The sequence below is a fragment of the Hemitrygon akajei genome, chromosome 2 (assembly GCF_048418815.1).
Source record: "Hemitrygon akajei chromosome 2, sHemAka1.3, whole genome shotgun sequence".
In the NCBI taxonomy this organism is placed as follows: domain Eukaryota; kingdom Metazoa; phylum Chordata; class Chondrichthyes; order Myliobatiformes; family Dasyatidae; genus Hemitrygon; species Hemitrygon akajei.
In genome coordinates this window covers 9,072,325-9,293,603 of record NC_133125.1, presented here as the reverse complement: position 1 = coordinate 9,293,603, position 221,279 = coordinate 9,072,325, and the positions used below count along the sequence as shown (strand labels likewise).

The 221,279-nt window shown below is 41.7% G+C and overlaps 1 protein-coding gene and 1 long non-coding RNA gene across 6 annotated transcripts; one reads left to right on the top strand and one right to left on the bottom strand.

Annotated features, from left to right (window-relative positions):
* Positions 1-254: 254 nt before the first annotated feature.
* On the bottom strand, positions 255-29,148 carry ccnh (cyclin H). Of its 5 annotated transcripts, none has more exons than XM_073066990.1 (10): positions 29,044-29,148; positions 25,277-25,419; positions 23,014-23,139; positions 21,266-21,339; positions 16,266-16,476; positions 9,365-9,528; positions 7,653-7,723; positions 4,669-4,780; positions 2,801-2,861; positions 255-666 (listed from the first exon to the last, which is right to left on the bottom strand). In XM_073066990.1, exons 2-10 carry the CDS (start codon positions 25,391-25,393, stop codon positions 628-630), a joined length of 975 nt encoding a protein of 324 aa, XP_072923091.1. In that variant the 5' UTR covers positions 25,394-25,419; positions 29,044-29,148; the 3' UTR covers positions 255-627. The 5 variants fall into 5 exon arrangements, 4 of the variants coding, with proteins under 4 accessions (XP_072923091.1, XP_072923094.1, XP_072923097.1 ...); XM_073066993.1 differs by lacking the exon at positions 29,044-29,148 and adding an exon at positions 28,839-29,037; XM_073066996.1 differs by lacking the exon at positions 25,277-25,419 and having other exon boundaries at positions 29,044-29,064.
* A 49-nt stretch (positions 29,149-29,197) lies between these two features.
* LOC140737227 (uncharacterized) lies at positions 29,198-142,225 on the top strand. Its single transcript, XR_012101081.1, has 3 exons — positions 29,198-29,299; positions 33,815-33,885; positions 142,062-142,225. It is a non-coding gene; the product is annotated as an uncharacterized lncRNA (long non-coding RNA).
* The last annotated feature ends 79,054 nt before the right edge of the window (positions 142,226-221,279 follow it).

The following is a 221,279-nucleotide window of genomic DNA, read 5'->3' as shown; positions in this document are numbered from 1 at the left end:
GGCATCAGAAGCATAGCAGTAATTTTGGGCTGCACACAGCACATTTTTGACACATTTCACTGGATTATTAAAAGGGGAATAACAGCCAAATTTCTAGAAAATTTACCAGTTCAGTACAAGTCCTATGTATGCTATAATATTAGGTTATGGTGATAATTGGATGGTTTAGTTTCCTATTATTAGCCTTTTACTAAATTACTTTCTGCAGCACTATTTTAATTTCCAATTTCATTTACAGAACAATTTCCAAAATCAACTGTTATAAAGCTTTTATTTTCAATTCTTTCTCTTGGAAATATAAATGACAAAGATGTAAATTCATTATTTAGATACAAATTTGATTTTAAATACCAGGAATGAAAACAACAAACAAGCAGCTTCAGCATTGTAGAGACTTCCTTTCGATTTCAGATTTTCCAAATAGTTTGTATTTATAAAAATAGACCTGAAAATCGTTGTGATATGCAGCCTTGAGTTAGTCTTTCAAATCATTGAGTTTAAGGTTCTTCCATCCAAAGATGCATCTCCAATCATCTTTGTGCTTATTTTGAAAGTTGATTGTACAAGTTAGAGAATCACTGTATCTGCTCCTCCATGTGTAATTTCAAAATGCATGCCAGGGGGTGTTTATAGTGCATCAATGAGATCATCATCACTCCATTCCTCCTTTAAAAAAAATAAAAAGAATACCAGACAATAAAAAACCAATGCAAAAGATATTGAAAGTTTTTAGTCAGAATTAATGGAATAGAAAAGGAGTGCAAGGTTCAGAATAGCAAATACAGAAAACAGAAGTGAAAATGCAGAGTCCAGATTTATAAAACTGAAAAGCCTGGAAATGCTGAGGTCAGACAGCAAGTGTGGAGTTATCATCTCAGGAGAATCACCTGTCATCAGAATTCAAAAGTCCCAATTATCATCAAGTATCAGAAATCTGAAATACTAATTTATTTCCTTTCCACAAATGATGCTTTAGTCTTTGAGAAATTCCAACAATTAAATTTTATTCCATATGCACTCAGTAGCCCTTTATCAGGTACTTCTCTTGTTTTTATATATGATCTGGATGATGGGGTGGTAAATTGGATTAGTAAGTATGCAGATGATACTAAGGTGGCGTTGTTGATAATGAAGCAGGTTTTCAAAGCTTGCAGAGAGATTTAGGCCAGTTAGAAGAGTGGGCTGAACGATGGCAGATGGAGTTTAATGCTGATAAGTGTGAGGTGCTACATTTTGGTAGGAATAATCCAAATAGGACATACATGGTAAATGGTAGGGCATTGAAGAATGCAGTAGAACAGAGTGATCTAGGAATAATGGTGCATAGTTCCCTGAAGATGGAATCTCATGTGGATAGGGTGGTGAAGAAAGCTTTTGGTATGCTGACCTGTATAAATCAGAGCATTGAGTATAGGAGTTGGGATGTAATGTTAAAATTGTACAAGGCACTGGTAAGGCCGAATTTGGAGTATTGTGTACAGTGCTGGTTACCGAATTATAGGAAAGATGTCAACAAAATAGAGAGTACAGAGATTTACTAGAATGTTACCTGGGTTTCAGCACCCAAGTTACAGGGAAAGGTTGAACAAGTTAGGTCTTTATTCTTTGGAGCATAGAAGGTTAAGGGGGGACTTGATAGAGGTATTTAAAATTATGAGGGGGCTAGAGTTGACGTGGATAGGCTTTTTCCATTGAGCGTAGGGGAGATTCAAACAAGACATGAGTTGAGAGTTAGGGGGCAAAAGTTTAAGGGTCACACGAGGGGGAATTTCTTTACTCAGAGTGGTAGCTGTGTAGAACGAACTTCCAGCAGAAGTGGTAGAGGCAGGTTTGGTATTGTCATTTAAAGTAAAATTGGATAGGTATATGGACAGGAAAGGAATGGAGGGTTATGGGCTGAGTGCGTGTCAGTGGGACTAGGTGAGAATAAGCGTTCGGCACGGACTAGAAGGGCCAAGATGCCCTGTTTCTGTGCTGTAATTGTTATATGGTTAATGCAAATATCTAACCAGCCAATGATGTGACAACTCAATGTATAAAAGCATGCAGACATGGTAAAGAGGTTCAGGTGTTGCTCAGACCAAAAATCAGAATGGGGAAGAATTTGATGAAAGGCCTTGAAAAAGTGGATGTGGAGAGGATGCTTCCGATACTGGGAGAATCCAAAACTGGACAGCCTCAGAATAGAGCGGTGTCCTTTTAGAACAGAGTTGAGGAGGAATTTCTTTAGCAAGAGAGCAGTGAGTCTGGAATTCTTTGCCACAGGCAGCTGCGGATGCAATGTCTTTATGTATATTTAAGGCAGAGGTTGATAGGTTCTTGACTGGTCAGGACATGAAGGGATTCAGGGAGAAAGCAAGAGACTGGAGCTGAGAGGAAAATCAGATTAGCCGTAATTAAACGGTGGAACAGAAGTGACTTTGGCCGTGGAATGATTGTTGGTGCCAGACACAGTGGATTCAGTGTCTCAGAAAGTGCTGATCTTCTAGGATTTTCAGGCACAACAATCCCTAGAGTTTAGAAAAAATGGTGCAAAAAACAAAAATAAAAACGGCCCATGAGCAGTGGTTCAAATGAGCAAAAATGCGTTGTTATTGAGAGGGTGTGGAGAATGGCCAGACTGGTTCAAGTTGACAAAAAGGCAACTATAATTCAAATAACCACACAGTGTGGAAGAGAACCTCAGAATGCACATAACATCAAACCTCGAAGTGGATGGGCTGCAGTGAATGGGTTCCACTCCTGTTCCTAATAAAGTGTCACAGGGTATAAAAACCAATTATGAAAAACTAATACTCACTTCTTCCATTTTTGCTTTTTTGGAAATAGTTCCATCTTCCTCATATCCTTTCCTCTTCTTTCTGTTTTCAACAAAGGCACACAGTTGGATTGATATTTATTGGTGCAGAATACATAAAGAATAAGAAACTCTCCGCCACCACCCATAAGGAGTTTATATGCACTCCCATGACCAGGTGGGTTTCTTCCCACTGTCCAAAGACGTACTGGTTGGTTGGTCATTGTAATTGTCCCATGATTAGGCTAGGTTTGAAACTGGGAGGTGCTGCGCTGCACAGCTTGAAGGGCCAGTATCGCCCACTCCACACTGCATTCCAATAAATAAATAAACTAACAACATAGAAAGGAGACTAACTCTGTGTTAAAAACATCTGTAAGATGGTTTGTTAATCCCAATGCCCAGTTTTTGGCCCACTGTCTATAGTTCTTCAAATGTTTGATTAGGTATTTTAAAAACATACTGAAGTTTCTAGCTCTGCCACACTAAGGAAGCAGATCCACAGCCCAGCATACATATGGCGAAATAATGAGTCTAATTCACCTCCATCCTCTTACAAAGTAAAGGCTAATAACTAAGAGCCATTTTAAGCAAAACAGTCCCTTTTATATATCTGGCCAGTTACAACACTATTTTTTTTCCTTATTCAGTATCTTCAGCTGCCTAGGTGAAGGTTTTTCAGTAAGGGTTTCAGGAGTAGATCATTCTAGTTTAATAGGTCAGTAAGAATTAGAGGGAGGACATGAAATCAAAAAAAGAACAGATACTGAATGTGAAATGGTACTTATTATATCGCAGAGAAATAAGACTGGAAGATGGTTCCTGAAAACAGGGGTTTTTTTTTCTTGTATCCTATCAATCCAATTAGGGGACACAGTAGTGTTCTAATAGATTATTTAGCAGGGAACACCAACTTCAAATCTGCCAGGACTTCAGAATGCAAACTGAGTTTATTCTCTGGTGTGGATGCTAATCCACTTTCATTGTATTATGTGCCACCTTATTTATGAAGCTGAGTGCAGTGATAGTAACAGTATGAAAGGAGCTGCCCGTGGAAGTGAGGGATACGGGTTTGATTTCAGCACTTAAGAGAAGTTAGGATAAGTATATGGATGGGAGGGGTGTGGAGAGTAATGGCCCAGGTGCAGGTCAATGGGACTAGGCAGAATAATAGTTCACTACAGACGATATGGGCCAGAGGGACTGTTTCTGTGCTTTAGCATGACCAGAATCCTAGAAGTATTGTTTTATTTAAACATAATAATGCAGATTTCCCATTGAGTAGTAGCAAAGAACCGGAATGGCTAAATTCCTCACCTTCAGTAGTTTAGCAGTCAGTGCATTACAACTCTTATTCAGTACTTAGGTCCAGATTTCACCTTCTTAGTTTTGTGTTTTTTTTAATACAGCCCTGTTTTTAATATTACAATTGCGAGAAAACAAGGTAATAATGCTTTGTCCTGTCACTATCTGAATTAACCGTTGAATTTCAGTTGACAGGTCAAAGTACCATACAGAGATCTGTGACACAAGTGTAACATGCTGGGAAAGGTTTCACTGCTAACATAATAGTCTTTCTGTAGAAGCCGTGTTTGGGTTGTGGTTAGAGATATTAGGTGCTTTGGAATGTGAGCTGGATCCTGTGTTCGGCAGGAGATGAAAAGAGAAGACACTGAAGAGAACCGGCAGGGTAGGAGGGCTATCTCAATCTCACAGGTTGGCGGGACCGGAGTGCGTCTTTCCTAGATTTATGCAGCCAAGGAAACCAGTGGGGTTTCATAAGTAACACACAAAATTTCAATTGACCTGAAATGATTAAAAGCACAATTAAATGATAAACTTTTTTTCATCAATAGTAAAATAATACTTACGAATTTGTGCTGACACCAAGGTCCAAACTGTGAAAATGCTCGAGTTTCTGTTTCAGAAGATTAACGTCTTCCAGTTTTGGAGGATCACACTTCTTCACCAAGGTCTTTATACCTAATTAGCATTTATTTATCATGTACTAAGGTTAATACCTCAAGCTTTAGAGTCAAAATCTACATGGCAAATTAAATCTACAGGTATTAAGATTAAGATATAAAGCATCGTAACTTAAGGCAAAATGCAGCAGGTAAGATCTATCAAAATATTTCCTTAGTACCAAAGATCTGTACCATAACACACAAAACTGAAGGGAATGTGGCCATATTATTGTGCAGTAAGGAAACTACAGTACTAATATTAAACAAAAACTTCAAGGATTATTTCCAGCAAGAGCTGTATTGTGGTCACTGTTCCATCTAAGCTGTGTGGGTGCATGGTCACGCAGTAACCGAAATGTTCCCTTTGTTGCCACGATGCTGGAATTTTCTTTTATATGCTAATTTAATTTTGAAATTATGCTAACAATTTTGAAATCTATGCTAAAATATCCTGTAATTATCAGTTAATGAATATAATCTATAAATTTTCTATATAATGAACATAACACAACCTTTACTTTGAAACATTTTAGAGCTTCAACGTTGTCAGTGTTTCAACTTACAATCTTGTTACAAGTTCTAACAATAAATACAGAATGGAAGTCGGGAGCTCATTGTTAATAAACCACCGGCCAGCTAAATGCCAAAACTGTCTAAATATTCAGAGCACACAAAAAAATAATTTAAAGAACTGCAGAGTTTTCAGGCTGTGTAAAAATTTCTTGTTCAGAGCAATGGTTGGTCTGCGCATCTATAAAAAAAAGATCAGAGGAAACGTTGATTGTGGTTGCTTATATTTAACAATTACACTAATGGCAGGAAAGAACCAATTTGGATTCTGGAAACAAATTATGGTTACAAGGAATGGGGAAAATTGCAGGTTGTAGAAAAACCAACATGACAGCTGGATGCAATTCAATGCAAAAACATACGAGGTAAAATACTCTGCAAAGAATAGGGAAACTACAGAAAGGAAACTGGTGTGAGGGTATTTCACGCAACACTTAAAAAGGGAGTCAGTTAGTCAAACAGAATACAAAAGCATGTATAAAATCTTGAACTGTATCCAACTCAGGTTACAGTTGTGATCTGGAGACAATGCTGAAAGATTCCTACCATGAGTCTGTTGCCATGCTTCACTGCAGTGGAGCACAAACTGGTGGAAATCTGTTGCAAGATTCCTTTAGCCCATTTATTTCACTGAAGTTCTTAAAACTGTGATGTGGATGATGGCAAGTGTTTTCTTTTAAATAGGCTAGAATGCTTTTTAATAATTTAAAATTATTTATAGGAGACAGATGATTTTTGTTTCACTTCCAATTCATTTTTTTTTAATTATTTTATTTTTGTAGGAAGGACTTTTCCTTTGCAGTGTAATTATCTATACACAGCCACTCCCATCAGTGCTGCTCTCTGGTGTTCACTCAGTGGAAGAGAAGCTGGATTGCATTTGCTGCTGTACTCGTTCATGATGATCGGACTGCTGCAAGCTTCCTTTTGCCAACAACACCCAATGCACCATCAATCTATAGAAGATGGCACTCGGGGACTTGGGCTATATTATTATTCTATTTTGTGACTGTTACGTTTACTACTATTGTAATCATTCGTGTTACGTGTGCCTTGTGCTATGTGTGACTGTTAGTACTGTTTTTGCACCTTGGTCATAAGGCTATTCATGGGTATTCATTTATGGTTGAATGACAATTAAGCCTGAACAGGACCCAGGTGGACACTTAAGTCAACAAGTTCCTTCAACTTAAGGGAAACACAAGGCAACTTGGTCTTCAAGAAGTCAGTACAGACTTCGAGTCCCACTCAAAACTGGCCTCAGGCTTGAGAAATTGGAATAACTCCATCACAATTAAGAAAGTTAGGAAATAGGAGTTGGAAAACTATGAAGTTACTGTGAGGTAAACAGTAATGGCACAGTAGCATAGCGGTTAGCGTATTGCTTTACAGCACCAGCAGTAAGATCAGAGTTCAATTCCTGCTGTTGTCTATAAAGAGTTTCTCCCCATGACTGTGTTTATTTCCTCCGGGTGCTTCGGTTTCCACCCACAGTTCAAACTCATAAGGGTTAGGGTTAGTAAGTTGTGAGCATGCTATGTTGGCACCAGAAGAATCGGAGACACTTTCGGGCTGCCCCGAGCACACCTTGGACTGTGTTGATCGCTGACACAAAAAGGCACATTTCCCTGTATGTTTTGATATACACGTGACAAATAAAGCTAATCTTTAAAGATATAGTTTATGACAATAAAAGATTATTAGAAATTACAAGTTCAAACTAATGATGGCTAAAACATGGAATTCTCTACCATAAACTATTGCTGAACCGTTGCCCACAAGTTCATTATAATACAGAATTAAACATTTGCCAGGAAAAGAGGAATAAGGGGAGTAATATGATACTTATTTGACTAGTTAGAGTTGAGAATTAATGGGCTGAAATTTCCAGCATTATACAATTTTTAAAAATATTTATTTAGAGTTACAACACAGAACAGGTCCTTCTAGCCCATGAGCCCCACCACCCAGTAGCCCACCTATTTAACCCGAGACTAACTACAGGACAGTTCACAATGACGAATTAACCTACTAACCAGTACGTCTTTGGACTGTGGGAGGAAACTGGTACACCCGGACAAAACCCCAGCGCACATGGAAAGGAACGCATAAACTTGCTTACAAAGGACACTAGAATTGAACTCAGAACTCAGCTGTCGTAGCTTCACACTACACTACTGTGATGCCCAAACTCTTGTTGTAATTTATCTGAACTTAAGAGAAAGCCATCACAAGACACAATTTATATACATTTGATCAGAATCATTACAGGAAAAAAGAACCATTTCAATAGATCATAATATTACAAGATTACTTACACCGGATTGCTTCAACCAGTTTTGACAGGCATTCTTTTTTATCCTTTAACATTAGGCATTCCATCAAGTAACTGAAGCACCAAAAACAAAATCACAACAAGCAGCAGTTAAATTATCTTGAACGCATTAAAGACAGATAACTTCTCAACTCCAACAGAATAGCAACTGCAATAATATTACTGACTTAAAAATGTAACCTAAAATAATTTTTAAGGTTACTCACGCAAAAAATATAACATTAACCATATACCTCAATCTTCCATACTTACTAAAATTATAATTCCTTAAAAAAAATTCACCTGAACTATTTCAACTTGAGCATCGTAAACTCTGTTCATATTGTAACTGCTCTATCCTAGAGCATATCACAATCACATGGTACAAAGTAGTCTCCTATATTAATTCAGAAAAGTGCTACTCAAAAACCAACTACATTATAATGGAGGAACCCCAACTCTTAAATTTATATGCTCCACACACAGCTCTTAGCTTTCCTATCTCCAGGCTTATACATTGCCAAAGTCATCTGTTGAAACTTGGGTACCACAGTAGTGTAGTTGTTAGCGCGACAATATTACAGCTTGGGGTATTGGAATTTGGAGTTCAATCCTGCTGTCATCTTTAAGGAGTTTGTATGTCCTCCCCATGGAATGTATGAATATTTGCCAGGTGCTCCAGTTTCGTCCCACAGTCCAAAGGTGGTTAATTGGTCATTGTAAATTGTCCCGTGATTAGGCTAGGGTTAAATCTGGGGTTTCTGGGCGGTCGGCTTGAAGAACTGGAAGGGCCTGTTCTGCACTGTATCTCAAAAGAAAATAAACAACCTAGGTTTGTCATTCTCAATTATTAAGCACCAATGGAACAGGAGTTTTATAACTATATAATTCTGCATGATATCTCCAACTTATTATTAACTTAAACATCTTCCAGGTTTTAAAAACACACACCAACTCCATCCAAGGATGAATTTGCTTTTGAATTTTGAGTGGCACTGATAATTAACTTTCTGTTTTCCGTACAACTTAATCTCATTTTAAAGATATTCTTAACCACTTATTGTCTGGCTTGCAGTTCTCATTGGATTATAGTCCATTGTTAATATTTTTCCTGTCCAATTATCTCATATTTACTTTCCAAAAAAAAAAGCACAACCTTAGATTTTTGGTTAGTCACGACTACAGAGAGAAGGCTGGAGAATAGGGTTGAGAGTGACAATAAATCAGCCAAGATCGAATGGCAGACCATGACTTGATGGGCTCCTACTGTACATCTTATGGTCTTTAAGATCTTATCTTTTAATTTTATTTTAGCAATACAGCATGGAATAGGACCTTCAAGCCATGCCGCCCCAGCAATCCCCAACAAACCCAATTGACCCTAATCTAATCAACAAGACAACTTACAATGACCAATTAACCTACCCAGTACACCTTTGGACTGGGAGGAAACTGGAGCACCCAGGTAAAACACTTGCATTCTACAAGGAGAACGTACAAAGACTCCTTACAGAACAGCACCGGAATTGAACTCCGAACTCTGAGCTGTAAATGTGTTGTGCTACCGTTGTGCCCAATGTCCACATGTCACATAGTACAGAAACATAGTTCCCCTTTGCCATCATAAGCTCTATGTTAGTCTATAACCATTTAATAAATTGCACAAAACTAGCTTTTAAAGTAGCAGGACACTTGAAAATTAAAGGTGACAAGTACCTATCTATATTAATACCAACTCTGGAGGCGCTGAAATGGATGGCTGCTAATGCTATCTGTGATGGTGGAAACAGAAGTCCAGCGTCAGTTATCATTTCTCTGCTGAGAAATTCATCTGCTGTTTTTCGCAAAACTTCTGGATTCTCAAGTCCTGAGTCCCGGGCCTAGAAGAAAAAAAGTGTAAGAAAGTAATTGTCTCAAGAAATGCACATCCACAACTTCCTTTTTCATTAGTGCAATTCTGATTAAGAAAATTAATATTCTGAGCTGAAAACTAATCAAATTTTTTTTTGCAAACGTATACAGGCATCTCCCATCAGGGTATTTCACAAAAATTCACTCTCACATTGATGTGGGAAAACAAAAGTAATAAACACTTCTTCCCACCCCCCCCCCCCCCCATTATGTGCTCCTTGACACAGAGATAACAGCTTCTCACTACAGGGGAAAAAAACATAACACACTGTTTGAGGAATGTATTATAACCCTCTTCCTCCTCCCCCCCCCCCCCCACCCATGTAACTTGAAGTTACCCCAAGTTCCTCCATCCATTTCAATTTTTCCAATATACACACTGGGAACTATATAAATCCAGTTAAGGCTGATTTATACTTGTGCATTGCATCTACGTCATAGGTATCACATACCCTACGCCGTACCTATGCTATACCCTACACCGTAGGGTGACGCGCACCTCTCCAGAAAAGTTACTCACGCGTCGCAGCAACGCAGACCGCAACAACTGTGATTGGTCCACTTGGTAGCATCACACTTCCTCCTACGCATTTCCGGTTGCTTCTTCTCTGCCATCTTTGTAGGCTATACGAAATAGATGAACCAAATTGTCAAATCTACCTGCCAACATGCAAAAGCGTTTAAAATGCATTTCCTCGTCCATGTCTCTCACGAAGAAACTCAACACAGTGGCATAGAAACCCCACCGCCAACAAGCGTTTTGGTGCACACCAACGCATGCTTGCTATGGCGTAGAGCGATGCAGAAGTGAAAATCAGGGCTACGGCATAGCCCGTACACACAAGTACAAATCAGCCTTTAGTCTAAATCTATGAATTGGTTAACACTTCACATTTCCAGATGCTGTGTAAGTAATTATGTTCAAAATGTAAGAATTTAAAATTAATAAATAGCATTTGAGAATGGAACTGACCACAGTACTCCAAGTTGGGTCTGACCAGGGTCCTATATAGCTCTAACATTAACTCTCGGCTGTTAAACTCAATCCCACAGTTGATGAAGACCAATGAACTGTTTGCCTTCTTAACCAGAGTCAACCTGCGCAGCAGCTTTGAGAGTCCTATGGATTCCGACCTCAAGATCCCTCTGATCCTCCACACTGCCAAGAGTCTTACCATTAATACTATATTCTGCTATCATATCTGACCTACCAAAATGAACCACCTTACACTTATCTGGGTTAAACTCCATCTGCCGCTTCTCAGTCCAGTTTTGCATCCTATCAATGTCCCACTGTAACCTCTGACTGCCCTCCACACTATCCACAACACCCCCAACCTTTGTGTCATCAGCAAATTTACTAATCCATCCCTCCACTTCCTCATCCAGGTCATTTATAAAAATCATGAAGAGTAGGGGTCCCAGAACAGATCTCTGAGGCACTCCACTGGTCACAGACCTCCATGCAGAATATGATCCGTCTACAACCACTCTTTGCCTTCTGTAGGCAAGCCAATTCTGGATCCACAAAGCAAGGTCCCCTTGGATCCCATGCCTCCTTATTTTCTCAATAAACCTTGCATGGGGTACCTTATCAAATGCTTTGCTGAAATTCATACACACTACATCTACCTTCATCAATGTGTTTAGTCACATCCTCAAAAAAGTTCAATTAGGCTCGTAAGGCATGATCTGCCTTTGACAAAGCCATGCTGACTATTCTTAATCATATTACGTTCTCCATAAATCCTGCCTCTCAGGATATTTTCCATCAACTTACTAACCACTGAAGTAAGACTCATTGGTCTATAATTTCCTGGGCCATCTCTACTCCCTTTTTTGAATAAGGGAACAACATCTGCAACCCTCCAATCCTCTAGAACCTCTCCCAGCCCCATTGATGATGCAAAGACCATTGCCAATGATTCAGCAATCTCCTCCCTTGCCTCCCACAGTACATCCTGTCTAGTCCCGGAGACCTATCCAACTTGATGCTTTCCAAAAGCTCCAGCACATCCTCTTTCCTAATGTCTATAAGCTCAAGCTTTTCAAACCACTGTAAATCATTCCTACAATCGCCAAGATCCTTTTCCGTAGTGAATACTGAAGCAAAGTATTCATTAAGTACCTCTGCTATCTCCTCCGGTTCCATACACACTTTTCCACCGTCACACTTGATTAGTCCTATTCTCTCACATCTTATCCTCTTGCTCTTCACATACTTGTAGAATGCCTTGGTGTTTTCTTTAATCCTGCTTGCCAAGGCCTTCTCATGGCCCCTTCTGGCTCTCCTAATTTCATTCTTAAGCTCCTTATAATCTTTTAGATCTCTATCAGTACCTAGTTTTTTTGAATCTTTTGTATTCTTTTCTTCTTGACTAGATTTTCAACAGCCTTTTTACACCATAGTTCTTGTACTCTACCACCCTTCCCCTCTCATTGGAACGTACATATGTAGAACGCCACGCAAATATCCCCTGATCATCTGCCACATTTCAGCTGTATGTTTCCCTGAGAACATCTGTTCGTAAACTATGCTTCCAAGATCCTGCCTGATTGCTTCATATTTCCCCTTACTCCAATTAAACGCTTTCCTATCTTGTCTGTTCCTATCCCACTCCAATGCTATGTAGAACCTTTTTTAAAACCTTTATCCTATTTATGCAATTGTATACTAGCAACAAAACTGTTCAAATTAGGAATTTATTTCTGTGAAATCTGATGATAATGAAATGATCTATGGGATTTTCTGTAGTATATTAACCTCATGGGGGTGGATTGAAGAGCATTATTCTGTCACACAACTACAATCCAAAACACCACTTGTGAAAATATGAGTTTCTTCATGATTTGAAATCAATAGCACCTTAGCAACTTTATATATTGTATGTCATTTAGAGGTAACAATTGAGAACACAAAATGGACCAAGAACCCAGGTGAAATATTATTCCAGAATAGTAAAGGCATTAAAACTAAGGTATGCAAACTTTGGGAAAACAATCCAGGTGTTTATTGTGCCAGGAAACAGGCTTCATATCAATTATGTTTCTGGCAAAACTATAGCATGAAATACTTGTGCAGTAACAACAGTGCCCATCAGGTGGAGACACTGCAGCTAATCACAAAAGGATTCAAGATGCAAAGATTCAAAGTACCGGTACATTTATTATCAAAGAATGTATAAATTATACAACCTTGTTTGCTTACAGGTAGCCACAAAGCAAGAAACCCAAAAGAACCCAATTTAAAAAAGAAAAATAAAAGACCAACACCTGGTACACGAGAGGAAAAAAAACACAAGTCGTGCAAGCAACTGAAGTGAGCAACAACATTCTGAACCAAACTGGGTCCTCAGATTCAAACCCAGGAGCAGCCCAAGTAGGCCCAAACCCTCACTTATCAGTTCATCATATTGGTAGGCATGAAGCACAACAGCCAGGGCAATCTTCATAGCCTCAGCGCCGTGGAGAGGTGGAATGACCATTGCGGAGAGCAAGCAAAATCGACTTTTGCGTCCAATCTATGCCGGCACTTAAATTGTCTAAATAGTGAATCATGCCTCACACAAGGACCCAGCTTTTGCAATAGGCTCAAAGGCTAGACCACACCGCGACTCGCTCCGTACTCAGATTTCATTGCCCAGCCCAAAGCCACTCTCAACCTCTTTAAATCAGCTCCTTGACCCAAGCAATCCAACCTTGCACCCAGACCAATTGTACAGGCATCAGAACTCCAATTTCCCAACTTCTTGCCACTCCATCTTCATGGATTCTGCAACACACCAGCCCAGCTCATCCCCTGAACTCGCCTTGGCATCATTCGCCCCGCACTGCTTGCAGCAAAAATTTAACACAATTTACTCAGAAATGTTTTTTTTAAGTGATGTTTTCAGTCAAATTTCTTGCCCTTTGTACTACCAGTGAGCTGATGCACGTGCTCCATAGTGCCATCTTAACCAGGATTAGAGTTAGCTGAAAGCAGCTACCTTTGGGCACACTATATTTGTCTCTTCAGCTGAACAAACTGCCAGCAAGCATTAAACGTGCAGCTCTATAAAAGATAATTATTTAGAGGCAAATCTAAAACAATATGTCAGAGCCTGATGGTGTATCTGGTAGGGCACAGAAAACATGTTCCAACTAAAGGCTGATTGATACTTGTGCGTACGGGCTACACCGCAGCCTACGCCGGAGCCCTGATTTTCACTTCTGCATCACTCTACACCGTAGCAAGCATGTGTTGGTGTGCACCAAAACGCTAACCGGCGGTGGGGTTTCAATGCCACTTTGTTGAGTTTCTTTGTAAGAGACATGGACGAGGAAATGCACTTCAAACATTTTCGCATGCTGGCAGGTAGATTTGACGATTTGGTTCATTTATTTCACATCGGTGTACAGACATGGCGGAGAAGAAGCAACCGGAAATGTGTAGGAAGAAATGCGATGCTACCAAGCGGATCAATCACAGTTGTTGCAGTCTGTGTCGCCGCAACGCGCAAGTTAATTTTTTGGCGAGGTGCATGTCACCCTACGGCATAGGGTACGCGGTACCTACGGCATAGATGCAACACACCAGTATAAATCAGCCTTAACTGGTTGTACTGTTCAAGGACATCTTCAATCACTCACTACTCCAGGAGGGTGTTCCACCTGCTTCAAAAGGGTAACAATCATACCAGTGCCAAGAAGAGTAGGCTGAGCTGTTTCAATGACTATCGCCCAGTTGCACTCACATCTACTATAATGAAGTGCTTTAGTCGGTCATGGCCAGAATCAACTCCTGACTAAACAAGGAACTGGACTTTCTGCAATTTGCCTATCCCCACAATAGATCTACTGAGGATGCATTCTCCCTTGTTCTCCACTTGGCCTTGGACCACCTGGACAATAGTAATAGTTACAGTACCTCAGACTACTGTTTACTGACTACAGCTCAGCGTTCAACATAATCCTACCATCAGTCCTAATCAACAAGCTCCAAAACCTGGTACTCTGCAACTTCCTCTGCAAAAGGATCCTGGACTTCCTTTCCTGGAGACCAGTCTGTACGAATCAAAACAACTTCTCCCCCTTGCTGACAATTATCACTTGGGCACCACAGTGTCGAGTGTTTAGCCTACCTCTTTACACCCATGACTGTGTGGCTAGGCACAGCTCAAACGCCCTCTATAAATTTGCTATTGTTGGGAGAATTTCAGGTGGTGATATGGAGGAATTCAGGAGTGAGATAGATCAACTGGTTGAGTAGTGTCACAACCTTGCACTCAACTTCAGAATCAGAATCAGGTTTAGTATCACTAGCATGTCATGAAATTTGTTAACTTAGTGGAGGCAATACAATGCAATACAAGATAATATAGAAAAATAAATGAATTACAGTAAATATGTATATTAGTTAAATTTAAAAATATTAGTAGAAAAACAACAAAAAAAATTTAAAAAGTGAGGTTATGTTCATGGGATCAATGCCCGTTTAGGAATTGGATGGCAGAGGGGAAGAAGCTGTTCCTGAATCGCTGAGTGTGTGCCTTCAGGCTTCTGTACCTCCTCCTTTATGATAACAATGAAAAGACAGCATGCCCTGGGTGATGTGGACCAAGGAATTAATTGCAGACTTCAGGAAGAAGTTGAGAGAACACACATACTGTAAGTCCTCATCAGGGGATCAGCAGTGGAAAAGGTGAGCAGTTTCAAGTTCCTGGGTTTCAATATCTTTAAAAATCGATCATGGGCCCAAAATACTGATGCAATTACAAAGAAGGCATGACAGTGGCTATATTTCATTAGGAACTTAAGGAGACTTGGTATGACACTAAAGACTCTCACAAATTCCTACAGATGTACCGTGAAGAGCATTCTAACTCACTGCATCACAGACTGATATGGAAGGGTGAATGCACAGGATCAGAAAAAGCTGCAGAAGGTGTCAAATACAGACAGCGCCAACATGGGCAATAGCACCCCCCCCCCCCACCATCCAGGACATCTTCAAAAGGCAATGCTGCAAAATATCAGTATCCATCATTAAGGACCCCCAATCACACAGGACACGCCCTCTTTTCACTGCTACCATCAAGGAGGAGGTACAAGAGCCTGAAGACACACACTCAACATTTCAGGAACAGCTCCTTCCCCTCTGCCATCAGATTTCTGAATGGACAATGAACCCATGTGCACTACCTCCCTATTTGTTTCTCCTTTTTGAACTACTTATTTAATATATGATGGAAGGATAAAGAAAAATGATTCATTTCTCAAATATAGGAAATTAATCTTGTAATCTCATGATACTTTGTTTAATTTATAATGACAGGGCACTGAAGTTGGATCTTTTGTGTGACTAAATGCATAAATTGATAATAAAACGGCAAGCTAAACTTCCATTAACAATTAAGCATTCCTTGTAACTTCACCTAGATTGCTTTGGCCTCCATCATTTCACTTTTTTTGGTCATTACAGAACCTTTTCAACCATGACTGTAGTTGGAAATCTGATGAAACCAGAATGCAGCTAAATCTTGCATGCAACAATAACCTGGAGTATTAGAATGCAGATTTTCTCACAGCTGTGCCAAACCCAACTCATCACTCCACATAAGGTAATAGATTGTTTTAGATGTACAATGATAAAGAGATTGTTTCAAACTTCCAGCTGGGTGAAAATCAATCCGAATTACCAAAATTCCAGTCAGAGATGTTATGGTACCTTTAGATCTATAAGAAATCCCTCAAAAGGTCGAAATGGGTTGTGGATAATAAGATGAAAGTTCAGCTGCTGAATTAGCAGCAGTTCATATTCAAGGATTTGTTCCAGAGCCTTCTCTTGGGCAGCAGGACTTTCCCACAGATTAGCAACAAACTGTGAACTGGAGACATTAAATTCATCCACTTTACAAGCTAAATATACACTTGTTAACCTGCATCAAAATGAGAGAGAAAAAAGAGGCTTTAGTAAAGGAGATTTCAAATTAACAATTTTCCAAATAACAACATTTCAAAGATTCCAACACAACAGATATACACTTGACCCATCAGTTCCTGATTTTTGGGTTTGTTTTTAAACTACAGAAATACAGCATGGAACAGCTAGCTGTATTGTGCCATGCTGCCCAGCAAACCCATGGATTTAACCCCACCCTAATCATGGGATAATTTACAATGACCAATTAACCTACTAACAGGTAGGTCTTGTGGACTGCGGAAGGAAACCAGAGCACCCAGAGGAAACACGTGCTCAGGAGAAGGAATGTACAAACTTGTCAGAGAATGCTGGAACTTTGAACTCTGAGCTGCAACAGCATCGCACTAACCGCTACGCTACCGTGGTAGCCCTTTCTCTGAACCTGAGCCCTTCATCCAATCACGTTTCTTGCTTACTCCCTATGCACATGGGCATTCATCTTTTTTTAAAATCAAATATGTAATTATCTAATTTTCTACTTCTAACATATTTTTATGGGATTGAAAGTCTTTCTGATCATCAAGTCCATGCTAGTCCCTTGCAGAGAAACACATTCAATCCCATTTCCCCGGTCTTTCCCAGAGCCCTGCAAACTCCCTTTCCTCATAATTTCAGAACACCTGACCACTCATCACATTACTCAAAAGCAAGACAAGAAATGTTTTCTTTCAAAATTCAAAGTAAATTTATTATCAAAGTACACGTCATATACTATCCAGAGATTAATTTTCTTGTAGACATTCATAATAAATAGAAAGAAACACAATAGAATCAATGAAAAACCACACACGACAATATGAAAAAGAGAGAAAGGCAGAGTCCATGGGTTGTGGAAACAGTCCAGTGTTGTGGTGCGTGAAGTTATCCTCTCTGGTTCAAGAGTCTGATGACTGAGGGGTTATAACTGTTCCTGAACTTGGTGGTGTAGGGCTTGGAGCTCCTGTAAATGCACTTATAATCACAGTTTAAATTGTTACCTAGCTATGTCCTGATGTTGGCTGCTGGGACCTCCTATCCAGAACAACACATAAAATGCTGCAGGAACTCTACCGTAGCCGGGGCAGCACAGAAGCATAATGAATAGCACACTATTACCAGTATCCCGGGTTTATTTCCCACCACTTTCTACAAGGAATATGTACTTTACCCCAGTGACCACGTGGGCTTACTCCGGGTGTACTGATTTCCTCCCACATTCCAAAGACATACAGAGTGGTTAGCAGTGAACTGGTCACCATGGGTGTAATTGGGCAACACAGCACATTTGGTCAGAAGAGCCTGTTACCATTGGGATTCTCTTTAAAAACTCAGCAGGTTATACAGCATCTGTGGAGAGGAATAAGTAGTTGACTAAGCTGAGACCCTTCATCAGGACCCCTACCCAGAGTTTGCATATTGTCCCAGGATTTCAATTGCTGCCTCTCATACTACTAACTAAGGTTTGTACATTTCTGCCCTGGTTGGGCTTGTTTTTGTGCTTTTAATATTCAGTTTAACTCAATCCTTAATTTACCATAAATCAAAACTTTCAAACTTTCCTTTTGCAAAGCTGCTGAATTTACTTTTCACAAAATCCATGAAACTCATGCTTTAATTTGAAGGAATAAACCTACTCCTGGCATCAAATCAATATTACCAACAGATCACTTCTCAACTGAGTTGCCATTGTTTTCTCCTTATTATTTCCCTTACTACAAGTTATAAGATTCAGCAACCTACAATTATCATGTATAGTTGATTCCAGTTAATTGGGACACATCAGGACCAGTATATTTCAGGGGCCCAGTTAAGCTGCTTCCCCAATTAACCAATGTTAAAAAGGTTTAAAAAAAGGTTTTTTTTTAAAAAAAAGACTAACTACAATTTAACTGAGTAACAATTTATGTATTGTTATGAATGATGAATAGACCTGATGGACAATGGGGTACAGAGTTAACCATTCCCCTCCTGAGAAACACGAACTATTACTGTTGCTATACTGACCATGAGAAAGAGAGACGGAAAAACAAGCAAGAACATCAGCGACAGATAAGAGAGAGGAGGAAATTGCTGATTAACCGTATTGTGACTCCTTTTTGAATTATTTACTGTTTCGCTGCAAGGACAATAGTTTGCTCATAAACATTCCTCAGTGGACTGAAGGAGTGGCCTTATTTGATGGACACAGTCATTCAGGAGTGATGGATAGCTGAGTCCCCGTGAGTAGGGATAAAAGACAGGTCTGGAGAGACACCCTCCAGACACACCAGTGGACACTGATTGAGTGTTGGAACCCACAAGAAAGGTGGGGGCTTCGAAGACCGAATCAGGAGGTTGGTCATAAAGGTTATCAGTGTTAAAGCTGGGCCGGTGGGGACTTGTGTGTGTGTCCACTCATGCTAGAGTGAAGAGTCCACCACAGAAGAACGGTCTAGCAGAAGGACGGAGAGGTCATAACTGAATGACCACACCGATACAACAGATTAAGAAAGCAAAGGAAGGTTTTCCTGACTGTAGCTGTTACATCTCGCATGTTCTCTCTCTCCAACGATTACAATACAACAGCTATATCTACATCAGCACTCATGAACTGAGCTGAACTTTATATTTTTCTATGACAATTTATTTACCCCTAGACATCGATAGAGCTTGTTTATTATTGATTATTATTATTCCTACACTTTTAGGTTTATTACTGCTAACTTGTTTTATATGTATATTTGCATTATTGATATGGTTTTGCTTATTTTTATTAATAAACACCTTTAGTTTGGTACCACCAGACTCCAACGAATTCTTCTTTCTCTGCTGGTTAGACACCCAGTTACAGGGTACGTAACAGTATTTAAATGAAATACAAAACAGATTAGATCACTATCAATTCTATTATTATACTATAAAACTGTATTAGTTCCTGCTAGTTATTGACAGGGGAATTCACCTGCCATGTTCTTTTGATTGACTGTAAATGAACAAAATCAGCACAAATATCTAGTGTGGATAACGGACTGCCTTCATACAATGGTGTTGGTGTTGCATCCTCCAAAAATTCATTTTCATTGTAACATTCTAGGTGATTGTTGATTACCTTCAGATTCTTCATAGTTCCTAACTTACTGAAGTAGTGAAATTGTTTCATTTTAACTAATGGCCGCTTCTCTCATGTCAAGGCTGAATGCTTGAAACTGCAGTGAGCAAAACAGTTCTGCACTGTCTTACTGCTCATTTCTTGTGATCTATCATTGACAAAAATCTCTGCTTTTTGAACACAAACGCTTGCAATTGATGCCATTTAAAAACCATTCACTCTAAGCATGGTGTAGTGTCCGATGGCGAGTCAAGTGCACAATACCGACACTAATTAGAAACTGCTTGGCCATAGTCTCCTGTCCTAATTAAGTGGCATAGTGTCACAAATAAACTAAGTGAATGCCAACTATTTCCTCAAATTAGTTTTTGCTCGTTAAGAGCTGTCCCAACTAAGTAGCTGTCCTAATTAACTGATGGCCAAATTAAGCAAGATCTACTGTATTTGTTTCCATTGTTGATACAGGACCTCTTCTTCTACCCTCAACCTGACCATTATCCCTTCTTCTTCTGTATTGTTTCTCTGGTTTCAAAGGTGACCACTCTCTCCAGTTCTTGCTCCAGGAGCAACTATTCCTCCTGCAAAATGTGAGCATTTCTGATCCATTTCTAGTATCTGTAACGTGCAGCTTTAGCAAATCCACCTGGAAACACTACTGTGCACATTGTTTATTCACCTATCACCTATGCTTGATATTCAGGTCCCAGATATTGTTTCACACAAGATTAAGATGGTCAATTCTGAGCCAACAATATTGTTACAAAACAAGAACCAGTATGACTTTATAAGAGTCACAGAACACTTCAGCCCATCTAGTCCATTTATCTGCCAAACCCCATTAGCCTGCACCCGAACAATATCCCTCCCACCCATGTACCAATCCAAATTCCTCCTTTTAAGTTAAGCCCGCATCCACCACTTCCACTGGCAGCTCATTCCGCACTGAGTAAAGTCATTCCCCCTCCAGTTCCCCTCAAACAGTTAACCCTTCACCCTTAACCCATGATCTCTAGTTGTAGTCTCACTCAACCTCAGTAAAAAAAAGCTGCTTGCATTTAACTCTATTAAATCTTCCTCAAACTTCTATGTTCTAGGGAATAAAGTCAAATTTAAGTCCCGGCGACATTCTTGTAAATTTTCTCTGCACTCTTTCAATCTTATTTATATCTTTCCTGTACACAGGTGACCAAAATTGCACAGATTAGGCCTCACCAGTATCAACACATAACATCACAACTCCTGTGCTCACAACTTTGATTTATGAAGGCCAAAGTGCCAAAAGCTTTCTTTATGACCCTATCTACCTGTGATGCCACTTTCAAGGCATTATGGATCTGTTTTCCCAGATCCCTCTGATGCACCGCACAACTCAGTGCCACACCCTGGTTGGTCCTCCCTAAGTGCAAACAGTCACAATTGTCTCACACTTCAAAGTAGTCATTTAAATTTAGTTTCATTAAAAGACACATTTATACCGTTGACAAGACTGTGACTAATAATCCTGTAAGCTCAGCAATTTATTAATGTTACATTTTTATAACATTAGAACATCTTTCCTAAAGATAAAATGTGTAAAGTAAACAGGACTGCAATAATAGCATAAAACATTAAGCAAACACATTTTTTACATTTGGCAACAAAGCAATCTAATCAACCAAGAGGTAAAAAGAAAACTCACATAATTGTCCTGGGATGATATTCCATTAAGGAATTACTTAAATAAAATCTCTTGAAATACATACTTGCTGTACCCTAGACAAAAGAAACACAGTGTTCTCAATATACCTTCCTCTGAACAATTTTCTACAGGTCACAAATCCAAAATCCAGCACCCTTTGGGGATGACTATGCCAGAATTTGTATTTTGATCACCTGTATTCAAAGTTTTGGAAACATTAACTTTTTATGTACTTAGTAAACAGACCAATTTTGTGTTTTTTTTAAAGCAGAAAAATGGGCTTTGGAATTCTAAAATATAAATTAAAAACAGAACTAAGAATGTTTAAAAAGTCAGCAGATCAAGGAGCAGTTATGGAAAGAAAACCAGAATTAATGTGTCAGTTTAATGGCTCCCCACAGTCATCGAACTGAATTGTTAATTCTGTTTATGTCTCAACAAGTGCTGCTCGACCTGTTGAGCATCTTCAGCATTGTCATGAAATATGCTTCATTCTCCCACTCCTATTCATGGGGGCAGAGTGGCGGAGTGGAGATATGTCTTGCTAAAGGAGCTCCTTCCCTCCACTAGCCTGCGGGTCACTCTTGGCCAAGGTGTAGCACCTGCTTAGCCCCCCCCCCCCCCAAATCAGGGTCACTTGAAGCCATGGGAGCAGATAGTGGATAGTCGTATGAGCAGTTGGTGCATATCACAAGTCCAGGGTTTATGCAACCACTGACGCCAGGCAAACAATCTCTGAAGAGTATTGATAACGACCGGGGTCACCTGTCTTGTAAAGACGTTGCCCAGAAGAAAGCAATGGCAAGCAACTTATGTAGAAAAATTTGCCAAGAACAATCATGGTCATGGATAAGACCACGATCACAAATGTCATTCAACACGGCACATAACAAATGAATGACTCATGGGGGTATAAAACAGCATTTTTAATAGTATTGTATAAAGAAAAGGAATTATTAAAGCAGAGATTGGGCGATCAGGCAGGTTATGATTGGTTTGAGCGTCAATTTGTTTTAGGATAACAGACTTGCCTACCACCGTGAATCTGATAACTAGCCTAGGTCGTCAACAAAAACTAAATGAATATCAAATGGAATATTTCCAAAAATGTCTAGTGTTTGGACAACTGAACGTTGAACATTCACACAATTGATGGAACAACTTTCAACACATTAAAATATAATTAAACGTTTTTTAAATCGATTCTGAAGTATCATACCAAATCTGCAAAATATGGCTGTGAATGAAAAAAAGGATACGACTAAGGCCTGCTCCTTTATACTGAATATACAGCCCCAAAGATAAATATACCCTAGAGTATTTGAAAAGTATAAATATGCATTAATAACCCAATTAACATACTTAAAACACCAAAATTGAAAAATATCAACCAATAAATTATTTCCATTGAGTGATCAGTTTTGAAATCACAAGGTAGTTGTGCAAACAAAGATCACTCTGCATTCTAACAGTGCACAGCAGGGAGCCACATGACAAGAGAGGTCCGAAAGTGCTCACTGTGTTTATAGGTAACTATTGAATCCTCATTTATTTACATGTAGAAGATGGGGCCTGGGTCAACCTTGCGAGTCTATATAAAGTCTTCACCGTCCCTTGATTTGCAAAGTGTTTATTATTTTGTAAGGTAAATATATAACTGAAAATGCAGCGGAGTTAATAATTTATGGCTAGTTACCAGTTCATAAAATTGTTCTCAATTCTTATATAAATTTAATGTATATTCTTACCACCACAGATTTGGGCATGGCAGGTTTAAATGCAGAGCAGAAATCCAATAGTCGTTTTTCATAGTATTTACGTAGCACTTTTTCTTCGTGAGGTTCCAAGAAAGGCAGAGAATCGTTCGGAGCAATCTGTTCATTCATCAAGAAAAAAAGTCAGATCGTACAACCATATCCAATACAGTGAGATACCCGGGTTCTCAACCTTTTTTATGCCATGGAGCCTTACCATTAACCGAAGGATCCATTAATACCAGATTAGAAACACCTGCTAGACCAATAGGTATTGGCAATTCACTAAACTTCCAAGTTTATTAAGAAATGCAACATCACCACACTAACTTATTTCTACAGCACAGAATGTTTTATCTGTTAATATTATTTTGTGATGTACGTGACATATGTACTGTGCTTTGCACCTTGGTCCCGTTGTTTTGTTTAGTTTAGTTAGTATACCGTTGAATTACAATAAACTTGAATAAACATCCCAAGATGCCTCTTAGAAGTCTAGTTCAGGATCAAAAATAAGGCAGAGTCAAAAGGAAAGTGAGAGAGAAAACATGGCAAAAGAAGTAGGTTCTAAAAATAGAAAATATTTTAAGGAACAAATTCCAACCACATTTATCCCTTAAAAAAATCTATGAAGTAAATTTAGGAATAATTACCAAGGTTGAACGAAAAGAATGCATGTATTTTGCAAGGTTATGGGATTGAAAGAGATCACAGAGTTAATGGGAGGAAGGATACACAGCCAGCTTAAGCAGAGAGAATTTAAGAGAAATGTTGGTTATTTGACAGGGAATGTACACTCAGTGGCTACTTTATTAGGCACCTCTATGTAATAAAGTTGCCACTGTTTATGTTCATGGTTTTCTGCTGCTGCAGCCCATCCTCTTCAAGGTTCAATGTGCAGTGCAGTCAGAGATGCTCTCCTGCACATATTTTACATTCTGAAAATAAGCAACATCTTGTCTCACTTTAATCTACATTTGGATATTTATTTTAATTCATTCAGAGATACGGGCATTTTTCATAATGCAATCATTTTATTATCCATCCTGAATTGTCACTAAACAAAGAAGGCGTCAACAGCCAACCATATTAATGAATCCTCATGTTTTATTTTATTTATTTAGAGCTGCACTGTGACTCCTTGTATAGGCAGGCTGGTTAAGGATGGGCATTGGTGTCACAACAACTCATTTGTTAAATCCTGTTGCTTCCATTTCTGTGACTAGCTTTAATTTCAAATTTGTAACGTGAATTAAAACATGGTAACCTAGCCGTTAGCGCATCACTTTATGCGTTAGAGATCGCTGACTGGGGTTCAATTCCCACCACTGTTTGTACTGGGTTTGCATGTTCTTCCCATGACTGTGTGGATTTTTTTTCCGGGTGCCCGGTTCCCTCCCACATTCCAAAGACATATGGTAAGGGTTAGTATATTGTGGGCATGCTATGTTGGCACCAGAAGCATGGCAACACTTGCGTGCTGCCCAGCAGAATCCACGCTGATTTGATCTGCTGCAAAATGAATGTCTTTATTTAAAGTCTTTATTTTTACAATTAGTGCCTCTCAATCCAAAACCATACATCTGACTGCCAGTCTAGTAATTTAACTGCAATCCTTTAATTCCAAGCACAGATCCCAATCAGAATCAGGTTTAATATCACTGGCATATGTCGTGAAATTTGTTGTTTTGTGGCAGTACATAATACAAATCTATAAATTACAATAAGAATACAGTTCTTAAAAATAAATTAACTAAGAGGTGCAAAAAAAGAGGGAAAATTACTGTGGTAGTGTTCAAGGAAATCAAATGGTGAAAGGAAAGAAACTGTTTCTGAAATGTTGAATGTGTACCTTTAGGTCGCTGTACCTCCTCCTCGATGGCAGAAATGAGAAAGGGACATGATGGGGGTCCTTAGTGACAACTGTCATCTTTTTCAGGCATTGTCTTTTGAAGTTGTCCTGGATCCTGGGGAAGCTAGTGCCCATGATGGAACTGACTGGGTTTACAACTTTCTGCAGCTTTGTCCAACCCTTTGCAGTGCCCCCCCCATTCCTGACGGTGATGCAACCAGTTAGAATGCTCTCCACAGTACATCTGTATTGATAAAATACTGCATATACTCAATCTAAAGTCAGCCAAAACTTTTTAAATGTGTCTAACTTCCAAAGGGAAACCCAGGGCTCACTAAATTGGAAAAAGTGTTATGGTATCTTAAAAATATCTGATTACTTCAGAGAACAGATTGCGTGTTTTACCTTTCCACTTGCCAGAATTTTGGACTGAAATTTCTGATTGGCTGCATTTCTCATATTTTCTAATATTTCTTCACTGTGAAAAATCCAGCATTTTTTCTGAGTACTGTTGTTAAACATTTTCGAACATCATCCAATATTTACTCCTGTAACCAAAATGAACAACGTTTTCGTAAGAAGTTTCCCAGTGTAAAATGCATCATATACATCTTAAAAATAAGTTACAATAAGTGAAAGGTTACGAGGGAAGGCAGGAGAATGGGGTTGAGACAAATGAATCAGCCATGATCAAATGATGGAGCAGACTAAATGGGCTGAATGGTTTATTTCTGCTCTATTGTGGGAGACAATCTGTACATCATCTCCGACACTCACTGCAATAAATCTTGAAAGGAGTAGCAAGTATTCATTTTTATCAATCTAGTACTGGTACTTCAGTTTCCATACTATTCCCCAATTTCTAGCATTAAAACTTTTCAGCCTTACACAGAACACTGAATAATCCACCACTGTACAGACCCTTTGGCTTATGACATTGTGCTAACCCCTATAAACCTACTCCACCCTTCTCTCCTACAATCCATAACCCTCTATTATTCTTACATCCACATGCCCAAGTCTCTTAAATGTCCCTCTTGCATCTGTCTGTGTCACCACTCCCAGTACGATAGATAGCAATAGGAAGGTAGCACTTGACTTAGAAACACAGATGTAAGGATATTTAACATGGCCTAACTTGCATTCAACCAAATGACCACTCACTTGTTCTTAGAAAAAGTACCAATAAAAAACAAAACTACATAGCCAATGAGCTACCATAATGAGGCCACCCGGCAATCCACTCAGTGGTCTCAATTAAGAGAAGCCCCAAGTACTTTTGTCATTCTGGTATTTCTGACTCTATGATGGAAGTTTAGAAACAATAGGAACTTTTTTTTGTTCGTCAACTCTATACCATCTTTACTTTCTGCAACCTGCTCTGTTCTCAGGAACACAACCCAGCCATTCAACAAAACTAAAGTCCATGATAAATGGCATCATTTTGGTAAATCACTTCTCCATCTACCACAAGATCTTTATTCTTATCTGAAATCACACAGCCAGAATTGGAAAGCCAACATTTTCACCATGATTTGCTTTCTCCATTTCCAATGCCCAGGATCCCTCATGCTTCGATTAAACAAATTTCTCACCCTATTCAGCTACTTTCACTATGTGCATTTATCCACACTCCTCTGGACTTGTAACCCATTACATCGCCCTCTAGTTTTATATTGCCTCTTCTCATTCTTCTGAAGAAAATATAGTACCTTCTACTCCTCAGGAAGAAATTTCACCTGCCACACATCCACCGCTTCATATGGCCTTATCACATCCTCTTAAAGTATATCAACATCTTCACAGCTCATTGCATTTCTAAGCTTGTGTCAAATGAAGATTTGGTAATCATGCACTGTGCACACAAGTCCAAGCCAATAACGTTCAGATTAAGAAAAGTAGTGATCCTAGTAGCAATCAACCAAAATCCACATGGTACACCACTCCTGATTTATTAAGAAAATTTTCTATCTATGGCACTATGCTGCTGTTTGTTCCATGGCGGGTAATTTCCATGACAAACCTGTTAGATTGGAGCTTATAAAATGCAATAGGCAAATCTATTTATACAACATAATTTATATTTCCCTCATCTATCTTGTCAGTAACTTCATCAAACATGATTAGAAATTATTATATCCATATAGGCTCCTTCTAATCAATCCATGTTTGTCTGAGTGACTTGTAATTATTACAAGCACATAAAATGCTGGAGGAGCTCAACAGGTCAGGCAGCATCTACAGAAAGGAATAAACAGTCGACGTTTCGGGTTGAGACTATTCTTCAGGACTGGAATGAAAGGGGCAAGATGCCAGAACAAGAAAAGTGACAGGAGGGGAAGGAGGCTAGGTGGCCAGAGAAGGAATGTGATAGGAGAGAAGAGTGGACACATGGGAGAAAGGAGAGGAGGAGGGGCACCAGGGGGAGGTGATAGGCAGTTGAGTAGTAGTAGGGGGCCAGAGTGGGAATAGAAGAGGGAAGGGAGAGGAAAAAATTATCATAGGAGAAATTGGGATGTCTATGCCTTCATGTTGGAGGCACTGTAGAGAGAACATGGGGTGCTGCTCCTGCATCCTGAGAGTGACTATTATTTTAGAACACTTACCAAATTTGAACTGACTGGGCTAGAAGTTACAGGGGTTACCCACCCATATTAATATTGTTAAGTTGTTTTCTCCTCCAGGAGCTGAATTTAACTGGCAAGGCCATACCATAACCTCTTTCCATGAACTATTCAAAGTTAATTCAGTCAACGGTATTTGTGATTATGTTTTATCAGACGGACCACATAAGGTTATACCCAACTAAACAATCAAATGTGTATTTAGCTTTTGTCAGTTCTCATTACTAAGGCATTTTAAAAAGTATCAAGACTATTAAATTTATTACCTGCCTTGAAGGATATTTTAGAGAATCAGCACGGAATAGGCCCTTCCAGTACAGCAACCCACCGATTTAATCCTAGCCTAATCATGAAATTTCACAATGACCAATTAACCTACTAACCGGTGCGTACATCTTTGGAAACTGAAGCACCCAGAGGAAACAAACACACACGGGAAGAACATATAAACTTTCTTACAGAGGATGCCTTAACTGAACTCTGATGCCCCAAGTTGTAATAGCCTCATGCTAACTGCTACACAATTCAGGCTTTGGAGTTGCTAATCCAAGCTACTGCACACTATAATACAACCACCAATTTTTGAACAAGGGTATAACATCTGCATTTTCCAGTCCCCAGACACCATCCTTAAATCTATAAATGCTTGAACAATCACACCAATGTCTCTGCAATTTTCTCCCTTTACATTTCACCTGCTGACACTCCAATGAGCGGAGCACAAGATGCTGCAGAGAGCTGGTTCATCCAGTTCCAATACAGGTACAAGTCTCCATCAAGGACAACTTCCAAAGGCACTGTCTCAAGACTGTGACATTCATCACCAAAGCCTTACCATCACGAAGGAGGTACAGGAGGGTGAAGACCCACAACCAACTTTTTAGGAATTCCTCCTTCCCCTCCACCATCAGATTGTTGAACAGTTCATGTACTCAACCTAACTATTCCTGTCTTGCACTATTTTTGTGACTAAAAGTAATTTGTCTTACACTATACTGCTACCAGGAAACAACAAACTTCACGACATATATCAGTGATAATAAACCTGATCCTGATCCCCAGCAAATCCAGTTCCTCCCATATGAACCAGAGCAACACACAAAAAAAAATGCTGGAGCGCAGAAGCATCTTGGATGTGAATACAGTGGATGTTTCGGGGCCCTCCAGAGTGCTACTTTTAAGAGATATTTGGAAGCTATATAAATGCGAGAAATTTAGAGAGATACGATCCAGTGCTTATGAAAGGTCTCGGCCCGAAACTACGACATCGATGGTGTCTGAACCACTGAGTTACTTCAGCATTTTGCGTGTTAGATATTCTGGATTCACAGTATCTGCAGTACTTCCTGAGTTCCCGTTTGATTTATCCACATTTAAATGCAAGCTTTAGCCCCGACTCTTCTATTCCAATTGCGCCTCCCTCCGAGACTGGGCAGTGTTTCCCTCCTTGGACGAGCTGCGAAAACTCCCGCTCGCCTCGGAGAGGCCTGGGCACCAGCCGGCTCACACAGCGTGCCAGAACGCAAGTCCATCGCCAACACTACCAACCCTCAGCCTCCGGCCGACCGACCCGCCGCCGCCACCGTCCCGCTGCTCGTGGTGACGTCAGACCAGGCGCCCGTCCCATTGGATTCCGCTCACGGCGACTGGCCGTCCAATCCGAAGCAGTCTTCTGGTGCGCAGGGGCAGTTTGAAGGAGATATCGCGAGAGCTTCTAACGGGGGAATAACTTCGCTCGCTTCAACTCTGAGTGCATGCTGTAAAACTTCTTCTGTGCTAATGGTGGCTCGTATCCATCGGGAAGGTGCGTTACCCCGCCACCTAATCTAATGATGGGGATCAGATCCTGCCTCCCAAACCTATTTTAATTATAAAATCTCACCAGGACCCTATGCCACTTAACCGTCCCTGACTCAGGTGCCAGAATATCCCGCAACCTGGGCATTCCAGATCTGCCCAAAGAGCTTCCTACGTTCGAATTAATATCTGTGGCACCCCATGATCACACGTTCCACTGTCTCTGGTACCTTATAAAAATCACACCACCCATTCCCATGTTTATCAACAAGTGCCAAAGTGTTCCTTCTCGCAATTCCTCCGTCTCCGCCGCATCTGCTCTCAGGATGAGGCTTTTCATTCCAGGACGAAGGGGATGTCTTTTTTAAAGAAAGGGGCTTCGCTTCCTCCACCATCAACTTTGCTCTCAAATGTACCTCTCCCATTTCACGCACATCTGCCCTCACCCCATCCTCCCGCCACCTCACTAGGGATAGGGTTCCCCTTGTCCTCTCCTATCACCCCACCAGCCTCCGCGTCCAACATATAATTTTCCGTAACTTCCGCCACCTCCTACGGGATCCCACCATCAAGCAGATCTCCCCCCCCCCCCCCCTTTCTGCTTTCCGCAGGGATCGCTTCCTACGCGACTCCCTTGTCCATTCGTCCCGGACCCCCATCCCTTCCAACCGATCTCCCTCCCGGCATTTATCCTTGTAAGCAGAACAAGTGCTACACCTGCCCTTACACTTCCTCCCTCACCACCATTCAGGGCCCCAGGCAGTCTTTCCAGGTGAGGCGACACTTCACCTGTGAGTCGGCTGGTGTGGTATACTGCGTCCGGTGCTCCCGGTGTGGTCTTTTATATATTGGTGAGACCCAACGCAGACTGGGAGACCGTTTCGCTGAACACCTACGCTCGGTCCGCCAGAGAAAGCAGGATCTCCACATGACCACACATTTTAATTCCACCTCCCATCCCCATTCTGATATGTCTATCGTGTTCTAATATGCCTCCTCTACTGTCAAGATGAAGCCACACTCAGGTTGGAGGAACAACACCTTATATTCCGTCTGGGTAGCCTTCAACCTGATGGCATGAACATTGATTTCTCTAACTTCCATTAATGCCCCTCCTCCCTTTCTTACCCCATCCCTTATTTATTTATTTATTTATTTATTATTTTTTTCCCTTTTTTTCTTCTTCTCTCTCTTATTTCTCTCTCTGTCCCTCTCACAATCACTCCTTGCCTGCTCTCCATATCCCTCTGGTGTTTCCCTCCCCCTTTCTTTCTCTCTAGGCCTTCCGTCCCATGATCCTTTCCCTTCTTTAGCTCTGTATCCCTTTTGCCAATCAACTTTCCAGCTCTTAGCTTCATCCCTCCCTCTCCTGTCTTCTCCTATCATTTCAGATCTCCCCTCCCCCTCTCAAATCTCATACTATCTCTTCTTTCAGTTAGTCCTGACGAAGGGTCACAGCCCGAAACGTCGACTGTGCGTATTCCTATAGATGCTGCCTGGCCTGCTGCGTTCCACCAGCATTTTGTGCGTGTTCCTTGTCCTACCTCAATCTTGCCAACCACAAACCTTCCCTCCTTTCCCAAAAGGTACCTCCACGACTCATGTTCTCGGTATTATTTATGTGCTCCATATTTTTAATTTGCACAAATTGTCCTTTCTGCACATTGGTTGTTTATCAATCTTTGTTTATGTAGATCTTTTCATAAAGTCTACTTATTTCTTTATTTTCCTGTATATACCTGCAAGAAAATAGACCTCGTGGTAGTATATATGATAACCTATACGTACTAAGATAAATTTACTTTGAGTTTGACCATGTACACAAAGTGCTGGAGTTGAAGTGGTTGACATCTCGGATCAAGCCCCAACATGTGGTCCTGTTGTTTCCCTGTACAAATACCGAGTTCCTCAGGCATCCATCACTACATACACATAACCTGGTGTCACTTATGTACATACAATCAGTCTATGATTGTATGGAGTGGTGTGCCTTATGTATAAGAAATAATACTAAATCATTAGAAAAGGATGACATAGGATTGAAAGCTGTAGGGTCTCTCTGGGTTGAGTTAAGAAATGACAAGGGTAAAAGGATCCTAATCGCTCTTGAACCAGAATCAGATTTATTAACACCGGCGTGTATCATGAAATTTGTTAACTTAGCAGCAGCAATTCAATGCAATAGATAATATAGAAGAAAAAAAACTAAAATAATAATAATAAATCAATTACAGTCTACGTATATTGAATGGATTAAAATTGTGCAAACAACAGAAATAACATATATTAAAAAAGTGAGGTAGTGTCCAAGGGTTCAAGGGATAATTTCTCTCAACTTCACTCGCCCCATCACTGAACTGTTCCCACAACCTATTGACTCACATTCAAGGACTCTTCATCTCATGTTCTCAGTATTTATTGCTTATTTATTTATTTTTTTAACTTTCTTTTTGTATTTGCACAGTTTGCTTTCCTTTGCACAATGTTTGTATAATGGCCAGGTTAAGATTTCTACTGCTATTCTGTAAGGTATTTGATTTTAGCAGTTTTCTGTAAGAACAGTGTGTCCTATTGGTAGGAGTGTTTTGGCTTCGGCTAAAGATCAGGAGCCATGTTGTCCAACTTGGGAGCGTTGTGTCAGACAATCGTGAGTGGGATGGCATGGGACATCCTCCAGAGCTGGATGGGGACAGATTTCAAAAGGACAGTGGTCTGTCTTTTAGCAGGAGCTGCTGAGTGGGGCACAAGGGAAGATGCCATAGAATCCTGTTCAAAGGAGAGCCCCATTGTAAGAAGTGCTTTGTGCAGATAAACGGCTCCAAGGAGGAAATGCCAAAACTCCTAAGAGAACCAGTTAATTCAAGATGGTCTTTGAGGGAAATGCACACAGAATGTGGGTTCAACACGAGTAAAACAATATACCCAGCTACTATAGAATTGAGTTCCAATGTTTATGTGCACATCAGATTTGGGTTTTTTTTGCCCCTTTTATTTTTGTTTTCTTTTTCTGTAACTGTTTGTTAAAGTTGAAAATTTGGTAAATACATTTCCTTTGTAATTTTATGTTGGTGTACAATCAGTTAATTTTCTGGTGAACAAAAACTGTGTAGTACTTACACAGCATTCACTACGATCACTGTTCCTTAATCAGAACATCCTAACTTTCCTGTTTGGTTGCACCCCAAATCATACTGACCCTAAGCGTATGTTGTTTATGAAAGGTGTCTTTTCACTGCTGAGTCATGTGGCTGTTGGCAGAGTTAGCGAACAAGCCAAGTTTGCATATGAGCCCTATGAGAGGGTTACAGATGTTTGTATATCCTCTAGGGGATGGTCTTTCATTGATTCTATTGTGTTTACTGTGAATGCCCACAAAAAATGAATCTCAGAGTTGTATATGATGACATATTTGTTCTTTGATAATAAATTTACTTCAAACTTTGATGTACAGTCAGCCTTTTAATCAGTGCATCCTTGATTCATATTTGCTGTATGTACCATATAGCTTATAATAAGGGACTACTTTACATTTTAATAACACATCGTTGCATGCACTATTAGGCACATATTAATCTGTATGTGTGTGTCAAGTTCAGACTCTACCAGTAAAGAACCATAAAACTTAGTTCCCATCTCCAGCGTTTTTATTAATAACATAGTTGTGTAAACAGGTCACATACACAACACTGTAGATTCCTTGAATTCCCACAGCAAGCAGGTTAAGAAAGGGTATTTAAAAATACAGAAAATGATAAGCAATGCTATTGCAAAAACAACCCAAGGGAACATACAGCTCTTACCAATAAATGTGATCATTATCCATAGTAAATTCCAGTTGAATTTCAGCATCAACTGCCTCTCCTGTACCCTGTGCTGGTGAATATTAGTGACAAAAGGCTGGAATAACTTGGGTTTTATAATACAACAGTGGTGAGGATGAAATAGGAGCTGGATTAAACCATTTGGCCCTTTGAGCCTGCTCCAACAATCAGTACAATCATGGCTCATCATCCAAATTCAGAATACTCTTCCAGCCTTCTTCCCATATCCCATAATGGGACTACTTACTTAGTCCCATTTACTATGTTTAGATACTTTGAGTTGCAAGAACAACTCCTTAAATATATGTAATGATTTGTCTTGTAGCAGGTCCAGATGAAGAGTCTGATGCTGACTGTCCACTTTTCTTCATAGATGCTGCCTGATGCACTGAATTTCTTTAGCATTTTGTATGTGGTCTCTGGGAGAAGTCATTTCACTTCCTCACAATCTTAAATGGCTTACCTCATATCGTTAGGCTGTGACCGCTAGGCTCACTGCTATTGGGAACATTCTTTCTGCATCTGTCCAGTCTTGGCAATGTGTTTTAGCAACACTCTACACCAATGTCAGTCTTAATTGCTACATAACTGACAAATTAAATTATCTAAATTCTCCTAATGAGAGATATTCCCTTTATTATACTCATCCATCCCTCAACTTCTCCATCGTCTCAAACTAATTTATTTTCCTGTTTTCTCAGTTCAGATAAAGGATTCTGGACATGAAACATCAAGTACAGTGTTTCTCTTTCCAGAGATGCTGCCTGACTTGGTGAGTGTTTACAGAGGTTTCTACATTTTTTTTTGTTAAATTTTTGTAGGTTTTTATGAAATCCCCTTCTTTCTTCTGAACTCTAATGAATATGCCTAACTGACACAAACACTCTCTCTCTATCTCTCTTATCTATCACTATCTCTCTCTCTCTCTCTCTCCCTCTCAATCACTACCTGTATCTCTCTGTCAGTCCTACAACTATAGGAATCATATGGGGCCCCTGCCCCCTCATTCTTCAGTCCTGACGAAGGGTCTCGGCCCGAAACGTTGACTGCTCATTTTAACAGATGCTGCCTGACCTGCTGAGTTCATCCAGGCCACGCCAACACATCCGACACTACGCTTCAGAAGGGGAAACTGAGATTTGTGACAGGAAGAAATTATCAGTTAAAAAGAGAGAAAAGAAAATTAAACTTTACAAATGTTAGTAGAGCTTTTGTGAAGAACTGCAACATTCCTGGGAGTCTTTGACCCATGACAGCTCAAATTAACAGGAATATAATGCTGAGGCTTTATAAGGCATTGGTCAGACTGCACTTGGAGTATTGCCAGCAGTTTTGGGACTCTTATCTAAAAGATGTGGTGGCATTAGAGACAGTCCAGACGAGCTTCACAAGAATGATTCCAAGAATGAAAGGGTTAATGTATAAAGAGCATTTGATGGGTCTGGGCCTGTACTCATTGGAGTTTAGAAGAATGAGTGGAATTCTCATTGAAACATATCAAATATTGAAAGGCCTAGATTGAGTGGAATTGGAGAGGATGTTTTTACTAGTGGGAAAGTCTAGGACCAGAATGTCAGGGCGCTGGAGCAGGGACCTAATTGCAGATCAAATACTGTGCACACTGTAGTATTTATTGAGTAACAAATCCAGAGGGGCAACAAAGTCAGTGTCAAAGTTCAGGTGGAGGTCAAAAAATCCAGAGAAATCCAAAAATCAAAATCAGGAAATAGTCTGAGTCAAAAACCAGAACAATCAAGATAAACAGGCAAAACCAGGGTCGATCAAACAGGCAGGATTGATACTCAGAAGGACAGAGTTTAGATACGAATACTGGAAAGTTCAGGAAAACTCACAGGCACAATCTGACAAAACCAGGTGAAAATATACTGAGCAATAAACAGAGAGGCAGATGATAGGTGGAGCACAATGAGACACAGGTGGCAGCAATACAGGTACTAATGGGAAACAGGTGAGGGGCAAAGTAATCAGTGACACAAGGGCCGGAGTAGAGCAGAGGCGGAGACAGGATGCATAGGGCATGAAAACAAACAAGAGCACATGGCAATACAAAAACAGAATGACGGCTACAGGGGAAACACACAAAAAGACAGAGTTCAGCTGGAGATACTGACACAGAGGGCATGACCTTAGCAGAGAGGAATTTCCCATTAGAGCAGAGATAAGGAGGAATTTCTTCAGCTAGAGGGTGGTGAATTGTGGAATTCATTGCCACAGACCATTGTGAGGCCAGGTCATTGGGTATGTTTAAAGCAGAGGTTGATAGGTACTTAATTAGTAAGAGTGTCAAAGGTTACAGAGTGAAGGCAGGAAAATGGGTTTGAGAAGGAAAAAAAATCAGCCATGATGGAACGGCAGAGCAGACTCAATGGAATGAATGTCCTAACTCTGCTTCTGGTCTTCATGGACAATTAAGGATAACAGTAAAAGCTTCAAATCTGTATGCCTTGAGCACACAGATGTCCAGCAGAAATGACAGGGTTTATCCATCACAAACAAATTATCCACCAGTCAGACACATCCTGCCCCAACTGTGGCAGAGTCTATGTGTCCCAGGCAGTACCTTGAAACCAAAAATTTCTTTTGAACTTCCATTCTGCTACTCTTGTGTGCCTAATCAGGATTTCTTCAAACTTCTCCAGAGCTAGGTTAGAGGAAATTAGTGAGAATTTATTCCTAAGCATTCAGTTATGAAAAAGATATTTTGCACTGCTCTATTTCACTAATACAAGCTCTGCTTGTTTCTTTGGCAAACTGATATATACAAACAATTCCAGACAAATAGATAAAAGAATCAATTAGACTGTAGTAAGAAAGAAACCTCTGCAGCTGAGACGTGTCATGGACTTCTGACATGTACCAGTGTAGGGTGATGATATCTTTACAAAGACAGTAACAGCATACAGGGTAAAGAACAATGGAATACTGTTAGATGTTCCTTCATCAGATTTGTATTATTTATTCATGCTTCCTTGAAGCCAAAACACACTTCATACATTGTGCAATGTTTATACATACCCAACAAACTTTAAAAGCTTTTGTTCCATAGATATTGAATGTTTGTGATTCTTTGGGTAATTAGTGCTTGCCCGGTAATAATTATTATGTTTTGTAACTCCAAAATGAATTGAGAGAAAACCACAGGAGCCCGGGAATAACTCATATTTACCATTTGCATATTTCTTACATATAACCCATAATAAATTATGTAAACAAAGAATGCGCAATCAAGCATTATACTTACAATCTACTCAAATATTTCTAAAATATTAAGTACATCACACTTCCTCCTGCTTAGCTATAAGCTTTAACTCAATATAGAATATATCTCAACTTGAATATGCAATGTATTGCTCTTTAGTAATATATATATACAAATATAAATTATATATAAAATGCAATTATTATATAAACATACACAGTGCAATAGATTTTAAAATTGTCCCATTCACACCTAAAGATTTCTTACTCTCATGGGATAATGTCTTTCCTGACAAGTGGCGAGGCCATTCTGCTTGGTAGGTGAGACTTGTGGCTGTGAAACAATGTTCATGGTGGCTGCAAGGGTTGATTCTGGGACTGTAGAAAGTGGTTCTGACAGCTCTGAACACCTATCTTCAGGATGCTTTGACACCCTGAACAATGAATGGTAAGCTGCTCGATCTGTCGATCTGTCCCCAGGTCACTAGACAAATTTTTAGCTAACACTTTCATTTTGACCCGCATAGGTTGCCAGCATGTAACTGCGCCATCACTTTAGCTCTCAGCTTGGATGGTACAACAACTCTCAATCCCCAGATAAGGCAACCCTCATCAAGGGAAAGTTCATCCCTGCATGGGTAAAAATGGGGGAACTGGAATTTCTGCTGCACAATCCTGCCATGTAGACCTGAGACACTGCGGGCTCTTTTCAGGTTTCCCTTTGGATCATCTCTGCTGTTATAGGGAGAGTTTCAATTTCCATGAGGAGTGTCCTCTTCCATAAATTTTTCAGAAATTTCCTTTTCCCAGGGTAAACAGGACATTCTATCAGCATTTCCATGATTAGCTGTCCTCTTGAACTTGATCTTATAATTGTGTCCCCCGAGAAACAGCCCATCTCTGCATTTGTGCTGCTGCTCTTAGTGGAACACCTTTGTGTGTCTGATGATCAGTAATGAGAGTAAACACTCTCCTATACTGGTACTAGTTGAAGAGTTTTACACTCCAAGCCAGACTCAAGGCCTCTCTGTCATACTATGCATAATTTTTCTCAACGGTGATAGGGAAATGTGATGCAAAAGCTATGGAGTGTTCACTTCCATCACTCATAGCATGTGACTGCACCCATACCATAAGTCAGGGCATCACAGGCAAGCTTCAGTGAACGATGTGAATCATAGTGTGTGAGTACAGTGCCTGATATCACGATTTACTTTGCCTTGTTGAAAGCCATCCTACACAGCTTTGTCCATTCCCAATCTGCAGCATTGAGTTCAGGGAGTGGAGCGCAGTAGCCAGCTTTGACAGGAGCCTGCTATAGTAACTGACAAATCCTAAAAAGCACCACAACTCTGTCACATCCTTCGGCCTTGGGGCATCCACCACTCCATCATTCCCGACTGCAGCTCAATTGTACCTCTGTCTGCTGTTTTCATTGATACAACAATTTCAACTGCTCTTTTAAATGTGAGTTGTACTTTAATTTGGACCGATTTTTGAATGCTTTCTTGTAAGGTTCCACAAACTAAACAGTCTCTCTGTGCATCATTAAGCCCAGCACTGAACTAGCAATGCTCAGACAATTTCTTCAATTCAGCCATGTAAGCTGAATGGACTCCCCTTCCTTTTGAGTCAACTTATAAAATCTAAAGCATTCTGTAATCAACATTAGTTTTGTTTCTAAATATTCCTGCAATATTTTCATTATAGCTGGTTTAGGTGGAGCAGTCAAACTTTTAAGCATTCTGTGCTTAAAAGCATTTTACGCTTTCCCACCCATTAAACTCAGCAAAACCGGCAATTGGTTTTCATTGGCTATTTCATTTCAAAACACTGCTCAATTCATTTAGAATATGTTCCCAGTTATCTGTTATGCAATTGAGCATGTCTATCTTTCTGATGTAGCCAGCCATTTCTGCATATATATGTATTTACTATCCCCCGGTACTCACTGTTTATGAACCTGTGAATTTTGTCTGTTTGTTACCTTATTTTAACTCGATTGTCTCTGTGAGCTTCTGAAGAAACATGTGCTGTGCATTTTTTCTTTACTCGAACATCTTTCTTCCCTGTTGAAGAAAACACATGCTGTGCTTCAACAGGTAGGCAGTTGTCTTGGGTTTGTTTTAAAAGTTACTTGTCAGTACTTTTATGTTTTGTAACTCCAAAATTAACTGAAAGAAAAACACAAGAGCTAGAGATAACTAGTGTATGTTTAGTTTTACTTAAATGAGGAGTGTATATATATGTGTGTGTGTGTGTGTGTGTGAGATGTGGTGGTGTAATGACATACTCTTACATACAACCTGTATTAAATTATGTAAACAAACCAAAGAACTCTTAAACAATATATTTACAGTACAGTATTATTCAAATATTAAAATGGATCCTATAAATTATATTTAATATAAAACCAATATCGAAGTGATTATTTAATGTTACATTTTTGAAGGGAATGTTTACTTTTAAAACCCAATAAATGACAAACTGGCCAATGTCTTAATACTTTAGAAAAAAGTACTTAGAATAACAATATTATTTATAGCATTGAATGAAGCAGGAAATCCAAAAAGAACAAATAAACTTTGAATCACATGCTGGATATTCAGAGCGATTACCAAAAACTTGGTCAAAGACCAATATTTTTAAAAAGAAATCTTGAAGGAAAAAGATATGTGTTGAGTATTTATCAAATATTGGCCCTATCCCCCACAAATTTCCATTATTAACTCAGTTCAACAAACCAAACGTGGTCTTACTGTAAACACTTTGAAACTCCTTTTCCTTCTCTTGAATACACTCAGTGGCCACTTTATTAAGTACACCAGTACACCTGCTCATTAATGCAAATATCTAATCAGCTAATGATGTGGCAGCACCTCAATGCAGAAAAGCAGTAGACATGGTCAAGAGGTCCAGATGTTGTTCAGAGCAAACATAAGAATGGGGAAGAAATGTGATCTAAGTGACTTTGAATGATTGTTAAATGACTTTGACTGTGGAATGATTGTTCGTGTTTGAATATCTCAGAAACTGCTGATCTCCTGGGATTTTCATGCATAATAGTCTCAGTAATTTACAGAGAATGATGCAAGAAACAAAAAAGCATGCAGTGAGCAGCTGTTCTGTGGGTGAAAACCCCTTAAGAGAGGACATAGAGAATGGCCAGACTTGTTCAAGCTGACAGGAAGGTGACAGTAACTCAGATAACTGCGTTACAACAGTGATGTGCAGAAGAGCAGCTCTGAACACACAAAATGTCAAACCTTGAAGTGGATGGACTCCAGCAGCAGAAGACCACGGCCATATACTCAGAGGTCAATTTATTAAGTACTGAAGGTGTGTAGTAAAGTAGCTAATGACTGTACATTTGTATGATGAGTGTGGTAGGGAACTAAACAGCAAGTGGGAACAGAGTCCTTCAAGAACATCCCCATCCTTGAATTGAATGTTCTGATAACATCCTGAATCTGATTTTAATATGGAAGGATGGACACTGGTGAAGTAGATGAATGCAGATGGTTGGAAGTCACTGTCCTAATGAGGTGGGTGTCCATGCATTGGCCTCCCCATGTTAGATAAAGTCACTCACAGGCGTTCTCCATTAAGGGAATCCACCATAACATCCCAGATTAACCACTTGGAACAGGAGTTCCAGCCTGGGGACCGCAGACCTATCAGTTAATGGTAGGGGTCCATGGCATAAAAAATGGTTGGGAACCCCTGCCTTAGAACATCATGCTCAACTCGAGCAATGGCACTACTAAGTACGAGCAGTATGTGTGTGTGTGTCGAAAACAAGGCTGAAACACTTGCAATCACGTTCACCCAGAAATGACGAATAGTAGATCTATCTCAGCATCCAACTGATATCCATAAGATCACAGAGGCCAGTCTATACTCATTTCAAGTTGTTCCATCAAAATTCCAGAAATGGTTGAGAAAATATTGGAATGCTACAACATGTCCTGATGGAGAATAATCTGTTGTTCTTGAAGCTTACATTGGACTTTGCTATAGTAGTGCATAAGGCCACAGATCACAATGGGAATGGAATGGAGAATTTAAGTGCCCCTGCAGACTGAGCAGGGATATCACACAATGTGGGCACCAGTGTACATTGTGAGCACTGAATGTAGTGGACTCAATTGGAAGAAGTGCTTCACCTGGAAAGACTTCAGTGGAACAGGGAAAAGGGATCTATCTTAAGATCAAGAGGCTTTGTGTTGCCTTTAACGCATTTGTTTAGTTTATTATATTTTCGCTTTAGTAATTCATTTGTAATCGTTTTCTAGTTAAAGTTAAGGTTGTTTAAAGTAAATTCGTTGTCTGTGATATATCGCAACATGCAATGTCGTCACACCCGGTTACGCCACGTCTTGTGGGAAAATACCGGTTTGGAGAAACGGGAAGGAGGGGGCTTAAGTGTGTGCAGGATCAGCGCGAGAAAAGTTTTCTTTCTATGCACTAGAAACATCAGAGAAGCAACGCCGTAAGTTCATAAGATAATCGATATGTTGAATTAAAGATGTTAACGCTGATTCTGTTAAAAGTAATGACGGTTGATAAGTTTATGTTTTTTGTTATTTAAAGAGTTGCGGATAGTTTGTGTTGATGTATTTAAAGCCAGTCGATGGCGTGGGTAGATTCTGACTGTATGTTGCACTTTAATGTAATATAGTTGTTGTAGTTTTACTTTTGCAAGTATTTATGATGTAAATGTGATGAAAAGAAGGAAACAAATGCAGTATATATTTTGTATTGTTTTATCAACAGTTTTCACCATACGTTAATGTGGAAGAGTGAACTGTAAACAGTTAATCTTACTGGGACTGCCTCATTGACTGGTTTATGCTTGGTGTTTAGTTCAGAGTTCTTTTACACCTGTGCGAGAACACTACAGGCTTAAAATGGGAAATAGTTTTTGGAGCTGGAAAGGAGTCACAAAGGGTATGGTTCCTTTGCAATGCTGAAGGGAGAGAGGAAGAGACGATGTGTCCGGTGGTGGAATCTCATTGAAGACAGCAGAAATTGCGAAGAACGAGTTATTGAATACAGAGAAAAGTGGGGTGGAATATGAAGAGTCAGGGAACTTTGTTCTCTTTGGGAGGAAAGCAAGTAAGAGCAGAAGTACAGGTAATAAACAAGAAGCAGTCAAGGGCTCGGTGAACTATGGCATGGTTCATATGAAGAGGAAGAGTTATCTGAATCACCAAATGGAAAACATCATCAATAAGTGAGAGTAAGCGTTCGGTACAGACTAGAAGGGCCGAGATGGCCTGTTTCCATGCTGTAATTGTTATGTGGTTATATGGTTATAATAGGGAAGGTGGAATCCTTCTTCTTCCTAAGCCCACTGCCCTTACTGGGGCATACCCCATCTATCGCAGCTCACCAGAGTCTTCTGTCCTGGGCTATTCTTTCAAGTATTCCCAGGTGCAACCTATCTTCTTGGTGTATCCTTCCTCTCACAGGCATAAGGTCTTTGGAGTTTCTCTAGCTCTGGGTTTTTATGGAATGGGATTGCTAGCTTCATACCCAACCCTCCTCCTGTAGCAGCCAGGCTTGGAACTGTCTAGAGCGGAGCTGATGGTGGAATTGAAAGAATAGGATTATGCTACTGCTGCAAGAGAGGAGAAGAGGCTGATAGCTGAGGGAGTTTGTTGCCTTGTAATGGATGTTTGTCACTTAGTTATCTCCTGAGATGGAGATAGATCAAGGAATGGAAGGGAAGAATTAGAAAGGGTCCATATCAATAAGAACAGGATAGGAATTGGCAGCAGCGTTAAATCATGACCTGATAAGTGACAAAAAATACCATATCAAGGAAGAGCCTGTCAAAACACATGGATGCCTTCATGTTCAATGGTGTTACCTGTCACTGTATGTGTCGACAGATGACTGAAACCAGGTGCTGAGGAATGACAGACTCCCATGCAGAAACAGAAATAAGAATTTATTCATAAGAATTCCAAGAGAACATCAATGACTCAACCAAGTGACACTGCGGCACTGTGGAAAGCGGCCAGTGAAGGAGTGGAGATTTGAGGCTTTGACTCGAGAGGCTTCGACAAGAAGAGGCAGAGGACGAGCTTGTTCCCAGTTAGTCTTTACAATGCCTCCTGAGACTGTGATGTGCCTTTCCTGTGACATGTGGCAGTCTTGGGGGAGCTCCCCTCTCCCGCAGAGTCACATCTGGCAGAAGTGCTTGCGGCTGGGCGATCTGGAAGACCGTGTGAGGAATCTGGAGCAGCAGCTGGATGACCTTCGACTTATAAGGGAGAATGAGACAGTCATAGATAAGAGCTACAGGGAGGTAGTCACACCTAGGCTGCCAGAAGCAGGTCGTTGGGTGACAGTCTGAGGGGGGAAAGCGAAGGAGAGTAGACAGGTAGTGCAGCGCACTCCTGTAGCCATTCCCCTGAATAGTAAGTTTACCATCCTGGATGCTGTTGGTGAGGATGACCGACCAGGTGTGAGCCACGGTGACAGGGCCTCTGGCACTGATTCTGATCCTGTGGTGCAAAAGGATGGGACAGAGAAGAGGAGAGCTGTCGTCATTGGAGATTCTACAGTCAGGGGAGCAGACAGGAGATTTTGTGGATGTGAGAAGGACACCCGCATGGTTTGTTGCCTCCCGGGTGCCAGGGTCCGGGATGTCTCTGACCGGGTGCATAACATCCTGGTACGAGAGGGAAAGCAACCAGAAGTCGTGATACATGTTGGTACCAATGACATAGGCAGGAAGAGGGATGAGGTCCTGAAGTGTGAGTTTCAGGAACTAGGCAGAAGGCTGAAGAACAGGACCTCAAGGGTGGCGTTCTCAGGATTGCTGCCAGTACTACGTGATAGTGATGATAAGAATTGGAGGAGGTGGCAGTTGAATGCGTGGCTGAGGAGTTGGTGCAGGGGGCAGGGTTTTAGATTTTTGGATCATTGGGATCTCTTCTGGGGAAGGTGGGACCTGTACAGATTGGATGGGTTGCACCTGAACTCGAGGGGGAGCAACATCCTTGCTGGTAGATTTGCTAGCTTGGCTCGGGAGGGTTTAAACTAATTTCCAAGGGGGATGGGACCTGGAGCGATAGAGCAGTGAAAGAAGTGCATGGAGTAAAGCCAGATCTAACATATAAAGAGGCTTTGAGGAAAGAGAAGCAGAATAAAGGGTATAAAGGTAGTAAGGTAGAAGGGCTAAAGTGTGTGTACTTCAATGCAAGAAGCATCAGGAACAAAGGTGATGAACTGAGAGCTTGGATACATACATGGAATTATGATGTAGTGGCCATTATGGAGACTTGGCTGGCACCAGGGCAGGAATGGATTCTCAATATTCCTGGATTTCAGTGCTTTAAAAGGGATAGAGAGGGGGGAAAAGGGGAGGAGGGGTGGCATTACTGGTCAGGGATACTATTACAGCTGCAGAAAGGGTGGGTAATGTAGCAGGATCCTCTTTTGAGTCAGTATGGGTGGAAGTCAGGAACAGGAAGGGAGCAGTTACTCTACTGGTGGTATTCTATAGGCCCCCTAGTAGCAGCAGAGATACCAAGGAGCAGATTGGGAGGCAGATTTTGGAAAGGTGCAAAAATAACAGGGTTGTTATCATGGATGACTTTAACTTCCCTAATATTCATTGGCACTTGATTAGTTCCAAGGGTTTAGATGGGGCAAAGTTTGTTAAGTGTGTCCAGGATGGATTCGTGTCACAGTACGTTGACAGGCCAACTAGGGGGAATGCCATATTAGATCTAGTATTAGGTAACAAGCCGGGTCAGGTCACAGATCTGTCAGTGGGTGAGCATCTGGGGGACAGTGATCACCACTCCCTGACCTTTAGCATTATCATGGAAAAGGATAGAATCAGAGAGGACAGGAAAATTTTTAATTGGGGAAGGGCAAATTATGAGGCTATAAGGCTAGAACTTGCGGGTGTGAGTTGGGATGATGTTTTTGCAGGGAAATGTACTATGGACATGTGGTCGATGTTTAAGAATCTCTTGCAAGATGTTAGGGATAAATTTGTCCCGGTGAGGAAGATAAAGAATGGTAGGGTGAAGGAACCATGGGCGACAAGTGAAGTGGAAAATCTAGTCAGATGGAAGAAGGCAGCATACATGAGGTTTAGAAAGCAAGGATCGGATGGGTCTATTGAGGAATATAGGGTAGCAAGAAAGGAACTTAAGAAGGGGCTGAGAAGAGCAAGAAGGGGGCATGAAAAGGCCTTGGCGAGTAGGGTAAAGGAAAACCCCAAGGCATTCTTCAATTATGTGAAGAACAAAAGGATGACAGGAGTGAAAGTAGGATCATTAGAGATAAAAATGGGAAGATGTGCCTGGAGGCTGTGGAAGTGAGCTAGGTCCTCAATGAATACTTCTCTTTGGTATTCACCACTGAGAGGGAACTTGATGACTGTGAGGACAATATGAGTGAGGTTGATGTTCTAGAGCATGTTGATATTAAGGGAGAGGAGGTGTTGGAGTTGTTAAAATACATTAGGACGGATAAGTCCCTGGGATCTGATAGAATATTCCCCAGGCTGCTCCACGAGGTGAGGGAACAGATTGCTGAACCTCTGGCTAGGATCTTTATGTCCTCATTGTCTACGGGAATGGTACTGGAGGATTGGAGGGAGGCAAATGTTGTCCCCTTGTTCAAAAAAGGTAGTAGGGATAGTCCAGGTAATTATAGACCAGTGAGCCCTTACGTCTGTGGTGGGAAAGCTGTTGGAAAAGATTCTTAGAGATAGGATCTATGGGCATTTAGAGAATCATGGTCTGATCAGGGACAGTCAGCATGGCTTTGTGAAGGGCAGATCGTGCCTAATGAGCCTGATAGAGTTCTTTGAGGAGATGACCAGGCATATAGATGAGGATAGTGCAGGGGATGTGATCTACATGGATTTTAGTAAGGCATTTGACAAGGTTCCACACGGTAGGCTTATTCAGAAAGTCAGAAGGCATGGGTTCCAGGGAAGTTTGGCCAAGTGGATTCAGAATTGGCTTGCCTGCAGAAGGCAGAGAGTCATGGTGGAGGGAGTACATTCAGATTGGAGGGTTGTGACTTGTGGTGTCCCACAAGGATCTGTTCTGGGTCCTCTACTTTTCGTGATTTTTATTAACGACCTGGATGTGTGGGTAGAATGGTGGGTTGGCAAGTTTGCAGACGACACAAAGGTTGGTGGTGTTGTAGATAGTGCAGAGGATTGTCGAAGATTGCAGAGAGACATTGATAGGATGCAGAAGTGGGCTGAGAAGTGGCAGATGGAGTTCAACTCGGAGAAGTGTGAGGTGGTACACTTTGGAAGGACAAACTCCAAGGCAGAGTACAAAGTAAATGGCAGGATACTTGGTAGTGTGGAGGAGCAGAGGGATCTGGGGGTACATGTCCACAGATCCCTGAAAGTTGCCTCACAGGTAGATAGGGTAGTTAAGAAAGCTTATGGGGTTAGCTTTCATAAGTTGAGGGATAGAGTTTAAGAGACGCGATGTAATGATGCAGCTCTATAAAACTCTGGTTAGGCCACACTTGGAGTACTGTGTCCAGTTCTGGTCGCCTCACTATAGGAAGGACATGGAAGCATCGGAAAGGATACAGAGGAGATTTACAAGGATGCTGCCTGGTTTAGAGAATATAGATTATGATCAGAGATTAAGGGAGCTAGGGCTTTACTCTTTGGAGAGAAGGAGGATGTGAGGATACATGATAGAGGTGTACAAGATTTTAAGAGGAATAAACAGAGTGGACAGCCGGTGCCTCTTCCCCAGGGCACCACTGCTCAGTACAAGAGGACATTGCTTTAAAATAAGGGGAGGGAAGTTCAAGGGGAATATTAGAGGAAGGTTTTTTATTCAGAGAGTGGTTGGTGCGTGGAATGCACTGCCTGAGTCAGTGGTGGAGGCAGATACACTAGTGAAATTTAAGAGACTACTAGACAGGTATATGGAGGAATTTAAGGTGGGGGGTTATATGGGAGGCAGGGTTTGAGGGTCAGCACAACATTGTGGGCCAAAGGGCCTGTAATGTGCTGTACTATTCTATGTTCTATGAAACATTTTCAAAACACAAGGACCCCATAATAAGCACTAATCGAGAGTCCACTTTAAATAATCACGGTATGCAGAAAACCCATGTCAGTCAAAACAAACGATAAGGTTAACCAGAAAGCACAAGGGCTTAATGACTCTAGATAAAAGAACAGATAGCAAATATAGGTGCATGACAGGGCTCATGACAGTTACCATTACCAAGTCCTCCACATTCATCTAGGACCAAAGAGCAAAACCTCAGAATACAAGGACATCCCTTCAGAACAGAGATGAGGAGGAATTGCTTTAGCCAGATGGTGGTGAATCAGAAGTCACTGAATATATTTAAAGTAGGGTTTATAGGTTCTTAATTAGTAAGGGCATCAAGGGTTATGGGGAGGAGGCTGAAGTATGGGGTTGAGAGGGATAATAAATTAATTATGGTGGAGCATACTTGATAGGCCAAATGGCCTAATTCTACTCCTATGTTTTATAGTCTTATGGAAACTCAACAGCATTGGGTATATAAATGGCCTGACTGATGAGATCAAGTGAGAAGGTCAATATCATTCAGACACCCCAAAGTCTTTTATCTACTTACACACTTTACAACTGTGATGGAATACTTTGCATGTCGATGGATGAAACTTGAGTCTATCCATAACAAAACAGTTAATGTGTTTGACTCGCCATCTACCTGAACATTCATTCACTTCACATCGGCATCAACATGGCTGCAAGTTCTGTCATCCACACAATGCTCTAAGTAACATAACTAGGTGCCTCCAAATACATCTGTAATGAAGAATAATGGCAGAAGATTCAAGGGAACATCACTGGGGGCTGATCCCTTTCAAGCCAGAAGATTTTGATGACATAAAAATATATCCTCATTCCTTCTATGTTATTGGCTTTAAGTCATAGAACAATCTATCCAATAGCATTGTGGGAAAGCCCACACACCCAGGAAGGATAGTAATGGATACAGAAGGCTGCTCACCATCACCTCCTCAAGGGTAATTAGCAATGAACAATAAATGCAGGCCTTTCCTGTGATGCTACATCTGGAAATCAAGGAATAACAATGCAATAGAATGGTTTGTTTACGCTGGAGCTTAGGAGAATGAGGGGAGAATTGTTAGAGGTATACAAAATTATGACAAGGTATAGACAGTGTAAATGCAAGCAGAATTTTGCCACTGAGGTTTGGTGAGATTACAACATTTAAGAAAAATTTGCTTAGGCACATGGATGGGAGAGTCTTGGAGAGCTGTGCAAGTTGATGGGACCAGGGAGAGTAAGAGCTTGGTGGGTGGTGTGGTGGAGATACATCTCTACATCAAGCAGGTGTAAGGCATCCTTCCCTCCATTACTGCAGGTCACCTTTGGGCAAGGTGAAGCTCCTGCTTAGACCCCAATCAGGGTCATATGAAGCCATGGGAGCCAGCAATGTATGGTTGTGGTGAACTACATTTTCCTGTCTGGACACGCCCCCTGCTGACTGCTCCTGTGGCTCCTCCCACAGACCCTGGTATAAAGGTGATGGAGGTCTGAGCCCGGCCTCTCTGTCTCCAGGATGTAGTATGGTGGTCAACCACTGCTTGTTCCTTCTTCCAGTCAATAAAAGCCGATATCTCACCTTTACGTCTCAGAGAGAGTTATTGATGGTGCATCAATTTTATTGTCTGGAAGTTTTAAAACATGGAAAGCGTTTTATGTCCGGAAAGATTGGATTTGGACCCCCAAGACCCTGAAGCAGCTCTTGCCTTTGAACTCTAGCTTGCATGCTTCCGATCATACTTGGAGGAGGTTAGTGCAACTGAACCCGCTGTTATGCACCGAATTCTCCTCTTGAGGGTCACCCCGAAAGTTTACTCACTTATCAGAGGCCTGCCGACCTACGAAGGGGCACTGGACGCCCTCAAAAGACAGTACCTGCGGCCGGTGAACACCGTCTATGCAAGACATCGCTTAGCTACGCGACGACAGTGGCCTGGAGAATCGAGCGCCCAGTTTCTCTGAGCTCTGCAGACACTCGTCAGGACTTGTGACTGCAAAACTCTCACAGCGGAACAGCATGCGGAGCTCCTCGTACGAGACGCCTTTGTTACAGGAATCAGGTCAGTGTATGTGCGCCAACGGCTGCTGGAAAATGCCGATCTTACCTTACGCTCGGCGATCAAGACGGCCGACATGCTGGAGGATGCGCTGCACAACGCTGACGCTGTCCAGCCGCACGATCCCCCGCCGGTCCCGCGGACGCCTCAGACCCCGCCGCCGCCGGTTCTCACGAGCGAATTTGCCAACGCTGCTGCCAGTCGCGATTCCACGAACTCCCTGAACCCGACCACAGCTGCGGCCAGTCGAAAGCCCGCACAGTGTTACTTCTGCGGACTCGAAAAGCACCCCCGGAAACGCTGCCCGGACCGAGAAGTGACCTGCTCCAGCTGTGGGAAGAAGGGCCATTTCGCCAAGGTCTGTAAGTCTAAACAACGAGCGGGGTCAGGCAGTGCTGCGTGTGATGCATGGGGGCCGCCATCTTGCATGCCCGGATGTGGGCGGCCATCTTTGTCGGCGTCAACATGCCCCGCCCCCTACCCACCAGTGCTTACCGGGCACCAAGACGGCAGTTCAACTCTGGCCACCATAACCCTCGACCAAAGCGCCCCACACCAGCTTGCAAGGTCAATGATGGACATCCTGGTGGAGGGGCACAGGACTAGCTGCCTGTTTGACACAGGCAGCACTGAGAGTTTTATTGACCTGGACACAGTGCAACGCTGCGGACTCGTGACACGGCCGGTAAGCCAGAGGGTCACCTTGGCTTCTGGGTCGTATTCCACAGACATCCGAGTGGGTTGTGTAGCGACATTGGTGGTGCAGGGCACAGAATATTGGAACTTTGTGCTACTGGTCATGCCTCAACTGTGCACACCTGTGCTATCAAGGCTGGACTTCCAGAGCCACCTCGAAAGTGTGACTATGGCATATGATGGGCACCTCCCACCACTCACTGTCAGGAATCCTCAGTTTGGTGGGACTTCGCCATATACCCCGCTACTGACCACACACACACACCGAACCACACGTCCCGCCCAGCACCATGCCGACAGCTGCGCTACCGACACCACTTGCAGCCTCTCCACCCTCAAGATCCCTCCCCCACCACTGTTCGCCAACCTGACTCCCGACTATAAACCTGTGGTAACTAAAAGCAGGAGGTACAGCGTGGGGGACAGGGCCTTCATTCAGTCAGAGGTGCAGCAGCTGCTCGGGGAGGGGATCATTGAGCCAAGCACAAGTCCTTGGAGGTCCCAGGTGGTTGTTGTTCGGACCGGGAGAAAAATAGGATGGTCGTGGACTATAGTCAAACCATCAATAGGTTCACGCAGCTTGATGCATACCCCCTACCCCGCATCGCAGATATGGTCAACCAGATAGCTCAGTACAAGGTGTACTCGACAATAGACCTGAAATCCGCTTATCACCAGCTCCCCATCCGCCCAGAGGACCGCCCCTACACCGCCTTCGAGGCGGGCGGCAGGCTCTGTCACTTCCTGCGCGTCCCATTTGGTGTCACAAATGGTGTCTCAGTCTTCCAGAGGGAAATGGACCAGATGGTGGACCAGTGCCAACTGAAGGCCACATTTCCCTATCTGGATAACATCACCATCTGTGGTCACGACTGGCCGGATCACAACGCCAACCTCCAATGATTTTTCCAAGTGGCCAAAGCCCTGAACCTTACTTATAATAGGGACAAGTGTGTGTTCGGAACCACCCGACTCGCTATCCTTGGGTATGTCGTGGAAAACGGGGTCTTTGGCCCTGATCCCGACCGTATGCGCCCCCTGTTAGAACTCCCTCTTCCCACCACTCTCAAAGCCCTCAGACGGTGCCTGGGCTTCTTTTCCTATTACGCCCAATGGATCCCTCATTACGCAGACAAGGCCCGCCCCCTGGTCAAGTCTACCACTTTTCCCCTCTCTGCTGAGGCCTGCACGGCCTTCAGCTGCATTAAAGGGGACATTGCCAAAGCAACGATGCATGCGGTGGACGAGACCATTCCCTTCCAAGTAGAGAGTGACGCCTCCGATTTCGCGCTTGCTGCTACCCTCAATCAGGCAGGCAGGCCAGTAGCATTCTTTTCTCGTACCCTTCAAGGCTCTGAAATTCGGCACTCCGCGGTGGAGAAAGAAGCCCAGGCCATAGTGGAAGCTATTAGGCACTGGAGGCACTATCTCGCCGGCAAAAGGTTCACCTTGCTGACCGACCAGCGCTCGGTTGCGTTCATGTTCAGCAACCAACAGCGGGGCAAAATCAAAACTGATAAAATTTTGCGGTGGAGAATAGAACTCTCCACCTACAACTATGATATCCTGTACAGGCCTGGAAGGCTCAATGAGCCCCCTGATACCAGCTCGACCAGCTATACGCCCTCCATGCACATCTTTGCCATCCGGGGGTCACCCGATTTTACCATTTCGTGAAAGCCCGGAACCTGCCGTACTCCCTGGAGGACATCAGGACGATGACCAGGGACTGCCAAGTCTGCGCTGAGTGCAAACCGCACTTCTACCGTCCTGAAATGGTGCAACTTATCAAGGCCACCCGCCCCTTTGAGCGACTGAGTGTTGACTTTAAGGGCCCCCTTCCCTCCACTGACCGCAATGTCTACTTTCTCAACATTATCGACGAGTACTCATGGTTCCCCTTTGCCATCCCCTGCCCCGACACCAGTACCACGTCCGTCATAAAAGCCCTGCGCCAGCTCTTCACTCTGTTCGGATATCCCTGCTATATCCACAGTGATAGAGGGTCTTCCTTTATGAGTGATGAGCTGCGCCAGTACCTGCTGGCTAGGGGCATTGCTACTAGTCGGACCACAAGTTATAATCCCCGGGGAAATGGACAGGTGGAGAGGGAGAATGCCACAGTGTGGAAGGCCACACTTTTAGCCCTTAAGTCAAAAGGGTTGCCGGTCTCTCAATGGCAGGAGGTCCTCCCTGAGGCACTCCACTCTATCCGCTCCCTGTTATGTATGTCCACCAATGCCACCCCTCACGAGCGCCTATTCTCTTTTCCCAGGAAGTCTGCCACTGGGACCACCCTACCAGCTTGGCTGACGTCCCCAGGGCCAGTGCTGCTCCGGAAACATGTGAGGAGTAATAAATACTCCCCGCTGGTTGAGAGGGTTCACCTTCTACATGCGAACCCCCAGTATGCCTACGTGGTCTTACCTGATGGGTGGGAGGACACGGTCTCCGTCCGCGACCTGGCGCTCGCAGGAGCAGCAGACCACTACCCTGAACACTCCATGGTAACTATGAACCCTGTACCCGAGGTGACACCGCGCACACCGAGCCCTACACAGACTCCTCACGACACTCCTATACCAGGTGTCTCGTACGCGTATATACCAGGCGCCTCACACACGCGTGAGGGATCACTGACGCCTAGTGAGCTGACACCTCCAGTTAGGCTGGAACCAGCACAACCTCCGTCTCCGGTGCAATCACCACCACCACCTGTGCAATCACAGCCGGTGCTACGTAGATCGCAGCGACTGATTCGACCACCTGATAGACTTAACCTGTAAATATACTTGTAAGAAACTTCGCCACATGGGGACTCTCTTTAAAAAAAAAAGGGGGGTGAATGTGGTGAACTACATATACCTGTCTGGACACGCCCCCTGCTGACTGCTCCTGTGGCTCCTCCCACAGACCCCGATATAAAGGCGATTGAGGTCTGAGCCCGGCCTCTCTGTCTCCAGGATGTAGTATGGTGGTCAACCACTGCTTGTTCCTTCTTCCAGTCAATAAAAGCCGATATCTCGCCTTTACGTCTCAGAGAGAGTTATTGATGGTGTATCAATGGTCGTATGAGCAGTCGGTGCATATCACAAGTCCTGGTTATGTGACCACTGACACCTAGCAGACAATCTCTGAAGAGTATTGATGATAGCTGGGGTCACTTGTCTTGCAAAGACACTGCCGCAGAAGAAGGCAATGGCAAACTACTTCTGTTGAAAAATTTGCCAAGACCAATCGTGATTGTGGATAGACCATGATCACCTACGTCATATGACATGACACATAATGATGATGATGATGGACTAGATGGGACGGGTGACCTGCTTCTGTTGCTGTAGTTCTCTATGACCCTTACATTCTGACATTTCTTCAATAAAAAGTATTTAGTGAATCAATTACATTTGATGACAATCTGATGGGTGTATCATATTGTTTCATAGACTCTTTCGAATTCTCTAACTGACTTAATTTAATTGGAACTCACTGTTACCACAGTATTATGATTAGTCCTCAACATAAATATAATACTGCCATATTAATGTTAAAATTATATTTTTTCCTGACTGAAAGAAACAACTGCCTTGTTTCTTCTTCGTGCTGGAGCCTATCTTTTCTTCGTGAGTAACACTTGATGCTCAAATGCTTTTGATCAGTTTGCCTTGCATTTCTGTGCTTGTCAAGAAATGTGCACAATTTTTAAAAATCCTTGTTTTTCTATCTCATTATCACTACTTCCCCTGTATATTTCACAGGCAGAAAGAAAGAACCAAGTTAGAATTCAAGATCATACAAACACATTAAGTAAATGAGAAAGAGACAGCTGAACCTTATCCATTATCCAGATTGCAAAATTATCTTTTTTTTTTAACTTCTATCTCTTCTTGTTGTCCATTCTATAACTGTTTCTTCGATTCCCCTACTCACATAAACAGTGATATCATTCACATTCACGTGATACAGAATTATGTAAATTAGTTTATTTTGTTGTAGTGTTTACACTTCCCAAAATAAAACCTCACTTAGTAGAGCATCATATTAATCACAATATTTTTAAACAGTCTCCCTAAGTAGGCTATAGGTAGGAAAAGAATATTTTTAGCATATATGTGGCTATTTGATATTTATAATGTATTAAATTTCAGAAGCCTGTCCTAATCAGTTTATATGGATATATTGATTTAATTTTCTTTATATTTATTCTTTTTAATTTATTGGGATGCAGCACGGAATAGGACCTTCTGGTCCCTTGAACAAAGCCTTCCCAGCGATGCCCCGATTTAATCCTAGTCTAATCACGGGACAGTTTACAATGACAGTTTACAGTGGGGAAGATCGGGAGTCTCGGATGGTATGTTGCCTCCCTGGTGCCGGGGTCTGGGACATCTCAGATCGGGTGCAGGTTATTCTCGACAGGGAGGGCAAGAACCCAGATGTTGTGGTCCATGTAGGGACCAACGTAGTGGGTAGGATGAGTGAGGGGGTCCTGCGTAGTGAGTTCAGGGAGTTAGGTGCGAAGCTGAAGGGCAGGACCTCCAGGGTAACAATCTCAGGATTGCTACCTGTGCCACGTGCGAGTGAGGCAAGGAACAGAAGGATTATACAGATTAATACGTGGCTGAGGGGATGGTGCAGGAGGGAGGGCTTCAGGTTTTTAGATAATTGGGCTTTGTTCCAGGGAAGGTGGGATCTGTTCTGACAGGACGGTTTACACCTGAACTGGAGCGGTACTAACAATTCTTGCAGGAAAGTTTGCTAGTGCTGCTCGGGAGGGTTTAAACTAAATTTGCAGAGGGCAGGGATCCAGAATGTGAGAGAGGATAGTGAGTTGAAGAATAAAGGACAGGTGGGGACTACACGGTTCCGGAATATTAAGTGTGTAGTAGAGAAAGGTGAGGCGGAACAAGTGATAAGGAGGACACATGTACAGAGGGATGGTCTGACGGAACATGGAATTAAATGTGCAGAAAGAATAAGTAAATTTAGGAAGGACAACAAAATTCAAGGGGCGTATAGCCCGATGGGAGTTCAGGGAGCTGGGTTAAGCACAATAGGCAGCGATTTAAACAGAGAGAGGAGAAATGGGCTGAAAATTCTATATCTGGATGCACAAAGTGTCAGAAATAAGGCGGATGAGCTTGAAGCTCAGGTGCGAATGGGTAACTATGATGTTGTTGAGATAACGGAGACATGGCTGCAGGGAGATCAGACCTGGGAAATGAATGTACAAGGGTATACGTGCTATCGTAGGGACAGAAATGTGGGCAGAGGGGGTGGGGTGGCCCTGTTGGTGAGGAATGAGATTCAGTCCTTTGCAAGGGGGGACATACGATCAGGAGAAGTAGAGTCTGTGTGGATAGAACTGAGGAACAGTAAGGGAAAAATGACCCTAATGGGTGTTGTCTACAGGCCACCAAACAGTAGCATGGATATTGGGTTCAAGTTGAATAGGGAGTTAACATTGGCATGTGGCAAAGGTAATGTCTCAGTAGTTATGGGGGATTTCAACATGCAGGTGAACTGGGAGAATCAGGTTGGTGCTGGACCCCAGGATAGGGAGTTTGTAGAGTGCCTACAGCATGCATTCTTGGAACAGCTTGTATGAGAGCCGACCAGGGACAAGGCTATTCTGGATTTAGTGTTGTGTAATGAACAGGATTTGATAAGTGATCTTGAAGTAAAGGAGCCATTAGGAGGTAGTGACCATAATATGATAAGTTTTTATCTGCAATTTGGGAAGGATAAGGGAAGATCAGAGGTGTCAGTGTTGCAGTTGAACAAAGGAGACTATGGAGCCATTAGGGAGGAGCTGGCCAAAGTTAAATGGACAGATATCCTAGCAGAAAAGACAGTGGAACAGCAATGGCAGGTATTCTTGGGAATAATGCACAAGGTGCAAAATCAGTTCATCCCCCAGAGAAGGAAGGATTCAAAGGGGGGTAAGGGGCCACAGTGGTTGACAAAGGAAGTCAGAGATTGCATAACATTTAAAAAAAAGAAGTATGACAGAGCTAAGGTGAGTGGGAAAACAGATGATTGGGAAATTTTTAAGGAACAACAGAACTTAACTAAAAAAGGCAATACAGGGAGAAAAAATGAGGTACGAATGCAAGCTAGCCAGGAATATAAAGGAGGATAGCAAAAGCTTTTTTTAGGCATGTGAAGAGAAAGAAGATAGTTAAGAACAATGTTGGGCCCTTGAAGAATGAATTGGGTGAAATTGTTATGGGAAACAGAGAAATGGCAGAAGAATTTAATAAGTACTTTAGATCTGTCTTCACTAGGGAAGACACAAGCAATCTCCCAGATGTATGGATGGGCCAAGGACATAGGGTAACAGAGGAAATGAAACAGATTGACATTAGGAAGGAAACGGTGATGAGTAGACTGATGGGACTGAAGGCTGACAAATCCCCAGGTCCAGATGGTCTGCACCCTAGGGTACTAAAGGAGGTGGCCCCAGAAATTGCGGATGCATTGGTAATCATTTTCCAATGTTCCTTAGATTCAGGATCAGTTCCTGAAGATTGGAGAATGGCTAATGTTATCCCACTTTTTAAGAAAGGAGGGAGGGAGAAAACAGAGAACTATCATCCTGTCAGCCTAACATCAGTAGTGGGGAAGATGCTAGAGTCCATTATTAAAGATGAAATAGTGGCATATCTAGATAGCAGTGATAGGATTGGGCCAAGCCAGCATGGATTTACCAAGGGCAAATCATGCTTGACTAATCTATTGGAGTTTTTCGAGGATGTAACCAGGAAGTTAGACAAGAGAGATCCAGTGGATGTAGTGTACCTCGATTTTCAGAAGGCATTTGATAAGGTCCCACATAGGAGATTGGTGGGTAAAATCAGAGCTCATGGCATTGGGGGGAAGATATTGACATGGATAGAAAACTGGTTGACAGATAGAAAGCAAAGGGTAGCGGTGAATGGGTGTTTCTCGGAATGGCAGGTGGTGACTAATGGGGTGCCACAGGGCTCGGTATTGGGACCACAGCTGTTTAAGATTTACATCAACGATTTAGATGAAGGCATTGAGAATAACATCAGCAAGTTTGCTGATGATACTAAGCTGGGTGGCAGTGTGACATGTGATGAGGATGTTAGGAGAATTCAGGGAGACTTGGATAGGCTGGGTGAGTGGGCAGATACCTGGCAGATGATGTTTAATGTGAATAAGTGTGAGGTTATCCACTTTGGGAGCAAGAACAGGAAGGCAGAGTATTATCTGAACGGTGTAGAGTTAGGTAAGGGAGAAATACAAAGAGACCTAGGAGTCCTTGTTCATCAGTCACTGAAGGTGAATGAGCAAGTGCAGCAGGCAGTGAAGAAGGCTAATGGAATGTTGGCCTTTAAAGTCATGCCAGCCAACAATCTCCAGATTTAACCCTAGCCTAATCATGGGTCAGTTTACAGTGACCATTTAATCTACTAACCTGTGCATCTTTGGACAGTGGGAGGAAACTGGAACACCTGAAGGAAACCTATGCAGTCACAGGGAGAATTTCTAATGATATTGAAAATTATAGCATTTTGAGGTTAAGTTACCAAGTTGTGAAGTTGCGATAATTTCTCGATTCCTTCCTGATAGTGAGAATAATATGACTGACATGCTGATTCATTACTCATGTCATTATACTGTACATTCAAATATTAATCACAGTATGCATGCTGAGACAGGAAGCAACACAACATTAAAAATATCTGCAGTGTTCCACACAGTAGCATATTATTTATTCAGTCACTTGCCTCAAGTTCCTGAATTGTGGTATCATTATAGGGCAAAATATCTGAATTAACTGAAAGGAGATTTTCTATCTCTCTTTGAGTTAGAAAGATGTATATAAAGGTAGACAGTACAGATTTTCATTATGATTGAAGCTTTTTTTAACATATCTGATTCTAAATTATTTTTGTGTAATATCCATGAATGAATAAAAATACCAAAGTGCAATTTGGAATCATTTTTTACAAGAGCCCATTTTATTTATATTTTCTATAACTGTGCATAAATTTCCAAACATGCAAATTGACTAAAGGTTCCATCTATTACTTTTATGTTTACAGTATTTTACTGCAAGTCACTCACTGATTGAAGATCTTACCTTGGTAATATAGCACATACAACTTAACACACATGAAATGCCGAGGAAGTCAACGGGTCAGGCAGCATCAATGGAAAAAAAATGAAAATTATTTAAAAATTCGTTATATGCCCTTTCCTTATTCCTTATGTGTTCTTTCATATTCATCCACAAACAAAGGAGACACTTCACAAGAAATCACTTAATTAAAACCAGCACAAATGCAATACAGAAAGATAATAAAATGCCTACAGTAGTAGCAGTACAGAAATCAAAATAATACTCAGCATTCTCTAAGCAAGTCAATCTTTGCAATGTTGGACGGGGGCACAGATCCAACAATCTCTCACTTAGGCTGTTTTCTCTCTCTCTCTCTCTTTCTTTACTCTGACTTTCTCGATGTACTATTCCTATCTCAGCACCAGCTGTGATCCACCCTTAGACAAAACTGTTCTCACCTCTACAAAAAGAAGGTGTCTCTATACCATTCAAAACCTCTTACACTGGTACTTTTCTTCCTTTCATGGTAGCAGCTGCACCCGCAGCCCCCACCTTATCTCTTTCGACCTTCAGCCCAAACAAACAAGTTTTTCACCACTTTCCTCTATTATGGCTACAGACTTGTACTTCTTTGACTTTCTCAAACTATTGCTATGGACAAGTTCTCTTGTATTTTCCAAAACAATCCCTCTCCAAATTAAAAGCACGTTATTTTACAGACATACAATTTATTTTAGCATACACCAAGGAGGAATCACATTTAATTTTTTAGTTACAATCTTTAGAAAGGTATAAATTGTTTATTCCCTTCCATGCAGTAGATGCTGCCTGACCTGCTGAATTCTTCCGGCATTGTATGTGTGTTACTCTTGCAATGCCTTGGTTAAAACTTTTACTGCTAATGTTGTAAGGTATTTTATTTAGTAGCTTTCTGTAAAAACAGTGTGTCCTGCTGGTAGAATGTTTTGGTTTCAAAAAAAGATGTTCAACTTAGGAGTATTGTGTCAGCCAGACAGGATGGTGAAATTGAGGGAAGTTCCTGGAGAATTCTGGGTGGAGAGAGATTTATGATGGACACTGGTGGGGTTTGTGGTCTTTTTGGTGGGAACTGTGGAGTGGACAGGATGGAAGTTGGCTGGGAATCCATGGGAAGGAGGGTTACCATTGCACAAAGTGCTTTGTGCAGACAAATTGCTCCAAGGGGAAGGGCCAATACCCCAACAGAGAGCTAATTTGCTTGAGATGAATTTCAAGTGAGGTTTGGAATGTGTGTGTTTTCCCGCAGACCATGGGTTCTGTGTGTGAGTAAAAAGGACAACTTCAAGATGAGCTCCAAATTTATGTGCATATTTGGACTGCGTTTATGAAATGGGCTGTTTATTTTTATTTTCTTTTTCCTACTAATTGTTCGATAAAGCTGAAATTTGTAAATATGCTTCCTTTACAATTCTATGCGGTGCACGGTCTGTTATTTTGTGCTGCCCGACAATTGTGCATGGGCAGTATTTACACAGCATTCGCTCAAAATGAGGTTTCTTTAATCAGAACATCTTGATGTGCCTGTTTCATTGAACCCCAAATCATACCGACCCTAGATGTATGTATTTTGTATAGGAAAGGAGGCCTTCTCACCTCTGAGTCCTGTGACTGTCAGCAGAGCGGCTAACAAGCCCGGTGAGGGGTTTGTACTCTAAATTTCCAGCACCAGTAGAATCTCTCATACGTAGCATGTACAGCAGCTTATTTGCTTTGATAAAATTAAACTCTATTGCATAAAGTGTATGTAACTGTTATAGATTAATTATCACAATGCTTCGACACAATTGGATAATGAATTTGAGTCTTTATGTTCAATTTAACTCTCACTAGGAATGCAAATCTTCACTTTGGTTTGCTTTACTTGACTTCTAACAATTTAATATAATGAAGACAGAGATATTCCCAAGATAATCGATCACAACAATATTTAATTATTATTTTTCATTCAGCGATAGAGCATGAACCAGGCTCTTCTTTGAGCCGTGATGCCAGCAAACCCCTCTCACCCCCCCCCACCCCCTGATTAAACCCTAGCCTAATCACGGGACAATTTACAATTACTAATTAATCTCCTAGCCCGTACACCTTTGGACTGTGGGAGGGAACCAAAGCACCCAGAGAAAAACCACGCGTTCACAGCAAGAACATACAAACTCCATACAGACGGTGCTGAAACTGGTCTCTGAACTCCGATGCCCTGAGCTGTAATAGCGGTTTGCTAACCGTGGCGCTACCATAGCAGAGTGTTTATGCTTCCCATAGAAAAACAAGTTGTTACATTATCCAGCAGGCAGATAAAAGCCATATTAAAGTTAATTTTTAGAGAAGCTTTCCTTTAGACTGTACTCATGATTTATTTGAAATGATGTGTTGTACCAAGGGGGCAATTAAAATAAATTTGTTGCAGAGTGTCGAAGTAAGTTAAGGACAGCTTATTGTAAGGACATTTTATCTGAAAACATTCATGGATAGAAATGATTGCATCGTCAAATTATGCATTAATGAAAGGTATTTTAGCATGCAGGATGTAGAATATTTGAGAGGTAAAATCTGGGAGAATTTCACTCTGCTAGTTAAAATGATCCACACTGTTGCCATGGATATGTTCTCCCTATTGGCAGCCTTGTATATTGATGTCTGGAACTCTGTTCAGCTATTTCTACAAGATAATTGCAATTTAATTGACCTTTATTTTTATATAATTCATTTTTTAAAAAAGGTACAGTTTGTCATGTAGAAAAGATTCCATTGTTTTCTTTCAGTGTACTCTGAAAATGATGAGGTAATTCAGTGATTAACAAAAGAATCATGAAAAGAATGGAATCACTGAACAATTTATAAATTGTGTGCAGTTTTTTAGATTACAATTATTACGTTTGCTAATACCTCAGTAATTCAAAAAGCTAAACCATGACAGAGGTAGAATGACCATTATAATAACAAAGTGTTAAAATCCAGGACCGTGCAACTACGTCTCCACGTTTACTCACTTATTACATTACAGTGCTATTCCCAAATTGTTGAGTTCCTAATTCCTGATGTTTATTAAGCAAGGCAGCAATATTAGACACGACACTTTATCACAGAGAGAGGTGGAAGATAATAATGGAAAATCAATCTCAGTTAAAGAAAGAATGAAAGAGCTCACATTTATATTGTGCCTCAGGGCTTCCGAAAGCACTTATGCAGCCAATAAAATATTTCCTGAAATCTAGTCGCCTTGGTAATATAGCATATGCGACAGCTAATTTACATATAGGTCCCACCAAACAGCAAATAATAATAAACACGAGAGACTCTGCGGATGCTGGAATTCCAGAGTTACACACACAAAATGCTGGAGGAACTCAGCGGGTCAGGCAGCATCTATGGAAATGAATAAACAGTCAACATTTTAGGCTGAGACCCTTCTTCAAGATTGAAAAGGAAGGGGGAAGATGCCACAAGTTAGATCGTCTGACCTACATGCATGCAGTTATTGCTTTGAATGCAACTAGACCATAAAACATAGCAGCAGAATTAGGCCATTGAGTCCATTGAATCTCCTCTGCATGCATCATGGCCGATTTATTATCCATCTCAACCCCATTCTCCTGCCTTCTCCCCGTAACTTTTGATGTCCTTACTAATCAAGAACCTATCAACCTCTGCTTTAAGTATACCCAATGACTTGGCCTCCACATCTGCCTGTAGCAATAATTTCCACAGATTCACCACTCCATGTCTAAAGAAATTCCTTTGTTCTAAAGGAACATCCTTATACTCTGAGGCTGTGTCCTCTGGTCCTGGACTTCCCCATTTATGGAAACATCCTCTCCTGATCCATTCTATCAAGCCTTTCAATATTCAAGTGAGGTCCACCCTGTACATCAGATGTACTTACTGTTTTTTCAGGACGGAAACAATTCAAAGTTCATAGTAAATTTGTTATCAAAGTACACATATGCCACCATATACATAGAAACATAGAAAATCTACAGCACCTTACAGGCCCTTCAGCCCACAATGTTGTGTTAACCATGTAATCTACTCTAGAGACTGCCTAGAATTTCCCTAGCATATAGCCCTCTATTTTTCTAAGCTCCATGTACCTATCTAAGAGTCTCTTAAAGGACCCTATTGTACCTGCCTCTACCACCTTCGCTGCAGTGCATTCCATGCACCCAACTCTCTCTTTGTGAAAAACTTACCCCTGACATCCCCCTTGTACCTACTTCCAAGCACCTTAATACTATGCTCCCTCATGTGAGCTGTTTCAGCCCTGGGAAAAAACCTCTGGCTATCATCATCCTATACACCTCTATCAGGTCACCACTCATCCTCTGTCACTCCAAGGAGAAAAGGCCGAGTTCACTCAACCTATGCAACCTTTAGAGTCATTTTCTTGCAGGAATATTCAATAAATCCAATAATCATAATATCAATGAAAGACTGCACCAACAGGGTGGACAACCAGAGTGCAAAAGACAATAAACTGTGCAACTAGAAAACAAAAGAAATAATAATAATAACAGCAACACATAAATAAACAATAAATATCGAGAACATGAGATGAAGAGTCCTTGAAAGTGAGTCCTGTTGGTTATGGGCTTTCATTAATTCTATTGTGTTTCTTGTATTTACTGTGAATGCCCAAAAGAAAATGACTCTGAAGGCAGTATATGGTGGCATATATGTACTTTGATAACAAATTTACTGTGAACTTCCAACTGTTTCTGTCCTGAAAAAAAAACAGTGCAGGGAGACCTCATTGAAACCTATCAAGTATTGAAGAAGTTGTGGAAACAGTGATGTTGGAGCAAGGACCCCCATGATTCAGGCCATCTTTTCAGTCTGGTCAGATCATCAAGACTTTGCCACAATTGTGAAACTGCTAACTTTCTGATGGCACACTTGCTGCCAATTGCAATCATTGACTGCTTGGCTGAGAGCTAATTCTCTGAGCTCCAAATGATGGGCAGTCGTCTATAGTGATTCTAAAGTAAAGTGGGCATGCCCTCTTCTCATTAATACCACTGAGGAGGAGGTACAGGACCCTGAAAGCACACACTCAGTATCTTATGAATAGCTTCTTCCCTTCTGCCAGCAATTCTGATTCTGAGGCTTGCTGGTGCAGCTGTACCACTGGAAGGGGAAAGGCCTCAGAATGATGGAGAGCTTAGGAAGAACAAGTTCTCTGGCCCAATCTTTGACATGGGAAAACAAAAAGCATGTGAGAGAATAAAGAAAACATCAACAAGAGATGGAGCAATGGAGGACAAAGCACAGGAAGCGAGGGATTTGAGATAGTACTTGAGAAATACTTTCATCCAGAAGCAACAACCTAAAGTAAATTAAGATAGATTACAAACCCAGAAATAATAAAGGGTACTTAAGTCCATCTGTCCTAAAAAAAATCTATTTCTGTTATTATTAAATAAATGTATAAATTATATGCAATGGCAATCATAATGTAGTCACTATGCACTCCTACATTTCAGCCAAGTGAACAGCCCAATAAAAAAAATCAGGACAATTATTTCTCATTTATACTTTTTAATTTAAAAAAAAGTTTTAGGTGATTTTTAATGGAAACATTCTTGGCTGACATTTTAGGCATGATTGACACCACAATGTGTATTGATACAGCAGTTCGAAGATTGCAATCTTTCTTAATGGAACGCGCTGAGGGAAATAAAATCTGACATAGCCAGGGAGTATTTGATTCCCGTTTAGTAAAATTAAGGGTGTTACCTTGATATTTTAGCTGCTCTGGATGGAAATAAAATTGCTAGGCATCTAATATTTAGAAGTAAAATTCTGGTTAATTTTTTCATGGAAAATATATCATAAATTTTCAGAATTTTGTGGATGTAATGTGTTGTGTTTAATTACATTCAAACACATGACAAGTGTGGTACCTATATCCAAAAAAATGGGACATATATTAATCACCCCTCTCCCTGAAAATGTAGGAGATATAATCTCTTCATCATATAATCAACCACTGTCGATGTATTGAGCATACCTACAGGGAGCACTGCCACAAGAAAGCAACATCCATGAACCAGGACCTCCATCACTCAGCCCATGGTCTCTCCTCACTGCCACAATTGGGCAGAAGTACAGGAGCCTTGGGTCACACACCACCAGGTTCTACCAGGTTACTACCCTTCAACCAACAGTCTCCTGAACTGGCATGGATACTTTCACTCACATCAACACTGAATGGATTCCACAACCTACAGACTCACTTTCAAAGACTCTGCAACTCATGGTCTCAGCATTATTTATTTACTTTTTTTATTATTTGCACAATCTATCTTCTTTTTCATGTTAGTTAGTTGTCAGCCTTTGACTGTTGTGTCTTGATGTCTGCGAGGATCGCGATGTTTTGCTCCATTGTGGGATTAACTGAGGGGGAGGCTGTGGGACTCCAGCTGCTCTGGGCTTCATGTCTGAATGCTGTTTGCTTGCTTTTATCGTTTTCACGATTAGTGTTTTTCTCTCTCTGCGCATTGAGTGTTTGTTGGGTTCTTTCAGGTTTCTTGTTTTGTGGCTGCCTGTAAGGAGACAAATCTCAAGGTTGTGTAATTTATACATACTTCCATAATAAAGGTAATTTGAACTTTGATCTTTGATAATTAATTTTCATAAATTCTATTAAATTTCTTTACTTCTCTGTAAATGCCTATAAGAAAATGATTCTCAGTGGATTACAGGTAATTGGTCCATTGGTTAATCAGGCAGTTCTTATTTGGGACAACTCTTAAAGAGCAAAAGCTATTTGACAAAATCATTGGGATTCCCTTAGTTTATTTGGAACTCTATGCCACATAATTGGGACAGAAGACTATTGTCAAACAGTTTCTAGCTAGTGTCATACTTGTGTGGTTCTTAGAACTTACAGTGAACATTTTAAAATAACTTCTGTTACATGTTTTTGTGTTCAAAAAGCAGTGATTTTTGTCACTGATAGTTGGCGAGAAATAAGCAGTAAGATAATTCTGAGCTGTTTTGCTCACCAGAGTTTCAAGCATTGAGACCTGGAAATGCCAGAAATGGCCAGGCATGGAAATGATTATACTACTTCAACAACTTATGACCCAGGAAGAATTGGAAGTTATCGACAATCAACACCCCACTGGACAACCAGCTCTCTCCTGTGGCTCCAAGTAGCTGTTTACATGTGACAGAGGCCACACCCTGGTACACCACTTCGACGGGTGAGGGCAGCCAACGGTTCTCGTACCCCGGTGAGATAGGGACATGCCTTTCCTAGCAGGTGCAGTCAGCTCCAGCGGCCTGGGCAGTTGAGATCTACAGTGAGATTCAGAGGTCAGGAAGGTAGTTCTGCAACTGCATGGAAAGTGAAGGGTATGATGGGAAGTCATGGTCATCCACTGAAACAAGGGAAGACTCCACTAGTGATGTCTGAGGTTGAGAGAGTGGAACTGCTCAGGTACACTTTTCCAATTTAGAAACTCTCACTCATGGGTTTCCTGTCATCATCAGATGTGACAGAAAACCAGTACAAAGTGCAAAAAAGTGTAAATTTATTACCAAAGTATGAATACTATTTATACCCTTGAGATTTGTCTTCTTACAGGCAACCACAAAATGAAGACACTCTATTGAGTCTATTAAAAGAAAGAAGACTGTCAAACGCCCAATGTGCAGAAAAAAAGAAATCATGCAAATAATAAAACTAAGCAAAGAGCATTCAAAACTGAAGATCACAAAAGTGAGTCCTCAGACATGAAGCCAGTCATCAGTGCAGCTGGTTTAGGAACCCATTAGTTGCAGGCCACAGCCTCAGTTCAGCACAGAGGCGAGTCAACTTTGTATAGCGCTGAGAGACTGACCTTTTCAATCTGGTCCGGTGTTAAATTGACCCAACATTGGGTTGTTTCTCATTCTCGAACCCGGGCTTTGGTGCCTCAATTTGAAGTATTGTTGTTTCGGTATTTCATTTAAATACAGAATTTGTTACCCATTTTGTCTTTTTTATACCTTTTAATTATTTCCATGAAACTTCAGTTGATTGGAGAAGCTACATAATATATAATATATATATAGTTAGGGTGCCTAAGACTTTTGCACAGTACTGTATTTGTCAATATGGAGCAGAGAGCAAGTTTGTAAACCTGGCAGGAGCAAAGGATGTTGGGAATGGTGAGGGTGGAGAATTGTGGGAGGGATGTAGGGTGTAGGCAGATGGCAGAGAAGGAGTGCCGGGGCGGGAGGGTGGTGAGGGTGCAGACACACTGAGATACCAGGCAAGGTCATTTGATTCCAATCAATTGGTTTATTGATCATTACAGAATGTCTCTCTGGGGCTTCCCACTCCCTCCCCTCTCCCTTCCCCTTTTCCCAATCATGATTCCTCTCTCCCTGCCCCTTCCCACTCTCTGTCCACGATAGAGACTCCTATCAGAATCAGGCTTATCATCACTCATATACATCATGATTTTTTTTTGTGTGGCAGCAGTACATTGCAACACATAAAATTACTGAAGTACTGTAGTAAGCAGGAGAGGAGAAGAGGTGAGAGACCAGAGTGGGGAAATGAAGAAGAGGGCAGGGGGAAGGGAGAAAAATACTGTAAGTTGGAAAAATTGTTGTTCACGCCATCAGATTGGAGGCTACCTAGATAGAATTTGAGGTGTTTCTCCTCCAACCTGAGAGTGGCCTCATCGTGGCAGAAGAGGAGGCCATGTACTGCCATGTCATAACAAGAATTGGGAGAGGAATTAAAATGTTTGGTCACTGGGAAATTCTGCTTTTTGCAGATGGAGCTGAGGTGCTTGACAAAGCAGTTCCCCAATCTATGTTGAACCCTCATTAAATGTAAAGGAGGCTACATCAGGAGTGCTGGTACAGATTTGAAGGTGAAGTGTTGCCTCACCTGGAAGGACTGTCTGGGACCCTGAATGGAGGTGAGGGAGGAAGTGAATGGGCAGATGTAGCACTTCTGCTAATTGTAGGGTAAGTGCCAGAAAGGAGATGAGTGGGGAGGGATGAATGGATGAGGGAATCACTGAGGGAATGATTCCTGCATAAAGTGGAGTGTGAGTTTGAGGTAATGGTGTATTTGGTCCCATTGAAGATGGCAGAAATTGGATGTGAGGTTGACGGGTTGGTAGATGAGAACTAAAGGAAATCTATTGCTGTTAAGGCAGCAGGAAGATGGGCTGAGGGCAGATATCTGGGAAATGGAGGAGATATGGGTGAAGGCAGCGTCAATAGTGGTGGAAGAAAACCCCGTTCTTAGAAGAAGGAGGACATCTTTGATGTCCTGCAAAGGAAAGCCTCATCTGAGAACAGATGTGGCAGAGACAAAGGAACTGAGAAAAGGCAATTGCAGTTGTACAGGAAACAGGGTGGGAAGAAGTATCATCAAGATAGACATGGGAATCGGTGAGTTTATAAAAGATATCGGTAGGTAGCTTGTCTTCGGAGATGGAGACAGAGTGATCGAGAAAGGGGAGAGAGGTGTCAGAAATAAACCATGAATTTAAGGCAGGATGGAAGTTAGAGGCAAAGTTGATGAGATTGATGATCTCAGAATTAGTGTGTGAAGCAGCAGCCAATAGAGTGAAGAAAGAATTGAGGAGCTTTACCAGGAAAAGCTTGGAAAATGGATTGTTCCACCAAGCCAACGAAAACCGTGCCTAATAAGAATGTGGTCCCTAAGACTTTTGCCTCAATGACCTACATGCACTGTGATGAAGTGCTTTGAGAACTTGGTGGTGAAACAGATCAACTCCTGCCCGAGAAGTGATGTTAATTTGCTCCAGGTTGCCTACCATCACAACAGGTCACCAGCAGATGTCATTTCATGGGCTCTTCACTCAGGAGGAGGAAACCTGAGGTCCAGGAACTAGTCTTCATTGGGGGGGATCAATTTTATAGTAGAGAGGGTCAGCAATTTTATCATTTCAGAGGATCTGTCCTGGGTCCAGCACATAAGTGTCATTACAAAGAGAACATGGCAGCACCTCTACTTCCTTAGAAGTTTGCATAGATTTGGCATGACATCTATAACTTCAACAAACTTATCAGGAAGAAGGTGGAGGAGGTTCATCTATCGTCATCAATGAAGACCTCGACACCATTAGTACTTTTTATGAGGTCGAGTTGCTAGCTCGACGCGCAACCCAGCATGGATGGAGAGGGTGCAAGGGAGCCGGCTGGATTCAAACTCGGGACCTCTCACCCCGAAGTCCAGCGCTGATGCCACTACGCCACCAGCTGGCTGTGATGGTGTCGAGACTAGCGCTTGATTTGGATTTAAGTGAGGGAGAGTTGTGCAGCGTCAGCCTCACTCTGTCTTCCCAATTCCCATCTGGATCTGGTGGCAAGACAAGAGTCAAGATGGCTGGAGATAGGACCAGGCGCAGTGGATTACCAGGATGTCTTCTGTGTCTTGTCGTGCTTTACATGTTCCACGGTTGCAGAGACCACCTTCTTGACCGTTGGACCTTCCGTTGATCTCGCCTGCTCAGTCTGCCAGAGTCTGTCTTCACATGCTGGGATAGACATCTCCCTATCTCACTGAGGGTATGAGACCCGTTGGCTACCCTCACCTGGTTTAGCCGGCTTGTCGAAGCCGTTGCCCGGGGTGTGGCCGCTGTCACATGCAAGCAGCTACGGGGAGTCACAGGTGAGAGCTGAGTGCTAGGTGGGGACCGAAGGTGGACACACCGCCTGAAAAGGGCATGACATGTTCCCCCACCAGAGGTGCTACCCCTCCCTGACACCCCATACACCCCAGGAAGAAGGTACAGGGACCACATTACCAGGTTCAGGAACAGTTATCACCCCTCAACTATCCGGCTGTTGAAAAAGAGGGAATAACTTTACTCACCCCATCAGTGAACTGTTCTCACAACCTATAGGTTCACTTTCAAAAACTATTTATTTATATTTGAGCTACAGTATGAAACAGACCCCTCCAGCCCCACAAGCTGTACCACCCCACCCCCCAGCAACCCACCTATTTACATAATCTAATCACAGGACAATTTACAACGATCAGTTAACCTACCAACTGGTACATCTTTGGACTGTGGGAGGAAACCACAGCACCCAGAGTAAACCCACACAGTAATGGGGAGAATATACAATATACTTACAAAGGCAGGAATTGAACCAAGCACACTGGTACTGTAAAGCATTACATTAACCACTATGCTAACTTGTCTTTTTTGAAGTAAGCATGAAGTTAAACTCAAATGTCAGACTCCTGTGTCTTCCTTTGAACTAGTTTAACGTTTTGAAGTTACAAAACTTAACAGTGCTGATGAGTTATTTTAAAAAGAACCCAAGGCAGCTGCCTACCTGATGAAGTGCAGCAAGATGTTCGAACTAAAAAAGAGCAGCGAGGAACAGCAAGTAAAAAAGAACAGCATAACACGTGTTCTTCAGAAGTGAAGACACGATTGAGTCAGAAAACGGAAGAATTTATGGGTTCGTGAAGAATGAGTACCAAGTGATAATAATCATTAAAAAGAGCAGAAATAGCTGGCTCCATTGGAAAGATTGGTGAGTTTGATTGCAGAATAGATAACTGGATTTTATATACTGAACAGAATGAACAGCATTCTGATGCAAATGAAAAGCCAATGACAAACAAGTACCAGTTTTGCTGAGTGCATTGGGTTTAAAGGCGTACTGTTAGCTTCGAAGTTTGATTGCTCCAACCAAACCAGCAAAAATGAGTTTGACAAAGTAATGCGGGAACACGTAAAACTGAAGCCATTGTTGATTGCAGAAAGGTTCTAAGTGGAAACAAAAAGAAGGGGAGTACACTTCAGCATATGAGGCCGAATTGAAGAGATTGAGGATGGTCAGTTCAGTAATGGGCTTAGTGCAAAGGGTCCATGCTACCCAGAGCACATGAAAGTGACGCAATCAGTGGTCTGATTACAACCATTTTTGTAGGCAACATATCTGAGAAAGCTTATGATATGTAAATCAGGCAGTTACTTATGAAATCTGGTTTGGTTTTAAACTGGAAGAGAGATCAAGGAGCTTCAGGAAAGTTGCAAGCATTTGGCTTTTGTGAGTATAAAGAACCCGAATCTACTCTGCATGCATTAAGGTTATTGCATGAACTTCAGGTGGGAGACAAAAAACTGCCTGTAAAAGTAGATGCAAAGACCAAAGCCCAGTTGGAGGAATGGAGGGTCAAAAGGGAAGGAGTCAATGGAGATATGAAAACAGAGGATTTGTCAGATAATGTTGTGGACAAGGAAACCAAGAGAAAGATCAGATCGTAAAGGGAGCAATACAAGAATTATTAAGAGAATACTCCAATGAACTAAATGCAGCTTTACAAGATCAAAATGCACAAACTAGGTGAATAAAGGTAGCTAGCTACCACTGTTAGAGCCACATCTTGCATTCCCAGTGTCAACTCCTACACCCAGCACAGAGGAGACCCCAGAATCTGAGATTGTTTTCACAGCCTCCTGTCAAGCAGTGTGATCCCCCTTGTCAGACCATAAGACCATGAGATAGAGGAGCAAAATTAGACCACTCGGCCTATCGAGTCTGCTCTCTCATTTCATCATGGCTGATCCAATATTCCTTTAAACCCCAACCTTCTGCCTTCTCCTTATATCCCTTCATGCCCTGACATACAAAGAATCTATCAACCTTTGCCTTAAATATACATAAATATCTGGCTGACTTTGGCCTATTTTATCATGTGTTTCCAAGTACCCTGAGACTGAATCCTTAATAATGGACTCTGACATCTTTCCAAACACTGAGGTCAGACTAACTGGCCTATAGTATCCTTTCTTCTGCCTCCCTCCCTCCCTTCAGAGAGGAGTGAAATTTGCAATTTTCCATTCCTCCTGAACCAGAATCAAGCGACTTGTGAGAGATCATTACTAATGCCTCCACAATCTCTTCAGCCACCTCTTTCACAATCTTGTGGTGTACACCATCTGATCCAGGTGATTTATCTACCTTCAGAGCTTTCAGTTTCCCAAGAACCTTTTCTCTAGTTATGGTAACTTCACACACTTCATGACCCCTGACACCTGGAACTTCCCACCATACTGCTAATGTCATCAGTGAAGACTGATGCAAAATACTTATTCAGTTTATCCACTACTTCCTTGTCCCCCATTACTACCCCTCCAGCATTGTTTTCCAATATCCACTCTCACCTCTCTTTTACTCTTTATGTATCTGAAGAAACTTCTGGTATCTATTTTAATATTATAGGCAAACTAACTTTTGTATTCCAACATTTCCTTCTTAATTTTTTTAGTTGTCTTCTGTTTCCTATTAAAATCTTCCCAATCTCTAATATCCCACTAACTTTTGCACTTTCTTTGGTTTTAATGTTGGCTTTGATTTCTCCTGTTAGCTTCAGTTGTGTCAACTTGCCTTTAGAATACTTCTTCCTCTTTGGGATGTATATATCCTGTACCTTCTGAATTGACTTCTATTCCAGTCTTTGCTGCTCTGCCGTCATCTCTGCCAGGGTTTTTTTCCAATCAATTCTGGCCAGCTCTTCTCTCATGCCTTTCTAATTCCCTTTACTCCACTGTAATACTGATACATCTGACTTTAGCTTCTCAGATTTCAGGGTGAATTTGATCACATTATGATGCTTTCCCCTGAGGATTCTTTTACCTTAAACTCTCTAATCAATTCCAGTTCATTGCACAACACCCAATCCAGAATAGTTGATCCCCTAGTGGGCTCAACCACAAGCTGGTTTAAAAAGCCATCTTGTAGGTGCCCTAGAAACTCCCCCTCTTGGAATACAGCATCAGTCTAATTTTCCCCATCTACCTGCATATTAACATCCACTATGACTATTGTAACATTCCCCTTTTGGCATGCATTTTCTATCTCCCATTGGAATTTGTAGACAACTTCCTTACTACTGTTTGTGAGTCTGTATGCAACTCTCATCAGGGTCTTTTTACCCTTGCAGTTTCTTAGCTCTATCCACAATGATTCAACACTTGGAATTACAGCTATTTAAGACCCTGGTCAGACCCTATTTGAAATACTGTGTTCAGTTCTGGTCACCTCACTACAGGAAGGATGTGGATACTATAGAGAGAGTGAAGAGGAGATTTACAAGGATGTTGCCTGGATTGGAGGGTGTGCCTTATGGGAATAGGTTGAGTGAACTTGGCCTTTTCTCCTTGGAGCAATAGAGGATGAGATGTGACCTGACAGAGGCATATAAGATGATGGGGAACATTGATCGTGTGGATAGCCAGAAGCTTTTTCCCAGGGCTGAAATGGCTAACACGAGGGTGCATGGTTTTAAGGTGCTTGGAAATAGGTACCGAGGGGATGTCAGGGGTAAGTTTTTCACACAGAGAGTGGTAGGTACGTGGAATGCACTGCTGGCGGCAGTGGTGCAAGCAGATACAATAGGGTCTTTTAAGAGACTCTTATATAAGTACATGGAGCTCAGAAAAATAGAGGGCTATGTGCTAGTAGGGAAATTCTAGACAGAGTGGGTTACATGGTCGGCACAACATTGTGGGCCGAAGAGCCTGTAATATGCTGTAAATTTCTAACACCTTCTGACCCTATGTCACCTCTTTCTAATGATTTGATTTCATTTTTACCAACAGAACAACACTGCCCCCTCCATCTTTCTGCTGGTCCTTTCAATACAATCTGTATCCTTGGACATTAAACTCCCAGCTATAATCTTCTTTCATCCATGATTCAGTGATGCCAACAACATCATACCTGCCAATCTGCAACTGTGCTACACGTTCATCTACCTCGTACCGTATACTGTGCACATGCAAATATGACACCTTCAGTCCTGTATCCACCCTGTTTGATTTTATCCACCTTTTACGTTGCAGCAATCCTGTTGACTGCTATTTTGTCCTATCAACAGCCTCTCCTCCCTACACATTGCCTCTGTTTGTAAACCAGCTGCCTCAGCTTCAGCACTATTATCTGCCCTTCCTACGATACTTCTCACAGCGAGATACGCACAGCTCAGGACGCTAGTCACAGCATGCTCAACCTTTTGATTCCTAACTTTGTCCAAAGTCTTACTGACATCTGTCTCCACAGCCTCTCCACTAACTTTTCTGGCACTCTGGTTCCCATCCCCCTCCAGCTCTAGTTTAATTCTCACTGTGCAGCTTAACAAACCTTCCCGCTAGGTTCCCTCCAGTTCAAATGCAAACCATCCCTTCTGTACTTGTCCCACCTTCCCTGGAAGTAAGCCCAATGATCCAAAAATCTTATGCCTTCCCTCCTACACCAACTCTTAACCACACATTAAACTGTATAATAATAATAATAATAATAATAATAATAGTAAGTATTTTATGGATCCTAAGTGAGAAAATATTTTGTTACAGCTACAACATTTAAAAACACACTTGGTAATGTTGATAAATAATAATAAATATAATAATAAAGCACAGAATGATAATATGCACAAAAATAATTTACCAACATGCAATAATGTGCGATACTGTGCAATAGTAATGTATGAAATAATAAAAGAGAGACTATTGTACTCTGATGTGTGTTCTCCTGTTGCACAGAGATGAAATGTTGTTTACGCTTATTGCATTTGGTAGGAAAGATTTTCTGTAATGATTCTTGTGACAGCGGAGCTGAATGAGTCTGTTCGAAAGGGTGCTCCACTGCTTATTCACAGGTCATGGAGAGGAAGTGCCTGATTGTCCATAATGGATAACAGTTTGTTTAGTGATCTCCTCCCCACCACTAACTCACAGGAGTCTGGGTTGTAGCCAAGGACGGGTCCAGCCTTTTTGGTGAGTTTACTCAGTCTTTTTGCATCACCAGCACCGATGCTGCTCCCCCAACATAAAGCCACAAAGAAAACTGCACTCACTACAACCGACTGGCAAAAGATCTCCAACATCTTGTTGCACACATTGAAGGATCTCAGCTTCCTTAAAACATAAAGTGGGTTCACCCCTTCTTGTAAACAGCCTTGGTGTTAGTTTTCCAGTCAAGTCTATTGTCAAAGTGAACATCAAAGTATTTCTACTCCTCCACAACCACAACTTCTTCTCCCTGAATGTACACAGAACCCATAGCAGTCCTCTTCCGGCTAAAATCAGTCACCATTCCCTGGTTTTGGCCACACTAGCGCGTGGCATGGGTAGCAACCCTGGAGGCCCTGTCCTTTATCTTAGCACTTAACTAGCTGGACTCCTTATGCAGAGCCTCATCACTTGTCCTACCCACGTCATTGGTACCCATACGGACCACAACCTCCGGTTGTTCACCCTCTCACTTAAGAATGCTGAGGACTCGATCTGAGATTTCCGGGCCCTGGCACCTGGGAGGCAACATACCATCCAGGAATCTTGATTTCGCTCATGCAACCCCCATCCATTCCTCTAACTAATGCATTCCCTATCACCGCAACATGCCTTTCCTTCCCCCATTCCCTTCTGAGTCACAGAGCCAAGCTCAGTGCCAGGGACCCCACCACTGTGACTTTCCTCTGTTAGGTCATCCCCACAAAAGTACCCAATGTGATACAACTGTTGTTGAGGGGGATGGCCATAGGGGTACTCTGCACTGGCTCCTTAACCCCTTTCCCCTTCCTGACTGTCACCCAGTTTCCTGTGTCCTGCATCTTGAGTATAACTACCTCTCTTTTATCACCCCTTTGGCCTCCTGAATGATCCAGAGTTCACTTAGTTCCAGCTCCAACTCCTTAACATGGATTGCTAGAAGCTGCAGCTGGATGCACTTCTCGCAGTTGTAGTCATCAGGGACACTGGAAATCTTTCTGTCTTCCCATATCCTGCAAGAGGAGCATTTCACTATCCTGACTGGCATCTCCACTGTCCTAGCTGAGCAGATGTAAAGAAGGGAAGGAGAAAAAAAACTTAATCTTGAGCTTTTCTTCGCTTCCTCTGACTGAAGCCTCTCTTTGCTCAAGCCTCAAAGAGCTAAAGCCTTAAGATCACCACTCTGACTCTGCTCACTCGAATGATGTGCTTGTTTCTGCCTTCCTTTAATTTGCTTTTGCTAATAATCTCAAATTCTATTGGTCACTGGTCAAGGCTCTAATGTGTTGTACTGCCTTTTCTACTCGGGCAGTGGACGAGTGAAATCTCGTCCTCTCAAAACTCCCGATGTCCAGATTGGTCGCTGGTCAAAGTCAGGAAAGATGTTGTCCCACAGGACAATGTAATCCTCCACACCGATTAAATCTTTAAGCCTGAATGAGACAATTTAATATTTACTATGCTGTGGATGTCTGCATATGGTAGCTATATTACATAATATATTGTGCATATAGTTGAGATGAAATCTTATTCAGTTGGAGTTATAGCTAAGCAAGGAGGAGCGCTATGTATTTGGTATTTCAGTAACATTTGAGTAATTTTGTATATACAGTATACGTATTGGTTAAGCGTTATTGATCATTTAATGATTCATTACAGGTTATTTGTATAAGTGCGTGAACTGCATATGTCATCTCAGTACCACGTGACAAGTGTGTGCCTCATGAAGTTAGTCCCACATTCCCTGACTCTTGTGTCTTCATTTGGATTAGTTTAATGTTTTGAATTCACAAAACATAACACACTTCATCCCCTCATTCACTGTCACTTTACACTGACACACCACACCTCATACCTACACTGACACACTCCTCTCCACAGTCTCTCACCATCCACTTCATCCCCCCATTCACTGTCACTTCACACTTACACACTTCACCTGATCCCTGCACTGACACAGTCTCTATCCCACGGTGCTACCATGTGTCTGGCTGCTTCCTAGAGGAACTCCACTTGCCAACAGTCACTTTGTCACTTTTTCACTTCCTGTCAGAGTCACCTTATATTCAGATAATCCTCTGCTGTCATATTATGTACTTCCAATCAGTCTTACGTACAAAAAACTAATCTTATGTATTTAAGGGCACGTGTTTGTTTGTATTTTGTATTTGCACTGTTTGTTTTCTTTTGTGCATTGGTGTTTGACAGTCTGGTGTGTAGATTTTCAATTATTCTATTGTGCTTCTTTGTATCTACTGTCAATGCCTGCAAGAAAATTTATCTCAGGGTAGCTTATGGTGACATAGACATACTTTGATAACAAATTTTCTTTGATCTTTGAACTTTTTACTCCTATTTTGTGATTTATAGGATTGCTTTTATATGTACATTTATTGTGTTTTATGCTTATTGTGTTTTTTTATGTTAAAAAATATTTATTGTGTTATTTTTCCAGCTGCATCGGATCCAGAGTGGCAATTACTTTGTTCTCCTTTATTCAGGCTTAGTGCGGAATGACAATAAGCAACGTTGGATCTTGGGGATTGATTGATTGATTGATTGATTGATTTATTTATCTATCTATTTATCTATTTATTTATTTATTTATTTACTTACTTACTTACTTACTTACTTGTTTGTTTGTTTGTTTATTTATTTATTTATTTGTAGATAGAGCACAGAATATGCCCTTCTGTCTAATCCAACCACAGCACCCAGCACTCAGAATCAGAATCAGGTTTATTATCACCGCCATGTGACGTGAAATTTGTTAACTTAGCAGCAGCAGTTCAATGCAATACATAATCTAGCAGAGTCAGAAAAAAAAGTAAAACATAATAATAAATGAACAAGTAAATCAATTACATATATTGAATAGATTTTAAAAATATGCAAAAACAGAAATACTATATGTTAAAAAAGTGAGGTGGTGTCCAAAGCTTCAATATCCATTTAGGAATCGGATGGCAGAGGGGAAGAAGCTGTTCCTGAATCACTGAGTGTGTGCCTTCAGGCTTCTGTATCTCCTACCTGATGGTAACAGTCAGGAAACGGCATGTCCTGGGTGCTGGAGATCCTTAATAATGGATGCCGTCTTTCTGAGACACCACTTCCTGAAGATGTCCTGGGAACTTTGCAGGCTAGTACCCAAGATGGAGCTGACTAGATTTACAACCCTCTGCAGCTTCTTTCAGTCCTGTGCAGTAGCCCCTCCCCCCCAAACCAGACAGTGATGCAGCCTGTCAGAATGCTCTCCACGGTACAGCTATAGAAGTTTTTGAGTGTATTTGTTGACATGCCAAATCTCTTCAAACTCCTAATAAAGTACAGCCGTTGTCTTGTTTTCTTTATGGCTACATCAATATGTTGAGACCAGGTTAGATCCGCAGAGATCTTAACACCCAGGAACTTGAAGCTGCTCACTCGCTCCACTTCTGATCCCTCTATGAGGATTGGTATGTGTTCCTTCGTCTTACCCTTCCTGAAGTCCACAATCAGCTCTTTCGTCTTACTGATATTGAGTGCCAGGTTGTTGCTGCAGCATCATTCCACTAGTTGGCATATCTCACTCCTGTACACCCTCTCATCACCACCTGAGATTCTACCAACAATGGTTGCATCATCAGCAAATTTGTGGATGGTATTTGAGCTATGCCTAGCCACAAAGTCATGGGTATAGAGAGAGTACAGCAGTGGGCTAAGCACATACCCGTGAGATGCACCAGTGTTGATCGTCAGCGAGGAGGATGTGTTATCACCAATCTGCACAGATTGTGGTCTTCTGGTTAGGAAGTCGAGGATCCAATTGCAGAGGGAGGTACAGAGGCCCAGGTTCTGCAACTTCTCAATGAGGATTGTGGGGATGATGGCATTAAATGCTGAGCTATAGTTGATGAACAGCATCCTGACATAGGTGTTTGTGTTGTCTATGTGGTCTAAAGCTGTGTGGAGAGCCATTGAGATTACATCTGCCATTGACATATTGTAGCGATAAGCAAATTGCAATGGGTCCAGGTCCTTGCTGAGGCAGGAGTTCAGTCTAGTCATGACCAACCTCTCAAAGCATTTCATCACTGTAGATGTGACTGCTACCAGGTGATAGTCGTTAAGGTAGCCCACATTATTCTTCTTTGGCACTGGTATAATTGCTGCCTTTTTGAAGCAAGTGGGAACTTCTGCCCGTAGCAGTGAGAGGTTGAAAATGTCCTTGAATACTCCCGCTAGTTGGTTGGCACAGGTTTTCAGAGCCTTACCAGGTACTCCACCAGGACCTTCCACCTTGCAAGGGTTCACTCTCTTTAATGGCAGCCTAACATTGACCTCCGAACACAGATCACAGGGTCAACAGGTGCAGCAGGGATCTTCACAGCTGTAGTTGTGTTCTCCCTTTCAAAGCAGGTATGGAAGGCGTTGAGTTCATCTGGTAGTGAAGCATTGCTGCCATTCATGCTATTGGGTTTCGCTTTGTAGGAAGTAATGTCTTGCAGTCCCTGCCACAGTTGCTGTGCATCTGATAACACCTCCAACCTCATTCCAAATTGGATTTTTGCCCTTGAAATAGCCCTCCGCAAATCATGCCTGGTTTTCTGGTACAGGCCTGGGTCGCCAGACCTGAATCCCACAGATTTAGTCCTTCAGCAGTTGATGTTCCTCCTGGTTCATCCACAGCTTTTGGTTTGGGATTGTACAGCAAGTCTTTGTAGGCACACACTCATCCACACAGGTTTTAGTGAAGTTGGTAACAACTGCGGCATACTCATCTAGGTTCAAAGACGAATCCCTGAATACTGTCCAGTCCATTGATTCAAAGCATTCCTGTTGGCGCTCCTGTGTTTCTCTTGTCCAAACCTTCTAGGTCCTCACTGCTGGTGCTGCAGTCTTCAGTCTCTGCCTATACTCAGGGAGTAGAAGTACAGCCAGGTGATCAGACTTCCCGGAGTGAGGGTGTGGAATAGCACGGTAGACATTCTTGATGCTGGTGTAGCAATGATCCAGTGTGTTGTTTCCTCTGGTATTGCAAGTGATCTGTTGATGGTAATTGTTTAGTGATTTTTTCAGACTGGCCTTGTTAAAATCTCCCAAAATGATGGTGAAGGTGTTAGGATGCGCTGTTTCGTGCATGTTGATCCCATTGCTCAGATCATCTAAAGCCTGCTTGACATTGGCCTGAGTGGAGTGTAAACTGCTGCCAAAATGATCCCAGAGAACTCCCATGCTATGTAAAAAAGACGACGCTTAACTGTTAGATATTCCAGGTCTGGTGAGCAGACTTGGGACAGCACTGATATATTTGTGCACCAAGAAAAATTGATCATGAAGAATACTCGAGGAAATCTGCAGATGCTGGAAATTCAAACAACACACACAAAATGCTGGTGGAACACAGCAGGCCAGGCAGCATCTATAGGGAGAAGCACTGTCGACATTTCAGGCCGAGACCCTTTGTCAGGACATATACTCGTCCACTTATGCTTTTGAGAGACTCTCTCGATCTATCCTGACGGTGTATGGTAAACCCATTTATCTGGATTGCTGCATCCGGTACGGAAAGTGTTAACCGGGACTCGCTCAGCAACTCCAATTTAACCCTAAACTAATCACAAGACAATTTAAAATGATGAATTAACCTACTTGTGGAAGGAAACCTGTGCATCTAGAGAAAAGCTACACAGCCATGGTGAAATGGTGGAACAGACTCGATGGGCCAAATGGCCTAATTCTGCTCATATATCTTACGGCTTTATGGAATGCAGAGACTCGTTAAAGAGGATGCCGGGATTGAACTCTGAATTCCAGTGTTCTGAGCTGTAATAGCATTGCACTAGCTGCTACACTACAGTGGCACCAATTTAAAATTATATTGTGAGTAAGGATTCGTTTTTTAAACCAGAGTGCCTATGATTATAAATTTAACATCCTGTAGAAGGCCAGCTGTCTGATATTGACTGTATGGTCTATCACTAATAGCTGAATAAATTGTGGCTTGCACAAGAGCTGTTTGTCATGAGATTTCGAATCCTATCGTTGTCAGACATATTTTACCCATATGCTGACTCGTGTCCAAAAACAATTTAATGCCCAAATCCACAAGGTTACTTAAAACAGGATGTAGGTGTATGAGTAACTGTTATCATTGACTGCTGTTTATTCATTAGCGTGTCCTCCTGCTTAAAATAAGAAGACACTTTCTAGTGTCTTATTCATCTTCATTTTTACAGGAGATAAACAATTGCATTCTGCTGATGAAGATCAGATATCGAGGAAAAGAAATCGTAGAGAACAGAGAAAGCCTCAAAGGGGAGTATATGAATTATGGAATATCTTAGGAGATAACATTTCACATTCAATTGGTTGTAAGTCACCGAACAAAAGTAGTTTTTAATTTATTCCTTCGAGTCCACATAATGTTCACATGGAATAATGCTATCCATTTAAGGGTTTCTTCCCCAATATTAATCAATTAAAGAATACTTCTGATAATTAACTATATTTGATCCATATTGTAGGAGGCAATTTGTTTGTATTGCATGTTGTGGTGCATTTATTATGGTAGTCTGTCACGTGGGTTGGGGCGTGGGAGAAACAAATTAGGTATTCATGCTTTGTTTTAGTTAGTTGTTTAGTTTATTCGGATGGAGCAGGGTGAGCCACAGGGAATGATTTTTTTGTTCACCACTAATTGCATTTGGTTTTGCTAATTAGTACACTTAAATAGCTAGTTACATTTTATTACACCAACCTTGCTTAGCCACTCTAATTATTTAGACCGCTCTCATTTTTTCGTTAATTGGAACATTATTAGGCTGTTTGGTTATGTGTATTGGAAAACTAACTAGACTGCTAACTGGAACATTAACTAGATCGCCAATTAGGTGCTTAGTTACCTTAATTTGAATGCTAAGATTGCTATATCGCTAATTTAGTTTTATTACTTTTTAACGCTATAATATCATTTGTCTTTGCTGGTTTCGTAATAAAGGATTGAGAATCTTGGCTTAATCTCTCAGTGGATTTGGTTTGTTTTCAAGTAACAATCTTTAGTTAAGGAACATCTGCTATTTAATTTCATAATTTTAGAAAAACTAGTATTCAGCCAAAGGAACATTGAAGGACTGAGATACTGTTCTATATTATTAAAGAATGTATACTCTTACATGAAGCAGTAATTCTTCCGTAATGTAGACTACTAACAGATTTGTAGATAATGTACAAAATCAATATATTGTAATGAAGAGACTTTAGTAACTTGGAATGTCTCATTATCAATGTTTAAAAAGATATCTAATGGAGATATTTAAAATTAATTGAGTTATTTTCCAAACCAAATAGGCAAAAAAGTTTTCTTTTGAAAAGAAAATTGAAAATGAGGAGGCATTTGGTGACTCTCGGCCTGTACTCGTCAGAGTTTAGAAGAATGAGGGGGCGATTTTATTGAAACCTATTGAATATCGAAGGTGGACATGGAGACGATGTTTCCTACAGTGGGAGAGTCTAGGACCAGAAGGCACAACCTCAAAATAGAAGCACACCCCTTTATAACAGAGATGAAGAGGAATTTTTCAGCAAGAGAGTCATGAGTCCATGGAATTCACTGCCACAGACAGCTGTGAAGGCCAATTCATTGAGTATGTTTAAAGCAGAGGTTCTTAATTAATAAAGATGTCAAAGGTTACAGGGAGAAGGCAGGAGATTGGGGTTAAGGAGGATGATAAATCAGTTTTGGGGTGGCATGTTAATGTTGTGGTTAGCACGCTAACAGGTGACTTGGGTTTGATTCCCACCGTTGCCTGTAAGGAGTTTGTACATTCTCCCCGTGACCACATGGGTTTCCTTGCACAGTCCAAAGATGTACTGGTTGTTAGGTTAATTGGTGATTTTAAATTGTCCTGTGATTAAGCTATAATTAAATCAAGGGTTACTGGGCAGTGTGGCTCGAAGGACCAGAGGGGTCTATTCTGAACTGAATCTCAGTAAATAAATAAGTCAGCCACTATGGAATGGCAGAGAAGGCTCGATGGGCCGAATGGTCTGATTAGAACCATAAAACCATAGAACATTACAGCACAGTACAGGCCCTTCAGCCCTCCATGTTGTGCTGACCCATATAATCCTTAAAAAAAAGTACTAAACCCACACTACCCCATAACCCTCTATTTTTCTTTCATCCATGTGCCTGTCCAAGAGGCTCTTAAATACCCCTAATGTTTTAGCATCTACCACCATCCCTGGCAAGTCATTCCAGGCAACCACAACCCTCTGTGTAAAAAACTTACCCCTGATGTCTCCCCTAAACTTCCCTCAACTTTGTACATGGGCCCTCTGGCGTTTGCTATTGGTGCCCTGGGAAACACGTACTGACTATCCACCCTATCTATGCCTCTCATAATCTTGTAGACCTCTATCAAGTCCCCTCTCATTCTTCTACGCTCCAAAGAGAAAAGTCCCAGCTCTGCTAACCTTGCTTCATATGACCTGTTCTCCAAACCAGGCAACATCCTGGTAAACCTCCTCTGCACCCTCTCCATAGCTTCCACATCCTTCCTATAATGAGGTGACCAGAATTGAACACAATACTCTTAAGTTCTCTTCCCATGTCTTATGGTTTTATAGTCTTATGGTCCAAAATTTTAACAGCATTAGAAGAATGATCAGTGAGTATAAGGAAAAATTTTCAACTTGACTACAATTTGATAGACATGGAATTTAAAAGTAGTGGTGAGATATAACCCATTAATATATAGCTAATATTTTTAGCTAGTTTTATTAATGAAATACTAATGTTTCCTTTCGATGGTATTTACACTAACGTTGGTTGCTGATACTGGATAGTTTTCTGTGGGATGTTTTTCTTTACAAGTCAAAATTGTGCTGGTCTATATTTTGGCAGATCCAAACAATCCATTTAGGTTTTGGTTGCCCGAGTTGGTAACATATTCTATTACACAGAAGTGGCCCAGTCTATCATGGACAAAGCTCTCCACATCAGTCAGCAGCATCCATCATCAAGGACCCCTCCATCCAGGCCATTCCCTCTTCTCGCTACTACCATCAGAAAGGAGGTACAGGAGACTCAGGTCCCAAACGGCAGGTTTAGCAACAATTATTACCCCTTAGCTATCAGATTACTGAACCAGTGTGGATAACTTCACTCACCTCAACCCTTAACTGATTCCACAATCTATAGACTCACTTTCAAGGGCTCCACAACTCATGTTTTCAACATTATTTATTTACTTATTTACTATTTACTTATATAGTGATGTATTATTTATTAATATATATTATTAATTATGTGTACATTATTTATTTGTCCATTGAGAACTCATGTTCTCAATATTATTTATTTGGTATTTATTTATTATTACAATTATTAGCTTTTTTAAAATTGTATTTGCCCAGTTTGTCTACTTTTTGCACATTGGTCGTTAGACCGTGTTTGCATGTAGTTTTTCATTGATTCTATTGTATTTATTCATTATACTGTAAATACCTGCAAGAAAATGAATCTCAGGGTAGTATATGGTGATATATGCATCGTTAATTTATTATGTGCCATGTGGTATGACATGGGCAATCGTGGTCTTTCCATGACCATGATTGTTCTTCATAAATTTTTCTATAGGAGTGGATTGTCATTGCCTTCTTCTGGGCAGTGTCTTTACGAGATGTGTGACCCCAGCCATTATCAATACTCTTCAGAGATTGTCCACCATGTTGAGGTGAGTGAAGTTACCGATGCTGGTTCAGGAGCCTGATGGTTGAAGGGTAATTACTGTTCCTGAACCTGGTGGTGTGGGACCTGAGGCTCCTGTACCTTCTTCCTGATGGCAGCAGTGAGAAGAGAGCGTTGTCTAGAACCTGCTTTCTTGTGGCAATTCTCCTTGTAGATGTGTTCGGTTGTTGGGGAGGGATTTTACACTGATGTGCTGGACTATATCCACGACATGAGTTGAGAATTGTGTTTTTAGGAATAATAATTCAGGGTAGAGTTATTTTCTTTTTTTCCATTTCAAAAAGATTGACAATTTTGAGGAAGTTACACCGATGTGTGATTTTTAAAAAATGAGCACCATGCCACATTTCGCTGCTTCTTATGCCAAGATGAGTCTGAAGCACGGTCTAACAGTAAATACGCTCCTGATCAGCAAAGTAAGCAGCTGCCATTTCTCTGTGGCTTTGAAAAGTAAATTCAGTAGACAGAAAGATGTGAAAGCGCAAGCATTCAACTGAAAATTCAATCCTTCACAGTACACAGCGTCTCTGAAGTCTTTTAAACGACCCTTTCATCATGGTGCCATCTGCAAGTTTATGAATTGTGAGACATGTTACAGAAAATAGATGCAAATATACAACAGGCTGAGAGATATATTACCTGAGATGGCTCTGTTCTTGTTGTTAAAATGTCCTTATCACAGGCAAGTAAAAACACAATACAGCATGGCTAAGTCTTTAAACAAAGCTGAGAGGAACATCTTCTCTACCCATCCGAGATACGTACCAGGGGTACAGCGTATGCAGGGCCCTTAGTGCTTCCTCACATCCATCCAACTATCTCTTTGATCCCCCTACAACCAGGCAGCAGGAACTGTAGCATTAGGACAAGAACTGTTAGGTTGGGATCAGCTTCTTCCCCCCAGGTCACAAGGCTGCTGAACTCATGTTAGACATTACTAATATATTATGCATCACTACTGAACTCCCTGCTACCACCCAAGTCTCACCACGTATGACACTCCAGTAGTGTTATACTGTTCGTTTTTTCAGTTGTGTCATAAATGCACACTGTTGTTAGTTTATTTGTGGTGATATTATTTTGTGTGAGTTACTTGTGTGTGGAGCATCTTGGTCTGGATTCACAGTATATACACATATATATTGCTCATTGTAACATAGTAGATTTTATGTATTGCACTGTACTGCTGCCACAAAACTACAAATTTTACAACATACATGAGCAATGATGAACTTGATTCTGATACGGGTCTCTGTTGCGGGCTGAGAGTGGAAAAGGGGCAGGGAGAGGGGGCATCATGGTTGGGAAAAGGGGAAGGGTAGGTGAGAGAGCAGAAAGAACCAGAGAGACATTATGTAATGATCAGTAAACCAATTGTTTGGAATCAAATGACCTTGCCTGCTGTCTTAGGGCTGGGTATGTCTGCATCTGCACCACTCCCTGCCCCTGGCACTCATTCTCTGCCACCTGTCCCTCAAACACCCCCCCCCCCCCCCACCCCGGTACTCCACCCTCACCATTCCCAACATCCTTTGCTCTCACCAGATTTACAAATTCACTCTCCGCTCCATGTTGACAATTAAGCAGCTGTCCCAATTAGCCAAAGTTTCATTGAAATAGTTACAAAGGTATAAAAGAGACAGAGTAACAAATTAAGTATTTAAATAAAATACAGAACAAATTAGCACACTATCAATACTACTATACCACTATAAAATTGTGTATTAGTTCCTAATATTTATTAACAGTGTATTCATTCCAGTGTACACTGCTATATTCTTCTGACTGGCAATGCAAACATCTAGTGTAGATAATGGACTGCCTCATACAATGCTTTTGATGATTGCATCCTCCAAATCTTCATTTTCATTGTAACACTCAAGATAATTGCCAGTACCATCAAATTTTGTATAGTTCTTAGCTTGTTGAAGTAGTGAAGATTTTAAATGTGTCAGTTATGTGTGCTTGTGTCAAAAAGCAGTGACTTTTGTGACTGATAGTTGGCAAGAAATCAGCAGTAAGACAATTCAGAATTGTTTCGCTTACCACGTTTTCAAGAATTCGGGCTTGCAGAAGCCAGAAACGGCCAGGAGTGTAAGTGCAAAGTCAAGTAAATTTATTTATTATCAAAGTACGTAAATGTCACTATAAACAACTCTGTGATTCATTTCCTAGTGGGCATTTGCAATGAATCTATAGAATGATAACCAGAACAGAATCAATGAATGACCACACAAAGTTGGGCATTCAACCAGTATGCAAAATATGACAAACTGTGCAAATATAAAAGGAAGAAATAAGAATAAATAAGCAATAAATATCAAGAACATCAGATGAAGAGGCTGGGGGAATATTTAAATGATGGGGAAAGTGAAGTTGGTTCAAGAGCCTTATCGTTGAGGTGTAGTAACTGTTCTTGAACCTTGTGGTATGAGTCCTGAGGCTCCTGTACGTTCTTCCTGATGGTATCAGTGAAAAGAGAGCATTGCCTGAGTGGTGGGGGTCTCTGAAGATGGACGCTGATGTTCTGCGACAGTGTTTCATGTAGATGTGCTCAATGGTGGGAAGGGTTTTACCTGTGATAGTCTAGGTCATATCCAATACCTTTTGTAGGATTTTCCATTCAAGCTCATTTGTGTTTCCATACCGGATGCAATCAGTCAATATACTCTCCACCACACAACTATAAAAGTTTCTCAAAGTATTAAATGTCATGCCAGATCTTCAGAGACTCTTAAGGAAGTTGAAGTGCTGCTGTTATTTCTTTGTATTTGCCCAGGCCAGGTCCTTCAAAATAATAACATTGAGGAATTGAATGTTGCTGACCCTCTCCACCTCTGATCCACTGATGAGGACTGGCTCATGGATCTCTTGTTTCTTTCTTCTGAAATCAATAATCAGCTCCTTGGTCTTGTTGACATTGAGTAAGAGGCTGTTGTTATAGTTCCGCTCAGCCGGATTTTCAATCTCCCCCCTTTATGCTGATTCATCACCATCTTTGATTCAGCCAACAACAGCAGCAGACCTGAATATGGCATTGGAGCTGTGCTTAGCCACACCATCATAAGTGTAAAGCGAGTAGAGCAGGGGGCCTAAGCACACGGCCTTGTGGTGCACCTATGCTGATGGAGATCGTGGAGGAGATGTTTTCCCAATCCAAAATGACTGGGGTCTGCAAGTGAGGAAATCGAGGATCCAATTGCACAAGGAAGTGTTGAGGCCAAGGTTCAAGAGCTTATTGATTAGTTTTGATGGGATGACTGGATTGAATGCTGAGCTGTAGTCAATAAAGAGCATCCTGGTGTGTGCATCTTTGCTGTCCAGATGTTCCAGCATTGAGTGAAGAGCCAATGAGATGGCATCTACTGTGGACCTGTTGCACTGGTAGACAAACTGGAGCAGATCTAAGTCACTTCTCAGGCAGAAGTTGATATGCTTCATCACCAACCTCTCAAAACACTTCATTACTGTGGATGTAAGCGCTACTGGATGATAATCATTGAAGCAGGTCACCATGTTCTACGTGGGCACCAGTATAATTGAAGCCTGCTTGAAGCAGGTGGGTACACAAGATTACTGAAGTGAGAGGTTTAAGATCTTAGTGAACACTCCAGCCTGGTGATCAGCATAGGCCTTTAATAGTTGTCCAGGTACCCATCAGGACTGGATGCTTTTTGTGGGTTTATGCTCCTGCAGGCTATGCACACGTCAGTCTCAGAGACTGAATCATGGGATCATCGGGGTTTTGGAAGTTTGTGATGGTTCCTCCACCTTTTGGGTTGAAGTAAGCATAGAGGGCATCTGGAAGTGAAGCCGTTGTTGCCTGTGTCACTCGATTTAACTTTGTCTGCGGTGGTGGTATTCAAACCCTGCCACAACTGTCGAGCATACTTCCTTGATTCAGATTTAGTCTGGAATTGACACTTCGGCCATGAGATGACTTTCCGGAGATTGTTCCTAGACTTCTTGTAACTTGCTTGGTCAGCAGACTTGAATGCCTCTGACCTGGCTCTCAGCTCCTAATGAAGCATAGCTGCTGGCATGCCTTCTCCGTAATTGCATCCACTGGCATGGCCTGAATTCTGGGCATTTCTGTTTATCCTACTCCACTGGCATAGCCTGAATTCTGGGCATTTCTGTTTATCCTACTCCACTGGCATGGCCTGAATTCTGGGCATTTCTGTTTATCCTACTCCACTGGCATGGCCTGAATTCTGGGCATTTCTGTTTATCCTACTCCACTGGCATAGCCTGAATTCTGGGCCCTTTCTGTTTCTCTCCCTCTGCTAGCATTGTCTGAATTCTGGTAATTTTCTACAACTTTTCATTTTGCAGATTTTGCATTCCTTTGTTTGTGATCCCTGTCTCTAATTGCCATCATTTTGCAGCTTTTAAGGTAATTTATACATGCTGGCTTTTTCTCTGCAACCAGATAACTTTCTCAACAGCTTTTCACCAAGGCAGCTCTGCTCTGCACCATCTGATTATCCATCCTTCTCACTCACTAGACAGCAAAAACTAATTGAAAGCAGAATCAGATGTATTATCACTGATACATGTTGTGATATCCGTTGTTTTGCCGCAGCAGTACATTGCAATGCATAAAAACTTACTATAAGTCCATAAGACAATGAAGCAGAATTAGGCCATTCAGCCCATCTTACCTGCTCTGTCATTCAACTACAGTTGATATATTATCCATCTGAACCCCATTCTCTTTCCTTCTCCCCATAACCTTTGACGCCCTTACTAATCTAGCTATTAACACTAATATACAGTGTAATTAATAAATAAATAAATAATGCCGAGAGAGAGAGAGAGAGAGAGATAGATCAAAATACTGAGGAAATGTTCATGGGTTCATGGACCATTCAGAAATCTGATGGTGGGGATGAGAAAAGGGCATATATCCCAGTTGGGGAGAGTCCTTAATGCTGGATGCCAGCTTTCTGAGGCATAGCCATTTGAAGATGTTCTCAATGGTGGGAAGGCTAGTGCCCATGGTGGAACTGACTGAGTTTTAGACTGCTTATCAAACATACATTGGTTGATGGGGTGGGGATACGTTTCAATCAAAGGAGGTGTAAGGCACTCCCTCCCTCCGATAGCCTCCATTTGCCCTTGGGCAAGGTGTAGCACCTGTTTAGCATCTCTGATCAAGGTCACATGAAACCATGGGAGCAGGTGGCAGATGGTTGTATGAGCAGCTGGTGCTTATCACAAGCCCTGGTTATGCGACCACTGATGCCAGGCGGACAATCTCTGAAGAGTATTGATAATAGCTGGTGTCACCTGTCTTGTAAAGAAACTGCCCAAGAGAAGGCAATGGCAAACCACTTCTTTAGAAAAATTTGCCATGAGCAACCATGGTCATAGGACCATGATGGCCTACGTCATACAACACGGCACTTAATGATGATGATGATATATATGTCACCATACACAGCTCTGAGATTCATTTTCTTTGTAGAAAAATTTCCCAAGGACAGTCATGGTCATGGAAAGACCATGATTGGCCATGTCACGGTGCATAATGGTAATGATCAGACCTCAGTGATAAGTAAGTAGGAACCTTTCCAGTCTAAATACTTGAAGATCTGAGCCATTGCCTTGGCTTCTGATCACATTTTCCTTTCCCAAGCTACTAATTCCATCCCTCTCCATGGCAACTTTCTGGAAGAGATAAAAAGTCACTTTGTGAGCCTGGGCTACGATTCTGTGCCAATGCAATCACTGCCAATTTGTACTTCTGTACTGTTGCCCACCTCTGCCCTGAGTCAGCACATCTGCAAGCTGCCTTTCGAAAAGCTCCTTTCTAAAAACTACTATGAAGTTATTAAAACAGAAAACTTCATGCCATCTTAAAAGTTTCTTCCCTCAGGGCAGTTAATCTGATCAACCATTGCAGTTAGCACCGCCCCCCCCCCCCCATTCCGACTATCTATTATCTCAGCCACTGCACTGAATTATAAACACTTTAAAGCACATTTTATAATGCTTTTCACATTGTAAATACATGCTGGTATTTATGCACATTTATCCCATTGCTGTAGTTTTAACTTTATTTGTATATAAGCTTTATTCTGTATAATTGTTGAATGCTGTTTGTTTTTGTTGCATGCTGCGTCAACACGTCACAGCAAACTTCTGATACTTGTAACTGTGGTGAATAAAGCTGATCCTTGGTCAGTGAACATTGATTTGCTGCTCAAGCCTTCACCTTTCCTTTGTAACCTGTTAATTAAACTAAATCATTTCTGAGCAGCTTCCCTTGTTCTACAAATGAATGCACAGGACGCATTTAGGTTTGCCCTAATCCTACATGCCAAGACCTTCTCATGTCCCCTTCTAGCTCTTCTAAGTCCATTCTTCATCTCTTTCCTGGTGATCTTGTAACTCTCGAGAGCCCTGTCTGATTGTTTCTTCCTAAACCTTACGTCATCTTCTTTGGGGATATGGATAAGCTGAATGTTGGCAGTCTTCTCTACAGGGTGGAGGAGCTTAAAACTGGGGGGAGGGGCAGAGATTTAATAGAAACATACCCCTGGAGTAAAAAACTTACCCCTGACATCTCCGCTGTACCTACTTCCAAGCACCTTAAAACTATGCCCTGTCATGCTGGCCATTTCAGCCCTGGGAAAAATGCCTCTCATCATCTTGTACACCTCTATCAGGTCACCTCTCATCCTCTGTTACTCCAAGGAGAAAAGGCTGAGCTATTCTCATAAGGCATGCTCCCCAATCCAGGCAACGTCCTTGTAAATCTCCTCTGCACCCTTTCTATGGCTTCCACATCCTTCCTGTAGTGAGGCAACCAGAACTGAGCCCAGTACTCCAAGTGGGGTCTGACCAGGGTCCTATATAGCTGCGACATTACCTATTATAATGTTAGGCTTCTGTTCAAAGATAGAGTTAACAATACTGTTCCCCCTAAGCAGTGCTGGTGCATGGCCATGCAATGACTGAAATGCTTCTGTGCACATTGCCTTTGGTGCTACACAGCTGGAATTTTCTCTTATATAGTATTTTGTTAACATGCCGTGCAATTTTCAGGCTGAGTAAACATTTCCTGCTCTGAGTAATAGTTGGTCCACACAGCTGTAAAAAAAACAGATGAACGTTAGTTAACAATCACTGGCTAAAATAGATACCCATGGTCCTGGAAGCAGGCAGTGGAGAGTTCCATCTGTGCTGACTGCCTGGCAATGTCAGGGAGTATGTCCAAGCCCGGGGTACCTGTGGAAAAAAAATACGCAGCACCCACAAGTAACATAACGGGATGCTATTACATCTTGGGGTGTTGGAATTGGGAGTTAAATTCCAGCGCCATCTATACGTTTATACATTTTCCCGTGAGCCGTGTGGGTTTCCTCTGGGTGCTCCGGTTTCCTCCCACACTCCAAGGACATACCGGTTAGTATGTTAATTGCTCATCGTAAATTGCACTGTGATTAGGCTCAGGTTAAATCGGTGGGCGGCTGGCGGTGTGACTCATTGGGCCAGAAGGGCCTATTCTGCCCTGTATCTCCAAATAAATAAATATTTCGAGACTTGGGCACTGCAAGGAGATAAATGACACCTTGATGAGGATGGGAATGTGTTCTTTTTTTTGTTAGTAATGTAATTATATAATAGCCTGTCATGGTTTGAGTTTATAAAACATGTATTTTAAAAAAAAGCAATGACTCAAGGGATGCTGAGGTGTATGGGTCTTTCCTATGGCTTTCACCACTAGATGGCAGTGCAGCACTGTACAGAAAAGCCTCTCTCACATCTCCTTGCCGTTTTTGTGTGTTTGAGCTTAAATACAGAACCCTGGCATCTTATTATGAATAGAACCGAACAGAATTGTGACAGCACAGAAGAGGCCATGTGGCCTATCAAATCCACGTCAGTTCTATTTCAAGCATTCTTTCCTGTACAGTTTCCCCAACTTTTTCCCTGTATTTCTGTGATTTCGCGATTTGATGTTTAACGCTCAGTGTGCTATTTGTTTGCACACTGAGCACTAAAAATGAATTCCACAGATCCACCACTCTCTGACTAAAGAAATTCCTCCTCGTCTCTGTTCTAAATGGATGTCCCTCTATTCTGAGGCTGCACCCTCTGGTCCGAGACTCCCCCATGGTAAGAAACATCCTCTCCTTATCCACATTATCTATCCATGGAAGCACCTAACCTATTAACCCACATCTTTGGAATATGGAAGGAAACTGAAGCACACGTAGGAAATCCACATACAAGCTCCCTACAGACAATAATGGGAATTGAACCCAGGCTGCTGGTGCAATAATAGTGTTATGCTGTCCACCATGCTACAGTCACACCAAAATAATTTTTTAAAAATTGATTTATTATATGGCCCTGTTGAAGGATCTCAGTTTATATTCCTCTCCATAGATGCTGTCTGACCTGCTGAGTTCCTCCAGCATTTTGTGTGTTGCTTTGGATTTCCAGCATTGACAGAATCTCTTGTGTTCGATCCAATTCCAATCCCAATACTTCGTTATTTTCCTTCCTGACTCTCTGGTCCTTTAGCGTCAGTTTGTATCCCCCTTGTTGTGAACAAGAATACATTCTCTACTTACCCATCTAAATCCCACATGATCTTGTATTGTTTAATTCAAGACTTAAGATTGCTTTAAATCTTTTCCAGTACACAAGTGTAAAGGAAAACAAAATAATTCTTACTTTGGATCTCATGCAGCACAAGAAATAGAATAAGATAAAGAGCACAATAATAAAAAAAACACAATAAATATAAATATACAAGATTGTTTATACGTATACCTGTAGATCAGAGGTTCTCAACCTGGGACCCTTCAATTAACGGTAGGAGTCCATGGCATTAAAAAAAGGAGGGGAAACCCTGATGGAGATTGATTGTGTGTCCATAAAGTGACGCTTAGCACAGGTGTGTGTGTACAGAAGGTAACTGACAGGAAATGATAAAGTAGTGGCCGGGGGGGGGGGGGGGGGTGGAGGGCTGGGTTAGTGGGTGCAAATGTTGATCAGCCTTCCTACTTGTGGAAAGTTTTTAAATCTGGTGGTCCTGGTGTGGATGCTACATAGCCTCCTCCCTGATGGGAGTGGGACAAACAGTCTATAAGCAGGGTGGGTGGGATCCTTGATGATATTGCTGGTGTTTTCCCGGCATCTTTCTGAATATACATGTTTTTGATGGTGGTTAGACTGTCGTTTCAATGGGTAAATAAATGGCAGGTGGAATAGAGTATCAGAAGGGTTTGGTCATGCACTTTGGCAGAAGAAATGAAATGGTTGACTATTTTCTAAAGAGAGAGAAAATAAAAGAAATGAGGTGCAAAGGGACTTGGAAATCCTTGTGCAGGATTCCTTAAATGTTAATTTGCAAGTTGAGTCTGTGGTGAGGAAAGCAAATGCAATGTTAGCATTCATTTCAAGAGGTCTAGAGTATAAAAGCAAGGATGTGACGTTGAGACTTTATAAAGCACTGGTGAGGCCTCACTTGGGTATTGTGAGCAGTTTGGGGCCCTTATCTTAGAAAGGATGTGCTGAAACTGGAGAGGGTTCAAAGGAGGTTCACAAATATGATCACAAATAAGAGAAAATCTGCAGATACTGGAAATCCAAGCAATACATACAAAATGCTGGAATATCTCAACAGTCCAGGCAAAATCTATGGAGAAGAGTGAGCAGTCGATGCTTTGGGGCAAGACCCCTTCATCAGGACAGATAAGGTTCTTAGCTCGAAGCGTCAACAGCTTACTCTTTTCCATAGATGCTGCCTGGCCTGTTGAGTTCCTCTAGCATTTTGTGCGTGTTTGTTGAATATAATTCCAGGATTGAATGGTTTGTCATATGCAGAGCGTCTGATGGCTCTGGGCCTGTATTTACTAGAATTCAAAGCAATGAGTGGTGACCTCATTGAATCCTATCGAATGGTGAAAGGTCTTGATAGGGTGAATATGAAGAGGATATTTCTTATGGTGGGAGAGTCTAAGACCAGAGGACGCAGCCTCAGAATAGAGGGGTGTCCTTTTAGAACAGAGATGAGGAGGAATTTCTTCAGTCAGAGACTGGTGAATCTGTGGAATTTGTTGCCACAAGCAGCTGTGGAGGCCAAGTCTTTATGTACTTTTAAGGCAGATTTGATAGATTCTTGATTGGTCATGGCATGAAGAGATATGGGGAGAAGGCAGGAGATTGGGGCTGAGAGGAAAATTGGATCAGCCATGTTGAAATGGTGAAGCGGACTCAATGGGCCAAATGGCCTAATGCAGTTCCTATATTTTATGGTCTTATGATCTTATATTCAATCTTATATATTCTGTGGAAAATTCCTCATATTTAAGAACTGACATCCCTCACTTCTAGAACTTTCCCTTAATATCTCAACTACGCCCATTTCTATGAAGAGAGAGAAAAAAAAATATAACATCCTGAATGATAAATTTTATTTTTCATACCTTTAGAAGATTCATATTCTATGTTTGTGAGGGATACAGTTCTAAATCCGCGCTGTTCTTAAATATTAATCAGGATAGCATTAGAGAGAGATAGGAATGGACAGGTTAGAAAAGTGTTTAATTGAAGTAAGGGGAATTATGAGGCTATCAGGCAGGAACTTGGAAGCTTAAATTGGGAACAGATGTTCTCAGGGAAAGGTATGGAAGAAACGTGGCAAATTTTCAGGGGATATTTGTGTGGAGTTCTGCATAGGTATGTTCCAATGAGACAAGGAAGTTATGTTAGGGTACAGGAACCATGGTGTACAAAGACTGTAATAAATCTAGTCAAGAAGAAAAGAAAAGCTTACAAAAGGTTCAGAGAGCTAGGTAATGTTAGAGATCGAGAAGATTATAAGGCTAACAGGAAGGAGATTAAGAAGGAAATTAGGAGAGCCAGAAGGGGTCACAAGAAGGCCTTGGCAGACAGGATTAAGGAAAACCCCAAGGCATTCTACAAATATGTGAAGAGCAAGAGGATAAGACGTGAAAGAATAGGAGCTATCAAGTGTGTATGGAACCGGAGAAAATAACAGAGGTACTTAATGAATACTTTACTTCAGTATTCACTATGGAAAAGGATTGTGGTGATTGTAGTGATGACTTTCAGTGGACTGAAAAGCTTGTGCATGTAGATATTAAGAAAGAGGATGTGCTGGAACTTTTGGAAACCATCAAGTTGGATAAGTTACCGGGACCGGATGAGATGTATCCCAGGCTACTGTGGGAGGTGAAGAAGGAAATTGCTGAGCCTCTGGCGATGATCTTTGCATCATCAATGGGGACAGGAGAGGTTTTGGAGAATTGGAGGGTTGCGGATGTTGTTCCTTTATTCAAGAAAGGGAATAGAGATAGCCCAGGAACTTATAGACCAGTGAGTCTTACTTAAGTGGTTGGTAAGTTGATGGAGAAGATCCTGAGATGCAGGAATTATGAACATTTGGAGAGGTATAATATGATTAGGAATAGTCAGCATGGCTTTGTCAAGGGCAGGTCATGCATTGTGAGCCTGATTGGATGTCTTGAGGATGTGACTAAACACATTGATGAAGGAAGAGCAGTAGATGCAGTGTATATGGATTTCAGCAAGGCATTTGATAAGGTACCCCATGCAAGGCTTACTGAGAAAATAAGGAGGCATGGGATCCAAGGGGACATTGCTTTGTGGATCCAGAACTGGCTTGCCCGCAGAAGGCAAAGAGTGGTTGTAGATGGATCATTTTCTGCATGGAGGTTGGTCACCAGTGGGGTGCCTCAGGGATCTGTTCTGGGACCCTTAATCTTAGTGATTTTTATAAATGACCTTGATGAGGAAATGGAGGGATGGGTTGGTAAATTTGCTGATGACACAAAGGATGGAGGTGTTGTGGATAGTGTAGAGGGCTGTCAGATGCTGCAGAGGGACATTGATAGGATGCAAAACTGGGCTGAGAAGTGGCAGATGGAGTTCAACCCAGATAAGTGTGAAGTGGCACACACAAAATGCTGGTGGAATACAGCAGGCCAGGCAGCATTTATAGGAAGAAGCACAGTCGACGTTTCAGGCCGAGACCCTTCATCAGGGCTAACTGAAAGAAAAGATAGTAAGACATTTGAAAGTGGGTGGTGGAGATCCGAAATGATAGGAAATGACAGGAGGGGGAAGGATGAATCTAAGAGCTTGAAAGTTGATTGGCAAAAGGGATACAGAGCTGGAGAAGGGAAATAATCATGGGATGAGAGGCCTAGGGAGAAAGGAATGGGGAGGGGACCACCAGAGGGAGATGGAGAACAGGCAAGGAGTGATTGTGAGAGAGGCAGAGAGAAAAGAAAAAAGAGGGGGAGGAGGATAATTAAATAAATAGATAGATAGATAAGTAAATAAATAAATAGATAAGGGATGGGGTAAGAAGGGGAGGAGGGGAATTAATGGAAGTTAGAGAAATCAATGTTCATGCCATCAGGTTGGAGGCTACCCAGACGGAATATAAGGTGTTGTTCCTCCAACCTGAGTGTGGCTTCATCTTGACAGTAGAGGAGGCCATGGATAGACATATCAGAATGGGAATGGGATGTGGAATTAAAATGTGTGGCCACTGGGAGATCCTGCTTTCTCTGGCAGACAGAGCGTAGGTGTTCAGCGAAATGGTCTCCCAATCTGTGTCGGGTCTCACCAATATATAAAAGGCCACACCGGGAGCACCGGACGCAGTATACCACACCAGCCGACTCACAGGTGAAGTGTTGCCTCACCTGGAAGGACTGTCTGGGACCCTGAATGGTGGTGAGGGAGGAAGTGTAAGGTGAACTGGTTCATTTTGGTAGGTCAAATATGATGGCAGAATATAGTATTAATGGTAAGATTCCTGGCAGTGTGGAGGATCAGAGGGATCTTGGGGTCCAAGTCCATAGGACACTCAAAGAAGCTGCACAGTTTGATTCTGTGGTTAAGAAGGTATATGGTATATTGGCCTTCATTAATCGTGGAATTGAATTTAGGAGCCGAGAGGTAATGTTGCAGCTATATAGGACCCTGGTCAGACCCTACTTGGAGTACTGTGCTCAGTTCTGGTCACCTCACTTCAGGAAGGATGTGGAAGCCATAGAAAGGGTGCAGAGGAGATTTACAAGGATGTTGCCTGGATTGGGGAGCATGCATTTCGAAAACAGGTTGAGTGAACTTGGCCTTTTCTCCTTGGAGCAATGGAGGATGAGAAGTGACCTGATCGAGGTGATTAAGATGATGAGAGGCGTTGATCGTGTGAATAGTCAGGGGCTTTTTCCCAGGGCTGAAATCATTGCCACAAGAGGACAAAGGTTTAAGGTGCTTGGGAGTAGGTACAGAGGAGATGTCAGGGGTAAGTTTTTTACGCAGAGATGGTGAGTGCATGGAATGGGCTGCCGGCAACGGTGGTGGAGGCGGATACGATAGGGTCTTTTAAGAGACTCCTGGACAGGTCCATGGAGCTCAGAAAAATAGAGGGCTGTGGGTAACCCTAGTAATTTCTAAGGTAGGGACATGCTTGGCTCAACTTTGTGGGCCAAAGGGCCTGTATTGTGCTGTAGGTTTTCTATGTTTCTATGATATCAGAGATTTTTCTTTCCTTATGATCTTACCCAGGCTAATTCAATTCAGACTAACCAGGTACAGTTGTCAAGTTCAGTGAGTTTGGCAGTTTATTGTAATGGACAATATTGGGTGATATAGTTCACAATTTAAAAGCCAACAGGAATTTAATTAATTTAAACAGCTTTAAATATACAGGTAGCCCATATAAATATTTCCTATTCATAATTAATGCTTTTTAAATACATTCATATTTAAACCTCTATGAACATTATTGCCTTTTCAAATACTTCATGAAATTGATATTGTCACCAATAGAATGAAATAAATTTATTCTCTAGTTGAAATAATTTTGCTGCTATCAGCATTATTTTTAGCATGTGAAACATTCTGTGTTAGTTCACACAAAGTTCAAAATTTCGAAGTAAATTTCTTATCAAAGTACAGACATATGTCACCATATACAAACCTCAGTTTCTTGAGGGCATTCGCAGTTAATAGAAAGGAATGCAGTAGAATCAATGAAAGATTGCACACAATAAGACAGACAAAAACCAGTGTGCAAAAGACAACGAACTGGGTAAATATAAAAAGAAAGAAAGCAAATAAATAAGCAATAAATATCGAGAACACACACATAAAATACCAGTCAGTATGCGATTTTTATTGAAAGCATTTATTTCAATGTTCAATCACAAAACACACAGCCACAGATGAAGAGATCCAACTACATTGGCATTAGGTTTGAGCACATATACACCGAGCCTTGTCAGGAAAGCAGCATCCATCATCAGGGACACTCACTACACAGGTCACACACTCTTCTCACTGCTGCCATCAAGAAGAAGGTACAGGAGCCTCAGGACTCACACCACCAGGTTTCGAAACAGTTACTGCCAATCAATCATTAGGCTCTTGAACCAAAGGGGTAACTTCACTCACCCCAACACTGACTGTTCCCACAACCTATGGACTCACTTTCAAGGACTCTTCATCTCATCTATGTATTAATCAATTTATTTATTTATTTATTTATTTTGTATTTGCACAGTTTGTTGCTTTTTGAACACTTTCACTGTTTTTCAGTCTTTCACTGATTCGATTATGGTTATTGCATTATTGAGTATGCCTGCAAAAACTGAAGAATCTCAGGGTTTTATAGGGTGACGCATTTTTACTTTGATAAGAAATTTACTTTGAACTTATGTCAAGCATCATCACATGTGTGTCGAAGCATACGGAGAAATGTGTCTTTAGTGTTAACGAACGGCGCAGCCTGAGGATGTGCTGGGGACAGCCCACAGGTGTTGCCACACATTCCAGCACCAGCACTGCACATCCACAACGTTCAGCGAATCACAAGCAGCAACAACAACAATTAGTGCCCTAAAATATTCTCAAATATTTTCACTCCATTAAAAAAATCCAGGTTTTGAAGATCAAAGATGAGCTTTATTTGCCATTAATCATTTGTTTATTTCATAAACCTGATTGTGATGAGACATAGGTCAACAATTTTTAACGGCTTTAAAATCTTCTACATGCCAAAGTTCAATGATAATTAATTCCAAATTAGGACAAGAGCTGTTAGGATGGGAAACAGCTTCTTCCCCCAGGCCATGAGACGGCTGAACTCCCTGTCACCACCCATGTCTCATCACTTACATATCAGCCCCAGTAACGTTGTGCAGCTTACTTTTTGATTTGTCACACAAATGTACCTTATGCTAAATGTCAAACTTCTGGAATATATTTTATTATTTGTTAATTTATTTGTGGTGATATTACGTTACATGTTACTTTGAACTGTGTGAGTTATATGTACTGTGCACCTTGGTCCAGAGGAACATTGTTACACTGATGTGCAGTTGAATAAACTTGAAATTGATATTGTAGAGTCTGTAAGCAAAAGGCCTTTTCTATGGAAGTACAGTTACTAAGTGTAAATTACAAAGTTGATAGATTTCTGATTGGCCAGGGCATCAAGGGATATGATAAGAGGGCAGGTGTATGGGGTCGAATGGGATCCAGGATCAGCCATGATGGAATGGTGGAGTGGACTTGATGGGCTGAATGGCCTAATTCTGCTCCTATGTCTTATGGCCTTATGGTCTAAGAACAACTGGAAACGTTTTTAGAAAAGAGCATATTTCATCATAATTAAACAATCCATAGAATTAAATAGAAGAATTGAAAATTGTTCCCTGTGAGCACAGTTTCTGTTTTGCGTTTAAAATGATTCACCAGTAAAAGGTTGCAAGGAATGAAACAACAGGGGATTTATTTTTTGCTGTTACACATGTTTAGAGGCTTTCAGAAATGTTCACCATTTTATAAAGCTTTTGAAATGACTCATGTATGCAGTATTTTCTAAGACATTTATAATTCTTTTAATTAGTCGGTTCAGTTTTATGTAAGAACCTCTTTATAGATCTAAAATAAAATCTGATTTTCTTCCACCCTCTACACTACAAACCCAGCAGAATCTGCTGTGTCTATGAATGCTTCTACCTGCTTTGCTTGCTGGCCTAAGCCATTGGCGTGCCCCAAGGTGAACACGTGGGAATGGTTTGATCTGTGCTGAGGCCTCTCACCAGGAAGCCTGGCAACAGGCCGCAGGACTTTCTGGTTCCCCTTGTCCTCCTCCGAAGCCCTTTGTGGATGATCCAATCTGACAAGTAACTATATGTCAGAATCTCCAATGCTAGCACTTTTGAGGAGATACTGTCTTGTTACCTTATAAATAGATAACAGCGAAATCCAGACCTGAGATGTGCTTGTGAGCTTATGCCTTAAATTAAACTACCAAAATAATGTTTACGCTGATTCATTTGGAGACCCTGCTGTATTTCTATGGGAACAAATTATGTTTAAAATTTAGAGATAATTCATGTAAGGCCAAGGTAGAGTGGACGAAGAGAGGATGTTTCCTATAATGGGGGAGTCTAGTATCAGAGGGCACAGCCTTGGAATACAAGGATATCCATTTAGAACAGAGATGAGGAGGAATTTCTTCAGCCAGAAGAGAGTGAATTGTGGAATTCATGGCCACAGGCATCTGTGGAGGCCAAGTCATTGGGTATATTCAAAATGGAGGTTGATAGATTCTTGATTAGTAAGAGCTAAACGTTATGGGGAGAAAGCAGAAGAATGGAGTTGAGAGGGATAACAGATCAGCCGTGGTGGAATGGCTGAGCAGGCCTGATGAGCAGAAAGGCCCAATTTTGCTCCTCTGACTTATGGTCTTATGGAAACTGCCGCAATCAGGCAACTAATAAAGCAATGCTGGTGGAGTTATAAGAGCAGAATTATTTGTTCCTGGTTTATACTGAAAATATTGATAGTGGCAACATTTTTAATATCACAAAGGCATATTTAATATTTCATATTTACGCTGGAGCTGTGCTTAAGCTCTGAACTGAACCAGAGTAGTCCCAGCATTGAAACAGTTGTAGTACTCAAATAGCAGTGAGGATCTCGCTCTCCCCAATCCCCAACCCAGAGATGAGAGCTATTCTGTAATGAAAGCAAGAATCTTTCTGAAATCTTATTAAACTCCCTCAAATCTGTGGAGAATATTGTCCTGCCCAGCCTGCTTGGAACATCTATCAGTCAAGTGTTGTCCATTTTTTCTGCTGAGTGAGTTTTCAGCCATTATCCTAATAGTGGTGAACATTCCACCCCTGGCCAACATCAACCTCATCTCATTGCTGTCTTCAGGGAGGAGGCACACAGGAAAAGCTCCTTCCCCTCTGCCATCCGATTTCTGAATGGACATTCAACCCATGAACACTACCTCACTACACCTTACTGTAACTTATGTATTGCACTGCACTGTGGTTGCAAAACAACAAATTTTATGACATAGGTCAAAGATATTAAAACCAAGCCAACACACACAAAGTGCTGGAGAAACTCAGCAGGTCAGGCAGCATCTATGGAAAAGAGTAAACAGTCGATGTTTCGGGCCAAGACCCTTCATCAGAACTCAATTAAAACTAATTGTGATTCTGATTCTATTGGCTGAAAGAAATGTTGGCATCTATGAAATGTTGACCTTTATCTTTTTTTAGCTTTTTTTTGTCTTATTTTAGTAATAATTTGTCAGTCTTTTTCCTTTAATATTATTGGAGCTGTACCTTTAATAAAAATCTGATGCATCGAAAGATTTTCCTTTACTTTAGTCCCAAGGCTCTCACTGCCCTATTTAGTAAACATACTTTGGTGTTTCTTGACTATTTTACTGCGTAGGCTCTACACATTAAAATCTATTTCGCCATTTATCAACTGTTTACATAATCGGGCCAATAACACTCCACAGTATACATGATGCATTCCAATTGTTATCATGATTTGCTTTGTGCGTCCAAATTTTGATAAATAAAAATGAGTTTATACAAAAAGTGTTACCTGATTTACTTGATAGGGATCTGTTATAGATTAATCTTCATTAACACTTTCAAACAACGTTGATCTTTTTAAACCTTCTTAAACATGGGCACAGTAGTGTAGCGGTTGGTGGAACATTATTACACCGGTAGGGACCTGGGTTCAATTCCACTGCTGTCTGTACGGAGTTTGTACGTTCTTCCCGTGACTGTGTGGGTTTCCTCTGGGTGCTCCGGTTTCCTCCCACATCCGAAGACGTACAGGTTTGTAGGTTAATTGGTCACATTTGTGTAATTGGGTGGTGAGGGCTCACTGGGCTGGAATGGCCCTGTAACCGTGCTGTATCTCTAAATAAAAAGAAAAAACAAATCTCAGCTTCACACAAAGCTCCAGGTTTGTGGAAGAGTTGAAGCAGAAGCAGTATTTTTCCCTCAAGTCTGCTTTGGCAAGCAAGAAGCATGTTCAATGGTTTACTTTTTACCTCACCTGCACTTCGTTGTCTCTACTCCGTTTACCGTGTATAAGCAAACCAAAAAGCCAGACGGATTGGCATTCGAGATAATGAGTGATTTATTTTAAAAAACTGGTGTGCACCAGGAGGCTGGTCGAAGCTGAGCGTGAGGTTCAGATTCAGATGCTGATTTATGTACATTGAAACATACAGTGAATGAATCATTTGCGTTAGCAACCAACACAACCTAATGAGGGCAGCCCGCAAGAGTCACCACACATCCTGGCACCAAATTCAGCACTGCTTTCACATTCTCAGTTGACGAGGCTCCATAGAGACAGCAAAACTAGGTTTAGACACCAAAATGGTGGTTACAGAAAGACTCCTCGCAAACAGCGGCTGGAATTGGACCTGTACTGCTGGCATTCTAAATCCCTACTTTGCCCCTGCACTACCAGGCTCATCAGAGCTCTCTGTAATCTAGTCAGTAATCAAGAGTAGATGTTGTTTACATGTTATGTACTGCAAACATTCTCTAATATTAAATTGAACCACAGAACCAGTCCTGATGAAGGGTCTCGGCCCGAAACGTCGATTGTTTACTCTTTTCCATTGATGCTCCCTGACTTGCTGTGTTCCTTCAGCATTTTGTGTGTGTTGCTTGGATTTCCAGCATCTGCAGAATATCCTGTGTTTATGATCTTCAAGTCTAACTTAGTTCCATTTCTCTCTTACAACGGTGGCTGCGCGCAGTGACCTCATTAATGAATTCATTATGCTTCAAGACGGCGCCAATAAGTGGCGACACTTTGCATGAAGTTCCTGAAACTTGGTCATCATCACTCATTCCACATCTCATTCTAGGCTTTGCCTGTGGTTCCCTGTTACCACATTAGCTCAAACTACATCCTTATATACTCCTTACTAGCCCTCACTGTTCTTTCTCTTACAACATTTAAAAGCCTATTGATCTCTACAGAAGCAAAATGTCCACATAATTTACCTTATACACTCAGTGGCCACTTAATTAGGTACCCTGGTACACCTGCGCGTTGACCATGGGTATTGTGTCCTAGCTATCTAGATACGTAAGCCTAGGCAGTACGATATGGGGAGCAAGTTGTTGCCCATATAGCAAGCTCCCCCTCTCCATGCATCTGGTGAACCCAAAGGAATGGCAAAGACGGATATAGTTTGGCACCGGCAGCATTGCAGGAGCTGCCAGTCAGCATTGAACTCAATGTAGGACTGCCTTGGCTCTGGACCTTTCCATGGGGTTTATTCCTGAAACCTTCCTCATGAGTGGGTATAGCTTCAGGGCAGCACAGGTTTGAAATCAAAGTTTTCCTTCCCCTAGAGGAGCTGCCAACTACAGCTGATGAGCCCCATCTGCCTGAAGCAACTGGTTTTAAGGCGCCAGTAACTCACCTTTGCCCCATCTCCTGTCAGTAAAAATGACTCTGCTGAGTTTAGTAGCTAAGCTACACGTGAAGGCCAGGAGCTGGACTTGGTTGTCAGAGGCTATTTGAGGCACACGCCATTGAGAGCATTTAATAGTTAGTGGGAGCTTATCCCCAGTACTACCCCTGGCTATGACATGCTATGACATGCTTGTTAATGCAAATATCAAATCAGCCAATCATGTTCAATAGTTCGATTTAGTATCAGAGGATATTATACAATATACAACCTGCAACCTGAAATTCTTGCTCCTTGCAGACATCCACAAAAACAGAACTGTACCCCAACATATGAATGACAGTCACGTGGCAGCAACTGAATGCATAAAAGCACGCAGACGGGGTCAAGAGGTTCAGTTGTTGTTCAGACGAAACTGCGGAAGAAATGGGATCTACCTGACTTTGACCGTGCAATGATTGTTGGTGCCAGATGGGGTGGTTTGAGTATCCCAGTAACTGCTGATCTCCTGGGATTTTCACAATGTTCTGTAGAATTTACAGAGAATAGTTTTGAAATAAAAACATCCAGTGAGCAGCTGTTCTGTGGGTGAAAATGCCTTGTTCATGATATAGGTCAGAGGAGAAGATCCAGACTGATTCAAACAGACAGGAAGACGACAGTAACTCAGATGAACACATGTTACAGCAGTGGCGTGCAGAAGAGCCTCTCTGAAAACACAACACGTCAAACGTCGAAGTGGATGGGCCACAGCACCACAAGCATACACTTAGTGGCCACTTTATTAGGTACAGGGAGACACCGAATAAAGCAGCCGCTGAGTATTTGCATTTTCACACTCTTAGACACTGGAGTCTATTATACTGGCTTCTTTATGTATTGGGCCATGTTAGTCATATATAAAGTGCAGGCAGTGAGGAGCACGTTAGTCATACCAATTGTTTTATTGGGCACAGGGGAGCTTTTAACTTGAAGACAGTATTTTCCTTGAGGTGGTCAATTGTATTTATGAAGGAGTCTCATAGCTCTCCATTCTGAGGTAAGTTTTCAGTAAAAATAAGACAGAATGGAGTGATTTTACAAATAATATTTCCCCCCCAAAATATAATAATTAAGACATTAGATACAACAAGCAGATCAAAGCAACCAACTACAACTTAATAATAAAAAACATCAAAACAGAAACCTATACCGAAAGAAAATAAAAGTGTTGGCAGAGCCCAGGGTCCCAGGAGAGACAGCTTAGGTACTAAATTATTTTCTTCTATTGACACCTCAGTCACAGATCCTGAAAAGCACTTAGCTTTAACAGTTTTAGATGAAATCTATGTTATCTTTTATTAGGCAAAAGACCTGTTGAGGTTCTTAAATGTCTTCTTTCAACGAACACAAAATAATAATATAAACTGATGAATGCGATCACTGTTGATTTCAGTCAGTGTTTACTGTAAGGTTCACTGCATTGCCATAAGAAGTTGATTTTCAATGGCTATCATTTTATGTTTTAAATAGAAATTGACTAATGCTTAATATGCTTAAGTACATGCTGGTATTTATGTACTTAAGCACATTTTATTCCATATACATACTTCTAATTTTATTTTTGTACAGTTCTTTATTCTTGATAAATTTTCAAAATTGTTTTCTTTTATGTGACACCAAGAGACCACAATGCATGTAAATGCATATGACAAATAAAATAATGTCTTAATGTTAATTTTAATTTTTTAAAAATCTATTGCAATGCTGCGTGGGACAGACCCTTTTGGCCCTTTGAATTGCCCCACCCAGCAACCCCCAATTTAACCTGAGCCTAATCACGAGACAATTTACAATGACCAGTCAATCTACCAACTGGTACATCTTTGGAATGTTGCAGGAAACCAGAGCACCCGGTGGAAACCCTCACAGTCACGGTGAGATCGTGCAAATGTGGCGACCCACTTTCTACGCAGGTGAACCGGCTCACAAATAGCCAGCGCACGGGGAGAGACTTTGGTAATGCACCTCTGACGTCATTTCCGCCCGGAGAGGGCGGGTGCTAGGGATTAAATGCCAGTGCCGCGAAGTTTGAATAAACTAGTCTCGAAACGACTTGCCAACTGCGTGTCGTCTCTAGCTCTGTATGTAGTACATTGCTACATTGGTGACCCTGACGGTCCAAACGGGATTTGGACCAAAGGTGACCGACTCTTCATCTGTTCACGCAGTTTCGCTAAAACTGCCGACTTTCTGGACGCTGTGACCACGCGTGTGGTTTAGCCAAGCAGAAGCTCAGTTCCAGATTCGGCAGATATCCTCTGATTCCACATGTTACTATCATGTGGTGAGCGCCCTTGACCAGGAGACGGCCGCCCAGGTTGCGGATTTCATACAGTCGCCCCCGGAAAAAGGCAAATATGAAGCATTCAAAGCGCTGCTCATTGGGACCTTTGGCCTCTCACGGCATGAGTGAGGTGCCCGCCTGCTTCACCTGGACGGTTTGGGAGACAGACTGCTGTCAGCATTGATGAACGAGATGCTGGCCCTGGCTGACGGACACAAGCACTGCCTCATGTTCGAGCAAGCGTTCCTAGAGCAACTGCCCGAGGACATACATCTGCTGCTGGCCGACGCAGATTTCAGCGACCCCCCGGAAGGTGGCGGCCCGGGCAGACGTGCTGTGGAAAGCCAAGAGGGAAAGCGTGGCGTCCGTCGGTCAGATTACCAGGCCACGCACCCAACAGCAGACCAGACCAGGCCTGGCAGGGGGGCACAAACAACACAGAGGTAGGAGTGAGGAGGACAGTGAACAGTGGTGTTTCTACCACCAGCAGTGGGGCACAGAAACCCGCCGTTGTTGCTCGCCCTGCAAGGGCCAGGGCCAGGGCCAGCTGCCGCTAATGACTATGGCGGCTGGCCACCAGGACAGCCTCTTGTACGTCTGGGACAAACAGTTGGGGCACCGCTTCTTGGTCGACACCGGAGCGGAAATCAGCGTCTTGCCCCTGATGGGGTACGGCACCCACAACAGGAAGCCAGGACCCACCCTGAGGGCCGCAAACGGCAGCACGATACGGACCTACGGCACCCACACAGTGCAGCTGCAGTTCAGCGCCAGCCGGTTCACGTGGGACTTCACACTGGCCGCGGTGGCCCAACCACTCCTGGGGGTGGACTTCTTGCAAGCTCACAGCCTGCTGGTCGACTTGCAAGGGAAAAGACAGGTACATGCCGAGACTTTCCAGATGTTCTCCCTGGGTGAAGCCAAGTTGCCGGCCCCACACCTGGACTCCATCACGCTGTCGGACAACAAATTCACCAGAATCCTGGTGGACTTTCCATCGTTTCTGGCACCGCAGTTCACGGCAGCCATGCCCAGACACGGGGTTCAGCACCACATCCCGACCAAGGGACCACCCCTCCACGCCCGCGCACAAAGGCTCCCCCCGGAAAAGCTCCGCCTGGTGAAGGAGGAGTTCAAGAGGATGGAGGAATTGGGGATAGTACGAAGGTCCGACAGCCCATGGGCCTCCCCACTGCACATGGTGCCCAAAGCAGCTGGGGGTTGGAGACCATGCGGCGACTACCGTAGACTGAAGGAGGCTACAACTCCAGACCGCTACCCCATGCCACACATACAGGACTTTGCAGCAAACCTGCACTGGGCAAGAATATTTTCCAAAGTAGACCTCGTCCGGGGATACCATCAAATCCCAGTGCACCCTGAAGACATCCCCAAAATGGCACTTATCACCCCATTCGGCCTGTTCGAGTTCCTCCGAATGCCATTCGGCCTGAAGAATGCCGCACAGATGTTCCAGCGGCTAATGGACGTGGTGGGACGCGACCTGGACTTTGCGTTCATCTATTTGGACGACATCCTTATAGCCAGCAGTAGTCGTCAGGAGCATCTGTCCCACCTCCGCCAGCTCTACTCCCGCCTGAGTGATTTTGGCCTCATGATCAACCCGACCAAATGCCAGTTCAGTCTCGATACCATCGACTTCCTGGGCCACAGGATTACCAAAGACAGGGCAACACCTCTGCCCGCCAAGGTAGACGCGATCCGCCACTTTGCCCGGCCCAACACGGTCAAAGGCCTGCAGGAGTTCGTTGGTATGGTGAACCTCTACCACCGTTTCCTCCCCTCAGCAGCCCGTATCATGCGCCCTTTGTACACCCTGATGTCGGGTAAAGGCAAGGACATTACTTGGGACGAGGAGGCCGCGGCCGCTTTCGTTAAAGCCAAGGAAGCCTTGGCAGATGCCGCGATGCTGGTGCACCCCAGAACGGACGTTCCGACTGCCCTCACGGTGGACGCATCCGACACAGCAGTCGGTGGGGTGCTGGAGCAGCTCATCGAGGGGCGTTAGCAACCCTTGGCATTCTTCAGCAAGTACCTACGACCACCCAAACTCAAGTACAGTGCTTTCGACCGGGAGCTGTTGGCACTGTATCTGGCAATCCGGCATTTCAGGTGCTTCTTAGAAGGCAGGCTGTTCACCGCGTTCACGGACCACAAACTGTTGACCTTCGCGTTCACGAAGGTGTCCGATCCCTGGTCGGCTCGCCAGTAGCGACATCTGTCCTACATCTCCGAGTACACGACGGACATCCAGCATGTCTCGGGAAAGGACAATGTCGTGGCGGATGCACTCTCCAGACTAGCTGTCCAGGCCCTGTCCCTGGGGGTGGACTATGCAGCACTGGCGAAGGTGCAGCAGGCAGACGACGAGATGCCCAGCTACAGGACCGCAATCTCGGGTTTGCAGCTGCAGGACTTTCTTGTAGGGCCAAGTGATAGGACCCTCCTGTGCGACGTGGCTACCGGCCAACCTCATCCCATCGTCCCGGTAGCCTGGAGGTGGCGAGTTTTCGACTCCATACACGGTTTGGTGCACCCATCTATCAGGACAACCATCCGGCTGGTCTCCAGCAAGTTCGCGTGGCACGGACTTCACAAGCAGGCCAGTGAATGGGCCAGAACGTGCGCGCAGTGCCAAACAGCCAAGGTGCAGCGGCACACTAAAGCCCCGCCACAGCAGTTCGAACCCACCCACCGGAGGTTCGACCACATTCATGTGGATATCGTGGACCCCCTACCAGTGTCCCGAGGAGCGCGGTACCTCCTAACTATGGTAGACCAGTTCACGAGGTGGCCAGAGGCGGTCCCGCTCACTGACACATCTGCCAATTCCTGCGCCCGAGCACTGATTGCAACCTGGGTAGCACGCTTCGAGGTACCGGCCCACATTACCTCCGACAGAGGCGCCCAGTTCACCTCCAGCCTGTGGTCGGCTGTGGCCAGCCTGTTGGGAACGCAGCTACACCACACAACTGCCTACCACCCACAGTCAAATGGACTAGTGGAACGCTTCCACCGTCACTTGAAGTCGGCTCTCATGGCCCGCCTGAGAGGACCTAACTGGGTGAACGAGCTTCCCTGGGTCCTGCTTGGAATTCGCACGGCGCCCAAAGAGGATCTGCACACCTTGTCGGCCGAGTTGGTGTACGGCGCACCCCTGGCCGTCCCAGGAAAGTTCATACCAGCCCCAAGGGGGCAAGAGGAAGAACCAGCAGCAGTCCTGGACAGACTACGCGAGAGACTCGGCAACCTGGCCCCCATACCGACTTCACAGCACGGACCGACCCCGACCCATGTACCCAAAGACCTGCAGAACTGTAAGTTTGTGTTTGTACGAAGGGGCGGACACCGGGCACCGCTACAGCGGCCATACGAGGGGCTGTTCAAGGTGATCAACAACAACGGGTCCACGTACGTTCTGGACATTGGGGGAAAGAGGAGGTTTTCACGGTGGACCGACTCAAACCAGCTCATGTGGACTTGGCGCAGCCGGTTGAGGTTCAGGCACCGCGGCGCAGAGGCAGACCTCCCAAACAGAGGCTGATCCAAACTGTGGACATGGGGGGGGGGGGGTTATGTGGCGACCCACTTTCTGCACAGGCGAATCGGCTCACAAATAGCCAGCGCGTGGGGAGAGACTTTGGTAATGCACCTCTGACATCATTTCCGCCCGGAGAGGGCGGGCGCTAGGGATTAAATGCCAGCGCCGCGAAGTTTGAATAAACTACTCTTGAAATGACTTACTGACTGTGTGTCGTTATTTCAGTGCTGTGTGTAGCACACCGCTACACAAACTCCTTTCAGGCAGCGGTGGGAATTAAGCCCGGGTTGCCTGTACTGTAAAGTGTTGTGCTAACCACTACTCTGTCATGACGCCCCCTTTTTTAAATACAACACTTTTCTCCTGCAGGCTTATATATTTAGAGAAAGCTAGCTTTTTAAATTTTAGAAAGCTGTATTTATTTATTGTAATACAGTGAAGTGTAGGCTCTTCCTACCCTTCGAGTGGTGCCACCCAGCAATCCCCGGATTTAACCCTGTGATTCCCAATGGGGGTAGTACTGCCCCCCCCCCCCCCAGGTGGCAGTTATGTGTCCTGGGAGGGCATTAGGGGAAATAGAAGTCATCGGGGGTGGATGTTCAAGATTCCTGGGGGAGGGGAAGCAGCACCCTAACTTGAGGTACAAGACCTGAGTGACCGTTAGTAGAGCAGGCGCTTCCAAAAAAATAGGATGAAGAACTGGAATACTGGAAGGACCACGGCTCTACACGCGGTGAGCAATCATCGTCACAACGGGTCTGAAACTCAGCAATTTCATCTGGCCTTACCAACCAAACAGACATTATTGATGATGCATAAATTAGTAGCCAGGGTGCCCAACAGTTCCCCTTGACTGGCAACACGGAATGAGTTCATACAATCTAACAGTTAGTAAGTCAAGTACACCATCTCAACTTTCTCTACAGATCTATGGAAAACAGGTCACGCAATGAATCAGCCCCGGCCGGAACCAAGTGGTGAAATAGAGCCAATCAGTGAGCCTGCCAACCCCCAGGATTCCTCTTGAGGTGTTCAAAACAACCTTGGCCTCATATGCTTGGTCAAGAATCATTTTGGGGGGATTGTGACACCTTGCCTGATTGAGCAATTGTGCTAACTGGAGTAGCGTAATGGTAGCTTGCCGAACACCAGCTCCGTCCCAACTAACATTGAATCCTTGCCAATGTAATTTTCACCGTTGTGATCGTCTTCATCTTCGCCTTGCTGTTCCTTTGCTCCCATCATTCCATCCATGTCAACTCACTGCTGTCGTCAACATCCAATAGGCAATCTCAGTTTGTGCTAATTTTTTATTTAATTGAGCCTCATTAACGATGGATAAATGCGGACGGCACGAACTCTACGAGTGTGAAGGTGGTGAAGCCTCGAATTCTAATCCTGCTAAGAAACAGAAACTACCAAAAGTGTGTCAATACAGACCTGGAGTACAGTTTTATTCCATTCCTATCAGATCAGCAAACCCCGCAGCATCATATATGCAATTCTGTGCTGCCTAATAAAGCCCTGAAACCATCAAGATTGGAGGAACACTTCCATAAAGATGCCCTAAAAAGGCTACTTATGGTATTACTCAGTTCTAGAAGATGAAAGAAGCATTTGAAAAGCATTGCACACTTGAATCTTTTGCCACGAAAGCTAAAAATGACCTTGATAGTAGTCTCATTGCTTCTTATAACACTTTCAAAATGACACCAAAGTGTGGAAAATCTCATACAATTGGTGAAAGATTAGTAATGCCCGCTGTGTCAGAAGTGTTCACCACTGTTCTCAAAATGGATAGCAGTATATTAAAATCAATTCCTCAGAGTAATAACTCTGTAGTTCGTCGTATCGATGAAATGTAGTGAAGACACTGAGTATCAACTATGCACAGAGCTACAAAAAACAGAATTTGGGATACAACTGGATGAGTCAACTGTGTGAGCCAACAAGGCATTGTGAATGGCATATATACAGTTTATCAAAAATGGAAAAGTTTATGAAGAGATTCTCTTTTGTAAAAAGTTAAAAACAAATCAATTTACAATGAGCTAAAATGTATATTGAGGATAAAGTATTCCAATTAGGAACATGATTTCTTGTGCAACAAATGGAGCACCATATATGACAGGTTGTCATGATGGTTTAACGGCATTTTCTGTCTGCAATCCATGGTCTAATTCATCAACAACATCTCACAGCCAAAAACCTCAGCTAGCGACTTTTATCAAGGAGGACTCCTGTAATATCTGCTATCTACAAAATTAAATCACATCTATTAAATAGCAGAATATTTTGCCAGTTATACCAAGATAATGATGAAGAGTTTGAATGCTTGCTTCTTGATACTTAAGAGCCTTGGCTGTCACAAGGCTGTTGTTTAAAGTGTTTCTTTGACCTTTTTGACACTGAGGTTGAATTTTTGCTCTAAGTCAACAAGGGCTCAGGAAACAAGATTGCACTTCCACATGGAGATGTGGCACATCTAACTGATCTGTATGAGAAAACAAACATCCTAAATATGAAAATGCAGGGTGAGAATTTCAATTTAATCCAGGCAAAAAGTGCAGTGCACACCTTTATCAGAAAATGGGAAATATATAAGCAAAACATTGGGAAAAGAATGTTGTCACAGTTCTGGTGCTCTCTTTCACAGATGGTGATTTGCAAGAGTACTACTTACATCTGCAGGCATTAAAAAAGGAGTTTCAGGATCGATTTAGGGATTCGATCTGGAAATGCCAGACTGGATAACTAACCCATTTTTTTGCAAGGTGGAAGATTAGGAAGAGAACTTGCATGAAGAAATTATCGAAATTCAGAATGTTGAAGTAGCAAAAATGTTTTTCAAAAATCTCGTATTTTGTGCTATATAGCTACACAGTCATTCGAAGTGTCCTGGTCTTCGGAGGGGAGCCAAAGTGCTCTTCATTGCATTTTTATCCTCCTCCCTTGTTGAAAGGGGCTTCAGTGCTGTGAACAACGTACTCACAAAAACAGAAACCGCTTGGACGTTGTTACGCATGTGGTCTTAAGGCTTTTGCTGTCATAACTTGAACCAGATATTTCAATTCTTACTAAAAGCTATCAAGCTCAAGCAACACATTGATATTGAAGCTGCTGTACAGTGCACAGGTACTGTGTAAGTTAGGTTTAAAGGCAAATAAAAATTTAAAGCAGAATTATTTTTTCCCTGTAGCATATGCTAGACATGTTTTTACACTATGGGGTACCAGAACGTATATTGTGCCCAAGAGTTGGCAAGTATGAACGTGCTTTAAAATGCTGGGAAACACTGCCCTAGCCTAATCACGCGACAAGTTACAATGACCTATTAACCTTCCATCTTTGGAATGTGGGAGGAAGCCAGAGCGCCCGGAGGAAACCCATGCGGTCACGGGGAGAACGTACAAACTCCTTATAGGCAGCAGAGGGAATTGAACCTGGGTGTCTTGTACTGTAAAGCATTGTGCTAACCCCTACACTACCACGCTGCCCTTTAAAATACACCACCCTCCTTCTGTAAGCTTATATATTTAGGGAAAGCTAGCTTTCTAAATTTTAGACAGCTATTTATAAATTAAAAATATTTTATAAATATTATCTTAGAATTCTATCAGGAAAAAGAATGTGATTATATAAAATATTAATGCAAATTGCTTCTAAAATAGTTGTCACATTTTCCTTCAATTTTAGGATTGTCTCAGATTGTATGTGAAATAACACCTGGTGCTGTAGACACAAAATAATATCACAGTACTGTGTAAAAGTCTCAGGCACGAATATGCTGTTAGAGTGACTAAGACTTTTGCACAGTACTGCATGGGAGCAAAGGATGTTGGGAATGGCGAGGACGGAGCGTTGCGGGAGGGGTGTGGGACAGGTGGCAATGAACGGGTGCCAGAGGCAGAGGGTGGTAGGGGTGCAGACGCACCCAGCCCTGAGACACCAGGCAAGATTACCAGGAAACAGCATTATGAAGGACCCCATGCACCCCTCATACAGTCTCTTCTCCCTCCTGCCGTCTGGGAAAAGGCTCCGAAGCATTCGGGCTCTCATGGCCAGACTATGTAACAGTTTCTTCCCCCAAGCTATCAGACTCCTCAATTCCCGAAGCCTGGACTGACACCTTGCCCTATTGTCCTGTTTATTATTTATTGTAATGCCTGCACTGTTCTGGTGCACTTTATGTAGTCCTGCGTAGGTCTGTAGTCTAGTGTAGCTTTCTCTGGGTTGTCTTTTTTTACATAGTTCAGTCTAGTTTTTGTACTGTGTCATGTATCACCATGGTCCTGAAAAACGTTGTCTCATTTTTGCTATGTGCTGTACCAGCAGTTATGGTCAAAATGACAATAAAAGTGACTTGACTTGACTTGACTTGAAGATCATTTGATTCCAAACAATTGGTTTATTGATCATTACAGAATGTGTCTCTGGTGTGTCCCTCTCCCTCCTGTCTCCTCTCCCCTTTTCCCAACCTTAGTTCCCTTCTCCCTACCCCCTTCCCATCCTCAGTCCACAACAGAGACGCGTATCAGAATCAGGTTTATCATCACTCATATGTGTCATGAAATTTGTTTGGTGGCAGCAGTACAGTGCAATACATAAAATTACCACAGTACTGTGCAAACGTCTTAGGCAACCTAGCTATGTAAAGGTGGACTTTAGGAGATCTAGGCCTCATATGGAGCCAGTGATCATTAATGGAGAATGTGTGGAGCAGGTTAAGACCTACAAGTATCTGGGAGTACAGTTAGACGAGAAGCTAGACTGGACTGCCAACACAGATGCCTTGTGCAGGAAGGCACAGAGTCGACTGTACTTCCTTAGAAGGTTGGCGTCATTCAATGTCTGTAGTGAGATGCTGAAGATGTTCTATAGGTCAGTTGTGGAGAGCGCCCTCTTCTTTGTGGTGGCGTGTTGGGGAGGAAGCATTAAGAAGAGGGACGCCTCACGTCTTAATAAGCTGGTAAGGAAGGCGGGCTCTGTCGTCGGCAAAGTACTGGAGAGTTTAACATCGGTAGCTGAGCGAAGGGCGCTGAGTAGGCTACGGTCAATTATGGATAACTCTGAACATCCTCTACATAGCACCATCCAGAGACAGAGAAGCAGTTTCAGCGACAGGTTACTATCGATGCAATGCTCCTCATACAGGATGAAGAGGTCAATACTCCCCAATGCCATTAGGCTTTACAATTCTACCACCAGGACTTAAGAACTTTTTAAAAGCTATTATTAATGCTTTTTGAGATAGTGATTTAGATGCATATCATATTTTTTACTGAGTTAAGTATTGTATGTAATTAGTTTTGCTACAACAAGTGTATGGGACATTGGAAAAAAGTTGTATTTCCCCATGGGGATGAATAAAGTATCTATCTATCTATCTATATGTCTGAGACTTTTGCAGAATACTGTATACATTGGTAATTATGATCCATTATTTCAATAATTATGTTTGCTTTAAAGAAGTAAGATTCACCGCATTCTTATTTGAAGTTGTACTGTAATTTTTAATATATAGTGGCTTATGCTCAATATTCTTAAGTATATGCTTTGTCTTGATGTATTTTTTGCACAATTTATTCCAGACCCACACTTCCAATGTTATTTTTATATAATTCCTTTATTCTTTATAATTGTTGGATGTTGTTGTTTTTTGTTGCATGTCACATCAACAAACCACAGCAAGTTCCTAATATATACAATTGCACATAATAGACATGTATATTTTGAATAAAATAATGTCTTAACGTCTTAAATCCAGCACTCTCTATATGCTGGCATATACTATACATTTAGATAAAGCTAACAGCTATCGTTTTAAGTTTATAAATATTATCTTACAAGTCTAACAGGATCAAGAATGTGATTATATGGTGATACACACTTAGTAGCTACTTTATTAGGTACGTCCTGGCATTGAGTGTATGTCCGTGGTCTTCTGCTTCTGTAGCCCATCCACTTCAAGGTTTGATGTATTGTGCTTTCAGACATGCTCTTCTGCACACCAGTGTTGTAACACATGCTTATCTGACTTACTGTCACTTTCTTGTTGGTTTGAACCAGTCTGGCCATTCTCCTCTGACTTCTCTCATAACAAGGCATTTCTGCCCACAGAACTGCTGCTAACTGGATGTTTTTTTTTTATTTCTTGCACAGTTCTCTGTAAACTTTAGATTATTATGCATGAAAATTACAGGAGACCAGTAGTTTCTGAGATCCTCTAACCACCCCGTCTGGCACCAACAAGCATTCCACAGTCAAAGTCACTTAGATCACATTTCTTCCCAATTTTGATGTTTGGCCTGAACAACAACTGAACCTCTTGACCATAACTGCATGCTTTTATGCATTGAGATGCTGCCAAATGATTGGCTGATTAGATACTTGCTTTAACGAGCAGGTATATCGGTGCACCTAATAAAGTGGCCATAGAGTGCATGGGATATAAGTGATAATATCACATTATATGATCAGCCTCTAAAATAATTGCAGAATATTTTTTGTTGAACGTTAGGATTGTGCCACACTATGTGAAATAGGTTACAATATGCAAAGGAAGTTGACAAATGCAATTCTGGATGCACTATGTGTTGGTTCGAAAACCCTAAGCTTTAAATAAATCTCTTTTATTTATTTTCAAATATAGTTAATGTTGAGATTAGTTTTTGCAAAGGGTCGAGTCTCTAGCAAACTTCCCTCCATTATATGGGGATGATAGGCTGGATTCTAGTGCACAAGTCTGGCGAGAGTCTGTCAATCATTCTCGTGGCTGGAAACCAAACTCTGCAAATGCTGGGATCTTTTAATCCGCCAGCTAATCAGTTCATAGCAGCAGCATATGGTGCTGGCCGGTTCCACACAACGGTGAATAAAACTCAGTGTGTAGTGGCATGCCATTTTCTCAGGTACTTCCCCACCAGCCGAGCCTTTTGTTAAAAAAAAAGATCAAGCTACTCCACGCTATGCTTTGGATGAATTGATTATCTCACAGCATATAAATGTCGGCTAATCATTTTTAATCATTTCCACCCATTTGGGAACGACAATAGCCATGGCCAGTGGGTGGTTCATCCCTGAGGCTCTCTTCCCTGGATAATATGGATATTGGTTGAAAGCTGTCGGTAGGTGGGGCTGTAATATAGAACATAGGATATAGAATATTTCAGCACAATACCGACCATTCAGCCTACGATGTTGTACTGACATTTCAGCCTACTCTAAGATCAATCTAACACTTCCTCTCACATAGCTCTCCATATTTCTCTTATCCATGTGCAGATCTAGAAGTCACTTAAATGTCCAAAGTTTGAAGTTCATTGTTCAAATTTATTACCAAAGCATGTATGTATATGCAGCCTTGAGATTCATCTTCTTGCAGGAGCTCACAAAACAAAGAAACACAACAGAATTCACTAAAAATACGCTCATAACAAAACTGTCACATATCAAATTTGCAAAAGAGGACAAGTCATGCAAATATTTATTTTTTTTATTTTCTTGTTTAATTGTTCGTTTGTTTTTATTGAGATACAACACAGCAAGAAGATATCTGCCTCCGTTATCTCCCTCAGCAATGTGTTCAATGCGCCCAGCCCTCTCTGTGTAAAGACCCTATCACTGGTATCACTCAAATCAAATCAAATTGAATCAAATCATGTTTAATTGTCATTCAGCCATACATTGATACAGCTGAATGAAACAGCATTCCTCTGTGGCCAAGGTTCAAAACATACACAGCACATTCAAAAATAGTGAGCAAAAAACTGCATACATAGTCCTATGACCCTGAGCAACATGACCCACATATTAATGTCACAGTCCAGACTTTCATTCCACTGATCAAACACAGGAGGGCAGCACTGATGAGAGTCCAACCCCAACTGAGCGCAGATGCCAGGCCACACCGCCTCCAGCATCTCCTCAGCTGGCAAGTCCGCAGCTCGAGGCCTAATTCTCACTACAACCAAGGTTACATAGCTTCCACCTTGCCTATCTCCCCACCAGGCAAATTTTTCTACACAGATGGTTGGCCACTGCCTTCTTCTGGATAGTGTCTTTACAAGATGGGTGACCCCATCCCATTACCAATACTCTTCAGAGATTGTCTGCTGCACTAGCTGCTCACACGACCACCCACCAGCTGCTCCCATGGGTTCATGTGACCTTGATCGGGGGCTAAGGAGGCGCTAAACCTCGCCCAAGGGTGACCTGCAGGCTAGCAGAGGGAAGGAACACCTTACACCTCCTTTGGTAGAGATGCATCTCCATCCCGCCACCCTTGTGGCTTTATAGAGGTTCATAAGATCATTGAACCATCAGGCAGGAGGTACAGGAGCTTTAGGGCTCTCAATTCAGGAACAGTTATCACCCAGGTACCATCAGGCTCCTGAACCAGCATGGATAACTTCACTCACCTCAACACTGAACTGATTCCACAACCTACAGACTCACTTTCAAGGGCTCTACAATTCATCTTCTTAATATTATATATTTTATTTCAAAGTTTAAAGTTCAAAGTAAAATTTATTATCAGAGTACATACATGTCACCACATACAACTCTGAGATTCTTTTTCTATGGGCATACTGAGGAACTGTAAACTGTAAACAAACTGTTCAAATGTAGATAATAAATAAATAGTAATAAATATTGAGCACGAAATAACAAGATAAAAGAGTCCTTAAATAAGTGTCGTTATCTCCTTTTGTTCAAAAGCCTGATGATTGAGGGTTAGTAACTGTTCTTGAACCTAGTGGTATGAGTCCTGAGGCTTTGGCGTTCCCATACCAGGCTGTAATGCAGCCAGTCAGCGCACTTTCCACCACACATCTATAGAAGTTTGCCAAGGTTTTCGATGACATGCCAAATTGCCACAGATTCCAGAGGAAGTCGAGGCGCTGTCGTGTTTTCTTTGCAATTATTTTTATATGATGGGTCCGGGACAAGACCCCTGAGATAGTGACACCCAGGAATTTAAAGTTACTGATCCTCTCCACCTTTCGTGCTCTGATGAGTACTGGCTCTTGAATCTCTCCTGATGTCTACTATCAGTTCCTTGGTCATATTAAAATTCAGTGAGAAGTTGTTGTTTTACACCACTCAGCAAAATTTTCAATTTCTGTCCTGTATGCTGATTCATCACCATCTTTGATACAGCCCACAACAGCGGTGTCATCAGCAAACATGTAGATGGTGTTGGGGCTGTATTTAGCCACACAGTCATAGGTGTAAGGCGAGTAGGGCAGTGGGGCTAAGTACACATCCCTGTGGTGCTCCTGTGCAGACGCAGGTTGTGGAGGAGATGTTTTTGTCAATCCAAACTGACTGGTGGCTACAAGTGAGGAAATCCAGGATCTGTTTGCAGAAGGGGGAATAGGGGCCCAGACCTTGGAGGTTAGGGGATTAGTTCTGCAGGATGATGGTGTTAAATGCCAAGCTGTAATCAATAAAGAGCACCCTGATGTATGCATCTTTGCTGTCCAGATGTTCTAGGGTTGTGTGAAGAGCCAATGAGAAAGCATCTGCTGTAGACGTGTTGCTTCAGTTGGCAAATTGGAGCAGATCCAAGTTGCCATTCAGACAGGAGCTGATGTGCTTCAACACCAGCCTCTCAAAACACTTCATCACAGTGGATGTAAGTGCCGCTGGGCAATAGTCATTTAGCCAGGTCACCATGCTCCTCTTGGGAATGATGCTCACTTGAAGCAGGTGGGTACCTCACACTGCCCGAATGAAAGGTTGAAGGTACGGGTGAATACACCAGCCAGTAGGTCAGCACAGGTTTTCAGTATTCAGCCAGGTACTCCATCCGGACCGGATGTTTTCCTTGGATTCACTCTCTCTTACATGTCATCTTCAGATTCGGAGATCAAAGGATCATTGGGAGACATGGGGGTCCTTCCCTGTTCTTGTGGTCAAAGCAAGCTCAGGAGGCATTGACCTCATCTGGAAGCAAAGCTCTGCTGTCTCCTGTGTCGATAGATTTAGCTTTCTGCAAGGTTATGGCATTCAAACCCTGCCACAACTGTCAAGCATCCCTCGTTGATTCTAATCTAGTCTGGAATCTCTACTTCACCTGAGAGATGGCTTTCCGGCGATCATACCTGTACCTCTGGTAGCATTCTTGATCTCCAGACTTGAATGCTCTGATAGGCATTGCTTATTGTAGTGTAGCAGTGGTCTGGAGTGTTGGGACTGTAGTTGCAACAGGTACCTGCTGGTGATATTTGGGAAGGGTTAACACTGATGACACTTTTCACTGTATGCTTTGATGTGCAAGTGATAAATAAATGTGTCTGAATCTAAATCCGAACTTGAATCCAAATCTGGATAATGCTCTGTTAGTATGACAATCCAGTAGTAACTAGTGCTCAGAAGAGAGTAAAAATTTGTGAATATTATGACAATTATGAGCCTTGCAGCATTTTAAGCAAAGGAGAAAAGCACAGACCATTGACCTTTTAAGTCTGAAAGTATTTCACATAATACTTTTACACTCCAAACTCCTCAAAATAAAATTGTGTGCCAGAGTAGGATAGCAGTTAGCACAATGCTATTACATCTTGGGGTGTCAGAGTTCGGCGTTCAATCCCAGCATCTTCCTTAAGGAGTCTTCGAACATTTTCCTTGTGAATGTGTGAGTTTCCTTCTTGGTGCTCCCACAATCCAAAGGCATTCTGTGAATTGGTCATTGTAATTTGTCCTGTGATTTGGATAGGATTAGGTCAGGGTTGTTGAGGGTTGCTAGGCAGTGCGACATGAAAGACTGCAAGAGCCCATTCTGCACTGTATCTCTAAATAAAATTAATTATCACTTTTTCTGTTATCAAAATTCATATGCTAACAGATTAAAAAGTCTCTTTATTAATTAAATATAATCTGCACTAACCCTACAGAACTAGAAATCCCTTTTCTCGTGAAACCATAATTGCATTTAGCAAACAGCAAAGATGGCTTCACTAATGTATTTCTTATTGAAGTGATTAATGATCTTAATTCCAAGTCACAAATACAGACCGGTGGTAAATCCAGTCATAGGTGAGTGTGAAACCCTGCATCGGAAGAAATAATGAACCTCTCTTTCAAGTTGACAAGCGCTTTCATTCACTTTTTTTCAATTGTTGTTCCAAAACACTGACATTAGGCCTTTAACCTTTGACCTTGTGTTTATAAGTCTCCAGAGGGTTTTGTTGACAGGGATTATGATAAACTGCCAGTAACCTGATTTAAGATCAAACCTCTGCAGAAGCATTTATTAGGAGTGGGTGTGACATGTATTAAAATATTCATAAAATATTTTAATGTCATATGTTCTATTACAATGTTATTCTGCTTAATTTACACTCAGTGGCCACTTTATTAGGTACCCAATAAAGTAGCCACTGAGGGTACGTTAGCAATCTTCTTCTGCTGAAGCCCATCCACTTCCACGTTCGACGTGTTGTGCGTTCAGAGTTGCTCTTCGGCACAGCACTGTTGTAACGCATGGTTATCTGAGTTACTGTTATCCTCCCATCAACTTGAACTGGTCTGGCCATTCTTCTCTGACTTCTCTCATTAAGATGGTGTTTTCACCAACAGACCTGCTGGTGTTTTGTTTTTGTTTTTCACACCACTTTCTGTAAACTCTAGAGGTTGTTGCGTGTGTAAATCCCAGGAAGATCAGTAGCTGCAGAGATACTCCGCAGCCTGGCATCAACAATCATTCCATGGTCAAGGTCACCTAAAAGACATTTCTTTCTCATTCTGCTGTTTGGTCTGAACAACAACTGAACTTCTGGACCATGTCTGCCTGCTTTTACACATTGAGTTGCTGCCGTATGATTGGCTGATTAGATATTTGTATTAATAAGCAGGTGTACAGGTGTACCTAATAAGGTGGCCAGTGAGTGTATTTTAAGCTTCATTTATTTTAACTGAACTGAAGAGGCCAATGAGTGTATATATGATGTGATAGATTCTGAATGAATTACAGTGAGCTTTAATGAACAATTGTAGATTTGCTCATTTTTGCTACCCTGATGACATATCTCATACAATTCTAATCATCCGTTTCATAGTTTTCACCTCCAGAAGTTTAATATAACAATTATTTGCAAATAGAATTAAATTACATCCCAGTGATCGATTAAAAAATTCACCTTAGGGGTTGTGCCAAAAAGGCAGAAGATAATATCAAAGTCAAGTTAATTGCCAGCTGCACAAGTCCATGTCTGCACAGGTGCATTGAAAAATTTCAGCAGCATCACAGACACGTAGCAACAGATAAGAACATAAGAAATAGGAGCAGGAGTAGGCCACCCGGCCCATCGAACCTGCCCCACCATTCAATAAGATCGTGGCTGATCTGTCCATAAACTCAGCTCCATCTACCTGCCTTTTCCCCCATAACCCTTAATTCCCTTACTATGTAAAAATCTATCTAAATGTTTCTTAAATATATTTAGTGAAGAAGCCTCAACTGCTTGCCTGGGCAGAGAATTCCGCAGATTCACCACTCTCTGTGAAAAACAGTTTCTCCTCATCTCCGTCCTAAATCTTCTTCCCTGAATCTTGAAGCAACGTGCTCTAGTTCTAGTCTCACCTACCAGTGGAAACAACTTTCCTCCTGTCTTATCTATCCCTTTCAAAATTTTGTATGTAAGCAGCATTCACACAAAGAACATACATTAAGTATATTTTTTTACCAGAAAGGACACAAGATTACAGGGAGAATGCAGGAGAATGAGGCTGAGAAGGAAAACATATCAGCCACAATCAACTGGCAGGCTGATTCAATGGGCTGAATGGCCTAATTCTGTTCTGATGTCTTGTGGTCATTTAGATTGGCATTCACCGTTCAATGCTATTGACTTGCTGGAGTGCAATCAAATGTATAGAGGTCCATCAATCCATTCTAGAAGTATATTATAGGACATATGTGACGACCTATGCTGTCACTCCCAGATGGTCACTTTGACTGTCAAAATATGGAGGCACCTTCTCTGTAATGGCAGTTCCATGCTGGACATAGGTAAGCCCTCCCCAGCACTGAGCATATTTATGTAGCCTCCGTGTCCCCAGTTGACCCCCCGTTCGCCTAGGGTGAACTGTTGTTGCCCCGCCGGTAGTGCAATACTTCGGGGTAAATACTGTGTGATGCCCCCCCCCCCCAGTACATGGTCGCAATACAAATACTAGACAATACCCAAAAGCGAGTAAATAATTGCAACTTTATAGTTATCTCGTAGTGATGGGTTAGTAGAAACAGATAACCTAAAGGCGCCAAAGCAATAATAAGTTTGTCAGTTTGTGCACATATTTTAATGCGTTGGAGCTCACGCCTCCAGTTCCATCCACAATGACCTTCCGAGCCTTCGGCCACCGTCTGAACCACCGACGTCCAGTATCCATCGCTCTGGAACCATTGCCCGCTCCACACACGTCCGTCCTCCTCACTCTCCTCCCGAAAAAAACTGCAAACTCCCGCTCAACTTACACATACAAGGTAGCATAACAATTCTCCATTGGTTATTTTACCCCTTATCAGTAGCCATAACCCAAACATACCAGGCACAGAATCCCATTACAGCATTACAGAGAATTTCATTATAAAATACAGAGAATCCATTTTGTTAGCCTGAACAGTTAACACCACTGTTGCCGGTACTGAGAACCTTACATTTACAAAGAGCATTGTTGCAGAAAAGCAACATCCATTATCAAAGACCACAATCTCTCTGCTGCCATCAGGTAGAAGGTACAGGAGCCTCAAGTCCCACACCACTAGGTTCAGGAAGAGTTATTACCCCTCAATCATCAGGCTCTTGAACCAAAGGGGTTAACTTCCTCAACTTCACTCACCCCACCAATGAACTTATTCCACAACCTACAAACTCACTTCTAAGGACTCTAAGACTTGTGCTCTCGATATGTATGGCTTGCTTGCTTGTTTTTCGTTTGGTTATTTATTATATTTTTCTTTTTAACATATTTCAACAGTTTGTGGTCTTTTGCAGGCTGGTCATTTGTCCTTCTCTGTTGTGTATGGTTCTCATTGCTTCTGTTGTGTTTCTTTCTACTTATTGGGTTTTTTCATTTCTATTTATTCTATTTGTTATGAATGCCTGCAAGAAAATGATTCTTGTTGCAGAATATGGTGATATATATGTACTTCGAGATTAAGTTTACTTTGAACTTTGAGAATCAAGGTTCACAAAGTGATCCTAGTTCAACAAGTGTAGATAATGATGGCATTCAGTTTGAAAGATTGCTTTGAATAATACCGTTTATCTTCATTGGAACTGAGGTTCATCCCCGAGGTATTAAGAACTGCTTAGAGAAGTAACAGAAAATTTCAACAGCGCTTAAGTTAACAGAATAGCCAAATATTTCTCCTAATTTTCCAGTATTCCATGTAATAAAATTATTATAACATTAATAACAATATTAGGTTCCTTAAGGTTGTCATAGACCATAAGACCATAAGACTTAGGAGCAGAATTAGGCCATCTGGCCCATTGAGTCTGCTCCACCATTCAGTCATGGCCGATCCCATTTTTTTTCTATCTCCTCAACCCCAGTTCCTGGCCTCCCCCGTAACCTTTGATGCCATGTCCAATCAAGAACCTATCAATCTCTGCCTTAAATACACCCAACAACCTGGCCTCCACCGCTGCATGTGGCAACAAATTCCACAAATTCACCACGCTTTGACTAAAGAAATTTCTCCGCATCTCTGTTTTGAAAGAGCACCTCTCTATCCTGAGGCTGTGCCCTCTTGTCCTAGACTCCCCCACCATGGGAAACATCTTTACCACATCTACTCTGTCTAGGCCTTTCAACATTCGAAAGGTTTCAATGAGATCCCCCCTCAACCTTCTGAATTCCAGTGAGTACAGACCCAGAGCCATCAAACGTCATAGCCAGGGATGGTAGTGAAAAGCTCCCACTCCCTATTAAGTGCTCCCAATGGTGTGTGTCTCAAATAGCATCTGATAACCAAGTCCAGCTCCTGGCCTTCATGTGTGGCTTAGCTACTAAGCCCGGTGGAACCATTTCTATCAACAGGAGAAGGGGGCAAAAGCACGTTATTGGCACCTTAAAACCAGTTGCTCTGTGCAAGTGCAAGTCACTGGGTGCACTTACGGTGGAGATTGATAGATTCTTGATTAAGCAGGGCAACAAAGGTTATGAGAGAAGGCTGGGAAATGGTGTTGAGAAAGACAATAAATCAGCCATGATGGAATGGCAGAACAGACCGGCCTAATTCTGCTCTTATGTCGTATGGTCTTGGCTTAGCTACTAAGACCGGTGGAACCATTTCTACTGACAGGAAAAGGGGCAAAACGGGTTACTGGTGCCTTAAAACCAGTCACTTCAGGCGGATGGGGCTCGTCAGCTGTGGTTGGCAGCTCATCTAAGAGAGGGAAAACTCTGATCTAAACTTCCTCTGACTTGTGGCCATAACCACTCACGGGGAAGGCTTTGGGAGTAAATGCTGAGGGAAGAATCTGGAGCTGGAGTCCCTAAGGCAGTCCTTTATTGAGTTCAAAGCTAACTGGCAACCCCTGTGACGCCGCTGGTGCCAAACTGTACTGGTCTCTGCCGTTCCTTTGGATTCATCAGCTGCATGGAGAGAGGGAGTCTGCTGCGTGGGCAACGCCTTGCTCCCAGATCGTACTGCCCTGGCTTGCGTATCACATGGACAGCTGGGATGAAACACCCATACATGACCCCGACCAATCAGTGGGTCTCAACATTAATAACATTAATACTTGAACTACATCTGGAGCAACATTAAATAACACTGAGTAACAGTAATAATTGTTAGCAATAATGTGTCCATTTCATATTCTATTCAGCTATTCTAATGGAGGGATGGCCAGTTAAAATAAAACTTAGATGAACTAGATTTTGATAAAATATAGTTTATTCTATCAAACATTCATAATGAATTAAACACTAATAGTAATTCAATATATTTTCATTTTAGCCAAAATTACAGTTGTATGCAAAAGTCTTTGGCACATATATTGTATCTAGCTAGGGTGCCCAAGACTTTTGCACAGTACTGTATTTGTCAACGTGAAGCAGAGAGTGAGTTTGTAAATCTGGTGAGAACAAAGGACATTGGGAATGGTGAGGGTGGAGCTCTGCAGGGGGAATGTGGGACAGGTGGCAGAGAAGGCTTGCCGGGGCACGGGGGGCGGTGCAGGTTCAGACACACCCAGCCCTGAGACACCAGGCAAGGTCATTTAATTCCAAACAATTGGTTCATTGATCATTACAGAATGTCCCTCTGGTACTTCCCACTCCCTCCCCTCTCCCTTCCCCTTTTCCCAACCATGATTCCCCTCTCCCTGCCCCCGTAACACTCTCAGTCCACAATGGAGACCCATATCAGAATCAGGTTTATCAGCACTCACAAAGGTCATGAGATTTGCTTTTTTTGTGGCAGCAACACAGTGCAATACATAAAATTACCGCAGTACTGTGCAAAAGTTATTTCTGAACACAAGAGATTCTGTAGATGCAGGAAATCTTGAGCAACACTCAAATGCTGAAGGAGCTCAGGCAGCAACTATGCAGGGGAATAAACAGTCAACTTTTATTTAGGATGAGTCTCAGCATGAAACATTTACTATTTATTCCCTACTATCGACGCTGGCTGACTTGCTGAATTCCTCCAGGATTTAATGTGTGCTGCTATCATTTCTGATCTCGGCTCTAACTCTACTTATCCACCTTTGATTTACATCCCTTGTTTCCTAAATAATCTATTGGTTATATATTGTAAATTTTCAGTGATCAATATCCACAGCCTTTAGGAAATTGGGATGCTGATTGTGGCATGAAACATTGCTTCCTGATTTCCTTCTCATGTGGTAACAAATCTAATTTTAAGATTCTACACACTACCTGAACTCCCAACACCCATTGATCAAAGTTCAAAGTAAATTTATTATCAAAGTATGTATACATTACCATATACTACCTTGACATTAATTTTCTTGCAGGCATTTACAGGAAAAATAAAGAATAAATATCCAAAAAATGATGCATAAATAAATACTCACATGAACAACCAATATTCAAAAGAAGACAAACCTCAAAATAAAAAAGAATACTACTGAGAATATGAATTGTAGATGAGTTCTTATCTAAGAAAGGACTTGCTGGCATTGATGGATGAGAGGAGGTTCATGAGAGTGATCCCAGGAATGAAAGGGTTAACGTATGAGGCATGTTTCATGGCTCCTGGCCTGTACTTGTGAGAGTTTAGAATAGTGGTCACCAACCTTCTTAAGCCCAAGATCCCCTACCTCGACCTTAGTGAAAGGCAAGATCGACCCCAAATCAATTAGTTACATGCATGCGCAGAAAGATCGGAAGTAAAACCCCAGAAATAGAAACAATTCATGAACACCAGGGGTCACCACCCTTTTTTGCACTGCGGACTGGCCGACCTGGGGGGGAGGGGGAGAGGTGCTGTTAAACACGACCGGAATACAACGATACTCGAAGCAGGTTCCTTATGTCCAGTCTATTCCACAATTTAGTTTTTGCAGCTCTCAGCACTTAGCTTCTGTCCCGCTTGTTCACGTTTTTTCCGCTGGAAAAAATCTCAACGGGTTTGTCTTTAAGTGCTGGGTGCTTGGACTCAAGGTACCGAAGCAGTTTTGAGGGCTTCGTTGCCTCATTAGACGACCTCCGCCCGCCGGACGCCTTGGCCAGGTGTGGCTGTTCCCGTGCCGGGGCCGCGGAGGTCACAGTCCGGAGAGAGCGACTGACCGAGCGAGGAAAGGTGCGACAGGGCGCACGCCCGTCACCCCCCTCTTTTAGGATCTATCAGCCGACGAACGTTTGGCACGAGGGATGATTTTCAGTAGATCGCAGCGAGGTAGCTGCTCTGCTACTTACGAAACCCTGAGTCCGAATTAGGTTGTCTGTGAATATTTTAGCATCGGCTTCCCCACAAACATTCGGCAGAAAGAACGGAACTAAAATCCCACAACCCAGAAACAATCTCTCAACAGTATTTGTGTATTCATTTTTCATTTTTTTCGGGATCTACTAGGAAAGTCTCAAAGATCGACCAGTCGATCGCGATGGATGGGTTGGCGACCACTAGTTTAGAAGAATGATGGGGGATCTCATTGAAGCCTATCAAATACTGAAAGGGCTGGAGATGTGAAAAGGGTGTTTCCTATAGTGTGGAGTCTAGGACAGAGGGTACAACCTCAGAATAGAAAGACATCCCTTCAGAATAGAGATAGCCAGCGGGCGGTGAATTTGTGGAGGACAAGTCATTGAGTATATTTAAAGCGGAGGTTGATAGGTTCTTGATTAGTTAGGATGCCAAAGGTTAAGGGGAGAATGCATGAGAATGGAGTTGAGAGTGGTAATAAATCAGCTCTGATGGAACTGCAGAGCAGACGCGATGGGCTGAAAGGCCTAATTCTGCTCCTATGTCTTATGGTCTTCATACACAAACTTCTCTCAATTAATGCCATATCAAAGGTAAGTAAAACACCTAAGATTCTACTCAGAATGATGCTCTGGCCCAGTTAGACCTCTTCTGTATATTTGATATTTATTTAATATTTAATATAGCACATTAACTTTCCAGCACAGAACAGGCTCTTCGGCCCACAATGTGCCAATATTTTAGTCTACTCTAATACCAACCTAAACCTTCCCTCCTACATAGCCCTCCATTTTTCTTTCAATTCACGTGCCCATCGAAGACTATCTTAAATGTCCCTATTGAATCTGCCTCTACCAGCACTGCTGGCAGGGTGTTCCCCCTGCCCACCACTCATAAAGAACTGAACTCCGACATCCCCACTATACTCTCCTCCAATCACCTGAAAATTATCCCTTCTTGTACCAGTTATTTGCACCTTGGGTAAAGGTCTGTGGCTGTCCACCCGATGTACAACACTTGCACACCCTTATCAAGTCACCTCTCATCCACCTTTGCTCTAAATGCCTGAGCTCACAACAACCTATCCTCAAAATATAGACTGTACTCTCTGATCCAGGCAGATTTTAAAGTAAGTTGTCAGTTTGTGTGATATTCTTGACAAACTCTCGCTTACCAAGACAAGTGCTGGACAACTACATCGCTAATGAAGCAGGGAGGACAAAAGAAATGCTTTAAAAATGACCTCAAGAGCAACTTCAGCAGATAAGGCGTAAGTGCCTCATGCAGGGCGCCAACAACCCAGAGCAAGTCCCCATCACGAAATCCAGTCAGGTTCCTCAGACTGGAACTTCCCTTAACAAATTCATCACAAGAAAAAGTGAGATGTCCCGGTGGCCACCCATTTCAATTCTACTTCCCACTCCTATTATGGCATATCACTTCATGGCATTCTCTACTGCCATGATGAGGCCACACTCAGGTTGGAGGAGCTGCACCTTATATTCTGTCTGGGTAGCCTCCAACTTGATGGCATGAATATTGATTTCTTGAACTTCTGATAATTGCCCCCTCCACCTCTTCACCGTTCCCCATTTCCCTCTCTCCTTATCTCCTTACCTGGCCACCATCTCCTTCTGGTGCTCCTCCCCCTTTTCTTTCTTCCATGGCCTCGGTTCTCTCCTATCAGATTCCCCTTCTCCATCCCTTTATCTCTTTCAACAATTGACTTCCCAGCTCTTTACTTCACCCCTTCCACCCTCCCTGCTTCACCTATCACCTACTACCTGTACTCCTTCCTCTCATCCACCCCCCCCCCCCCCCCACCTTCTTACTCTCATGTCATCCGTTTTTTTCCAGGCCTGATGAAGACCTGGAAGAGGCTTCAGGAGAAAACTCCAAGGGAAAAATCTAGAGCTACAGTACATTGAGTTCAATACTGACAGGCAACTCCTGCACTGCTTCTGGTTACAAACTGTATTGGTCTTTGCTGTTCCTTTGGTTCATCAGATGTGTGGAGGGGAGAGTTTGCTAGGACGCATTATCCACAATCAACTCTGACTGACAGAGGCCTTCCCCTCACTTAACCATGCTGACTTTGTTGAATTAATCTATGTCTTCTTAAATCAAGGTTTAATATGTCATTTACAATGGATTCCAATAATTTATCCCTCACTTATGTTAAATTAACTAGTCCATAGTTAATTGGTAATTTTGTTGTCACTTTTTGAAAAATGGTGTAACATTAATTGATGGCCCGGCAGAGATAGTTCTCTACCGAAGAAGTTGCAAGGTACTCCTTCCTTCCTCTAGCCTGAAGGTCACCATTGGGCAAGGTGTAGCAACTGCTTCGACCCCCTGAACCTCCCCAATCTGGATTACGTGAAGACATGGGAGCAGGTGGTGATGGTAGTATGAGCAGATCGTGCATATCACAAGTCCTGGTTCTGCGACCACTGACGCCAGGTAGACAATCTCCGATGAGCATTGATAATGGATGGGGTCACCTATCTTGTAAAGACACTGTACAGAAGAAGACAATGGCAAGCCACTGTTGTAAATTTTGCAAAGACCAATCATGGTCACTATAATCACCCACATCATACAACATGGCATATAATGATGATGATGATATAACATTACATGATAGTCAGTTGCACAAATCCAACACTCATTTAGACAAATGTGTTCTGTAGTGCTACTGGGGACTGTATTGCCTGGAGATCAGGGATACCAGAATAGCAGCAATCAAAGGGATTGGATCAATAGTAGTGTGATGATTCAAGTTGAGTATGATGTTCTCCTATGGGTTATTCCCTTGATGGAGAAGACCTATTTGTGACTTTGTTTAATGTGAGGAGGAGGATGCATTACCAGTCACCATGTGAATTGAATTGAATTTATTCCTTACATCCTCCACATACACGAGGAGTAAAAATCATGTTATGCCTCCATCTAAATGTGCCATGCGCAATCATAGTAATTTATCATAATTCATAATAAATAGAACAGTCTATGTAGCAGTCTATGAGTACACTCAAATCAGTGTGATTTCATCAGTATGATGGCATGGCGGAAGAAGCTGTCCTGTTAGTCCTGGCTTTTATGCTATGGTACCATTTCCTGGATGGTAGCAGCTGGAATAGATTGTAGTTGAGGTGATCTGGGTCCCCAAAGACACAATGGGCCCTTTTTACATACCTGTCCTTGTAAATGTCCTGAATCATGGGATGTTCACAACTACAGATGCTCTGAGCTGTCCGCACCACTCTCTGCAGAGTCCTGTGATTAAGGGAGGTACAGTTCCTATGCCAGGCAGTGATGCAGCCAGTCAGGATGCTCTCAGTTGTGACCCTGTAGAAAGTCCTTAGGATTTGGTGGCCCATTCCAAACTTCCTCAACTGTCTGAGATGAAAGACCTTGGCAGATCAGGATCAGGATCCAGTGGCCAGGAATGCCAGATGACCGGGGATCTTTCACTGCTGCAGCCTTCTTCCACCTTCACAGCCATTGTGATATTGGTTTTGAAGACTTTGGTGAGGATGCAGAAAATGTTTAGCAGGATGCTGCCTGCATTAGTAGGTGCTGTGACTGTGTAACTACAAATCAATTAGATAAAATCATGCTCCAACATCCATTGTGTACATCAGTGGTCCAGTTCTTGTAGATATCCTAATGAGTGTCCACTTGTTTTCCCGATAATCACGTGCTCTGGCTTTCTGTCCCATCTTGAAATTCCTTGCTGCTTCACTTGGCAACTGGTTAAGCTGTTTATTCTTCACTTCCATCTGTAGATCAGGTCTCTGGAGATCTATGTGGGCTTTCACATTCCTGTTCATGACCAGCATTGCAGGTGTTTGATTTCTTGTCACATGAACAGAGTTCCGATACATAAAAAGGAAGTTGCTACCTTCTGCTGTAGAGAAATGCCCTCCTTGCCCATTGATTTAATAGACTTCTTGAATGTTTGGATAAACAGACAGACAGACAGACAGACAGACATACTTTATTGATCCCGAGGGAAATTGGGTTTCGTTACAGTCGCACCAACCAAGAATAGTGTAGAAATATTAAAAAAACATAAATAATTAAATAATAATAAGTAAATTATGCCAAGTGGAAATAAGTCCGGGACCAGCCTATTGGCTCAGGGTGTCTGACACTCTGAGGGAGGAGTTGTAAAGTTTGATGGCCACAGGCAGAAATGACTTCCTATGATGCTCAGTGTTGCATCTCGGTGGAATGAGCCTCTGGCTAAATGTACTCCTGTGCCAAACCAGTACATTATGGAGTGGATGGGAGTCATTGTCCAAGATGGCATGCAACTTGGACAGCATCCTCTTTTCAGACACCACCGTCAGAGAGTCCAGTTCCACCCCCACAACATCACTGGCCTTACGAATGAGCTTGTTGATTCTGTTGGTGTCTGCTACCCTCAGCCTGCTGCCCCAGCATGCAACAGCAAACATGATAGCACTGGCCACCACAGCCTCGTAGAACATCCTCAGCATCGTCCTCAACCTTTCAGCTCACCCACTCGTTGCTGAGTGGTGAGGAGCTGACTTGAAATGTTTGATGCCATTTTTCTTCATGAACAGTTGAAGTTCTTTTGACGTGTATTGTGGTCCGTTGTCACTCACAATTTGTTCTGCGAAACCATTTTTGGTGAAGATCGTCCTCAGGGTGGAGGCAGTCTTTGCTGAGGTGGTTGACTTCATTGGTATGACCTCCAGCCACTTTGAATGAGCACCCACAGCAATCAGAAACATGGAGTCCATGAATGGCCCAGCAAAGTCAATATGTATTCTTTGCCATGGTGATGACGGCCACTCCCACGGTTGTATCAGTGCCTCGGGGGTTGGATTTTGAACTTTTTGGCATCCAAACAGCTTTTGGCCAAATCTTCAGTCTGCTTATTCCCAGTCTTTGGTTAGTGCTACCTTTTGAGCTGCCATTGCCTGTTGATGTCACAATGAGAGATTTGACTGAGTGCCAGTCTAGTTGGATCTTTCTCAACCATTCACGTCCAAAAAGTGCTGGCCTTCCACTTTTCAATACATAAAGCTCTAACTGCTTTGTTTGACCTCCAAACATCACCTTCGCTTTCAGTTTGCCTGTGGGGGACTTGTTTTCACCTGTGTAGGTCTTTAGCATCAGTGAGATTTTCTCTAATGGTAGCTTAGAAAACAGTCTGTTGTAGTCAGCCTCTGGAATCATGGACAAAGCTGACCCTGTATCCAGCTCCATATTCAGTTTTACACCAGTCACATCTATTGTGATACATATGATTTTGTGATCTGCTTCAGTAATGCTACGGAGTTCTAGGCATGACAGCTCACCTTTGTCTGACACTTTGTTGCCTGATTCTGTTTCACATTTGGTCACTTTATGGATTTGCTTCGCTTTGTGTTTGAAACTTTTCACTCAGTTGTGTTTTTTGTCCGCTCTGCACATTTTGTCTATGTGACCTTGGCTGTGACACTTACTGCAAATTTTTTCTTTGAATCAAGTCATTTGCACAATAGTATTTTTGGCTTTTTGCACCATCCAGGGACATATTATGCATTTCACATTCTAACCTTCTTTTCTGTGGTTCTGCTGCATCCTTTGCTGCAGTCTCTTACGATACTTCAATGGTCAATGCCCATTCTAAGGTTGGGTCTTTTTCTCAGAGTGGCCTCTTTGAGTGCTTTTATTATGCATGTCACATTCAAGGCTATCCCTTAATGCTTCAGAAAGTCCATCTCTAAAGTCACAGTACTGGGAAAGTTTGTGTAGTTCTTTCAGAAATGCTTTCATCCTTTGAATAGTTCCTTTTGTAAAACCTAAATTCTCAGCTATTATCAGCAGTTTGGGGCTCAAGTGTTTTTGGAAAATTGTAGCAATTTTGTCGAACATCTTGCTTGCTGGCTTTTCAGCTTAAGAGACTGTACGTCCTAGAACGCATTAAGCTAAGAAGCATGGGTGTTTTCTTTTGCTCCTCTATGTTGTTTGCTTTACAATACAGTTCCACCTTCTCAATATATGACTCCCAACCTTCATTAGCGCTATCAAATTAATCATCTTTCCTGACTGAAGCTATCACCATGTTATTTTCACTTTAACTCTGCAATTCACATTTTCACCGTGTACTCTGCTGTAGTCACTTGCCCCTTTGTTAGCGTCTTTGATGGCCTTCTCCATATTGTTTAACTATTTCCTCCCACCGTCTTATCCCATAACTGTCGGTGTAGTTCGTGATATTCTCTGACATTCAGGTTTGTACTCATCTCCAATTTGTGTCTGTGCAACTACATGTCAATTAATTAAAAGCATGCATGCAAGCGATGGCTTTAACTGGTGTGTTCACATTGGAGCAAGAGAGAGAGAGAACAAGAGCAATATGCATGTGTACAATATGCACACATAGACACCAGACCTTACATGGTGTGAAAGGGGGATCATTACTCTAAGAGAAATACATCCACGCATCACAGTAGGTGTGTGCTGTAAGGAAAGATTGCATAAGCTTGGATTGCTTTCTATGAAGAGTGGGGGCTTGAGAGGAGACCTGGTATCAGATGAACTTAATGGGTACTTTGCATCTCTCTTCACTGTGGAAGGCACTAACAATGTGCCAGTGGTCCGTGAGTGCCAGGGAACAGGAATGAATGCCATTGCTATTACAAAGGAAAAAGTGCAAGGCACTCTCAAAGGTCTTAAGGTGGATAGGTCACCTGGACCAGATGGACTACATCCCAGAGTCCTGAGAGAGTTTGCTGAAAAGGTAATGGATTCATCGGTCATGCTCTTTCAAGAATCACTTGATTCTGGCATGGTCCTGTGGACTGGAAGATTGCAAATGTCACTCCACTCTTTAAGAAGGGAGGAAAGCAAAAGAAAGGAAATTATAGGCCAGTTCTCCTGACCTCAGTGGTTGGGAAAGTGTTGGAGTCTATTATTAAGGATGAGGCTTCAGGGTACTTGGAGACTAATGATAAAATAAGTCAAAGTCAGCATGGTTTCTGTGTAAGGAACTCTTGTCTGATAAATCTGTTAGAGTTCTTTGAGGAAGTAATAAGCAGGGTGGACAGAGGAGAGGCAGTGGATTTCATTTACTTGGATTTTCAGAAGATATTTGACAAGGTGCCACACATGAAACTGCTGAACAAGATCAAATCCTAAGGTGTTACAGGAAAGATACTGGCATGGATAGAGGAATGGCTGACAGGCAGGAGGCAGTGAGTGTAAATAACGGGGGCCTTTTCTGGTTGGCTGCTGGTGACTAGTGGTGTTCCTCCGGGATCAGTATTAGGACCGCTGCTTTTCACGTTGTTTGAAATGAGGATAGGTGGAGGGGTAGGAGGTGCTGAAGCAGCAATGTGATTGTAGCAGGACTGAGACAGATTGGAAGAATGGGCAAAAGTAGCAGATGGAATGCAGGGTTAGGAAATGTACAATAATGCATTTTGGCAAAAGGAACAATGTGCGGACTGTTATCAAAATGGGGAGAAAATTCAAACATCAGAGGTGCAGAGAGACTTAGGAATCCTTGTGCAAGACTCCCAGAAGGTTAGTTTACAGGCTGAGTCTGTGGTAAAGAAAGTAAATGCAATGTTGGCATTTATTTCAAGGGGAATAGAATATAAAATGCAAGGAGATAATACTGAGTCTTTGCAAGACACTAGTCAGGCTGCATTTGGAGTATTGTCAACAGTTTTAGGCCCCATACCTCAGAAAGGATGTGCTGTCATTGGAGAGGGTCCAGAGGAGATTCATGAGGGTGATTCCAGGAATGACAGGGTTAACATATGAGGAGCGTTTTGTAGCTTGGGGCCTGTACTCACTGGAATTTAGAAGAATGCATGGGGATCTCACTGAAACCTACCGAATGCTGTAAGGTCTAGATAAGGTGGATGTGGAGAGGATGTTTCCTATGGTGGGGGTATCCAGAACCAGAGGGCACAGCCTCAAAATTGAAGGGCGACTTTTTAGAACAGAGGTAAGGAGGAATTTTTTTAGCCAGAGAGTAGTGAATCTGTGGAATGCTCGGCCACAGTCCTGGCAGAGGAGGCCAAGTTAGTGGATATATTTAAGGTGGAAATTGTTTGTTTCCTGATCGGTCAGGGCATCAAAGGATATGACGAGATGACAGGTGTATGGAGTTGAGTGGGATCTGGGATCAGCCATGATGGAATGGTGGAGCAGATTTAATGGGCTGAATGGCCTAATTCTGCACTTATGCCTTCTGGTCTTATAAAAATTCATAAAATGCAGAAAGGCATACAATAGATGGGGTAGTTGATCTGGCTCTTTTTCCCAGAGGGAGAAATGTCAAATCCTAGAACACATAGCTTTAGGGTAAGAGGGGTAAAGTTTTCTTTACACAGAGGTGTAAATGCTTGGAATGACCTGGCATGGGGTTTCTGAACACAGACTTGTTAGTGGTATTTAAGTGGCATTTAAAACAGGTGGATGAACTTGCACGGAATGAAGGGATGTGGATCACGTGCAGGCAGATAGATTTAGCTTAATTTGGCATCATGATCAGCATGGAGATTATGGGCCGAAGGGTCTATTCCTGTGATTTACTCTTCTCTGTTTTACTATGTTCAATGCTTGCTAAAAATGATACAGAAAAGCATGATGCTCGATTTGAGCTAACTTCAAATATTCTAACAATTTTCCAAAAGAATTTGATTACCAAAATTAATTCCAATAAATTTATTTCCTTGACATTTTTAAGTTCCCTCCTATTATTGGTACTGACTTCAACTACAAAGGACACAAAATATTAATTTAACATATCTACTGGCTTGAGTTTCTATTTTTAATGGGCTCACACCCCCACATATTATTTTTTTCTTTTACCTTATATAGCTTTTGCAAGGTTTTGCTCCATATTTGTTGTTTGTAACCTTTATTACATTTTCAATATCACTATTTAATTTCTATAGGTCTCCTAGCCCAATGAATTTGCACATTTCTTGCACTTGCAAGAATCCTTTCTTTTGTGGCATCTCAATTATTGACCATAGATGCTTAACTGCACATGTGGGAGTTTTGCATGGTAAGCACTTGCTTTATCTTACACCAAATAGTTTCTGAATATTTATTATCAATGGATTTATCTCATAACATTTATGCCAACTGTTGCCTGGGTTGTACTTTGTTAGCAATCCCAAGTTTGAAGGCTGATTTGAAAATTTGCAACTTTAATTTCAAGGTGATATTACCATTTTCAGCAATTTCCAGATATCAGATTTGATTTATATCAAAGGTCCAAATGTTCAAAGATTCATTTTACTACCAAAGCATGTATCCCATATACAACTCTGAGATTTATCTTCTTCCGATAGCCATGAAACAAAGAAACACCATGGACGTGATTTAAAGAGAGACATCAATTACCCCCCCCCCATACAAAAAAGAAACAAAAGCTCGCAAACCTTAACCCCCACCCCCTCCCTCACAAAAAATACTAATATGTCACCTGCACAGTAAAAATAGAAAACCCCAAACTACACCCCACTCCCTCACAAAAAATGACTAACAGATCACCCTCACCCACATGGTTAAAAGACATAAAGGACATCAACCCCAAAACCCAACATGCCAGTCAGCAACCAGACAGAAAACACTGAAAACTGAAGGAGATTAATATGAGCTACAGCTAGTTTGATTTACAGTCCACACGAATAATCACATAAATCTTAGAATTTCAATAACACTCACCAACAGCATTGAGGAGAGCTTCCTAGAAAAGTGACATCTTGGGTACAATTTTAGGAATACTAATTTTTTAAAACAGCTATGCCGCAGAGATAGCAGCAGGTAACACTCTGCCCAATACATCATTTAATAAGTTTGTTCATTACCCATCTGCTGACTCATCCATTTTCCTGCCTAATTACTCCGCTCTTGATTTTCTTATTTTATGTAAATCTGTCAACTGCAATTTAGAAAATACTCAAATTCCAAGCATGCACATACTTTTAGGTACATACAGTATACCCAGGCTAGTACAGAGTTTCACGGAGTGGAGCATATATTAAATCCATAGACCATAACATATAGAAGCAGAATTAGGCCATTTGGCCCATCGAGTCTGCTCAGCATTTCAACAAGGCTGATCCAATTTTCCTCTCAGCCCCAATCTCTTGCCTTCTCTCCATATCCCTTCATGCCCTGACCAATCAACAATCTTATCAACCTCTGATTTAAATATACATAAAGACTTGGCCTTCACAGCTGCCTGTGGCAAAGAATTCCACAGATTCACCACTCCCTGGCTAACCTCTGTTGTGTTTAAAGCTCCAAGGTTTCTTAGCTGTTTTTCTTTCTTTTTGATGTTCGGCATGAGGTAGCAAAGGTAAACAACTTTCATCAATCTCACAGGAAATCATGTAACAATTTACATCACAAGATAATGTTTTCTTTCATAATACAGTGAACTTCAATTAATTGGGAAACATTGGGACCACTACATTTTGGCCCAATTAGCTGAAATTTTATGAAATACTTATAATGATATAAAACTGCCATTTAATTGAGTAACAAATTATGTATTTTAATGAAATGTGGATCAGATTAGAACACTATCAATACTACTACAGTACAATAGAACTGTGTGTTAGTTCCTAATAATTATCAACAGAGGAATTCATCCAGTGTATGCTGCTGTATTCTTACGATTGACTGTAAATGAACAAAATCATTGGATACTGCCTTAATACAATACTTTTGATGATTGCATCCTCCAAATCTTCATTTTCATTGTAATATTAAGATGATTGTCAATACTTTCAAATGCTTTGTAATTCATAACTTATTATCCGGCTTCTTTTGGCATCTCCAAGCCTGAATGCTTGAAACCACAGTGAGCAAGACAATTCCAATTTTTCTTACTGCTCATTTCTCACCAACTATCAATGACAAAAATCAGTGCTTTTTGAACACAAACAAACACAATTAATGCTATATAAAAACTGTTCTCTCTCAAGAACAGTGTAGTGTCTAAAGGGCCCGCAAGTGTATGCGACTGACATTAGTTCGAAACTGTTCAGAACAGTCTCCTGTCCCAATTAAGCGGCATAGTGTCCCAAATAAACAAAGGGAATCCCAGCTATTCTCTAGATTTGCTTTGGTCCTTTAAGAGTTGCCCCAAATAAGCAGTTTCTCCAATTAAATTATGGCCCGATTAACCAGCATTCACTGTATATCTTGAGCAATGAACACAACACACACTAAATGCTGGAGAAACTCAGCAGGCCATGCAGCATCTGTGCAGGGAAATGAACAGTTGAAGTTTCTGGGCTGAGATCATCCATCCAGACTAGAAAGGAAGAGGGCAGAAGCCAGAATAAGAAGGTGAAGGGAGGGTGAGGATCACAAGTGATAGCTGACTCCAGGTATGAGGGGAGGATAGGCCAGGTAGGGGAGGGTGGAGATAAAAGGGAATGGAAGATTCTGGCTTTTGCAGTGGACAGAGTGAGGGTGCTTGCCAAAACATTCCACCAGGTTCTCCTGGTGGCCCCACATTTCAATTCCACTTCCATTCAAACAAAGACATGTCTGTCCATGGTTTCCTCATCTGCCCCGATGGGGCTAGATGCAGACTGGAGGAGCAACACCTCATGCTCCATCTCAGTAGTCTCCCACCTGATGCCATCAACATCACTTTCTGTGGCACACTCTCCCCTTGGTTTTCCTTCCCTCCTTTTCACCCCCTCATTCCAGTGCACCCCCCAATACTTCTCTTCCCCTTGCACATCTCCCTCTAGCCCCCTTCCTCCTTCCCTTTCTCCACTGGTCCACTCTCTTTTCCTGTCAGATTCCTTCTCTCCTCAATCTTTGACTTTTCCATCTATCACCTCTTAGCTTTTCATTTCATCTTCCATTTCCCACCCACCTATTATTTTATTCTGGTTTATGCCCTCTTCCTTTCCAGTCCTGATGAGGGGTCTCAGCCTGAAACATTGACTGCTTATTCCTCTCTATGGATGCCGCCTGACCTACTGAGTTGCTCCAGCATTGTGTGTGTGTGTTGGTTTTGAAACATGTCTTTGTTTGACCTCGGTTGGGAGAAGCAGGTATCTAAGCACAATCACAGCTCTCTCCTCTTCCTTTCCATAGATGCTGCCTGAGCTACTGAGTTCCTCCAGCATTCTGTGTTACTCTCAATTTCCAGCATCTGCAGAATCAGAATCAGGTTTAATATCACTGGTATATGTCACTAACTTTCTTAACTCTTTCAGTAAATTTCAGTAAGTATAGATATATTAGATAGTTAAATTAAAAAGTAGTGCAAAAAATAATGAAATAAAAAAGTAGTGAGGTAGTGTTCATGGGTTCAATGTCCATTCAGAAATCAGATGGCAGAGGGGAAGAAACTGTTCCTGAATCACGGAGTGTGTGTCTTCAGGCTTCTGTAGCTCCTCCCTGATGGTAGCAATGAGAAGAGGGCATGTTCTGGGTGGTGGAGGTCCTTATTGATGGACGCTGCCTTTCTGAGCTACTGCTCCTTGAAGATGACCTGGAGACTACAGAAACTAGTGCCCATGATGGAGTTGGCTAATCTTATACCTTTCTGCAGCTTATGTCGATCCTGCCGCTCTAGATTTTGAGCACTTGCAGAATCTCTTGTGTCTCCTCTGTTAACATTGCTTCTAGGTGGGGAGGCCTAGAATTAAGCACGGTAATAAAGGAGCTGGACATATAGTATCACTGTGTTAGAATAGTGTCTCGTTGGTCCTTGATTTTAAATATTGCTCAGATTTTTAAGAAAAGAATGGACAGTGGTATTTAGGGCTTTTTCCCAGTTGCCACTTATTTCTGCTCTTTTTGAAGTGGATTTCAACAAACACTAAATTGTTGGTTCATTTCTATATTCTTTAAACAGAGTTTTTGTCCTGCTAGTAAGCGATTAGTTTGATGTCCTGCCCATACCCCTAGATGAGATCCATAAGCACCTTGCACATCCGTTCACACGTCATTCTACTGTTGCGCAGTAGAGAGTGTACTGACAAGCTGCATCACTGCACGGTACGGAAACTGCACTGCGGCGGACAGGAAGGCTCTACAATGGGTAGTCAAAATTGCCCAACACAGCACCAGCACCAGCCGACCTACCATCACGGACATATATACAGAAAGGTGCTGGAAAAGGGCCAGGAACATCATGAAAGGTCCCACTCACCCTGCTCATGGGCTGTTTCTTCCACCCCCATCAGGGAGGAGTCTACGTAGCATCCACACCAGGTCCACCAGACTCAAAAACAGTTACTTTCCCCGAGCAGTAAGGCTGATCAACACCTCCACCCTCTAACTCCACCACTACTTTATTATTTCCTATTAGTCACGTTATGTATGGCCTAGCATCACTTTATGGACAGACAATCAATCCATGTGTATAATGGGCCTGTTGCCATGCTATATCACTAAATAAAAAATAAACAACAGCCTGGGAAGCCCAGTAAGAGGGAGCCATTTGTTTGGGAAGTGTTTTGATCTTCAATTCTGCTTATTGTTCTTGTGAGATGTGCCACTGCAGAAAGCGATCAAAACTGCAGAGTGTAATTTAGATGTATTGCTGGCGAAGCTCCGAGCAATTGTTGCAACACTTCTTAACTCTTGTACAACAGCCTGTTTGCAATAAATGACATTTTCTTTTGCAAATCATTGTCTCTTATCTAAATTTTCATCTTTTAAGATAGATTCAGTCTTCCCTTTTTCTAAGGTGAATAACTCACATTTTCTCTTGCTCTATTCAGCTAACATCTTCTTCATTCCTTTGATCTGCTTTGCTCGCTTCATAGACTCTTTGCATCTGGTTCACATCTCACCAAGCCACCCAGATTTTTCTTATCAGCAGACAATTTGTTCAACCCTTTTTATCCTTTCTTTTTTCACATAGGTCAAAAATTGCTCTTTGGCTACCATAACAGAGGTCTTAATTTGTTCGAGCTAAAAAAATGATAATGTATGTTAACACAAGAGATTCTGCAGATGCTGGAAATCAAAAGCAACACACACAAAATGCTGGAGGAACTCAGCAGGCCTGGCAGCGTCTATGGAATTGACATTTTGGACCAAGACCCTTCAATGAGATATTAACATTTTGAGTGGCTCTTCACTGAAACTTACAGAAAAAAAGTCCTTAGTTTTCCCTTTTAGATGTTTGCCTATGACTTCCTGGGTTTATTTAAAGTTTCCACATGTTTTTTTTTTCATCTCTACAAATAGTTCTTCCTTCAGCATTTGGATTGTCTTGCTCTAGATTTCCAGCATCTACAGAATCTCTTGTGTTCTGGAATATACCTCAAACTGACTTAAAATACCCATTCTGAGCACCCTTCTCTGCTGGGCTGAAATGGACCTGTCTAAATATCTGATGTTGTATTTTATGGTTAATATCTTGATATCCCACTGACAGATCTTTAGCCACAACCTTTTAAAATTGATTGATTATTGCATTGGCAAGGTCATTGTGTGTGTGTGTGTGTGTGTGTGTGTGTGTGTGTGTGTGTGTGTGTGTGTGTGTGTGTGTGTGTGTGTGTGTGTGTGTGTGTGTGTGTGTGTGTGTGTGTGTGTGTGTGTGTGTGTGTGTGTGTGTGTGTGTGTTGGTGAGAGAGTGAGAAAGTTGGTAAAGGAAAACTACAGATAGAGGCCTCGCAGTTGCTATCCCAGCATGCATTATCATGAACTTATCACAAATAAAGTATGACAAGTTGCCCTTTCCAACCTATGGCTTTGCTAATGCAGACTCTTGGCTTTAGCAGTCTTGACAACCAATTGCAGTGCCTGTCAAGTTGATGTAGTGACTACATTATTTGTCCAGAGAATCCTAAAAACATGCAGAGGATTCCATTTCGACGTTGTTATTTATAGATGAGTGTGGCCGCTGTGTATACAATTATTTGCTCATTACTTTCATTGCAGGGCAATAATATTGAAATGTAGAATATTATTTCTAAATTATAATTGGAGAGAACAAAACAATTGCAGGTATAATTAACATCCATTAAATATTAAAAACAATCTCATGGGCTTACTGTTAGTCAAAGTTGTTGCTTTTAACATTATGATGGTATTTTAGTAAATAATAACTTTACAGGCAGGAAATAATAAACACAAGAGATTCTGCAGTTGTTGGAAATCCATCAGGATGAAGGGTCTCTGTCTGAAATGTCAGCTATTTGTTCCTCTCCATAGACACTGCCTGATCTGCTGAGTTTCTCCAGCACTTTGTGCGTGTTACAGACAAGAAATTGTGTAATATAATGATAGTCACGGTTAGAAATGGTCAGTGACACAGTCAACATTTTGCGTAGATGGGATGATGTTAGATACAAGTGTGGAATTTTGAAATGCTGAACAACATACGAGGGGTGATTGATAAGTTCGTGACCTAAGGTAGAAGGAGTCAATTTTAGAAAACCTAGCACATTCGTTTTTTAACATAGTCCCCTCCTACACTTACACACGTAGTCCAGTGGTCGTGGACTTCTTTGTAGAAGTTGGCGTCTTGAACCTCCAGAAAGTGGTCCACAGCAGGGGTAATTGATAGGTTCGTGAGCTAAGGTAGAAGGAGATGAGTTATACAGCTCTCATCATGTGCACGTGCAGTTCAACTCTTTGAGCGATTAAGCAGAAAGTTTGTAGTTAATAACTTTTGTGGTGTTTCTGTTTCAGATAATAGAAAATTGCAAGCAAGCACTGTCTTAGAAAATGGACAACATCGGCCTTCATGCAGTCATCTGCTACCTCGGTCCCAAGGGCTTATCAGCGAAGGAAGTCCACAAGGACATGGTGGCAACACCAGGGGAGGGTGAAAAATAAAATGTGCTAGGTTTTCTAAAATTGATTCCTTCTATCTTAGGCCATGAACTTAACAATCACCCCTCATATGCATCTAAGGTTTCTTAGCTATTTTTCTTTCTTTTTGATGTTCGGCATGAAATGGCAAAGGAAAACAGCTTTCATCAATCTCACTAGATTCAAGATAAGATTCAAGATTGTTCAATGTCACTTCCAGTACACAAGTGTAAGGAGAACAAAATAATTGTTACTCCAGATCTGATACAGCGCAAAAAAAAGCACAAAAGATAAAGAACATGATAATAATAATAATAATAAATACAATAAATATGAATACATAACGTAGCTTATATACATAGATTAATTGTATGTCCATAAAGTGACACTGGGCTGTACATAAGGTGACTGCCAGGAAATAATAAATTAGTAGAGGAGTTAGTGGGTAAAGGTATAGATCAGCCTTACTGTTTGGGGAACCTAACTGTTTTTGAGTCTGGGGTGGATGCTACATAGTCTCCTCCCTGATAGGAGTGGGACAAACTGTCCATGAACAGGGTGGGTGGAACCTGTGTGGATATCTTCACTAAATGGATTGCAATAGTTTAAGAATTTGCACCCCATACTTTCTCTGAAATGGGCGGTAAGTGTTGGCCTTGCCCATGTGTCCATATTTTATAAATGAATAAAGAAGCTGATGTTCATGCACAAAGAGGACATGGACATGTGAAGGGAAATTGGCTGTTATACCGTACGCAGTTGACATTATCTTGGTGAAATTCACTTCATAAACAAGGTCTATCAATGATGTCAGCTTCAAGCATTAAAACACATCTTAACCATAGGGTTGAAATTAGCTCTGATTAGTTAAAAGGGCTCTTTGGGCCCTTAACTGGGTCACAGTTGGCTGATATCCCCCTTAAGGTAGGTTCTTCCTTTGTCTTCTCATCTGCTGAGATACCCTCCTACTCAACCCTCATCTCCTATTGATTTCACTTCCTCAATCTGACGTCCCAGCTCTTATGCTCAATGCAAAACTATCAAATACGTTCTTTATCTTTGATGGTGTAGCCACCCGCAAAGGTCTAGATTGAGTGGATGTGGAGAGGGTGCTTCCAGCAACTGGGAGAGTCCAGGCCTAGAGAGCACAGTCTCAGAATACAAGGACATCCATTTAGAATAGAGATGAGGAAGAATTTCTTTAGCCTCAGGGTGGAAAATCTATGGATTTCGTTGCCACAGATGGCTATGACTATATTTTAAATGGAGGTTGATAGGTTCTTGATTATTAAGGGGGCGTCAAAAGTTACTGGGAGGAGGCAGGAGAGTGGGGTGCAGAGGGAAAATAAATCTGCCATGATCAAATGTCAGAGCAGACACAACAACCTTACTTTGCTCCTATGTCTACGTTCTTATGCTCTAAATTTCTATGAAGGTGCGGTGGGCAGCATTCTAACATGAAGATGGTAGTTCTGTCATCAAGACGTCAGCTAAAATTGATACCTGTACCTAGCTGGAAGCCCAAGAAGGATTTATTCATCAGATACGCCGGGAAAGTACTAGATCCTTTTCCAGCATTTTGACTAGTTGTATCACAACCTAGTATGGAGCCACCAATGCACGGGATCACAGAAGCTGCAGAGGGTTGTAGACTCGGCCAATTCCAGCATGGAAAAGATGCTTTCCACCATCAAAGATATCTTCAAAAGGAAGGCAAGGGGTCCTGAACAAGCCCCTCTACTCTTTAATGGAGAGACAGCAGAAGGGTCACTAGTTTCAAGTTTTTGGGGATGAACATCACCGAGGAGCTCCCTTGGTCCATCAACACAACCCTGGCAGTAGGGAAGGTACAACAGCGACTGTACTACCTGAGGTGCTTAAGGAGAGCTAATCTGCCCCAAAAATTGCTGGCCAACTTTAATCAATGTGCAATAAAAAAAATACTGACATACAGGATGACAGTGTGGTACTCTAAGTGCAGCAAGACAGATCACAGAGCACTCCAACGGGTGATTAGATGGCTCAGCACATCGCTGGGACTCAGCTACCGGACCTGGGGACAAAACACAACTCTCGATGGCTACGATGCACTTGTAACATTATTAAGGACCCATCCCATCCTGGATACTGTCTGTTCAATCTCCTGACATCTGGTAGGAGATTCAGAAACATCTCAGCCAAGACAGTATGTCTGAGAAACAGCTTCTTTCTGAGGGCTGTTCTGCAGGTGAATAATGCCACACCCCGGCGTTTGAGTGTTTTGGGCTATCAAAGTCACTTGATGCATGTAAATGTGGGATTTTTAAAAAAAATTAAGATATGCCACATGTATTGTAAATATCTGTTTTTGTATGGACAGAAGTAGCACCACAATCTCATTATCCTGAGCAACGACCATAAAGTTCTGTTCTTTTCTAAAAGGTGGTGCCTCAATAAGGTGGCATCCATCATTAAGGACCCTCACCATACGCAACATGTCCTCTTCTTGTAACCACCATGAGGAAGGAGGTCCAGGAGCCTGAAGACCCACCCCCACTGATTCAGCATCAGATTTCTGAACACTGCTCTTGTTTTCCTTTATTTTTGCACTACAATATATTTTATTTGTTAAAATGGTGATTTTATGTTTCAGCACTGTACTGCTGCTGCAAAGCAGCAGATTTCATGTCATATAAGATGGTGATAATAAACCAGATTTTTATTCTGATTCTGATTTTTCATCAACACACACAAGATGCTGGAGGAACTCAGCAGGCCAGGCAGCGTCTATGGTCAGAGTAACACACACAAAATGCTGGAGGAACTCAGCAGGCCAGGCAGCGTCTATGGTCAGAGTAACACACACAAAATGCTGGAGGAACTCAGCAGGCCAGGCAGCGTCTATGGTCAGAGTAACACACACAAAATGCTGGAGGAACTCAGCAGGCCAGGCAGCGTCTATGGTCAGAGTAACACACACAAAATGCTGGAGGAACTCAGCAGGCCAGGCAGCGTCTATGGTCAGAGTAACACACACAAAATGCTGGAGGAACTCAGCAGGCCAGGCAGCGTCTATGGTCAGAGTAACACACACAAGATGCTGGAGGAACTCAGCAGGCCAGGCAGCGTCTATGGAAAAACATAGAGTCGACGTTCAAGCCAAGACCCTTCAGCAAGACTGGAAGAAAAAGCTGAGGAGTAGATTTAAAAGGTGGGGGAGGGGAGAGAGAAACACAAGGTGATAAGTGAAACCAGGAGGGGCAGGGGTGAAGAATTGAGCTGGGAAGTTGATCGGTGAAAGAGATACAAGGCTGGAGAAGGTGGAGTCTGATAGGAGAGGACAGAAGCCCATGGAAGAAAGAAAAGGGGGAGGAGCACCAGAGGGAGGTGATGAACAGGCAAGGAGATAAGGTGAGAGAGGGAAAAGTGGATGGGGAATGGTGAAGAGGCGGGGGGGGGGGGGTGCATCACCGGAAGTTTGAGAAATTGATATTCATGCCAACAGGTTGAAGGCTACCCAGATGGAATATAAGGTGTTGTTTTTTCAACTTGAGTGTGGCCTCATCACAACAATAGAGAAGGCCATGGATGAACATACTAGAATGGGAATGGGAAGTAGAGCTAAAATGCTTGCCCATGGGGAGATCCCACTTCTTCTGGCAGATGGAGCATAGGTGCTTGGCTAAGTGGTCACCCAACAGAGAGTGATGAATGGACAAGGGAATCCCTGAATGGTAGTGAGGGAGAAGGTGTAGTAGTCCTTCCAGGTGAGGCAACATGTTTCTTGTGAGTCTGTTGGGGTCATGTACTGTGCCTGATGTTCCTAGTGTGGCTTGCTGTATATCAGTCACCCATTCATCACCCATTATTCACCCCCCCCCATTCATCACTTGCCCATTCTTCACCCAACTATTTGTCACCCACACATTCTTAACTCACACTGCTTCACCCACCCTTTCTTCACTATCCCATTCCTCACCCACCCATTTCTGATGCACCCAGTCTACACCCATTATTCACCAAACAACTCTTCAACCATTTCTCACCCATCCATTCTTCACCCATTCTTCGCCCACACATTCTGCTCCAACCATATCTTTACCCATTCTTCACCACCCATTACTCCTCCATCTATTCTTCAACCTCCCATTCTTCACTCACCCACTCTATACTCATCCATTATTTACCCACTCATTCTTCACTCTCACATTCTTCAGTCAAACATTCCTCATTCACCCATTCTTCACCCAACCCTCACCCACCTATTCTCCACCCAATCTTCACCTACCTATTCTTCATCCTTACTTCACCCACCCATTCTTAACCCAACCATTCTTCAATCACTGATTCGTCAACCACCTATTCTTTACCCACCATTCCTCATCCACAAATTCCTCACTCACCCATTCCTCACACACACTTTTCTCACTAACCCATTCTTCACCCACACATTTTACACCCACCCATTCTTCACCTATACATTGTATACTCACTCATTCTTTAACCAGCCATTCTTCACACATCCATTCCTCACCCACCCATTCTGCACCCAACTATTCCTCACTCACCCATTCTTTACCCACTCTACACCCACCAATTCATCGCTCATCATTTCTTCATCCAACCATTTGCACCCATGCATTTTTCACTCAATCATTCCACACCCAGCCATTCTTCATCCACAGATCCCATACCCACCCATTCCTCACCCATCCATTCCTCATCTACCCATTCCTCACCTAAATATTTTTCATCAACACCTTCTTCACCCACCCATTCTTCACCCATCCATTCATCACCCAACCATGCCGCACCAACCATTCCTCACCCATTTCCCCTTCTATTCTTCACCCATCCATTCTTCATCCAGCCATTTCTCATCCATGTATTCTTCACTGAATAATTCCTCTCCCACATACACTGCACCCAACCAATCCTCACCCACCCATTCTTCCCCCACCCTTTCTTCACCCACAGATTCTGCATCCACCCATTCTTCACCCACTCATTGCATTCCCAACCATTCTTCACCCACGCATTTCTCACACATCCATTCTTCACCATCCCATTCTTCACCCACCCATAGTTCACCCATGCTTCTTCCTCCACCCTTCTTCGCCCATCTATTCAGCATCCTATTCCTCACTTACCCATCCTTCTCCCACCCTTACTTCAGTGTTCTTCACCAAAGCATTTGTCACCTACCCATTCCTCATCCCATTCTTTACTCACCATTCCTCACCCACCCATTCTCACGCATTATTCATACATCAATTCTTCACCCATTATTCACCATTTCTTCACCCACCTATTCTTCACAAACACATTCTTCACCTATTCTTATCGGAAGCTTTTGAGACTATACTATGGCTTCAGAAATTATGTAATTTAAGTCAAAGCCATTTCAATTTTTTCTCCTAAATTTGGAAGTTAATTGTTAAAAGTCAATACTATTACAGAGCCTATAAACTACTTGTGGTGCAATATGTAATACACCAAACGTGTAAAATTTCTCAACCATGTGATAATTTATCTAAGAATCTTCTAAATGCGTTGGGACTTTCTAGTTGGCATGGTGTTTTTGGCCTTGAAGCAGTTAAAACAGAAAGCATTAAAATCTCTGCTGAAGACCAAATTTTAGGATTCCTTTTACTCAAATCACAAGCACATGACTCGACCTCCTTCTAAATCCTGTCTAAGGGAAGCTCTTTCTAATTGATGGGTTATGAATATCGACACTAAAGATGTGTTTTGTTCAGTGATGTCAGTCGATGATCTTTGCAGTATACCCCCTAAGCCTTCCTCTTCTGTGCGGGTGTCAGGGAGCTGTCTGGGCATTTTTTCCCACGTCCTGCAATGCCATTCTCCAAACAATAGTGGCCATTAACGTTTGGCCCTTTAACTCACTCTGGACCAAGTCTCAGTGGCAGGGCGTCTGCCCGATATGTAAAGCAACTGAATGAATAGGTCCCTGGAAACAACGATAACAAGCCTTGGCTGAGGGAACTGTGGCAGCATGTGGTAATTTTCCAGCCCGGTGACCCTGTATAGAGTACGGCAACACAAGGCCCAGACTGAGGGCGGCTCTGTCTGAATAGCTGCAAACAAGTGCAGAATACCTGATGATGTCACTGCACACAGTGTTGACAGATGGAACTGGATTTTAGTTAACTCATGGGTTTCCAGCATGCTCGTGCTCACTGACTTCTTTGCACAAACAAATGCTTCTTTCGAGACATAGGACGTAGAGCACTAAAGCACAGTACAGGCCCTTCAGCCCACGAAGTTGTGCCTACCTCATAACCTACTTCAAGATCAATCTAACCATTCCCTCCCATATAGTTCACCATTTTTCTAACATCCATGTACCTATCACAGAGTCTCTTAAATGCCCTAATATATCTGTCTCTACAAATACCCTGGCAGTTTGTTCCACTCTCTCTGTAAAAAAACTAATTCTAGCAGCCCCCCTCTTCTTTCGTTCAATCACCTTAAAATTATTCCCCTTGTATTAGCTATTTCAGCCTTGGGAAAAAGTCTCTGTCTATCCACTCGACCTACGCCTCTTATCATCTTGTACACCTCTATCAAGTCACCTCTCATCCTCCTTTGATCTGAAGAGAAAAGACCCAGCTCACTGAAACTTTCTTCACAAGACATGGTAAATTTCTGCTACACCCTCTTAAAACCTGCAAATGCAAGTCTGTTTAAATATTTTAATCAAAACTACCCTTTTAGCTCTTTTCAATATGTGATTTACATACAGTTTTGATTTGCCATACTGATTTTGTTCGAAGTCAAAATTCACTGATACTTTACTGTTAATTTCTTCCAGGGGCTAGTTCATTGTGAATAATAAGGGCAATTTTTCATCTCACCCCATATCCTTTCTATCTGACACACTGTGTGTATTTAAATAGGAGACTAAAGACACCAATGCCCACCCTTGTAAAAATTTGCATGTTCCCAGTCATCTGAACAGACTGTTTAACTCATTGTTGTTTGGTCTTTGCTTGGATTGTGGTAGTGTTCATTTCAGAGTCCCATATAGCTGAAAACAAAACAGGTATTGTCCAACTAAATTTAGTTTTCTTACAAGTAAGTTGGGACAAGTCCTGTAACCATTGTTTCCAGGGGCAAACTTATGCAGTTACTTTGCATAAATGGCAGACACCCTGTTACAGAGACTTGCTCTGGAGATCTTAAAGGACAGAACGTTAATGGCTTTCATTATTAGATATGAAAATATAGAAAGCGTTAAATATGTCCGCCATATATAATAGAAACTTTGACGGAAATGCAAATTTGATTAATAATAAATTACACCTGATAAACTGACAAAATTGTTGTGCTTTTTATTTCTATCGAGCATCAGTGTGTTCATTCATAATCTCATCATTGACTTGAAAGTAAGGTTAATTTATTTTAACTCTGCTCTCTGCAAAGTGCAGATTATTTGCAATATTTACCCTTAAGGTTGTCATAGTTGGGGTCAGGGTGAATAGTGAAGATGAGCTCCCACCATCTATTAAATGCTCCCAATGGCATGCACCTCAAACAGGATCTGACAACCATGTCCAGTTCCTGACCTTCATGGAGGTAATGCTGAGGCTTTATGAGGGACTGGTGAGACCATGCTTGGCCAATTGTGAGCAGCTTTGGGACCATTATCTAAGAAAATAAGTCCAGAGGAGGTTCATGACAATTAACTCAGGAAAGAAAGAGTTAACACATCAGGAGTATATGAAGGCTCTGGGCCTGTACTTGCTGGAGTTTAGAAGAATGAGGGGGATCTCACTGAAAACTGAAAGGCCTCAATAGAGCGAACATAGAGAAGATGTTTCCTATGGTGGGGGAAGTCTAGAACTCGAAGGCACAGCCTCAGAAAAGAGGGACAAACATTTTGAACAGAGATAAGGAAAAATTTCCTTAGCTAGAGGGTGGTGAATTTTTTGACACGATTGGCTGTGCTGGCTCAAGTCATGAGTATTTGTAAGGTGGATGTTGATAGGTTCTTGACTAATCAGGGCATCAAAGGTTACGGGGAAAAGACAGGAGAATGGGATTGAGAGGGAAGCAGACTCGATGGTCAGAATGGCCTAATTCTGCACCTATGTCTGATGTTTTTATGTGCAGCTTTACTACTAAGCCCAGAGAAACCACTCTTATTGACAGGAGAAGGGGCAAAGGTTAAAACGCACCTTAAAATGCGCAGGGGCGTCCCTCAAGTGCCGAGATACTTCGGGCACCACCATAGCAGCCCACAACTTACTAACCCTAACCGGTACGGCTTTGGCATGTGGGAGGACACTGCACTCTGTTTTGAATCTGACTTTTTGTTCCTCACAGGGTTTTCCAAGCCAAACTATGCAAGGACACATTAATGCTGCCTGATCTGCTGTGCTCCCTCAATATTTTCTGCTTGTTACTTTGGATTAACCCATGGAGAAAGTCTAAGAACTTTGTTTGCTTGGAGCACAAAAGATGATTGACACTTTGACCTATAATGTGTATGTATCTAAGCAAATGAAAAGCTTTTGTAAATCAAGAGATAGGAATACATATGAAGAGATACGACACAAACGACGCATTTCACTGTATGTATGATGTACAGGTGACAAATAAAGCTAATCTCATAATATGTGCCATGATGATCTTCTAGCATATTCTTATGATTATGTTTTTATTATTTCTGGGTGCCATGGTAGCGCAGCGGTTACCGCAACACTATTACAGCTTAGAGTTCAGAGTTCAGAGTTCAATTCTGACATCATCTGTAAGGTGTTGGCACGTTCTCCTCATTGGAATTCATGTGATTTCCCCTGGTCCACCAGTTTCCTTTAACAGTCTAAAGACAGACCAGTTGGTAGTTCAATTGGTCATTGTAAACTGTCCCCTGATCAGGCTGGGATTCATTTGGGGGTTGCTGGGCAGAGCTGCTCAAAGGGCTGGAAGGGCTGTTCAGTGCTGTATCTCAATAAATAGATTAATTAATTAATTTTTGCACTGTGTTTATCAAAACCGGAGAACATAAGAACTCAAGTAGAAGAAAATGTTGGTCATACAGTCTATTAATTCTGCTTCATCACACACAACAGGACCATGACTGATCCGATACCCTGAAGGAAATTTCTGAATGTATAGTAGAAAGTAATACAGCCAATTTGTGCACAGCAAGATCAGACAAACAGCTATGCAATAAAGATCAGATTATCTTCTCTATGATGTTGGGCATGGGAGCTAAATATTTCTTTAGATGTCTGGGTTAATTCCGCCTTCTGAAAACATAGGCATGAGATCCTTTATTTTTACCTGAGAAAGTGGATGAGGACTTTGTTTAACTTCTCTTTCAAAAGGCAGCTCTTCACTGCATGACAATTATTCCCACTAACCACTGTGAACCATCCAATCAGTAGAAATCTCTCATACAATCGGCAAACAGAGTGCATTTGATTTTATACAAATACTTATTACTAACTCTACATAAAGAATAGGGTCCTGTTAAAGACAAATTTATCACTGGCAATTTACAACTTTCATGCACAAAGTATGTAGAAGTTAGAACAGAGGTTCCCAACCTGGGGCCCATGGACCACTTGCTTAATGATATTGATTCATGGCATAAAAAATACTGGGGATACTTGTGTTAGAATTCCATTAGGTATTACAAGTTGAACACCCCTTATCCGAAATTCCAAAATATAATGTCACAAATGGAAAATTCCACAAGGCATTGGAAAGGTTTCCAGGTGACACAGATCTCTGCATAGTACAGACAGTTCTGAGAAGTGACCTTACCTTTTTAATGAACAGTTGCTAAAGAAAAAAGGAAAAACACTGCATAAAGTGCAAGCTAAAGATCTCAGCCATGTACTTAAGGAGTGCATTCGCCAGCGTCAGAGTGATGATACGTCACTTAGTGGTATGCTGATTGTGATGCAAGCAACGATCTATCACGGCAAACTCAAAAATGGAAGGTAATTGTGAATAATCAGCAGGCCGGCTGCCAAAATTTAAGAAAAGGCATACCATTATATTTCTAAAGATTTTTTAAAAATTAAAGATAAAGTGTGTGCTGGCCACAAAGCAGCAGAGAAATTCATTGATAAGTTTGCAAAGATCGGCGCTGATGAAAGTCTAACACAAGAACAATTCTACAATGTTAATTGCTTTTATACTTTAGATAAAACTTTAAAAAGTAAAATACAAATACAGTAAGCTTTTAATCAAACCACAGCATCGCAGGTGGAGAGTGAAAGCTTGCCGTTGTTTGTTGTTGTTCAGCTGCTGATTCAGGTATTCTCCCGATGTGCTGTGATGCTTCTGTTACCCTGTACACATATATGTTCATTATATTAATGGTATGTAATAACTTTGACTGGTAAGTATGCATGTGTGATGAACAAGTGTAATGAACATCTCTGCATGCAGCCTGCAGTGGACGAGAGCAGTGAGGTGCTGAACCAAACTGAATACACCTGGACTCTGGGTTTGATGTTTGATATTCAATGTTTGCTTGCTTTTTGCTGTTTGTGCAATTTGTTCTTTTTTCACTCATTAGGTTTTTGATGTTTTCTTGAAGGGGTTGCATGGTGTTTCTTTGTTTCGTGGCTGTCTGCACATGGATACAGAGTTGTATTCTGTATACATACTTTGATAATAAATGTACTTTGAATCTTTAAAGACAAAGAGTGCTTACTGGTAGCACATAAATTCTGAGTCAGAAATAATAGTGATCCCAAGCTATTTCGCTATATATTCCAAAATCCGAAACACTTGCAGCCCAAGCATTTCAGATGAGGGGGATTCACTTGCATTTGTTTTAAGCAGTCTGGCTAAATACCCTGCCTAGAATATTTTGACAAGTGCACTAACTATTGTTCTAACAGAATCGGAGTCAGAATCAAGTTTATTATCACTGACATACATCATGAAATCTGTTGTTTGTGACAGCAGTACAAAGCAATACATTAAAAAATATTTCCTTACAGTAAGAAAGATAAATACAGTACCGTACTTTGCAAAAGCCTTAGGCACATATAAATAACTAGGGTGCCTAAGACTCCTGCACAGTACTGTAGTGATTTTATGTATTGTACTGCACTGCTGCCACAAAAAAAGTTACGACATATGAAAGTGATGATAAACCTGATTCTGATATGGGGCTCTATTGTAAACTGAGAGTGGAAAGGGGGCAAAGAGAGGGGAGTCATGGTTAGGAAAAGGGGAAGGGAGAGGGAGGGAAGCACCAGTAAGACGTTCTGTAATGTTCAATGAAACAATTGTTTGGAATCAAATGACCTTGCTTGGTGTCTCAGGACTGGATGTGTGTGCATTCGTGCCAACCCACTTCACCTGAAACTCCTTCTCTGCCACTTGTCCCACACCCCTCCCACAGTGCTCCACCCTCACTATTCCCAACGCCTTTTGCTTCCACCAGATGTACAATCTTACTCGCTTCTCAGTGTTGACCAAAACAGCACTGTGCAAAAGTCTTTGGCACCTTAGCCATATATGTGTGTGTGTGGGTGTGTGTGCCTGAGACTTTTGCACAGTGGCATACAGAAATAGATAAATAATTCAATTCAATTAATTAACAGATATTACAAAAAAGAGAGCAAACTAGTGAAGTAGTGTTAATGGGATCATGGACTATTCAGAAATTTGATGGTGGAGAGGAAGATGCTCTTCCTCAATCATCGAGTGTTCTGCCTTCAGGCTTCTGTATCTCCGCCTCAAAGGAAGCCACAGGAAGAGCATCCAAAAGTCATCAGTTGTGAGAGGCATGGAGAGAAATTCAGATCATGAACACATGCCAGTAATGTAGCAGCTAGCATGATGCTATTGCAGCTCAGGGCATCAGAGTTCAGGTGTTCACTTCTGTTGTTTATTTAATATTTCAGTAGCATTTCAGTAATATTGTAAATATATTGTTGGATTAAGCATTATTGTTTCTTCAAATAATTCATTATGGGTTATATGTAAAAATAAGTGAATTTCATACGTCATCACCATATTTGTGTCCCTCACTTAAAGTAAACTCGAAGTTAGACTCACATTCCCGGCTCTGTGTTTTTTGCTTTTATTTAATTTTATGTTTAGGAGCTATAAAACATAACAGTGGTGATGAGGTATTTTTAAAACAAACATGCGATGACTACCTACTTGTTGAACCGCTGCAAGATGTTTGACTTTTAAAAAGCGCAACAAGAAACGGCCAAGTAAAAAATCATCATAGTGTGCGTCTCTTCAGAAAAAGAGACAGAGATCATTCAGTTTAAAAAAGGCAGAAAGCAGAAGAATTCATGCTCATAGTTCATAGGTTCATTTTATTGTCAAAGTGTGCATGTGTAATATAACTCCTATATTCGCCTTCTCCAGATAGCCAAAAGTACAGAAATTATTAACATCCCCCCCAACACACACACACACAAAAAGAACAAGAAACAGAACTCACAAACCCTTACTCCCCTGCCCCTTCTCTCACACAAAAATCAAAAATTAGCAGATTACCCTCACAGGAAATGGCAGCTGGACCTTCCAACCAAACCCCCAACCTCCTTCCTTGCAAAAAAGAGCAGCGACAATAGCTTCAAGCACCCAAACCCCTCTCTCACACACAAAACTAGCAGATAATCCACACAGAAAACATGAACATCAGATCCCAAATCCCCAAGGCCTACTTCACACACAAAGTAACATATCGCCTACCTGACGATCAACAACTAGAGAGAAAACACAGAAAATTGGAGACCAATATAAACTACAATCCAATAGTCACATAATTATCAGAATTGCAAAAACATCCTCCCATCAGCATCAAGGAGAGTAGCTGCACAAACTCAGTCTTTCTGTGAAGAGTGACTGCCATGCCGGGTCTGAAATCCAGTGACCCCTGTGGAAAGAGACCGCTGTCCTCCTCTACATTCACCTCAATGCTTCAGTCTTCCTCAACGCTTCGAAATGGAGTCGATCATGGTCCCGTACCCCATCTCTGGTCCTCTTCATGAAGCAGCTCATACTCTCAGTCCTCTTTGGGGACAGCAGAGCACTAGATCATTCGATCGAATTCCGATCTGCACATCACAGGCTCCAATACACAATCTAATTCTGAAACACAATCAAGACAAAAAGAACAAGCAGAAGATGTAGAGAAAGTGAGACAATCAAAGAAATTGGCTATCTGAAAGCCAGGAGGAATTGTTGTTCTTAACCGATGTTTATAAACAGTGATACCGGGTGATAATGATCATTAAAAACATCAGAAATATAAGTGGATTTTGTATGTAAAATGGATTTTATCGGTATTTTAAAGCAAATGAAACAGCCAATGTGAAATGACTGCCAGTTTTACTGAGTGCATTGACTTCAAAGGCATACAATCTGCTCCAACCAGCTGAAATGAGCTTTGCTGATATTGTGAAGCAATACAGGAACATTTAGAACCTAAACCACTGACGACTGCAGAATGCTTAAGGTTTCAAAAGTGAATCAAGAAGATAGAGAAACCATTTCAGTTTACGTGGCTGAATTGAAAAGATTAACTGAACATTGTCACTTCCATGATGAGCTTAATGATGCACTGAGAGATAGCTTAGTTTGTGGAATCTTACAAGAAAACATTCAAAAATGGCTCTTAACTGAAGCACAACTTACATTTAAAATAGCAGCTGAAATAGCTGTATTGATGGAAACAGCAGACAGAGATGCAATTGAGTTGCAGTCAGGAATAAAACTGCACATGAACAAAATTGCAATATCGAAACAGAAACAGGCCTGGCCAAACAGATTGTGTTCCAATTGTGGTAGGGGCTCACATACACCACACCAATGCAGGTTTAAACATAAAACTTGCAGAAAATGTAACAAAGTAGAACAAAGAGAAAGAGCACATTGGGCAGACCAAAATGAATGGACTGCACAGGGAAAAGATTGAGTTAAAAAGTCAAGCTGCAGTTTCAAAAATAGCAATAGTCTGCATGCTATTGATGAACAAATCTGATAATGATGAGAGATTCAGGACTAGGCAGCTTGAACTTAATAATATGAAAACTAACAACAGATAAGCAATACAGCTTACACCAGAAGTGAATGGCAAATTAATTATAATAGAATTGGACACTGTCTTGGCTGTTCCAGTCATTCCACAAAATAAGCTTGAATGGCATTTCAAAGATACTGAACTGAAAACTGGAGATATCCAACTACGAATTTATATTAGAGAAAAGTTAATTCAAGTGGGAATGACATTTGTAACAGTGAAATACAGCGACTATCAAGCCACACTGCACTTGAATGTGGTAAAAACAAGAAGGCAACCATTCGAGGGAAGAAAGCAAATGAACAAAGGTACTGGATAATGCCACAATTATCTCCATGCTGAACAGCATGAACCATTGCCCAACAGAAGGAAAGCAGGTTTTGGTGCTAATCTCTGTTCCTCTGGTTGGAGGATATTAGATTAAGGAAGGACTATGCTGCTGAGAGGAAGTGTTAGAGTGATGAAAGCTGTGGTCCAGGTACAACAGTTTTTACAGGTAATAAACCTGAGAAAGCTTCTGATATGCTACCCAAGCAGTTACTTCTGAAATATGGCTTGGTCTTAAGCTGGAAGGGACTTCAAAGAGTTCCAGGAAAGTTGCAAGCATTTGGCTTTTCTGAGTATAAAGAACCTGAATCTACTCTGCATGCATTGAGGTTATTGCATGAACTTCAAGTGGGAGACAAAAAGCTTCTTGTAAAAGTAGATGCAAAGACCAAAGCCCAGTTGGAGGAACCAAGGGCCAAAAAGAAAGGAGTCAATGGAGATACAAAAACACAGGATTCATCCGATGATGTTATGGATGAGGAAATCAAGAGGACGGATCAGGTCATAAAGGGAGCAAAAGAAGGGTTAATAAGAGAATGGTCCAGTGAACTAAATGCATCTTTCCAAGATCAAAATGTACAAACTAGAAGAAGGAAAAGGAAGGAGAAGAAAGGTTTCCAGAGCTGTCAGAAGCACTTCCTGCAGTTCAGGAGTCAATTCTTACAACCACCATAGAGGGTGCCCCAGAAACTGAGACTGTTTCACGGCCACAAATCTCACCTGTCAAGCAGAGTGATTCCCCTTGTCAGGAAAGATGTTATCAAAGCCCCCACAGAGATTAAATCTTTCAGCCTGAATGGGACAATTTAAAAATTAACTATGCTGTGGATGTCAATTTAGTAGTTGTATTATACAGTACACTGTGTTTATAGTTGAGACACATTCTATATTGAATTGGAATTTATAGCTCAGCAGGGAGGAGCGTTGTGTATTCAATATTTCTGTAGTATTTGAGCAATATTGTAACTAAATTGTCTGATTAAGCACTCTTGTTCCTTTAAGTAATCATTACCAGTTTTATGTAAAAATAAGTGAATTGCATACCTGATGATGCTACCATGTGATACGTGCGTGCCTTGCTTACAGTAATCACAAAGTTAAATTCACATTCCTGGCTCTGTCTGTGTTTTTTGCTTTTAATTAATTCTATATTTTGGAGTAACAAAACACTGGTTAGTAGGCTGATTGGGCATTGTAAGTTGTCCTGTGATTAGGCTAGTGTTAAATAGGTGGGTTGCTGGGTGGTGCAGATGATTGGACCAGAAGGGCCTGTTCTGCTCTGCACTGTATCTCTAATTATGATGTAGATGATCATGATCTCATGACCATGATTGTTCTTGCCAAATTTTTCTGCAGAAGTGGCTTGCCATTGCTTTCTCCTGCACAGTGTCTTTGCAAGACAAGTGACCCCAGCCACTATCAATACTCTGCAGAGATTGTCTGCCTGGTGTCAGTGGTCGCATAACCAGGAATTGTGATATGGACCAGCTGCTCATACGACCATCCACCACTTGCTCCCATGGCTTCACGTGACCTTGATCGGGGACTAAGTGGATGCTGCACCTTGCCTAAGAGTCACCTGCAGGATAGTGGAGGAAGGAGCACCTTACTCCTGTTTTTGGTAGAGATATATTTCTGCCCCACCACCTGCTTCACACTGCCACACTAGAAAAAAATAGGTGACAATAAGCAAGAGAGCTAAAGAGATAAAATGTTTCTTGAAAAATTTCCAGAGCGAAGTGTCCAATTGTGTGACGGTAAAGGAAACAGGGTTTCTGTTCATGCTTGATTTTCAAGAGCTCTTTAGACATGTTGCATTTGGATTATAATTGTCATTGTTATGTTTGTTATTAATAAAGACAAACTTGGCATGGGTAAATGCTAGAACATTCTATTACTGAGTGTACTGTTCAACATTGAATGTGTACAACCAGATCACCACCGTAGCTTCTGATTCCAGGTGAATCACCCGCATTGCCTACTGGGAACTGAAGTTCTTTATTACGCACACACAATAAAACACTCATATGTATCGACATACAGTGAAAAGACTGTTCATATGGATCAAATCATTATACAGTGTGTTAAGATAGAATAAGGTAAAATAATAACAATGTAAAATAAAGTGTAACAATGACAGTGGAAAAATCCTGCTTGTGTTTATTATATCTATATACCCGTCATAAATTTGTATTCCTCCATTAAATCTTTCCTTATTCTTCTGCACTCCAGGGAATAGTCCTAACCTACTCAACCTTTCCCTATAACTCAGGTCCTCAAGTTCTGGCAACGTCCTTGTAAATTTTCCCTGTACTCTTTCAGTCTTATCGATATCTTTCCTGTAGATATGTGACCAGAACGGCACATAATTCTCCAAACTAGGCCACATCAATGTCTTATACACTTCAATAGAGCATCCCAACTCCTGTACTCAGTACTCTGGTTTGTGAAGGCCAATGTGACTGAAGGTCTCTTTATGAACCTATCTATGCCACTTTCAATGAATTGTGGATTCCCAGATCTCTCTGTTCTACTTCTCTCCTCAGTGCCCTACCATTCATCGTGGAAATTTGGTTTATCCTTCCAAAGTGCAAAACTTCACACTTGTCTGCGTTAAATTCTATCTTCCATTTTTCAGCTCATTTTTTCCAGCTGGTGCAAATCCTGCTGCAAGCTATAATAGTCTTCCTCGCTGTCTACTACACCCGCATTTACTTATTTGGCGATGAAGCACAGAACAGGACCTTCAAGCCTTTGAGCCACGCCATACGGCATCCCATCGTCTTAATCCTAGCCTAAGTACAGGATAATTTATAATGACCAATTAACCTAATAACTGGTATACAGTTGGACTGTTGGAGGAAACTGGAGCATCTGGTGTTTAGAAGAATGGTGGGTGGTGGGGAGGGGGTGGAATCTCAATGAAATTTACTGAATATTGAAAGGCCTGGATAGAGTGAATACTTCCAATAGTTGAATAATCTAGGCCCAGAGGACACAGACTCAGAGTAGAAGGCCATTCCCTCAAAACAGAGAGGAGGAGGGATTGCCTTAGCCAGGAGGTGGTGAACCTGTGGAATTCATTGCCATGGATGGCTGGGGAGGCCAAGTCTTTGGGTATATTTATGGCAAAAGATAGAATTTTGATTGATGAGGATGTCAATGGTTATCGGGAGAAAGCAGGAAAATGGGGCTGAGAGGGATGATAAATCTGCCATGATGGAACGGCAGAGCAGAATCGATGGGTTGAATGACCTAATTATGCTCCTATGTCTTATGGTCTTCCACTGGCAGCTCATTCCTCACTCTCATCGCCCTCTTTGTAAAGGAGCATCCCCTCATATTCCCCCTATTGGAAGACCAGATCACAACCTGGTTCAGCCCATGCCCTTGTACAAGTCCAAAGTATAGTAACAGCTAGTTACCACTAAGATAGTAAAGAAATAGTCACCAGGGGTCATCGAAGGATTGAAGGGCTGCTTTGAAGTTACTGACTGGAATGTGCTTTGTGAACCATATGGGGAGGACATTAACTGATTGCATCATTGGCTACACCAGTTTCTCATGTGGACACTGTAATACTGTTCACTGCTTACCTAATGACAAGTCATGTCTCACCAGTGATCTAAAAGTTCTTCTCAACCACAAAAAGAGAGCCTTTAGATTAGGAGACAAGGAAAAATTGAAACATGTGCAGAAGGAACTAAAGGAGAAGATCAAGGAAGCTAAAGAGGAATACAGGAGAGAGCTGGAGAACAAGCATGGGCAGAGTAGCACAAGGGAGGTGTGGAGAGGCATGAAGAACATCACTGGCTTCAATCAGCCTGGCTGTAGAGCCTCGGAACGCAGCCGTGAATGGGCTAATGAGTTAAACCAATTTTTCAATAGGTTTACCAATTGCCCTCCTGTTCACACCCCCCTCAGCACTCCAGTCCAGGTGCAGGGGCACCCAATGCTCCCTCAGTACCAGTGCCTCCCCTTGTCCCTCCACCCCCTCCAATTCAACATGTGGATGAACAAAGCAGGCTACCACTGTCTACATCCCTTCCTTGCCCTGCATCTACCATCCACACCACCACATACAAGCTGCTATTGTCCCAATCTTCACCTCCCCCAGTCCCTAACTTCCACAAGCTCCCCAGTCAACATGGACTTACGTTCACTACTGAGCAGGTGAGAAGGGCTCTGGGGAAACTCAGACACGGCAGAGCATTGGGACCGGATGGTGTGAGCCCCAGGGTCCTGAAGGAGTGTGCTGAGCAGCTGTGTGGAGTTCTCCAGTGCATTTTCAATCTGAGCCTCAGCCTGGAAAGGGTCCCGACTGTGTAGAAAACATCATCAGTGGTCTCAGTTCCCAAGAAGGGCCAACCAAAAGTCTTGAATGACTACCATCCAGTGGCCCTACCTCATATATCATGAAGATCCTAGACAGGCTTTTCCTGGCTTATCAGATCAGCCCTCGATCCCCTGCAGTTTGCCTACCAGGAGCACGTTGGAGTCAATGATGCTGTCATCTACCTGCTGAACAGAACCTACTCCCATTTGGACAAGCAGGGCAGCACAGTGAGGATCATGGCTTTTGATTTCTCAAGTGCCTTCAATAATATACAGCCCTCATTGCTGGGAGAAAGGTCAATTCAATGCAGATTGGCATTTCGCTTGTATCCCGGATAAAGGACTACCTGGCTGGCAGGCCACAGAGCTGTGTGTCTGACATGGCTATAAGCACCACAGGAGACCGTATTGGCTTCCTTCCTGTTTACCCTGTATACCTCAGACTTTAGATACAACACTGAGTCATGTCATCTGCAGAAGTTCTCTGATGACTCAGCAATAGTTGGATGTATAAAGGGAGGATGGGAGGATGAATACAGGGCCCTGGTGGAGGACTTTGTCAAATGGTGCAAGCTGAATCATCTGCAGCTCAACATCAGTAAGACAAAGGAGATGGTGATGGACTTTAGGAAGACTAAGCCTGCACTGCTCCCTGTTACTATTGATGGTGAGTACGTGGATGTGATGAGGACATACAAGTAAAAGGGGGCGCACCTGGATGACACACTTAAATGGAGCACCCCCTTGTAGAAGAAGGACCAGAGTTGTCTCTACTTTCTGAGAAGACTGAGGTCCTTCTGAGTATGCAGGCCTCTCCTTCACATGTTCTACCAGTCAGTTGTTGCTAGTACAATCTTCTATGCCGTGGTATGCTGGGGAAATGGCATCAACATGAGTGATGCCAACAGGCTCAATAAACTGATTAGAAAGGCTGGCTCTGTTATAGGAGTCAATCTGGACACACTGGAGGCTGTGGTAGAACAAAGGACCATATGGAAAATCCTGGCAATTCTGGGCAATGGTTCTCACCCTCTGCATGCCACCTTGACTGAACAGAGGAACATTTTTAGTTATAGATTAAGCCAAATGTGCTGCTCCAAAGAGCACTATATGAAGTCATTCTTAGTCTCGGCTATTAGGCTCTAAAATGAGTCAACCTATAGCCAGGGAAGTGATGACCCTCTCCTGTTAGAATGTTTGTGATAACTTTTTTAAAATTCTTTCTACTTCTCTTCTAATATTTATACCGGTGAACTTGTAATGCTACTGTAACACTGTAATTTCCTTTGGGAACAATAAAGTATCTATTTCTCTTTCTATCTATCTATCTTATTAATGTCACCTTCCACCCTTATTCTATGACCTCGAATTCTGGACTCACTCAGCCTCAGTTTGTGGAAAATTAAAATCACCGACTATCACAATCTAAGCTCAGGTTGATAGGTTCTTGATTAGGAAGGGTGTCGAAGGTAGGAGAGTGGGGGTGAGGTGGAAAATAAATAATCCATGATTGAATGGCTATTGCTGTATATTATCGTCTAAAATCATTAATATTTATGAGACAAGGGGTTCACAACCTTTCTTATGCCATGGACCCCAACCATTAACTAAGTTGCCCATGAACCCCAGGATCAGATCCTTGCCCTTACACTGTACATAAAGAAGTGGCACTGAGTTCATTATCTTCTGCTGGTGTAATCCATCTACTTCAAAGTTTGATGTGTTGTGCACTAAGAGGTGCTCTTCAGCACACCACTGTTGCAATACGTGGATATTTGAGTTACTGTCACCTTCCTGTCAGTCTGAGCCAGTCTGGCCATTCTCCTCTGGACTCTCTCATTAACAAGGCGTATTTGCCAACAGAACTGCTGCTCACTGAATTATTTTTTGTTTACTGCATCATTATCTCTAGAGCAGTGTTTCCCAGCCTTTTTTTTTAGCTCATCACCCCCCTAAAGCACGTTCATACTTGCCAACACCCCTCTCAGTCACAATATACTTTCCGGCACCCCCATAGTGTTAAACCATGAGATGAGATGAGATGAGATGAGATAGCATGAGAAAAATTATTCTGCTTTAAATTCTTATTTGTCTTTAAACCTAACTTACACAGTACCCTTGCACTGTACAACAGCTTTAATATCAGTGTGATCCTTGAGCTTGACGGATTTTAGCAAGAGTTGAAATATCTGGTTCAAGTTATGACAGCAAAAGCTGAAGTCCTCGTGTGTAACAATCTCCAAGCAGTTTCTGTTTTTTGTGAGTATGTGGTTCACTGCACTGAAGCCTCTTTCAACAAGGGAGGAGGATGGAAATGCAATGAAAAGCAGCAGTGGTCTTCTCCAAAGACCAGGAAACATTGTATAACGATGTATTCACATACCACAAAAGCTAACGTATTTGAAAAGCACTTTTGCCTCTTCATCATTCTGAATTTTGATAATTTCTTCTTGCAAGCTCTCTTCACGTTCTTCCACCTTGCAAAGAAATGGCTCCATTACCCAGTCCAGAATTTCCAGATCAGTCAAATTCTTGAATCAATTCTGAAAATCTTTCTTCAGTGACTGCAAGTATAAGCAGCACTCTTGCAAATCACCATCTGTGACAGAGAGTGCCATACTTTCCATGCAGGGAAATTGTGAGAACATTCTTCTCCCAATGCTTTGCTTATATATTTCCTATTTTCCAATAAAAGAGGACTCTGCATTTTTTGTCTAGATGACATTGAAATTCTCACCCTGAAATTTCATATTTAGGATGTTTGTTTTCTCATACAGATCAGTTAGATATGCCATATCTCCATGTAGAAGTGCAATCTTGTTTCCCGAGCTCTTGTTGACTTGGAGCAAAAGTTCAATCACAGTGCCAAAAAGGTCAAAGAAATGCTTTAAGTAGCAGCCTTGTGACAGCCAAGGTTCTTCAGTGTCAAGAAGCAAGCATTCAAACTCTTCATCGTTATCTTGGCTTAACTGGTGAAATATTCTGCTCTTTAATGGATGAATAATTTTGTTGATAGCAGATATTACAGGAGTCCTCCTTGATAAAAGTTGCTGGCTGAAGTTTTTGGCTGTGAGATGTTGATGATGAATTACACAATGGATTGCAAACTGACTTGGAATTTCTGTTTCCATAAATGCCACTAAACCAGCATGGTGACCTGTCATATATGGTGTTCCATCTGTTGTCCAAGAAATCATGTTCTTAATCGGAAAACTTTATCCTCAATATACATTTTTAGCTCATTATAGATTGATTCTCCATTGATATTTGTTTTTAACTTTTTACAAAAGAGAAACTCTTCATAAACTTTTCCATTTTTGATAAATTGTACATATGCCATTCCTTGTTGTCTCACACTGATGATTCATCCAGTTATAGGCCAAATTCTGTTTTTGTAGCTCTATGCATAGTTGATACTCATTATCTTCACTCATTTTGTCAATATGACGAGCTACAGAATTATTACTCAGAGGAATTGATTTTAATATACTGCTATTCATCTTGAGAACAGTGGTGAGCACTTCTGATACAGCGGGCATTATTAGTCTTTCACCAGCTGTATGAGGTTTTCCACACTTTTCTCTCATTTTGGAAATGTTATAAGAAGCAGTGAGACTACTGTCAAGGTGATTTTTACCTTTCTTGGCAAATGACTCAAGTGTGCACTGCTTTTCAAATGCTTCTTTTCAGGGTGTCTTTTACAGAAGTGTTCCTGCAACCTTGATGGCTCTACAGTTTCATCAGACAGTACAGAATTGCAAATAAGACATATTAACACAAATTGGGAATGTCTTTCAGGTGTTGATGATGGCAGCGAATTGACTTGGTTGGTCAGGTCTCGTGCCGTGAGTTAGGGTACAGTTTACTGCCTGCCCAAGAAGCTTGAACACCCCCTCCCTGATTATTTCTATTTCTCCTAAGACCCCTTAGGACACTTAAATGTCCCCATTGGGAATCACTGCTCTAGAGACTATTGTGCATGAAAATCCCAGGAGATCAGCAGTTTTTGAGATACTCAAACCACCTCATCTGGCACCAACAATCATTCCATGGTGAAGGTCACTTAGATCATATTTCTTCCCCATTCTGATGCTTTGTCTGAACAAAGAATGAACCTCTAAAGCATGCCTGGGGACTTCCGGTAAGATGGCGATTGCTTAGTTGCTCCGAACTTTTGCTCCATTATTCTTCTTACCTATGCACTATGTGTCTCCCTTCTTAAACCTTAGTTTGGTATTTTATTAGTTCTCTTCTACCTGCCTGCGAACACATCTATCTTATAATGGCTACCAAAAGTACTAAAACCAGGAAAAAGGAAACTTCTACGGCCTTGTCAGCTGACATTCTCGCTGTTCTGGAACAACATCGACAAGATACTTTAATGGATTTTAGAACTGAATTTAGAACTTCTTTCAACCAGCTGAATATCAAACTGGATCAGATTAATGCTAGAGTGGATGATCATGATGAACATTTATCTCGCATTGACGTAACTTCTGAAGATTTAAAACGCCGTGTTCAATATCTTGAAACTCTCTGCTCGAACCTAGAGGAGAAGAATAGTAAACCTTTTTCCAAAATGGTGGATCTTGAAAATCGGAGCAGACGTTGCAATCTACGAATTCTTGGTTTGCCAGAGGCCACCGAAAAGGGCTCTCCCGTTGAATTTTTTTCCAAGTTTCTCTGTGAGATTTTCGGGAAAGAATTTTTTCCGACTCCACCTGAGCTTGAAAGGGCACACGGGATCTATGTTCCTCGAGCAATTCTGGGTTCCCGCCCACGGCCGATTATTTTATGCTTTCATCAATACCAGGTGAAAAACCGTTTGATGATGGAGGCACGCCGCAGAGGTACTTTTGCCTTTCAAAGTACGGTCATTCGCTTTGTGGAGGATTTTGCCCCACAGGTTCTGAAGATGCGTGCTGAGTTTAAAGGTGTAATGAAAGTGCTTTTTGATCGTGGATTCAGACCCTTTCTTCGAAACCCAGCCGATCTTCGAATTACGCTTACTTCTGGAGATTATAAGTGGTTTAAATCAGTGAAGGAGGCTGAGGCGTTTATTGGAAGTCTCCCAGCCACCTCGTCTTCTTCGGAACCGGCCTAACCTTCTAAAATGGTTGATAAGTACTTCTCGAAGTAAAACTATCTTTTCCGAACTTTGACTTTACTTGAATAATTCAGTCATTATCTATTGAAACTCTAAGGGCTGTAGTCAATCTCTCCCTGGACTTGGTGCGTTTTTTCTAAATAGATAATTTAAGTTTGATGTTTCCCTGCAAACTTTTAGATTTTACCTGTGTAATCTATTTTATTTTTGTATAACCTTATCTATAGAGAACTACAATTGTCTCTAACTTGTTTTGGAGGTTTGGAGTTTTTACTGAAGGCCTCCCTGTTGGTTGATTCATAGTTTAAGTTTTGCTTTTTTTTTCTGTAAATGGTTGATAAGGACTCTCTTTGAATTTTATAATTTCCCTCTTTTCTCCCTCCTTTTTTTTCTTTTAATCTTTTATAATTTTTCGCGGGTAGGTTAGTTTTAGTTTTCTTCTGATTTTCTTTGTATTAAGTTTTATACTTCTGTTGTAGTTGTTCCTATTTATAATTCTGTTTTCTAGTGCATAAATTAGTTACTATTTGCTATATTATTTATACGGAACTTTTGTTAACGACACAGAACTGGAAGTCATACTCGGGTTAATTTTTTTGGTAGAGCTAGCTGCTTTTTTAGGTAGCCATCTAATTTTGGGTTGTGAGGGGGGGGGGTGGATTCTCCAGTTCCAACACTACTCACTGTTTCTTTTGTTTTCCTTTGTTATTCAGGACATGTCTCTGTTTTGATTCTACGGATCTATGTTTACATTTTTGCTCCCAGACTGTTACTGTACTGCTTGATTTTTTTATATGCCTGCTACGTTCTATGCACTAACAATTGATAATGGTTAATTCACTTAAATTTGTGAGCTGGAATGTAAAGGGATTGAATCATCCTGTTAAAAGAAGGAAGGTCTTCTCGCATATTAAACAACTCAAAGCTGACATTGCTTTCCTTCAAGAAACTCATATTCGTAGTTTTGATAATTCTCGGCTTCTGTCAAAGTGGGTGGGTCAGCATTTTCATTCATCCTTTGCTGCCAAAGCTAGGGGGGTCTCCATCCTCATTAATTCAAATATTCCTTTTGAACTCCATAATAAGATATCTGATACAAATGGCCGTTTTATTATTGTTTCTGGTAAATTATACAATACTAAAGTTGTACTAGCAAACCTGTATGCTCCCAATTTTGATGATGTTAATTTTTTTTAACTTTTTTTCTCCTCGCTACCAGATTTAAACTCATACTCTCTTATACTGGGTGGCGATTTCAATTGTTGGTTAGATCCTAATTTGGATCGATCGTCCTCTGTTACTAGACTACTTACTAAATCTGCCTTAGCTATTCACTCTTTTCTCTCTAATTATGGTATCTCTGATATATGGCGTTTCCTTCATCCTACTGAGAGATTATTCTTTTTTTTCACATGTTCACCATACCTTTACTAGAATTGACTACTTCTTACTCGATAATCAACTTATTCCATCTGTCTATTCTTGTGACTATCAGAGTATACTGATTTCTGACCATGCCCCAATTACTTTTGTCTTTAAATTTTCCTGGTCTCCCTCAGAGGAATGAACACTGGCGCTTTGATTCGACTTTATTATCGGATGATGATTTTCTAAAATTTATTAAGGATCAGATAACCTTTTATTTTAACACCAATACATCACCTGAAATGTCATCCCAGATTGTCTGGGATGCCATGAAAGCATATCTGAGGGGTCAAATAATCTCCTATACAGCAAATCTTAATAGAATGTCCTGTGCAGATCGATTAGACCTCATTAATCAGATTAAAGAATTGGATCAACTGTATGCTCAAACTAAGAATCCTGAATTATAAAAGAAGCGTGTAGAACTTCAAACTAAATTTAATCTTCTGTCTACTCAACCTGTCGAACGCCAACTTCTTGAAAGTAAGAGTCGCTTCTATATTCATGGTGACAAATCTGGTAAAATTCTAGCCAATCAGCTGAGACGTTCCAAAGCCAAACAACATATTACAAAGATCCAGAAGGAGAATGGAGACTTTACATCGGATCACTTAGAAATCAATGACGCATTTAAAAATTTCTATTCTCGACTTTATTCCTCTGAATCTTTGAATGACAATATCTCTGTTGATCACTTTTAAAATAATCTGAATATTCCTTCGCTTTTGTCTGATTTTAAAGCCAAACTTAATGTCCCTATTTCATCAGAAGAAATATCTTTTGCAATCTCTGCATTGTCTTCAGGGAAATCTCCTGGACCTGATGTGTTCCCCGTAGAATTTTATAAATCATTCTCTTCACTTCTCTCTCCTCAGTTACTCTCAGTATTATCTGACTCGTTTAATTACAATAAATTGCCACCCTCTTTTAATGAGGCATCTATTATTCTTTTATTAAAAAAGGGTAAAGACCCAACAGAGTGTTCCTCGTATAGGCCGATTTCTTTGCTCAATGTTGATGTTAAAATCTTGGCCAAAGTTTTGGCTTATAAATTAGAAACTGTTATCCCCTCTATTATTTCTGATGATCAAACTGGTTTTATTAAAAATCGCCTTCCTTTTTTTAACATTCGGCGTTTATTTAACATTTTATATTCACCTTCAACTGGGATTCCTGAATGTGTTATTTCCCTCGATGCGGAGAAAGCATTTGATCGTATAGAGTGGAACTACCTTTTTGCAGTTTTAGAAAAATTTGACTTTGGTCAAAGTTTTATCTCTTGGATCAAATTGCTGTATTCGTGTCCTACTGCCTCTGTTTTGACCAATTTTCAGAAATCCCTGTTATTTAACCTTAAACGTGGCACCCACCAGGGATGCCCTTTAAGTCCCTTTCTCTTTGATTTGGCTATAGAACCTTTGGCGATAGCATTTCGAAATTGTCCTGAATTGACCGGGATTTGGAGAGGGGGTGTTAAGCATAGAGTTTCTCTTTATGCTGATGACTTATTACTTTTTCTTTCAAATCCATCTACATCCTTACCTCCAATGTTTTCACTTCTTGATCAGTTTAGCCAGTTCTCTGGCTATAAACTTAATTTACATAAGAGCGAACTTTTCCCAATTAATAAAGAAGCACAAGAATTAACATTTTGTGATCTCCCTTTTAAAGTAGTTCATAATCAATTTACTTATCTTGGGATTACAGCCACAAGGAAGTTTAAAGATCTCTTTCGTGAAAACTTTGCCAATCTTTCATATACTATAAAACAGAGTCTGTTACAATGGTCACCTCTATCTATGTCTTTGGTAGGTCGTATCAAAGTTGTTAAAATGTATGTTCTCCCTAAACTTTTATATTTATTTCAATCAATCCCAATTTTTATTCCTAAATCTTTTTTTGATTCCTTAGGCTCTATTATTTTGTCATATCTGTGGAAGAATAAGCGCTCTAGAATTAATAAAGTTTATCTCCAAAAATCTAAAAAAGTGGGTGACATGGCTTTACCTAACTTTCGTTTATATTATTGGGCAGCCAATATACGTTGTGTTACCTTTTGGTCTTTTTTCCATGGCCAACCCGAGTGCCCTAATTGGGTGGCAATGGAGTTGAGTTCCACTGAAGATTTATCTATCTCTGCACTTCTTGGCTCTGTACTCCCCAGTAGTTTGTCTAGATTAATTTTTAATCCTCTTGTTAGACACACTTTGCATATATGGGCTCAGTTTAGGAAGTTTTATGGTTTCCATGGTTTTTCCTTTTCTAGCCCTATCTTACATAATCACCTTTTTTTACCTACTACGTATGACTCAGCATTCCATGATTGGTATAGGAAGGGCATTAGACATTTTGAAGATCTTTTTATTGATAATCGCTTCGCATCTTTTCAACAGCTCTCTGCTAAGTTCAATCTGCCCAATGCTCATTTTTTTAGATATCTCCAAATTAGACACTTTATTAATCCTTTAATTCCTAACTTCCCTGAAATGCCTGAGAAAAATGTTATGGATTTCTTTCTTTCTATTAATCCACTAGGTAAAGGTTTAATATCACTTATTCGTGATAAATTAGCATCCTTACGGCGTGCCCCTGTGGATAAAATTAGAATGGCTTGGGAGCATGATTTAAATATCTCCTTATCTGATGAGACTTGGGATTCGATTCTCAAATCAGTTAATTCAACCTCTCTTTGTGCTCGCCATTGCCTTTTACAGTTTAAGATTGTTCATAGAGCCCATATGTCTAAATCTAAACTATCCCAATTTTACCCTAAGATTAGTCCTCTCTGTGATAAATGCAAAAGGGGCGAGGCCTCTCTCATTCATATGTACTTGTTTTGTCCTAGCTTGGAGAAATTTTGGAAAGACGTCTTCATAACGTTATCTTGTATTCTGAATCACCACCTAGAACCCAACCCTTTAATTGCTTTGTTCGGTTTTTTGGGTGAGACAGATTTACGTCTGAGTTCGACTAAGTGCCGAATATAATCTTTTGCTTCTCTCCTGGCTAGACGTTTAATCCTCCTTAGATGGAGGGATGTTGCCCCGCCCACGCATGCTCAATGGCTTAATGATATTATGTCCTGCTTAGACCTTGAAAAAATTCATTATTCAGTTCTTAATTCGGATACAAAGTTCCATAAGGTCTGGGGACCTTTTATTGAGTATTTTCATAACCTTCCTCTTAATTAAGGTTTTTTTTTTCGGTCCCTTGCTTTCAGCTCCTTTTTTGTTGGTAGTAGGCATTAATATCTTCTGTTGCTAAGTGTATTTACAGTTTTGGGGGTTTGAATGTCCTGATGTATACTCTCTAGATTGTGTTGTGGTTGGTCTGGAGTTCTTTTTTGTTGCGGGGCTTGGGGAGGATACTAATTTTACATATCTTCAATTTGGGTGCTTTCTCAATTATCTTCTTTTGTATTATATTATTATTGTATGTTTATTTTTGCACTGTATTAATGTTCTTCATTTCAATCTGGTTTTTTAAATCTGTAGCGATGTAGAAAATGTATAAAAAAAACTAATAAAGCATGCCTGCATTCATTTATGCATTGAACTGCTGCCACATGATTGGCTGATTAGATATTTGCATTAATGAGCAGGTGTACAGCTATTGCACGTACAATTAAATGTTTCTTAAAAGCCAGCTATGTAGAAAATGTTACTTTTTTAAAGAAAAAGTTTTAATAATCATTGCTCTTAATGCATTTCAAGCCAACTACTGAACAACATGCTCACTAGCCATAGACAGGGTTTTATTGAGGCAACTGCAGAAAATATGGACGTTTGCTGCCTCAGCGGTTTGATTGATTCTTGAGTGTTGTATTTATTTGTAAACTGTGTTCATTGCTCCATTTATTTATTAATTCAATGGCTCCTGTTGCTTCATTAATTTACTGATTTGTTGTTTTGCCTGGTGGTTTATAAATATATCTCTTCTTTGCAGCCCGAATCACAACAGACTTGCGATCCTCACAGCTCCGTGAATTTGTTAATTTATTGCTGCCTGTTGGCCCGATTGGCAAGGCCTTTGGCCTTTGAATGTATTAATATGCTTCTCCATTAATTTGATAGTGTTTATTTTTTTACTAATTTGTTAATGTGCTCATTTATACACTGCAGACTTAATTCATTAATTTGGTGATTTACAATATTTTTTCCCAAGCTATAAGTGCTGGATAAGCTTTGCTGCAATATTCATCAATGTCCTTTCAGGGCCTGATGAAGTACTTGGTTTATCTGTTGTTACAGCCATGTAAAAATCAATACAACATTTGGCTCTGATGTAAGATTTTCAGTTTGCCTTTTTAACTGCAATTAAAAACTTCAGTTCTCTATTATTTTAAAGTGGACTGTCTTTAGATTTTTGGGAATAGTGAGAAAGGCATTTAGCTTTTTTGCATTAGGGCCTTTACAGATCAATTTCTGCTGAGACGAAGAGCAATTAAAAGTGGGAAACGGGATGTGACGCTGTTATGTCTTATAACTTCAAAACATTAAACTAACTCAAAGGAAGACACAGGAGTCCGAAATGCAGGTCTAACTTCGAGTTTATTTTAAGCAAGGCATGCACGTATCACTTGGTAGCGTGGTGACGTATGCAATTCACATATTTAAACACTTAACCCATAATGAATTACTTAAACAATCAAGAAGGCTTAATCAACCTATATATGTACTAGATTACTCAAATATTCCTTAAATATTAAATACATCACAGGCACTACTCTGCGAAGCATCTGTCTTGTATTTATTTTTTTAAATTTAGGGGTTCATCGCGGAACAGGCCCTATGAGCACAGCAAGCCAGTCCACCCAGAAACCCACCTATTTATGTTTGCTGACGACACCACTGTCACTGGCCCAATTGAATGTGGCGATGAATCAGCAAGAAGAGTGAGATTGAAAATGTGGCTGAGCAGTTCAACGACAACAATCCCTTACTCAATGTCAGCAAGACCAAGGAGATGTTTTTTTAACTTCAGGAGGAGGAAACCAGAAGTCCATGAGCCAGGCCACATTGGAAGATCGGAGGTGCAGAGAATCAGCGACTTTAAATTCCAGTGTTATCATTTCAGATGATCTGTCCAAGGCCCAGCACAGAAGTACCTCTACTTCCTTAGGAGTTTGCAAAGATTCAGCATGTCATCTAAAATTTTGACGTGCGGTGGAGAGTAGATTGACGAGTTGCATCACAGCCTAGTATGGAAACACCAATGCCCTTGAAGGGGAAATCCTACAAAAAGTAGTGGATTCCACCCTGCCCATCATGAATAAAGCCCTCTCCACCACTGAGAGCATCTACACAGAGCACTGTCACAGGAAAGCAACATCCATCATCAAGGACCCCCACCACACAGCTTGAGCTTCTCTTCTTGCTGCCATCAGGAAGGAGGCACAGGAGCCTCAAGACCCACATCACCAGGTTCAGGACCAGTTATTACCCCTCAGCCTTCAGTTTGTTGAACCAGAGGGGATAAGTTCTCACACCTACACTCACCCTGTCACTGAACTGTTCCCACAACTTATGGACTCACTTGTAAGGACTCTTCGTCTCATCTTCTTGATGCTTATTGCTTATTTATTATTATTATTATTACTATTCTGTTTGTTACTTTGTTTCTATTTTATTTACTGTGAATGCCCACAAGGAAATGAATCTCAAGGTTGTGTATAGTGATATAAATGTACTTTGATCATAAATTTACTTTGAACATTAAACTTTATTTAACCTTAGTCCAATTTACAATGATCAATTAACCTACTAACCAGAATGTCTTGGGACTGTGAAAGGAAACAGCAGAACCCAGAGGAAACCCACCCACGAGGACAAACAAACTCCTTACAGACAGTGCCAGAATTGAACTCCAAACTCTGGAATACCCCAATCTGCAGTAGTGTCGCGCTATCCACTGCAATACCATGGCGCCCTTAAAGGCCTTTAATGTGACAGATATGAATTAACATTGTGCTCTTGGAATGTTTGCTCTTGAGCTTTTTCAGGTTTTGTTATTTGCTCTTTAAGAAATGGGCACAGGGATATGGGATAAGCAAGGGTGAGAGTAGGTTAAAAGGTCGGCACAACATTGTGCTGTAGTGTTCTATGCCCTAGAGCAGCAGAGATCAGACGCCAACTGCTGAAACTTTCACTGAGTGAGTGAAGGAGGATGATGAGAGATGGGAGATGACTTGACAGAGGTGTACAAGGCAAGAGGCTTAGATTGAGAGGATGGCCAAGTTTTTTTCCAGGGTGGAAATGGCTAACAGCAGGGTCATAATTTTACAGTGATTGGAGAAAAGTATGTTGGAGGCGGGTGTCAGTGGTAGGTTTTTTATACAGAGGGTAGTGGCTGCATGGAACAAGTTCCCAGGGGTGGTGGTAGAGGCAGATACAGTACTGTGCAAATGTCTTAGGCACACATATATAGCTAGGGTGCCTAAGACTTTTACACAGCACTGTAGTAATTTTATGTATTGCACTGTACTGCTGCCGCAAAAAAAGAAAACAAATTTTTGTGATGTATGTGAGCGATGATAAATCTGATCTGGGTCTCTATTGTGGACTGAGAGAGGGATGGAGGCAGGGAGAAGGGGATCATGGTTGGGAGAGGGAGAAGAGAGAAGGGAGGGAGTGGGAAGCACCAAAGAGACATTCTGTAATGATCAATAAACCAGTTGTTTGGAATCAAATGACCTTGCCTGGTGTCTCAGTACTGGGTGTGTCTATCTATAGATAGAACCCTATCTATAAAGTGCAACTATCTGTGAAGTATAACCAGATAGAGAAAATTATATATGGAAACTAATAAGAAATAGAATTATACATGGATATATAATTATAAATTATATTAGATTATTTATTATTTAGATAAATACAGTACTATGCAAAAGTCTGAGGCACATGTATATAGCTAGGGTGCCTAAGATCTGCACAGAATCAGAATCAGGTTTATTATCACCGGCATGTGTCATGAAATTTGTTAACTTAGCAGCAACAGTTCAATGCAATACATAATCTAGCAGACAGAGAAAAAATAAAATTAAAATAATAATAATAAATAAACAAGTACATCAATTACATATATTGAATAGATTTTTTAAAAATGTGCAGAAACAGAAATACTGTATATTAAACAAAAGTGAGGAAGTGCTGAAAGATTCAATGTCCATCTAGGAATCGGATGGTGGAGGGGAAGAAGCTGTTCCTGAATCACTGAGTGTGTGCCTTCAGGCTTCTGTACCTCTTACCTGATGGTAACAGTGAGAAAAAGGCATGCCCTGGGTGCTGGAGATTGCCTTTCTGAGATACTGCTCCTTGAAGATGTCATAGGTGCTTTGCAGGCTAGTACCCCAGACGGAGCTAACTAGATTTACAACACTCTGTAGCTTCTTTCAGTCCTGTGCAGTAGCCCCTCTGTACCAGACAGTGATGCAGCCTGTCAGAATGTTCTCCACAGTACAACTATAGAAGTTTTAGAGTGTACTTGTTGAAAGGCCAAATCTCTTCAAGTTCCTAATAAAGTATAGCTGCTGTCTTGCCTTCTTTATGAATACATCCATATGTTGGGACCAGGTTAGATCCCCAGAGATCTTGACACAAAGGAACTTGAAACTGCTCACTCTCTCCATTTCTGATCCCTCTATGAGGATTGGTATGTGTTCCTTCGTCTTACCCTTCCTGAAGTCCACAATCAGCTCTTTCGTCTTACTGACGTTTAGTGCCAGGTTGTTGCTGTGGCACCACTCCACTAGTTGGCATATCTCACTCCTGTACGCCCTCTCGTCACCACCTGAGATTCTACCAACAATGTTTTTATCATCAGCAAATTTATAGATGGTATTTGAGCTGTGCCTATCCACACAGTCACGTGTGTACAGAGAGTAGAGCAGTGGACTAAGCACACACCCCTGAGGTGCACCAGTGTTGATCTTCAGTGAGGAGAATATGTTATCATGATACTGCACAGATTGTGGTCTTTTGGTTAGGGAGTCAATGATCCAATTGCAGAGGGAGGTACAGAGGCCCAGGTTCTGCAACTTCTCAATCAGGATTGTAGGAATGATGGTATTCAATACTGAGCTATAGTCAATGGACAGCATCCTGACATAGGTGCTTTTGTTGTCCAGGTGGTCTAAAACCGTGTGGAGAGCCATTGAGATTGCATCTGCCATTGACCTATTGTGGCGAAAGGCAAATTGCAACAGGTCCAGGTCCTTGCTGAGGCAGAAGTTCAGTCTAGTCATAACCAACCTCTCAAAACGTTTCATCACTGTCGATGTGAGTGCTACCGGGTGATAGTCATTAAGGAAGCCCACATTATTCTTTTTAGGCACTGATGTAATTGTTGCCTTTTTGAAGCAAGTGGAAACTTCTGCCCGTAACAGTGAGAGGTTGAAAATTTCCTTAAATACTGGTTGGCACATATTTTCAGAGCCTTACCAGATACTCAATCGAGACCTTCCGACTTGCGAGTGTTCACTCTCTTTAAAGACAGCCTAACATCAGCCTCTGAGACAGAGATCACAGGGTCATCAGGTGCAGCAGGGATCTTCACAGCTGTAGTTGTATTCTCCCTTTCAAAGCGGGCATAGAAGGCATTGAGTACATCTGGTAGTGAAGCATCACTGCTATTCATGCTATTAGATTTCATTTTGTAGGAACTGTATTTGTCAAAGTGGAGTGGAAAGTGAGTTTGTAAATCTGGCAGGAGCAAAGGATATTGGGAATGACAAGGTGGGGTACCACGGGAGGGGTGTGGAACAGATGGCAGAGAAGGAATGCCAGGGGCGGGGGTTGGCATGGGTGCAGATACACCCAGCCCTGAGACACCAGGCAAGGTCATTTGACTCCAAACAGTTGGTTTATAGATCATTACAGAATATCTCTGGTATGTCCCATTCCCCTTTTCCACACTATGGTTCCCTCTCCCTTCTATGGTTCCCCTCTCCCTGCCCCCTTTCCACTCTCAATCCACAATAGAGACTCATATCAGAATCAGGTTTATCATCACTCACATATGTTAGGAAGTTTGTTTTTGTTGTGGCAGCAGTACAGATCAATACATAAAATTACTACACTGCTGTGCAAAAGTCTTAGGCAACCCTAGCTATATGTATGTGCCTAAGACATAGTGCTGTATATGGAAGCGACAGATTAGATTGATCTTGGAGTAGATTGAAAGGTTGGCACATTAGATTATTTATTATTTAGATATACTGTAGAAATTATATGAATGTCTTTGAATAAAGTTCTGAAGTACATGCATGAACTTCGGGTGCCTGTCATCAGTGAGTCATTGGCATTGATACTGAAACTTACAGCTCAAAGGTCAATTGGAAGTTCGGAAGAGTCCACTGGAGATGTTCAAGGTGTGTGTGTGTGTGTGTGTGTGTGTGTGTGTGTGTGTGTGTGTGTGTGTGTGTGTGTGTGTGTGTGTGTGTGTGTGTGTGTGTGTGTGTGTGTGTGTGTGTGTGTGTGTGTGTGTGTGTGTGTGTGTGTGTGTGTGTGTGTGTTGGGAGGCAGCAAAGGGACTTGTTCTGAAGTTGCTGTGTTCTGTTTTGTTGTGTCCTATTTTTGTTTTGTTCTGCTGAACATTGTGGGAGTTGGAATGTGAAGCAACACTTGCGGGCTGACCTCAGCACATCCTTAGGAAGTGTCCGTTGTAAACACAAACAACACCTTTCACTGCATGTTTTGTGTACATTTGATAAATAAATGTATCTGAATCCAGAAGCAGTCAGAAAAACTGGATGACGTAGAAAGGGAAAGAATGCAGATTGGGAAATTGGAATGTAAAAAGGTCAGTTTCAAGAAGATGGAGAGACATTTGGTTAAGATTATGTCCATGAGTAATGTGGTTTTGTAATTATATGGCAACATTAAAGCTGTTTTGTTGCCAATGAGATTAAAGATTACAAATATAAACTTGAGACAGAAGATGGATGTGCCCCAAGATTAAAGAAAATGTACTTTTAACACACTCAGTACTGCAACATTTCATATTATGATGTTAGTATAGCACAACCCCATGGAAATACTCAAATGATAATCATATTATGATGAAAAAATGCTCCAAATTTCTTCAAAAATTGAAAAGATACTACCTACTATTGTCATGGTGTTGTGCCCCAAACACTAATTGTACAATAAGCTTAGAACAAGAGAGCACAAGTGGGTTGGCCAATCAGATTTGAGTCTGCTCTGGCCTTTAGTGCAATCCAAGCTTCAGAATATTCTTCCTGCTCTTCATCCATTCTCCTCGATTCCCTCATTGTTCAACTCAACTCTCCACTCATCATTAACAACTCTACGGATAGTATCGTTTCAACATTTAGGTTTCTGAGCATTATTATTTCACAGGACCTCAGAGGAAAAAATGTATCTCCTTCATTAACAAAAAGACTCAGCAGAGGACGCACTTCTTGCAGCATTTGGTAAAATTCCACCTTCCCCAGAATGTACTGAAGCAATTCTACACTGCCATCATAGAGAGCATCCTCACATCAACCATTGTTGTCCAGTTTGGTGCAGTATCTTGTCACAAGATATGAAATCTGCAGGAAACTGTCAGGTCAGCAGAAAAGATCATTGGCTGCAATCTACCATCACTGCAGGAGTTGTCTGTGTACAGGACAGAGAAGCAAGCAGAAAAATCATTATGGGCACTACCCACCCTGCAAAGTAGTTTTTGCAAAAGCTCTCCTCTGGAAAGTCCTGTTTGGCTACTGAAATAAAAACTTCACACTATCTTAAAAGTTTCTTCTTCTACATTGTTAATCTGATCATGCATTCTAGTCACCCACCCAACTTCCCTCTATCACACCTGTCACTACACAGCACTGTAAACACTTTAAACCACTTTTTATAATGCTGTTTACAGTCTAAATACATGTTGGTATTTATGTATTTATGCACATGTTATTCCATATTTACACTTCAACCTTGAAGTTTAGTTTTGATTTTTTTATTCTTATAATTGTTGAATATTACTGTTTTTGTTACATGTTGTGGCAACACACCATCACAAATTCCTGATACATGTAAATGTATATGGTGAATAAATCTGATCCTTAATCTTTGATCCCTGATCCTTGAAATGCCTGCCAGTATCTGCCATCAATTCTTACAGTATTTATGTTTCTATAGTTCTCTGGATAGTCAAATTCTAAAAGGCTTGCAATCCTCTGAGAGAAAGCAGTCCTCCTTGTCTCTCCTTTAAATGGCTGTCACCTCATTCCATAGCATAACTTTTAGTGCAAACACTTTCTCTGAAGTGCCCTGTTGGTTGGGGTTAACCATGAATGTCGTGTACTAGCTGTCTGCGTGATATGCAAGCCACAATGCGAACGAGCCGGGGCTGTACGGTACGCAGCAGGCTCCCCTCTCCATTTAGCTGATGAATCCAAAGGAGCGGCAGATACTGACACAGTTTGGCATCAGTGGCATTGGAGGAGTTTCCAGGCCACATTGAACTCAATGTAGGACTGCCTTAGGGACTCCAGCTCTGGATTTTCCCTCAGGGTTTACTCCCAAAGCCTTCCCCTTGAGTGGCTATCGGCATAAGGCAGCAGAGGTTTGGGATCAGAGTTTTCCTTCTCCTAGATGAGCTGCCAGCCACAGCTGATAAGCCCCATCTGCCCATAAGACATAGGAAGTGAATTAGGCCATTCAGCCCATTGATTCTGCTCTGCCATTCCATCATGGGTGATCCGGGATCCTACTCAACCCCATACACCTGCCTTCTCGCCATAACCTTTGATGTCCTGACCAATCAGGAAACTGTCAACTTCCACTTTAAATATACCCATGGACCTGGCCTCCACCGCAGTCTGTGACAGAGCATTCCACAGAATCACTACTCTTTGGTTAAAAACATTCATCCTTACCTCTGTTCTAAAAGGTTGTCCCTCAATTTTGAGGCAATATCCTCTAGTTCTGGATACCTTCACCATAGGAAACATCTTCTCCGCATCCAGCTTAGCTAGTCCTTTCAACATTCGGTAGATTTCAATGAGATCCCCACACATTCTTCTAAATTCTAGTGAGTACAGGGCCAAAGCTGCCAAACGTTCCTCATGTGTTAACCCCCTCAATCCCAGAATCATCCTTGTGAACCTCCTCTGGACTCTCTCCAATGACAACTTTCTGAGATATGGAGCCCAAAATAGTTGACAATACTCCAAGTGTGACTTGACTAGGGTCTTATAAAGCCTCAGCATTATCTCCTTGCTTTTACATTCTATTCCCCTTGACATAAATGCCATCATTGTATTTGGCCTTCTTTACCACAGACTCAATCTGTAAGTTACTCTTCTGGGAGTCTTGCGTAAGGACTCATAAGTCCCTCTTCACCTCTGATGTTTGACTTTTCTCCCCATTTAGATACTGCTTCATCATACATTTCCCGACACCATATTCCAACTGCCAATTTTTGCCCATTCTTCCAATTTGTCTAAGTCCTGATACAATCATGCTGCTCTCTCAACATTACCTACCCCTCCACCTATCTTCGTAACATCAACAAACTTTGCCAACTTAAGACCTTTGAGTTTTCCTAGCACTTTTTCCTTTGTAATAGCAATGGCATTCACTCTTGCTCCCTGTCACACACGGACCTTTGTATTACTGCTGGCATCTTCCACAGTGAAGACTGATGCAAAGTACCCATTAAGTTCATCTGCCATTTCTTTGTCCCCCATTACTGCCTACCAGCATCATTTTCCGGTGGTCCAATATTGAGTCCCACCTCTCTTTTATCCTTTATATAATTTAAAGACTTACAGTATCCTGCTTTATATTATTGCCTAATTTGCCCTGATATTTCATCTTTTCCCTTCTTATATCTTTTTTGCTGATTTTTGTTGGATTTTAAATGTTTCCCAATCATCCAACTTCCCACTCACTTTTGCTACCTTATATGCCCAAAGCATCCAGTTTTAACGTGCCAGTAACTCACCTTTTTTCATTTCCTGTCTGTAAAAATGTTTCTGCTGAGCTAAGCCACGTGTGAAGGCCAGGAGCTGGACATGGCTGTCAGAGTCTATTTGAGGTACACTCCATTGGGAGCTTTTAATAGATACATTGTGGGAGCTTGTCCCTACTACCTGCCTTGGCTATGACAATCTTGAGGGACTAATCACTTTACAACTCTGACAGTCACTGATTGGGTTTTGATTCCTGCCACTGTCTGTAAGGAGCCTGTCTATTCTCCCTGTTACTTCCTCTGGGTACTGCAGTTTCCTCCCACATTCCAAAGAAGCAAGAGGTTAGGGTCAGTCAGCTGTGGGCATGCCATGTTGGCAGCAGAAACATGGCGACATTAGCGAGCTGTCCCCCAGCACAGTCCTCACTCATTTGATTTGACACAGAAGCTCAGAATTTCTTGCACCTCACTGATATCTTTGGAACTCCAATGAATATTGGAGTTTCTCTTCAATAAAATGAATCTAGAGAATTTAAGCAACTGGACATTTTTTATGTGCAGACCTAAGAACTACAGGCTTTATAGAATGACATTGGGGGGATGGGAAATGGTAGGTACGGGAGCCTGAAGACCCCACTCAGCAATTCAGAAATAGTTTCATCCTCCCACCAATAGCTTTCTGAACAGGGTTTAACCCATGAAGCCTAATTCCTTACTCCATCTTGTTGCTGTTTGTTTACTTTAAACTTTTTGCACTATTTATTTACTCCTTTTTCAACTTTTTGTTTACATTGCATTTTTCGCACTATTTATTTAAATTTTGCACCTTGTGTTTACTTCTGCAATTCATTATAATTGCATGTCTTTACTCTGTACAAACAACAAATTTAGCACCACGTAGTGGTTAGCATGACACTGTTACAATCAGGTGTCAGAGTTCGGAGTTCAACCCTGACTTTGTCTGTAAGGAGTTTGTACATCCGCCCTGTGAGTGTGTGGGTTTGCTCTGGGTGCTCTGGTTTCCTCCTACAGCCCAAAGACATAGCGGTTTGTAGGTTAAATGGTCATTGTAAATGGTCCTCTGATTAGGCTAGGATTAAGTCAGCGGGTTGCTGGTGGTGCGGCTCAAAGGATTGGAATGGCCTGTTTCATGTTGTATCTCTAAATAAAAAAAGAAAATTGATGCATTTTGTACCATTTATGTGAAAGGTAATAAAGCTGTTTCTGTTTCAGGGGATTTGTCCTGTTTTAGTCCTGTCGGTCTGATTATTTCTTTCTCTATCAGTGTATTGACTACCTCAGAAAACTCAACTTGTATTGAATCTCCAGTTCCCTCCCTACCACTTCTGTAATGAGCATTTGTCTTTTACACTGAGCTCAAGAGAAACTACTCTGAGTTCAGTTGAAGGGTCTCGACCTAAATCATTTTCTGTCTACAGATATTTTACCTAAGCATTTTCATCCATAGATGCTGTCTGACCCACTGACTTCCTCCAGCAGCTCATTTTGTGCTCCTGATTCCAATGTCTGTAATCTCTTGCCTCTCAAGAAGCAAAATATTTATTTAATGCCCATTTCTCCCTGTAATTTCTTGTGTCATGAGATTTAAATTACCCATGTGCATTATTGCAACTCACTTTATGTAGTTTCACCAGTGGGATTTCTAATTGATATTTTTTCACATCTTTGTCAACTCTTTATCATCTACAAGCTATGCCACTCAGGGACTTGGGGTACATGTTTTTTCTTTATGACTGTTTTTTTCTAATATTATAACCATACGTGTTATTTGTACTATGTTCAGTTTGATGTGTGCTGTTGGCAATGTGTTTTGCATCTTGGCCTCTGAGCATCGTTGTTTCATTTAGCTGAACTCATGTATGGTTGAATGGTAATTAAACTTGAATTTGAATGAAATCTTTTCCAATCTTCAGGTATTTTATTTATTTTAATTAATCATTGCTTTTGAAAAAATAAGAAATTTTTAAAAATCTAACGCTATAATTAACTTCTTGGGACAGCACAGTAGCATAGATGGGGGGGCATGGAAGTGTAGCAGCTGGTGCAATAACATTACAGCACCAGCGGTCACCGATCAGGTTCAATTCCCATAGTTGTCTATAAGATGTTTGTACGTTCTCCCTGTGAACTGTGTGGGTTTCCTCCAGATGCTCTGGTTTCCTCCCACATTCCAGATTTTAGTGAGTTATGAGTGGTTTGTATTGGTGCTGGAAGCAAGGCAAAACTTGCAGGCTGCCCCTAACTTTTTCCTTGGACTAAGTTGGTCAACACAAAACAATGTATTTTACAGTATTTTTCAATGTACACATGAAAAGTAAAGCTAATTTTTTTCCTTAGGAATAAATCTTAGTCATTTTTTTTCCAATTCTAAACTTTTTTTTATCTAATTTGCAATTGAGCTACGTTACTATATTTCCATATTCTTGACTGTATTCACATTTTAACTCTAGGTTCGGAGTGATCTATCTCTCTCAAATCCAATTCAATATTTTACAGTCTTTCAATTAGTTCTCTGTGCAAGTATAAGAAAATTGGACCAGTTCTACCTTTGTTGGGCATTACTATAGAACGTAGACTTTTTCCCAATGCAGAAATGGCTAACTCGAGAAGATATAATTGTGAAGTGATTGGCAGAAAGTATAAGGGGAAGTTCAGAAATATATTTGTTTACACACAGTATGGTAGGGGGATGGAGTGTGTTAGATAGATAGATAGATAGATAGATAGATAGATAGATAGATAGATAGATAGATAGATAGATAGATACTTTATTCATCCCCATGGGGAAATACAACTTTTTTTCCAATGTCCCATACACTTGTTGTAGCAAAACTAATTACATACAATACTTAACTCAGTAAAAAATATGATATGCATCTAAATCACTATCTCAAAAAGCATTAATAATAGCTTTTAAAAAGTTCTTAAGTCCTGGCGGTAGAATTGTAAAGCCTAATGGCATTGGGGAGTATTGACCTCTTCATCCTGTCTGAGGAGCATTGCATCGATAGTAACCTGTCGCTGAAACTGCTTCTCTGTCTCTGGATGGTGCTATGTAGAGGATGTTCAGAGTTTTCCATAATTGACCATAGCCTACTCAGCGCCCTTCGCTCAGCTACCGATGTTAAACTCTCCAGTACTTTGCCCACGACAGAGCCCGCCTTCCTTACCAGCTTATTAAGACGTGAGGCGTCCCTCTTCTTAATGCTTCCTCCCCAACACGCCACCACAAAGAAGAGGGCGCTCTCCACAACTGACCTATAGAACATCTTCAGCATCTCACTACAGACATTGAATGACGCCAACCTTCTAAGGAAGTACAGTCGACTCTGTGCCTTCCTGCACAAGGCATCTGTGTTGGCAGTCCAGTCTAGCTTCTCGTCTAACTGTACTCCCAGATACTTGTAGGTCTTAACCTGCTCCACACATTCTCCATTAATGATCACTGGCTCCATATGAGGCCTAGATCTCCTAAAGTCCACCACCATCTCCTTGGTCTTGGTGATATTGAGACGCAGGTAGTTTGAGTTGCACCATATCACAAAGTCCTGTATCAGTTGTACCTGTACCTGTTGCTAGGGGTGGTGGCAGAGGTAGATACATTAGGGACATTTTCAGATTCTTAGACATGTGGATGATGGGAAATTGGAGGGAAGGGTTAGAATGATCTGAGAATAAGTTAATGTAATACTCTGTATTTTATGTACATCGAAACACAGAGTGAATGAAATGTGTTGCTGTGTCAAATAAAATTAGTGAGGGTTGTGCTGGGCAGCGCACAATGTCGCCACGTTTCCAGTGCCAACATTGAATGCCCACAACTCACTGATTCCAATATGTATGTCATTGGAATGAACCTGAGCTCCCAGAGGAAAGCCCCCAGTCATGGGGAGAAAAACAAACTCCTTACAGGCAGCAGCGGGTATTGAACCCTGGTTGGTGACCACTGGCACTGTAAAGTGATGTGATAATACCTACACTACCATGTCACCCACACTAAGCAGAGGCTTACTAACTGTTAGCATTTGCCAAAACCCTTGCTTCCATTTTGATCCGGTTCAAAGTTCAAAGTAAATTTATTATCAAAGTACATATATGTCACCATATACCACCCTGAGATTCATTTTCTTGCAGGCATCCACAGCAGAACAAAGAAATAACGTAGAACCAATGAAAAACTACACACAAAGACTGACAATTAATGTGCAGAAGACAAATTATGCAAATACAAAAAAGGGAAAAAAGCAAACAAACAAACTAACAAACAAATAAATAAACATGAGATTCTGCAGAAGCTGGAAATCTAAGCAACACACACAAAATGCTGGAGGAACTCGGCAGGTCATGGAAAAGTGTAAACAGCTGAAGTTTCAGGCTTCATCGGGGCACAAATAAATAATATTGTGAACGTGAGTTGTCAACTCTTTGAAAGTGTGTCTAGAGGTTGTGGAATCAGTGCAGAGTTGTCGTGAGTGAAGTTATCCACACCGGTTCAGGCATCTGATAGTTGTAGGGTAATAACGGTTCCTGAACCTGGTGGTGTGGGACCTGAGGCTCCACTACCTCCTTCATAAGTCTTGTTTTGCGTTTCATAAGTCTCCCTCTTGACTGTAACCACCTGATCTGTTTCTAGGCAGTATACCAAACAAGAATTATTTTGTGGATAAAGTTGAAACAAATTCCATTTTTCAAATAATTTTCACTAGTATTGATCACCATTGAAATATCTGTAGAACAGTAAGCGGTATTCCATTAATATGTTCTCTTATAAATTATAAAAATTAGTAAAAGATTGTTATTGTAATTCCTACAAGAAAATAGGCTATACTCTCTCAAATATGTGGATACATTTAATCCTAGCAAATTCTTGATTCTTAAATTTTATTTAATTTTCCTTCAGCTTTTATTTCTGTTCCACTTTGTCTCTTTCAGGTTCTCTTCCCACTGATTGTGATGTTCTTTTTACTGTCCCTTCCTTCACATTTCCTCCTTTTCTTTACCAAGACCCTGCCATGGCGACTTGGGTAGTGTTATAGCAGGCCTGCTCAAAATGTCACCCTCTAGATTTACAACGTGACCTCACACCCAACTCTTTATATGACTTTTTAATTTCCTATTTAACACAAATTAATTACTGCATGCTCTAATACAAATACAAAGAAATGCAGATACTGTCTGGGAAAAACGACAGGTCATATGGAGGGTAATCGAGATTGATGTTTCTCCTGAGTTTAACCTCCAGGTGAACTTTGGCAAAACTGTCTGGGTGCACTTGTGCTGAACCTGTGGTCTGTATCTGAGTCCAGCATAATTCAGATGCCCCACAATAGGCAGAGAATTCTTCAACTTCAGAGACAATACAAGCTTTCCTTTTGTGGCTTGTCTGTTTAGGATATTTATAACACCAACTGAGAATTACTCTACTCAAGCAGAATATTTTTATAGCCTAATTGGTGACATCATTATACAACTTTGAAATGGATTTAAGAAATTTATACAGAGCATTTATTTAATCTTTGCTCATTCTTATGGTAGTAAAACATCGCAGATTTGCGTGACATGATTTACATTACCATATACTTAGAAAGAATGGAGGTAAGTTTGATCACATTTGTTATTGGAGAAAATGAATTACAAGTTATTTTCTCTTTGGTGGGCTTTCTTCCACTTCAGAGACAGGAAAATTATTGAGTTGATCAGTGACACTTGTATCTTTATCGACAATATTCCATAGTTGATGCTGGTGAGGTGAGAGCAGGTCGTATTTGCTTTTATGTAAAACAAGTCTGTGAGTTCAGGTAGTGGTGTCAAAAATCACTGCTGGTTTATATATTGACAACATCCACTTAAAATGGTGCCGATAAGTGGTGACGCTTTTTCGCAGGTCTGATGGGAATCATCAAATATTCCCGTTCAGGACCATTACAGCTGAAATTCACAATCACAGCCATGGATTCTTGCATGAACACTACCTCACTATTTTCCCTCTCTTTTTACACAACTTATTAAATGTATTTTAAAAAAATACTTATTGTAATTTACAGAATTTTTTATTATGGTGTATTACAATACACTGCTGCCGCAAAGCAACATATTTAATGACAATGCCGGTGGTATTAAACCTGGTTCTGGTTCTGACATTGGTAAATCTAGTCTCTGTGTAGTGCCGCATATATCAGGTCTCAGGTGTATTATTTGCCAGGGTGAGGGACTGTATCACTTTCTGAGAGGATAACGGCCATCAACACAAGGAAGGTGATCATTTTTTTCCAACTGGTTGGTTCCAAATGAGCAGAAACTCTCAGCAGTTGATACCCAAACTGTCAATGCTCCCCTCTAACCAGACAGATCAAAGCACACATACAACTGGAAAAAACTCCAAACCCCTCTATACTTTGTCATTTCCCAATTCCAGTCCGCATTTGTATTATACAAAGGGTTCATTGATACATTTCAATTAAGGGTTAATTGATTTGGCAATTATCACAAAATTGCAAATATTTGGTGTTTTCTCGAGTTCTTTATATCGAGAATATATATTTTGGGCAGTGTATCTGTTACCACAACGCTTCACACCGCCAATGATCAGCGATCAGGGTTCAGTTTCTGCTGCCCTCTGTAAGGGGGTGGAAGTGGCTAATATGAGGGGACATAATTTTAAGATGACTGGGGGAACGTATAGGAGAATGTTAGAGATAGGATTTTTACACAGGGAGTGGTGGGTCCATGGAATGCCCTGACAGGGGTTGTGATAAAGGCAAATACATTAGGAACATTTAAGAAAGTCTTAGATAGGCACAAGAATGATAGAAAAATGCAGGGCTATGTAGAAGGGAAGGGTGAGATTGATCTAGTAGGTTAAAAGGTCGAATCAACGTCAAAGGCCTATACTGTGCTGTAATATTCCATGTTCTGAGGAGTTTGTACGTTCTTCCCATGACTGCATGGGTTTCCTCCAGATGCTCAGGTTTTCTCCCATGTTCCAAAGATGAAGTTGTTACGGTTAGTAAGCTGTGGACATGCTACGTTGGTGCTGGAATTATAGTGACACTTGCAGGCTGCCCCCAGCACATCCTTGGACTGTGTGTGTCATTGACGCAAATGGCACACTTCAATGATCTGATGTGCATGTGCCAAATAAATTTATTTAGCGATATAGTGCAGAATAGGCCCTTCCAGCCATTCAACCCACACTGCCCCAGCAACCCCCAACAAATCCAATTAACCCTAACATAATCACTGGATAATGTACAATGACTAATTAACCTACCCAGTATGTCTTTGTGCTGTGGGAGGAAACCAGAGTACTTGGGGAAAACCCAAGCATTCCATGGGGAGGATGGACAGACTGCTTACAGACAGCGTCAGAATTGAACTCCAAACTCCAAAACACCCCGATCTGTAATGGTGTTGCACTAACTGCTATGCCACCATGGTGCCCAGTAAATTTAATCTTTAAATCTATATAGAAGAATGAGGACATTGCCAGGTCACTTGGTTCGAGGAGTGATGCGTTGTGATTTGCTAAACAAGATAGAATGAATTTTTGGGGTAAGACACACCTAGACCACTGTGGTTTCATTTCCTATTATCTTTTGGTCACTTAAATATTTCCCATGTTGTACCCAGGAATTGATAAACAAGGATTACACAAGCGGTGTGTTGTTATGAGTGTACATAATAAAGAACTTCATTTCCCAGTGGACAATACGGGCATTTCACCTGGAACAGGAAATGATGAGCTGGTCGCACGCGCTCAGTGCAGAGCTGAAGCAATTTCTGTAAGCAAAATGTTATTGCATTAAACCCATGCTAAGTTTAGCCTTAATGAGAAGTGTAATGTGTGGATCTATTTCTTTTAGTGCAATCACTCCCCTTGCACTACTTACTGACTAATAACTTACCCTTGCATTATAGTTCTCTCTCTCACTGCAAAGTGAATATACCAGTTAACCTCACCGCTGCATGCAGGTTTTTATTTAATTGATATTTAGTTGTACAGACACAACAAATTGGTGACGACAATGAACCTGAATGTCAGCGAATATCACCAACTGCACCAATAGTTATGAGATGAGAGAATTCAGAGGAATGGAGAGAGACAGTGAGAGGAAAGAGTGAATCAGTACGGAGAAGGCCATCACTGATGCAAACAAAGCGATGCATGAATGATATTGCATGGTACGTAGTGAGAGACACACCACCAGCAAAGTTAAGGTGAAAATAATGTGACAATGGCCTTAGTCAGGAAAGTTGACAGATTTGATAGTGCTAATGAGGATTGGGAGTCAAATGTAGAGGGTTGAACTGTATTGTAAGGTGAATGATGTGAGGGGAAAAAGAAAGTTTCCACACTTCTTAGTTTAAAGGATACTAAAATGTACAGGCTCTTACAAGCTTAGTAATTCCTGAAAAGCCAGCAAGCAAGACATTAGACAAAATTGTTACAATTTTACAAAATCACTTGAGCCCTAAACTGCTAGTAATAGCTGAGAGATTTAGATTTCACAAAAAGGAACTAGTCAAAGGATGAAAGTATTTCTGAACACATTGCAGAACTGTGCAAACTTTCCCAGTATTGTGACTTTAGAGATAGACATTTTGATACATTAAAGGACAGGCTTGAAAGTGGCATGCATAATCAATGCACTCAAAACAGGCTACTGTCAGAAAGAGACCTACCCTTAAAATGAGCATTGACCATTGCAGTATCGTTAGAGACTGCAGCAAAGGATGCAACAGAATTACAGAAAAGGAGGTTAGAATATAAAACACACAAGATGTCCCTGAATGGTGCAAAAAGCCAAAAACAATATCAATGTGGCAAATCCTCCTATGATGCAAATGACTGTTAGTTCAAAGAAAGAGTTTGTAGAAAGTGTCACAGACAAGGCCGCACAGAGAGAGTGTGCGAGTGAGATTAAAAAAAAACACAACCAAGGAGAAAAACCACACACAGGAAAAAGTTTCAAACCCAAAAAGAAACAAATGCATAAAGTGATTGAATGTGAAACAGAATCGGATAACACTGATTCTGGCAAAGGTGTGCTGCCATGCATGGAACTGCATAGCACTGCTGAAGCAGATCGCAAAATCATATGGATGTGTCTGGTGTAAAACTGAAAACGGATCTCAATACAGGGTCACCTTTGTCTATAATTCAGAGGCTGACTACAACACACAGTTTGCCTAGCTACCATTGGAAAAGATCTTGGTGATGCTGCAGACCCACACAGGCAAACTCAACGTACGAAGGCAAAACACAGCAGTTAGTGTTTTATGTTCAAATGTAGAAGGCCAGCACTTTTTGGATGTGAATGGCTGAGAAACATCCAGCTAGACTGCACTCTATCAAAGCTCTCAGTGTGACATCAACAGGCAACGGCAGCCCAAACGGTAGCACTAACCAGAGACTGTCACAGGTGCTTAATGCTAAAGAGAAGATGTTTGAGAAGGGTATTGGTAAACTCAAAGGCATGAAGGTCAGAATTGAACTGGATGAAACAACAATACCAAGACTCCATAAAACACATCCAATGTCTTATGCACTATGTACTAAACTGCATGCTGAACTTCAGAGGCAACACGAGTGAATCTGCAGATGCTGGAAATAAATAAAAAACACAAAATGCTGGCAGAACTCAGCAGGCCAGACAGCATCTATGGGAGGAGGTAATAATGACGTTTCGGCCCGAAACGTTGCCTTATTACCTCCTCCCATAGATGCTGTCTGGCCTGCTGAGTTCTGCCAGCATTTCGTGTTTTATATTTGCTGAACTTCAGAGCTTGGAGGTGTCTGACATCCTCTCCTAGGCTGAGTGGAGTGATTGGGCCACACTCATTGTCCCAGTGATCAAGAAAGGGAAGGCTGGAGCAGGTTGCATATGAGGGCACTTCAAAGGGAGCATCAACCCTATTCTTGCTAAGCCTGACTACTGTGCTCCACCCCTTGAAATTATTTCTACAGATTGGGAAAATATAGCAATAGACAAAGCAGTGTGAGGAGATTTTCCAAAAGGTAGTGGAAATAGTGATACCAGACGCTGTACCTACACATTATGATCCACACGGTCCAGTGAAACTTGCCTATGATACCTTGCCTTGTGGTTTAGGTGCAGTCTAGTCACATGTTATGAGTGAGGGATGGAAGTTTGCTTCACATTTCCCTACTGCTGCAGAGAAAAATTATGCATAGATTGACAGAGGGGCCTTGAGTCTGGTTTGGGGTGTAAAACGTTTCAACCAGTACTTGGATGGGACAGAGTTTACCCTCATTTCTGATCATCAACCACTAGTGTCTGTTTTCAGTCCACAGGAGAATACGTCACTAACAGCAGCAGTACATAGATGGACTCGGTTTCTGGGAGGACACAATTACAAGATCATATTCAAAAGGAAAACTAATCGTGAAAATGCTGATGGATTGTCCAGAAGCTTGTCTATTTCCTCCTTGCATATCACAGTGCAGCGCCCTTCACAACCAACAACTCACCAGCCTTCTGTACCTGGGCCATATCTTCCACTCACAATTGGATCTTCTCAAATGCAACCTCAGAAGGATTAGGCAGGACAAACAGCTGAGGCAAACTGAGGGTCCCTCAAATAAATAGGTTTGATGTTTCACTCCTGGACAAACGGTCCTGGCACGGAATTACAGAAGTGATCAAAAGTGGGTATTTGGCAAGATTACGGACAGAACTGGTCCACCCTCGTACACAGTGGAAACTGTGTCTGATGTCATCCGAAGATGAAACATCAATCACTGAAGATAGCAGAGTCAATTGTTAGAGAAGAAAGGTGACCAGAGCTGACAGAACCATTCCCTGCAGAGCCTGAATCATCTTCTACAACTACCATGGAGGAGACCCCACAAACTGATACTGTTTCACAGCCACAAGTCTCGCCTGTCAAGCAGAATGACACCCCACCCCTTTCCAGGAAAGACATTATCCCACAAGAGTAAGAAACTATTCACAGTGAATAAATCTTTAGGCCTGAATAGGATAACTTAAAATTGACTATGCTGTGGATTTTATATATATACTCATCTAAGTTGAGGTGCATTCTATATTGAGTTGGTGTTCATGCTAAGCAGGGAGGAGTGTTTTATATTAATATTTCAGTAATATTTGAGTAATATTGTAAATATATTGTTTGATTAAGCATCCTTTGTTGTTGAAATCATTCATTATGGGTTATATGTAAAAGTATATGAATCACAAATAGCATTACATCATTACATCACCATGTCATTCGTGTGCCCCTCACTAAATTAAAGAACAAAAGAATTGTTCATCCTGGCACCTGTGTATTCCTTCAAATTAGTTTCTATTGTTATAAAACATGGCAGTGCCCCGGTCCTAAACTCTCCTACTGTAGGAAATATCTTCTCCACGTCCACTCTATCTAGGCCATTCAATTTTTGATAAGTTTCTATGAGATCCCCCCTCATTCTTCTAAACTTCAACAAGTACAGACCCACATGCATCAAATACTCCTTGCACATTAACCTTTTCATTTCTGGGATTATTCTCAATGAACCTCCTCTGGACTCTCTCCAATGTAAGCACATCCTTTCTTAGATACAGGGCCCAACATTGCTCATAGTACTCCAAGTACAGTCTGACCAATGAAGAAGAGGTGCTGCTCTTGGAATCTTTGGCCTTGGGGCATCTATCACTGCTTCAATTTTCTCAGCACAATTCTGAAATCCTTGTGTGTCAATAATGGGCTCTTCATCTGTCTCCACCGGTAGGCAGGTCCACTTTGTTTCCCTCCTAAAAGGTTTGAAAAGATATCCTCTAACCTGTGCAGAGAGTATTGATGTTCACTAATTGCTGGGTTGATGGTGACATTAAGATCAGTACAGGTTCTGACAGACCCATCCTTCTTAGCTACCGAGATGACTGGGTGTTGTCCATGGACTCCACTCATCCTTGGTAAGAAGTCCTTCAGCCTCCACTAGTACCTCACTAGTAGCCTCCTAAAGTACCTCACTGGCTACTTTATCACTGTTGGTATAAGGAACCAGATGGGCTTTGTGAAACTAAAGTGTGGCATTTTCATCATAACACTACCTTATACTTGATTTGTTTGAGGTTTCCAATGCCATCCTTGAACACTGCTGTGGCATCATCCAGTACCTTTCTTAATTCACTTTCTGTTGACTCTAATCCAAGGAATGCGGCATGCAGCAGGGGGATGGATTTCCAGTCAAGTTGCGGTTGTCTCAGCCAATCACAGCCTCACAATACTGGCCCTTCTGTTGTTACCACATACAAGCACAACGTGGATTGATGGTTGTTGTACTTCACTGTTACAAATATCATTCCCACAGAAGTTATCTTTTCACCAGCATAAGATAATTGGGTATCTGCAAGCTTCAGTTCAATATCTTTGAAGGAACATCCAAACTCATTTTGTGGAATGACTGAAACAGCCAGCCAGAGTCTGATTCCATTTTAATTAATTTGTCAACCATTTCTGGTGTAACCCCTATTGCTTGTCTCTTGTTAGTTTTCACGTTGTAAATCTGAAGGCTACTCAGTCCTGTGTCACTTATGTCATTATCAAACTTTTCATCAACAGCATGCAGATTTGTGCTCTTTTTGAAACTTCAACTTCACACACTTCTCAAACTTCCAGCATACTGCTAGAACATTGCACAGTGAAGACTGATGCAAAATACTTTTTCTGTTCATCCATCATTTCCTCATCCTCCATTACTATCTCTCCAGTATCATTTTACTGTGGTCCGATATCTAATCTTGCCTCTCTTTTACTCTTTATATATCTGAAGAAACTTTTCATATTGTCATTAATATTATTGGCTAGCGTACATTCATATTTCATCTTTTCCTTCCTTATGACATTTTAGTTGCCTTCTGGTGGTTTTTAAAAAGCTTCCCAATCATCCAACTTTTCACTAATTTTTCCTGTTTTATATGCCCTCCATTTGGCTTTTATGTTGCCTTTGATTTCTCTTGTCAGCCACGGTTACATCATCCTGCATTTAGAATATTTCTTCTTTGGGATATATAAATCCCTGCCTGACAAACCTACTGCAATTTGTTGAGGAAATTACAAGCAGGGTAGACAAAGGATATGCAGTAGATGTAGTGTACTTGGATTTTCAGGAGGCCTTTGACAAGGTGACGGACAAGAGGCTGCTTAGCAAGATAAGAGCTCGTGTAATTACAGGGAAGTTACTAGCATAGGTGGAACTTTGGCTGATCGGCAGAAAATAGAGAGTGGGAATAAAGGGATCCTATTGTGGGTAGCTGCCAGTTACCAGTGGAATTCCACAGGGGTCAGTGTTGGGACCGCTGCTTTTTACGATGCATGCTGATGGTTTGGACTATGGGATCGATGGATTTGTGGCAAAATTTGCTGATGATTCAAAGATAGGTGGAGGAGCAAGTGGTATTGAGGAAACAGAGAGCCTGCAGAGAGACTTAGATAGTTTAGGGGAATGGGCAAAGAAGTGGCAAATAAAATACAATGTTGGAAAGAGTATGGTCATGCATTTTGGTGGAAGAAATAAAAGGGCAGACTAACAGGGAGAGAATTCAAAATGCAGAGAAACAAAGGGACTAGGGAGTCCTTGTGCAGGATACCTTAAAGTTAACCTTCAGGTTGAGTCGGTAGTGAAGAATGCGAATGCAATGTTGGCATTCATTTCTAGAGGTGTAGAGTATAACAGCAGGGATGTGATGTTGAGGCTCTGTAAGGCATTTGTGAGACCACATTTGGAGTATTGTGTGCAGTCTTGGGCTCCTTATTTTAAAAAGGATATACTGACATTGGAGAGGGTTCAGAGAAGATTCACGAGAATGTTTCCAGGAATGATAGGGTTGCCATATGAGGTACGTCTGGCAGCTCTTGGGGTGTAATCCATGGAGTTCAGGAGAATGAGGGGGGATCTCATAGAAACATTCTGAATGTTAAAAAGGATTGAACAAATTAGATATGGCGAACTTATTTCCCATGGTAGGGGAGTCTAGGAAAAGAGGACACAACTTCAGGATTGAAGGACGTCCATTAGACATTAGACATTAACCTCCTAGCTGAAATCTTCTTTCAGCCATGGTTCAGTGATGCCTACATCACACATTTTAATCTGTAACTGTGCTCCATTCATCTACCTTATCCTGTATACTGCGTGCATTCCAATATGACACCTTCAGTCCGGTATTCACCCTTTTCAGTTTCTTTGCCTTTTATATTGCAACTCATCCTGCTGACTACAATTTTGCCCTCTCCTTTCTAGCAGTTTCACTACACATTGCCTGTGTTTGTAAACCAACTACCCCATCCTCATACTATCACTTCAGTTCCTATCCCCCTGCCAAATTAGTTTAAACCCTTCTGAACGGTTCAAACAAACCTGCCCGCAAGGATATTGGGCCCCCTCAAGTTCAGGTGTAACCTGTCTCTTTTGTACAGTTTGTACCTTCCACAGAATAAATCCCAATGATCCATAAATCTGAACCTGGCCCTTGCACCAATTCCTCAGCCACACATTCATCTGCCAAATCATCCTATTCTTACCCTCAATGGCACATAGCACAAGCAGCAATCCAGAGTTTACTTCCTTGGAGGCCCTGTTTTACAGCTTTGTACCTAGCTCCTTAAAATCTCTCTTCAGGACCTTCTTAACTTGTCTACCTATGTCATTGGTGCCAATATGTACCAAGACTTCTGGCTACTCACCCTCCCCTTTAGAATGCTGTGGACCCGATCCGAGATATCCCAGACCCTGGCATCTGGGAGTCAACATATTGTCTGGGTGTCTCTATCTCACCTCTGTTCCTCTGACTATAGAGTCTCCTATCACCACTGCAATCCTCTTCACCTCTCTTCTCTTATGAGCCACAGCACCGGACTCTGTAGCAGAGACCTGTTCACTGCAGCTCCCCAGTAGGTCGTCGCCCTCAGCAGAATCCGAAGTGGTACATAGACAATAGGTGCAGAAGTAGACCATTCGGCCCTTCGAGCCCACAGGGGTACTCTGCATTGGCTGCCCATTTCCTTTCCTTCTCCTGACAGTCACCCTGTTATCTGCCTTCTACAATCTAGGGGTGACCACTTCCCTGTAGCTTTTAACTATCACTTACTCAATCTCCTATATGAGCCAAAGGTCATCGAGCTGTAGCTCCAGTTCCTTAACACCTTCTCTGAGGAGCTGCAGTTTGGTGCACCTGGTGCAAACATGGTTATCTGTGAGCCTAGATGTCTCCCAGAATTCCCACATCTTGCACACAGAACAAAACAGTGCCCCTGGAGCCATTCTCACTGCTCTAACTGCACCCTAACTGATGAGAATGAGGAATGAAGAATAAAGAAGAAAATGTAACATCATATACCTACCTGGGCCCCAAGCCTAATCAGCCAAACCCTCTCTACTCTAACACTGGGCCACTCACAACAATGGCTGCTCTGCTTGCCACTGCCTTTCTTTACTTATCCTTTCCAATGAATCCTGCTCACTGACTGGACTCAATCTAATCTGAAAAGCTCTCACGAATGGATTCCTTTCCAATCTACAGTGCAAATCTAAGTGAAAACCTAGCTCTCTAACCTTGTTCCCGCTTACTGATTGAACTCAGCAAAATTATCATCACCCGTACTCACTATTTATGAACCCAGGAACTTTGTCCATTTTCTGCCTGTTTTTTTTAACTCTAACATCTTTCTCTCCCCTTTCCGAAGAAAACAATGTGCTATGTTTTATTTTAACTTGAACATCCTTTTCTCCCCTTCTGAAGAAAAACTGTGCTGTACTACAACAGGTAGGTAGCTGTCTCAGGTTCATTTTAAAACTTACTCATCACCACTGTTACATTTTATAACTCTAGAAGCTAATAGAAAGGAAAACACAGGAGCCAGGATGAACATATCTACTTCAATTTAGACGTGGTGGCATGATGACGTATGTCATTCACATACTTTTACATATAACTTAATCAAACAATATATTTGCAATATTACTGAAACATTAAATATACAACAGACACAGCCTCGGAATGGAATTTCATCTCTTTAGAACGGAAAGAGGAGGAATGTCTTTAGTCAGAGAGTGGATGATCTATGGAATTAATTGCCACAGACAGCTATGGAGGCCAAATCACTGCATATATTTAAACCGAGGGCAGAGAGGATCTTGACTAGACAGGGAAAGAAAGGTAACAGGGAGAAAACAGGAGAATGGGGTTTAGAGGGATAATAGATCAGCCATGATTGAATGGTGGAATGATTGATGGGCCGAATGGACTAATTCTACTCTTATGATCTTAAGATCAGCAGGACACAAACATATTTAATGCCTCTGGTTAAAGGTTAACTTTATTTGTCACATGTATATCGAAACACACAGTGAAGTGTGTCATTTATATCAAATCAAATCAGTGCGGATAGTGCTGGGTAGCCTGTAAATGCCGCCAAGCATCCGACACCAACATGGCATGCCCACATCTCACTAACCCTATCGTGCAAGTCTTTGAAATGTAAATGGAGACCAGAGGAAACCCACAAATCTTGGAGAGAATGTGCAATCTCCTTACAGACAGCAGCAGAAATCGAACGCTAATATTACAGCTGGTGGTGTAAACCCTTCCACTAACTGCTTTACTACTGTGCCTCCCCATGGTACGATTTGTCAATAATGAGACCATACAAAATAAGAGCAGAATTAGGCCACTCAGCCCATTGTTTCTCCTCCATCATTCCATCATGGCTGATTTATTATCCCTCTCACCCCCTTTCTCCTTTCAAATGCTGACATTCATCTTTCACTGTCAAAATTTAATCCTTTCTGTAATTGAAATAAATAACTTTTTTACATTTACTTTATAATTCCTTGAAATATATTTATTTTATTTAGAGATACAGTGTGGAATAGGCCCTTATGGCCCCTTGAACCATGCTGTCCAGCAACCTGCCTATTTAACCCAAGCCTAATCACAGGACAATTTACAACAACCAATTAACTTACTAGCTATTACGACTCTAGGGCATGGGAGGGAACCGGAACACCCAGGGAAAACCCATGCATTCCATGGGGAGGACGTACAGACCAGAGGATGTCAGAATTGAACTCTGAACTCCGACGCATCGAAATATAATAGTGTTGCGCTGACAGATATGCTACTGTGGTTTAGCACCTTGACTGACTCTTTTTAGAGCAGCTGTTGTTAGGTTCTTCCTTGGGTTTTGCATATTGAGGCACTGTGCAAAACTTCATGTTGTTAAGCATATTAGCAAGGACAGCAACAAACCACAGCTCTTCCCTCATATCAATAGCCCTCCTATTGAAAACTTGTGATCTGAAATAAAATGAAAATTTAAATATTTCTCAAATCAGTAGCATCTACGGAGAGAAGAGTTAAAATTTCATTGGGGCCACAGAGTAGTGTAGTCATTAGAGCAATCACTTGGCGGTATCAGCGATTGGAAGGTTGGAGTTCGATTCCCGCCACTGCCTGTAAGGAGTTTTCAAATTCTCCCCGTGACTGCATGGGTTTCTTCAGGGTGTTCCAGTTTATTCCCACAATCCAAACATGTATAGATAGGATTAAGGTTAGTGAGTTTTCGGCTTGCTACGTTGGTGCTGTAAGTGTGCCGACACTAATGGGCTGTCCACAGCACAGCCTCAGACTGTGTTGGTTGTTGACACAAAACAAAGCATTTCACTGTATGTTTCAATGTTTTGAAGTTTATATGACAAATAAAGCTAATCTTATCTTAAAAGTTAAGATCAGTGAAACAGATCGGGAAAAATCTTGAGACATTCAAAATTCAAAGTTCTCAGTAAATTTATTATCAAAGTATAATAAATTGCAGAATATCCTTGAAGAGAAGGGTAAGCAGGCAAAGGTCGTGCCACATGTTGGTAATGGCAGGAGAAGGGTAGAGGTCCTGTGCAGTAAATTTAGGGAGTTAGGAAGGAGGCTGACGTCCAAGGTGGTAATCTCTGGTTTACTCCTGGAGCGATGCCACGAGCTAGGGAAGGTCAGAACAGGAGATAGCACAGACAAATGAGTGGCTGAGGAGATGGTCCAAGGGGCAGGGTTTCGAGTTCTTGGATCATTGGAACCTTTTCTGGGGAAGGGGTGAGCTGTACAAATTGGACAGGTTGCACCTGAACTGGAGGGGAACAATATCCTAGGAGGGAGGTTTGCTAATGCTATTGGGGAAGGTTTAAACAAGATTTGCAGGGAACTGAAGTAAAGAGGTAAAGGATGAGGTGGTTGGCGAACAAATAGAGACAGCTTGTAGGGAGATTGAGAGGAAGAATGGTCAGATGATTGAGCAAAAATGCAATCAGCCAGATGGTTTGAGATGTGTCTATTTTAATGCAAAGAATATCATAAATAAGGCACATGAACTTAGAGCATGTATCAATACAAGGACCTATGATGTTATGGACATTACAGAGACTTAGATGTCTCAGGGGAAGGAATCACTGCTGAGTGTACTGGGCTTTTGATATTTCAAAAAGGACAAGGAGGGAGGCTAGAGGTGGGGGCATGGCATTGCTAATCAGGGATAGTTTCACGACTACAGAAAAGGAGGAAGTCATGGAGGGATTATCTACTCAGTCATTGTGGGTGGAAGTCAGAAACAGGAAGGGGGCAATAACTCTACTGGGTGATTTTATAGATCCCCCTAATAGTAATGGAGACATCACTTTCCTAATATTGACTGGCATCTCCTTAGAGCAAGGGGTTTGGATGCGGTGGAATTTGTTAGGTGTGTTCAGGAAGGCAAAATGTTTAATTGGGGTAGGGGAAATATGATGCTATTAGGTAGAAACTTGGGAGCATAAATTTGGAGCAGATGTTCTCAGCAAAATGCATAACAGAAATGTGGCAAACGTTCAGGGAACATTTCTGCATAGGTCTGTTCCATCGAGGCAGAGAAGGGATGGTAGAGTAAAGGAATCATGGTGTACAAAAGATGTAGAAAATCTAGTTAAAACAGAAGCTTACAAAAGGTTCAAGAAATAGGTACTGTTAGACCTCTAGAAAGTTACAAGTTTGCCAGGAAGGAGCCTAAGAATGAGGGGGAGCTTGCTACACGGGCAGCAGCTTGCTGGCCATTTCATACTGCCCTGGCTTGTGTATTACAGCTCAGGGCTTCAGAGTTCGGAGTTCAATTCTGACATATCTGTAAGGAGTCTGTACCTCCTCCCTGTGGAGTGCGTGGTTTTTCTCCAGATACTCCGGTTTCCTCCCACAATCGAAAGCCTACCAGTAGGTTAATTGGTCATTGTGAATCCTGTGATTGGGCAAGGGTTAAGTCGGGAGTTGCTGGGCGGTGCAGCTCGAAGGGCCAGAAGGGGCTATTCGCATTGTATCTCAATAAATATTGCCAATGTTCTCTGTTTCAATTTGCATTTTTGTCTTTAGAGATTAAAGGTAAAGATTAGCTTTAGAACAATGCAGCAAAGGAACAGGCCATTTGGCCCACAATGTTGTGCCAATCCAATTAAAATAGTCATCAAATGGTCAGCCGAGCTAACCTTTCTGCCACAAAATGTCCATATCCTCCCATTTTCTTCACATTAATGTGCCTATCTAAATGTATCTGCCTCTGCCACCATCCCATGTAAAAAACTTATCCCTCGCACCTCCTTTGAAAGTACTCCCAGTTTTTTCTTCCCAGGGTTAAATGTCTAATGCTAAAAGGTATTTATTTAAGGTGAGAGGCTGTCATGGTGAGAATGTAAAAACTCCACTAGATGGCGGGTATTGAACCCTGATTGCTGATCACTGGAACTAATGTTATTTCCTCTTTCCAATGAACGTCAAAGTCAAAGTTCAAAGTTCAAAGTACATTTGTTATCAAAGCATCTGCGCTATATTCAACCTTGAGAATCGTCTCCTTACAGACATCCACAAAACAAAGAGACTCAGTTGAACCCGCTAAAACTGAAGGGTCTTGGCCTGAAATGTCCACTGTACTTTTTTCCATGGATGCGGCCTGGTCCGCTGTTCCTCCAGCATTTTGTGTGTGTTGCTTCCATTAAAACAAAAGTAGATCGTCAAACATCCAGTGTGCAGAAAATAATGAAGCTGTGCAAACAACAAAAGCAAGCAAACAAATGAAGTTCATGAAAGTGAGTTCACAGCCGTGTCACTTCAGCCAATCCAGTAGCTTTCAATCCCGTTAGTTACAGTCTCAGTTCAGCACAGAGACAAGTAAACCTTGCAAAGCAGAGAGCTGAACCGGCCCATCCCTTGTCTCTGGCCACAACACCCTGACCTTTTCAATCTGGCCCAGTGCTTAATTTCTCAGTCTTGGACCTGAGTCTTGTTGCTTCGATTTGGCATCTCAACCACTAAGTGGCACATTTGGCATCTGTTTTCTTTTTCACGGGGTCTCTTGAGCTACTCACTGACCCATAATGAATTGAGGAATCTTACCAGGGTAAAATAGGAATGATTGGTACAAAATGAAAGACTTGACATACCCATCTTGTCTACACAAGAGATTCTGCAGATGCTGCAAATCTAGAGGTCCATTGTGTGATTTTGGTTTCAGACTCAAAATAGATGGAAATGAGAACATTTCAAAGTTCAAAGAAAATTTATTATCAAAATTCATATGCAGTTTGTTATTCATTTTTAATTTATTTCGATACAGCACAGAATAATCCCTTCCAACCCTTCGAGCCATGTCACCCAGCTAACCCCAGTTTAATCCTAGCCTAATCATGGGACAATTTACAATGACCAATTAACTTACCAACCAGTTTGTCCTTTGGACAGTGAGAGGAAACCAGAGCACCCAAGGGAAAGCTATGCTGTCACAGGGAGAACATATAAACTCTTTCCAAACTATGGTGTGATTTGACCCCAGGTGCTGGTTCTGTACAGTGTTGTGCTAACCACTATGCTACCATGCCACCATTTTCTTGTGGGCATTTACAGTTGCTACAAAGAAACACAGTGAAAAACTACAGACAAACAAAGACAGACAAGTAACCAATGTGCAAAAGAAGACAGGTTGTGCAAATATAAAAATAACAGTATAATAATAATAAATTTACAAAGAAAAATAAGAACTGAAATGACAGATTTTAGAAAACACCATGTACTCAAACACACTTAGATTAACACTACCCGGGCCAAAAGGAGGAAGAGGAATAACAGACATAAAAAATCTTACACAACAGTTAGATAAAACTTATAAGGATATATTTTCATCAACAAAAATGGGATTCAGCACTACATGCGAGCATATGCAATTCTGATAAGAAGTATACATCACTAAATGTATATGAAAGCACAACGCAGGAAAATGAAGAAATTATCACATGATCCTCCATGTAAGACATCCTGACGATCTGAGCAGATGAGGTGGCAACAAGAAAGTATCAAACGCCTGTCTCTGTGTTGAAGGCCTCTTCTCAGAAACAGAGGGGTTCCTTGTGGCAATACAGGACTGGGTGGTTAACACAAAAAAATCAAAAATACATAATAGAAGACCAACAAATTCAAGACGATAAATGCAGAAAATACCAAGAGAAAATTAAAACAATCCAGCACATTACAGGATCCTCCAGCAGTTTAACTCAATCTGATTACTTACACAGGTACAATCAAGTGGCAAACATCATTCACCAAAATATTGCTTTAAAGTACAAACTCATAAAAGACAACACACCTTATGATAAATTTAAGCCTGATCTAATTTTAGAGTCAGAGCCCCACAAATTAAATTCAACCGCTCCTTTATTACAGATAGGACAATCCATAATAACCATCCAGATATAATATTACAGGATAAACAACTTATTTAATAGATATAGCCATTCCAACGACACATAACATACAGAAATCAATTAATGAAAAATACCAGAATTATGCTGAATTAAAAGAGGAAATTGAAAGACAATGGAACATGAACAGGGTAGACGTTATTCCAATAGTAATATTTACAACTGGTATCATTCCAAAGTCATGTCACTATACAATAGCACTAAATAATTAGGCTTACAAAGCAATATCTATGCAAATCTCCACAAAACCATAATACCAATCACTGCTAGAATAGTCCAAAAGTTTCTAGAAAATGAAATATGAGTGTGCTTGGCTATGTCTGTACTATGAGTTCTACCAGCTTGAGCTAAGCAAAAATAAAATTACAACAACAACAACAATAATAATAATAATAATAATAAAATAATAAAATAATAAATTTAGCTCAGCAATTATATAGGTAAATATGACACCATAATTTAAAGGAACTCAAATCCATTCTCTTATTAACTTAAATTAATGGTGCTTAATCAATCAAAAGATAAAGAGAAAAGTCCATAAGATATAGGAGCAGAATTAGGCCTTTTGAGCCAACGAGTCTGTTCCACCATTTCATCATGGCTGATCCATTTTCCCTCTCAGCCCCAATCTCCTGTCTTCACCCCTTATCCGTTCATGCCCTGACCAATCAAGAATCTATCAATCTCATCCTCAAATGTACCCAAAGATTTGGACTCCACAGTCACCTGTGGCAACAAGTTCCACACATTCACCATTCTCTGGCTAAATAATTCATTTTCAGCTCCATTCTAAATGAACATCCTCTATTCTGAGGCTGTGTCCTCTGGTCTTAGGCTCGTCTGCCATAGGAAGCATCCTCTCCAAATCTGCTCACTATTCGATGGGTTTCATTGTGATCCTCCGGCATTCTTCTGAATTCTAGTGAGTACAGGCCCAGAGCCATCTAACGCTCTTCATATGACAAGCCATTCAATCCCAGAATCATTTTCATGAAGTTCCTTTGAACCCTCTCCAGTTTCAGCCCATCCTTTCTAAGATAAGGGCCCAAAACTGCTCACAGTACTTCATATGAGGCCTCATCAGTGCTTTACAAAGTCTTAACATTACATCCTTGTTTTTATATTCTAGTACTCTTGTAATGAATGTGAATATTGCATTTGATGTCCTCACTACCAACACTACCTGCAAATTAACCTTAAAGGAATCCTGCACAAGGACACCCAAGTTATTTACGCCTCTGATTTTTGTATTTTCTCTCCATTAGAAAATAGTCTACTGATCTACTCTTCTACCACAGTGCATGACCATACACTCTCTGACACTGTATTCCATCTGGCAATTCTTTGCCCATTCTCCTAACAGATTTGTCAGGCAAGATTTTCCCTTAAGGAAACCATGCTGACTATGACCTATTTTATCTTGTGCCTCCAAGTACCCTGAAATCATATTCTTAACTATCAACTCCAATATCTTTCAACCACTGAAGTCAGACTAACTGGTCTGCAATTTCCTTTCTTCTGCCTCTCTCCTTTCTTAAAGAATAGAATGATGTCTGCAGTTTTCCAGTCCTCCGGAACCTTGTCAGAATCCATTGATTCTTGAAAGATCATTATGAATGCCTCCATAATCTCTTCAGCCAGCTCGTTCAGAACCCTGGGTGTAATTCATCTGGTCCAAGTGCCTTACCTAACTTCAGAGCTTTCTGTTCCTCAAGCAACTTTTCCCTAGTAATGGTAACTTCACCCACTGCTGACCCCTGAATCACATGAAGCCCTGGCTAACCACTAGTGTCTCCCACAGTGAATACTGATGCAAAGTATTTATTCAGTTCCTCCGCCATTTGCTTGTCACTCAATTCTACCTCTCCAGCATCATTTTCCAGTGGTCCAATATCTACTCTCAACTTTCTTTTAGTCTTGTTACAAGAATCACCCCTTGTAATAATGATCAATGAGGCACAGAGAATCTGTATTTGCCAACATAAGATGTAAAAGAATAGAACCAATCAAGTGTGACAGTGGAAAAGTGTGTATGGAACCGCAGGAGATAGCAGAGGTACTTAATGAATACTTTGCTTCAGTATTCACTACAGGAAAGGATCTTGGCGATTGTAGGGATGACTTACAGCAGACTGAAAAGCTTGAGCATGTAGGTATTAAGAAGGGGGATGTGCTAGAGCTTTTGGAAAGCATCAAGTTGGATAAGTCACCGGGACTGGACAAGATGTACCCCAGGCTACTGTGGGAGGTGAGGGAAGAGATTGCTGAGCCTCTGGCAATGATCTTTGCAAAGGGTGGCTGTAGATGGGTCATATTCTGCATAGAGGTTGGTGACCAGTGGTGTGCCTCAGGGATCTACCCCTACTCTTTGTGATTTTTATAAATTACCTGGATGAGGAAGTGGAGGGATGGGTTAGTAAATTTGCTGATGTCACAAAGGTTGGGGGTGTTGTGGATAGTGTGGAGGGCTGTCAGAGGTTATAGTGGGACATTGATAGGATACAAAACTAGGCTGAGTAGTGGCAGATAGAGTTCAAACCAGGTAAGTGTGAGGTGGTTCATTTTGTTAGGTTGAATATAATGGCAGAATGTAGTATTAATAGTAAGACTCTTGGCAGTGTGGAGGATCAGCGGGATCTTGGGGTCCAAGTCCATAGGGTTGGACCCCGCAGGTTGACTCTGTGGTTAAGAAAGCATATGGTGCATTGGCCTTCAGCAATTGTGGGATTGAGTTTAACAGCTGAGAGGTAATGTTGCAGCTATATAGGACCCTGGTCAGACCGCACTTAAGGTACCGTGCTCAGTTTTGGTTGCCTCACTACAGGAAGGATGTGGAAACCATAGAAAGGGTGCAGAGGAGATTTACAAGGACGTTGCCTGGATTGGAGAGCATGCCTTATGAGAATAGGTTGAGTGAACTTGGCCTTTTCTCTTTGGAGCAATGGAGGATAAGAGGTGACTTGATAGAGGTGTACAAGATGATGAGAGGCATTGATTGAATGGATAGTCAGAGGCTTTTTCCCAGGGCTGAAATGGCTAGCATAAGAGGGTACAGTTTTAAGGTGCTTGATAGTAGGTACATAGGAGATGTCAGGGGTAAGTTTTTTACACAGAAAGTGTTGAGTGTGTGGAATGGGCTGCCGGTAACGGTGGTGGAGGCAGATACGATAGGGTCTTTTAAGAGACTCCTGGATAGGTACATGGAGCTTAGAAAAATAAGAGGGCTATGGGTAACTCTAGGTAATTTCTAAGATAATGACATGTTCGGCACAGCTTTGTGGGCCAAAGGGCCTGTATTGTGCTGCAGGTTTTATGCTTCTATGTTTCTAACAAGTAACTTTTATTTTACCCAGGAAAGAAGTCTACGCTGACCAGGTGTTCTTCGTGGTCCCAATCTCCACGTGTCCATGGGGTCCTCTTTATCCGTGATGGTTGGTCTCTGGCTGCTGGAGAGTTATTACTCCTGTGTACTTGGATCTCCTGAATCTTATACTGTTCCTCATCAATTGAACCATTGGATCTCCATCCCATTGACTCAAGGTCACCTGACCTACCTGGATTTCCTCCTTACTGATCATTGTACAGGGCTACAACCAACAATTTTTCATGGTTCTGCCCACCGCAGCCTTGTGTATTTGTGCCTTTACACTCTGACTGGTCCAGACCAGTTAAATGAGTCAACCCAGACAGAGTCTAATGAGATTACAGATAGTTTCTTTGGTAGGTTTGGCATTTTACATAACAAGTAGCTGCTCCTCCGAGAATTGCTCTGATTAGTTTGTCCCAGAGTCAAGAATCAGTTCAGAGTCCATGCCCTTTAGATAACAAATGGCTACTTGTTTGAGAATGGTCTCAGGTTTAGCAGATCATTACCTGAAGCTTCCTGTGTCCACATTCAGCTGCCAATTAGATTATCCAAGAGCAAGATTCAGTTTAGAGTCCAGAAAAAGGGGATAGCAAAGACAACTGGCTTGTCTGGGGTGTTTCCCCTGTCCTTGATTTGACTGTAACTTCTTCTGGCCAACAGTCTTTATATACCTGAAGAAATGCTTGGTACCCTCTGTAATATTATTGGCCAGCTTACCTTCGTGTTCCATCTTTTCCTTCTTTGTGACATTTTTAATTGCCTTCTGTTGATTTTTAAAAGCTTCTCAATCCTCTAACGTAGAACATAGAAATTTACAGCACAGTACAGGTCCTGTCAGCCAGCAATGTTGTGCTGACCATGTAATCTACTCTGCCTAGAATTTCTCTAGAACATAGCCCTCTATTTTTCAAAGCTCATGTACCTATCTAAGAGAATCTTAAAAGACCCTATTGTATCTGCTTCCACCATCACCGGCAGTGCATTCCACGCACCCACCACTCTCTGAGTGAAAAATTTACCACTGACATCCCCTCGGTACCTATTTCCAAGCACCTTGAAACTATACACCCTCATGTTAGCCATTTCAGCCCTGAGAAAAAGCCGACGGATATCCACATGATCAATGTCTCTCATCATCTTATACACCTCTATCATGTCACCTCTCATCCTCCGTTGCTCCAAGGAGAAAAGGCCAAGTACACTCAACCTATTCTCATAAGATAAAACATCCTTGTAAATCTCCTTTGCATTCTCTCTATAGTATCCACATCCTTCCTGTAGTGAGGTGGCCAGAACTGAATACAGTATTCCAAATGGAGTCTGACCAAGGTCTTATATAGCTGTATCATTACCTCACAGTTTTTCAACTCAATCCCACAGTTAATGCATGTCAACACACTATACACCTTCTTAATGACACTGCCAACCTGCACAGCAGCTTTAAGTGTCTTGTTGACATGGACCCCAAGATCTCTCAGATCCTCCACACTGCCAAGAGTCTTACCATTTATAGTATATTCTGTAACTTCCCACTAATTTTTGCTCTATTATATGCCCTGTTTTTGGCTTTGACTTCTCTTGTTTGCATCGTCCTGCCTTTAGAATACTTCTTCTTTGGGATGTATCTATCCCATGCCTTCTAAGTTTTCCAGGGAGTTCCAGCCATTGCCATCCCTGCTTATGTTCTCTTCCAATCAATTTTGGCCAGCTTCTCTCTCATGCCTCTGTAATTCCTCTTACTCAACTGTAATCTGACTTTAGCTTCTTCTGAAGTTGCAGGGTGAATTCTATCATATTGTGATCACTGCCTCCTCGGGGTTCCTTTACCTTAAGATTTCTAATCAATTCCATTTCTTTGCACACCTAATCCAAAATAGCTGATTCCCCAGTGATCTCTACAATGAGGTGTTCCAAAAAGCCATCTTGTAGGCATTCTACAAATTTCCCCACTCTTCCGACACCATTCTAATTTTCCCAATCTAAATGCATGTTGAAGTCCCCTGTGACTAACATAACACTTCCCTTTTGACATGCATTTTCTATCACCTGTTGTAATTCCATCTTTACTACTCTTTGGAGGTCTGTATATAAATCCCATCAGGTTTTTTTTTGGGACCTTTGTAGTTTCTTCACTCAACCCACAAGGATTCTACACCTTCTAATCACATGTAACTTCTTTCTAATCATTTGATTTCAATTTTTACCAACAGGCCCACACCATCCCCTTGCCTGACCTTTTGATACAATACGTATCCTTGGAAGCCAAGTTCCCAGCTATAATCTTCTTTGAACCATGACTCAGTGATGCCCACAACATCATACATGCCAATCGATAGCTGAGCTACGGGTACATCTACCTTGTTCTGATTACTGCACACGTTCAGATATAACTTTTTCAGTCCTATATTCACCCTCTTTAATTTTCTCCATTTTTTATATTGCAACTCATCCTATTGACTGCAATTTTGCCTATCATCAGCCTCTCCTTGCTAGGAGTCTCACTAGTTACTGCCTCTGTTCGTAAATCAACTTCCCTATCCTCAGCCCTATCAGCCTGGTTCCCATTCCCCTGCCAAATTAGTTTAAAGCCTCATGAACAGCACTAGTAAACCTACCCCCAAGTATATTTGTCCCCCTTGGGTTCAAGTGCAACTATCTCTTTTGCAGAGGTTGTACCTCCCCACGAAGTGATCCCAATGTTCCAGAGATCTGAACACCTGCCTCCTGCACCAGTTCCTCAGCCATGCATTCACCTGCCAAATCATCCCATTATTATCCTCACTGGTGTGTGGCAGGAGCAGCAATCCAGAGATTACTACCCTGGAGATAGAAGAAAAATCTGCAGATGCTAGAAATCCAAAATGCTGGAGGAACTCAGCAGGCTAGGAGCATCTATGGAAAAGAGTATTGTTGACATTTCAGGCCAAAACCTGCTGAAGGGTCTCAGCCTGAAACGTCAACTATACTTCTTTCCATGGATGCTGCCTGGCCTGCTGAGCTCCTCCAGCATTTTGTGTGTGTTGCCCTGGAGGTCCTGCTTTTCAGCTTTCTCAATAAGTTTCAATAGGTACATTTAATGTCAGAGAAACGCATACAATATACATCCTGAAATTCTTTTTCTTCATAAACATCCACGAAAACAGAGGAGTGCCCCAAAGAATGAATGACAGTTAAACATTAGAACCCTAAAGCCCCCCTCTCATGCACAAGCAGTAGCGAGGCAATGAACCTCCCCCCCCAGCAAAAAAGCATCGGCAACCCCCACCAAGCACTCAAGTGTGCAGCAAAACATCAATAAAGATACAGACTTGCAGTATTCCAAAGACTACTCATTCACCCAGTAATTCGACATACCACAGGCTTTCTCTCTCCCTAATAAGGGAAAAAGAGGTGTTCCTGTTTCACAGCGAGAGGGGAGACATAACAAACAACTTTCTGCCTAGCTCCCTAAACTCTCTCTTCAGTTCCTCCTCACCTTTCGCACCTGACAAAGAAATACTGATCACCATTTAGCAAGGGGACAAAAATTAGTTTCTTTTATAATAATGAACCAAGTACACAACTGAAAACCATCCCTCACAATCATTTCGGAAATGCTAGACATAACCTGATGTACGTTACCTCAGAGTGAGAATTGAGGGTGTATTGTTTGCAACTAAATCATATAATGCCCAAATCCTTTAGTTTTCCCCAATAATTCAGTTCATTTCCCAGTTGTCTTTATTAACCACACAAGGTGAAAATTTGGTAAATAAGTGGCAGGTGGTAAAATCCATCTGTACCCCACCCCTGTCCCTAGAGAAGCCGATTTTTAATAAACAACAGATGGGTTGTGTAAAACAGGAGAGGCCCTGTACGTAAGGGTACTACAGTAATCAGTTTTTGGCTATATTAAGGTGATAGTTTAATCAAATAGTTGGAAGGAGCTGTGGAGGATTTGTACACTGAGTATGTCAATATTAACAGCGGAGAACGCTTCAGAGAATGATTTTAATAAAATAATATATTTACTCTTCATTTTCTTTACATGTAGAAAAAAAGGCAAGGACTTCTATCTATAGCACCCTCTCAAGCTACTTAATTCTTAACGAGATTTGCTTTATATGGTTGCCATGGTTTCATTTTTAAAAAGCACATGGTTTTAGTTCAAGCATTCTAAATTCTTTCAGCGATGTAGACAAAAGTATTTGCAAATGTACCCTGCTCCTAATAAGGCTCTAATGGTGGCCTTCTTTATACTGAGTTTGCAAGATATTTTTCTCACATTTGACATACCAAAATCCCAATGAAACGCCACATCAAATTTTCTGGCAATATTTTACATTGCCTGGGTTATAATAGAGATTTTTACTGCAATGTCTGTAATACATGCAAATACTTTGCTGCTGCCAAACATGACATTTTCTGTCCGCAGAAATCTGAATGGCCCATGTCAGTCAGCTGATTTCATTTTCGCTCTAGCTCAGTTGAAAGTAAGACATTTTACCTCACAAATAAAGATGCAATACTGTGCAAAAGTCTTAGGCACCTATGTATTGCTAAGCTGCCTAAGATTTTTGCACAGTACTGTAGTAATTTTATGCATTGCACTGTACTGCTACCACAAAAAAATACAAATTTTATGACATATGTGAGTGATGATAAACCTGATTCTGATATGGGTCTCTATTGTAGACTGAGAGTGGGAAGCAGACAGCGAGAGGAGAATCATGGTTGGGAAAAGGAAAAGGGAGAGGGGAGGGAGTGGGAAGCACCAGAGAGATATTCTGTAATGATCAATAAACCAATTGCTTGGAATCAAATGCTCTTGCCTGGTGTCTCAGTGCTGAGTGTGTCTGCACCTGCACCACCCCCCTGCCCCGGCACTCCTTCTCTGCCACCTGACTCACACCCCTCCCACTGCACTCCATCCTCGCTCTTCTCAATGTCTTTTGCTCCCATGAGATTCCAAACTCGCTCTCCACTTCAAGTTGACAAATACAATATTATGCAAAAGTCTTAGGCACCATAGCTATATGTGTGCCCAAGACTTTTGCACCGTGATGTCTGAGTTTCTTAAATGGCATTACTCTGCATTAAAACCCTACTTCTGACATCCCCCTTTACTTTCCTCCATTCACCTTAAAGTTATGCCCTCTTACATTAGGCCATTTCCATCCTAGGACAAAGTTTCTAGCTCTCCACTCTCTGCCTTTTGTCGTCAGATTCAGATTTATTTATCACATGTACATCGAAACATACAGTAAAACGTGTCATTTGCCTTAACAATCAATGTGCTGGGTGTTATGTTTGTTCTTAATAAAGACAAGCTCAACTCTGTTTAAGACAGCTCATATGCAACCAGCTCACCGCCAAAGCTTTTGGTTCCAGCTGAACTATCAGCATTGCCTACTGAGAACTAAGTTATTTATTATGTACACATAATAACACATCTTCCCCCTTTAAAGAAAGACAAACACAGCACTATGTCCTCATAAACCTACAAGAAACAATATTCCATTCCAACAAAGATATCTACATTCTGTAGCCAGTCCCTTTTCCACTTATCAACTTTCAATCAGTTTCTGAAGTGGTTACTTGCTTTCTCAGGTGTATGCTTGCATTTGGTACATTAATGTTTGTGTCTTTCTGAGAACTCTGATCAACATATTAATTTTTTATAACTGCTAGCCCCTTTGGTGCACTACCAGTCACATTAAGCATTTGCCTCAGTCACGCATCATGAATGGAATTACTGTCTCATTCACAGTCACTGGAACAATCCATTCTGTTTTACTAGCACCAGCAGTCTGTAGAGAGTCTACAAAGACTTCCTCCATTTCTCATCAACTGTGTGCACCTTTCTCTTGGTAACCCAGCTCTGCAGCACTTTGCAATATATTCCTTCTTCCCACAATTATTGCAGGACACATCTTTGAAATGTGATTACCTCTGCACTTGCTCCATTTGCTGTTTGAGCTTCTCTCTTTGCTTTGCTGTTGCTTTGGGAAATGTCTTCTGTGCTACTCCACTGTTTTCATAACATGCACTGTTGTGTCTGCACTGTGCAGTTCCTTAGCTTGTGCTTGTGTAGTTTCTGCTGCCCTACCCATATCCACAGCCTTGTCCAGTGTCAAATCTTTTTCACACAGTAATCTTTCCCTAAGTCTATTATTTTCAGTTTCGCAAACTATTCTGCCTTGATCTAATGAGTTTCTCAAATCTCCAGATTTACAGGACTTACTCAGTGTGTGAAACTCAGCAAATATTGGTCAAAGTTAACATCTTGGTTCTAGTCACAGGAGTTTGTATTATGAAGTACTGCAGACTGAGTCAGAGAGTTATACAGCATGGCAATAGGTCCTTTGGCCCAACAGGTCTATGCCAACCAGAGGCCCCATCTAATACAGCCCCATTTGCCAGTGTTTGACCAGCATTCTTCTCAGTTTTTCCAATCTATGTATCTGTCTAGCTGACATTTGAAAGTTGTTATTGTACCTGCCTCAACCACTTCTTCTAGCAACTCATTCCACATAGATATCATCCCTTGTGTAAAAAAGTTATCACTTAATTTCCTCCAAAATCTCTCCTCTCTCACTTTAAACACATGCCCTCTAGTTCTTCATAACCCAACTCTAGGAAAAAGACTGAATTCATTCACCCTATCTATGACCCATGATTTTATACTGTGAGGCCTCCATTGGTCAGCATCAACCATGGTTGTTGTGTCCTAACTGTCTAGATACACATGCCAGGGCAGTACAATATGGAGAGCAAGTTGTTGCCCATGTAGCAAGGTGCCCCTGTCCACGCATCTGATGAATCCGAAGGAATGGCAGAGACTGATGTTTCTTGGTACCAGCAGTGTCGCAGGAGTTGCCATTTGGTGTCAGACTCAATGTAGGACTGCATTAGGGACTCCAGCTTCAGATATTTCCCTTAGGGAATACTCCTGAAGCCTTCCCCATGAGTGGGTATAGCTGCAAGGTAACAGAAGATTGAGATCAGAGTTTTCTTTCTCCTAGTTGAGCTGCCAACCACGGCTGACTAGCCCCATCAGCCCGAATGATTTTACACACATCCATAAAATCACCACTCAGTCTCCTACACTCTAAAAGTCCCAGCCCATCCAAACTCAGCCTACATATCAGTCCCCGGAGTCCTTGTAAATCTCTTCAGTATTTATTCCACTTTAATTACACCTTTCCTTTAGCAGGTCGACCAAAACTGAACACAACATCCCAACTTCAATAGGCCAGCTTCAATATTGTCCTGTACAACTGCACCATGACCTCAAAACTTTTACACTAAGTACCCTGACTTATGAAGGCCAATGTGTCAAAAGTTTTCTTCACCATTCTGTTTACCTATGACTCCACTTTCTGCAAACCACATACTTTTATTCCAAAGTCTCTCTGTTCCATAATGTTCCCTGGGGCCCATCCATTGACTGTGAAAGTGAATAGAGAAATCTCTTTTCTCTGTTCTCTGTTTTCTCTATCCAAATAGGATAGAGGCGAACAGAGGTGAGGGACATAACAATACTGAATAGAAGCCGTCCATTCAAATAGAGAATGTGATGGAAGTAAAGATTTAAAGCATGACACAATCCAGAAAGTTGTAAACAAAAAGGAAATGCAAAGGAAATTCGCTAATGACACCACTGTTGAATGCAGAATTTTAGATGGTGATGAGGAGGCGTTCAGGATAGAAATATATTGGCTTGTTGAATAGTGTTGCAACAACAGCCCTGCACCCGTTATCAGCACGAATTGATTGTGGACTACAAGAAGGGCAAGTTGGGAGAACACACACCAGACCTCAATGAGGGGTCAGCAGTGGAAAGGGTGAGCAGCTTCGATGCATTGGAGCAGAACTCGGCCATTCGAGCATCCAAACATTGATGTAACCATGAAGAAGACATGGCAGGGGTACTATTTCATTAGGAGTTTGAGGGGATTTGTATATCAACAAAGACTTGCAAATCTCTATAGGTGTATAGTGGTGAACATTCTGACTGGTTATCTGTCAGCCAGTGGAGCAGATATGATGGGCCAAATAGCCCAAATCTGCTCTTCTATCTTCTAGTTCTGTGGACACTCCCACTATTAAGAAGTCCTTCAAGAGGCAGAGCTTCAAGGATTCAGTACCCATCATTAAGGACACTCTGGAGTATACTCATTTCACATTGTCACACTCAACAATTTAGAGACAGTCTCTTTTCCTCTGCCCTCAGCCCATCAGCCCATGAAAATGATCTCATTACCCACCTTTTGCATGACTTATTTACCTTTGTCACTTATAGTGATTGCTCTGCACTGTACTGCAGCCTCAGAACAAGTCATTTCACAACATACGTCACTGATAATAAACCTGATTCCAGTTCTACTGCATGTTTGTAAAAATACTCAGTTCACATGTGTTATTTACCCAAAATAAAGTTACTGGTCTTTTTTTTTATCCGGAATGGTGTGTATTTCTACAAGTTTTAAAAAATATATTTATTAAACATATGCGCTTTTAGTTAATTGGGCCACTGGTTAATTGGGGTAGACACTTACTTGGTATAACTATTAAAGAACCAAAGTGAGAAAATAAATGGGATTCCCTTTGTTTATTTGGGACACTTTGGCCACTTAATTGGGGCAGGAGACGGTTGCCCAACAGTTTTTAACTTGCTCAGTTGTGTGTGCTTGTGTTCAAAAGCAATGATTTTTGTCACTAATGGTGGTGAGAAACAGGCAGAGATACAATTCAGAACTGTTTTGCTCACTGCAGGTTCAAGCATTCATAAAACCATAAGACATTGCAGCAGAATTAGGCCATTCAGCCCATCGTGTCTGCTCCACCATTTGATCGTAGCTGATCCACTTCCCTCTCAACCTCATTCTCTTGCCTTCTCCCTGTAACATTTCACAAAACGACTTCTCAAATTTCTAACAACCTCCGCTTAAAATGCTTTTAAAATATTGTACACCCAATGACCAGAGCCATCAAATATTCCTCATGTGATAAGCCTTTCAATCCCGGAATCATTTTCGAGAACCTCTTTTGAACTTGAAGATGCCGGAAATGACTGGGAGTGAAGATGAAATAATTTCACTATGAAGAATTTGAGGGTGAGGACAATTATCTTGAACGTTACAATGAAAATGAAGATCTGGAGGATATCATGATCGACAGCATTGTATGAAAGCAGTTCATTATCTACACTAGGTGACTGCGATGGCATTGTGCATTTACAATCAAAAGAAGGCAGCAGTGTATGCTGGATGAACTACTGGGAACTAATGCACAGCTTTATAGTACTGTAGTAGTATTGATAGTGTTCTAATTTGGTCTGTATTTCATTGAACTACATACTTTGTTACTTAGCTAAATGGTAGTTTGTGTTTTTTGTATCTTTTTAACTATTTCCACGAAACTTCAGCTAATCTGGGCAGCCACTTAATTGGGCAAAAATGAACTCGCCCCGATGAACCAGACAGAATCCACTGTATCTATCACAGTTATGGTCCAGGCATGGCCCTGTTAATTGAATTAAGATACTGAGGAGGCCACAAAATAGATAAAAAATGTTAAGAAATCAGAAAACTAGCTTTATAGCAGAAAAATTAGCTGTATTTTTTGTACAGATTTGTTTAATATAGAATGGAAATGCATTTAAAATGGTGTTTAATTCAACCACATGATTGGATCTTTTGGCACTGCCGTCTTCCAGAATTGAACGAAGCAGAGAGCAGATAGTTTACTCCTCTGTTATACAGACTAAAAATTAGACCCTAGGAGAGAACTTCTGATTTTTTTAAAAAAACGTACGCATCCTTAGATAACATCTTCCAATATAGGTCTGGATCATGTTTGTACAATTTTCTACACTCGGGACCTCTGGTCTCTCAGTAATTCTCCATAATCATAACTGTTCTGACAGGCACATTTATCATGGCAATGATGAGAGCTGTCAATAATCCCATTACTTCACTAATTCGACTTTAAATCTCAGCCATTAAAACACCACACATCTGTGGTATTCTCTTATCACAGTCATATGAAATTTCCAACAGAACTGTGATACTTTGCTCAACCAGATTTTGAAAGAGAAATTAAATGTTGGTTACAAACAGCACCACACTTATGAAATTTATGCCTTTCCCTGTAAGTTTGTATTTTATTTACAGATATATACATCCACAATAATATTCAACAAATTGTAGCCACAGGGAGGAAAAAAGGACCTTAGAGCCTTCACGGTCAAATTAAAATCTTTAGTTCTAATATGTAATAATATTTTGAAACATGGAAATACTTTTGTTTATGGGATGTTGTAGCAAATGAGATGATATGGATGGCCCACTGACATCGAGTGCAAGGCTGTTGCTGTAACACCACTCAACCAGCTGATCTGTCTCGCCCCTGTATGCCTCCTTGTCACCACCGGAAAACTCTGCCAACAATAATTGTGTCGCTGGCAAATTTATAGGTGGCATCTGAGCTACGCGACTCACGGATGTATGTGTAGAGAGTATGGCTGTGGGCAAAGCATGTTTGAATTGAATCTGCATCTACCACTTCCCGTGAGAGAACTGAAATGAGGCTCACCTCTGCTATCCATTACCACCACAGTGTCACTCATGAGTGGAAGGGGAACCAATATGGAACTTCTCTATTTTTCTGCCATCATGGAGCATAATCTGCATTCTGCCTTTTGACATCTCTGCTGTTTATCTGACCTTTTACCCCTCGACATTTCTGCTGTTTATCCCCCTTCTACCCCTCGATATCTCTGCTGTTTCTCCCCCTTCTACCCCCGACATTTCTGCTGTTTCTCCCCTTCTACCCCTCGATATCTCTGCTGTTTGTCCCCCTTCTACCCCTCGATATCTCTGCTGTTTATCCCCTTCTACCCCCGACATTTCTGCTGTTTCTCCCCTTCTACCCCTCGATATCTCTGCTGTTTGTCCCCCTTCTACCCCTCAATATCTCTGCTGTTTATCCCCTTCTACCCCCGACATTTCTGCTGTTTCTCCCCTTCTACCCCTCGATATCTCTGCTGTTTCTCCCCCTTCTACCCCTCGATATCTCTGCTGTTTGTCCCCCTTCTACCCCTCGATATCTCTGCTGTTTCTCCCCTTCTACCCCTCGATATCTCTGCTATTTCTCCCCTTTCTACCCCTCAACATTTCTGCTGTTTCTCCCCCTTCTACCCCTCGATATCTCTGCTGTTTCTCCCCTTCTACCCCTTGATATCTCTGCTGTTTCTCCCCTTCTACTCCTCGATATCTCTGCTGTTTGTCCCCCTTCTACCCCTTGATATCTCTGCTGTTTATCTCACTTCTACCCCTTGACATCTCTGCTGTTTCTCCCCCTTCTACCCCTCGATATCTCTGCTATTTCTCCCCCTTCTACCCCTCAACATTTCTGCTGTTTCTCCCCCTTCTACTCCTCGATATCTCTGCTGTTTCTCCCCTTCTACCCCTTGATATCTCTGCTGTTTCTCCCCCTTCTACTCCTCGATATCTCTGCTGTTTGTCCCACTTCTACCCCTTGATATCTCTGCTGTTTATCTCACTTCTACCCCTTGACATCTCTGCTGTTTCTCCCCCTTCTACTCCTCGATATCTCTGCTGTTTATCCCCTTCTACCCCTCGATATCTCTGCTGTTTATCTCACTTCTACCCCTTGACATCTCTGCTGTTTCTCCCCCTTCTACCCCTCGATATCTCTGCTGTTTCCCCCTCTTCTACTCCTCGATATCTCTGCTGTTTCCCCCTCTTCTATCCCTCGATATCTCTGCTGTTTATCTCACTTCTACCCCTCGATATCTCTGCTGTTTCCCCCTCTTCTACTCCTCGATATCTCTGCTGTTTCCCCCACTTCTACCCCTCGACATCTCTGCTGTTTCCCCCTCTTCTACCCCTCGATATCTCTGCTGTTTCTCCCCTTCTACCCCTTGATATCTCTGCTGTTTCTCCCCCTTCTACCCCTCGATATCTCTGCTGTTTCTCCCCTTCTACCCCTCGATATCTCTGCTGTTTCTCCCCTTCTACCCCTTGATATCTCTGCTGTTTCTCCCCCTTCTACCCCTCGATATCTCTGCTATTTCTCCCCCTTCTACCCCTCAACATTTCTGCTGTTTCTCCCCCTTCTACTCCTCGATATCTCTGCTGTTTCTCCCCCTTCTACCCCTTGATATCTCTGCTGTTTATCCCCTTCTACCCCTCGATATCTCTGCTGTTTCTCCCCTTCTACCCCTCGATATCTCTGCTGTTTCTCCCCTTCTACCCCTCGATATCTCTGCTGTTTCTCCCCCTTCTACCCCTCGATATCTCTGCTGTTTCCCCCTCTTCTATCCCTCAATATCTCTGCTGTTTATCTCACTTCTACCCCTCGATATCTCTGCTGTTTATCCCCTTCTACCCCTCAATATCTGTTTATCCCCTTCTACCCGTCGATATCGCTGTTTATCTGACCTTCTACCCCTTGATATCTCCGCCATTTATCTGTACCCCGCCCCTTGACATCTCTGCTGTTTTTGATGTTGTCTCATCTCCCTGAGAACTTTTTCACTGCACAACTCCTATTACTGCAAAATAGGAGCTCCATAGTGCAGTTCTGAGGCCACACCTTGAGTACTGTGTACAGTTGTGGTCTCCATATCGTGTGAAGGATGTGAAGGCACTGGACAGAATCCAGAGAAGAGTGACTATACTCATTCCAGGTCTGCAGGTTTTGAGCTATGAAGAAAGATTGAAAGAATTAAATCTTTTTAGCCTAAGTGGACGCAGAACGAGAGGAGACGTGATAGGAGTGTACAAAATCATTAAGGGTATAAATATTGAATTGAATTGACTTCTTTTCTACATCCTTCACATATATGAGGAGTAAAAATCTTTACGTTACATTTCTGTCTAAATGTACAATATGCAATTTATAGTAATGTTTAACAAATTTTATGTACAACAGGACAGTCAATATAGCATAGAAATACAAGTGTATCAGCGTGAGTTAATCAGTTTGATGGCCTGGTGGAAGAAGTTGTCCCGGAGCCTGTTGGTCCTGGCTTTTATGCTGTGGTACCGTTTCCTGGATAGTAGCAGCTGGAACAGTTTGTAGTTGGGGTGACTCAGGTCCCCAATGATCCTATGGGCCCTTTTTACACACCTGTCACTGTCAATATCCTGAATAGTTGGAAGTTCACATCTACAGATGTGCTGGGCTATCCACACCACTCTCTGCAGAGTCCTGCGACTGAGGGAAGTACAGTTCCCATACCAGGCAGTGATGCAGCCAGTCAGGATGCTCTCAATTGTAGAAAGCTCCCCTGTAGAAAGTCTTTAGGATTTGGACTCATGCCAAACTTCTTCATCAGCCTGAGCTGAAAGAGGACCTGTAATGCTTTTTTCACCACATAGCCAGTCTGTACAGACCACGTGAGGTCCTTGGTGGTGTGTATGCCAAGGAACTTAAAGCTGTTCACCCTCTCAACCCCAGATCCATTGATATCAATAGAGGTTAACCTGTCTCCATTCCTCCTGTAGTCCACAATCAGCTCCTTTGTTTTTGCAACATTGAGGGAGAGGTTGTTTTCTTGACACCACTGTGTCAGGGAGAGGACTTCTTCCCTGTAGGCCAACTTGATATTGTTTGAGATAAGGCCAATCAAGATAGCAAATTTAATTAGATTGGAGCTGGAAGAGCCAATTCCGCACCGTATTGCTAAGTAAAATAAACTACAGGAAAATGACACCTCTGTCCCATGGAGCTATAAAGCCACACAGCTCCACTAAACAAAATTCCTAACAATCAATTTCTGTCATCTTCTTTGCCTGCACAATAAGTGAAGGAATTGTTTGTTCGGTCTTAGAGCAAGGAGCTGATAATCAGAGAGCAGTGTTGTAAAAAAATTAAGTCTTTGAAGTATAATATTCTGTGTACCTCCCTACCCCAAGTGCACATGGAATACTGAACATTGAAGAATTACTAACGATGTCCCAGTATATGTAAGGTATAACAGAAGATGGACAAATGTAACTAACATCTCATAAATAAATCTATTAAATTTTATGTGATATTTTAAATTCTACCACATGGCTTGTCAAAAAGAATAATACTAATGACATTAGAAGTGCAGACTTATTGAGAGATCACTCTGCATTAGACAATTGTATTAAATAAACCTTATCTTAAGTATACCTTATTTATTTAGAGATACAGCACGAAGCAGGCCATTCTGACCCTTTTGAGTCACACCACCCAGCAAGCGCCAACAGTCCCGATTTAACCTTACCCTAAGCACGGGACAATTTAGAATGACCAATTAACCTAACTTTGGGCTGTGGGAGGAAACCAGAGCACCTGGAGGAAACCCTAGCGTTCCATGGGGAGGGTGCACAGAGACTCCTTGTAGAGGATGTGGGGATTGAACTCCGAATTCCATCGCCCCAAGCTGTAATAGTGTGGCGCTAAATGGTACGCCACTGTAGCGCCCATCAGGGAAGCACAATAACATAATGCTTTACTGTGCTAGCAACTGGGTTTTAGTTCTCACCGCTGTCCATAAGGAGTTTGTACATTGTCCCCACTACGGTGTGAGTTTCCAAAGTCATACGGGTTGGGGTTAGTGAATTGTGGGGATGCCATGTTAGCACCAGGAGCACGTGAGCATCCCCCAGCACGTCGTCAGACAATATTGACTATTGATGCATACAATGCATTTCCTTGTATTTTTTGTGTACATGTGACAAATGAAACTAATCCCTTTAATCCCTCTACACCTCAATTGATGTTCAGAACTTCAATTCATTTCTGAAGTGCTTTGGGATGAAGGACGCCCATCACCCAGGACATGTCCTCTTCTCTTGCTACCATCAACGAGGAGATACAGGAACCTGAAGACACACACTCGGCAATTCAGGAACAGCTTCTTCCTCTCTGCCATCAGAATTCTGAACGGACAGTGAACCCATGAACACTACCTCAGTGTTTTTCCCTCTCTTTTTGCAGTACTTATTTAATTTTCTTTTTTTATACACACTTACTGATCTTATAAATTTTATTATTATATATTGCAATGTACTGCTGCCGCATAAGGACAAATTTCATGACATATGCCAGTGATATTAAACCTGATCTGATACTGAATCTAAATCTTCCATATTTATTTTTATGGACGAGCATGCTTGCTACTTTTGCAATAATATAGATATATTAATAATTAAACTGCTAATTATCCATAATTATATTGCAATAAAATAATATCCATGAACACAGATTACTTCAGATGTTACCCAGGTAACAGCGGGAGAAGTTGTGCTGAGCAAAAGAAAGAACATAGTACAATGGTGAGACAGTTCTTATTTGGAGAGATCAGAGGAAGAAAACCTTTTATCTCGGTGACAGCATCTTACACCAAGTCATGACTTAGTGAGGTTACTGTCGGGACAGCACACTAGGGTACCAGTCTAGTGCAGATACTTCAGATCTGGTCCCCCAGCAACTGTCCTTCAAAGCAGGCTTGCCAAAACCATACAGCAGCTGCAACTCTCAGGCCTCTTCACACATAAACCCACGACAACCTGGTGATGTATTTGGTTGACTTTAATAAGAGTTCCCTTGATGTTGAGAAACTGAACTCTGACAGCTCCCCCCTCAAAAAAGGAGGTCTAGGCCTGTAATTTTCCTGTCGGACTTTTTTTTTAAATTTTGTCCATCAAGCCACGGATAATGTCATAATTTACAGTCATGCATGGTAAAGAAAAAATGATTGATGACTTTTGCATTAATAAGCATTTCTACAGGGTACATAATGG

What these genes read in the sequence shown, in the direction of transcription:
- ccnh (XM_073066988.1), bottom strand. Translation starts at nt 25,006, where the DNA reads ATGGGCACTAGCTTCCCCAGGATCCAGGACAACTTCAAAAGACAATGC. An exon ending in GTTGGTATTAATATAGATAG is followed by an intron (nt 7,724 to 9,364) that starts GTACTTGTCACC and finishes TTGGTGCTTCAG; the next exon opens with TTACTTGATGGAATGCCTAA. An exon ending in AAAAAGCAAAAATGGAAGAA is followed by an intron (nt 667 to 2,800) that starts GTGAGTATTAGT and finishes TTTTTTTTAAAG; the next exon opens with GAGGAATGGAGTGATGATGA.